Source organism: Macaca fascicularis, chromosome 14 (assembly GCF_037993035.2).
Source record: "Macaca fascicularis isolate 582-1 chromosome 14, T2T-MFA8v1.1".
NCBI lineage: Eukaryota > Metazoa > Chordata > Mammalia > Primates > Cercopithecidae > Macaca > Macaca fascicularis.
In genome coordinates, this window is record NC_088388.1 from 17,195,581 (window position 1) to 17,459,765 (window position 264,185).

Consider the following 264,185-nt stretch of genomic DNA (forward strand, 5'->3'; position numbering starts at 1 on the left):
TTTACATAGCTTTACACTGAAAGACCCAGGGCTAAGGATTAGAATTCCTGTGTCACTGGGCTAGTGCACTCTCTAATAAATCTTGCCTCCCAGAGATTTAAATGAGGGAGAGATGGCAGAGTTGAAAAAGAAGATTAAGTTTATGATATCATCTCCTAAAAAAAATCAATAGGCTAAATTTAATATCGGGGTATTTGTTTAAACATTAGTTAAAATGGGTTTGATGTATGTACTACAACAGAAAAATTTACATATTATAACACAGAAACAGAGGCAGTAGGATGTGGTGAGTAAAAGCAAGGTCCCTGGAGTCGGATGGCCTGGGTTTAAATCCTGGCTCTACCATTTAAATTTGTGTGACTTTAGGTAAATTTTCAATAATCCCCTGGTCTTCATTTTCTGACATGCAAATTGCATATTATGGTAGAACTTGCCTACAGGGTCATGTCCATGATTAAAAGAGCTAATATTAAATGATGATTAAATACCTAATATAGTAAGGTATTTTAAAGAGTGCTTTTCACATAGCAAATGTTCAATAAATATTAACTACAATTATTCCAACATTGGGACAAGTTTGTGCTTCACTAAAAACTAATATTTATTATTTTTTGATCAATCAGGATTCCCTCTTATGCTTTAAAAAGGGGACTTAATAGGAGAAAGAAAGCGTCATTGAGCTACCAGTCAACTCTTTGGATTTCTCCTTTACTGAAATATGTGTGGTTTCCATCTTAGAAAATATCAGCTCTGAAAGAGTGGAAGCTCATCTATTCCTGTCTACACATGTGAGAGAAGAGACTCTGAATTGACCAAGAAGCAGAGCAATGGCCACTGCTGAGAAGGCAAAGGGAAAGACACAATTGTATCCTGTGGCTAGTGAATGAATGTTCAATCAAAGTGCCTCTGTGTTGTGCAATCCTCTATTTTGGTACTTCTGAAGACTCACAGTTAAAAAGTAGGCATCACTACATTCCAGTCTGGGCAACAGAACAAGACTTTATCTCAAAACAAAACAAGAAAACAAAAACAACCTCCCTCCTCAAAAAAAAAAAAAAAAAAAAAAAAAAAAAAAAAAAAACAGCCATCAAGTAAAGAGACTTATTTTTAGGGATAATGCTTAAATAAACTGAGAATGTAGACCATTGGAGAAAAGCCCTCTTTGATGAAAATGTTTTTCTACCCCAAACTTTCATTTCTGATCACAGAATTAAATTTACAGAATTAAATTCAACAAAGAAGTAAATTTATATAAATAATACAACTTACAATAATTTTTCAAAAATGTTATAGACTTCAAGACTGAAAGAAACTTAAAGAATTCAAAATTAAATATTAATGCTAAATGGAAAAATGGAAGCAAAACATGACTACAGGGATCCAAAGATTAAGAAGATTCAAACAATGAGCCAAACCAGGTGCTCTTCTATGGAATAGGCAGGTGGGAATGGAAGTTTCTGAAAGAGCTCAGCAAAATGGCATACTATTATGTAGGTAATCTGTATTAATTCATGGTCTTTTTAACTTTTTATTTCTTAACTAATTCCCTTTCCCACTTCGGGCCTGTTACTAATGCATTGATAACTTGGTATCAATGCATTGCCATAATATTGAATAACTAACATTATATAAAATTGAGTCAGCCTTAATCGGTATTTAAATTTTAAAAATAAATAATATGTAATGAAAACTGTGCTTATGTTCGATTCCTAATCAAAGTCCAATAATGTTGATGGTTGTATTATGAATGTTGTGTGCTAAATATGCTTTTGGTTGTTGGTCTCATATTTGTTGAAAACACCTTGAAGATTTAAAACCTGTGTTATTCTAGACATATTTACTCTCAAAACATCAGTTTCCTGTGTGTAAAATAAGAAACTATAAGGAGGTGAACACAAAATCTCTTTGGCTCTAATATCCCTAGGATTATGTTAGAAATACTTACCAGGTAACTAACTTTTTATTCCCCATTCACCTTCTGACTTCACTGTTTTTGAACTCCAGTTCATTTTCCACTAGAAAAATTAAATTTGACGCTGAAAGATTACGAAAAAATGATCCATTGTAACATTCGGTATAATCCATTTGGGGCAAGCATTCTGTGTCCAGAGAAGACCTCTGTGCCTTTCTTAAGAAGGCTGTGTTTCCTTAGGAGAAACAAGGCTTTTTATATTTTGCTCTGAGGCTTTCGAGATTAGCTTTTTGGTCTCACATCATGTCCCAGGAACTCCAACTCTGATATTCAAATCTCTAGTGGGATAAGATATGTGAGCAATTATACAGTTCCACTGGGGAACTGATTAAACACAAAATGAAATGATGTAAGATGTTTTTCTACATCATGAGAATGCCTCAAAGAAACATATTTTGGCTTTTGAAATGGTAGGTTACTATATGAAAAATTTGATTATATTTATTATCCAATTTGATTTAACCAGCTCAAAGCAAGTTATCAAACAACTACTATAATATTCTATGCAAACTGATGGTACAATAAATTGAAAAGAAGCAAAGATGTATCTAGTGATTGAGAAAGAAAATTATAAATGAGTTTAATAACTCCGATATGTACTATGATAGAGATGTATCTGCCTTCAAATGAAATGCTGGCCACACAAGGTCAGAAAACATCAAAAGACCTTCATTGAACAAATAAATTCATTCTATGAGTATTTTCTTCCAGGTATTGTTCTAGGTACCAGGTACAAAACGGAGAAGAGGAGAACAACTTGAACTGGGCATTGAGAATTATGTCAAGTACAGAATAGTGGATGAGAAACAGAAGGGAAAACAACATAAACAATTTAGTGGAAATTGGAAAGTCCATGGCATGATTGGAGAATTGAAAATGAGATTGAGAATGTGTTTTCTAATGGAGAGAGATAAGTACAGCTAAAAGACATATAAAACAAGTTAATTTAAAACTATGTGTGTGTGTATATATATGTGTGTGTTCGTTTAAAATTGTGTATGTATATATCTACAGCTATATCATTATATACACACACACCTATATATGTGTGTATATACATGTATCTATCTATACATACATACACATATATATGGCTAAATGGTCTTGAAATTCACTACAAGGAACTAGAACATTATGCAATTAATAAAGAGAATATTTATTTAAAAAGAATATTTATAAGTAGGTGTATTTGTAATCTTTGGTTGGATGTGGCAGATTAACTTTTTTAAGTGGCTTAAGCAAAAGTGGGAATTTATTGCTTACATAACTTAAAAATCTGGGCATAGATTAGTTGAGAGAGAATCCAAGTGTTCAAAACATTTGCCATTCTCCAGCTCTCTACTATCCTTTTCTTTTTGATGACTACACTCTCAAGCAGATTCTCTCTTTTTAGTAAAGAGAGCTATGAGATATTTTGCGCAGTTTCTACCTGCCCAGAGGATTAGCCTCAGCAGAAAGAAGCTCTTTTCCAAAAATTCTAACAAAATCTCACAGCTGAGGCACTGGCTCACTGGTGCTTATCCAGAAACAAATCAGCAGGTCTCTTGATGACTGACCATGAATCCTTCCCAAATACACTGGATGCCAAGACAGAGACCCACCAAGAACAGGAGAGGTTGGATCCCTACAGAAAAATTAAGGTGGTATTAGTGACTGATAGTTTTTCTTTTAAAGTCTATTTTGTGTTGTATTAATATAGCTTCTCCAGAGCTCTTTCAATTATTACTGCATAAAATTTTGTGAGTCTTTTATATTTAAGTTATTATGCCTTTAATAGAAAAGATATTTTTGATATCACAGAGTTTTGTTTGCTTTTCTGTTCAATCTGACAAACTTCATCTTGCAATTTTTGTGTCTAGAGTACTCTTGGTTAATGTACATATGGGTAGAATTGATGTTACTACTGATTCTGCTGAATTAAGTTTACCATCTTGATACTGCATCTTTACTTGCTTCAAGTATTTCTTGTTTCTTCCATTCACCTCTTTTTGAGTTGGATTATTTTTTATGATTCCATTTATTTTGTATGCTCTATTGGCTTATTTTAAGACTTTTAAAAATTGTGATACTTTTGCAGCAATTTACAATATATTTAGTAATAAATTATTGATCTTCCATAGACCCTAAAAGAGTAAACATCTTAGTCCTCTTTATCCATGATGCTATTGTTGTAGACTTTACTTTTACAGACTCTATAAATGCTATTTCACTGGTGTATTTTCTTAAGACTGATATATTTTAGAGCAATTTAAAATAACATAAATTTTGATCATTGACATAATTTCTCATACTCTGTATTTATTTGCATAACTTTGAATTTCTATCTGATGTCATTTTGCTTCTTGGATATGTTATTTTAACATTCCTGGTAGCACATACCTGCTATCAAAGAATTATGTCAGTTTTTGTTAGATTAAATTTTTTTATTAATTTTAGAAAGAGATTTCCATTGTGTATATGATTCCAGGTTGACAGTTTTGTTGTTTTCCCAACAACATTTCAGTTTCTCATCTTTTTTTCCTATAATAATTTTTGTAGTTACTGCCAGGAAATCTGGTGTAACACTTACAACATTGGAATGTAATGCTTACAACATTACAACAGATTTCTTCCTTTAGATCAGTTGTTCTACAGTAGAATTGAATTTGTGTCTCCACCACCAAAATGGTTCATTTGGCAAAGGTAGAGATATTTTGATGTCACACCTGGAAGGAGATACTCCTCACATCTAGTGCATAGAGGTCAGGATGCAGGTAACCATCCTACCGCTCTCAGCATAGTGCCCAACATCAACCATTTTCCAGTAAAAAAAATTATTAATAACGCTGATGTTGCAAAGTCCCACTTGATGTGTAATGGCTCTTCCTTTTATATTTTCTCTTTTACTTTTTTCCCTTCACACTGAGTGTGATGTGATGTGATGTGATGTGATGTGATGTGATGTGATGTGATGTGATGTGATGTGATGTGTGTGAATTCTGCTTAGTTCTAAGATCTTGAATCTATGGCTTGGTGTCTTTTGTTAACTTCAGAAAATTATTAGTCATTATATTTACAAATATTCTCTTTGGCTTCACTTTATCTTGAAAAAAAAAGTCAGAGTTACCAATTACAGTTATTTTGATTATTTGATATTGTTACACAGATTTTAGATGTGTTCTTTTCTTCCTCTTTGTGTATAATTTTGAACATTTTATACTGATTGATATTTAATTTCACTAATATATCACTCAGCTATGTTGAGACTACTCTCATACCCCTTAAATAACTCTTTATAACTATTACTTTCTTACTGTAATTTCTAGCTGTTTTACTGATTCAGTTTTATACTTTCCATGACTTTGTTGAATTTCACTATTTATGCATGTGGTCTATCTTTTCCAATAGAGCCCCTAACAATCATAGTTATTCTATATTGCCTGTATAATATTTCTAACGTCTAGGCTATATCTGAATCTAGTTCTGTTTATTTGTTTTCTTACAGTGAGTTGTTCTCCCCTACGTATATGTTCTCCCACGTAATTTTTGTTAAAGATTGATATTATTTGTAGAATAATAAATACTGAGTAAATCACATTAAATGTGTAGAGTTGAGCCGGGCTTAGGTTCTGCTGATATTATGGTTATATTAACGCACCACAAGTTACAAATTCCTCTAATGTAACCTTATATTTCAGTAGGAGACTTATTTGTCAAAGATTCTGGATGCCTAATTTACCTAAGCTTTAAGTCTTCCCTTTGCTCATGTACCTCAGAAAGAACCTATCTTCAGGTTCTTCCCCAACCCCTAGCAAATAAACTTCTCAGAAACTGAGTAAGTGAATCTCTAATGACTGAATATCAATTCCACTTGGATATAAGGAGATTTTACCAAGTTTGCTTTCACCAACAAATAAAAGTGACATAATTATATATAGTCAATTATTTAAATAACTGATGATAAGGATTCATGAGAATTTTGACATATGTGAGTGATATTTAAAAAAAAAAAAAAATCAAATGGGCCGGGTGCGATGGCTCACGCCTGTAATCCCATCACTTTGGGAGGCCAAGGAGAGCAGATCAGGAGGTCAGGTGTTCGAGACCAGTCTGGCCAGCATAGTGAAACCCCGTTTCTACTAAAAATGCAAAAAATTAATCAGGTGTGGTGTTGTGCACCTGTAATTCCAGCTACTCTGGAGGCTGAGGCAGGAGAATTGAGTGAGCTTGGGAAGCGGAGGTTGCAGTGAGCTGAGATCACGCCACTGCATTCCAGCATGGGTGACAGTGCCAGTCTCCATCTCAAGAAAGAACAACAACAACAACAACACAATTCCTTTCTGATCTTCATTTTACTGTGACTAAATATCATAATCTCAATGGATAAGAAAAATGTTTTTTATAAAATTCATTATCTCTTCTTAATAAAAACTCTCAAGTTGCTAGGCATTGGAGGAGCATACCTGAAAATAATGAGTCATCTGTGAAAAATTCACAGCCAACATCATACTCACTGGGTGAAACCTAGAAGTATTACCCTTGAGAACTTGAATTAGAAAAGGGTGCAAACCCTCACCATTCTCATTCAGCATCGTAGTGGAAGTCCTCGCCATAGCAATTGAGTAGGAGAAATAAATAAAATATTTATATAGGAAATTAAAAAGTCAAATTATCTCTCTTGGGTAACAGTAGGATTCTGTACCTAGAAAACCCTTAAGACTCTGCTAAAGTCTTCTAGAAGTGATAAACTACTTCAATAAAGTTTCAGAATACAAAATCAATATACAAAAATTAGTAGTGGTTACATGCACCAGCAACATTCAAGCTGAGAGCCAAATCAAGAGTGTAATACTAGGCAGTGAAGTACCTAGAAATACATCCAACAAAGGAGGTGAAAATCTCTACAGGGAGAACTACAAAACACTGCTGAAAGAGATTAGAGATGACACAACAAACTGGAAAACATTCTATGCTTATCAATTGGAAGAATCAATAACATCAAAATGGCCACACCCCCCAAAGCAATTTACAGATTCAACACAATTCCTTTTAAACTACTAACATCATTTTTCTTCCACAAAATTAGAAAAAATCTATTCTAAAATTCATAAGCAAAATAAAAAATCCAGAGTCATAACATTTACCCCAACTTCAAACTATGCCAAAAGACTACAGTAACCAAAACAATATGGTACTGCTACAAAAACAGATACACAGACTAAAAGAACAGAAGAGAGAACCCAGAAATAAAGCCACCCACCTACAACCATCTGATTTTTGACAAAGTCAACAAAAATAAGCAATGGTATAAGAACTCCCAGTTCACTAAATAGTGCTGAAATAACTGGCTAGCCATATGCCAGAGAATGAAACTGGACCACTTCCTGTCACCATCTACAAAAATTAACTCAATATAGACTAAGGGCTTAAATTTAAGACCTTAAACTATAAAAATCCTAGAAGAAAACCTAGGAAATATACTTCTAGACATCAGCCTTTGCTAAGTCACCAAAAGCAATTAGAACAATAGCAAAAATTGACAAGTAGGACTAATTAAACTAAAGAACTTCTGCACAACAAGCGAAACTATCAATAGAGTAAACAGTCTACAGAATAAAAGAAAATATTCACAAACTGTGCAGCTGACAAAAATCTAATATCCAGAATCCATAAGGAACTTAAACAAATCAACATTCAAAAGACAACCAAATTAAAAGGTGGACAAAAGACTTAAACAGACACTTCTCAAAAGAAGACATACAAGCAGCCAATGATCATATGAAAAAATGCTGATAATCACTAATCATCAGAGAAATGAAATCAAAACCACAGTGAGCTATGAATTCACACCAGTCAGAATAACAGATGTTGGCAGAGCTATAGAAAAAAAGGAAAGCTGGTGGGAATGTAAACTGAAGTAAGCTGAAGTAAATTATGTTCTACATAGCAGGTACAGGAGCTACGAAATATACTGTGAAATTTAAATTTGTAGAAAGAAGAATATGAGATCAGTATTTACGAAAAGTGTTCATGCTTGTATGGTTTAATCTCCAAATGATTGTCTTATGTCTACCACTAATTTAATCATTGATCTGAGCACTTAAACAATATATATCATTTCTGCAGAATAAAAATTTAGAAGATTGTGTCTCTTACTTTACAAAAATGTAATTATTCTTTGCTAAGGAAGAAACACAATAATTTACTCTTTCAAAATGGAGTATTCCTCATTGATTTCAGTCAAGATTAATGTAGCTTTTCTGATGCTTTTCTGGTACTTTCCACCATTGTTCCAGGTGTCAAAGATCAAGAAAGTGACAACGCGTAGTGGAAGACAGTTCACTTGTGAATATGTAAAACAGTGTTGGCTAGCGTTACATATTCAAATATAAACTGTGATAAGAGGTGATTTCAGTTCATCATGATAAGTTTATAATCATATAACTGTCGCAAATTATTTCATTGAACCAATACAACACATTGCCTGGTTTTCATTTTACCTTTCCCCAAATAGCCATAATTTATTGTCTCAATGTTTTTCAGACTTAATTTGGAATTTCATTGAGACACATAGCGTATAGAACACAGGAAGACTGGATTATTAGTAATTCAAGTAAAAATTACTAAAGAAAAGATGAAAAAAAGATAAAGATTGTGTTATGAAATTTCTACATTAGATACTTGTGTGTGTGAGGACCTCTTAAAATAATTACAATTATCAGGGGGCTATCGAGCCTCATTAAACACAATTGTCTTGATCTTTCATTCTTTGTTTAGATTGTAATTAAAAATGATGGTTAATTTAAAACAACATTCAAGTCCAAGCATGCAATAAACTATCAATACTTAGAACAACCCCACACAACTGTTTTAAGCAGGCTGCCTAAAGAGCCCTGATGAAGAGAATTGCAACATGCCCTTATTCAAGCTGCTCTATGAATAATGACGGTAACTGGTAGGTGATGGAAAAGAAGCATAATCATTGAAAATGAACATATCATTTCTGTGTTCATTCTCAATAATTCAAGAAGAAAATTAATATTTCTAAACTTCACAGAAATCCTTTCATTCTTGGCCAGGCATAGTGGCTCATGTCTGTAATCCCAGCATTTTGGGAGCCTGAGCCCAGGAGTTTGAGGCAGCCCAGGAGTTTGCATCCAGGAGTTTGCATCCAGGAGTTTGCAGATCGCTTGAGTCCGGGAGTTTGAGGCGGCAGTGAGTCAAGATCATGCCACTGCTCTCCAGTCTGGACACAAGAGAGAGACCCTGTCTAAAAAATAAATAAATAAAAATAAAATAAGATAAAAATTATTTCATTCTCTACACTGGAATTCTGTTTTGAAATAGATTAGAATGTAGTAACATTATATTCAAATGTGCATTTCTTCGTGTACCTAACAATATACCTTGCATGTATATGACATAAAATTGTAGCTCAAAAACATTTATTGGAACATTGACTTAATAATACATAATCACCTCCTCAACATTATCCATGCTGTTTACTCCTGATTAAAACTTCTGTCTTGCTCTTTTGTTTCTCTCAAAAACCTATTCATCCTTCAAGGCCAAATTAAAATAGCATGCAATTCTGAAACAATCTTTCCTGCATCTCCAAATGGATTTGAAGTAACTCTCTCCACCAATCCTTTTAGGATATTTACCAACACTACTGGATTTCGAAGTCCTAGTAAGTGGGTCTATCTTTTTCTGAATACCATTTTTTTTCACTAAATTTATAGTACCAAATTTCTTGTTCAATTAACACAGCCTATCAATCACCAGGAAAGAAAGGATAGCATCATTAGCCTTTATTACACATATGTAATATGCCAGCTATATTGTTTACATTTTGATTTACTTTCCACAATGTCTTATGAACTAAATCATATTACATGGCCGGTCGCAGTGGTAGATGCCTGTAATCATGGCACTTTGGGAAGCCGAGGCAGACGGATCACCTGAGGTCAGGAGTTCGAGACCAGCCTGGCAAACATGGTAAAACCCTGTCTCTACTGAAAAGTAAAAAAATTAGCTGGGTGTGGTGGCGGGCACCTGTAATCTCAGCTACTCAAGCAGGCAGAACTGCTTGAAGTCGGGAGGTGGAAGTTGCAGTGAGCTGAGATCACACCACTGAACTTCAGCCTGGGTGACAGAGCGAGACTCCATCTCAAAATAAATAAATAAATAAAATTATATTATTTTGTAGACAAAGACAATTATTTTGTAGATGAAATATTTTATAGACAAAAACAGTTATTACTTTGTAGTCAAGGTAAATCAGTCTTGTCTGGCTTCAATAAGCTGAGCCAAGAATAGCCTCCTTGATCTAAAAGTCATGGCCATTCTATTGTAAAAAAGTTTTTGTTTTTACAATACAAAACATTGATGAAGACATTTTCTTTTTCTAGGTTCCCTCTCCTTTCCCTTAACATCAGCTAGGACACTCATTCTGTCCTTCTCTTACCTGTCAATAATACAGATGAGATTCCTAAGGTGTCACCCCACTCTAAAGACATTCATGAGAAAGGAGTTTTTAATACAGAGAGAATCATGGGGTTTCTCAAATTGAGGCCTAGGGATGGGGTTATCATATAAAATTTAGATCTCCAGTCAAATTTGAATCTCAAGTAGATAAAAAAATCATTTGCTATATGTATGGCCTAAATATTGCATGGAACATAATCATAGTAAAAACTATTTTTGCTCATCTGAATTCGAAATTTAATTCAGCATCCTGCGTTTTTGTCTGCTGAATCTTGCAACCCTATATCCAAAACAACTCAGCATCTTATAGCAAGAAATACACCCTGGTTTACCTGACACTTTCCTCATTTTAGTACTGTAAGCCACTCACACCCAAATCTCTCAATCATATTCCTTTATAATTAAGACTTATGTGAACTTTCATTTTTGGTAAGGCCATCTCCGATTCTGCAAACCAACAAATAGGTTCTAAATGTTCCAGCACTAACAGGGTCCCATGCAACAGCAAGAACTCTCCATAGTGCTATATGTTCATTTATCCAAGAATTTAAAGCACCAGTAAAAAGATAGTACTTTCTAGCCATTTCTCATTATTATAAAATTCATTCTCATTGCCTTACGTCAAGGTTTCTAAACTTCAGCAGTACTGACACCGTGCTGGATTATTCTTTGTTTTGGGAAGCTACCCTGTGCATTATACCATGTATGGCAGCATCTCTGTCTTCCATTGACTAGATGAAAGTCTTACTTCTCCACCCTCTCACCCAGATGTGAATATCAAAAATGTTTCTAGACATTGCCAAATGTTCCCATCAGGAGACGGGTAGGGAATGCATAATTCTCTATACTGCCTTGCTTCCTTGATTCTAACAGATTGCAACGTATCTTCCATTGAATTCAACTTAAGACTAAGGTGCAATTTAAATATTATGGTTTCTTATCTCCCAGATTACACTATTATATGGATTAAACAATTGTATTATCTTTAAATCTGGGCAACGTGGTGTCCAAAATCTTCTTCCTTATAATATCTTCCTTTTCTTTTTCTTTTTGCCTTCGTGAGCCAGTGTTGTTTTCTCCATGCTCTGAAATATTTAGATTAAGTTGCTTTCATTATGTTTCTCCCAAAGGTTCATTTTATTCCTTTAAAAATTCAATTTTATGTAAACACCTATCTCTCTTACCCAGCTCTTCTAAAAATTTACAGAAGCAAAGAGATATATATACCTGAATACTCTCCACGCTCTTCTATTCTGTGATTCCCAGGAAATACTTGTTCAAGACACTGCTATCAGAGACACCAGCTAAGACAAGGCCTCTACACAAAGCTCTGTAGGAAAGGGGTACTTTCTGTTCCCCAGGTATCCAGATACATAATATCTTCTGTGATTTTAAATTTCCCCCAAATTAATTTCCCTAGAAAAAAACTGAAAAATTGAAGGTGTCTTCTAGATACTTTACATGGAAAAGAATATCCATGTTTTCTCAGACCCGAGAACAAACCTGTTGGTGGAAAAGGCAGCCACCGCCTCTGGAGAGCTTCTGGGGGAGATGCCAGGACTGTTATTTCTACTACCTCTCCCAGTAGCGTCATGACCTAGAAAACATTAGTTGCCTTAATCCCCAGGAGACTCAAAACAAGTCATTAAAATTAAAGACTCTTTTCTGACGTAATTCAGGTTTCATGGAAACAACCACAGCTTTAGCAATATTTTTATGAAAGTTAACTTAAAAGTTTAAATATCATCTTCTTATGTTCCAAGATTATTTCCATCATGTCCTTTTTTTTTTTTTTTTTTTTTTTTTTTTGTAAAATGACCGAGTATAGCAGTAGTTTTCTTTTTATTTACTCAATAATTATTTCTTATTTATCTACCATGTCCCTGGTCTTTGCAAATCTTAGTTGTTCTCTCTGTTACACTAACCACACAAGAGATGCAGGGAGATTCTTCCTTCAGATCTCTAATCTACTTAGTTAATTATTGCCAAGGATATTAGATGCAGAGCATATTTTCATATATAGAGAGGACAGGACTGCAAATGTTTGAAATTTGTTTCTCAGTGTCTCCATAAGAAATTACATCTAACTACAACCAATATATTAAGGTATCTGATGTTGTTGCAAACATCCCACATATCCTGTAAACAAATATAATAATAGTAATGATAATACCAGTAATATCTGCTATTTATCTCCTCTTTGGTTCTGATTTATCATACAATTTTCATCAAGTCATCCAGACTCTTAAATCTCTTCAAATCCCACACTTCCATGGAATTATTGATTATCTTCTTCATCACCACTGATATTTCTTTAGGTTACTGTATTATTTAACACTTGTACTGTTCAATAGCCTCCAAATTGGTCTTTATGTCTATAAATTTATCCTCTTATATATGCCTGTCACACTGCCACTAACGTAACTCTTTACAAATAAATCTACTTGTATTTGTATATTTGTTTAAATCTTCATAAAATATCTCTTGAATGTCTATACTGGGGAGTTTTTGCAAGGCTGATATAATAAAAAAGAAAGTGGACCATGTGAATATATGACTTATTCCAAAATATATACATAAATTATGTGCAAACTAAACTAAACAAAGGAAAGTTACCATTACATCCTTAATAGTTATAAAATAATTGTGCTTATGTTTTTAAACGTAATTTTCAAAACCTACAATTAAAATCATTATTAACTTCAGCAATTTGGGTAATTAACATGTAATCAAATCATCATGTAAAACATGCAAATCTCACCAAACGTCATGAGTTGTGCAAATTAAAGTCTAGCAAAATAAAATAGCTTGTTATATCAGCCCTACAATAGGATAATTCCTCAGTGAGTATATATTAGTGATTTGCAGTTAATTATATGTGCATATCCAAGTTCCTAAAATTGACTTCCAAATCCTTCTTTAATAGACTTATTCTTCTTCATTTTTCTATACAAATTTTAGTGTCCATAAACATGATTATCAATATCAATGTATCATATGTCCTGTTCTACATATTTGCATATTTATGCAATGTTTCGTCAACTGATGCCACAGACCCTAGTAGACTGAACAAAGGAGGACGAACGTGAGAATAAAGACAAAGACAAAAGAGTATGTTTAGAAGAAGGGGTCAGGGAGCTCCTGGCTTCTAGTGAATAAGGGCCTTGAGCTTCTAGAGCCTTTTGTATTTATTGAGTAAAGGAGATAGGAGAAGGGGATGGTTGTCAGTCAGCAGTTTGATTTAGTGCAGCCCTGCATGACTGCTTTCCATGAACAGTAGGCTCCAGATACTCCAGTAGATAACCTCAAGGAGCACGGTGCCAGGGAGTGACTGCCCTCAGCACACCTTCTGGTGGCAGGCATAGATGTGAATTTGCCCACATCCTGCATTCATAATAAACAGTTTGCTGTTTGATCATATAGCCTCCAGTGGAATGCAGAGTTTTTCATGACCCTCAGGCTTTCAGCTCCCCACAAACTAGTCCATTGCTAAATTACTTTATTTTATCCATACAACAAAACACTGCTGAGCTGTGAAAACTTCCATGAGACATTTTCTGACTCCTCCCGACCAAGTTCAGTATTTTGGGGTACTCACAATTTCTGTGAACAGCCTGTATTTCATTGTTGCTCAGGCCACGGTGTGATGTAGTTATCTGCATATACATTTGCGTGGCTTTCTCTCTAACTAGGGTGTGGATTCCTGGAGATAACAAATAATTTATCTTTCACCTCTGTATCCTCCTCAGATATTTCTATGTCCACTCAAGCATGCATGTATATAAGTATAAGTATATATAAAGAGAACCCTTAGCTTTATTTTCTTCATCTGGAATATTTGTTCTCTGATACTCTTCATGTTAGGAGTAAGAATATGTCCACTGTTAAAGACTATATGTTAGTTGCTACAGCCAGAAATAAATCACAAGTATTACGTTCTAGCCTCCTGATTTTTACTCTGTATTATTAGGACCTACCTGAGGCCTTACCTTATGGTATGATTCTCACACCTTAAGTATGAGAATCTAATAGTCGTGAATTGAAAAGTCTTGACTGTACCAAAACAATTCCATTTATAATGTATGCTAATATGAATTCCATTGTTGTTCTTTTTCCTGACAGAATTCTAGCAAAGAGCATTTGCATTTGAATCCATACCATATTTAATCTATTCTAAGTCATTTCTTTTTTTCTTTTTTAGAATTTTTTATTTCCATACATTTTGGGGGAACAGCTGGCATTTGGTTATATAAGTTCTTTACTGATGATTTGTGAGATTTTGGTGCACCCATCACCCAAGGAGCATACACCAAACCAAATTTGTAACCTTTTATCCTTCACTCTCTTCCCACCCCTTTCCCCCAAGTCCCCAAAGTCCATTATATCATTCTTATGCCTTTGCGTCCTTGTAGCTTAATTCCCACTTATGAGTGAGAACATACAATGTTTGATTTTTCCAATCCTGAGTTACTTCACTTAGAATAATAATCTCCAATCCCTTCTGGGTTACTACGAATGTCATTAATTCATTCCTTTGTATGACTGAGTCATAATCCATCATATATATATATATATCATATATATATACACAATATAAATATAAATATACCACAATTAGCCAAATAGTTACAGCCAACTGATCTTCAACAAAGCAAACAAAAACATAAAGTGGGAAAAGGGCACCCTATTCAACAAATGGTGTTGCGATAATTGGCAAGCCACATACAGGAGAATGAAACTGGATTCTTATCTCTCACCTTACAAAAAGTCAACTCAAGATGCATCAAGACTTAAAAATCTAAGACCTGATACTATAAAAATTCTAGAAGATAACATATAAGTCATTTTATCTATGATAAAAATCTCTCTGACTGGATATATCTTACAGCTAAAAGTAAAGAAATCACTGTGTTGTAGTTTAATTAACAAAAGTTTATTTCTTGTGGAAATGTCTAATGATGGTAAATCTTATAGTGTGTGAACTATGAAATGGTAATTGAAGGGGGCCAGCCCCTCCACACCTGTGGGTGTTTCTCGTTAGGTGGAGCGAGAGACTTGAGAAAAGAAAGAAACACAGAGACAAAGTATAGAGAAAGAGAAGTGGGCCCAGGGGACTTGCGCTCAGCATAGGAAGGACCCGCGCTGGCACCAGTCTCTGAGTTGCCTCAGAATTTATTGATCATTATCTTTACCATCTCGGAGAAGGAGATGTGGCAAGACAATAAGGTAATAGTGGGGAGACGGTCAGCAAGAAAACATGTGAACAAATGCCTCTGTGTCATAAACAAGGTTAAGAAAATGTGCTGTGCTTTGATGTGCACATACATAAACATCTTTGTGCATTAAAGAGCAGTACTGCCACCAGTATGTCTCACCTCCAGCCCTAAGTCGTGTTTTCTCCTATCTCAGTAAATAGAACGCATAATAGGGTTTTACACCAAGACATTCCATTGCCCAGGGATAAGCAGGAGAGAGATGCCTTCCTTTTATCTCAACTGCAAAGACGCCTTCCTCTTTTAGTAATCCTCCTCAGCACAGACCCTTTATGGGTGTCACGCTGGGGGACGGTCAGGTCTTTCCCTTCCCAAGAGGCCGTATCTCAGACTATCATATGGGGAGAAACTTTGGACAATACCTGGCTTTCCTAGGCAGAGGTCCCTGCGGCCTTCCACAGTGTATTGTGTCCCTGGGTATTTGAGATTAGAGAATGGTGATGACGTTTAACAAGCATACTGTCTTCAAGCACTTGTTTAACAAAGCACATCCTGCATAGCCCTAAATCCATTAAACCTTGAGTCAACACAGCACATCTCTCTGCCAGCACATGGTTGGGGCTAGGGTTACAGATTAACAGCATCTCAAGGCAGAAGAATTTCTTTATTACAGAACAAAACGGAGTCTTTTATGTCTACTTCTTCTTACACAGACACAATAACAGTCTGATCTCTCTTTTCCCCACAGTAATGGCCATAGAGAAGAAGGAAGCATGTTGAGAAATATTTCAGAGATAGCATTTCTGTGTCTTGGAAAATGTGTAATCATCTATATAATTAGGGTAATTATAGCTATGTGAAGGCCTAATGTAAAAGTAATTCCAATCTATTGCCATCTTTTAAAATAAATGCTATTGATTAAATTGTGGCCAAAGAGTTTAGATAGATTTGCCTTAAATCATGGATAGTGACGTAGGCAAAATCTGCTATAGAATGGGTAGTGCTGTTACCTGTCTGTTGGTTTGTTGTATATGTTCCCCACCTAAATATTAATATTACTCTTTAATGATCTAATATTAAAAACAAAGAAACAAACTTCTTTTCAAAGTTAACATTTATGTTTTTAACATTAGAAGCATAAAACATGTTTTGCTGTAGGCCAAAAATATCCAGAACTAGCTCTAATTCCCACATTTCCGAAGATGGTTCTGCTTAGATTGCCTGTAATAACAATAAAAAAGTGGTTCCAAAAGAATGAAAGTTGGTAGATCAAAACAAATTTTAGAATATAGGTTAGTTTACCCCTGCAATTTATTTCCAGTGTTCTTAAGAAGGCTGCTTATTCACATGTTTAATTGATTTTTAAATTTTAGCATCACTTTTGTGCGGAAAAGAAAGATCAGCCTGTTACTGTGACTATGTAGAAAGAAGTAGACATAAGAGACTCCATTTTGTTCTGTATTCGAGATGCTGTTAATCTGTGACCCTACTCCCAACCTTGTCCTTGCAAGAGACATGTGTTATGGTGACTCAAGGTTTAAAGGATTTTGGGCTGTGCAGGATGTGCTTTGTTAAACAAGTGCCTGAAGGCAGTTTGCTTGTGAAAAGTCATCACCATTCCCTTAATCTCAAGTACCCAGGGACACGTACACTGACAAAGGTCGCAGGGACCTCAGCCTAGGAAAGCTAGGTATTGTCCAAGGTTTCTCCCCATGTGGTAGTCTGAAATATGGCTTTGTGGAAAGGGAAAGACCTGATCGTCCCCTAGCCTGACACCCGTGAAGGGTCTGTGCTGAGGAGGACTAGTATAAGAGGAAAGAAGGCCTTTTGGCGGTTGAGATAGAGAAAAGCATCTGTCTCCTGCCTGTCCCTGGGCAATGGAACATCTCGGTGTAAAACCCGATTGTATGTTCTGTTTACTGAGAAAGGAAAAAACCGCCTTAGGGCAAAAGGTGGGACTTGCTAGTGCAATGCTGCTCTTTATGCACTAAAAAGGTTTATGGAGATGTTTACATATGCATATCAAGGCACAGCACTTTTCCTTAAACTTCTGTCCAGAGATCTTTATTCATATGTCTTACTGCTGACCTTCTCCCTACAATGATCCTATTATCCTGTCACTTCCCTTTTTCTAAGATGGTAAAGATAATGATCAATAAATACTGAGGGAACTCAGAGACTGGTGCCTGTGTGGGTCCTCTGTATGCTGAGCGTCGGTCCCCTGGGCCCACTTTTTCTTTCTCTATACTTTGTCTCTGTGTCTCATTTCTTTACTCAAGTCTCTCGTCCCACCTAACGAGAAACGCCCACAGGTGTGGAGGGGCAGGCCACCCCTTCAACTTTTTGCTTGTTATTGACTTTTCTGTTGAGGAGATTTTCAGTTTGCAATAAATAATTGCTTATATGATTGATTCCTTGGAGTGTGGCTGTTGAAAAACATGAACTGTTATGCCAACATATTTGTAAGGAACTCTGTAATTTGTTCCATTAAAAGTGGTGTTTAAAAATGACCTCCCCCCACCAATAATTACTGTATACAACTAGAGACATAATATAATTATATGTATTAATATGACAGTTACTAATAGAAGAGAGGTGTTATACATTACTGTCTTGCACAGTGTTAATGAGTCTGTCAGATAAAATATTGAATTTTGAAAATTGAATTGAATTATAAAACAATATGGCCATACTCCTTATTACAGAAGTTGAGGTATAGACTGTGAAATATTACTCAGGGCCTGGATGAAAGGCTTAATATTCTTAGCATTTCAATGCTAAAAATGTAATTTTTTGAGGAATATATATATGTTAATGACATATTAAATACCTATAGCCAAAAAAAGCACTCTCAATAAATGATGTTGTGAACATTGCTATATAGTTTGGCAATGGAAGCTGGACATTTATTTTGTAAGCATCCATTCATTCAACAAACATGTACAAAACAAATAAAAACCAATAAATTTAAAACTCAGATCATATAAACTTGAGACAAAATATATAATGGATGTATTTTGGGATATATTTAGGATTTATTTTTACTGCATTTATTCTTAAGTTGCCCAAAATATGAGTATAAAAACATGAAAATGTAAACTACTTATTAAAAAGTTTTATTGCTATATAAAATTAAATTACATTACCAAATTATGGTTTTTTTGTAAATTTTATCCTTAGAAGCTAATACTTTTAAATCTGGAATATCTTATAAATCATTATGGAAAACATTAACACACAGTGGAAAAAAGAGAAAATGATTGAACAGAAACTTCACAGAAAATAGTTGAAAACATCATTGAAAATTAGATGCTTAGATTTTACAAATCCCTCCCTTTCTTTCTCTTCTCGCCCTAATTTTCAGGTTGAGACAGAGATAAATCTATTATCTTATATAACTTGGCATTTGGATATTATATTATATTATATCCACATTATAGCCAAAATACATTATAGAGATAATGTTTCTTTACACCATTTTCGGGGTGATTTATTCAATTTGAACATATCATTTCACTGGATACAAAACGTGGAATAGAGAAAGAAACTTAAATGCCAGATCTGCAACCTGTGGTTCAGTCACTTGTACCCCTTCCCTCATTCTGAATTACTCTTTCCATTCTATCAGGCCACGAAAGTCACCAACTACTAAGAGAGCTTACTGTTGGTGACTGTCATTCCCTTTGAAACAAGCTGCCCAGTAGAGTCTCATCTTAGTTACCATTAACAAAAATAGCCAAGAAAAATATAGGTCTCCTTACTATACAGAAATTGTGAGAAAAATTATGAGATTCAGCATGTGATTTGGCACCTTGGAAATTTGTTCCCTAGATCTTAAAGGGTGACCACCGCCTTCTGTTGCATTTGTTTTACCTATTTTACCAAGAATCAATTGCATTTATAATTAATATAAAGAGATGAAAACTGAGAATCTTGATATTTACTGAAGTGTTCAGATACAGAAAGATGTACACACTCTAGGTAATAAAAGAAGAGGGTTTTCCTTGTTCTCTGTGCATTGGAAACTGCAAGTCCTTCAGAAGCTGTGTTTGTTGAACCTAGTCTCATTTTCATGTCCACTCTCATAGTCCTTACACTGTGCTTTTGCTGCTGGGGCTTGCAAACTGCATTCCCCAGATGTCCTTTCTAGCTGCCTTCCTTTTAGATTCCACCAGAGGAAGTAAGGGAATAAGGGTAGGAGGGGGAGAAGGGAAGATGGGAAACAAATGGAAAAGAGAGAAGAAGAAAATCTCTTCTTGATTTTCCAGTTCCTCTTAATGTGAATTTAGCCACAATGGATAGTTGGTGGATTCCAGCTTTCCATGATAACCTGTCCAGAGGCAGGAGCAGCCATCTAGCACAGCCTTCTTTGGACCTTGTCTGAGCGTGTCACAGGAAACTGGAAATCTGAGTCCTAACCCAGCCTCAGCGGCCCTGACACACTGAACATTATGCCTCTTCCTCAAGGGATTAACACCGGGTGACTGAGCTGCTTCCACGAAGTTCTGACGTTCTGGGGACAATGTTTCTTCCCTATTGCCCTCCAATATTAAGAGCAATAGCTGCTTCCTAAACTCAACAATCTTTAAATAATAGAGCATCACCTGTGTGCTCTTTTGGGCCTCTAATTGCTAACATTTCATGAATTAGATCCGGCAGAGCATTTGTTCCCCTAAGTAGACCCTGACTGCTAGAACACTCATGACAATGTGGACCAACTCACAGTTCTTGAAAGCTCTCTAAGTGCTCTAAATCTGCATAGTAATCCCAATATGCTTATCATAGCTTCACCAATATCTACTCATCCATGCATTTCATAACAATAAAAGATTTTTTAAAAACTTCTCATATGCCACTGATGATGAAATAGATAAAAAGTTAAATAAACCCCAAGACTCAATGACTTCATTTAGATACACACTGAGTTGCTTCCTGATGTCAGTAAGTACACATATATTGTGAAATTTTAATCTCAATAAAATTCCATGAGGTTAAAAGCATTATCCCATGTTAAAACGAAGGAAACCAAGGACTGAAGAAGGTAAATTACTTGACAAATTAAAAAGCCAGGGTCAAAACACCAACCTCAGTTTTGAAAAACTCAAACCTATTGCTTTTCTAATATTGTTAGGGACATAAAGAGAGAAGTTTAATTTAAACAAGTAAATACAATGAGGAAATTGACATAAGTTGTAATGGAGTCACAAAGAAATCATCAATGATGCATATATTTTAATAGTGAATTAAGAAACGTGGTTTAGGTACATATGGAAAGAATAAAATAAAAGAAAGTTCAGCCAAAAAAAAAAAAAAAAATGAAAAGAACATGAACAGAGGTTAAAAGTCGTGTCAGTAAGCATCTCTTCATCAATAGATTTTAGAGTTAGTATGAAGATAAACAGTAAAGATAAATTAAGAGAAGCGGGTTAATTCAGAAATGCTGTGATTCATAATAATGGTTCTAAATTATTACCTGTACATATTTATTTTATATGTATATACGTGTGTGTGTGTGTGCACGCGTGCATATGTGTGTGTGTGTGTATAATAGAGAGAGAGAAAACTAATAATTATGTTCCAGAGATTATTCTAAGCTCATTTTATGTGATTCCAGGTTCTTTAATGCAATGCCCCTAGAGTCCTGTGAAATTATTATTTTTATCATCTATCAAATGACATAGTACCCAAAATTTCAATGACATTGGACACTGCAACAGCAGAAACAAAATAATGAAGAATAAAACAAAATAAACAAGAAACATAAAAAATCAAACAATGACAACTACATATATATTCATAGATATATGGAATTCTCATTCTGTACAAACTTTGACGATGGTGTAATCGTCATTATAAATAATGGAAATTTTATTTGTAAAAGAATCATAGTTTCCATAATAGATACTGAAATAAAATGTAACTCCTCTGAGTTCTTCATTAGATTTGTGAAGGTTTTACAGAAAATTAAGTGTTTGTATCTTAATAATGCTGTGGCTCATATCCATTTAAAACATCTCAAAATTTATTTTTACAAAAGTTGGCTGCAAATTTTAAAATATGTTCGATCCTATTACCTTAAATGTAAGAGAAACAAAGATAAGTGAATCAAAAAAGGCTCACTCATAACTACTGAGCTCCTTCTTCTCTCTACTCCAACACTGTGCCCCTCCCATGAACCCCCACCTGCCACTACTTGGGAATCCTGAATTGTGCTAATAAAATCTTCCCTAGGAGTGAATTTTGGAACTCATCACTTTTCTGAGAGCTTCTTTCACATCTTTATTTCTCACGCTATAGATCAGAGGGTTCAGCATAGGAATCACGATAGTGTAGAACACAGTGGCAACTTTGTCAGCATTTCCACTGTTGCCTGAACTGGGCCTGCAATAAATGGAAAGGATTGTTCCATGGAAGACAGTGATGGCGGTGAGGTGGGAAGCACAGGTGGAGAAAGCTTTATGCCGGCCCTCTGCAGAGCGCATCTTCAGGATGGTGGTAAGAATTAGCAGATAGGAGGTCAGGATGATCACGATGGTAACGCTCTCATTCAAAATGGTCACCAGGAACAGCAGTGCCTCATTCAGAGTGATATCAGAGCAAGCAAGACTTAAGAGAGGAGGCAGATCACAGAAGAAGTGGTTTATCACATTAGATCTATAGAAGGGGATCCTCAGAGCTAAGCACAAGTGAATCAGAGAACACACCGTCCCACAGAAGTAGCAGCAAGATGCCAGCTCCACACGCAGCTTCTGAGACATGGTGACTGTGTACAGCAAGGGGTTACAGATGGCCACAAAGCGGTCATAGGCCATCACAGCCAGCAGGAAGACCTCAGTGACCCCACAAGTGCAAAACAAGTAGAATTGCACCATGCACCCCAGGAAGGAGATGGTTTTGTCCTTGCTGAAGATATTAGCCAACATCTTTGGCACAATTATTGAGGAGTAGCAGAAATCTATGAAGGACAAGTGGCTGAGGAAAAAGTACATGGGGGTGTGGAGCTGAGAGCGGACCTGAATCAGTGCAATCATGCCCAGGTTGGCTAACAAAGTGACTCCATAAATGAGAAGGAACAGCAGGAAGAGGCCGACTCTCAACTCAGGGACATCTGATAGTCCGAGGAGAATGAACTCAGCCAGAGCGGTGCAGTTTTCCTTGCCCATGTCTCCAACTTATGTGAGATTGGAAGAAAAAGAAACTTAAAAATTATTCTTCATTATATAGTCTAAATTTTAGTTTTGGCTGTATCCTGTAAAAAGACATCAGAAAAAGTTGGATAGTTAATCTTATCAGCAAAGAATAAAACTTTTTGTGAAATTTTTAAAAGTCCAACATTGTGTAACACAAATGCATAAACTTAGTTGAGTTCAAAGATCAAACAAAAATATTAGCATTTGTATGAATTTATATTGTTCTTTTAATTAGTCTTTCACAATTGACAGCTTTGCACTGAATCATTGGGAATGAGGTCAACTTACTATTTAATTACCCTCCTTACTCTTTCAAATTCAAATCCCATTTTCTTAGCCAACTCCAAATATTGGGATGGTAAAAAATAATATTTAGAATCTATGGCACTTCTCCCTGAATTTTTTGTTACAATGATGAGAAATACACTTATTTAAGATGTTAACAGTCAAGCATTTGTATTTTACTGATATATTTTAGATGAAGAAACTCATTTTATAATCTGTATTAGTATTTTCTCTGTAAAATTAGCATGGTGATTTGGTTAATTATACTTTTCAGTGTCAGCCATGGTTTAGGGAATTGGTACTCTTGAGGACAACTTACTGTAACTATGACTCCTCAGTCTTAAAAAATTATGTCTTAAATAAATTTACTGCTTTCAATCTATTTGAAGACCTGATCAAAGATGTGCACAGGAAATTACTAGGAAAACTTCCCACTGCTGCTTTGCAGTATTATTTGTAATATTAAAACTTAGAAATAAAATATCAAATAAGAGAAGATGATCACAATTGTAGTGTGTACAATATAAAAGCATGCAGTTATATAAAGGATAACTTTAAATCATTTTAATGATATCAATAAATGACTGTGAAAAGGGATAAAATAGTTAAAAACAGCCAGAATGTAGAGAAAAAATATTATATATTATGATAATGTATAATATAAATATATATATTTATTCCACACACACAATCGTATACTTAATCCTTGCAACATCCATGAACACAAATATTTATTTTAAAAAATCTATTAACTTGTCTTACTTCTCCCAAAGTATCATTATTATGGAGTGAAATGGGGAAAAAGGTTGGAATTTTTTAAATTAGGGACACATACTTTTCAGACCTTTGACACACAGCAAACGTAAAGTGAGGGTGAGAATCCTGTCATTCTTTCTCTTCCTGACCCTTGATAGATTCATACATCATTGTAGAGGCACCAATCAAGCACTCCTGGAAGAAAAAAATCTGGACTAGAGACCAACACAGCCAGACATTTTTCCCATTCTTCAGCTGATTTCAAAGATATACAGCGTGCATATTACTAAATGCCAGGTTGACAATTTTAAAAATTGTTTTGATGATACGGTTTTCTCTCTTAAAATGACCAGGAGAGGTGAGTTGTGTATCCTTCCCTGAATCCAAACTAATACACACTTTTGAAAGTCCTTTCCTGCTTTCAAATCTAAAGAAAAAAAAATCAAGCTGTTAATTGCACACAGAGCAGTGATTCTTTGTCAAAAGTGACTTTGATCCCAATGACATATTTGTCAATGTCTGGGGACATTTTTGGTTGTTACAACAGGAAAGGAGTGCTATTGACATGTAGTGGGGATGCTGTTGAACACTCTCCAATGCCCTCTACAAAGCACATGAAGGCCCCTGCCCACAGCACACAAAACAAAACATTATCTGGACCAACATGTCAATGATGCCTTAGTTGAGAACCCTGCCACAGAGAGACATTTCGACATGCTTTTCACAAAGACAAAATAATTCCTCTTCTTTCTGCTTCAGAGGTTGTTCTCATGTCCATGACCCTCCATGTCCCTCCATGAACAGTCCTGTTCCTGTTGCCTCTTGCTGCCACCTTCAGCATCAAGGTGACTTTGGAGATAATCTCCATGCAGTGTTTACTAGGTTGTGTGGACAGAGTTAGTGTGATAGAAGGGAAAGAGGGAAGGAAAGAGAAAACAAACGTTCATCCCAATTTGTTCAGACTGCTTTTCATCTCACACTAATAGCTGTTATATTTGCTATTGCAGATGAAATAGTTTCCACTTCCCACCAAATTGTCCCTTAATACACAATGAGAAAAATATTGTCATCAAGCAGTGCTCAAGCCATGGCATTTAAAAAAACATTATCTGATTAAGAGAGGGATAAAATACAGATTTTAAAAATTGTATAATACTATTTCCTTCCTTTAGACTTCCTCCTTCAGCAATGTATGACTATAATAAATTACCTCGATGAGGAACAAAAGTCAGGGTTCCAGCTCCCAGAAAATAAAATTTATGTTCATTCTAAAAACTACACAATGTAGTTCAACCAACCAACCTATTGGACAGACATCGCTTCCCCTATTTCTGAAGACGCTATGATGGAAAATGCTGTGCTTTATATTTGTGTGTGTGTTTGTGTGTGGGTGTGTCCCCGAGGCCCACATTTCATAAACTTCCCAAAACGATCACTGATCTCTGTGGGATATCGACAAGATATCAAGGAAACCATCGTATCTTGGGACTCCAACAATTATTCATCATTATGGAATATAAAAGGGGTGAGAAAAAATCCAACTTGGTGCATATTATTGTAATCTAACGCAATTACATTCAGAGTTTGTGATGAATTGCAGAACACTGTATGCCACATCCAAGCATTGCCTCTGAGAGTCAGTACTCACATTGCCATTATGAAATATATGAATAGGTCTTATAAACTTCGTCTATCTTATTATACTCAAAAACTCCGTCCTACAGAACACAGAGTCTGAAACCACACCAGAGATCCTCCAAATACCAGAAAGGGGTGGGGATAATGAATCTCTTTTACTAAGAATAATAATTGGTTACATTTACTAAGTACTTCCCCTGTGCCAGGTACTATTCTATATATAACTATGAACACATTTTTTTCTTCATGAAAATGATTGACATCAGTACTGTTGTTATTTCCCCTTTAAAAATAAGGTTATGGAGGTACAGCATTTGTAACTTGCCCACAGTCACACACAGATTCCTTGGTAAAGAGTAGCCAAGCATGACTTTTTGTTCGTGCCATCTGTGCATCTGTAAGGAAGAGCAGAGTTCCAGAATGGTACTGGTGTGAGTGACTCCTTCTTCCATGCTGGTTGGTCATTAAATGGGAATTTCTCATGGACCTCCTCAAGTTCTGCCTCCTTCCTGACTAGATATAGGAAGGTCAACCTGAACAAAGTGTTCAAGTCACAGTCTGTGTGACCCTAGAGAAAGCAAACATTTGAATAATTCCATGGATATAATGAGTTACAATCTATCTGTGTTTTCCAAAATTGATCTGGGAATTCTCTGAATTGGAGGACCCTACTGGGTCTCCTTTTGTACCCAGCATTCTCACAACCACTTTTCTCTCACTCTTTAAAAGCAAGTGATTTCACTAATCCATTCACATCTTTCCATGTGAATCACTCTGATGAGAAAAATAAAAGCCAATATGCAAGGCCTAAACTTGAAATGCTGCTATCCATGAGACCTGAAGTTGCCTTTAATCAAAGCACTTCAAACCCATTGTATGACTTGTTTCTGTTTTGTGTCTGTAAATTTCTTTTCATGGAAAAGAAAGGCAGTTGACATGTATTCTAGCCAGTATAACCTTGGCCAAGCGTGATGACTAGTGACTGCAATCCCAGAACATTGGGAAACGAAGGTGAGCAGATTGCTTGATCTTAGGAGTTCAAGACAAGCCTGGGAAACATGGTGAAACCCTTTCCCTACCAAAAAATTTTTTTAAAAAAGTTAACCGGGTTTGATAGCATGCATCTGTAGTCCCAGCTACTTGGGAGGATGAGATGAGAAGATCACTTGAGCACAGGAGTTCCAGGCTTCAATGTGCTGTGCTTGCACCACTGCACTCCAGCCTGGGTGGCAAGAGAAATTCTGTCTCAAAAAAAAAGCCATTGGCTATTGATTATGAATATATGTATAATATATACATATTGATATGGTTTGGCTGTGTCTCCACCATGTTAGCCAGGATAGTCTTGAATTGGATAAATGGTGTTCTTGTGAATACTCTTGAATTCTACTTGATCCTTTTCATCTCAGAAATTGTCTTCGTTTGTCTTTGCCTTTTTGTGTCATTTGTCCTAAGGAGAGGAACCATAAGGTAGCACACACAGGTACAGGTCAATCTGAAAAGACTGAGGAATGGAGGCACATGATTTTAAGCAGCACTTTCTTTGTCCAAACATGCCAACCTCTCACAGTTTTTCTCATCTCAACCTTGTTCCCTGGATTTGTGCTGGGAAACTCCCATCTCAGTGTTGCCTGCCCAGTGTCACAGATTATCAGGCCTATACTGAAGGTGTCTCACATTCAGTGAGTGACTAGAGATCTGAGAGTGAATTTTTGGATCATGGAGGCTGCACTTTCTGCACTCGCTCCAGAAACACCCCTTGCATCCCTAGTAAACGTTTATTCTAAACCTAGGAAGTTATTTCCTGGTCTTTCCATAAAAAGGCTTGTTGTATTAAGTCACCATTGGACTATACACACCAGTAAAGATCCTAATTATCAATGGGAAAAAGGCAAATATTTGAATTAGAAAAACTTCTATATTAAAAAGATTAGGGAACTCTCATTTTAAACAATTTGGCTGTTAGTACTTATGGAAAGATCAGATAGAATGAAGAACTCAGAAAAGTATACAACTAGTCTTAAAATTTATCTTAATAAAGTTAAAGAACAAACAGCAGACCTAGAGCAAAAATTGAAATCAGCTCCCACTGTAAGTCCTGCTGCTCCACCCACTGACATCCCACTTGATAACCAGCTCTGTCCCTGACCAAGCAGAAAATCTAGTGGACCTCTGTACTTCTGGTTTGAACACCTTGAAGCAGTATTTTTGTCCAATGATGCCACAGGTTCCTCTCTGGTGAACCGTCAGTACCTCCAGAGCATGGTGATTCTAAAGTAAAATGGAGGCCAAGAGGCCAAACAATCAACTTCTGATTAGAGTGTTTTGATTTTTTAACGTTTACTTTACATTCAGGGGTACAGGTGCAAGTTTGTTTAAAGACAAATTGGTGTCACAGGAATTTGGCATACAGGTTATTTTGTCGCCCAGCTAGAAAACATAATACCTGATAGGTAGTTTTTGATTCCTCGATTGTTTTTAATATTTGAACCAAACACTCATGCCAAAACTGCACCTAACAAAATCATCATTATATTTTTAATATTATTAAATGCCCAATCCGTGTTTAAATTACCCCAATTGTCTCAACGACGTATTTTTCCAGTTAGTTTGGATCAAGAGTCAAGATGTGGTTGTTACAGCCAGTTTATTCTGTTATATAACCAGTCTTTGTGTGAGAGCCTGTGTGTGTGTGTGTGTGTGTATGTGTGTGTGTGTGTGTGTGTGTACGTGTATGTCAGGTAATTTTTTTGCGACGGAAAATAATAATTCAGCACTCTCTGTATTTTGCTTAGTGCTTCATTTTGTGTCATTTTATTTATTTCTGTACTAATTCTTTTTAATGCTGAGATCAATAATATTTATTAGCTTAGGTTCATTCTTTCAGTTTTTTTAATGAAACAAAAATTCTGGCTGGGCTTGGTGGCTCACATCTGTAATGCCAGCACTTTGGGAGGTCAAGGCGGGCAGATAACGAGGTCAGGAGATGGAGACCATCCTGGCCAACATGGAAGATGGTGATAGTGGTCAGGTGGGAGGCGCAGGTGGAGAAGGCTTTGTGGCACCCACTAGCAGAATGGATTTTTAGTACAGTCACAAAAACGAACACACAGGAAGTGAAGAGGATCGGTAGCGTACGCACCTCATTGAAGGTGGCGAAGCGGAAAAGCAGCAGATGGGGGATGAGTATATCAGAGCTAGACACAGCGATGAGAGCAGTATACTCACAAAAGAAGTGGTTGATTACACTCTACTAAAAATACAAAAAGTTGCCAGATGTGGTGGTACACACCTGTAGTCCCAGCTACTTGGGAGGCTGAGGCTGGAGAATCTCTTGAACCCGGGAGGTGGAAGTTGCGGTGAGCCGAGATTGTGCCACTGCACTCCAGCCTGGCAACAGAGCAAGACTTTGTCTCAAAAAAAAAAAAGCGAAAGTTCTTCATAGATGATTCTGACTACTGTACATTGCAGTCCATTGAGAAGCACATGGTAACTGGTTGATGATAACTTTCCAACTTTTAGTGAAGAACATTCTGTTCTCTGAATTCAGGTTGTGTCAGCTTAATTACTTCATCTTAAAATTACCCACAACTTTTTGCCTAATAGTTGTTATGTCCGTTGAAATCATTACCTTTATTCATTTTTAAAATGTGGAGTTCTACAACTGTGATTGTCTAATTTCGTCCTTGTTTATGCTTTTATTTCTTCTGAAATTCACCTCATTAATTGGTAGGTGATGTTGAAATACAATTCATATAGGAAAAATAGAATAAATATATATATTATTTAATTAATTATTTTCAGAGTCATGAATTGGTACCCTAATAACCATTGATATTAAACGATAGTTTATTTAGTTTTTTTCTTTCTTAGTGTCTAGATGTAAGCATATATGAGGACTTTAAATCAATTGTAATTGATAGTCATTTTTATGTTTAAAATTATTTTTCTGACCATAAACCAGCATCAGCCACTTCAAATTGCTTCCTATGCCTCTTTGAGACAATCTGATTAGCTGCTGATAGTATTCTAGCTTTCTGGAGCATTAAACTACCCCAGGCTCATCTTGACTATTTTCCACCCAAGACTTCAAATTAGCCATTTCTTCAAGAAGCCCTACTTTTGTTTACAGGGAAAGGGTTTCTTTTTAGAGAAAATTTGGAGAATGTTGCTTGAATTTGTAGAGTATTTATTACCAAATATTTGTGTTTATTTAGTCATTCATCTAAAGGTTAGAAATAATTTTGAAATATGGTTTCTCAGTGTTTTCAGATAAAATGTTTATTTTCATTCATTTTGTATAAACTGGACTAGATACAACTTGCAGAGATTTTTGAACCTGATAATACTGGGAATGCTATATCAATTCACATTTCACGATTCCATAAAAATCTCATACAAATATATGCTCTAGGCTTTAGAAACATTTTAGTCTCTGTTTGGGTTGTTCGTTTGGATTGAAAACAACTTTTGAGACTAGTTCAGTGAAATGGAACTTGTGTGTGTATTGATTTCCAGAAAGCATCCTTCACATCTTTATTCCTTAGGCTGTAGATCAGAGGGTTCAGCATGGGATTGACAACTGTGTAAAATACAGAGGCCACTTTGACTGTTTGCTGAGAGTTTTTGGAGTTGGGTACACAGTAAAGGGAAAGGATGGTCCCGTGGAAGATGGTGATAGCAGTCAGGTGGGAGGCACAGGTGGAGAAGGCTTTGTGGCGCCCACTAGCAGAATGGATTTTTAGTACAGTCACAAAAATGAAAACATAGGAAGCGAGGATGATCAGTAGCGTACACACCTCATTGAAGGTGGCGAAGCCGAAAAGCAGGAGGTGGGGGATGAGTATATCAGAGCTAGAGACAGCAATGAGAGCAGTATACTCACAAAAAAAGTGGTTGATTACATTAGGTCCAGAGAAGTTTAGCCGGAGAGCATAACAAAGGAGTACCAAGGGACCAAACATGCCCCAGAGATATGACCCAGCCACCAGCAGGGCACAGAGCCTCTGTGACATGGCCACTGTATAAAGGAGAGGATTGCAGATGGCCACAAAGCGGTCATAGGCCATCACTGCCAGCAAGAAAGACTCTGTCACCACAGCAGTGCAGGACAGGAAGTACTGCATCATGCAGTTAAAGAAGAAGATGCTTTTATCTGCCATTACCAAGGTCTCAAGCAGCTTGGGAGTGACAATGGAAGAGTAACAAAAATCAACAAAAGAGAGGTGACTAAGGAAAAAGTACATAGGAGTATGAAGTTTGGGGTTAATCTTGATGATTACGATCATCCCAAGGTTTCCTACCACGGTGATAACATATATCAGCAGAAACACAAGGAAGAGAGGAATCTGAAGCTTTGGGTAATCTGTGAAACCTAAGAGGGCAAAGGTGGTCTCCATGCTCAGATTCCTTAAAACCATCATCATAATTCCTTTTAGTGGAAGGGTTGAAGAGAGTTGTTCCTGTCAAAGCAAAATATGGGGTGAATGATAATTATGTCATGACTTTCTTTGATCAAAAGAAAAAAATAAGAAGAAACAGTTATTGGTCCTAGTTTTGTCCAAGAAGAGCATGCCTCATGCAGGCAGCTGCTATGTCTATAACAAACCAAGCCAAGTCTTTGGAGTGTCTTTCCATTTTTATTACACTTTCTTATATATATGAATATATATAAGAATGTATGTGTGTGTATATGTATACAGTAGTATACACATCCACACATTAGCTAGTAGCATGACATGCACATAACTTACAGAAAATGTTTACACATAAATATATAAACTAATAAAGATTCTGTGGAAAAATGTAAAATCTTTACCTCAAACAACAGTATACATTGCTACTGTATTTGTTTATACAGACAAATTGATTAAAATATTTAGAATATGTTTCTATTCTAAGGATAAAGGAAAATGTTGTAGAAATCTAGAAAAAGAGCACACTAATTCCACTTTTTACCAACTTTTATTCTATAAAGGCTACTTTTTTCATTGAATATCTTAGTTGCTGAGGAGTTGATAAGGACAATGGCCTACTTTTGAGCTCTTGGTGGAATGGGCATTTTATCGGGGTTTATGACTTAAGGGTCTGCATCTGCTATAGCTCAAGTATTGCATAAGTATCTTACTCTTAACAAGTATCTTATAAGAATCTCAAGATTTATCAGGCAAAAGTTCCCTTAAGCCTGACTAGTTTTCAATCTTATAAAACTTTATATACTAATTTAAGATGAATATAAAGGAAATATGGATAAAATCCATTTCCAAGTAGCAAGTTTACACTATTCATCATGAGATAATTGTCAATGGATATGAGGCTAAATATTTCCATCAGTGTTGACCTCATTTTTAAATATTATTGGGCTCAGAATTGAATTACACAGTGATTTAACATTTAAAAAGTCAAAGGCACCAGTTACCTATCAGGAAGACCCTATTTTCAGTTTCATAGAAAACCTGGATAAACTTACCTGCTACATACAATGAAATAGGCTGCCACCCTCCTGTCTCTTCAGACTGAGCATACTTGAGGCACCAAGACTCTTTCATCTAACTTTATAGCCCTAGGGACTCAAACTCTGGAGAATCACTAACAACTTACTCTTTACGAGCATCAAAACAGGCAATTAAGCCAAATGCCAAGTCTCTTGTGTCACATTTAGTGACTGGAATTTCCTTGAAGTTACGCAGAAAAAAAAAAATGCAGCATGAAGTTAACTATCAGGCTTTGCTTGCACATAATTAAAATTACAATAAAACTTTAAATACTACCTCATCTGTTCCAAAATTCAGTGTGCCTCTTGGATTTTGACCAAGTTACTCAACTTACTTACAGAATGACCCAAAAGTTGTCCATTTGGAGTGGATCCCAAAACAAGAGAAAACTTACAACAAACTCAGTAAGCAAGCAAACTGTTGTGCTATTGTCCTGTGTGACACAGTATATATTATTATCCTTGAAATATATTTATCAGGTAGGGTTGTTCAGAACTTTAGATAGGCCTTTATAGTGAATTGCATGTCAGATCTTTAGGAGTTTAAAGAAAAGCAATATCTTACTCTGCAGTTGAGTACTATTCATTTGAGAGTCTGTTTCTGACTTTTTAATGGACTGCTATTAGAGACTGAATGATTGACAATAGCGACCAAGTACCATGAGGTGTGCAGCTGTCATTTGTGAATGGCATATAGTCTATCCTGTATATATCCTGCATATACATACACAGCAGCCAATAGCACTCCTATACCTGAAAACACAAGTAAATTTCATAATCAAGTGGTACAGATGTCCATGGCCCATACCCTTGCCATATTACTTCTTGTTCAGCCTGAATTTGTGTCTCATGGGGCATTCCCTATGGCAACTTGAATGTGGAAGGAAGCATAGGAGCCTCATTTTCAGATGATTCCCCATGATATGCTGGCCCACACAAAAATCAATAACTGCAGCACTATAATCCTACCCTAGAGTGGCCCTGAAAAGCAACAGTTAAAGAAAAATGTTCTAGTATTTACAAATTCAAAAAGGGTGCTTGGAACATGAGGAACACCTTTGAAACTTAGTCATGGGGCATTTTCTTTGGCAATACCTTAGAAGAATGGGGTAATAGCTTCCTGAATATATTATGTGTTTGAAATCTACAACCAACATACATTGCTCTTTCTCCAAAAATTTGTGAGATCCAGAACTTTTGGGTCCAAAATACAAATACAAATAGTTCTTCTACCCATCACGCTAAATCTTTGCTTCCCATAAGTGGAGTCATGAGCTCTAAGGGTTTAGAGTCTTATCTCCCAAGTGTGTCATGCTTCCACTAGAGAACACGGTGATTGATTCATTAGGTCGGAATTGTGACTTGTTTGACCAAGAAAATATTGCAGGAGTGATGTGAGCATTCTGAGTTGAGGCATCAAAAGGTCTTGCAGTTTCTTTCATTTTCTTCAAATGCTGCTCTGAGAACACCACATAATAAAACCATTGTAACCTGTAAGCAGTTGAGAAACTCTTTGGGAAAATACTGAGGCGCCACAGCCAAAGGCCAGTACCACGTCACCTAATAAGTAAGTGATGTCATCTTGGAAGCGTTAGATCCATCCCAGTCCCCAGGTAAGTTCAGCAATGTGAGTGAGCCCCAGTGAGACTGGAAGAAGAACCACCCATTAAATCCAGAGAATGGTGAGAAATAAACTGCCTTCAGCCATTAAGTGCTAAAGTGTATTTTCCTTGGAAAAAAGCAATTTAAGTACGTTCCGAGTTACAATTTCCATGGATTGATTTGCTTACAAAGTTAGTTGCAATATCCATTATTCCTGTAAAACTACACCCACATGCTCAGAGCTGAGCCTGTAGCTGATTTCAGATGTGTCAATCACAGTGGGCAACCAAATATATATACATGCATATGTACATGGTCATCTATACATGCATGTATATGTATGTTTATACATATGCAAATATATGTTTTTATACATATGCATGTAAAGAGACAGAAATAGACATAAGTCAGAATGCAAACATTATGTAAATAAACTTCTAATTCTAAATTTCATTACATATAAATGGTATAATACCTGCTTCTTTCCTGGAATTATTTCTTATCATTACCAAAATATAAAAAGGTAAGGTATAATTTTCCAAAATTTGGACAAGCAAATACCATTTTCTTACCCAATATGTCCACTGATGTGAGTATGCTTTCATCAGAAAATATTTGGTCAAAGATGTGTTCTGTATATATAAGTGTATGCGTGAATTAAAACAAATAGGACACAAAATTCACAGTAAGTCCCTCTGTATGTAGTGGAATCTTGTGTAACGGAACCATTAAGAGTGATTTCTGTACTAGTGGAATCAGATTGAATGATCATAACACATCTTATTTATTTTAAGTCTATTTAGGCTGTTTCCATTTTTTGTTATAAGCAATATGAAACTAAATATTTTTGGAACATCTATTCTGATGTGAACGTGCTTGAGTTTCTTCAGAGCAGTTATTTGGCATAATTTTTCGTGTCATAGGTTACACAGAAAATATTATTTTATGATATACAAGGATAAACTGAAAATGGTTTGTTCTTTTTCCAATTTTGGCACCATTACATTTACTTTATTTTTTGAATTTGTTTTTATAGATATCTTTATATTACGGATATTAATCTTTTGTCAATTAAATATATTTCAAAATTTTTCTCTCATTCTCAGATTTCTTTTTTCCATGTGCTAATGGAGTACATTTTAATTTTAATGTAGTCCCATTTATTTTGCTTTCTATATCTTCAAAATGTTAGCCTACTCTAATATCAAAATATATTTTCCTTTATAGCCTTGAGAGAAGCCAAATCTTATAAGAATTCTTAATGGAATCATTAATATAGAAAGCAAGAATACATTGCTTACAGAGATATTTTCACTAGGGTTTTGCAACGTTTTTACATTTCTTAGATCCCTTTTGTTGTAAATTTTATAAAATTATTACTGAACCCTAAAAAATTGAAGTATTATACTTTAAGAATGTTGTTAGCAATGTATTATTTTAATATTTCCAATAAACAAAAATTATTACTAGGCCAATGTCCAAAAACAATTTTGCAGATGTATACAAAATTATCCACAAGTATTCTGAAACTTAATACAAGCCGCAAACAACTTTCTTCCATCATGATAAACCAGAATCCGTCTAATCCAGAGATATTATTAATAATTAAATCCAGAACAATACATGTTTGGATTTCTGTGACGAGGTTAATTAAATGAACCAAAATTTCTGAAATATTAATTACAATATTGAAGAAACTTTTCATGTTTTCTGTAATCTAAATTAAGCTTGAAGGAAAAGATCTCTAAATTGAACTTAACAATATTTAAAAATTAATCCCAAGCCTAGTTATGAGACATATTGTAGATAATGGGAGCACTGTTTTTGTGGTGCTGACAAATGTAAAATAGTCAAAAAGTTATAGAGTATCCAGCTTAAAGTAAATACTTACAATTAGAAAAAGAAAGGTTTCCACAGTATAATAATTAGCAGCACAATCATTCATATAAAGAACCATGATCATCTTTGATTACGTTACACCTGTTCTTTGGTTTTTAGAATAGGAGATGGGAGCCATATTCATTGAGGAGACATCACCAGAAGTCTTACCTAGGTAAATAAGACATCATGCTAAATATTATTAATTTAGTCTGAATTTTTTGTTTCTTGCCCCCTGTAATTCATCCAGTATATTGAAGGCTGAATTTCTAAGTTACTTTTCTAAGTATTGGAGATAGAAGAAAAAATAAAACAGAAATATCAGCCATCTTGGAGCTTGTCTCCTACTGGGAGAAACAAATACCAAACAAATAAATTCTTACATGAATTTAAAATATCACCTACAGCTATGAAAGAACATTAATCAAATTAAGGGGATAGGGGTGACCATCACATTATATTAGGTTGCCAAGGATGGATTCTGTGAGAAGGTGATATTTGAATGGAAACATACATACCTTCATAGAAATACAGTTACTAAAATTACTTCCAATGCGAAAATATTTTGAAGTCTATTAACTTCTGCAGAGATTCATTCACAGTTTTGTACCTCGTGCTACAAATCTGTGAGTTCAGCCTGGGGATTAACATGGCATAACGTAGAGTGTGCTTTCTCAACTACCTGTGAGCTTTTGGAGTTGGTGCATGAGAGAGAGGAAGGATGGTGGAAATGTGGGAAACGGGTGGAGAAGGCTGATGTGTACTGGTAGAAAGTGTCTTTTAGACAAGTTGAAAATGACAGCTAAGGAGTGAGGACTCTGAGATTCCTTAATTCATCAAAATTGACTAAACAAAACAAACAAAAAATCCACTATCCGGATGAACTGATCAATCTGAAATGGCAACAGAATATTTATTTTAAAATATGTTAACTACATTGTGCCCACAATAAGCAATACACTCAGAGAATGGGTGACAGGGAACAGATAAGCAATACACTCAGAGAATGGGTGACAGGGAACAGATTATATGCCCTGGTCTAACATCCTGCTGGATGGATGGAGCAAAGCTTCTGGGACATGGTGAGTGTATCATGCACAGGGCTATCTCAACTCCTGCTGTACTAGTTTCCACTGACTTGCTCTTGAAAAGCTTTGTCTGCAAAGATTTAAACAATGCAAAGAACTTATTTAAAAGGGAGAGTATGTATGTTAAGATGCATACAAGAATCATGAAAACTTTTTCTCTAACTTAAATGTTTAAGTTTTAAAAAGTCCTGTTATGTTTCCATAATTATTAAAATTTATCACTAAAATCATGTTATTGCCAATAGAAAAAAGGAGAAAACAAAAATTTATTTTAAATGGCCTCTAGTGACTCTACACACAATTAGACAGGAGTGTTGTTTAGACATATATATATAAATGTCTAACAACATATATGTTTTATGTTTAACAATGTATATATTTGATGATGAATATTATATAAATTTCTTAAGGTTACCACAAAAAATTACCAAAAATTTGACATAGATATATGTTTGCTTAGATCCTTGATATCCAGAGAGGACCTAAGGGCCAGTACCACAGGATCACTTGAAAGTTTGCTAGAAATGTAGAATTCTCTGTACCAAAATGGACATTTTACAAACAACCCTCCCAGGTGGTTTGCATGTGTATGAAGGTTTGAAAATTGCTAACTTTGATTCCCCTTGATATGGTGGAAATTCTGATAAGGCAGCAAGATGTTTTAATGAATTAAAAGAACATAAATAAACATTCAGTTTTTACTCAGTTTTTTGTATTGTTCTTTGTCGCCTTCTTGCTGCTTCTATTCAGAAACTCAGGATCAAAGACAATTTATCCCGTCTCCGTATACAAGACAATATAACAGCAAGTATGTAATAAACACATTTGTTCTGAAGGATAATGATTGATAACGCTTAATTTCTCATATATGTGTTGAAAGAGAGATAGTAATATTTTGCATCCTTTAATAGCACAACGCCATATACACACACCAAGAAAACCACCCAATCCAAGGTGAAATTAAAATTGCAAGTTTTAATTTTATTTCCCAGGGTGAACAAACTGTGGGTCACATTATCTGGAAAATGTGTGATACAATATGTTAGTAATTGCTCAGACTTATGGTAAAGTTATCTCTGATCCATGGTGCACAGCTAAGAAAACTTAAAAATAAAAAAGGTTTATTTTACGTTTTATAGTTGTCTATTCACTCACATATATAAGAGAAGGTTTGGTGGTATATTTTATAGCATAAGATGAAGTTGAAAGCTTTATTTGATGTGAACACAGTAACTCTGGGTTAGCAATTAATATTTAATCTCAAAGGTGAGGTGAAGGAACAATACCAGGTTGACACAGTCCATGTCCTGGGGAAACTTATGTAACACAAACCATGATTAGCAAGAGGTAAACAGAGGTAACATTTTGCCTTAAAAAGCAAAACAGAGATTATACTACTTATGTCTGAAATTTATCATGATATCGACTCTTGGTAAATAGAATTTAAAGAATCAAGTTTAACACAGAAATTTGTGAGATTAACAATATTAAAAATTTTTATCCTCTTGGTAATCTTTCAGGAACTTCCCATAAAATCAAGATTTTTACTTGATATTCGGAGTCATCATGTTTAATATTACTGTCTATAAAAGCACAGAAGGATGTGAGGGAGAAAAGAACAAAGAATTCAGTAGGACTTAGAGACCGTGTCCTAGCTTGTCATTACTTATTCTTACAAATGCACACTCCTATTCAGCTTCTTAGATCTCCTCTGTAAACCTGACATTCTCATTGCTAAACTGGAATTGAAGAATGTTGTTTGAAAATTTATTTAGCATGCCAAAAGATACAACAAGAGATTTAGGTTTTATGATCTAATATTTACTTGTTATGTAAATTTCTTAAGACTACCACAAAAAAATTATCCAAAATTTGGCAGCTTAAAACAACTAAAATTGATTTTCTCATAGTTCTCAAGACCAAAAGTCTGAATCAAGGTGCTGGCAGGACTCTGCCGCCTCTGAAGGCAGTGGAGGAGAATCCTTCCTTGCTCCCTGGCTTGTGGCAGCAAACACCATCTCCCTCTGCCTTGACATGACCTTCTTCCCTGTGTGTCTTTCTGTTGTCCTTTATTGTCTCTTATAAGAACACACTCGTTGGATGTTCTTGGATTTAGGTCCCACTGTAATCCTCTTAGCCTTATTATATTAACAATGATCCTATTTCCAAAAATAGATTACTTCTGGGGTTCGGGGTGAACTTAAATAACTTGGGAGACAACATTTAACCCATAGCACTTGTTATAGCCCATATGGTTCACAACTATTTTGCTAAAAACAGAAGTGAATAAAAATGAAGTGATCACATAACTGGCTTCTTAAAATAGATTTAAAAATCTGACTGGTGAATCAACTAACTAATCCAAATTATTCTTTACTAAAAGCATGGAATGAGCCTCAATATAATACATTGAATTCATTTTGGGAACATAAGTCTTTAACACAATTGTATTGAGTGGTTCATTAACTTTTGAACACTCTCCTTCACATCTTTGTTCCTGAAGCTATAGATCAAAGGGTTCAACATGGGAATGATGACTGTATAAAACACAGAACCTACTTTGACTATGAGCCAAGAGTTTTTGGAGTTGGGCACACAATAAAGGAACAGGACAGTCCCATGGAAAATGGTGATGGCGGTCAGGTGGGAAGCACAGGTAGAGAAAGCTTTTTGGCGTCCAACCGCAGAAGGCATTTCTATGACAGCAATAAAGATGAAAACATAGGTAGTGAGGATGACTCCCAAGCTGCTCACCTCATTGAATATTGCAGTGACAAAACAAAGCACTTGACTGATGTAGGGGTCAGAGCAGGAGACAGAGACTATGACAGAGTGCTCACAGACAAAATTATTGATGATGTTAGGCCCACAGAAGGATAATGACAAGAGGAAATAGGTGAATGTCAAAGAAGAGATTATACCCCATGTGTAGGGCCCCGCCACTAATGATGCACAGAGCTTCTGGGACATGACAGCCGTGTAGAGCAGAGGGTTACACACCGCGACGTATCGATCATAGGCCATCACTGCCAGCATGAATGTTTCTGCCACTGCACATATACAAGCCAGGAAGAATTGCATGATGCATCCTGTGAAGGAGATGGTTCTGTCTTCCACAACCAAGTTCTCCAGCAGTTTGGGTGTAACTGTGGTGGAATAACAGAAATCGACAAAGGACAAGTGACTGAGGAAAAAGTACATGGGGGTGTGGAGTTTAGGGTTGATCCTGATGATCATGATCATGCCCAGGTTTCCCAACGCTGTGATTGTGTAGATGGTCAGGAAGACCAGGAACAGAGGAACCTGGAGGTCTGCATATTCTGAGAAGCCCAACAGGGTACACATGGCTCCAGAACTCTGATTTCCTTCAGCTAACAACATGGTTGTTGTCTGAGAAAATCTGAAATGATAATAATAAAAGAAATAATTATCTCTTACACATATAACATTTACCCATGTGTCAAACTTTGTGCTGAAACATTAAAACATATTAATTTAGATTTTCAAATAATGCAATGAATTTTAAAATAAGTAGCCCCATTTTTTATATAGAAGGAAACTGAAGCATGCATAAATTAGGAGCTTGTTTGAGGTTAGACAGCTTGTTAGTGATGAGCTGGATTTTGAGGCTGACCCTGAATGGCAGAGGTTGCAGTACAGTGCAGTAATCCCTCCTTAGCCACAAGGGATATATTTCAAGACTCCCAGTAAGTGCCTGAAGCCACGAATTGTACCGACTGCCGTATATGCTATGCTTCTTCCCTATATATACATACCCATGAAAAAGTTTAATTGGAAAATTAGACACAGTACAAGATTAACAATAATAACTTATAATAAAAGAAAATTATTACTACAATATGCTAACATAATTACTTTCACATTTTGGAGCCATGATTAAATAAAATGAGGGTCATTTGAACACAAGCATTGTGATGATGCTGCAACAGTTGATCTACGTTTTTTCTTCTTCTTTGTTAGAAAGGATGAAATGGACAGCTCCTAAGAAAGAGGGTAGCATCTGCAGCACAGGAATTCTGGACAAAGGGATGATTCATGTTCAGGCAGGATAGAATGGAATAGTGTAAGAATTAATCCTGCTATTCAGAAGAGCACACAATTTAAAGCTTATGGAATTTTTATTTCTAGAATTTTCCATTTAATATTTTCATATGGCAGTTGACCACAACTGAAACATGGAAAGAAGAAACACAGATAAGAAGGTATTACTGTAGTTTTCTCTTAGATAGAAAACTCTCCTATAGTATTCTTAAAAATGTGTTTTTCACAGTTCCAGCATTCTGAAGGTCTGTGCTTTTCAATAGCACATTTCTTTTCTTTTCTTTTTCTTTTTTTTTTTTTGAGATGGAATCTTGCTGTGTCACCCAGGATGGAGTGCAGTGGTGTGATCTCTGTTCACTGCAACCTTGGCCTCCTGGGTTCAAGCGATTCTCCTGCCTCAGCCTCCTGAGTAGCTGGGACTACAGGTGCCTGCCACCATGCCTCACTAATTTTTGTATTTTGAGTAGAGGAGGGCTTTCACCATGTTGGCCAAGATGGTCTCAAACTCCTGACCTCAAAGGATTCACCCGTCTCTCAAGAGCACTAATTTAACAATTCATACAAATTTAGCACTAAAAATGGCAAAGGGTCTGTACAGGTGAAGCACTGGAGGAGACAATATTGTCATGGCTACATGGCAGATGCCCAGTCTGAGGATCATAGGAATGACACCTTTTATGAGTCACCATGGTAATTTTTCTAGTTTTAAAATATATTTGGATGTTGAAGGAAATATAATTTTGCATATCTTCAACCTTTCTGTTGATCCCATCTTTATGCTACAATAATTGCATTAGTTTTCTAAAATAATGTAGCAACATTATTAAAATGATAAAGGTAAATTTTTGACACATTCCTTTACTCTTTTATTTTCTTTCCTTCACTAGTGCTTTATCACTTAGTGTTACAGATGCTCTTAACATTCATCTAGATCCTTTGTTCATTATGTTTTAATTTTTTATTATTTTTTAATCTGGCAGCTTTACTAACATATATATTATTAAATACTCATTGAATCTCTGAATTCAAGAGTAGCATAAAATGTGTTTTGTCGAAGCTTTTCATGTTATTAAGAGCAAGTCAGAGAATGTGGTAAAAATCACCAATGGTTACATACTCACTCTCAAAATTTCTGGTGACAATAACATTGCCACTCTAGATATTGGAGAGGTTTTTGATAAAATAAGGGTCATTTGAACCTTAAAGGTACATATGTGATTATCTTGTTTTGAGTATGCAATCTTGGTTCTATTTGGAAATATTATTTTGAGAAAGCACAGACATCTGGAAATACAAGCAGTTCATAATCTCAAAAATCTCTTTAATTTAATGAAGATTTTAAAAATCAGTTGAGCCAGTAACAAATACATCTTCAAAATGTTCACAGTAACAAAAAAGTATTTGTATAAATTCTATAAGAAGAGATATGATTTTAGTTTCATCTGACCATCAGAACTCAACAAACCAAGCCCTTGGGAAGACAGACTCAGTTTGTTTAGCACTTAGACTAATGGGGAGTTTCCTACTTCAAAGATTTCAGGATTTCAGGGTGCCCCATATTAGTGAAAGATAACACAAGATATACCACTGACCTGAAGCCAATTCACCTGAAGATCCTAATCTCCAAGGAAGTTTCCACTCAGAGTTCGAGTATCATTTAAATTATTAAGAAGTTGATAAATATAACAGGAGTCCACAATAAATTTAAATTAGTATTCTGAGAATATATTTCTTTTTTAATACCCAGGAAAAAAATCAGGGAAAGGAGGAGAAAAGAGAGAGAGAGAAGGAGGTTTCGAAGTTGATTCGGCTTCCTAGAAACAAAAGCTAGGGTTTATGTAGGGCTTCATGACCTTGGGGGTTTAGACCCTAGAGAACTTTTACTGAACTACTTATTTTTAAAACACAAACTCAGAAATTAGGTTAAATACCTCCCTGTGTGGCATTTTGCAATAATGTAATTTCTCATAAACCACTAAAGACAATGTCTCTCATCAAACCTATTTCATTAATTTATTTTAGAACTTTTCATGATGGAAAATATACACATTCACATAGAAAACATGCTATCGATAATATAACACAAAGGAAATGATAAATCAGTGAGAATGCAACAATTAATAACTGCTGTTAACATTTTATCTTTATGTCTTTGTGTATATATCTTGTGTTTTTTGAGATGTATGAACAATAGAATGTGCATTCTGGCTTTTTCATCTATCATAAAATAATCAGTATTGTCCTTGGAACAATTGATTTACTTCATGGAAAGTAATTTGTGCTTTCTTCCAAATATGAGCATGCTACTTTTCCAAGCTTATAATAATAAAATCAAGTCTTGAAATATCTTTTTTGCCCATACCTTCTTTAAAATAACATATGTATTTTGGAAGCACATTTAACTCTCTAAAATGATTGGGGGTCAACCAATCAATTGATTACACTACACCTAAATATTCCATAATTATATCCACTTAGGCTCTCTCTGGACTCATGAAAACCTGGCTAAACTTTGTCAGAGTCTCCACCTGGGACCACTAACACAACAGAAGCTATTTATCCTAGGACATAGAAACTTTGTTGTAGATGGCTTGGTTTTATTCCAGAATTCCAGGTATCTGCTAGAAGGTTTTCTTCCAGGATTCTTAGAGGTTGGGGTCTTACATTTAAATCTTTAACACATCTCAAGTTAATTTTTGTATATGGTAAAAGATAAGCATCTGCATTTGGCTAGCCAGGTATTCCAGTACCATTTATTGAATAGGGTGTCCTTTGCTCGATGCTTATTTTTGTAGACTTTGTCAAAGATCAAAAGGCTGTAGGTGTGGAGCTTTATTTTTGGGTTCTCTTTTCTGTTCTATTGGTCTACATGCCTGCTTTTTTTAGTAAGTACCATGCTGTTTTGGTTACTGTAGCCATGTAATATAGTTTGAAGTCAGATAATGTAAGGACTCTGGATTTGTTCTTTTTGCTTATAATTGCTTCAGTTACTTCGGCTCCTTTATCATTCCACATGAATTTTAGAACAATTAATTCTCTGAAAAATGAGGTTGGTAGTTTGATAGGAATAGCATTGAATTTGTACATTTCTTTGGGCTTTATAGCCATTTTAATTACATTGATTCTTCCAATCTATGAACATGGAATGTTTTTCCATTTGTTTCTGTCATCTATGATTTCTTTCAGCAGTTTTTTTGTGGTTCTTGTAGAGAGATTTCACCTCCTTGGTCAGATGTATTCCAAGGTACTTTTTTGTGGCTATTGTAAATTGAACTACATCCTTCATTTGTCTCCCAATTTGAATGTTATTGGTATATAGAAATGTTAATTATTTGTGTACATTGATTTCTTATCCTGAAGCTTTACTGAAATTGTTGACCAGTTCCAGGAGTGGATTGGTGGAATCTTTGGGGTTTTCTAGGTATGGAGTCATATTATCATCAAAGAGAGATAGTTTGACTTCTTTTCCTATTTTGATACCTTTTTTTTTCCTCGTTTGCTTTCTTAGGCTAGGACTTTCAGTGTTCTGTTGAATAGGAGTGATGAGAGTGAGCAGTCTTGTCTTCTTGCAATTCTTCCAGCTTTTGCCTGTGCAGTAAGATGTTGGCTGTGGGTTTTTCATCAATGGATGTTATTTATTTCAAGACGCATTCCTTTGATACATAGTTTGTTGAGTGTTTTTATCACGAAGGGATGTTGGACTTTATCAAAAGATTTTTTTTCTGCATCTATTGAGATGATCATATGGTTTTGTTTTTAATTCTGTTTATGTTGTGAATCATACTTTCGATTTGCATATGTTGATCCAAACTTGCATTCCAGGAAAAAAGCCGACTTCGTAGTGCTGAATTAATTTTTGATGTGCTGCTGTATTTGGCTTCCTAATATTTTGCTGAGGATTTTTGCATCTATGTTCATCAAGAATATTGGCCTATAATTTTATTTTTTCCATATGTCTTTGCCACTCACTAGTATCAGAGTGGTGCTAGCTACATAGAATGGGTAAAGAGGAGTCCCCCCCTCTGACATTTTCCTGCATAGTTTCAGTAGACTTGGTAACAGCTCTTTTTTGTATGTCTGGTATAATTTGGCTGTGAATACATCTGGTTTGGGACATTTTTTGGTTGGTAGGTTTTTTGTTACTGGTTCAATTTCAGAACTTGGTATTAGTTGGTTCAGGGTTTCAATTTCTTCCTGATTCAATCTTGGGAGGTTGTGCATTTCCAGGATTCTACCCATTTTCTCTGGATTGTCTATTTTGTTTTCAAAAAGGTGTTGATAACAGTCTTTGAAGAACTTTTGTATATTGGTGAAACTGGTTGTCATTTTGTTGTTTCTGATTGTGCTTATTTGGATCTTCTCTTTTTTCTTTGTTAATCTAGCTTGCAGTCTATCTATCTGGTTTATTCTTTCAAATAACTCTATTTTGGTTTCTTTGATTCCTTACACATATTTTTAAGTCTCAGTTTTATTCAGTTCTGCTCTGATTTGAGTTATTTCCTTTCTTCTGCCAGCTCTGGGATTAGTTTGTTCTTTTTCTGGTTCCTGTGGGTATGACGTTAGGTCATGAATTTGAAATCTTTCTAACTTTAGCACACTAAACTTTCCTCCTAACACAGCTTTTGCTGCATCCTAGAGATTTTGCCGTGTGTGTCTCTGTTTTCATTTATTTCAAAGAAATTTTTTTTTTTACTTCTGCCTTAATTTAGTTGTTTACCCAAAAGTCATTTAGAAGCAAGTTTAATTTCCATGTAATTGTGTGTTTTAGAAAGATCTTCTTGGTATTGATTTATATGTTTATTCCACTGTGGTTCAAAGGTATGGTTGACATGCTTTTCATTGTTAAAAAAAAGTATTGAGACTTGCTTTATGTTCAAGCATGTGGCCAGTCTTGGACATGTTCTGTGTACAGATGAGAAAAATGTATGTTCTGTGGTTGATGGGTGTAGTATTTTGTAGATGTCTATTATGTCCAATTGCTCAAGTGTCAAACAAATCCAGAATTTCTTTGTTAGTTTTCTGCCTTGATAATCTGTCTAACACTGTCAATGAGGGGTTGAAATCCCCCATTATTATTGCATGGCTGGTTGTAGGCCTAGAAATGCATGTTTTATACATATGAGTGCTCAAATACTGGGTGCATATATATTTACTATAGTTAAGTCTTATTTTTGAATTGAATCCTTTATCATTATGTAATGTTATTCGTTATCCTTTTTTACTGTTGTAAGTTTAACATCTGTTTTCTATTATGTAAGAATAGTGATCCTTGCTCTCTATTATTTTTTGTTTACATAACAGATCTTTCTCTAACCCTTTACTTTGAATCTATGTTGTTCCATGTGAAAACGATCTCTTGAGGACAGCAATTTGATAGTCAGATGGGTCTTGTTTGTTTTATCCAATTTGTCACTCAGTGGCATATAAGTGGAATGTTTACATTCAAGGTTAATGTTGGTAAGTGAAGTTTGGATCCTACCATCAAATTGCTGGTTGATTGCTTTGTAGTTTCTATTTTATGGTTGCCTTGTTGGGTTTGTGGGCTATGTACTTAAGGATATTTTTGTGGTAGCAGATATTATTCTTTTATTTCAATGTTTAGAACTCCCTTAAGGATCTCTTATAAGCTAATTTAGAGGTAACAAATTTCCTTAGTGCTTGCTAGTCTGGAAAAGCTTTTATTTCTCCTTCACTTATGAATCCTAGTTTTGTGATACATGAAATTTTTAGTTGGAATTTCTCTCCTTTAAAAATGCTGAAAATAGGCTTCCAAACTCTTCTGGCTTGCAAGGTTGCTGCTGAGAATTCGGCATGTCTACCTCTCTAGCAAGATTAGGAAATGTTCTTTGTTTCCTGAAGCACGTTTTCTAGGTTGTTTGCTTTACCTTTTTCTCTCTCAGGCATGCCAGTAATTCAGAGGTTTTGTAGCTTTTGATAATCCCATATTTTTTCAGGACTTTGTTCATTTTTTAAAATTCTTTCTTCTTTATTTTTACCTGACTGCATTAGTTCAAAAGACCAGCCTTCTAGCCCTAAAGTTATTTCTTCTGCTTGGTCCAGTCTATTGATAAATATTTCAACTGTATTTTGAAATTTCTTAAGTGAGTTTTTCAATTTCAGAAGTTCTAATTGATTTTATTTTCAGATGTTTATCTCTTCCTTCACTTCTTAGATTGCTTAAGGATTTTCTTTGTTTTCATTTTTAACCTTGTCTTGTATCTCACTCAGCCTCCTTGCGATCCATGCTTTGAATTCTTTATCTGTTATTTTTGAGTTTTTATTTTTATTAGGAACCATTGCTGGAGAACTGGTGTGATAGGAATATAACTCTGCAATTATTTTCTTCACTAATTTAACCAGGTCAGTCACTCTTCTCACTTCCATTCTTTACTTGAGAGCCAGTCATGGTTTTTCACTTCAGGTAGGATATAGAGATTCACTGCAGTCAAACATTTCCATAACTTTTTAAAAGACAAATTGCTACTGTTTTGATCATCTCAAATGTAAACAGAAATTTTTTAAATGCTGATTTAGTAGTTACAAATGTAAACTAGATAAAAAATAAAAGGTATGTTGCATAATATCATGGATATTCAACAGTGTTGCAAAGGGCATGGTGTTCTTCCTTGTAAAGACTGTAGTATTCCACTGTGTATTCATCTGCTGATATACACATAGGCTGTTAACATATTGTGAATATTGTGAGTAACACTGCAATGAACATGAGAGTGAAAGTATCCCTTTCACGTACTGATTTCATTTCCTTTAGAAATATACCCTGTATTGGCCGGGCGCGGTGGCTCAAGCCTGTAATCCCAGCACTTTGGGAGGCCGAGACGGGCGGATCACGAGGTCAGGAGATCGAGACCATCCTGGCTAACACGGTGAAACCCCGTCTCTACTAAAAAATACAAAAAAAAAACTAGCCGGGCGAGGTGGCGGGCGCCTGTAGTCCCAGCTACTCAGGGGGCTGAGACAGGAGAATGGCCCGAACCCGGGAGGCGGAGCTTGCAGTGAGCTGAGATCCGGCCACTGCACTCCAGCCTGGGCAACAGAGCGAGACTCCGTCTCAAAAAAAAAAAAAAGAAAGAAATATACCCTGTATTGAAGATGTTGAATCATATGGTAACTCTATTTTTAATTTTTTAAAGAAGCTACATACTGTTTTTCACATGACTATTACCAACTTACATTCCCACCAACAGTATACAAGCTTTCCCTTTCTCCATGTCCACGCCAACACTTGTTATCTTTGACTTTTTCATGAGCCATAGTGACAAGTGTGAGGTGATATCTTGTATAATTTTGATTTGCATTTATTGGATGATTAGTGATATTGATAATATTTTCATATACCTGTTAATCATTTCCATGTCTTCTTTGGTAAAAAAAAAAAAAAAATGTCTATTTAGGTCCTTTGGCCATTTAAAAAAGTCAGGGTGTTTGGGTTTTGTTTGCTATTGGTGTGAATGAGTTTCTTATATATTTTTATATTAACCTATTATCAGATATATGGTTTTAAAATATTTCCTTCTATTTTGTATTTTAAAATAATTTACAAATACTGCAACAGATGATATAAAAGCTTTAGTTTTTAGATTTTTTAGTTTCATGTCATTTAGAGCTATTTCACTAATTTCAAAAGGTTATGCTGGCATGAATATATTAACTGATAGTCTATTGATTAAATAATTTGAATAATCAATTGCACTATAAGAGATGGGTAATCTGTAGGATAGTGAATCATTTTTTTCAGAAATAACGTATCTAAGAATATTATATTCCGTGTTAAGTCAATTTGGTGACAACTAATTTTTCAAACATGGTCTTGACATCTTTGTTCCTAAGGCTATAGATCAATGGATTCAGCATTGGAATCGCCACTGTGTAAAATATAGAAGCCACTTTAACTATCAGGCTAGAAGTTTTAGGATTAGGAGCACAGTAAAGGAAAAGGATAGTTCTATGGAAGAACTATCAAGTGGGAGGCACAGGTGGAGAAGGTTTTCTGACGCCCACTTGCAGAAGGCATCCTCATAATGGTAATGAAAATAAGCATATATGATGTCAGAATGATAATTAGGCTGCTCACCTCATTGAATATGGCAATAATAAAGCATAGCATCTGGCTGACATAGGGGTCTGAGTAGGAGGCAGAAACAATTACAGAGTGGTCACAGACAAAATTATTTATAAAGGTAGATTCACAAAACGACAGTTCAAGAAGAAAATATGTGAGTGTCAGGGAGCACGCTATCCCCCATGTGTAGGACCCAGCCACCAGAAGAGCGCAGAGCTTCTGGGACATAATAGTGGCATAGAGTAAGGATTTACAAACCGCCACAAAACGGTCATAAGCCATTGCCGCTAACATGAAAGTTTCTGTCACTCCAAATATGCAAGCAAAACAAAATTGCATGATGCAACCAGAGAAAGAGATGGTTCTGTTTTCCACAACCAAGTTCTCCAACAGTTTAGGTGTAACTACAGTGGAAAAACAGAAATCTACCAAGGACAAGTGGCTAAGGAAAAAGTACATGATCGTATGGAGTTTTGAGTTGAGTTTGATGATTATTATCATGCCTAGATTCCCCACTACAGTGACTGTGTAGACGAACAAGAAAACCAAAAAGAGTGGAACCTGGATTTCTGGGTATTGGGAAAAACCCAAGAGAATAAAAGTGGGTATGCCACTTTGATTTTCATCAGATGCCATCATGATACCTGTTGGAATAAAAAGAAAAAAGTTATTCCTGAAAAGCAGAACTGGATAGGAAACAGAAAGAGAGAGAGGAAATAGGCTTCATGTGTTTCTATGATAAGTGATATAGAACAGTGATTCTCAGAATGTGGTCATCAAACCAGCAGTAGCAGCACCTCCTGGGAATTTCCTACTATTGCCAATTCTCCAGCTCCATCAACCATCTGAACAGAAATTCTGGGATGAGGCCCGCTATTTGTGGTTTAGCCAAGCCTACAGGTGATTTTGATGCCTCCTAAAGGGCAAAAACCACCATTTATGTGGAAAATATGTAGTAATCATTCTATTATTGAAAAGTCAGCCATTTTTAGTATGATTCACATAGAAGTGAAATATAAACTATGATATAAAATAAATTTTTAAAAAACTGAGAAACACAAAGGGAACTTTCCCATGGATCTAAGAATTACACTGAGAATCAAGTAGGTGGTTTGGCACCACCATTAGTGGCACATAAATGTTAGTATCTTCTACCTTTGCTAAGCATGACACAGAATTAAATGACTGTGGAATTTAAGAATATAAATAAACCATAAAATGTATATAACCTATGCCTCCCACCTAATGCTTGAGAGTCTGCTGCGGAAGCCCATTTCTAAGATGTTTATATAGCTTCCATTAAAATTTTAATCAATGTATGTTGTCTCATAGAGTGTTTTTACGGACATTTTGACAATTTGCTGAACTTTTATTATTTTATTAAATAAAGTCAATTAATTAAATTTTCACTATCTGTTTCTCAATGTGCTTTAGGTAATCTCTTCTAAGATATGCATATATATGTATGCATGTATGTACATAATATGTATTCTATATGTGCAAATGCAGAATATATTAGAAAAATAGAGACATCTGTAGTTGTCAACAATATTTTCATACAAAATATGTCCTATGATACCCTGAAAATGATATAATAAAAATTACACATTTTCTTAGCCAATGAGAAATAATCTATCTTTCATGAAAAGACAAACTTTAAGAAGACAGGAGAGTGAAAACAATAAAGTCATAAAATGAATGGAACTTGTTATGAGTGAAAACGCATGAATGAAGATATAGACAGGATGATGCAGCAGAAACGCATGTATATTTCTTTTTTCATCTTTTCAGCTTTACCTGGAATGAGTGTCAAGCTCCAGTCCTATGCATTTCCTTAACATGTACTACAAGCAACCCCCAACACAGAGCATTCATCATGAGCATATTCTTTCCAGTAACAAGTAGGCCTGGGTGATTACACTTTAAGCATTCATTATTCTTCACACAATGTTAATGAATGGCTCACCCTTCAACATTTGACCAGAGTAATAAAGGCTACTGCCACTGCTTGGGATACTCGGCATAGTTAACAGGTCAACAACAAAAAAGAATCTCAGAAAGAGACCTGATATTTAAGGGTTAGCTATTTCAAAAGCATTTCATAAACATCAATGGGTTGGCATTAGGCTTGTAATCAAGGCAAACCAAGCATAGGGAAGTTCAAAATCAACAGATATCTCATAAGGTTTTGGAGACTTTTCTCCATTGTTCCCTGGTGCCACCACTGGCAGTGTCTGTAATGCAAAATGTAATTCTAATAAATGCTTCATGCTCTTTTGGTAAATTTAAAATGTCTCTAGCCATAAAAAGAGGCCTATTTAAGTTTTAGGGTAATCTACATGAGCTGAACCCCCGTGTTAAAGAGGCCTATTTAAGTTTTAGGGTAATCTACATGAGCTGAACCCCCATGTTTTCCACCTGAATTGAAAGATAGCAAAAGATAAATTAACTAACCTGAAGCCAGAAGCTCTTGATTAATTTTCTGAGAATTTCTTCTCTGATTAATGAACCACAGGCATTTTTCTTCTCAACAGTCCAACATTCTTTAAGATAGCAGCAGGCTTGAGGCTCAAAAGTGGTAGTATATTTCAATGAGTGTGCCAGTAAAACAGCATTTTATTTCTAGTATATAAGAAATCTGAATACAAGGAAAACCCAAAAAGCCAAATCTATAATATAATGTCTACTAAACTCTGGGTTTTATCTGTCCCCATGACTACAGAGAATAATTAGAGTTTCCTTGGTTGGCCTCCAAACACAATTAATTGGCAGTCTCTTGATAGATGTATTTTCTTCTAAATCATTAGGGATAATCACATCACCACATCTATTCCATTAATTGCCTTTAACTCTTGAATAATTGAAATTGTACATGTTCACCAAATAAAACATCAACAGCAAAGTTTGAGAATAAGAAAAAAAATAAGGAACAATTCAGAATAGCTAGTATTAATACAACTGCATTTCAAATTCCACAGTCAAATTCATAGTGAAGAAACCAGGCATGTAAAACTACTTTAAGCATAGGGTGAAAGTTACCATGACCAGTGGTATCATGATGTGAATATCATATACCCCTGACATGATGTTATAAGAGAGACACTTTACCTCTGCCATTTACTTACCCTGAAACCCATAAACCCAGCTTAATATGAGAACATCATCAGGAAAATCCAGTTGTGGGAGTACTCTACAAGATATGTGGAAAGTACTCCTTAAGACTCTCAAAGTCAATGTGCGGTGTTATTTCTGAGGCCTCTGTTCTGTTCCATTGGTCTATATCTCTGTTTTGGTACCAGTACCATGCTGTTTTTGTTATTGTAGCCTTGTAGTATAGTTTGAAGTCAGGTAGCGTGATCCCTCCAGCTTTGTTCTTTTGCTTAGACTTGTCTTGGCTATGCTGACTGTATTTTGGTTCCATGTGAAATGTAAAGTAGTTTTTTCCAATTATGTGAAGAAAGTCAATGGTAGCTTGATGGGGATAGCATTGAATCTATACATTATTTTGCACAGTATGGCCATTTTCACAATATTGATTCTTCCTATCAATGAGCATGGAATGTTTTTTGATGTGCTTGTATCCTCTCTTAGTTCCTTGAGCAGTGGTTTGTAGTTCTCCTTGAAGAGATCATTCACATCCCGTGTAAGTTGTATTCCTAGGTATTTTATTCTCTTTGAATACCATCTGACGTTTGACAAACCTGACAGAAACAAGAAATGGGGAAAGGATTCCCTATTTTATAAATGGTGTTGGGAAAACTGGCTAGCCATATGCAGAAAGCTGAAACTGGATCCCTTCCTTACACCCTAAACAAAAATTAACTCAAGATAGATTAAAGACTTAAACGTTAGATCTAAAACCATAAAAACCCTAGAAGAAAACCTAGGCAATACCATTCAGAACATAGGCATGGACAAAGACTTCATAACTAAAACACTAAAAGCAATGGCAACAAAAGCTAAAATTGACAAATGGGATCTAATTAAACTAAAGAGCTTCTGCACAGCAAAAGTAACTATCATCAGAGTGAACAGGGAACCTACAGAATGGGAGAAAATTTTTGCATTGTATCCATCTGACAAAGGGATTCAGATGGATTGGAACTATTCGAAAGGATTGGAAATTCTGGTGAAACTAGTATTTAAAAAATTAGGAAAATTGATAGGCTAAATGTAAGCAGCTAGTTATGGTTTATATTTATATTATGAGCTATTTCTAATAGGGCATGGGCAGCAAAAATTAAATATCTGCTTGGAAGCTTCTACGACTGACCACCAACACGCTTTACCTGCTATTCCAGTTGAAGTCAAGTCAGGGATTAAATCAATGAAAATAATTTTAGAATCTAAGCAAAGGATTACTTTGAAACATATCACTCAGAAACAGAAGATTTTTTTTTTACTTTTTTATTTTGTAGATATCTTAGTGTATAAGACAAAACCAAAAAAGTAAAGACAAGCAAAATATAGATCTAATACACAATCCAGCAATCCACTATCGGGTATGTATTCAAAGAAAAAGAAATCAGTAAATCAAAGGTACACCTGCATTTGTATGTCTACTGTAGAATTATTCACAATAGCCAAGATACGGAATCGACCTGTATCCATCAATGAATGAATGGATAAAGAAAATGTGGTATAAACACCTAATGGAATATTATTCAGTCATAGAGAGAATGAAATTCTGTCATTTGCAGTTATATAGTTTGGATCTTTGTCCTCTCCAAATTCCATGTAGAAATGTGATTTCCAATGTTGTAGGTGAGGCCTAATGGTAAGTGTTTGGGTCATGGGGATGGATTCCTCATGGATGGCTTGGTGCCCTTGATCTACTAGTGCAGGTGAGAGCTGGTGGTTCATGTGAGTCTGGGACCTCCCTCCTGTCTGCCTTGCTCTCTTTCTTGCCATGACACATCTGCTCCCCCTTTGCCTTCCACCATGATTGTGAGCTTCCTAAGACCCTAACCAGAAGCAGGTGCTGATGCCACGCTTCTTGCACAGCTTTCACAACGTTAAGCCAAATAACCCCCTTTCCTTTATAAATTACCCAACATCAGAATTTCCTTTATAGCAAAACAAAAATGGATTAACACATGCAACAGTGTAGATGGAACTGAAGGTCATTATGTTAAGGGAAATTTGCCAGGCCCAGAAATCCAAATATTCATGCTCTCACCCATATGTAGGAGCCAAAAAGTCAATCTCATGGATGTAGAAAATAGAATAATAGCTATCACAAGCTGCAAAGGGTAGTGGGGAGAGTGGTGTATAAACAGGTGTTGATTAATCAGTACCAAAATACAGTTAGATAGAAAGAATAAGATCCAGTAGTTCATAACACAATAGGACAACTATAGTTAATTATAATCTATTGTATATTTCAAAATAACTAGAAGAGTGAAATTGGAATATTCTTAAAAGAATGACCAGTGCTTGATGTGGTGAATATCCCAATTACCCTGATTTAATCATTAGGCATGGCATCCTTGTATCAAAATTTCACATGTACCCCATATGTATGTACAACTACTATGTAGCCATAAAAATTAAAAATAAGTAAATGAATAAGACAATGAAAGCCCATGTTGTCACAAGCACATTTGTGCAACAAGTTTTAACTTTAAAAGTATTAATTATGTGTATTATTATCTTGCAATTCTAAATTCCAATCCTACAAAATTTGTTCAGAGTTGCATGCAAGTTTTGGTTAAGGAATGATCTGTGCATATGATACTAACATATTTTATCCTCAATATGTGGTTTCATTACAGCTTTAAGTCATTATTTTCATAAGTTCTGAACATGTTTTTAAAAACAGAAACCCAGACTGTGGCTATTTCAACAGAGGGATGAGAAATTGCTTTATATAAACAAATTGTTTAAATAGAGATCTTAATTATGGATGACATGTCACCTTCTTGGACTAAAAAAAAAAAGTATTTCAATAAATTTCTGCCAGTTCAAAGTTAAAGATTTATTTAAAAGAAAGTGCCAAACTCTTCTCAGTCATGTAATCAATGAGAGAATAGATTTGGTTATATAATTTGTCATTTTTACTACCAAAATATGTGTAGTAAGAGAAATTTTTTTTTAAATGAACTAGTTAAACTGTAGGTAATTTTTTTTCCCAGAAGACATGTTAAGATCCAAGAGGCCAGGCAAGAGAGATATTAAAAAGAAAAAGTCTATAGTCTCAATCCAATTGCTATTTAAGAAACAGTCATAAAACTGTTCCTTGTAGATTCTGGATATTAGCCCTTTATCAGATGGAGAGATTGCAAAAGTTTTCTCCCATTCTGTAGGTTGCCTGTTCACTCTAATGATAGTTTCTTTTGCTGTACAGAAGCTCTTTAGTCTAATTAGATCCCATTTGTCAATTTTGACTTTTGTTGCCATTGCTTTTGGTGTTTTAGACATGAAGTTTTTGCCCATGCCTATGTCCTGAATGGTCTTGCCCAGGTTTTCTTCTAGGATGTTTATGGTCCTAGGTCTTACATTTAAGTCTTTGATCCACCCTTAGTTAATTTTTGTATAAGGTGTAAGGAAGGGGTCCAGTTTCAGTTTTCTCATATGGCTAGCCAGTTTTCCCAACACCATTGATTAAATAGGGAATCTTTCCCCATTGCTTGTGTGTGTCAGTTTTGTCAAATATCAGATGGCTGTGTAACAAAACTGCACGTTCTGTACATGTAACCCAGAACTTAAAGTATAATAAAAAAATTTTTCAAATGGGAGAAATTATTTTATTTTTCTAAGCTATAAAGGTTGACAGTATCCTAAAGGACTCTGATAGAAAATAAAGGGAAAATACCAAAGTAAACTGGAATAACAAATCCAGGGGACTTCAGGCCTAAGAAGTGTCTGAGCAATGTCTTTTTCTTAAACTTTTAGATAAATTTTCCTTGACAATAATAATAATTATAATAAAATAATGTTACTTCAAATACCTCCAAACATTTATATATTAAAATAGTAAAGGCATTTGATAAAATAAGCATTCATGGGAATTATTTCTTTTAAAATTTAATATCAAAGCATGTAAAAACTTCCTTAGCAAATAAAACTGTACGTTTCTTAATTTCATAAAGGAGCTTCAAGTAACTACAGGACAAACAGGCTTAATATTAAAACATAAGATATTACTTTTTAAATTGTAACAATATTTACAGCTTTCTTTATTTTGTCAATCATTGTACTATAACTTTTAACCACTACAATTGTGTAATAATGCATATAAACAAGCATCAATTACAGACAGATCAACAGAAAGAGAATTTTAAAAAGGTCATTTTCGTAAGATGGCATTACACAGATAATAATACGTAGTAATGGAGAGATAACATGAATAAGAGAAAAATGAATGAGAGTTTTATAATGTTTCTGAATTCAAAACGAATATACAAAAATCAACTGTATGTCTTTATGAAAACAGCAAACTACAATGAAATATTTAAGGATAGACTACTTATGATGGCATCAAATATTCAATACCTAGAGGTAAGTCAGCAACTCTAAAGATAAGTGTACCAGGCAGGGCGTGGTAGCTCATGCCTGTAATCCCAGCATTTTGGGAGGTCAAGGAGGGCAGATCGTGAGGTCAAGAGTTTGAGACCAGCCTGACCAACATGGGGAAACCCCGTGTCTACTAAAAATATAACAATTAGCTGGGCATGATAGTGTGTGCATGTAATCCCAGCTACTCAGAAGACTGAGGCAGAGAATCGCTTGAGCCTGGGAGGTGGAAGTTGTAGTGAACCAAGGTCACACCACTGCACTCCAGCCTGGGCAACAAAGCAAGACTCTGTCTCAACAACAACAACAAAATAATAAAAGATAAGTGTACCAAGATACATTAAGAGGATTTAATGCAGACCTAAAAATAATTATATCAAGTTCAAAGACTGGAAAAATATATAATTCTCTCAAAATAAACTTCATTCTGTCCAATAAAAATACCAATCTGTTACCATTTTTGTCATCATCATCTGCATTGTCATTATCATCATTGTCATTTCCTTTGGAGAGTGACAAGAACATCCTAAAATTTTTCTGAAAATGTGAAAGGCCAAGAATAGTAAGTCTCTAGAGTAAAAAAAAAAAAAGAAAAAATCCCTGAGGCTTTTTTTGACAGAATATCAAGACTAGCTTTACCATATGGTAATGAATGCAGTGTGATATTATTGTAGGAACAGATGAGCACACAGTAGAACGTAATAAAATGTTCAGAAACAGACTAAGTTATTAAGAGGTACTTCAATATGGCAGGTATTACACTACAGATATGTGGAGAAAGAACATGCGTCTCAATGTATGGAGGTGGAGTAACGGCATATCCCTATCACACCATAAAGCAAAACAGATAGCATCTGAATTACCAACATGACAAAAGTGAATACACACACAATTTTCAACATACATAAGATCAATCCATCGACTTGCTTAAATAACTTTTAATTATAAAAACATTGGTTTATGTTGAATAGCCCCCTTTACTTTCAATCACTCACCATTCACCAATTGGCCTAGAGCAAAGCCTACCTATCTCAGAGTTGTGTGTGTGTGTTGGTGTTTGTGTGCACACACACAAAGGTGAGCATCTCACTTCAAAGTGCCAAGTTCTGTATCATCAAGTTACTGCTACATACACAAATTATAATACCCCAATGCCATAAAGCATTGAGCATATATTTCTTGCTCACACAACAGGGGATCAGCTAACATGGCTATGCTACACATTGCAGCTGGGGAGTTACTGAGGGTAGCCCTGATCCTCGTTTCTCTTTCTTCTGAGACTAGCAGGCCACCTGGGCATAATCTTCTTACAGTTATGGTAGAAACACAAGAGGCAACACAAAAACATACAAGAATATTGTAGGTATTACTAATATAAGGTATAATAACAATCCCAGTTGAAATGAGAAATTTATCTATCCAATGGAATAGACAGAAAGAAAATGTTCTCAATAATAATCTAATCTAGAGTTTTTTACATCCATCCAACATTATTATATACAGTCAAATTAAAGGAAGTACAGCCATATGATTAACATGATGAATTGAGGGGAATAACAACATTGAAGTTTGAACCAGGTTTTGCCATAGAGAAAAATATCGTATACTTACAGGAACAAGAACACAGATATACACAATGAGGAAGAGCTTTACTCTGCTCTGGTTTACCAACCTCATTGTACTGTCCTCCAGTTGTGGAATCTAACACTGTGAGTATCATCCAATCTGCCAATTTAAAATGCCCAAATCAGAGACATATTTCAGGCAGCCCGTGCCAAAGCTAAAGATTTCTTTTGAACTAAAATTGTGTGTGTGTGTTTTTCTTTATTTTCCCCAAAGCAGATTAGATACAAGCAGTCATGCTCAGATAATTTAGTTAATAAGTAATTTATTTAATACAGTAATTTATTTAATAAGTAAAACTAATAATAGTACCTGTGTAGGTGAAACAGGAAAGAAAAGACAACCAAATAAGAAGCACTGAGAAGTCAGCTGCAACTGCAGGACAACGAAGCTTAGTCTCATGAGAATAGTCTGGAAAACAGTACAGAACATAGCTAATAATCACCCATCAAGGATAGATCACACTGGAATCTGGAATCTTTTTTTTTTTTTTTTTTTTTGAGACGGAGTCTTGCTCTGTCGCCCAGCCTGGAGTGCGGTGGCACAATCTTGGCTCATGCAACCTCTGCCTCCAGGGTTCCAGCGATTCTCCTGCCTCAGCCTTCCAAATAGGTGGGATTACAGGTGCACATCACCAAGCCAGGCTATTTTTCATATTTTAGTAGAGATGGGGTTTCACCGTATTAGCAAGGATGATCTCAATCTCCTGACCTCATGATCCACCCGCCTCTTGGCCTCCCAGTGTTGGGATTACAGGCGTGAGCCATGGCACCGGGCCCTTACTGGGATCTTTTACACCAACTTTTATCATGCATTGAATGAGATCTGTTTGGTTGGATTCATTGCCTCAAACATCTCACTTGCCTTACCTTTGTGATGATCTAACTACTGAGTTTCAGAAAAATTCCTTAGGCAAAACAATGATGATTTGGACAGTAAGAGGTTGGACAGTATTTTAGTTATTTAACTAATATTTATTTTCTTCCATAGTTTCTGAAGATCAGGAATTCAGAAGCTGCTGAGGTGGTTGGTTCTGGCTGAAGGTCTCTTCAGAACTGTAGTAAACTTACGGCTCCATAGGGTTGGAGATTCTACCTTTATACTCACTTCCATGATTATTGGTAGGTTCCTCACGGGCTATTCATCAGAAACTTCGGTTCCTTCCCATGGGTGCTTCTCAAAAGGGCAGATCAAAGCATGGCTGTTTGCCTATTCCAGATGAGGTATTCAAGAGAACACACAAGTTGGAGGCCTTTATGAGCCAATCTCCTAGTGACACACTGTCACTTTTGCTGTATGCTATTGGTTACACAAAATACGAGGGGACTACACAAGGGTACTAGCCATGTATTTTATGTTCTATATTCTGATGCTTTGACATCTTGGGCCTTGTGAACCCTGGAGGGATGGGCCCACCCATAGTCAGCCAATTCTTAGAGACGATAAACAACTCACCCTGGCGTGTGCCTTGCTAATGCAAACTAACCAATCCGGAACCGCTGTTCAGGTCACCTCCTCTATCAGGCGCTCATGCTCTGGGCCATTATCCTCCTTCCTAAATCATCCCTAGGGCCAGGTACTAGACACCTAGGAAAAGCCTCTACACACAAGGGCCTGCTGAAATTATTCAAGCTAGCCAATCACAAGTCTGTTCATCATTTCCTTTCCATGTAAACCACAATAAAGAGTCCTGCTCACATTTCACTGGGTGCCATGTCTCATGCCTGTAATCCCAGCATTTTGGGAGGCCCAGGTGGGTGGATCACCTGGAGTCAGAAGTTTGAGACCAGCATGGCCAACATGGTGAAACACCAACTCTACTAAAAATACACAAAATTAGCCTGGCGTGGTGGCAGGCACCTGTAATCCCAGCTACTAGGGAGGCTGAGGCAGAATAATTGCTTGAACCTGGGAGGCGGAGGTTGCAGTGAGCTGAGATCGTGCCATTGCACTCCAGCCTGGGCACAGAGCAAGACTGCATCTCAGAAACAACAACAAAAAATATTCCTGCTTGTATTTCCCTTCACTCTCTCCACCTCTGGACCAACTCAACTCTGGTGCTTGCTTGTATAGCCCCGTGGAACATGTCATGCCTCCTCTTTCTAGGGATTTGTAAATATAATAAAATTTTTCTTTTAACACAGTCATGTCAACTTCTGTATATTTTACCATACCTGATTAAAACAGATCTTGGGGACCTTTCAAACAAATGAATCATTACAAGAAAGTAGAAATTACTGGGTGCCATTTTGGGGGTTGGATGCTACATGACACCTTCTGATCCGCAATGACTCTTGTCCCTTCACCACATAAAAAACACTCAAATCCTCCCAAGGGCCCAAATGCCTTATTCCACCACAGCATTTTGTTAACGTTGACAATATGTAATCACCATCAGGACCAAATATAAAGGAAGCTCCATGGATGTATTTTCTTAATTAGAGATTCTCAATTCCAGTTTCTCTCAACCTATGAAACTAAGGGGACAAGCAATGGTTACTCTACAAACCTAGCATACAACGTTGGTACTGGTAAGAGATATCGCAAGAAACACTCTTGTTCCATAGATGGGAAGGGATTACTCATCCATTGCAATTCTGAAGTCCACCCGGGGAAATTTAGAAATTTCTTTGGTTAAATTGCAAAATCTGGGAATAATAAGCTTAATTAGTCTTGGTTCCTTGGCTCTGACCTCTGGACTTTTGGTGCCACTGTCTGAATCATCCTTTCTTCTTATGAAATGTGGAACATATTTGCAGCTTAGCAGGTTTCTTAGCTTGTTTTCTGCTAATAGAATTTTGATTTTTTCCATTTTTTTCAGTCACTGTGTCTTTCAGTTCAACATAGTGATCTCTCTCTCTCTCTTTCTGTGTGTGTGTGTGTTTGTGTGTATCTATATGTGTGTATGTGCACTTTGTGTGTATGTATACATGTACACTTATATACATAAATGAACTTTGTGGTGCTTCTATGAATCTTATTGAATTCCACTATATTAGAGATAAAAACATATCCTTAAGTATTTTAGATATAAGTCTTTCCCAACCTTGGGTTTCTATGAGATGGCTCAGAGATGGCACACTTAAGATTCCTAAAAGCCTTGTTGTTGATAGAGGATGTAGAGCACTTTTAAACTCTTTTGGGAGTCTTTTGTGTGAATATATTCTGAGATACCACTTTAGATCTTTCTGAGGTTTTTCTATTTTTTTTTTTTTAAGATTTTATAGTCAAATCCTAGACTTCGTCTTTAAATCATGTATTCACAGCAATGCCATAGATTTGATCATCCTTGGAAACCACTTCTTAATTTTGTCAACTTTTGCCATTATGGGAGGCTAAGAGATTTCAAAGCCATCAAATCCTGGATCTTTCAATATTAATAATTTAGTTTGTTTCTTGCCTGTCTCATCTTACTCTAATCTTCAAGGCAAAACCAGGTGGAAGTTTAAACATTTCACTTAGAAAATATCTTTTGTTAGATAACACAGAATGTTAGGCACATTTTGTACCTTTCAAATTACTATAGGCAGTAGCATTGCTAAACACCTGCCCTACATAACAAGAATATTCTTTTCTACAACTTCCAATAATATTTTTCTCACTGACCTGGAATCTCTAAATTGTAGTCTTATCAAAGATCTCCAAAACATATTAATATTTCAATGATATTTTGTTCAAAACTGACTGCCCATTTCCAAAGCCACCTTAACATCTGGGGTTTTTATTTGGCAACAATATATTCCCAGGCACCAAAAATCCGCTGATATAGTTTGACTCTGTGTCCCCACCCAAATCTCAAGTCGATTGTGATCCTCAGTGTTGGAGGAGGGACCTGGTAGGTGATTCACAGAGGCAGACTTCCCCCTTGCTGTTCTCCTGACAGTAAATGAGTTCTCAGAAAATCTGGTGGTTTAAAGTGTATGCACTTCCTCTTTCACTCTCTCTCTCCTGCCGGCCATGAGAAGACATTCCTGCTTCCCCTTCACCTTTCTGCCATGATTGAAAGTTTCCTGAGGCCTCCTTAGACCTGCCTCCTGTACAGCCTGTGAACTGTGTGTCAACTAAACCTCTTTTCTTCATAAATCACCAAGTCTCAAGGTAGTTCTTGATAGAAGTGTGAGAACAGACTAATACATCTGCATTAATTGTTCATTGACAGCTAAAATGTGTCCCCAAAACTTAGCAGTTGGAAACAATAAGCACTGATTACCTCATGGTTTCTATGCATCAGATATCCAGGAGCAGCTTAGCTCTGAGTTTAGAGTCTCCCATGAGGTTACAACCAGGCTTCCAGAGCTACAGTAATCTCAAGGCTCAACTAATGTCAAACTTCTGCAGCCAACCTCACTCAAGAGGTTGCTGGTACCTCTTGTTCCTTGATGACTGTTGGCCAGAAGCTCAGGTTCTTCATCCCAAAGGTCTCTTCACAGGGTTGTTTAAATTTGGCCACTTCCTGCTGAGTGAAAGACCTAATGTAGGTGGAGAAAAAGAGAGAGAGAGAATATAGCCTATTAAAACTGAACCTCAGGTATGAGGTATTCTCATTCCTACCATATGCTATTCATCACGTAGACCAAGCCAGGTAAAGTATGGGAGGAGACTACACAATGATGTGAATACCAGAGAATAGGATCATTGGGGGTTCCATGTGTGGCTGACTACCACAATTACTGGGAGTAAAATTCAAAAGATAGAGGTGAGACAATAAGAGTGTCTGGTATAAGGAATTATGCAAGAGAGGCAAGCTGAAGGTTACCTTTTGAATGGTTTGCAACAGCTTACTCAAATGTGATATGTGTTGCCTCTATAACTGAAAGACCCAGTACGTTTTAAATCGCTTAATTGCAGTACAAGTTGCCCTAAGTTGTCATTGCTTTGGAGAGGATATCTCAACATTCTGCAGAGCACAAAATCAGGAGAATTATTTTCTGATGTTAAGAATATTTGTATCTTTACAGGATTTATTTAAGACATAATCTCTGACACATCAGTTTCTCACTAAGAAATTTAGGACACTTGCCCAGTGTCTTAAGGCTACCTTAAATATCTGTAGTTCTCTGACAGTAAATTGTGCCAACATTTGGATGCCCTGAATTTTTATTATCTTTTTGCAAGCTCTCCCAGGCATTCAGAAGATCCCAGTTCTTGTAATCACCACCACTTCCATGACAGTTTTGTGAAACCGCCACCTCAGTCCTCCAGGCATTTGATTCAGTGAGCACTTCACTGTAATCATGCACAAAGGATTATTTAGTCAGCCATGTTACTATACACCATGGATTAGTGAATACAATTTCTGTTTTAAAGATGCTTAGCCCTATCTTCACAGTCAAGGATATGATTACATACCCATATTTGAAGGTCTAGTTCACAGAGCATTATTAAGAAGAGTCTGAGTACATTAGAGAAAACCACAATCTTTTCTAGAGATTTCAAAACATAACATTTATTACAGAAAATTATTTTTACAATTGTTAAATAATTGATGAAAAGGCAAAAATCCCACAAAACCTTAATATACCACAGTAGTGGTTACTGCAGAAAATAACTCTCATCCCTAAAGCTGAGGCATGCTGGGATTAATACAGTGTGGAAGGGTGTAGACAGATAACACAGATCCAGGAAAAAGAAATGTTAATTATCTTACATTGAGACATCTTTTACATTCCCTTACTAATTCTAATTGGTTTTGATAGATCTTTTTGGATTTGGATGTTCATACAATTGTATTATCTTAAAATATGAAAGTGTTATTCTATCTTCACTAATATTCTTTTCTTTTTTTCTTGTCTTACTCAATTGTCTAGGACAACGTTTCCACAGAAGTGGAAATAATGAACACTCTTCCCTTGAGTTGAAATTTAAAACAAAGTGTCTATTATTTCCTTTTTTTTGTTTTGTTTTGTTTTTTTGAGACAGAGTCTCATTCTGTCTCCAAGCTGGAGTGCAGTGGTGCAATCTCAGCTCACTGCAACCTCCAACTCCCTGGTTCAAGCGATTCTCCTGCCTCAGCCTCCTGAGTGGCTGGTATTACAAGCACATGCCACCACGCCAGGCTAATTTTTGTATTTTTAGTAGAATCGGGGTTTTGCCATGTTGGCCAGGATGGTCTCGATCTCCTGACCTTGTGATCTGCCCACCTCAGCCTCCCGAATTGCTGGGATTACAGGCAGGAACCACCACACCCGGCTGATTATTTTAACTTAATTGTGATATTTACCTATAGATTTGGTAGGTAACAATTAAGACGTTTCTATTTCTATTTTTTCTGGGAGCTTCTGTTTTCTTCTGTTTTGTTTTATTAAGAACAGGTGCGTGAAGGTTAGTTTCATGCATCAATTAACTGGGCCACGGGGTGCCCAGACATTCAGTCAAACATTATTATGGATGTTTTTATAAGGGTGTTTTGGGATGAGATTAACAATTAAATCAGAAGCCTAAGTAAAGCAGATTGCCCTTGGTAATGCGAATGGGAAGCGTCCATCAGTATATGCCTGAGTCTAACAAAAGGCTAATTCTCTCCCAAGCAAAGGCAGATTCCTTCCTCTTTCTGCCTTTGAACTGGGACATTAGGTGTTTGCCTATAGACTGGAACTGGAACATCGCTCTTCCTGGATCTCAAAACTGCTGACCTTCTGACTGGAAATACACCCCTGGCCCTCTGGTTCTTGGGCCTTCCGAATTAGACTAGAATTTCTTCATTGGCTGCCCTGGGATCCAGCGTGCTGATTTACCCTGAAGTTCTCAGTATCTGTCCGCCTTTATAATCGCATGAGCCAATTCTTTAAAGTAAATAAATACCTTCAAATGGAGAGAGATAGATATAGGTAAGCAGATATTTATTCCCTTGGTTCCATTTCTCTGGAAAATTTTGACTAATACAAGATATAAATTTTAATAAATATCTTTACTATATAAATTGAAATAAACATACGCTTTTCTCCCTTATTTTGCTAATATGGTAGATTCACTGATGAATTTTAAATGACATATCCACTTTAAATTCCTAGAATAATATACAACTTGCTTTATATATTGTTGAAATTTATGCGAAAACTTTGTTATTAGTATTGCTGTATTCTATATTCTGTTCATAAGTTGTTACCTAAAATCGCCAAGAATTACCTCCAAAAATTTTCCTGAACTTTGGTTCTCTCACATCCACAGGTTCAGGCTTGTTTTTATTTACTCTCCCTAGGATTTTTTCCTGGTGCTTAAACTGCATGACAAGTTTCAGGGCGAAACTTTTACCAACATGGGTGTTCTTGAGCTTAAATATTTTATGTATCTAGAATGCCATAAGCAGGAAATACTATTGAATCAAATATTTATCCTTTTCTTAATGTAATTTCTTAATTTATCCTTTTCTTAATTTATTTTCTTATCCTTTTCTTAATTTCTTATTTATTAGAAATTAAATTTCTAATACAATCTTTGATGCCGTCTTCATTTAGTCAACATAATATGAAAGTTGACATTTACATAAAATGGTCCAGATATAATTTTTATTGTTGTTAATCCACTAAGAAGTGAGCATTAAACTATAGAACTTCCTTTAGTATTGTGCATATGCTCAGCAAATGTCCTGTCGCAGCCCTCCACGGGAAAAAAGTCACATTTATACCTATTGGATTCAAAGGTTTAAAAGAAGAGCAGCATACAAATGTATTTGTAGAAAAAAATAGCCCATAGCTATCCCTTAATATGACCATTAGCGAGCTTACATTATCTAAAATACATTTATCTTCACAGTTAACATGTTTACTTTCAGATTCAAAGTACAATTTGATAATGTTGGGGGAAAATTGCATTATATTTGTGTAAACTGCCTATTTAATGAACATTTATCAAAATAAAAAAAATCACGTCTTAAAGGGATTTGCAACTCTTCTTTTTTTCTTTTATTTTTATTTTCTACTAAAAGAAACCTACCAAATTACTGCTTACATAACTTCAAAATCAATATTTAAAAATAATATATTCTAAGTTTATCCTCAAAACCTTATTGAATATACTAAATATTCTGCAGTGCATACTCAAACTTTCTAAATCCTTTTTCGTGTTCCTTAACATCTTTATTAAACTATACACACATGCACACACACACACAAACACACACAGATTTAAAATACTCGACTAGAGTGTTTAATTATGACTCATTATTGACAGTTAAAACTTAAAGTAAATCCTCTGTTACTTTTGCTATGTTCTCTAAGTGTTGAGAATTTTGTTGTGTGTCCCTGTACAGTAAGTTACATAGACATGTCATTTGGTGTAAAGCATTACAGTAAAAAATTATTCAACTTTTTATTGAAAATAAAAATAAACCTTGAGGGGAAACAAGCAACTTTTAATAGGTTGGATTGGACCTACAACATATGGTTGTCTTCATATTCTGTGCTTGCAAGTCTTAATCATGATTGCCAAGACACAAGGAGAAAAAGTAAGTTCTTATACCTAATCTCAACCAGCCATTTGGTTGAGGCAGTCAAATTATTTCAATTATTTGAAAACTTCTCTAAAACCAGTTACAGCCATGGGTTATCTGTTTTCTGCAATAAAGTTATCTGGCATTATCAAGGAAGAATGTGTTTAAAGATGTAAATGTTTCAGTCGATTTTTAACCCAGTTTTTCATTTCTCCCTGTACCCATCACTGTTGACTTGTAACTTTGCAGCTGTACAAGAAGTAGATAACTTTCTCAACTCTTGCTTTGGGGCTTGGACATGTGATTTTCTCTGACTCATAAAATGTTAACAGGTGAGACCCAAGCAGGAACTTGAAGTATGCTTTTATTATTGGAATACTCTATCGTGGCTCTGCTTTCAACAAAGACTATTAGCCAAATGTTCCAAAGAAGATGACATACATACAGGTCTGTAGATCCAAAGATAGCTGATCAAGTTACCCTATTCTTGACACCCAAGTGGCCCAACTGATATCAACAGAGCTACCCCAGTCAAGTCACTTATTCGAAAGGACTACTTACTGTTGGATATCACTGACTTTATGAATATTTATTTTCATCAATAAATAACTAATAATATATGTGTATTATCTCAATATCATTATCCTGGTTGTTATATTGTACTATCACAGGGGGAAACTGGTTAAAAGATAATTGGAATTCCTCTATATTATTTCTTACAAAGGAAAATGAATAGAAAATTAGCTCAATTAAATTTTTAATAAATAAATAACATGCACAATCATATTGGCATAAATGGCAACACTAGGGTGATGGGCATTTATTTGCAAAAATATTTATCATTTTCTTATTATATTGCATAAAGAAAAATATAATTTATAATACCAAGTATAATTTAACTATACCAGATTCTGGACTTTGTAAGGAAGATAATTTTCTTATTTATTTTTGTTTGTCTGCAAATCTTCTAATGCCAAAATTGCCCATGTAGAATCAATTGCAATTATTTTTAGATAGTGTTTTATACTGAAGAGCTCTTATAGTAATTTTGTTATCAGGTAAACTTCCTCATTGTAAACTACTATTCTTCAGATCATCTCAAAAATTTTTACATTTTGCCATATTTGAATTGAACTGAAATTTGACCTAGGCAATCACACATAAACGTATACTAACACAAAAGCTTTTGTATTACAATATTCTGCATAAACAATTTAGTTTAAATGATCTGAGATTTCATACTTACAATATTTATAACTTTGAAGTTATTTTACTAACAATATTTATAACTTTGAAGTTATTTTACTAAACTTCAGTGTGAATAGATATTGGACTGTCGGAGGGTTATCACAATTTCATGCAATGACTGGTTATTAAACAACTGCACTGTTACTCTCAAGGATAAATTATTAATATTTCTAGCATTATATTTTATGACATAATAATTTGGTAATGACTAACTTTCTGACTGTCTCTTTTACATCCTTGTTCCTGAGGCTATAGATCAAGGGGTTCAGCATGGGAATGACCACTGTGTAAAAGACAGAGGCCACCTTGACCATGAGCCATGAACTTTTGGAGTTGGGAACACAGTAGAGAAAAAGAATAGTCCCATGGAAAATGGTAATGGCGGTCAGGTGGGAGGCACACGTGGAGAATGCTTTCTGGCGCCCCCCAGTGGAAGGCATCTTCATGACAGTGATTAAAATGAAAGCATAGGAAGTGAGAATGATCACCAGGCTGCTTATTTCATTGAATGTGGCAGAAACTAAAATAACCTTCTGGCTCACATAGGGGTCAGAACAGGACACAGCAACAATGGCAGCGTGCTCACAGACAAAGTTATTGATGAAATTAGTCCTACAAAAAGATAAAGTCAACAGAAAGTATGTGTATGTTAGGGAACAAACTAAACTCCAAGAGTATGATGCAGCCACTAACAAGGAGCAAAGCCTCCGGGACATTGCAACCGTGTACAGCAGAGGGTTACACACGGCCACAAATCTGTCATAGGCCATCGCTGCCAGCATGAATGTTTCTGTCACCACAAATATGCAGGCAAAGAAGAATTGCATGATGCATCCTGTGAAGCAGATGGTTCTGTCTTCCACAACCAAGTTCTCCAGCAATTTGGGTGTAACTGTGGTGGAATAACAGAAATCAACAAAGGACAAGTGGCTGAGGAAAAAGTACATTGGGGTGTGGAGTTTGGGGTTGATCCTGATGACCATGATCATGCCCAGGTTCCCCAGCACAGTGACTGTGTAGATGGTCAGGAACACCAGGAACAGGGGCAGCTGAAGGTCTGGATATTCTGAGAAGCCCAAGAGGATGAAGGTGACTGCAGCAGTCTGATTTTTTTGAATCCTATGAAAAAGAAAATAAGAAAGTTGATCCAGAGAAGTAGGCACCAATATGTGCAATAAGAAACAGAAAGGAAGAAATATTGAGAGACTTAGTGGGTCTTTATTAAGAGTGTTACTGAAAATACTAGGTTTCCACTGTTACGTTATTTCAAAAGGTAGAGTACTTATATAAAAATCACAAGGTGAATAGGACTACTTTGTGAATGGAATAATAAAAAACAAAATTAAGACAGGAATAACAACAAAATGGGGTGTACCTTCCTATATTTCAGATAAGACTCACCATCATCATAGACATCAGGCTTCATGAGAAGGGCCACTCTAAGTTTGCATGAATCTGAGATAAGTGCAAATATTTCTGTTGGAGGAAACATATACTTTTCTACAGTTTCATTTCTGCCTTATCGCTAAAGCTATGAGATAGTTAACTTACAACTCTTAACAAATTGTAAAATGTTAACATTCCTGTAAAGTGGTAAATTTAACGTTTTATTGATGGTTTTATTTTTAACACCCTTCTCATTCCTTGTAATCCAATACTTTCAACACATTCTGGAGCTGTGTTGCACTAATATGCTAATCTTTCTCATGCATGTTGAACTAAACTTGAAAAATGTTTAATGTTATTTTTAATGATGTATTATATCACTTATGAGAAGGTTATTGCAACAAAATATGTGATGTATGTTTCTGTAGTGATAAATAGTTGAAGCAATAGTAAATGAAAAGTTCTTTATTTTCTGAGGTGGCAGATTTCAGAAGATAGGTAGGTGATAGACAACAATAAACATAAAAGTACTGAATAGTGCAAATAAATATTAGTTTTTAGGAAAAATACATTCCATCCCTTTGATTTAAGTTTAAAGCTTTGCCAAGGATAAGTGTCAGGGGGACCCATCTCAAATAGGACATCTTAATATTCAATGACTATGCCTTGGTGCCACTAGGCATTTCCTCAATAATAAAATGTGATAATATATTCATGATATGAAATTTAAATCAGTAGAATGGAAGCAGAAAGATTGCTAATGATTGTAATGGTTACAAGACATGCTATGAAGCGTATTAGATATTCAGTTTTATATTTTTAGAATTATAGCTAATTAGTGTGGTTTCAAAAACCTTGAATAGTTATTGAAATGAGGCTTATATAGCACAGCTATCAACATGTGGACACATTTGTGAATACAATGCAGAGAATCATTTTCCTGAACCCACACAATGGAAGTACTGTAGAATTTCATTTGTGGCTTTACTCTAAGTCATAACTATATATTCCCTATTCTCGTTTATGTTTTTCCATTACACAATAGCTTTCTCAAGTTCCCACAAGCTTGCACCTGTAGGAAAGATATCTTCCAAAAGGAGCAATTACTCAGCAATTTCCCTGAAACAATTATTTATAAAAATCTTAACACTATAAAACTAGATTGTGACTGTATTCCACAGTCACGCTCCTCAATGTGAAATATCCTTTGCAACATTGCAAGAATAATTTTCTGTAATCAATTTAACCTGAGAGTCAATGACTTTAACAATCCCTAATGCTTTTTACTGATGAATGCATGGAAACTACATTGTGCAGTCTGGATTTTCCCAAACTGCTTAGATCTAGATATTCAATCTCATTACCACTAACACATTCTTAAAGTCATGGTAGATGTATCAGGTTGTCATAGAGCACATGCTCATTTACATAAAGTGTGCTATCTATTATCACCTTTATAATGCTTTATTTTACCTTTTACTGTTATAAAGATTACTCATTGTTTCTTCTTCTCTGTATACATTGCAAACACTAGTGTTTATAACTCAAAATTACCATAAGTCATATCCTATCATTTACAGATTTGGTTATTAGTCTCACTTATCTCCTCAGAAAGTATAGGAAGTTTAAAGATAAGGCTAATTTTGTTTTATTCTTCTTTATTTGCCAAAGTATTGATTTCATTGCTGGGTACATGGTGGGAGCCTGATGAGAAAATCAGAATTTATATCATTTGAAAGAGAGAAGGAATTGGGATATAACAACAAAAGTCCTCTGCTCGTTGAACTAAGTGGATTGGGGAGGACTTTGACCTACATGTGTGTTTGTCTCATACTAAGATTACCAGAACTTAGTCTTTTTCTTCTAAAATAAAATTTAAATATCTAAATCAACTCACCTAAATACAGAGGCATTTGAGTGATTCATTTACTGAAGGATCTTTTGCTGAAATTAATGAACTCCAACAATGCTCCTGCTTAGTATTTAATTAATAGAAACAAACCTGAAAACAACAGTAGGAGTGTCGCGAGTATATTTTCTTGAAGATTTTAAATGTTACCTTTTTCCCCAACCTATTAAGAAAACTCATAGATAGCAGAGATAAGGTCACATCTAGAAACTAAGTCCTAGCACCAAACTGTGTCACAAATATATGCCCCCAAGACCTTGGGGACCTCAAGACTAGAGAATATCACTGAAGTATTGCCTTGGAGCCTACAGTTTGTGCAATTAGATGTAACACTGTCCCGTGTGATATCTTGTTTGTATAGTGCTTTTCTAAAGCCCTTGACATTTGCCTTACCAACTTCACTTAATTAATCTTAATACTGAATTTTGACTTTATATAAGTATAAAATACAGAAATGTGAAAGGGAAAAATCAGCTGTAAAGCAATAGTCTAGACATGGATATTATTACCTCATGAGGAATTTATTTTCTCTTTTTATGAAGGTACATTTATGTTATTATATGTCCAAATACAGAGCTGCCTAAATAATGCTACATCATTTATTTATCATTTGTTAGCAATATAAACTTCATTTGGTAGCCACACCATTGTTTTTATTTAATAGAAAACAATTTGTGTTGGCCTTTTAAAAATATGGCTAAATGATCTTCAGATGTTTATGTTGACTATTGGATCTGAAAAAAACTGGGTTATATGTTTCTAAAAATAAACCAGTTTATGGAAAATGCCACTTTATGGAGAAGATGATGTATTCATTAATTTTGGCAATCTATCTAGCATGTTTTTTAAATAATAAAAGCTTCTCACTAGTGCAAAGTCCAAAATGCATTCCTAAACATTGGGCATCTCTGCTACATGTAGTAATGCAAGGGCCCGTGTTCCTTTCTACTCATATTTCACCACCGTCATGGTGCGTCCGAGGTTATGGTTGTGTCTTGCATGTGAGGAAAAGGGAATTATGCAACAACCTTTTAATGTGTTTTCAGAGAAAAGCTCATTTCATTGCAGAGGACCTCATATAGCACATAGGGAAATCAAGGGCAAAAGAGCTGATGGTGTCTCAGACACGATACAACTAAGGAACTACAGATAGAAAAGCAATAGGAATCTGTTCATTGAAGATATTCGCCTGTGGTTTCCTTTTCTTGTAGTATCTTTTCCTGTCTTTGTTATCAACATAAAGCCAGTTCCATAAAATGAGTCTCAAAGTGTTCTCACTTCTTTAATGTTTGGAATGTTTTTAGAAATATTAGTGTTTGTACTTTTTATATGTTTGGTAGAATTCACAAGTGAAACCGTCTTGTCCCGCATTTTCTTTCTTGGGAGGTTTTTGATTACTGATTCAATCTTGTTATTAGTTTTTTATCTGTTCAGAGTTTCTATTTCTTCATGATTCAGTCATTGTAGGTTGTATATTTCTAAAAATTTACTTACTTCTTGTAAGTCATCCAATTTGTAGGCATGCAATTGTTCATAGTAGTCAATTTTGGTCCTTCTTAATTTCTAAGGCATCGGTAGGTTAGATGCAATGTTTCCTCTTTCATTTCTGATTATATTTGAGTCTCCTTTTTTCTTGGTCCACCTATTATTTGGCCAATTATGTTTACATTTTTAAAAATCCTGAGTTTTTATTGATTTATTCTATTGTTTTTTTATATTATTTATTTCTGTTCTAACATTTATTATTCCCATCTTTCTGTTAACTTTATGCTTCACATCCCATGTTCATGGATTAGAAAACTTATTGTTGTTAAAATATTCATTCTACTCAAATATATGTAATGATTTAATGCAATGTCAATTAAAATCACATAGATTTGGACTTATTTTCTATTATCACAAAACAGAATAGAAACTAAAATTTTTGTAAACATACAAAAGATCAAAACCGCTAAAGTAAACAAGAAATAAAAAAGAAAAATGCTGGAGGCATCACTCTTCCTGATTTCAAAATACATTACAAAATCGCAATAAATAAAATAGTATTGTACTGGCATATAAACAGACACATAGACCATTGGGCAGAATAGAAAGCCCAGACATAACCCACACACATACAGACATCTAACCTTTAACAAGTGTACCAAGAATACATAATGGGAAAAAGGATAGTCTCTTCAACAAATCCTGTTAGGAAAACTGGATATCCACATGCAAAAGAATGAAGTCAGACCCGCTTCTGACATGATACACAAAAGTCAACTCAAAATAGATTAAAAATTAAATTTAGGGTCATTAACTGTAAAAGAGAATATAGCGGAAAATCTTCCTGACTGGTTTTGTCCATTATTTCCTGAACATGGCGACAAAAACACGAACAATAAAAGTGAAAATAGATCAGTGGAACTGTATCAAACTGAAAAGTTGCACAGCAAAAGAAACAATCAACAGAGTGAAAAGGCAACCTATGAAATGGAAGAAAATATTTGCTAATCATATGTTTTATAAGAAGTTAAGGGGGGCGGAGCAAGATGGCCGAATAGGAGCAGCTCCAGTCTCCAACTCCCAGCGCGAGCGACACAGAAGACCGGTGATTTCTGCATTTTCAACTGAGGTACTGGGTTCATCTCACTGGGGAGTGCCGGACGATCGGAGCTGGTCAGCTGCTGCAGCCCGACCAGCGAGAGCTGAAGCAGGGCGAGGCATTGCCTCACCTGGGAAGCGCAAGGGGGAAGGGAGTCCCTTTTCCTAGCCAGGGGAACTGAGACACACAACACCTGGAAAATCGGGTAACTCCCACCCCAATACTGCGCTTTAGGAAACAGGCACACCAGGAGATCATATCCCACACCTGGCCGGGAGGGTCCCACACCCACGGAGCCTCCCTCGTTGCTAGCGCAGCAGTCTGTGATCTACCGGCAAGGCAGCAGCGAGGCTGGGGGAGGGGCGCCCGCCATTGCTGAGGCTTAAGTAGGTAAACAAAGCTGCTGGGAAGCTCGAACTGGGTGGAGCTCACAGCAGCTCAAGGAAACCTGCCTGTCTCTGTAGACTCCACCTCTGGGGACAGGGCACAGTAAACTAAGACACACAGACACCTCTGCACAGACGCAAACGACTCTGTCTGACAGCTTTGAAGAGAGCAGTGGATCTCCCAACACGGAGGCTGAGATCTGAGAAGGGACAGACTCCCTGCTCAAGCGGGTCCCTGACCCCTGAGTAGCCTAACTGGGAGACATCCCCCACTAGGGGCAGTCTGACACCCCACACCTCACAGGGAGGAGTATACCCCTGAGAGGAAGCTTCCAAAGCAAGAATCAGACAGGTACACTCGCTGTTCAGAAATATTCTATCTTCTGCAGCCTCTGCTGCTGATACCCAGGCAAACAGGGTCTGGAGTGGACCTCAAGCAATCTCCAACAGACCTACAGCTGAGGGTCCTGACTGTTAGAAGGAAAACTGTCAAACAGGAAGGACACCTACACCAAAACCCCATCAGTACATCACCATCATCAAAGACCAGAGGCAGATAAAACCACAAAGATGGGGAAAAAGCAGGGCAGAAAAGCTGGAAATTCAAAAAATAAGAGCGCATCTCCCCCGGCAAAGGAGCGCAGCTCGTCGCCAGCAACGGATCAAAGCTGGACAGAGAATGACTTTGACGAGATGAGAGAAGAAGGCTTCAGTCCATCAAATTTCTCAGAGCTAAAGGAGGAATTACGTACCCAGCGCAAAGAAACTAAAAATCTTGAAAAAAAAGTGGAAGAATTGATGGCTAGAGTAATTAATGCAGAGAAGGTCCTAAACGAAATGAAAGAGATGAAAACCATGACACGAGAAATACGTGACAAATGCACAAGCTTCAGTAACCGACTCGATCAACTGGAAGAAAGAGTATCAGCGATTGAGGATCAAATGAATGAAATGAAGCGAGAAGAGAAACCAAAAGAAAAAAGAAGAAAAAGAAACGAACAAAGCCTGCAAGAAGTATGGGATTATGTAAAAAGACCAAATCTACGTCTGATTGGGGTGCCTGAAAGTGAGGGGGAAAATGGAACCAAGTTGGAAAACACTCTTCAGGATATCATCCAGGAGAACTTCCCCAACCTAGTAGGGCAGGCCAACATTCAAATCCAGGAAATACAGAGAACGCCACAAAGATACTCCTCGAGAAGAGCAACTCCAAGACACATAATTGCCAGATTCACCAAAGTTGAAATGAAGGAAAAAATCTTAAGGGCAGCCAGAGAGAAAGGTCGGGTTACCCACAAAGGGAAGCCCATCAGACTAACAGCAGATCTCTCCGCAGAAACTCTACAAGCCAGAAGAGAGTGGGGGCCAATATTCAACATTCTTAAAGAAAAGAATTTTAAACCCAGAATTTCATATCCAGCCAAACTAAGTTTCATAAGTGAAGGAGAAATAAAATCCTTTACAGATAAGCAAATGCTTAGAGATTTTGTCACCACTAGGCCTGCCTTACAAGAGATCCTGAAGGAAGCACTAAACATGGAAAGGAACAACCGGTACCAGCCATTGCAAAAACATGCCAAAATGTAAAGACCATTGAGGCTAGGAAGAAACTGCATCAACTAATGAGCAAAATAACCAGTTAATATCATAATGGCAGGATCAAGTTCACACATAACAATATTAACCTTAAATGTAAATGGACTAAATGCTCCAATTAAAAGACACAGACTGGCAAACTGGATAAAGAGTCAAGACCCATCAGTCTGCTGTATTCAGGAGACCCATCTCACACGCAGAGACATACATAGGCTCAAAATAAAGGGATGGAGGAAGATTTACCAAGCAAATGGAGAACAAAAAAAAGCAGGGGTTGCAATACTAGTCTCTGATAAAACAGACTTTAAACCATCAAAGATCAAAAGAGACAAAGAAGGCCATTACATAATGGTAAAGGGATCAATTCAACAGGAAGAGCTAACTATCCTAAATATATATGCACCCAATACAGGAGCACCCAGATTCATAAAGCAAGTCCTTAGAGACTTACAAAGAGACTTAGACTCCCATACAATAATAATGGGAGACTTCAACACTCCACTGTCAACATTAGACAGATCAACGAGACAGAAAGTTAACAAGGATATCCAGGAATTGAACTCATCTCTGCAACAAGCAGACCTAATAGACATCTATAGAACTCTCCACCCCAAATCAACAGAATATACATTCTTCTCAGCACCACATCATACTTACTCCAAAATTGACCATGTAATTGGAAGTAAAGCACTCCTCAGCAAATGTACAAGAACAGAAATTATAACAAACTGTCTCTCAGACCACAGTGCAATCAAACTAGAACTCAGGACTAAGAAACTCACTCAAAACCACTCAACTACATGGAAACTGAACAACCTGCTCCTGAATGACTACTGGGTACATAACGAAATGAAGGCAGAAATAAAGATGTTCTTTGAAACCAATGAGAACAAAGATACAACATACCAGAATCTCTGGGACACATTTAAAGCAGTGTGTAGAGGGAAATTTATAGCACTAAATGCCCACAAGAGAAAGCAGGAAAGATGTAAAATTGACACTCTAAGATCGCAATTAAAAGAACTAGAGAAGCAAGAGCAAACACATTCGAAAGCTAGCAGAAGGCAAGAAATAACTAAGATCAGAGCAGAACTGAAGGAGATAGAGACACAAAAAACCCTCCAAAAAATCAATGAATCCAGGAGTTGGTTTTTTGAAAAGATCAACAAAATTGACAGACCACTAGCCAGACTAATAAAGAAGAAAAGAGAGAAGAATCAAATCGACGCAATTAAAAATGATAAAGGGGATATCACCACCGACCCCACAGAAATACAAACTACCATCAGAGAATACTATAAACACCTCTACGCAAATAAACTGGAAAATCTAGAAGAAATGGATAATTTCCTGGACACTTACACTCTTCCAAGACTAAACCAGGAAGAAGTTGAATCCCTGAATAGACCAATAGCAGGCTCTGAAATTGAGGCAACAATTAATAGCTTACCAACCAAAAAAAATCCAGGACCAGACGGATTCACAGCCGAATTCTACCAGAGGTACAAAGAGGAGTTGGTACCATTCCTTCTGAAACTATTCCAATCAATAGAAAAAGAGGGAATCCTCCCTAACTCATTTTATGAGGCCAACATCATCCTGATACCAAAGCCTGGCAGAGACACAACAAAAAAAGAGAATTTTAGACCAATATCCCTGATGAACATCGATGCAAAAATCCTCAATAAAATACTGGCAAACCGGATTCAGCAACACATCAAAAAGCTTATCCACCATGATCAAGTGGGCTTCATCCCTGGGATGCAAGGCTGGTTCAACATTCGCAAATCAATAAACATAATCCAGCATATAAACAGAACCAAAGACAAGAACCACATGATTATCTCAATAGATGCAGAAAAGGCTTTTGACAAAATTCAACAGCCCTTCATGCTAAAAACGCTCAATAAATTCGGTATTGATGGAACGTACCTCAAAATAATAAGAGCTATTTATGACAAACCCACAGCCAATATCATACTGAATGGGCAAAAACTGGAAAAATTCCCTTTGAAAACTGGCACAAGACAGGGATGCCCTCTCTCACCACTCCTATTCAACATAGTGTTGGAAGTTCTGGCTAGGGCAATCAGGCAAGAGAAAGAAATCAAGGGTATTCAGTTAGGAAAAGAAGAAGTCAAATTGTCCCTGTTTGCAGATGACATGATTGTATATTTAGAAAACCCCATTGTCTCAGCCCAAAATCTCCTTAAGCTGATAAGCAACTTCAGCAAAGTCTCAGGATACAAAATTAATGTGCAAAAATCACAAGCATTCTTATACACCAGTAACAGACAAACAGAGAGCCAAATCAGGAATGAACTTCCATTCACAATTGCTTCAAAGAGAATCAAATACCTAGGAATCCAACTTACAAGGGATGTAAAGGACCTCTTCAAGGAGAACTACAAACCACTGCTCAGTGAAATAAAAGAGGACACAAACAAATGGAAGAACATACCATGCTCATGGATAGGAAGAATCAATATTGTGAAAATGGCCATACTGCCCAAGGTAATTTATAGATTCAATGCCATCCCCATCAAGCTACCAACGAGTTTCTTCACAGAATTGGAAAAAACTGCTTTAAAGTTCATATGGAACCAAAAAAGAGCCCGCATCTCCAAGACAATCCTAAGTCAAAAGAACAAAGCTGGAGGCATCACGCTACCTGACTTCAAACTATACTACAAGGCTACAGTAACCAAAACAGCATGGTACTGGTACCAAAACAGAGATATAGACCAATGGAACAGAACAGAGTCCTCAGAAATAATACCACACATCTACAGCCATTTGATCTTTGACAAACCTGAGAGAAACAAGAAATGGGGAAAGGATTCCCTATTTAATAAATGGTGCTGGGAAAATTGGCTAGCCATAAGTAGAAAGCTGAAACTGGATCCTTTCCTTACTCCTTATACGAAAATTAATTCAAGATGGATTAGAGACTTAAATGTTAGACCTAGTACCATAAAAATCCTAGAGGAAAACCTAGGTAGTACCATTCAGGACATAGGCATGGGCAAAGATTTCATGTCTAAAACACCAAAAGCAACGGCAGCAAAAGCCAAAATTGACAAATGGGATCTCATTAAACTAAAGAGCTTCTGCACAGCAAAAGACACTACCATCAGAGTGAACAGGCAACCTACAGAATGGGAGAAAATTTTTGCAATCTACTCATCTGACAAAGGGCTAATATCCAGAACCTACAAAGAACTCAAACAAATTTACAAGAAAAAAACAAACAACCCCATCAAAAAGTGGGCAAAGGACATGAACAGACATTTCTCAAAAGAAGACATTCATACAGCCAACAGACACATGAAAAAATGCTCATCATCACTGGCCATCAGAGAAATGCAAATCAAAACCACAATGAGATACCATCTCACACCAGTTAGAATGGCAATCATTAAAAAGTCAGGAAACAACAGGTGCTGGAGAGGATGTGGAGAAATAGGAACACTTTTACACTGTTGGTGGGATTGTAAACTAGTTCAACCATTATGGAAAACAGTATGGCGATTCCTCAAGGATCTAGAACTAGATGTACCGTATGACCCAGCCATCCCATTACTGGGTATATACCCAAAGGATTATAAATTATGCTGCTATAAAGACACATGCACACGTATGTTTATTGCAGCACTATTCACAATAGCAAAGACTTGGAATCAACCCAAATGTCCATCAGTGACAGATTGGATTAAGAAAATGTGGCACATATACACCATGGAATACTATGCAGCCATAAAAAAGGATGAGTTTGAGTCCTTTGTAGGGACTTGGATGCAGCTGGAATCCATCATTCTTAGCAAACTATCACAAGAACAGAAAACCAAACACCGCATGTTCTCACTCATAGGTGGGAACTGAACAATGAGATCACTCGGACTCAGGAAGGGGAACATCACACACCGGGGCCTATCATGGGGAGGGGGGAGGGGGGAGGGATTGCATTGGGAGTTATACCTGATGTAAATGATGAGTTGATGGGTGCAGCACAGCAACATGGCACAAGTATACATATGTAACAAACCTGCACGTTATGCACATGTACCCTACAACTTAAAGTATAATAATAATAAATAAATTTAAAAAAAAAAAAAAAAAAAAAAAAAAAAAAAAAAAGAAGTTAATATGTGAAATATATAAGGAACTCCTACAATTCAACAGCACAAGGGAAATACCCAATTAAAACAGGTATGGGACTTAAATAGACATTTCTTCATTATGGACATACAGATGGCCAACATGTACATGAAAAGACGATGAAATCACTATTCATCTGGGAATTACAAGACAAAACCATAATGAGATATCACCTCATCCCTTTTAGTATGGCTATGATGAAACATAATAATAATAATTAGTGTTGCAAGGATGTGGAGATATAGGACGCTTGTCCATTGTTGATGGGCACATAAAGTGGTGCAGCCACCATGGGAAACATATCAATGTTCCTTAAAATATTAAAACTAGAATTAGTATACAACCCAGCAATCTCACTTTTGGGTATATAACCAAAAGAACTGAAATCCAGATCTTGAAGAGATATCTACACTACCATGCTCACTCCAGCATTATTCACAATACCCAAAATATGGAAACAATCTAAACATCCATTGACAGATGAATGGAGACCAAAAAATATGGCATATACATAAAATGGAATATTATTCAGCCTTAAAAAGAAAGGAATCCTGCTATATGTGACAACAGAAATAAACCTGGAGGGCCTTATGCCAAATTAGATAAATGAGCAACAGAAGTACAAATATGTTCTTGATAATGACAGGAGACAGAGAAATTCACCCTTGTTGAGCTGAATGAGGGCTCAAGGTACTGTGCCCAGGCTTTCCCTCTTTTGTAGTGACACCTAACATGGCTTTCCAATTGTGCATTTGCTATGTACTCAGCACTGTAATAGGCATTTTAGAAACTATAAAATTATAAAATGTTGGCCTTGACTTCCAAACTTTTTCTTCTAAGAATTCTTCTGGGGAATAATGCATGTGACTGCAAATTATACAATAAAGCATACAATTCTTATTACATACTAAAACTAAAGTTTGTGCGCATAAAAAGAAGAAGAATATTGTGATCAAAAGAATAAAAGTATTTCCTAGAAATATAGGCCAATTCATAATAATAAATATGGTGAAAGATAATGAATCAAATATTCCTAGTTAATGGAACGAAGTGATTATCCTAGCAGTTAGACTTACACATGGGTTTGCCTCCTGCAGAGATTATTGGAACACACTATTTTCCTTCTAAAGTTATATAAAGTAAGAATTGAATAACTCACTTAAGTGCAGAAGGAATTGACTTACTCATGTACTGACGCTTCTTTTGCAAAGATTAATAGACTCCAGGGAAGTGCCCGAGGAGAATCCAAATTAAATAAAAAAAATAAGCAAATCACAATAAAAGTGACAGGAGTCTATACTAGATTTCAATAAATGTTTTAAGAAAATAACTTTTTCCCCTAATTTTTTCAAAATAATCTCAGTGATAACAGAGAGGAAAGGAGACTAAAAGGCTAAATTCTAACACCAAACTGTGTCACACATATATATGCCACAAAGGCCTTAGGGATGTTAACCCTAGAGAATATAATTGAAGGATTCCCTAGGAGGCCACAAATAAAACAATTAGATAAAACAATGCCCCATGTGATATCCTGGTTGCATGTAATTTCTTGTAATGACTGCTGAATAATTTCATTATAAACTTTAATCCCATGATCTTTTTTTAAATATGTTGAACCAGACAATATATTTTGACTTAACATACCTGAAAAATACAAAAATGCAAAAAAGAAAAAAATCAGCTATTGGGCAACAATCCAGAGATAACTACTGTCAATTGTTTTTGTATTTCTGGTTTTCTCACCACTATGTGGGTATATATGTATTTCTGTGTATCTGAAACAAAGCTTATACAGTAAGTATCATAGCTATATTGTGTATTATCCTTTTTCATATAAAATTGTAGTGTGAGCTTCATTTTAGGTAACAAATAGCTATTAAACTTATATAAATACCTGTTCATCTTTTCTTTAAGTAAATGTGATATGCATTATTTTTTATTTTATTAAATATGTATGTTGGTGATTCTTGAAATTGTGAATTTCATTACAAATAGAGATGCAAAAATTCCTCAACAGAATACCACAAACTGTATTCAACAGCACGTAAAAAGACATTAAAATTAAACACATGGCAAGTGGAATTTATTCCTGGAATGTAATATAGTACAGTTTGCCACATTAAAATTCATCAGTGTAATACACCACATTAACAGCATAAATGAAAAAATACATGATCTTCTCAATTGATGTAGAAAAGCAATTTGACAAAAGTCCACACTCTTTCATAATAAAACCACTAAAAAAACTAAGAATAGAGAAAACATCTTCAGCAAGTTAAAGGCCAGTGATACATGAAAAGCCTACAGTTAATACTCAAAGATGGAAAGGCTAAAAGATTTTCCTCAGAGATAAAGAATAAGACAAAGATGTTTGCTTTCACTGCTTTCATTCAAAATAGTGTTAAAGGTTCTAGCCAGAGCAATTAGGCGACACAGGTTTTCAAAATGCATCCAAATATGACAGAAAAAAAAATCAGAATTTTAGCAGATGACTTTTTTTTTTTTTTTTTGACAGAGTTTCACTCTTGTTGCCCAGGCTGGAGTGCAAAGGCACGATCTCAGCTCACTGCAACCTCTACCTCTTAGTTCAAGAGATTCTCCTGCCTCAGTCTTCTGAATAGCTGGGAATAGCTGAGATTACAGGTGCCCACAACCACACCTGGCTCATGTTTTATATTTTTAGGAAAGATGGGGTTTTACCATGTTGGCTAGGCTGGTCTTGAACTCCTGACTTCAGGTGAACACATTTACCCAACATAACTCTTAGAACTAATAAACAAATCCAACAATATTCCAGGATACAAATTAAACATACAAAAATCTGTTGCATTTCTTTACTTTCAAAGAACAAGTCCCCTCCAAAAAAAAAAAAAAAAAGAAACAATTTGTTTGCATTTGCATAGAAAAGAATGAAATACTTAGGAATAAACTTAGCCAAACAGACAAAAGAATAATACACTGAAAAGTATAAAATGTTGCTGACAGAAATTAAAGAGGACATAAATAAATGAAAAGTCATCTTATGTTCATAGATTTGAAGCCTTTATGTGGTAAGATGTCAGTACTCCCCATAGCAATTACAAATCCATTGAAAACTCTATGAAAATCTCAATGACATTGTTTGCATCGAAAAAAATCCATTCTAAAATCTAGACAGAATTACATGAGACTCTAAATAGCCATAACACTCTTGTAAAAGGAAAACAAAGTTGGAGGTTTCACACTTTCTGATTTCATACTTACCAAAAAGCTATAGTAATCAAAGCAGTGAAGTACTGGTATAAAGAAAGATATAGAGACTAATAAAATAGAAGAGACCACCCAGAAGTAAACATACATATATGTGGTCAAATGTATTACACATGAGTGCCAAGATCATGCAATAGGAAGAGGGCAGTCTTTTTAACAGATGGTATTCAGAAAACTAGCCTCCTGCAAGATAATCAATTTGAACCCTTGTCTTACACAATGAACAAAAAATTAACTTAAAATGGATCAAAGACCTAGGTAAGAGCCAAAACTATAGAACTCTTAGGAGATACATGAGTCAGTTCTCACATTGCTATAAAGACATACCTGAGGCCGGGCGCGGTGGCTCACGCCTGTAATCCCAGCACTTTGGGAGGCCGAGGCGGGCGGATCACAAGGTCAGGAGATCGAGACCACGGTGAAACCCCGTCTCTACTAAAAATACAAAAAACTAGCCGGGCGCGGTTGTGGGCGCCTGTAGTCCCAGCTACTCGGGAGGCTGAGGCAGGAGAATGGCGTGAACCCGGGAGGCGGAGCTTGCAGTGAGCCGAGATCGCGCCACTGCACTCCAGCCTGGGCGGCAGAGCGAGACTCCGCCTCAAAAAAAAAAAAAAAAAAAAAAAGACATACCTGAGAATGGGTAATTGAGAAAGAAAAGTGGTTAAATTGGCTCATGGTTCTGCAAGCTACACAGGAAGCATGATGATGGTATCTTCTTGGCTTCTGAGAAGGTCTCAGGAAACTTACAATTATGGCGAAAGGCGAAGAGCAAGCAGGCACATCTCACACGGCTGGAGCAAGAGGATGAGATGGGAGAGGAGGGTGCTACACACTTTTAGATAACCAGATCTCATGAGACCTCATTCACTCACTGTCACAAGAACAGCACCAAGAGGATGATGCTAAACCATTCATGAAAAACTGCCCCCAGGATTCAATCACCTACCACCAGGTCCCACCTCCAACACTGGAGGTTAGGTGAGATTTTGAGGGGACACGGATCCAAACCTTGTCACGAGAAGACCTAGAAGAAAAACTTCATGACATTGAATTTGTTAATTATTTATTGTATATGACGCCAAAAGTATTTACATATATACACACACACACACACACATATATATACATATAATGGACTTCATCAAAATTAAAAACTTCAAACAACACTCCCAACAGAGTAAGAGAGCAGCCCAAAATATAAGAGAAAATCTTTTGAAATTCCATTTCTAAGTGATTAATATACAGAATATATACTTTTAAAACTCCTATAATCAACAAAACAAAAACAGCTCAATTCAAAAGTAGGCAAAGAACTTAAATACGCATGTCTTCAAAGAAGCTACAAACATGCCAAAAAGCATGTGGAAATATCCCCATCACTAATAATTAGGGATATGCAAATCAAAACCACAACGAACAGCAACTCATGTATTTAAAATGAACAGATTCTAGAGTTCTGCTGTACAACATTGTGCCTAGAGGTTTTTTTTAATACTATATTGCATAAAATTAAAATTCTGTTGAAAGTTGAGCTCATGTATTTGGTCTTATGACAATAATAACACAAAAAAAACCCCCAAAATAAACAAATAAACAAAACAGCTACCACTTCACACCCTTTAGGATGGCAATTATGAAAAGGAGAAAAAGAAGAAAACAGCGGAAAATAACAAATTTTAGGGGAGATGGAATGAATTGGACCCCTTGAATATTACTGGTGAGAATGTAAAATGGTGAAGCTGCTCTAGAAAAACCTAGAGTAGTTCTTCCAATAATTAGACAGGAAAATACACATGACCCAGCAATTCCACTTCCAATATGTACCAAAATAATTGAAAGCAGAGATTCAAACATATGTTTGTGCACCAATGTTCTTAACAGTGTTATTCGCAGTAGCTCAAAGGTAGAAACAACCCAAACATCCATGGAGAGATGATTCAACATGGATGAACCATGAAAACATTAAGCTAAGTGAAATAAGCCAAACACAAAAGGCAAATATTGTAAGATACTATGTGTATGAGGTACCTAGAAACATCAAATTATAGAGACAGAAACATTACTGCTTCCCAGGGACTTGAGGAGAAATAAATGCGGAGCTATTGCCTCTTAGCAATAAAATCCTCTTTATGCCTGATGCTTGAAACAGAGGCTTAAGAGAAGCACTAATTTAAATACAGATGGGTGATGGATGATGGATAGGTGGATAGAAAGCTGGGTGATAGATTGATAGACGTAGATACATACAGAGAAGGATCGAGCAATACAGGAACATATACATACATTATGCACAAACCACATATATGTATTTTAAGTATACCTATATATCACATACTGTTTGCATTTTGCATTTCCTTTACATTTTGCAAAACTGTGTTTACAAATCAAACTTTTATACCATTTGATTCTCAAATAATTTCTGAATGTATTTGTAAGGTTTTCAAAAATATTACAAATGGTTAACCAAAACTTGAATATTTTAACGATTTTCCAAGGAAATCTACCAAATTAAATAAGAGGTTGACAAATCTTACTTCAAAATTCTTTCTTGAATAAACAAATGTTTTTTTTAAATTTTATCCTAGTTTGACATAATGAGAACAAAATATTTTACTTTTCATCAGTATTACCAAGTCAACTCTTGTCTAATTGCTGCGTCATTCTCAGTCAATTGCAATTGGTAGAATTTGTTTTCATATAGTCTAGAAGTACAAATTCCACCTCCTAGAGAGTAGTTGAGAGAATAAATTTTTCTGTTATAAGTGGCAAAAATAGAACAGCCACTAGAGGGCAGAGTGATACCAGGAATAAGAAAACAGTTGTCAGATGCATGAGCAGTCATAAAACATGACTATATTTTAACATATTAAAAACTGTAAAGTCAACAAAAATGGAAATATATGCAAATAGAATTCCATGAAGACAGAATAAAAGCATAAATTAATAACAATATTTTACTAAACAATAGGCATTTCATTTAAAAACAAAAGCTTGCCATTAAAAATAATACAGGGATAATCCAGATCAAAATTGCTAAATTATTATAGAAGATATACATAGGACAATTACTAGAATAAATTTGATGATAGTGCATATCTATATCAATGAAATGAAGATAAATAATAAGTTCTATAGAAAAGACAGAAAAAAAGCTTTAAGCTAATAACAGCACTTAAAAGTTACTCTTTCTATCCATCCTCCCAAAAACCATTCAGATCAAAGAAAGTAAATAAGTAAATCACACATGTGTGCATCACTGTAAGACAGATGACCCTATGAAGTAAAAGTTGAATATAGGCAGAGAAATATTTTTCAGAAGAAAAGAACTGAATTTCAAAATGTCATAATTCCATGTAGAGTAAGGTCTGAAGAGACAGCTTAGAAAAGAGAAAAGGAAAATAGAAATCCTACTAGTGGGATCAAACAGATAAAATCAATAAGAAAGTTCTACTCTCATAACAAAAAATTAAAAACCAGATCAAGGCCTGATGGAAAACAGCATTACCTAGAAAAAAAGAAAAAAAAAAAAAAAAAAGCCTACCAATTGTATGAAACTTGTTGTGAAAAGCCTAGAAAAATTATTTCCAGGGAAAAGGAGGAGAGTAGAAAGAAGACATTGCCCTGTAGAGTTGTAATGGTTAAAAAAGAGGAAGCAATGCAAATAAATTGAGGATTCTCCCAAAACAAAACACACACACATACACACACACACAACAAAGTTTGCTGGTGGTAGTATTTTATAAATATTTTTGTGTATATGTATGTATTTAGATATAGATATATACACAGCTATATGTGTGTGTATATGTAGTTGTCCTTGGGTATTCATGGGGGACTGGTTTTATGACCTCCTTGGATATCAAAATCTGCAGATGCTCAAATCTCTGATATAAAATAACATAGTATTTGCATATAACCTATGCATATCTTCTGGTATACTATAAATTATCTCTAGATTACTTATAACACCTAATACTATCTAAACAGTTGTTTTACTGTATTGTTTAGAAAATAATGCTGAGAAAAAACATCTATACATGGTCAGTGCAGAGGCAATTTTATTCTTGAATAGTTTTGATCTACAGCTAATTAAATACACAGATGTGGAACTCATAAACTGAATATGGCTGACTGTACTTATCTACCTATATATAGACATCTATGTATAAATCTATCAATCAAACTACATATATACCTATCTTTCTACATACACATATACACCAGGAACTCACACAGGGACACATACACACTATAATGTTAGAATATAACAATCTAAAACTGAGAATTTTCTAAGCCACACGAAACTCTCATCATAGTACACAAAATTAGCACACAAAAAAATCTCTATCCATGCAATGCTACTATAAGGGTGGGAGGGGAGTCAGCAAATAAGAACAAAATATTCCAACCAATGAAAATGACGTTTTCATATAACAATACAAAAAAGAACAGAAGGAAATTATACCATAACACTTCAGATTGAATTAAATATAAGTTAATAAGTATTTTTAAATATTAAAAATATCTTGAATTAAAATTTTTAAATAAAATATAAATAGATAAAAAGAACTTATACCTAAAAAATGTTGGGCAGACTTAATAAACAAATTGAAGAAATAGTCCATTGGAGAAATCAAGACACAGTTACAAAGTAGAAAAGGGAGACTAAACACAAATATAATTTAATAAAGTATACAAAAAATAATTAGGAAAACAATCAAGAAAATTAAAATTAAAGAAAGGAAAAGGATAGACAAAATATAAATAAAATGTCAACAGTCAAAGAAGATTCAATATGCATATAATTGGAGTCTCAGGAAAAAAAAAAGCAACACAATAGGAATATACACAGTGAAAGGGCCCATATTTTAAAATGTGTATGTTTCCTTATAGCTGAAGTGTGTCTCTTATCAGCATAAGAAAATGGGTCTTGTTGTTGTTTTTTTTTTTTTCCTTTTCATCCATTCAGCCACTCTATGTCATGTCTTTTGACTGGATAATTTAATCCATTTATATCTGAGGTATTTGTTGGTAGATAAGAACTTACCTACTGCCATTTAAAAACTTGTTTCTAGTTGTATTCTAGATCCTTGGTTCCTTTTTCCTCTCTTATTGTCTTCCTTTGTGATTAGGTGATTTCTCCCTAGTTGTATACTTTGATTCTCTCTTTTTCATCTTCTATGTAGGTTTTTGCTCTGTGGTTATGATGAGGTTTGCATAAAACGTCTTATAGTTATAATAGCCTATTGTAAGCTGATAAAAACCTAACATCACTCACATGAAATGAGTCTTTTTATTCAATTTACACTTCGCATTTTTTTTTTGGTGTCATGATTTACATCACTGTATATTATATGTCCCTAAACAAATTGTCATAACTATTATTTTAATAGTTTTGTCAATAAACCATACTAAAGATATCAGTGATTTACACATCATCATGGTAATAGTCCCGGAGTATTCTAAATTTGGCTATGAACTTACTTTAAGTAGTGAGTTTTATGCTTTCATATGTTTTCATGTTCCTAGTTAGTGCTTTTTTCTTTCAGTTTGAAGAACTCTCTTTAGCATTTGTTGTAAACTAATCTGGTCATGGTGAGGTCCCTCAGCTTATCTCTCCTTTGTTTCTGAAGGATAGCTTTGTTGGGTAAGTTATTCCGAGTTGGTAGTTTTGTGTAAGTGTGTGTGTGTGTTTCCTTTAGCAGTTAAATCTATCATCTCACTATCTCCAGATCTGGGAGGTTTCTGCTGAGAAATCTGTTGCTGATCTTACTAAATTATTCCTACTATGAGATTTTCTGTTTGTGATTTTGGATGTACTGATTATATCTTGGTATCATCTTCTTTGAATTGCATCTAATTGGAGACTTTTGACTTTCCTGTACTTGAATATTTATAGCTTTCCCTACATTTGGAATATTTTCTGCTAAAATTTTTTAAAATAAGCTTTATGTCTTTCTCTCTCTCTCTTCCTCCAACTCCTATAACTTGAAAATTTGCTTTTTTGATGATATCCCATAAGTCCTGTAAGCTTTTTCATTCCTTTTCATTTTTCCCTTTATTTTTAACTGACTGTATATTTTCAAATAAGCTGCCTTCAAGTTCAAGAGATTCCCTCTGATCAATCCTTTTGTTAATGTTTTTCTTTTGCATTTTTTCTTTTGTTCATTTTATTTTTCAACTCCATAATTTCTGTTGTTTTTTGTTTTTTGTTTTTTTTTTTTGAAATTCAATCTGTTAAATTTCTTTTTTTGGTCATGTATTGTTTTCTTGATTTTGTTAAATTATTTCTCTGTATTTTCTTGAAGTTCACTGATCTTGTTAAAATTACATTAAATTATTTCTCAGGCAGTTCAGACATCTCCATTATTTTAGGGTCAGCTACTAGCATTTTTATTTGTTTATTTTGTAATGTCTTGTTTCCCTGGTTGTTCTTGATACTTGTTACCAAGCATTGCTGTCTGTGCATTTGAAGAAGTAGAGATTTATTTCAGTCTTTGAAGACTGGCTTTGTCTGAGAAAGGCTTGACCAATCAACCTATCCAGAGATTCTGACTAGGCCATTTTGCATGATCTGCAGGTGGACTTGCTGTTGGATTCCTCAGGTAGACTCTTCTGGTGCTTGAGTCAGCAAGTCAACAGATCTGGCAACTTGGTCCATGCCATTGGTTTGGAGTCTGGATCCACTCCAGACTGGACTCCAGGACCTGTTGACCTGGAGTCTGACCAGGGGGATTCCACAGGAGCAGTCCTGGTGTTTAACTTGCTTCTGCGGGAGACATTGAGGTGCTGATTCTAGTACCTGAACCTAGATCCTTAGTCCACTGGACTGAACCTGGATCCTGAATCTATGGGAATGGGCCTGATATTGGAGTGGGCATGGATCTGAGGTCTACAGAGGTGGGCTTATGTTTTCATCTAGGGAGTTGGCTTAGAGCCTGGATCTGAATGGGTGGTCCTGGAGCCTTGGTTGGTGGAGACCGTCCAGGTTCTACTGTCTAGCTGGTAGTCCTAGTGCCTAGATCTGCTAGAACACACCTGGTCCCTGGGGTCACTGGAACCTGGGGGCACTGGGACAAGCCCAGAGCCTGGGGCTGACCTGCTGCTGGGAAGGCATGGAGCCTGTGTCTGTGGAGTATTTCTGAAGACTGGAATCATGATGTCATGGTACCTAGAGCCACAGTGATTTGCATAAAACCTCTGTCATGGGGTCAGCCTGGAGGCAGGGTGTGGGAGACTGTTCTCCACCTCCGGGGGTTCTTCTAAATTTTGGTGCAACACAACATTTTGGTTCTGGCTCAATTCTTCAATCTCTGTTTCTTTTGGATGACCTCAAACAACCTCATGATTTAAACTGTCATTTACAAATAATGATTTCCAAATCAAATTCTGCAGTGCTGACTTGAAATTTATACTTAAAAAAATTCAACTGTCTACTGAATATTTTTACTTGCATATGCCATGGTTGCCTGAGTTTCAACCTGTCCTCATTACCTTACTTTTATTCTAAGATCCTCAACCTGAGATACCACTACTCAGCCATTCTAAATATCTTTCATCATCACTTTCTAGTACTCTGTGGTCTTAGGCTAGCATGTAAAAAATGTGGAAAGAGGAAAAAACACAGAATAAAACAGTAATTAGTATGGATCTTAATACTGAACTTACTAAATATGTAACCTGGGCAAGCTGCTTAGCTTCTGTGAGTTTCAGTTTTCTCTCATGTGAAATGTTATTACTGAGGACTAAGCTCTGATATTTTCATCTTACTCAAATTTCTATCTAAGTAGTCTGGGGAGTCATGCCCTACAAACCATAAATTCTCATCAGATGGGTTTTATTTGACACTGTATGTCATGGCTTACTTTCCAATCTGACTCGGATATAACAAGGAAGAAAATCAAAATATTTTACCCCCAAACTTGTTTTTCTGTCGTATCTTGAAATGGCCCTGCAAAACTGCTCCTTGTGGGAAAAATCTACATTCTATAAAGAATATCCTTTTTACTTTTATTTTCCTTCCTTCCTTTCCAGATACAGGAGATAATCAACTAAGAGCCAGGCACCCTTTAAGGTCCGATAAGAAACATTTCACAACCTGGTGTCTCTGAAGTCTGCTGAGAGCTTCCTTCACTCAATAAAACCTGGTCTCCACAATCCTTTATCTTAACCCAAACATTCCTTTCTACTGATTCCAAGTCTTCAGATAAACTCAACCAACTGCCAACCAGAAAATGTTTAAATTTACCTATAGCCTGGAAAGTCTCCACTTTGAGTTGTCCAGCCTTTCTGAACCAAACCAATGTATTTCTTAAATGTATTTGATTGATGTCTCATGCCTTCCTAAAATATATAAAACCAAGCTGTACCCCAAGCACCTTGGGCACATGTTCTCAGGACCTCCTGAGGGCTGTGTCACAGGCCATGGTCACTCATAATTGGCTCAGAATAAATCTCTTAAAATATTTTACAGAGTTTGACTCTTGTTGTCAACATTAACACATACCTCATGGGATAGTTACGTGAATTCAAATATACAACTTACGTAAAGTGACAAGCATGGAGCCAAGTATATAAAAGGTATTCAATAAAAATTGGGTGAAGTAATATTATTTCAACAAAGTTTATTCCTTAATACATGTTTTTATTTACTAACGGGAGTTAGTAAATAAAATGGAAATTAATTTGAAAAAAAAAGTATGAGATCCAGTGCTGATCATATGTGTCAATCCTCAGCTGACTTGCTATAAATCTGTGGTTCATTGGTGGGGGGTTATCTGTAGCCCACAGAATAGAATCTCTAGTTTCAGAACACCACTGTGCCTTCTCTAGATTGTACTTGCAAATATACTACAAGTGTGTTACAGGAGCTAAAAATGTTTCCTAATTCAGGGAGTGGCAAGTTAGGGCACTGGGTGGGTGAAGAGTTATTTCGTGGTAAACCACTTTTTTTTTTAACCAACGACAACATTTTTTCTTCTTCCTGTTCTCTCTTACCCTCTCCATCACCTATATTACATTTCTCCTCTTTTTCACTGGTACCTTTGGTGTGCCTGAAGCACTAACACCTCCACATTCTTGCACCTATCTGGTTACTGGATATGAGAAGGGTTAACTTGCTGTTAACTTGTTGATTTAACTTTTGTTTTGACTAAATACACAACGCAAAAACTAAATTTATCACAACACCTGAGAAGTTTCTGATTGGCAAAATAAAGAAAAACTTTAGGGAATAATTCTCTCTACGATGCTCATCTCTTCAGTCATTATGTGTTAAACTATTCCCTCAAGGTTGTAGAAAGAAACATTTTAAAACATATTCTCTGGGAAGGCTGCTTTCAAAAAGGGATGTACAGACAACACTCATTTAGAGACTCTTCTGACATGTAAGTGACAGGTTATTTTCATCTTTGTGAGCTTAGAGAGTTATTACAGATTAATTCAAAATAATTTAAAAATATATTTCTGTGTCTTGCAACTGTACAGTGGTTAGATTTTCTGAGAAAAAAAAAGGACAGGAAAAAATAACCCAAAATTTAAAGGTTTACTGTCAGTGTGGAATGAAACATCACCTTTGGAATAAAGTCATCTTTTGAACTCAAAAAATATTTTATGGGCACTAGTCATATGAAAAGCCATCATTTTTGTGTGGGGAGAAAAGGATACTTTCCATGTCTTAAGGTTTAGTACAGTTTCTCGAGATGGCAGAGTGAATAAAAGTTAGCTAATCTTGTTTGAGAAATTGAAGCAAATGCAGTAGTTATTAGAAGATATGATATATTACTAGTGCTGCTTTGTCTCCAGACCATTGTAACCCACACTTTTGTGTCTGATTCCTTTGAGAACCTGATGAAAGCTGTTAATACTCCTCTGGAAAAAAAAAATGAATGTAGAATCACACACACACATGCACAAAAGTGTGCATTACTATCAGGAAGCTATGAAAAATGTAAAGGCTCTCCTTGCATCTCTTAAGGGCCAAGGATTCATATATAGAAAAAATAATAATCTTGAGATTATCATTTTTATGGGAGTCAGAGTCCCAAAGCCTTCCATGGCCATGTGATGCCATGCAGAGTACATCTTCTACTCCAGGTCATGGAGCTACTTGACTGAGTTATTTAAAATTGATTTCAGGCTGGGTTTTTTTTGTTTGTTTGTTTTTTGTTTTGTTTTGTTTTTTGGCTTTTTAAGTGAGGAGCATATTTGTCAGTCTACTATTCTTAACAGCTCAAGTAAATTAATGATGTGAAGGTGTTTTGCAATCAGAATAACATTAAAATAACCAGATACTACTATTACATTTTTAGAGATAAGAGAGAATGTTCAAATCAAAAACGCCAAGCACCTATGTTATACAAGACTCTGGATTTGGTACAGTGGAAAGTAATATCTGGGGAACACCTAGCTTTCCAAAATTCTTATTCCAGGAAGGAAGTTAAAAGAAGTACACAAATAATTGTCTTTAAGCAATTATGTGTAATGGTATAAGAAAAAGTATAATGGTAGACCTTAAAGAGCAGCAGAGGTAATTTTCTTTATCGCAAGACAATTATTGAAGGCCACTTAGAGGAGGTTTCTTCATAGTTGGGTCTTGAAGTTTCAAGATGGTTGAAGTAGCTAGAAATGGAAAGGAATTCCAGAGAAGAAGACAGATATTGACTATTGATTAAACTATTGAATAAATATTTGAAGAGGATTTATAATTATTAGTTAATGAATTATAGTTAGTTAACTATAAGTAAATTATATATATAATTTTAAATTATACATAAAGTAAAAAATAAAAAATAAAGTTAATTAAATTATATATATAATTTTTATTTACCTAAAAATGCTATGTCCAAATGTATAATATAGATAACCTTGTTCTGGAAATAGATAGCCTGATGGGATTGCGAATATGCAGACCAACCGCTGTACACTCAACAGAATGCTCAAAATCATGGAATATTAGAGGTGAAAATGACCATTGCTTCCAAAGTCTACCACGTTTTTCTCAAGTACAAACACTTTTTGATGGATTGCTGTTTTAAATGAATAAGGGAAAAATAAGCTTATTGTAATGATTAACATACCAACTCAGTTCCCTTATAGTTTAAGGCACTCGACAGAAGTTATAGAATCCAAAGATACATATACTTTTTTTATTCTGAGCACTCCAAAATAAATAACTTCATCATTTTCTTTTTTCTTTTTTTGGAGGAAAATAAGGTATATTTCATATCTGTTCAGGAGAGGAAAATTTATCCAGGGAGAGGAATAAATATATATAAGGGGAATTCTGTATCTGTTTTGTCTATCATACTGTTTGCTTTGGCCAGCTCACAACTTTCAACACAATGTTTTGAAGGTAAGGATGGAACTGGGGAGAAATACAATGGGTTAAGTATGTCTTCTAGATTATATTTAAATAAATTACACTTCCAGTTATATTCTGATGTGTATATGCATACCTTCCAATATCATCTTAACAAGAAAGATCTAGAGTAAAGATTTTGTTCTTGAAAGTGAAGCCTCATGATAATATTTTTTCCACATTAAAATAAACAAATCTTCATTGAAAGAAGTGACATTTCAAAGTTGAATGATCACTGACTTTTCTGGAAAAGAAAAAAATTGAAGAAGTCAATTACCGACTAACTATAATCTCTCTTTTCTCTAAAATCACATTTTCCTCCCTCTTCTGAATCTCTGCTCTGCTCTAGGAACACGGGGTTTTCAGAAATGTGGATAATAAAAAACCTGCTGGGGATTAAGGCTATGACCCAGGCCTACACCAACTTTCTGATGACATCCTTCCAAACCACCCCGGTTACAAAATGCTCAAGCTGAAAACTTAAATTGTGAAATCATAAACTAGTGAGTAGTAGTACCCCATTCTCGTTTATTTTCATATAAATGTAAACTCAAGAATTCTGAGTGTTCCAAGAGGTGTTTTAATAGATAAGAAGGAGAAAATTAGAAATGGGAAATTTAAGATATTACCAACTATCAAAGAATATTCATTTCAGTACAATCATAATGACACTTCAAGGTAGGAGCATATTAATTAGAGGTTGTGGGTGTTTCCTTAGCCTCTTTTTAACCTGGGAAAAATTTTGCTTAGCAGTTGAGATTATTATATATTTATCAATAATGTATATCTATATGAATCTGTAATCATAAACTATATATAAATAAAACATTCTCTGTGGGATGGTGGTGGTGTGAGACTTCATATCATGGATCTCCAAGGGCAGCCTACTATATCCTAAATGCTGAGTGATAAATCATGCAAAAAATAGATGCTAATATTTATTGAAAGTGGAAAAAAATGAAGTTAATTTACAAGAGATCCATACCTTTTTACATACATTGAGTTGGAAAAAGTAATCAGAATGATGCCAAAGTTAACAAGGGCTTGTATGTGAAGAATGCTAAAGTAAAGCATGGTATTCATAAGCCTATTTGAGACTCATAGTAACCCTATGAAATGGTCATTAAAATTGAAAAAACAAAGTATTGAAGTGACTTATTAAGAAACCACTAATAAAATGTCTCTGATGAGAAATATTCAATTTTGCGTAAAATGCTTAATAACGTCACGTAGCATACAAAAAATTAATTCCTTTATTTTTTTCAGATAAAAAATTTCATATTTGCCTCTTCTCATTCATGAAAACCATGCAACTGAATAACAGTGTTACTGAGTTCATTCTGCTCGGGTTGACACAGGATCCTTTTTGGAAGAAAATTGTGTTTGTTAGTATATTTTTCTTCTATTTGGGGACATTGTTGGGTAACTTGTTGATTATTATCACCATCAAGACCAGCCAGACACTTCAGAGTCCAATGTACTTCTTTCTTTTCTACTTATCCTTATCTGATACTTGTTTCTCTACTTCCATAGCCCCTAGAATGATTGTGGATGCCCTTTCAAGGAATGACACTATCTCTTTCAGTGAGTGCATGATCCAAGTCTTTACATTCCATTTCTTTGGCTGCCTGGAGATCTTCATCCTTATCCTCATGGCTGTTGACCGCTATGTGGCCATCTGTAAGCCCCTGCACTATATGACCATCATGAGCCACCAGGTGTGTGGTGTGTTGGTAGCTGTGGCCTGGGTGGGATCCTGTGTGCATTCTTTAGCTCAGATTTTTCTTGCCCTCAGTTTGCCTTTCTGTGGCCCCAATGTGATCGATCACTATTTCTGTGACTTGCAGCCCTTGTTGAAACTAGCCTGTTCAGACACCTATGTGGTCAACCTACTGCTGGTTTCCAACAGTGGGGCCATTTGTACACTGAGTTTTGTCATGCTGATGTTCTCCTATATCATCATCTTGCATACTCTGAGAAACCACAGTGCTGAAGGAAGAAAGAAAGCCCTTTCCACCTGCATCTCCCACATCATTGTGGTCATCTTGTTCTTTGGACCTTGCATATTTATATACACACGCCCTGCAACCACATTCCCCATGGATAAGATGATAGCTGTGTTTTATACACTTGGAACACCTTTGCTCAACCCTCTGATTTATACGCTGAGGAACGCAGAAGTGAAAACTGCCATGAGAAAGTTGTGGAGCAAGAAATTGATCTCAGATGTAAAAACATGAATGAAGGTCCCAAATTCTTCATTATAGTTTGGAATGACCTGGAAGAAGTCAATAGAGAATATCATCTCTTTATTGTTGATTTAATGTAACTATCTTGGAGCATGAATGCTAGTTCCTCCAGGAAAAGAGACAGTGTGGATAAATAACATTGAGTAATGTTGAGTCAGTTTTATGTGAGGAAGAGACAGGATGAGGTACAAAGAGATACATAAAGTTCATTTCTTTTACTGCCATGTTTCTGGCTCTCCTGACTGCCAAATGTTATTTATGGCTTTGATCTGAGGTTTGTCTGTTCTTCTCCATGTTGACTTCTTCTGGAGTTCCCTGCTAATAGTTACCCATCTATATACTCACAGTCTGACAAGTTTTACCTCTTCTGAATGGTTTTCTTTGTTAGATACTTTGGTTTTGTCATGTCTAATGACCAACTTAGTTGTTCTTCCTGACTCAGCAGAAAGTACCAGATTTAAATAAGTGTAGAAACCTCTTGTTGTAAGGGAAGTATATATGATGTAAGTAATCTCCCTTTCAATTTCTTGAGAGATATACTGAAATCTTATCATAAGTGTTCATAAGTTTACCTAGATCTTTCTATAACAGTCACAGAACCCAGAGAGAAAATTCACCCTTCTGGAAGAGCTCTTGATATTAGGAAGGCTCTCACTCCTAGAGTTGCAGTAATATAATTATGCTTTTTGTAAAATCTACTTTTTACTTTTAACAGAATCTCTTCTAATTTGGGGAAGCATTAATGTTTCTCTTGAATCATAACAATTATAGTAATTTGTTTATAAGAGAGGGCTATTATGACTACAAGATACATAGCTCAAGTTAAGGTGGAGATATTTATGTGGGTTACAAATAAAGAGTGCAAAAAGTTGATGGTAGGAACTTTGATAATATTAACAGATTAAACAAGGAATGTGATAACCCCAGAAAATAATTTTAGGATTTGAAACAGAAATAGTTGCATCACAGATATGAATTATTTTAGTGACATTTTCAAATAATGCAGAAGAAAAGAACTTGATTAGAGCAATGGAGGTGTTTGGATGAAAAGCATATTTCTGCAATGGAGATGGCTATCACCTTTTGTCTCTTTTATTAATTTGTCTGGTCTCTGCTAAAACCAAATGGATTATAGTGGATAATGATGGCGTCTCAATCACAGCTCCTTTTCCTGAGTACTTTGCATTTAGATTGATCACAGAAATTTTGACAGCAGGTGAATGCATACTTCTCAATCCTTATAAATACAGAAGACAAAATCAGCTCATTTTTAACTAGCCATACAAAAGATACTGAATGACCGACCAGAAATACTAAAAATTTTTGCAACCTCAACTACACATTATGAACTGGATATTATAAGATTCAACAAATCTTAAGTTCTGATGGATATACAGCCTGAAATGGTAAGAGGTTGACCTGAGCAGGTCAGAAGGCAAGAATAATTCATGAACAAGTGGATGATTCTAATTCTCATATCACTCACTTTTGTTAAATCAATGCTTCTCTCCAAACTCATGTGTATGGCCACATTGGGAGTACTCTATGATGAATGGACAGAGGAGGAAAGGATTTTGGTTGGGTTTTCAGACAAGTCATCTCAACACATGGGCATTAACCTGTAAGGAACAGTTGCCCATCACAGCATAATTCAAAAGTGGTCTCAAAGATAAGTAGCATGGAAAAATTATGCTACTGAGCAAAGTCCTTAATTACAAATTTGCTTTCTGCCTTGTATAAAGAGAGAGAGGTGCTTGGATTATGGATGTACATTGATTCAGGGGCAGTGGCAAGTGCCTGGATTGTTGATCCATCTGGAAGACGAGAAGTCTGAGCAAAGCGGTCTAGAAAAGACTTGTGTAAGTGGACCTAAACAAGTGAGAACTAACTAGAAAACATGTACAAGAGAGTAGGATTTAATTATCCAGATGATCAGGATGAACCGTGCTCTATCTATCCATCGTAATGATATCCAGTGACAGCACAAAAGGCACATGAACAGAGTGTGTCTGTACTAACAACAATGTGAGCTATGCCTGGGCTCAGCAAGATGAGCTCCCTACCATAAATGCTAATCTGCCTTCTGCCACCTCTGAGTGTCCAACCTGCCAGTAGCAGATTCCATGCCAGAACACTCAGTGTGATGCCAGTCCCTGGGAAAACAGTCATGTGCCTGATAGTGGGTTGATTATATAAGACCTCTTCCATCCTGAAAGTGGAAGCAATTTCTCCTTATCAGAAACAATAAACACTGTAGACACAGATTTGCTTTCCATCTCCACATGGCCTTCATCAATACCAACATTTGACAACTCGCAGATGGACTGATACATTGACGTAATATCCCTTAAATATTGCCTAGGATCTGGTACCCATTTTGGGGCAAAGGAGATATAAAATGTTCCAATGATCTCAGAATTCACTGATATTCCCATGTAGCCCATCACCTTTAAGCATCCAGCTTCATAGAAGAGGGGAAGGGTTTGCTAAGAACTCAATCAAGGGAATAGCTAGAAGTCAGCTCTGGAGGAGATGGGATACTGTTCTCAGGATTCTGTACATGCATCCTGATCTGATCCCTGATATATGGTGTGTAGTTCCCATTTGCCTACCATACATCATTTTGAGATCCAAGGGATAAAAGTAGATATGTTTTCTTTTGTTGTTACTTCCAGTAACTCACTTTCCTAGTCTTCAGTTTCATGAGGACAGAGGTCCTGGTTTCTAGAGAAGAATACAATATTTACCAGGAACACAGCAGAAATCTCTCTTTTGTGTTTCTTATACAAGTAAATCAGCAGATTAAAAACAATGAGTTCCTGTTCTGGCTGGGGTACTTGATTCTGTTGCTGGGAGTAGCAGCTAGGGTTGACACTGTAGACTGGAACAGAGACGAGTGTATTCAGAACACAGAGACCGTAGTGGAATCTCTCTTAGCACTTATACACCCAAGGACAACTGTAACTAGACAATTGCAGCAACTACAACCCAACAAGAACAAGGGACAGAACTCCTGTAGATAAATTTTTCAGTCACCGCACAAGGCAGACAACCCAAACCAACTGAAGTTTTGGTCAAGAGTGAGAGAAATCTAGAATGAGAGGTGTTAGGGGAAGATGGTCTCTATCAGCTATGGTTGTGGGAATTGTTGCAATCAGGAACGTATCTCAGGTCTGCGTCCTTCTTTAGATCTCGTTTGAAAAACATGACTGATCACAATTCTCAGGGGATTCTCAATTATTACCACCTAGACTCCAGCCACATACTCAATTGAGAACACTGGCTGCTATCACGTTCATCTCGTCCTCTCACACTACCAGATGCTTTGGCCTTCCCTGGGAGAGGACTGTGTTTTTTGTTTTTGTTTTTGTTTTTCGGAGATGGAGTCCCACTCTGTCGCCCAGGCTGGAGTGCAGTGGCGCCATCTCCTTTCAATGCAACCTCCGCCTCCTGGGTTCAAGTAGTTCTCCTGACTCAGCCTCCTGAGTAGCTGGGACCACAGGTGCACGCTGTTACACCAGTCTAATTTTTTGTATTTTAGCAGAGATGGGGTTTAACCATGTTGCCCAGGCTGGTCTCGAACTCCTGAGCTCAGGCAATCTGCCTGCCTCGGTCTCCCGAAGTGTTTTTTTCTTTGTTTTGAGAGAGAGACTGAGTCTTGTTCTGTTGCCCAGGCTGGAATGCAGTGGTGTGATCTTGGCTCACTACAACCTCTGCCTCCAGGGTTAAAGTCATTCTCCTGCCTCAGCTTCCCAAGTAACTGAGACTACAGGCGTGCATCACCACGCCCAGATAATTTTTGTATTTTTTTAGTAGGGATGGGGTTTCACTACATGTTGGCCAGGACTGATCTCAAACTCCTGACCTCAGGTGATCTGCCTGCTTTGGCCTCCCAAAGTGCTGGGATTATAGGCGTGAGCCACCGCACCCATTCTGACACGGTCTCCAGTGTATCTGCGGTGGGTTCAGAGCACCCACTGACTACATCCTGGAGTTTCATTTCTAAGTGTTGCTATGGAAAGATAGTCAGTATACATTTTTCTTTAAAGGAGGAAGTTATGTGACAAGGGTTAGACTATCTTTTTTTTGTGACTATAGCACAGTGTAAAATGGAAACAAGTGGATAAAGGCATAAGATTATTTTTAATAGAAAGAATGATAAGAAACTGCTAACAATGAGTATCTTTTTAAGAATCAAAAAGAGATGATTAGATTTTTTCATTCTTTACATTAATGAAATGTTCAAATTTTCAAAATTTACGCATGTGCTCCTTTATATTTTTGTGTAAATAATTCATCTGCATGGTAACATTATGTAACTTTTTTTATGTCATTATATTATGACAAAAACTAATAAATATATACTTTTAAAGTAGAAGTTTTGTTAAATATGGTGAAATATCTGTAAAAATGTATTTTCCTATGCCATCTAAATTGTAATTAACATAGGATTAAAATAGAAAATTATGTGTTAATCTACAATGACAAAATGAACGAGACAGGATACACCAGCTGGTGAAAGGTGTTCACGCACCACTTTTGGAAACATCAAGGAATATTACTAGGTAACTGATTTAGCAGGGTGGAGGAAGTTTTAGCCATCTGAGTAGGGATAGAGAAAACTAGCAAGTAAATTAATCTGCAAAACTCCTGAGATGCTAAAAGCTTGGACCATCAGGTTCTAGAGAATGTAGGGGTGAAGTATCCATTGCATTTCACGGCCATTATTTTATTTCCACAGACCTTTTTCCACACAGCTTGGTGATATTTCTTTTACGCTATCTTTCAAAAGATTGGAGGTTTATTCTTTTGAAAGGTTGAGCTAAACACTTGCTGGTATTAGTGTGAAGGACAGTGATGAAACATGTAGCAGCATGTACAAGAATAAGTGAAAATCCACACTGAACTACGGGGCTCTTTCCTCTCGCTGCTCCCAGGATATCAGCAGCCAGCATACATCATGAACTCCTTAATTTTCCACTGCTATGCACATATGCTAAGTAAGAAGGTGGAGGATTTTTTTTCTAGAAGAAAATATATGACTGTCACACTGGCTGCTTGCCCACAAAATAAACCAAAAATATACAGACACTGGCCACACATTTGGAGATTCCAAATAACTGGGTTTTGTTTGTTTATTTGTTTAATTTCCTAGACTTTAAACATAAATGGAGGCTTTTTGGTTTCAGATACGATGGCAAGACTAGTGAAGGCTCCAATAAATTACACACTAGAGAAACACTCGACCTATTCATTTAACCTCTCTATATAATCTAATAAATTATACTGAGCTTTAAGCTGATGCAATAGAATGAAAATTATGTAGTAGATTTACTGTGCACAGCCTATCATTCCCAAAGGAGGACTTCCACTGAGCGGAGGATAGTAAAGATTATCACAATGCCACTCACCAGGAATAAGAGTGTGAACACTTCAGCCCACTGCATCTTGGGCTGTAATTTCCACCACTTGCCTGACTCTGATGAGACAAAACATTTACACTTTATTACTCACAGATAGCCTGCAAGTGACAATAAAGTCCAGGACTCACGGCAAGCCAGTCACCTAAAGCTCAGAAAGGATGCCAAGGGCAGATGGAATCTCATCTGTGTTTGCCTCATGTTGCCTACAGCTGAGGGAGGCTAAAACAAGTTCTCTCTGAATTTTATGCCCCAAGGATGCCTAACTAGCTTAAATGCTAGTTGTAGGACATCCTGTTCTAGCAGGAGCAGAAACATAGCCTGGGCTGTTCCACACAGTGACTCATCTCAGAATGTTGCATTTTCAGCACAATCTACAGTTTTTCTGAAAACGACAAGCAAGAAAAGTGAGGTAAAGCTGGGTTGATCAAGGCCACCAAGAAACCATCATGAAAAGGCAAATTAGTCTTTGATTGCCAGCTTTTTGAGGTCTTCATTTTAAAGAATTTCTTATAGGCTAAAGTAACTGCACACAAAGTCTTCCAATAGAAGCTACCAGGTTCATTTAAGGCTCAAGGTTCTGGAAGTCTATTTATTGAGCCATGAAACAAATAAATAAGAAAGTAAAGATGATACATCTCATTATAATTTTTCAGACAAGAGATATTATTCTACTTGACTGGACTTTTGTGTCCAGTCTATATTCTAAGAAAGAGAGAATTCTAAGATATAAAATATTCCAAGATTCTTTATTATTATGCGTCTCCTAACTTATGCAAGTGATCTTTAATTAATGTAGGTGTGTAGGGGTAGATGAGCATATTTTTCTAGATATGTTTCTCATTACCAGAAGCATAATCAAATACCTCAAATCTAACCTTCTAGGTCCCACATTTTCACAGGATACCAGTTTATTTTAGTGTTCAAGAAATTTTATTCCACGTATCACACAGACCAAATGACTAAAAATTGACATTTTTAAATTGACAGTAAAAAATGTAAATCCAGGTTGTCTTGTGGAATAAAAATTTATATGTTCCTCTAATTAAAACAGTAGCAAAAAAAATAGGATATTCTGCTACCCAATCCTTCTCTCCTAGTGTGAACAGCTTACTAAGTTGGTTCACAAACACTCCAAAAATATCCACATTTGTACTATTCATTGAAGTCAACTATTCATTGACAGAGTAAGAGATAAACCCATTTTGAAATAATCACACAAACAATACTGTATATCAATGAAATGTATCTACAACTATACTTAATAACCAGTATAAAACTTAATAACTTAATGCTGAATACTGAATACAAAATAAAATCAATTCCTAAAACTCTACATATAGTATGTTAAATTCTTTAAAATTCAAAACCAGATAAATCTTTATAAAATATATCCATCTTAGGCAAATATGTTTTATTTTTAAGCAATAAGAGTATTATGCATTAACAAAATCAGGACATTGGCTCCCTTTAAGGTGAGACAAGGGACAGGATAGAAAAGAGATTAAAAATACATTTAATTTTTGGTAACAGTTTAAGTTTTGGTATGGGTAATAAATTTACATGTATTTGTTATATTAGTTAAATAAATGTAAAAAGCAATAACATAAAATAAATAAAAGATGATAAAATTGTTTAGAAATAGGTAAATTCTGCTGTTAAAATTTTATTATAAGAACTGGTTCCTTCTAATTATCTGTTGACTCTGCTTCCTTCTGTGTTGGCTTTTTTTAACTCATGGTAAGATTATAAGCAGGGGTCCTGTATCTGTACTCTCAGCAACTCTATTAGGAATAAGAAAATGACTTCTCTCAATAGTCCAGAAAAATGTGTTGACTTTGCATTTTTTTTGCTAATAATGCTTCAATCCAATCATGAACTCCTAGGGGACTTGTTTTATATTCAATCTAGTGAGAGTCATATTCACACACTTGGGAAGAAATAACACAATCCAAACATTACACAAATATGCTGAAAATGGCAAAGTTATGGCTACTTAGAGGAAAATGAGAGTTCAGAGCCCACCGAGACAGTTTCTACAACTTAACATTAGTGTTCTTATGAGGCAGGCAGGATGCATCTGCAAAAGTATTTAGATATTGTACAGAAAAACAACAAATAACCACCAAAGATTGCATGTTTTCTCCTTACTGAGACTACATTCCATATTATATTATGAAAAATAGTGCACTCTAGAATAGGTGCTGAAATAGAATAGATGTTGAAAATCCTGACATTTTCAACATCTCATTTGGTGTGTTGATTACAAGTGCTAAGTCGTATCAGTGAAAGAGATTTTCTACTGCAGCATTTGATGTATCTCAAGTGCCAACCTCACTTACATTGCTGTTCTTTTAAATGAGTAGTTTTTTGTAGTTCAGAAAGAATCTTTGATTTACATCCTTAACCGTCGCATAGGTAATTTTATAGAAAAGTTAATTATAAATTATTACCCAAGCTCTCTTCCAATATGGTTTCATTTGTCATATTTATTAATTTACTTAATAAATACGCAATTGATTATTTAATACCGACCATTAATTGTCATTTTCAACATTTTCTTAGGGTAGATAAGTGAGCAACCTGGGCAAGCTGCTTAACTTCTGTGAGTTTCAGTTTTCTTTCAGTTTTACCTACTTCATGGAATAGTTATGGGGATTAAAAGATCAAACTTTTACAAAGTGATAAACAGAGCCTAGTATATAAAAAGCATTCAATACATATTTGGTAGAATAAAATTATGTTAATAAAAACATGTTGTAATGAGTGCTATTTTACTAACTTGAGTAAATAAAACAAATAGAAATGAAGTTGAAAAAAGTGAGATTAAGTTATTGGTGTACATATTAATCCTCAGACCACTTGCTATGAATATGAGGGTTCTCGGAGGGAGATGTCTACACCCCACAGAGTAGAACCTCTTGTTTTGAGACATCATACTTCCTTTCCTGCATACTACTTGCAAATAAATTATAAGTGTATTATGGAAGCTAGAAAAATTCATTTCCCAATGCAAGGAGGGGCAACTTTAAATCACTGGTGGGAGCAGAAGTATTTCTTGGTGATCCACATCTTCTTTAACCAATGACTTTCTGTTTTCTCTCACTCTCTCCACCATCCATTTGTATTTTTCCTCTTTTTCCCTTGCATCTTTGGTGTGCTTGAAGCACCTCCACATCCTCATTTGTATCTAATTACTGAGTATGAGGATGATTAACTTACTGTTCATGTAGGCTAAATAGACAAACCAAAAGTTAAATTTATTGCAACACTGGAATTGATTTCAATTTGCAAAATAAGGGAAACTTTAGGGAATAATATTGTCTAGGATGCTAATACCTTTTATCATGTCTTGAGGTATTCCCTCTGAAATGCAGGGAAAAATTTTTTTTCCAATATTCCATGGGAAGGCTGCTTTCAAAAAGAGATAATCTTGACACTAATTTAGAGAAAGGAACAGGGAAAAAAATGAATATTCAAATGTTTTCAAGGTTTAATGTTAATATATGAAATAAATATAATAAAATATAGTATTTGGAATAAAACAATCTTTTGAATTCAACAAATACAAGCCTGAACTGGTAAAAGCTTGGCCTGAGCAAATCAGAGGACAAGAGTGGTTCAGGAACAAATGGATAGTTCTGACTCTCATATGACTCATCTCTGTTAAATCAATGCCTCTTCCTCAAGTCACACATATGGCCTCACCGGGAAGGCTCTGGGATCATCTGACAGAGGAGGAATGGATTCTGGTCAGGTTCACATACAAGTCACCACAGTACATTGACATTAACCTAAAAGGACATCCCAGCCCTAAATGGTGGCCTTAAAGGTATGTAGCGTAGAGAATTTCTGCTAATGGACAAAACCCTGAATAATATTCTTGGTTTCAACTTTGTGTAGAAGGGGAAGAGTCCTGGGTAATAAATATACATTGACTGGAGGCAGTGGTAAATGCCTAGTTTGTTGATAAAGTTCCTGGAAGATCAGAAGACTGGACCAAGTGATCTGGAAAAGAGGGATGTGAATAGACCTATTGAAGTTAGACCTAACTTGAAAGCATGTACAAGAGAACAGACTTTAACTATCCAGACGATGAGAATGAACTGTGCTCTGATATGGTCCGTCCCTAAGGATATTCCAGTGATAGCACAATGAGCCCATGAACAAAGAGTCTATACTGGCAAGGATGTTTTATGCCTGGGCTCAGCGACACGAGCTCCCTACCATAAATGCTCATCTGCCGTCTGCCCGCTCTGAGTGTCCAACATGCCAGTAGCAGAATCCATGCCTGAGCACTCAATGTGATGCCTGTCTCTGGGAAAATATTCATGTGCCTGATAGCGTGTTAATTATATAAAACCTCCTCCACCCTGAAAGTGAAAGCAATTGGTCCTAATCAGAAACAATAGACACTGTAGATGCAGTTTTGTCTTCCATCTCCATAGTACCTTCATCTACACCAACATTTGACAGCTTGCAGACGGATTGACACATTGACATAATATCCATTAAAGATTGCCTAGGACCTGGTACCTATTTTGGGGCAAAGGAGATATAAAATGTTCTCATGATCTCAGAATTCACTGATCTTCCCGTATAGCCCATCACCCATAAGCATCTAGCTTCATAGAAGAGAGAAAAGGACTGTTAAACGCTCAATCAAGGGACTAGCTAGAAGTCAGCTCTGGAGGAGACAGGATGCTCGTTTCAGGATTCAGCGTATGCATTGAATGCTGACCCGATGCCTGCTACGTGGTGTGGAGTCCCCATTTGCCTGCCATATACATCATTCTGAGATCCAAGGGGTGAAAGTAGAGTGTTTTCTAATTTTTGCACTCCCAGAAACTCACTTTCTTAGTCTTCAGATTCACGAGGACCGAAGTCCTGGTTTCTAGAGAGAAAAACATATTTTCCAGGAACACAGCAGGAACCACTATTTTGTGCTCCTTATGCAAATGGACCAGCAGGAAAAAAAAAATAGTTACTATTTTGGCTAGAGTACTTGATTCTGGTTATTATGAGTGGCTAGTGTTGTCATAATGGATTAGGACAGAGATGATTGTATCCAGAACACAGAGAAGGTAATGGAATCTCTCTTAGCACTTGCACACCAGGGATAACTGTAACTGGACAATTGCAGCAACTACAGTAAATAAGAACAAGGCAACTAGGGATCAAACTCTTATAGATAATGCTTTCAGTCACCCCACAGGGTAGACAACCCAAACCAACTGAAGTGCTGGCCAAGGGCGAAAGAAATCAAGGGTGAGAAAATGGGTGCTGGAAGAGGAAGATGTTCTCTATCAGCTATGGTTCTGGGAATTGCTGCAACATTAAGGAAGTTATCTCAGTTGTGTTTTTCTTTAGGTCTAGTTCGGAAAACAGAACTGGTCACAATCCTAAGGACATTCTCGATTACTACCTCCCAGTCTCTGGCCACATGCTCAATCAGTTGCGAACCCTGGATGTTACCTCATTCATCTCACCCTCTCACACTGCCAGCTGCTTTGACCTTCCCTGGAAGAGGACTGTTTTCTGGCATGGTCTCCAGTGTGCCTGCTATGGCGACAGCATCCACGTCCAATCTGACTAGACCCTGGGGTTTCATTTGTAAGTGCTGTCGTGGAGAGACGGTCAGATCATATTATTCTCTAAAGGAAAGAGTTACGTGTCAATGTTTATACTATTCCTTTCTGTGACTACAAACATAACATAAAATAGAAATTATAAGTGAATATAGGTAAAAAATTATTTTTAATGGAAGGAATCATAAGAAACTGCTAACAATGGTGTGTTTCTAAGAAAAGATAGGAAAGTGATTATTATGCTTTTTCTTTCAGTTTTTACATTGTTGAACTGTTTGAGTTTTCAGACAGTTCAATATGCATGTGTTCCTTTATATATTCATGTAAATAAGACATCTGTATGGTAATATTATGCAACTTTTCATTTTCTTCTTTTCTTTTGTCATTGTGTTATGACAAAAGCTAATAAGTGCATATTTTAAAAAATAAAATTTCTGTTAAACTTAGTAAACTGTCCACAAAAACGTATTTCCTTTGTCGTCTGCATTGTCGCTAAAATAAGAGTAAAATAGAAATTATATGTTAATCCACAATGACAAAAAAGCAGGCAGGAAATACCGGCTGGTGAAAGATTTTCACACTTTTTTTTGAAAAATAGAGAACAGTGTTACCAGGTAGTTGACTCAGTGTTGTGGGGGAAGTTACAGCCATCTGAGCAAGGACGGAGAAAACTAGCAAGTTAGTTCACCTGCAAAACTCCTGAGATGCTAAATGCTTGTAGCATATGATTCTACAGAATGTAGGAGTGAAACATACATTGTATTACATGAAAATTATTTTATTTCCACGGGCCATTTTCTACACAGCCAGGTAAGAATTCCTCTATATTATTTCACAAAAGATTGGAGGTTTATTCTTTTGAAAGACTGAGCTAAATAATTCCTGGAATTAATGTGGGGGACAGTGATGAAATGTGCATGTACAAGGATAAGTGAAATCTACGCTGTGAACTATGGGGCCTTTTCCTCTCGCTGCTCCCAGGATGTCAGCAGCCAGCACACATTACAACCTTATCAATTCCCCACTACTCTATACATAGCCTCAGCAGCAGGGTAGAGGATTTTTTTTTAGGAGGAAATATATGAGTCATACTATAGTGCCTGACACCTCAAAAATTAAGCCCATAAATATGCAAACACTGCCCACACATTTGGAAATGCTAAATTTTTTAAAATTTATTTCCTCCACTTTAAACATAGGGTGAGTTTCTGCTTTCAGGGATATGACGGCAAGACCAGTGAATGGCAAGATAGGGTAATCGAAACGGTCCCCAATGGAAAGCCAGGAGGAATTGCTCTTCTGCATGTTTGTGATTCTATGTTTAATAATGTTTCTCTGTCATAGATATTTCAGGAAGTTATCTAATTATGAAATATTAGAAAAAATGCGATAATAATGACAAATAATACCTTACTCTTTTGAATGTGTTATTCTCTCATTTTTCCACTCCAAATCCCATGAGGTTGTTATTACCGCCTTCATTGCACAGATGAGTTAAGCAACGCTGAGAAATCTTAAGATCATGTAGCTTAAATTATTAAGTCCAACTTTTTCCCTTTAGCCTCCAAGAAAACATTTCTGCCCCAAAGTTTCTTCATCGCATTCTTTACCTCTGCATTTCTCAGCGTATAAATCAGAGGATTTAACATGGGAGTGATAATGGTGTAAAATACAGCCACCATCTTATCCTCTGAAAAGGTAGTATCAGGGCGCATGTACATAAAAGTACAGGGGCCGAAAAACATAAAGACCACGGCAATGTGGGAGCCACAGGTGGAGAGGGCTTTGTGCCTGCCTTCTGCTGACTGCTTTCTCAGGGAAACCAGGATGATGCTGTAGGAGATTAGCAAGATAACAAAACTCCCCAGAGCAATGGTACCGCTGTTGACTGTCACAACAACACCAACAATGTACGTGTCTGTGCAGGCAAGTTTCAACACAGGGTGAACATCACAAAAGTAGTGATCTATCTCATTGGGTCCACAAAAGGGTAGCTGGACTACCAGAGCCACTTGGATAATGGAGTGTAAGAACCCACCTACCCATGTCCCTAGTAACATCTTATTGCATCTCTCCTGGTCCATGATGGTCGTATAATGTAGGGGTTTACAGATAGCCACATAGCGATCATAGGCCATCACAGTGAGGATGAAGATCTCAGTGCAACCAAAGAAATGTACTCCAAAGAGCTGCAACATGCACCCCACATAGGAGATGGTTTTGTCCTTTGCTAACAGGTCAACAATCATCTTGGGAGCTGTGACTGAAGAGTAACAAATGTCCACCAAAGACAAGAAGCTGAGAAAGAAATACATGGGTGACTTAAACAGATTGTTCAGGCAAACTGTCAGCATGATGAGGAGATTTCCCAGAAGAATGATTATGTAGAAGACAGAAAATACCACGAAACAAACTTTCTCAATCTCTGGGCTCTGAGAAAGACCCCAGAAAATGAATTCAGTTACGTTGTTTATTTTTTCCATGGAACGAGTCAAGTTCTTAGGAGACAATTAAATTACCTGAAAAAAAGAAAACATAAAAAGGACTATATTTCTTCTATTTCTAGCACAGAACCAATGGAAAATCACAGTAGTTGAAAGTGGGAAAAAATGCTGATTGGCATGCATGCTTAACGAAATTGAAGTGCATCTCTTTTGATCATCTTACCTCAAGATTAAATCACATTCATTCACTTCAGGTGAGAAAGCAAAATCCAGAGAGAGAAAGTAAAACCCCCAGTCTCATATATATGTTACCATATGCCTCTCTTCTCTCACCTTTTATTAATGTTTATTTAGCTGTTTCTAAACGTTATTTAGTTTTTATTTTGTACAAGACATTGAGTTTTGAAACAACTTCTGTATTTTGGGATATGGTCACATCTATGTTATCTACCGGCAAACATTTGGAAATGTTTGCTTTATTTTAGACCCATAAGTGAAAACATATCCACATTTCACCTTTTGAATATTGCCATGCCTGATTATCACATCCACTCACAAATACTCTGCAATTTCTCTGCAAGTGTATCCACTCATGGGCTTTGTAAGTTCTCATGAAACTCTATCTTTGTGCACATGATGTCTGCACTTCTGCCAATGTGGTCTCTAGCCCTGATAGTCAAGATGCAGTGTGACGTAATAGAAGAGCAAAATTACACAAACTTGATTCTAAAATGACAGTGCTGTAACCCCAGGTAAATTATTTAACTTAACAGAAATTCTCTTATCCCGTTTGTGAAATGACAGTTTCAATTTCACTACTACATATCATATTAATGGTTATTTCAACCATGAAATTAGATCACTTCTGTCAGTATGAAATATTCATAAAACCCTGATAGGAAGTCAGAGGGAAGGTAAAGCAATAAAAGAAACTTTTAGAGAGAAAGCAAGACCTGTTTGATTTGAAAGGAGGTGGAGTGAAGTCTTATGTAATTTCTCCATGTACAAACTCAGAATACTTTAGGATTTTCCAGGACTGACTTTGCTTTGCATTTTAAACATTTGTCTATCAACTGAAACAAAGAAAATGGGTGTAAAAAAGAGAAGACTGTCCATTAATGTCAACATTGCTTCATACATCTTTCTAATCTTTCAAGTTTTATTCGGGCTGTATTCATTCTCCCAGTTTGGTCGATTTATAGTTCTGGAAGAGATCATCACTGAATGATAATTTTGATGGGTTTAGGAAAATCGCAACATTTATTTAAATAGATGAATATTCAGTGGTGAAATTTCAGGCACTATAATGGGGTCGTTGGTATGTTTGGATAGAAAAGGGCATGTGGAATAGTTTTGATTAAAGGAGCTTTTAGGACTCTTTTTCAAATCAACCATAGATGTAAGTGATTCCTCCAATTACAGGTTGTCTAGCAGAGACCTGTAGATCCTCTCAAGATCCACCCAGCTGAATGCTGACAACACCTACTGAACTCTGTGCTCTCGGCTATCCCTGTGCAGTGACATTGTGGCTAACACTTCCAGCTTTTGGGAAACTACAAGGCTGTGTTTCTTCAGGTATTCATGTTAGAGTTGGCACAGTAGTCATTACAGGCGTGCCATCTCTTGTGCATTACAAAATAATGATTATAAAGGTAATAGTAATAATATGATTTAGGTACAGACTGATGCACATTCCCTGCTTTTACATACTCATTCCTCTTCAGTTTTCCTGCTGAATTAAAAGAAATATACTATCCTCCACTAAGAAAGCCCCTCAACTTAAGGAAGCTCATATCATAGCAGTTTTGGGCAACAATTATTTATGTCGCTTGGCTCTCATCTACAAGAAACTGGGCTTTTGTGCACAAGCCTGAGGATTTTTCCTCTACTGTCCATATCACAATGTTCTAGAGGAAATTTTTTCATTCACCAAGATATTTTATTAAGGGACTAATTTTTCTTGATTGCAGGATTGAGATTTAAAGTTCCATTTATCAGAATGTGCATCCTAGTAAAGGCTGCTAACCTGAGTCATGGCCTCTCTTGACTCCAACTGATGCGGTAGCATCTTGCTGTTTATCTCCTTAAGCCAATATCCATCGCAAGGATGCCTTCCTCTTTTTACTGAGTATTTTGGGCATAATGACTCACTTTCCTTTGAAATTATTGACATTTTCTTATTCATATCCATCCTACCCTTATAGTCATGTTTAGGTGCATGTTATTATCTCCACTATCATCGTTGTAATAATTTGGTTATCTCTGTATTTCAAAGAACAATCTCTATCAATTATATTACAAATGTTCAAAATCTAACAATTTAATTATCTTTTTCCACAAATATTCTGTATTAGTTTAAAAAAAAAAACTCACCAGTATTTTCCTGAGCTTGAGTTCACTTTGTGTTTCTATCTCTTCTTGAGTTAATTTGGGTGCAGCTGCCCAAAGCAAAGTAACAGTGATGCCTGAGGAATTCCTTTGTGAATAATTAGTACCAGAAAATACCTGACCCCCCAAACTGAAAGGCTGGTAGAAATCAGTCTTTGTTGTTCCTGGTTTTCTCGCCTAATGATATCTGCCATTTCACAGGGTCTCTGGCAATAAATGCTCTTTTCTCTATTCTTATAGGTCTATTTAAAGAGGAAGATGCAAAATGATAAATGACCTTGGAGACAGCTTTTCCCCAAAGTCTTCCTCCATAGTCAAAACCAAATTGCAACCCTACCAATGAACTTTAATTCTAGTGTCTGTTCAATGTTTTAAAATTAAATTTTAAAAATTATTGCTAAATACAAAAACCGATCAATTCTCAGATTCATGACTGTGGCCCTAATCCAAAGCAATTCAGCAAAGAGAAGTAATAATTTTATCATTCTAAACCTTGTTTTTTGAATTAATATGCTTTATTATATGCATTAAATAGTCCATATTTGATATAACATATTAAGATATCTGTTTTATGTTATTTATTGAATTGAATTGTAACTGTTCTTTCTTGAAAGCTATATTTTAATACAAAATAGTATATTCGATTGTGCTATTTGGGAACATTGCTTTTCTTAATTGATTCTATGCTGATTTATGGAGAAATAGGTGGGATAAGGTTCATGTTTGGCCTATGCTTGGAGTAAGTATGGGTTGAATTTAATTCATTTACTTTTATATTGTAAATCCTTAAGGTTGACTCACGAAAACTAATAATAATCTTGCTTTTTCTCTTCCTATTCCTATTAGTTTCTTTCCCCATGCTTGACTTTTTACTTTACTCTTCTTAGCTTATCTCACATTTTTCTTTATTTCAAACAACATCCAAAATGTCAAAGAGATCCTGCTTACATTTTCACTATCTGGAGTTAGCAGAAGAAATGAGTGAAACATTAAGAGCAGGAAGTAAAAAAGCAATTATTCACAGGTTTGTGGAAACATTCATCGTGATTAAGCTAGTGTGTTAGTTTCCTGTTGCTACTGCAACAAATTACCACAAGCTTAGTGACTTAAATCAATACAAAGTCAGTATTTCACATTTCTGCAGGTGAGAAGTCCAAAATGAGGCTCACTGGGCTAAAATCAAGGCATTGTAATGGATAAATCCTTCTGAAGTCTGTAGGGGAAAACTCATTCCCTTAATTCTTCCAGCTTCTAGAATCTACCTGCTTCCTTATGACCCCTTTCCTTCATCTCTAAAGCGGGCAGTGTAGCATCGTCAAATCTAACTTCTGCTTCACTTTCCCACTTTAAATAAACCTTGTGAATACATTGAGCCCACATGGATAGTGCAAGATAATATCTTTGTTTTAAGGTCCACTTATTGGCAAACTTAATTTTTATCTACAACATTTATCACCTTATCCTGTAACAAAATATATTGATAAGTTCTGAGGACTAAGATGCGAACATCTTTGGGGAATCCCTATTCTGCTACTCAGTTATTTAGATGAGTAAAATTATCTATTTTAAGGTAATTTTTGTAAAGGGTATAAAACCCAGATCTAGATTGGGGTGTGGATTATTCGATGCTGATGAAGAATTTATTTGTGGCAGGTTAATTATAATGAATTATTCTGTGGAAGAATTAACTATAAAATACGATAAATTCCTTTGATTTAGTTGTTGACTATACTGTTCTATGTATGTCTGTTAATGCTGCTTTGGATCATTTGATGGTTTTGGATCAAATTCTGTCTATCCTTCTCCATCCATGTGAAGTTAGAATTTGTAAATGTTTCTATCTTGCAAATTCGATTAATATTTAATTATTTAAAACATAATAATCAATATTGCTTCGAATGCTAACATATTTGCCTGTTTTATCCTTTTCATGCTTTCAGTTTCACTTTTGTGCGTATGTGTAATCAATGGTTTAGGTGCATCTTCTGTGAAAGCACATTTGACAAACTGTATTTTAAACCTTTATGATAATTTTCATTATTCTGTTGAAGAATTTACTTCATTTTGTTAATTTTGTTTTAACTTGTATATTTTAATTGGCTTGTATGATCATTTTTTGCTTTTATTTTTGTTTCTGCCCAATTTTTATGTTTCCTTCCTATTTTCTTGCCTTTTATTTGGAATGATATTGTTTCTTTTTAAAAATGCATTTCTGGCAGGGTGCGGTGGGTCATGCCTGTAATCCCAGCACTTTGGGAGGCCGAGGCAGGCAGATCATAAGGTCAGGAGTTCAAAACTAGCCTGGCCAATGTGGTGAAACCCTGTCTCTACTGAAAATACAAAAATTAGCTGGGCGTGGTGGTGCACGCCTGTAGTCCCAGCTACTCAGGAGGCTGAGGCAGGAGAATCGCTTGAACCCGGGAGGCAGAGGTTGCAATGTACCCAGATTGCACCACTGCACTCCAGCCTGGTGATAGAGTGAGAGTCTGTCTCAAAAAATAATAATAATACATTTCTTTGTCTCTTTTCCTCTCCCGCAATTTTAGTAATTACTCAAAAAATCATAACTGTACATTATTATTACCAAGCCTGAATTTAATCAGTATCTTTTCTCTCCTACTAAGCAATACTTCTTTTCAATTTACATGATGTTGTGGTCTACGTTTTTCGTTCTTGCTTCTATTTTTCATCTTCTATATATTAGACATGTTTAATATTTTTAACACAATATCTCAGTTTACAAATAAGGTTAGTATTTTCCTGATTCACTATTCCTTCCTGGATTTTAAATTTTCCTTCTTGGAACATCTTTCCTCTTAATAAAAATTAATATTTACAACTACTTTAAGTGAGTGTCTCTGTATAGTAAATTCTTGGTCATTTTTAAATTGCGGTTTATTTTGTTTTATTCTACTGAAGACTCCCCACTTCACTTTTCTTGAAAAACTATGGAATTCAAGGATAATATTTTACATTTGGCATTTTAAAAATGTAATTCTATTTTCTTCTGGCTTGTAGTCTTTCTGTGTTTTGAATTATTTTATTTATTTATTTATTTATTTATTTAAGACGGAGTTTGGCTCTTGTTGCCCAGACTGGAGTGCAATGGTGCGATCTCAGCTCACTGCAACCTCCACCTCTCAGGTTGAAGTGATTCTCCTGCCTCAGCTTCCCGAGTAGCTGGGGTTACCGGCACGCACTACCACGCCCAGCGAATCTTGCAGTTTTAGTAGAGACGGGGTTTCTCCATGTTGGTCAGGCTGGTCTCTAACTCCTGACCTCAGGCGATCTGCCCGCCTTGGCCTCCCAAAGTGCTGGGATTGCCGGCGTGAGTCACCGCACCTGGCCCCGTGTTTCAAATTATTATTAATTAGAAGTAATATTTTGTAGGGCTCTTTTAGAGAGCAACTCTTTTACTTTGTTGTAATTTTTTTCTAAATATTTCTCATAGTTCTGGAAATTGTCAATTATTATCTCTTTAAATGTATTTTCTCACTATTTTATAAATCCTGAAGTCTGGTAGACATATGTTGCTCCCTTTTATTCCATTTCTAAGGTCTGTTAATATCCCTTTAACTTTTTCCATATCTTTGTCTCTCTCTCCTTTGTTTTGAGTAAATTTGTTGATATCCGGAATTCACTAGGAAACACTACTATGTTTTATCCACTGAGTTTCTAATAAAAATATCATTTTATTTATTTATTGAAGTTATTTTGTTATCTAACAGCCCAGAAAATTTTTAAACTAAATGTAATTTGACTTTAAAATCATTTTCTATTTTATACAATAAAGATTTATATTATGTTTTGTGTTCATTAACTACAATAAATCCCGTCTTTGTATGCTTGTATGCTGTGCTCTGGCATAGCTGTTTCCAACCTGATTTCCTCCTATATTCAGTCATTTTTATTGTGTGATCATTTGCTCTTGAGCAAATTTTTTCTTCTTTTAATTTTTGGTTTTCTATATGAGCAGATTTATTTCAACTGTGCCTTAAATATAAATTCCTGAAAAGACTTTATTTTTTGCATTAGATGTCTGCACACACGTGTGTATGTGTCTGAGTGTGTGTGTGACAGTCCAGTGTTAGCATAAACTCATAGCACGCCTTCTTCATTTGGCATCACTGCCCTTATTGGGAGTTCAGTGAAGTACATTATTTTTCCTTCTTAGAAGCTAAATACAGAATTTTTCCAGTTTCATTTAATATGGCAAGTGACTTCATATGCTACAATGAATATTCTATTTGATAACATTTTTCAGTGGTGATACTTCTGTGTTAATCTTGCTATCATAATCTAATGCTGCATCCCTGGAAGTTTTTCTAAGCTTCATTGTGTAAACTACCATTCTAAGAGCATTCATCCTTTTTTCCTGTGATTCACAGACAGGTTTGCATTAATCAGCTTATCTCGTATCCCACTGTGTGGATCCTAGAAGTGTAAGCTATTTCACATATTTATTTCTAAATCTTTTATTTCACTTAGTGTTTTTCTATGGCTAATTATTTTTTCAATTAATATCTTTCATTTATATCGGTAATATATTATGAAAGATATGAATACAAATATAGTACTACTTTCTTAAAATTGTTTTAATTACATTATAAAGCATAATGAAATAATAAAAGACATATATTCACTGAAAAATACGTTTCAAAATGTTCAAAGCAGCACTATACATAATAACCCTAAATGGGAAACCACCCAAATGCCTGGCAACAAGGGAATGGATAAATTAATCATTATATATTCACATGATAAGATACTGTATACATTAATGAAAACAATCAGAAAACTTGCCAACGTGAGAAATGACTCACAACTGAAATACTGAGAAGGCACGCATTCAGCAGCAAAATCTATATCACTCTTATTCTTCAAAGTACAAGAACAGATAAAAACATTATTATTATTATTATTATCATCATCATCATTTGAGATGGAGTCTTGCTCTGTCACCCAAGCTAGAGTGCAGTGGCATGATGTCAGCTCACTGCAACCTCCGCCTCCCCAGTTCAAGCTATTCTCCTGCCTCGGCCTCCCGAGTAGCTGGGATTAAAGGTGTTCCCACTGCGCCCGGCTAATTTTTGTAATTTTAGAAGAGACAGGGTTTCATCATCTTGGTCAGGCTAGTCTCGAACTCCTGATCTCGTGATCCACCCACCTCAGCCTCCCAAAGTGCTGGGATTACAATACTACAATATTTAGAAATAAATATTGTGGTTAACTTTGGGAGGTATTAATAATAAACAGAAATAAGGAGGACCTCTGATGTGCTGATACTTCTGTCTCTTAATCCAGTTGCTGATTACACAATCATGCTCAATCTGCAAAAGTTCATGAGCTGTACACAGGCAATATATGCATTTTTTTGTTTAGACTTCAGCACAAATGCAAAAAGTTGAAGGTAATATTTCATTCATTTTCTTGGCAGTTTAAGGCATGAAATGCATAGTCTATTTTATTTTTTCTACACAACGCCATGTAATCCGTATTTTAAAGAAATTTTCTGGTTATTTCATATCACATGAGCACAATCGTAATGATTAAGAAAGGCGGAGGAGAGTATGGATAAGAATAATGTTCAACTGGTTAAAGAGACGTCAATGCCTGTAGTCCAGCTACTCGGGAGGCTGAGGCAGGACAATGGTGTGAACCTGGGAGGCGGAGCTTGCAGTGAGCTGAGATCCGGCCACTGCACTCCAGCCTGGGCGACAAAGTGAGACTCCGTCTCAAAAAAAAAAAAAAAAAAAAGAGACGTCAATGCAGAAGTATAAAATCCCAGAAGGGATATGCTTCCTGTTTGCTCACTTTTCCCTCCAAACAACAAGGACAAGAGCATGATGAGAGTGAATCTTTCTCACTCATCAGTGTGGTCTCAGGGAACCATGGCATGAAAAGCAGAAACAATTCAGAAAAGTTCATTTCCTTTCAGGAGTATTTGACAACACCACACTTTCCTCATGGTGTTCTTCATCTCCCTGTTTCTCAGATTGTAGATGAGAGGGTTGAACATGGGAGCAATGATGGTATAAAAAAGGGCAAACACTTTATCTTCTGAGAACGTTGTGACCGGTCTAATGTAAATGAATATTGCAGGTGCAAAAAACAGGACTACAACCATTACATGAGAACTGCAAGTGGAAAGAGCTTTGCTGCGGCTCTCTGCAGAATATGCTCTGATGGTATACAATATAAAAACGTAAGACAACATCAAGACAACAAATGTCACCAAAGCAATTAAGCCCGAATTAGCAATGACTAAGAGACCTATCATGTGTATATTAGAACAAGCCAATTTCAGCAAAGGATACACATCACAGAAGTAGTGATCTATCTCATTTGGGCCACAAAACGGTACAAAGATGGTGAGAAGAAACTGACTGGCAGAGTGTATAAACCCCCCAGTACAACAGACTATGATGATTGTGTCACACCTTTGCCTGCTCATGATGGTGGTGTAGTTCAGGGGCTTGCAGATGGCCACATAGCGGTCATAGGCCATCCTTGTGAGAATGAAGATCTCTATGCCTCCGAAAAAATGGGTGGTAAAGAGTTGTGTCATGCAGTTATTATAAGAAATGGTCTATCAGTAAGTCAGCCATTAATTTGGGGGTCACTGTGGATGTGTAGCAAAGGTCAGAGAGTGAGAGGTAATTGAGGAAGAAATACATGGGTTGGTGAATGAGCTGGGTGCACTGGTGGAAGGTGGGGAAATTCATGGACTTTTCTAGAAGTGCTTTACAATCTAAAGTGAAAAGATGGGAATAAAAATCATGCACAGCATATCTTGATGGAAATGGGCACTACCAGGTAAGAGCTGTTGGTAGACGTGGGTAGGAGATAATTAAACAGAAACAGGCTACTCTGGACAAACTGCCTAAGGGTAGCCCCGCTCTGCAAGGAGCAGTAACAAAATGAATAAATAAACAAACAGAAATAAAATCTATTGGGGTGTTCCAGGAAGTGCTCCATGAAAGTGATGATGTCTCTCATGGTATGATGCTGTCTTCCTTCTCCTTAATGGCAACTCAGTATAAAATAGTATAAAACATTAATGATTTGGATCTATAGGAATTTCTTTTAATCTTTTGATTCATTCAACAGATATTTATCAAAAACCTACTTTTTCATAAATACTGAAATTTAGCAGTGAACAGATAAAGATACTCTTTCTTATGTTGCTTCATTCTAATATATAGTACTATAAAAATGTGTAATGATGTCTATTTATATCTATTTATTTCTGCTTATTCATCTATTCTGGAGATACGTGTGTGTGTGTGTGTGTGTGTGTGTGTGTGTGTGTGTGTGTGTCTTTTTATAATACTTAAGAGAAGACAAATACAATTTTTTATTTCTGTTTGCTAAAGAGCTTTCACAAACTTTCAATACAGGAAGTGAATCTCCAGTTAGTGACAGTGTGTCTGCATATGTTGTATTTACAGAGCACTGAGTTTCAACACTACTGCTATATCTGACTTACTCAAATTTGTGAAACTTAATGTAGCCCTAAGAATACCACTAGAATACCTGACTACAACAGAAGGCAGTTGTGATGACTCAGTGACATGCCATCACAAGGTGAATAACAACCCATCTCCCAAGGTAAAGCTTTTAAAGCATTATTTTTGATGTAGCATTATTATGACACATGGTCAAATATTACCAAAGTGAATATTTTTTAAAGTAGGTCTTTCTCCCATCTTTAATGCCAAGAATGCAATTTCCCCACTCAGAGTCATTAAAGTTTTTTCATACTCTTCTACTATAATTCATGTATTTAAATATGGAGGTGTGTGTAGTAATGACTGTAACTGATGTTAAGGAAAATGTTACAATTCTAAGCATGCAGTATTAATCTCTTACATTTCAATTTACACCATATGTCAGGGACCATTTTCTGTGTGTGTGTGCGCGTGTATAAACACACAGATATATGTATCTGCTTCATTCTAATTAATGGTTGCATAAAAATATCATCCTTGATTCTTTAATGTCCCTTCCGAGGGGCATAAAGTTGTTTCCTATCTCTTGCTACCATCTAAGGCAAAATGATTGTCCTTCTTTCTATGAATGAGTGTGTCTGTAGGAAACAGAATAACTGGATCAATTTCTATATGCAGTTGTCATATTATAGATACTGAAGTCACTTCCTAGAAGGTTGCACCCACTTACATTCCCACCAAAAGTTTGTAGGGTTGACTGTGTCCCACACCTTCGTCAAGACTATTTGTTAAGACATTCAGCAAAAGGATTACTTTATTAGCCTTATAGGTGAAATTTACCTAACTGGAATTTTAATTTGAATGTATTTAACTGTGAATGAAATTGAGCATCTTTCCAGAGGCATACTCTTTACCATAAGGAGAACAATCTCTTTTAAGATGGGTTGTTTTCCTAATGTTCATTTGTGTCATGTTTTTCAGAAACTTATCTGTGAAATCCATTTACATTTGAAAAAGTTATGCTTTTGTCCGGCATATGTGTTGTAAATGTATTTTATCATATAGGCACTTCCCTTTTAATTTTTTACTGTGTTACCATGTGGAATATATATGTGAAAAGGTATATGGAACAATTTGTTCAATATTTGATATATGCAAATAAATATTAATTCTCTATATATATTTAACTTCTCTTTCTTGCAGTCAGGATATGGGATTCTCAAGAACATACAAACTAAAAATTCTATTGAAAGTTTCAGTCCTGACTCGGAGCACATAGATCTCATTTTCTAAGTCACTGATGCTTTCCTGTAAAACTGAAATTTGAAAGAATGTCCTGATATATATGTCAAGTATTCTTCCACTTTTTTCCTCATTTTAGTCTCAGTATCTACTTGTCTCTTAAGAAAACTTTTTGAAGAACCCAGAAGAATAATGAAAGAGGGAAGAATTTAACTTTGGACAACACAATATAACAAAGCAGTGCAAAGTTGAATAATAAAGGATGAATTTGGAGCTGAAAAGAATTAGAAAATTTTCAGAGGTAAATTAAAAGGAAATAAAGATAGTCAAGGCAAGAGGTTAAAATAATTCTCATGTTGGGCTGGAATGACTGACATTTTGCTCAGTGCAAAAATTTTATGTTTATTCTCTGTGTGTGTGTGCACGCGTGTGCGTACATGTGCTCGCCCACATACATGTAAATTTTATTGAGGAAGGTATTCTGAAGTATTTAAATAATCATTATTAGAATGATCAGTATATTTACTAAGTAAATATATTATAATGGTACTATCAGGTTCAAATAATGTGAAAGCCTATTGAAGCAAGTAATGTACATTTTCTTCTGTTATTGCAACAGAGTACAAAATATTTATTATTCCTGGCTATAAGCTAAAGAAACACATTCAGCTCAGAAAGATACCTACTCATACCAACCCTCTAAACTAATGTTTACTTTGTTTGAAAAATCATTTGTTTTTAAGTTATTTTTCTATTTCTCATTGTATTATTTTCATGTGTAATTGTGTCATGCCACTGCAGTCCGGCCTAGAGGAGAGTGTGACACTATGTCTCCAAAAAAAAAAAAAAAAAAAGTAACTTGGTAAATATATTGAATAGTTACTATGAATTCATTTTACTAAGAAAAAATACACAGATTTGTCAATAATAACCCATTGGAAAGTTGCAATTTCATTGCTAAGAATATGTATTTGACCTCCAAATCGAGCGTTTATTTCCTTTTTTTCTTCCTTTGCAGATTAACTATTTCCTATCTGTGGTTCCTTCACATCAACTGAAACAATGCAGCAAAATCACAGTGTGACTGAATTCATACTGTTAGGATTAACACAGGATCCCTTGAAGCAGAAACTAGTGTTTGTAATATTCTTAATTTTCTATATGGGAACTGTAGTGGGGAATATGCTCATTTTTGTGACCATCAAGTCCAGCCGGACACTAGGAAGCCCCATGTACTTCTTCCTATTTTATTTGTCCATTGCTGATTCTTGTTTTTCAACTTCCACAGCCCCTAGATTAATTGTGGATGCTCTCTCTGCAGAGAAAATTATATCCTACAATGAGTGCATGACACAAGTCTTTGGGCTACATTTATTTGGCTGCATGGAGATCTTTGTCCTCATCCTCATGGCTGTTGATCACTATGTGGCCATTTGTAAGCCCTTGCGTTACCCAACCATCATGAGCCAGCAGGTCTGCATCATCCTGATTGTTCTTGCCTGGATAGGGTCTTTTATACACTCTATGGCTCAGATTATCCTGGCCTTAAGGTTGCCTTTCTGTGGACCCAATTTGATTGATCATTATTGCTGTGATTTGCAGCCCTTGTTGAAACTTGCCTGCATGGACACTTACATGATCAACCTGCTGTTGGTGTCTAACAGTGGGGCAGTTGCTCAACTGGTTTCATGATTTTGATAATTTCATATATTGTCATCTTGCATTCACTGAGAAACCGCAGTGCAGAAGGGAGGAAAAAGGCTCTCTCCACTTGCACTTCTCACGTAATTGTAGTCATCTTATTCTTTGGCCCATGCATATTCATATATACACGCCCCCCAACCACTTTCCCCATGGATAAGATGGTGGTGGTATTTTATACTATTGGAACACCCTTTCTCAATCCACTCATCTACACACTGAGAAATGCAGAAGTGAAAAATGCCATGAGACAGTTATGGCATGGCAAAATTATTTCAGAAAACAAAGGATAAATTGAGGGCCTGGCCTGATTACTTATTCAGTCAAATCATGATTTATTCAGTCAAATCATGATTTAACTGAGTAAGTATAGATATCAAATAGGAAAGTACCTGAATGTCGTGGGAATAATATACATCATATCTAAGTTTGTGGGTTCCTATGTTTTCTAGTGAACAGGAGCTACGACTACCAAGACATTGTCTTTTGTGCCAGAACTAGATAGAGTATAGATTAATTAAGGTGATTATGGACCAATAGTCTTTTCTTTTCAGATTATCTTCCTTTCCAGTCATGCATTTTCTAAGGTGTAAACCTGACTATCTCTATGCATTCTAATCTAATGCATCTGATTTTCTTACTTCTTTCCTGTACTTTTGACCATAGACTGATAAACTCCCTGAAATCTTCAATTTGGCTCCTCCTTTTCCTAACAGCTCAATTCTGCCATTGCTGATTGTGAACTACACATCACAACTCTGTCTACACTGGTTTAATAAAAAGACATTTATACAATCACAAGTGTTCAAATTTGTGAGCACCCACAAAGAAATAACAAATTCCTTCTATAATGCATTTACAATAAGGTATCAAGCTTCCTCCTGAACACTTCTAGGGCAAAGGAACTAACTCACTATATCAAGATGTCCATTTACATTTTATCACTACTTTGTATTTAGAAAGTTCTATATTTTTGAGTCAGAGGCTAATATACTGCAGGTACAACATATTTCCTGAGCCTGAAGTGCAGAAGGGTAGAACATGGTTGAAACCAAAAATGGTATGATCTATTGTGTTTAAAGTTGGGTGATGTCAATGAAATAAATAAAATTGTCATAGGAATTCAGAAAACACTCAGGACACTTGTCTCTAGTGGTTTTAGGGAGAAACTACTACTGCTATAGGAAGTTACCTCTCTATTTATTCTGTCCTAATAATTGGGGCTGCATAGATTCACAGGTTAGAAGTGGCAAGGGAATTTTCATGCCCAGAGTGAGTACAGCAGGTAAAACACTGCACTTTAGATGTTTATATTATGGACTTTTGTGTGTGTGTGTGTGTGTGTGTGTGTGTGTGTGTGTGATGGAATCTCGCTCTGTTGCCCAGGCTGGAGTGCAGTGGCGCAATCTCGGCTCACTGCAAGCTCCGCCTCCCGGGTTCACGCCATTCTCCTGCCTCAGCCTACCGAGTAGCTGGGACTACAGGTACTCGCCACCGCGCCCAGCTAATTTTTTGTATTTTCAGTAGAGATGGAGTTTCACCGTGTTAGCCAGGATGGTCTCCAGCTCCTGACCTTGTGATCCGCCCGCCTCGGCCTCCCAAAGTGCTGGGATTACAGGCATGAGCCACCGCGCCTGGCCATTATGGACTTTTAATATTCATCTATTTCAGTGCAATAAAGTGTACCACATCTTTAATAACTGTTATCAGATTCCACTTCATTTTTAACCTTATTTATCATTATTTAATGAAAAAATATTACCAATTGAAATTATGTTCTCCTGTCAAAGATAAATTTAAAATAAATTCAATTGGCCGGGTGCGGTGGCTCACGCTTGTAATCCCAGCACTTTGGGAGGCCGAGGCGGGCGGATCACGAGGTCAGGAGGTCGAGACCACCCTGGCTAACACGGTGAAACCCCGTCTCTACTAAAAATACAAAAAAAAAAAAAAAACAAAAAAACAAAAAAAAAAATTAGCCGGGCCTGGTGGCGGGCGTCTGTAGTCCCAGCTAAGGCAGGAGAATGGCGTGAACCCAGGAGGCGGAGCTTGCAGTGAGCCGAGGTCGCACCACTGCACTCCAGCCTGTGTGACAGAGCAAGACACTGTCTCAAATAAATAAATAAATAAATAAATAAAATAAATTCAGTTAAATAACGTGAGTGTTTTATGAGCTCACTTCACTTCGTTTTCGGTGATGTAATGTTTCCAGTGTTAGCACTAGTGTCCCAAAGTTGACATATCATACACAAGGAAGGCCATATATTTAATAGACAGTGGAAACTTAATGATTCCATTATTAACTTATCTAATATCCTTCACAACAACACACGTACATACACGAACACACATATGCACACACATACCCTATAAAGGCCTTAATGTTGATTTGCATTGCAGATAAATAATTGAACATTAAAAGTTTAGAAAAAAGGTATATGGGTAAGCACAGGCACAGGAAAAAAAAAAGAAAAGGATAAATTAAAATATAAATAAATAAGGATTGGAAAATAGAATAAGAAGAAGCTATACAGGGGAAGAATATTTAAATGTTTTGTGTATTGTAGAAGTACTATTAGTCAAATCAAAATGGAAAATAAAGATAAAATATTTTAAAAGTTCTTCAACACCGTATCCATTCGATGGGTAATTTTGGAATGACCATCCTCCCTCAAAAGTGATTGACCTAAAAGAAAAAGTGTAAATTCTGATTATCTCTTCATTTCAGGAACAAGCAGTGTCTAAATGTGTCCAAACTCTTTGTTTTTATTATACTTGTGTCTCACTAAAATAATACCAAGTTTGTTATTTATATTGAAAAATTAAATTTTGAAGTGAAAAATCTAAAGTTTGGAGAACTGAACAAATTACTACCTTGAGATTGTCTTGCTAAGAAGTAACAGCATTAAGGTTTTAACTCAGTTCTATATGTCTCCTATGTTAGTAAAAAATCTTAATTGAAACATCTTTTCAAATGGCCAAAAATATAAAAAGTATTAGGAAGTTGATGCAGTGATTATGAACTGAACTTTTTTTAACTTTAAGATGGGTGGTGGAATATGATGAATAGAGTAGTATGTACCCTAGAATCACACTACATAAATCCAAATCCTGGCTTTGCCAATTTACAGCCTTGTAACTTTAAGAAAAATATGTGAAATCTTAGGCCTAATTTTTATCTGTAAATCAAAAGTTAAAATAGTTTCTATTTTATTGGCTTGTCATCAAAATTAAAGAAAATAATATTCCTAAAGAACTTAAAATAACAAATTTAATATGAGCTTTCATAATAAAATAGATTTTTCAAAAAATTAATTTAAATCTATGTTTTTTATTAATATAAACCACCCATATTTATTAACAATGTTTTTCTTTTGTTTTCAAAGAATGTAATTTATAATTGGAAATAAAGTTTAACTCAAAATAACACAGTCAAGTTTTGTTTTAATAGGATTAAATAAAAACCTAAGAGAATTTTAAATGCACTGGTATCACTTTAAAATAAAAAGAGGGAGTCTTTATGGAACATGTTCCCGTATCTGCACATTTGCATCATCAACTTTAAATAGTCCATATGTAAAGGAAAGAGAGGAGCATCCTTCTGATGTGAGCGTATAAGAGATAATCATAAAGTGGGGCAAAGGGACATCAATTTAAGTTGGTGTCTGGCATGTAACTAAGGTTTAAAATAGCAGAGATGGGGGGCGGAGCAAGATGGCCGAATAGGAGCAGCTCCAGTCTCCAACTCCCAGCGCGAGCGACACAGAAGACCGGTGATTTCTGCATTTTCAACTGAGGTACTGGGTTCATCTCACTGGGGAGTGCCGGACGATCGGAGTTGGTCAGCTGCTGCAGCCCGACCAGCGAGAGCTGAAGCAGGGCGAGGCATTGCCTCACCTGGGAAGCGCAAGGGGGAAGGGAGTCCCTTTTCCTAGCCAGGGGAACTGAGACACACAACACCTGGAAAATCGGGTAACTCCCACCCCAATACTGCGCTTTAGGAAACAGGCACACCAGGAGACCATATCCCACACCTGGCCGGGAGGGTCCCACACCCACGGAGCCTCCCTCGTTGCTAGCGCAGCAGTCTGTGATCTACCGGCAAGGCAGCAGCGAGGCTGGGGGAGGGGCGCCCGCCATTGCTGAGGCTTAAGTAGGTAAACAAAGCTGCTGGGAAGCTCGAACTGGGTGGAGCTCACAGCAGCTCAAGGAAACCTGCCTGTCTCTGTAGACTCCACCTCTGGGGACAGGGCACAGTAAACTAAGACACACAGACACCTCTGCACAGACGCAAACGACTCTGTCTGACAGTTTTGAAGAGAGCAGTGGATCTCCCAACAAGGAGGTTGAGATCTGAGAAGGGACAGACTCCCTGCTCAAGCGGGTCCCTGACCCCTGAGTAGCCTAACTGGGAGACATCCCCCACTAGGGGCAGTCTGACACCCCACACCTCACAGGGAGGAGTACACCCCTGAGAGGAAGCTTCCAAAGCAAGAATCAGACAGGTACACTCGCTGTTCAGAAATATTCTATCTTCTGCAGCCTCTGCTGCTGATACCCAGGCAAACAGGGTCTGGAGTGGACCTCAAGCAATCTCCAACAGACCTACAGCTGAGGGTCCTGACTGTTAGAAGGAAAACTATCAAACAGGAAGGACACCTACACCAAAACCCCATCAGTACATCACCAACATCAAAGACCAGAGGCAGATAAAACCACAAAGATGGGGAAAAAGCAGGGCAGAAAAGCTGGAAATTCAAAAAATAAGAGCGCATCTACCCCGGCAAAGGAGCGCAGCTCATCGCCAGCAACGGATCAAAGCTGGACGGAGAATGACTTTGACGAGATGAGAGAAGAAGGCTTCAGTCCATCAAATTTCTCAGAGCTAAAGGAGGAATTACGTACCCAGCGCAAAGAAACTAAAAATCTTGAAAAAAAAGTGGAAGAATTGATGGCTAGAGTAATTAATGCAGAGAAGGTCCTAAACGAAATGAAAGAGATGAAAACCATGACACGAGAAATACGTGACAAATGCACAAGCTTCAGTAACCGACTCGATCAACTGGAAGAAAGAGTATCAGCGATTGAGGATCAAATGAATGAAATGAAGTGAGAAGAGAAACCAAAAGAAAAAAGAAGAAAAAGAAACGAACAAAGCCTGCAAGAAGTATGGGATTATGTAAAAAGACCAAATCTACGTCTGATTGGGGTGCCTGAAAGTGAGGGGGAAAATGGAACCAAGTTGGAAAACACTCTTCAGGATATCATCCAGGAGAACTTCCCCAACCTAGTAGGGCAGGCCAACATTCAAATCCAGGAAATACAGAGAACGCCACAAAGATACTCCTCGAGAAGAGCAACTCCAAGACACATAATTGCCAGATTCACCAAAGTTGAAATGAAGGAAAAAATCTTAAGGGCAGCCAGAGAGAAAGGTCGGGTTACCCACAAAGGGAAGCCCATCAGACTAACAGCAGATCTCTCAGCAGAAACTCTACAAGCCAGAAGAGAGTGGGGGCCAATATTCAACATTCTTAAAGAAAAGAATTTTAAACCCAGAATTTCATATCCAGCCAAACTAAGTTTCATAAGTGAAGGAGAAATAAAATCCTTTACAGATAAGCAAATGCTTAGAGATTTTGTCACCACTAGGCCTGCCTTACAAGAGATCCTGAAGGAAGCACTAAACATGGAAAGGAACAACCGGTACCAGCCATTGCAAAAACATGCCAAAATGTAAAGACCATCGAGGCTAGGAAGAAACTGCATCAACTAATGAGCAAAATAACCAGTTAATATCATAATGGCAGGATCAAGTTCACACATAACAATATTAACCTTAAATGTAAATGGACTAAATGCTCCAATTAAAAGACACAGACTGGCAAACTGGATAAAGAGTCAAGACCCATCAGTCTGCTGTATTCAGGAGACCCATCTCACACGCAGAGACTTACATAGGCTCAAAATAAAGGGATGGAGGAAGATTTACCAAGCAAATGGAGAACAAAAAAAAGCAGGGGTTGCAATACTAGTCTCTGATAAAACAGACTTTAAACCATCAAAGATCAAAAGAGACAAAGAAGGCCATTACATAATGGTAAAGGGATCAATTCAACAGGAAGAGCTAACTATCCTAAATATATATGCACCCAATACAGGAGCACCCAGATTCATAAAGCAAGTCCTTAGAGACTTACAAAGAGACTTAGACTCCCATACAATAATAATGGGAGACTTCAACACTCCACTGTCAACATTAGACAGATCAACAAGACAGAAAGTTAACAAGGATATCCAGGAATTGAACTCATCTCTGCAGCAAGCAGACCTAATAGACATCTATAGAACTCTCCACCCCAAATCAACAGAATATACATTCTTCTCAGCACCACATCATACTTACTCCAAAATTGACCACGTAATTGGAAGTAAAGCACTCCTCAGCAAATGTACAAGAACAGAAATTATAACAAACTGTCTCTCAGACCACAGTGCAATCAAACTAGAACTCAGGACTAAGAAACTCACTCAAAACCGCTCAACTACATGGAAACTGAACAACCTGCTCCTGAATGACTACTGGGTACATAACGAAATGAAGACAGAAATAAAGATGTTCTTTGAAACCAATGAGAACAAAGATACAACATACCAGAATCTCTGGGACACACTTAAAGCAGTGTGTAGAGGGAAATTTATAGCACTAAATGCCCACAAGAGAAAGCAGGAAAGATGTAAAATTGACACTCTAACATCGCAATTAAAAGAACTAGAGAAGCAAGAGCAAACACATTCGAAAGCTAGCAGAAGGCAAGAAATAACTAAGATCAGAGCAGAACTGAAGGAGATAGAGACACAAAAAACCCTCCAAAAAATCAATGAATCCAGGAGTTGGTTTTTTGAAAAGATCAACAAAATTGACAGACCACTAGCCAGACTAATAAAGAAGAAAAGAGAGAAGAATCAAATCGACGCAATTAAAAATGATCAAGGGGATATCACCACCGACCCCACAGAAATACAAACTACCATCAGAGAATACTATAAACACCTCTACGCAAATAAACTGGAAAATCTAGAAGAAATGGATAATTTCCTGGACACTTACACTCTTCCAAGACTAAACCAGGAAGAAGTTGAATCCCTGAATAGACCAATAGCAGGCTCTGAAATTGAGGCAACAATTAATAGCCTACCAACCAAAAAAAGTCCAGGACCAGATGGATTCACAGCTGAATTCTACCAGAGGTACAAAGAGGAGTTGGTACCATTCCTTCTGAAACTATTCCAATCAATAGAAAAAGAGGGAATCCTCCCTAACTCATTTTATGAGGCCAACGTCATCCTGATACCAAAGCCTGGCAGAGACACAACAAAAAAAGAGAATTTTAGACCAATATCCCTGATGAACATCGATGCAAAAATCCTCAATAAAATACTGGCAAACCAGATTCAGCAACACATCAAAAAGCTTATCCACCATGATCAAGTGGGCTTCATCCCTGGGATGCAAGGCTGGTTCAACATTCGCAAATCAATAAACATAATCCAGCATATAAACAGAACCAAAGACAAGAACCACATGATTATCTCAATTGATGCAGAAAAGGCTTTTGACAAAATTCAACAGCCCTTCATGCTAAAAACGCTCAATAAATTCGGTATTGATGGAACGTACCTCAAAATAATAAGAGCTATTTATGACAAACCCACAGCCAATATCATACTGAATGGGCAAAAACTGGAAAAATTCCCTTTGAAAACTGGCACAAGACAGGGATGCCCTCTCTCACCACTCCTATTCAACATAGTGTTGGAAGTTCTGGCTAGGGCAATCAGGCAAGAGAAAGAAATCAAGGGTATTCAGTTAGGAAAAGAAGAAGTCAAATTGTCCCTGTTTGCAGATGACATGATTGTATATTTAGAAAACCCCATTGTCTCAGCCCAAAATCTCCTTAAGCTGATAAGCAACTTCAGCAAAGTCTCAGGATACAAAATTAATGTGCAAAAATCACAAGCATTCTTATACACCAGTAACAGACAAACAGAGAGCCAAATCAGGAATGAACTTCCATTCCCAATTGCTTCAAAGAGAATCAAATACCTAGGAATCCAACTTACAAGGGATGTAAAGGACCTCTTCAAGGAGAACTACAAACCACTGCTCAGTGAAATCAAAGAGGACACAAACAAATGGAAGAACATACCATGCTCATGGATAGGAAGAATCAATATCGTGAAAATGGCCATACTGCCCAAGGTCATTTATAGATTCAATGCCATCCCCATCAAGCTACCAATGAGTTTCTTCACAGAATTGGAAAAAACTGCTTTAAAGTTCATATGGAACCAAAAAAGAGCCCGCATCTCCAAGACAATCCTAAGTCAAAAGAACAAAGCTGGAGGCATCACGCTACCTGACTTCAAACTATACTACAAGGCTACAGTAACCAAAACAGCATGGTACTGGTACCAAAACAGAGATATAGACCAATGGAACAGAACAGAGTCCTCAGAAATAATACCACACATCTACAGCCATTTGATCTTTGACAAACCTGAGAGAAACAAGAAATGGGGAAAGGATTCCCTATTTAATAAATGGTGCTGGGAAAATTGGCTAGCCATAAGTAGAAAGCTGAAACTGGATCCTTTCCTTACTCCTTATACGAAAATTAATTCAAGATGGATTAGAGACTTAAATGTTAGACCTAATACCATAAAAATCCTAGAGGAAAACCTAGGTAGTACCATTCAGGACATAGGCATGGGCAAAGATTTCATGTCCAAAACACCAAAAGCAACGGCAGCAAAAGCCAAAATTGACAAATGGGATCTCATTAAACTAAAGAGCTTCTGCACAGCAAAAGACACTACCATCAGAGTGAACAGGCAACCTACAGAATGGGAGAAAATTTTTGCAATCTACTCATCTGACAAAGGGCTAATATCCAGAACCTACAAAGAACTCAAACAAATTTACAAGAAAAAAACAAACAACCCCATCAAAAAGTGGGCAAAGGACATGAACAGACATTTCTCAAAAGAAGACATTCATACAGCCAACAGACACATGAAAAAATGCTCATCATCACTGGCCATCAGAGAAATGCAAATCAAAACCACAATGAGATACCATCTCACACCAGTTAGAATGGCAATCATTAAAAAGTCAGGAAACAACAGGTGCTGGAGAGGATGTGGAGAAATAGGAACACTTTTACACTGTTGGTGGGATTGTAAACTAGTTCAACCATTATGGAAAACAGTATGGCGATTCCTCAAGGATCTAGAACTAGATGTACCATATGACCCAGCCATCCCATTACTGGGTATATACCCAAAGGATTATAAATTATGCTGCTATAAAGACACATGCACACGTATGTTTATTGCAGCACTATTCACAATAGCAAAGACTTGGAATCAACCCAAATGTCCATCAGTGACAGATTGGATTAAGAAAATGTGGCACATATACACCATGGAACACTATGCAGCCATAAAAAAGGATGAGTTTGAGTCCTTTGTAGGGACTTGGATGCAGCTGGAATCCATCATTCTTAGCAAACTATCACAAGAACAGAAAACCAAACACCGCATGTTCTCACTCATAGGTGGGAACTGAACAATGAGATCACTCGGACTCAGGAAGGGGAACATCACACACCGGGGCCTATCATGGGGAGGGGGGAGGGGGGAGGGATTGCATTGGGAGTTATACCTGATGTAAATGACGAGTTGATGGGTGCAGCACAGCAACATGGCACAAGTATACATATGTAACAAACCTGCACGTTATGCACATGTACCCTACAACTTAAAGTATAATAATAATAAATAAATTTAAAAAATAATAATAAATAAAAATAAAATAAAATAAAATAAAAAAAAATAGGAGACTACAGAGCATGTAAAATGAATGTATTAGTGCAACAGTAGTAATATAGATACATTTCATAGACATTGTTGGATAATGAAAACATTTGTTAGAAACATTTGTTGAATAATGAAAACAATGTTAGAACATTGTGATCTCACCCTAGGGAAGTCTCCTAGTGATTGTTGAAGTTGAGGGAAGAAAACAAAACTGAGCCTACTTGGCCCAGCCCCTTCTATGAATCTTGCTACCTGCAAAGAGGAATGACACATTCTGGTCTATTCCTTATGCCATTCATTTCATAAAGTAGACTCTGGCATGGTTGGGGGGTCTGCAGGTCCAGGTAGTCTAGGACTTCATAAGTCAGTCAATGTCATTCTAGGGCTCAGTACTAGGAAGGCCACTGCCTGCAGACGCCATAGCTTTCAATCAACTTTATGAATAATAAAGGTAAACTTTGCTTTGCTAAAAAAAATAAAAATAAAAAAAAAATAAATAAATAAAAATAAAAATAAAAATAAAATAGCAGAGATAAGAGGTGAACAAACTCTAGATTATCATTTACACATAGCTAATAGCACATGACCTGGAATAGTGTATTCTACTTTTCACTCTTCTGCTTCCTTCTCTATTCTTCATTTCACCTCAATGCTGACACAAGGTGGAAGAGACATATTATTGAAAATCTACTTATATTGAGGTCCCACAAGAACAATTTTGGTTAATTGATTGGACTACTGAATACTTAGTGAAATTTTCCTTCCTCTTTAACCTTCTTTTCCCTTGCCTTCCCATCTATTTTCTACCATGCTTTGTACACACACTTTTAGAAGACACCGTTGAGAGGCAGGGTTGTAAAAACAAAGTAAAATTAGTGGGGAATATACATGGGTAAATAAGCATAAAAAAACATGCTCAACAGTATCTGTTATTAAGGAATTGCAAATTAAAACAATGAGATACAACTATACCCCTATTAGAATGGCCAAAATTCAAAATAATACCACCACCACATGTTGACAAGGATGTGGGACAACAGAAACTCTTATACATTGCATAGAAGAGGAAATGAAAATTGACATTGAAGAAGCTTAAAGTTTTCCAAATACATTGAACCTAAAAAGATTGCCATAAAGACACATTGTAAATAAAATGTTAGAATAAAAAGACAAAGAGGTTGATCACAGAAAGTAATGTTAGCAGCACGGCATAATAGGAGTTCCCCATTTTCACTCCCCTGACGATGACAGAAATTCAACCGGCAACTATCCAGAGGCAAAAAAATACTATCACGAATATCCCAGACCTCGAAAGTGAGTCTGAGAAAGCCTTTTGGACCAGAGAACTGAGGAAAGCCACATTTTCACATCTTCCTCAACCCAGGAGCCAACTGCAAGTCAGTGTTATCCATGGAGGGAGCCTCTGCCCCCATTCAACGCCAGCAGCTGCATCATGACTTGACCAAGCCTCAGTACTCTGCTTAAGACCACCCCAGGCTGAGAGTCAAGCCCAAGTCAAAACATGTCAAGCATAATTTTAGGCCCTGCCATACTTGTGTAGCCTAACAGCAAGCCCATCGACCTCACCCAGTTTCAGATTCCAGCACACAGCTCTGCAAAACTACAGATTCCAAACAACCATGGTGCATCTAGGAAAGACAACCTGTCACCTTGCCTAATCAGAGATGTTTGTAGTGCCAATCATCAGCTCCGCTTGATGTCAGAGTGATCTCATCAGTCCATGGAGCATAACCATCAGTATCATTTAACCTCGGAGCACAAAACATTATCCAGCAGCACTAGATAACCCAACACCATGGTCTGCCTGTCTGGAGTTGCTACCAGCCAGCTCATCCAGAAACACAGACTAGACTAGTAATAAAGGTTTATCACTGCCAAAGAACAGCTTCAAAAGCTAGAAGAGGTGGTTATCTTCTCAAATGCACTGGCATCAATCTAAGAACACAAAGATTATGAAAAGTCAGGTAAACATGACACCACAAAAGGAACTAATAAATCTCTAATAATAGACTCAGAAGTAGTGGAGATCTGTGAAACAACTGACAAAAGAATTCAAACTAATCCTTTTAAAGAAGTTCAGAGAACTTTAAGAAAACATAAACACAAAATTTAAAAAAATTTGGAAAACAATGAAAAATGAAAGATTTTACAAAGAAATAGAAACAATGTAAAAGGAAAATCAAACTCCAAGAGATAAAGAATAACTACATTTAAAAATTCAATAGAAAGCTACAAAAGCAGTTTTGAAAAAAAAAAAGAAAAAAATCAGTGAGCTCAAAGATAAGACATCTGAAACTATCCAATTAGAAGAGCAAAAATAAAAAAGAATGAAAAACAAAAAAGAAGGCCTACAGGAATCATGGGACATAATCTGACAAACTATCATTTATATTTTAAGAAGTTTATGAAGAAAAGAGAGCAAAAGATCCAGAAAACGTATTCAAGAAAATAATAGCTAAAACTTTGCAAATCTGGGGAAAGCCAACATCATCCAGGTGCAGGAAGATTAGAGGTCACCAATCAAATTCAACTGAGAGAGGAATTCACCAAGACAATCATTATCAACTTATCAAAGACAAAGAATACTGAAAACAGCAAGAATTTTAAAAATTTTTAAAAATTCACATTCAAAGAAACCCAAATACAGCTTTCAGAAGATTTTTCAGCAGAAACTCTTTAGGCAAGAAGAAATTGGGATTATATATTCAACGTGCTGAAAACAAACAAACAAACTGTCAACTAAGAATACTTTACCTGGCAAAGCTGTTCTTCAGAAACAAAAGGAGAAATAAAAACTTTCCCAGAGAAAGAAAAGTTAAGGAAGTTCATCACCAGGAGGTCTTCAGAGGAATTACTGTAAGACTGATAATTAATAGCATGACACATATGAAACTAAAAAAATGTCAATGGCATAAGTAATTCATACTCAGAATTCTCTAATGCTGTAAGATTAGCGTGTAAAGAAATTTTATCCATAATTGAGGTTTAAAAGACAAAACTATTGAAAACAACTGTAGCTACAAGAAATTGGTAAGGCATAAAAATTACAAAAACAAATGTAAATGTTGACATCAAAATCATAAAAGGTGAATGGGATGAAAGTATAGAGTTTTTGTATGCAATGAAAGGCAGCAAGTTGTTATCAGCGCAAAGTATCCTGTTATAAGGGTAAGATATTTTATGTAAGCCCCATCGTAACCACAAAACAAAAACCTGTATTATTTGCACATAACATGAAAAGAAAGAATTCAAAGCACACCACCACATAAAACCTTCAAACTACAAAAGAAGACAACAAGAGAGAAAGAATCAAAAGATCTGAAAAAAAAAATCAGAAAACAAATTATAAATGGGAGTAGTAAGTTCTTACCCATTGATAATTACCTTAAATATAAATGAGTTACATTCTCCAGTAAAAACATTTACAGCAACTGATTGGATTAAAAAACAAGATACAACTATATGCTTCCTATAAGAGGCTCATTTTACTAGTAAGAACACACATAGACTAAAAGTGAAGGAATGGAAGAAAATATTCCATGCAAATGGAAAACAAAAGAAAGCAGAGGTAGCTATATTTATATCTCAAAATAAACTTTTAGTCAAAAACTGTGAAAAGACACAAAGAAGATAATTCTATTAATATAATGATCAAATGATTAATTCACCAAGAGATGTAACAATTAACTATATCTGCACCCAACAGCAGAGCATATAAATACATAAAGAAATTGTTAGCCAGTTGTGGTGATTCATACCTGTAGTCCCAGCTACTCTGTAGGATGAGGCAGAAATATCACTGAGTCCAGGAGTTCAAGGCTGCAGTGAGCTATGATAGCACCACTGCACTCCAACCTAGACTCCAGCCCTGTCTCAAAAAATAAAAATAAAGATAAATAATTTCGATAATATTGAATATCGAAAAAACTAAATGAAAATAATTTTAAAAATCAATTATTAAATGTTCTGAAAGGAGAGAGTCTGACATAAAATAACAGTACCTCATATTTAAAAATGACCAGATCCATTGAAACAAGACAAGAATGTCCATTCTCAAAAATTTATTTTTATATTTAAATTAGTACTGAAAGTACTAGCCAGAGCAATTAGGCAAGTTAAAGAAATAAAAGACATGCAAATGGGAAAGAAGAAGCACAATTATCCCTGTTTAAAGATGACATTACAAAATACAAAAACAAATACAAACATGTTAGACCTCAAAAAATACAGCAAAGTTGCAGAACACAAATCAAATACAAAAATTAGTTGAATTTCTATACACTAATGACAATGTCACTGAAAAGGATATTAAGAAAATAATCCCATTTAGGATAGCATCAAAAATAATAAAATTATTTTATTTTATTTTATTTTATTTTATTTTATTTTTGTAAGACAGGTGTCACTCTGTTGCCTAGACTGGAGTGCAGTGGTGCAATCATGGCTCATGGCAGCCTCAATCTCCTGGATTCAAGCCATCCTCCAGCCTCAGCCTCCCACATAGCTGGGACTACTGGCATGCACCCCCTACCCAGCCTTTTTTTTTTTTTTTTTTTTTTTTTTTTGGTAGAAACAAGGTCTCACTACATTGCCCAGGCTTGCCTCAAATTCCTGAGGTTAAAGAATCACCCCGCCTCAATCTCCCAAAGTGCTAGGATTACAGGAATGCACCACCATTCTCAGCCAAGAATAAAATTTGTAGATATAAACTTAACCAAGGAGATGAAAGACTTGTGCTATAAAGCTACAAATTATAGATGAACAAAATTAAAGAAGACATAAATAAATGAAAAGGTACCCTATGTTCATAGATTGGAAGACCTGACATTGTTAACAGTTCATACAACAAAGGGACCAACAGATTCAATCCAATCCCTATCAAAATTTCAGTGGCTTTTTATACAGAAACGAACAAAAATATTCTAAAATCCATGCAGACCTCGTAAGAACCCAGAATAATGAGAACAATCTATAGAAAGAACAAAGCTGCAGATACCACAGTTCTTGACTTCAAAATATTTTACAAAACTTATACTAATTTTAGCAGTATGACCCTAGCATAAACCCAGACATATAGTCCAATGGAACAGAATAGAGACTCTGCAAATAAATCCAGGCAGATATGGTCAACTCATCTTCAACAAGAATGACAAAAATACACCCTAAGGAAAAGATAGTCACTTAAACAATGTTACTGGGAAAACTGGATATCCATAAGTCAAATGACAAAAACAGACTCATTGTACAGCATAGTTTAAAAATCAATTCAAATTTAATTAGAGATATAAAGACAAAGACCTAGAACTGTAAAACTTTTAGTAGAAAAAAAAAAATACAGGAAAAGATTCATCACATTGGTCTTGGCAATGATTTCATAGATACAACAACAAAAGCACAGGTAACCAAAGACAAATAAGATAAGCGGGATAGATATGAAGGGCACGCCCAAGATGGCCGAATAGGAACAGCTCAAGCCTCCAGCTCCCAGCGTGAGCGACACAGAAGATGGGTGATTTTTGCATTTTCTTTTTCTTTTTTTTTTTTTTTTATTATACTTTAAGTTCTAGGGTACATGTGCATAACGTGCAGGTTTGTTACATATGTATACATGTGCCATGTTGGTGTGCTGCACCCATCAACTGGTCAGCACCCATCAACTCGTCATTTACATCCGTTATAACTCCCAATGCCATTCCTCTCCCCTCCCCCCTCCCCATAATAGGCCCCGGTGTGTGATGTTCCCCTTCCCATGTCCAAGTGATCTCATTGTTCAATTCCCACCTATGATCGGGAACATGTGGTGTTTGGTTTTCTCTTCTTGCCAAAGTTTGCTGAGAATGATGGTTTCCAGCTGCATCCATGTCCCTGCAAAGGACACAACCTCATCCTTTTTTATGACTGTATAGTATTCCATGGTGTATATGTGCCACATTTTCTTAATCCAGTCTGTCACTGATGGACATTTGGGTTGATTCCAAGTCTTTGCTATCGTGAATAGTGCTGCAATAAACATACGTGTGCATGTGATTTTATAGCAGCATGACTTATAATCCTTTGGGTATATACCCAGTAATGGGATGGCTGGGTCAAATGGTATTTCTAGTTCTAGATCCTTGAGGAATTGCCACACTGTCTTCCACAATGGTTGAACTAGTTTACAGTCCCACCAACAGTGTAAAAGTGTTCCTATTTCTCCACATCCTCTCCAGCACCTGTTGTTTCCTGATTTTTTAATGATTGCCATTCTAACTGGTGTGAGATGGTATCTCATTGTCGTTTTGATTTGCATTTCTCTGATGGCCAGTGATGATGAGCATTTTCTCATGTGTCTGTTGGCTGTATGAATGTCTTCTTTTGAGAAGTGTCTGTTCATATCCTTTGCCCCTTTTTGATGGGGTTGTTTGTTTTTTTCTTGTAAATTTGATTGAGTTCTTTATAGGTTCTGGATATTAGCCCTTTGTCAGATGAGTAGATTGCAAAAATTTTCTCCCATTCTGTAGGTTGCCTGTTCACTCTGATGGCAGTTTCTTTTGCTGTGCAGAAGCTCTTTAGTTTTCCCATTTGTCAATTTTGGCTTTTATTGCCATTGCTTTTGGTGTTTTAGACCAACCATCATTCTCAGCAAACTATCACAAGAACAGAAAACCAAATACCGCATGTTCTCACTCATAGGTGGAAATTGAACAATAAGATCACTTGGACACAGGAAGGGGAACATCACACACCAGGTCCTAATGTGGGGAGGGGGTAAGGGGGAGGGATAGCATTAGGAGATATACCTAATGTAAATGACGAGTTAATGCGTGCAGCACACCAACATGGCACATGTATACATATATAACAAGCCTGCACGTTGTGCACATGTACCCTAGAATTTAAAGTATAATAATAATAAAAAAAAATTCACCAAGTGACCTGAAGGAGATGGTAATAAACCCATGTTAAATGATGGAATCATATAATACAGAAAAACCCACATTTGAGGTTCTGCAAATGCTCTGGTCTGCGCCCTTCTTGAGTCCTGAATTTTTTTTTGTTGTTTGTTTCATTAGAATCACTGACAACAATGTCCTAAATATAAACTTCTTACTTGAAATGTAAGTTTGAGTAAATTTCTCTTCCTATTCTGTAGGATATGTGTGTCTTTCCTCCACAAAGGTTTTTTTCTAAATCAGGAAGTGAATTCCCAGCAGTCTAACAAATAATTTTTCTTGTCATTCTTTTTTTATTATTAAATCCCAACTATGCATAAAATTCAACTCTCTTCAGTTTGAACATGAGAATGCTGAGTTGCCAGCTCAGAGTTGATGAATGACCTGAGGTTGGAAACATAATTTTTCTGATCCCACATCAATGCTTTTTTTCTAGCATTACTTTATATCTTGCCATGAAAGGTATATCTCATTAAGTTTTTACTTAAGATCATTTTGACCTTTTTTACTCATAACTTTGGATTTTTTTAAGTTTAACATTTTATTTCTTATCAGAAACCACCATCAATCTGTTCCATATTCTCCTCATGGCCTGATTTACTTCCTTATTCCTGAAAGTGTAAATCAGAGGATTGAGCAAGGGAGTTAAGATGGTGTAAAATATTGCCACCATTTTGTCAACGGAAAAAGCAGATGGAGGTCGTGCATATACAAATATGCATGGGGCGAAGAACAAAATCACAACAGCAATGTGAGATCCACAGGTGGAGAGAGCTTTCCAGCGCCCTTCAGAACCGTGGGTTCTCAGAGAGAGCAAGATGACAGCATAGGAGACAAGCAACAAGGAGAAGTTTATGATGCAGATAAACCCACTGTTGATGACCACCAAGAGGCCAAAGATGTGAATATCAGTGCAGGCAAGCTCCAGTAATGGGTACAAGTCACACATAAAATGATCGATGACATTGGGGCCACAAAAGGGAAGCTGGACAGTAAAAAGAATTTGTATCATGGAATGCAAGAGGCCCCCTGTCCAGGCTATCCCCATCAGAATGCCACAGAACCTCCGGTTCATGATAGAAGAGTAATGCAAGGGCTTGCAAATGGCCACATAACGATCATAGGCCATGACTGTGAGGACAATCACCTCCACCCCAGCAAAGAAGTGTTCAGCAAAGAGCTGCATCATGCAGCCTTCAAAAGAGATGGTTTTCGTCACATAGAGGGAGTCCACAATCATCTTTGGGGTGATGACAGAGGAGAAGCATGCATCCAGGAAGGACAGGAAGCCCAAGAAGAAGTACATAGGGGACCCCAGAAGAGTAGGGCTGCTGAGTATGGTTACTACAATTAGCATGTTGCCCCCAACAGTTGCAATGTAGACAAACAAAAATACAGCAAATACTATTTCCTGAACATTTGGATTCTGTGAAAGTCCCAGGAGGACAAACTCAGTTACGAAGCTTTGGTTTTGCATGTTTTCCAAGGAAAAGATGAAAGCTCCGACAGGGATCATGTGGAATCTGCAATTAGGACAAAGTAAACTTTGTTTCAAATCAATTTGTAGTATCATAGTCATCAACAAGTTGGTTCATCCATATGCAAAATTATTGAGTGCTTCTGTTGTCACTGAAAACATAAATTAGAAATTCTTGGAGGTAGCACTGACATATCAGGCAGAATTATGATGGAGATAATTTAAAGAATACTTGAAAACAACCAGAGGTTCAATACGGCAAAAGGATATGTGGTAGAGAAGAGAAGAGAAAGAGTTTTCATATCAAGTGCCAGCTTTGATCATTTACTAGTGGCTTCCTGCTGTGAATTATTGAGAAGTATTCTGAAGTTACCTCTCAATTATGAGAGAAAGAGCATTGTAACTTACTTATTCCTGCCATTGGCATGAAATCAGAGCAGGGATAACCAGCATCCCATTCCTAATCAGGAGACTGCTTTATCTACAATTAGAAGAAAATAGCATATAGCTCAAGAGACACTTAAAAATTATGGCTGCTCTTCAAATATTTCTTTAAAAGTCTTAACTGAATTCATTCTGAATTCATTCTTTACAAAAGAGAAAGATCTCTAGAAAGTCCCTAACCTGACATTTAATTCATGAAAAGTATGCACTAAGTGCCGAGGGTTTTCTTATCTGTCATTTTAAAATGAAAATAGAAGTTTATCATTATTATAAAAGTAATAATGTCTACATCAGAATGTTGTTATGATGACTAGTGAAACAATGGAAGGCTCAGGACCGACTGCCCTAGGGAGTAGTCTGCATTAGGTCTTATTATCCCTATTTGATTGCTGGGAAACTCATGCTTAAAGAAGTTAAGTTCAAGCAAATAACAGACAATCTGGGATATTAACACAGAACCTCAGGCTCCAGCACCCAATTCCTTTCCACTGGATCAGCAGAGAAAGGAGTGGGGATATTCCTTTTCCAGTAAGAACTGCAGAGTAGGAGTGGCCTTTCTACAAACACTTGCATGTACAAATTGGCATCAACCACATAAGTAAGGAAGAGAAACAATATATTGAATATAAATATATTTATATTTTATAAATATATAAAATATATTTTAGAGCCAAAGCGGGAAATAGGATGAGGTGAAATGAGTAAGAACTTCAGCTCCAGACTCATATAGACCTGGGTTCAAGTCCAAGCTCTCCTGCTTGTTCTATGGCATGTCAGAACAAGTCACTTCAGAATCTTGAGGTTTTATTAATCATTTTCCAATTTTTATATAGTGTAATCAGGTCTAATGAAGTTTAATTCCTAAAAGTATATGTTTTAACTTTATATGCATTATTGTGTACCAGAGTGTTTATATATAGCTTACCTACTCATCTCTCAGGATTATGGTGATGGTCAGATTTGAAAATGTGAACATTTTACTTAGGATAAAGTGCTCTTATCAATTGTAGTAACTATTTACTCACTTAAAAAGTCAGCCATCTTATCTACAAAAAGCTTTTCTATGAGTCATCTAGATAATGACTCTCCAACTTTTGACTTCATTTCCACAGGCAGACACAGCTTTAAAGGATAATTGTGTCTTCACCTGTACATATAATTGAAATATATTTTTCAATTACCATATATATGTGCATGTGTTTGAATATATGTATATGTGTATATTTATATGTATATATACCTCTGTTAAAAAATAGGTGAATAAAAGAATAAAGGCATTTATTTTGAGATTTAAATAAGCTGATTTTTATGAATGTCAGAGTTAACAGAAACAATTTAAAATGTTAATAAAACTAACAAATATACAATTGTATATGTTAATATACATTCTTTTGCTTACTTTAAAACAGTCATTTCCATTTTTCAGGTTCCATTTCTAAGCAGTGTCTGCACTAGGAATTCCATATCCAGTTATAAGTTATCACCAAGAAAATATGAGCTTATACAAACCTTATAAGGTTATTAGATAAATCAATAACCATTTATTGCAAAGTAAAGCATGGCAATAAATGATCCAACAGCGCTCATCTTAGCCTAGAACCAAAGCGGGAAATAGGATGAGGTGAAATGAGTAAGAACTTCAGCTCCAGACTCATATAGACCTAGGTTCAAGTCCAAGCTCTCCTACTCGTTCTATGGCATGTTAGAACAAGTCACTTCAAATTCTTAACATTCTCAAAGCCTCAGCTTCCACTTCAGTACATGGATATGGTAAGAATGTCTATCCATACATATCTTGTGAGAATAAGATAAAGCAATGCAAACAAAAGCATTGATGCAGTAAGAAGCATAGAAGATCATGCTGAGTGGTGAGAACAAGCTCTCAGAGCCATTGACACAGAGCAGAAATAACATTTTTACCCTAATTTTTGCTTTACCAAGACCAAGGTGGTTTTACTCATCCTTTTATTAATTTACAAATGTTAAATATCTTATTTGGTCGGTCTCAGTGCAGACATGGTGTTTTAAAATGCACAACACTTTTAAATGTCTTTAGTAATCCCTAAATAAAGTACTGTGGCCCCCATTCTGTCAAGTATCCACTCCTATTTCAAATAACTTCATCGTACATAGAAAACCTAATTGGGTTGGAGATGGAAAGAAAGACAAGGCTCTATGTTAATCTAATAATTAAACGATTCTTAATCTCTCCACTTCCTTTATCTGGTCTGCTCTAAGAACAATAACACTTTAGAATTAAAATATTCATTAGATATAAAGAAACCAACCACTTCTTTCAGATAAAAGGGATTTTGAAAATTAGTGTGGAAACTTTGACAATAGAAAGTATAGCATCTTCATAATTTATGGTAACAAGATTTATGGTTTTAAATCATTTTTAAATACTCCTAAATGTGATGTGTTGTTTCAGATTGAATCCTAGAATAGAAAAAAGACAGGAGAAAAAATAATGAAATATGAATAAAATCTGGTGTTTAGTTAACAGTATATATCAATGTTCATTTCATAGTCTTCACAAATGTACCATGGTAATGTAAGATGAAAACATTAAGGGAAACTAAGTGAGTAGTATGCAGAAGCTCTCTATAGTATCTTCACAACTTTTCTCTTAATCTAAAATTACTTCTAACGAAAAGTTACTTAAAAAGTATTTTTTTTTCTGCTATCAAAAAGCTAGCAATCCCAGCTTCATCTACTAGTCGCGTACCATGAACAAAACACTATGATTCAGAATCCTCTACTATAAAATAGATAAAAACATTTGAAGCTTCCTCACCCATGAGAGTCCAATAGATAGTTATTCTGAATGTGTTCTGCAAAGTACAAATTAAAAGTAAGATATGAAATCTTTATGTCAATATTATTTTTAAGCAGCATCTACATACACAAAGTGAGCTGGAAAATTGATCATAAGAGTATAATACATGTGTTCAAAACTATACTATTTTTAAGCTACATCCCTTCTAAAATTACAGTAAAACTGCTTAATTCATGTCATCCTTTTGGAAAACATATTAGTAAATAGCTTCAGAATTATAAACATGTTTATTTTCTTTATACTAGTAACCTCAACTCTAAGAACATATTCTAAAAGTGAAATGAAATGGGAAAGTTTTATAATAAAAGATGGCGCAATGTCATTTACAATAGTGAAAATTGAGAAATATGTAAAATATACAATCATAGGAAGATATTTATCTAAATTAGACTATCACAAATTAATATCACATGGTGCTATAAATAAAATACTAATTAATGACACGAGGACATAGAAGTCGAGGCATTTTCACAATATTTTAAGTGAGAAAACAGAAAAAATATAACTCTGCCCATTTGTATAGATATTTATAATATAATTTTATGATCTAGAAGGAAACATAAAATGACAGAGACTCTATTTGTTCTGTGTATCTTGTATTACTGTAAGAATATTTAAAACTAAACATTAAGTTTAAAACTCACACCGCCATATTTTCCATCATCTAAACAGTTCAAAAAGGAGGTAGAACTTGGGGATAATTCATTTGCACACGTGAAACTAATATGTTAACATAACACAGAATCAAATACTAAAAATTTTAAACTTCCTATACTTTCCATAAATAGTCATATTATGGGCCCTGCCCTCTCCACCCTTTAGACATTCATTTTGATATCACTTTGAAATTCATACTGTCCTACAGGTAGAGGCTTATTTTGTTTATATTTCTCATAGAACATTCCATGGTCTTTCCTTTCTTGATAGCCATACCCTTAATATACTGGAGTCACCCCTGAGCCTGCCCCAGGGCCCCTCACATAATGAACTGTGGTTGCTGGGCCATTTCTTGGGCTGTGACCTGAGGAAGTGGCCTCCTGATTCCCCTCTACACACGTTGCCTACTATTTCCTTCCCATCAGTTTTAACAACAAAACTATTCTATTTGTCCTGGAAATAATAGAATTCCTATTTCAAGTATGAAGTATATACAACATTCAAAACTATAAGAAGAATTAGTGGTAAGGTTATCATTATAAGTAATGTTTTGTAGTTATAGTTCAAGCAGTAAATTTTAGAGACATTTATGTGGACGTATGAATGCATATTAGTCGCATTTGCATACATTTTTTCCAAATAAATACTGTTAGGACAAAGAAGAAGAACAAATTAAAATCCTATTTGTAATTATCCTCCCTGTTAAGTTTCTTAAATCCACCACATTTTTGATCCAGGATAATTATTCAACCATGAAAAGTTTATTCCTGGCCTGTCTAGCTAAGCATGTTCCTTTCCCTGGCAACCTGGGAAATAATGTTCTCTTCAACATTCAGAATTTCAGATCATTTCCTCTCTTTTCAGTGTTGCTCTGTTAATTTCCCTAAATGGTCCAACTTTTATACCATTACTTTCTGGAATTTGAAGGAAAAAAAACCCTTTTTCTTTTTCCACTTTTCCACTGGTGTCCTTTCTCGTTTTAGATGCCTGACCCTTCCTTTTTACTTTTTTTTCCATTTTTTTTTGAGACAGAATTTCTCTCTTGTCGCCCAAGCTGGAGTGCAGTGGCATGGATCTTGTCTTACTGAGACCTCCACCTCCCCTCCTGGGTTCAAGCACTTCTCCTGCCTCATCCTCCCGAGTAGCTGAAATTACAGGCAGCCACCACCACACCTGGCTAATTTTCACGTTTTTAGTAGAGACGGGTGTTTGCCATGTTGGCCAGGCTGGTCTTGAACTCCTGACCCCAGGTGATCTGCCTGCCTCAGCCTCCCAAATGCTAGGATTACAGGCATGGGACACCGTGTCTGGCTCTTTCTTTCTTTTTTCTTCTGTTTTCTTAGTGATTTATCTCATTTTAAGGAGGAGACAAAGCCATGACAACTAGCGCTAAAGCAATTCACAGCTTCAGGCATTTAAATTTTCCTAAACAATTCTAAGAAAGGAACTTAAAGCTACTTATGACATCAAATGCACTTGGGAAAAGTGAGGGAGCCATGGTTAAAATCAGAAGAATTTACTCTGTGGCTTGAGTCATGATTTCTCATCCTTGGGGTCCTTCTCAGGGCCATTTGTGAGGGGATAATTGTGGAAAGAGTAAATGTTTCATTCTATATCAGTAAATATAGTCACTATCATTCTATATAAGTAAATGTAATCAGTATTTAGCTCTGTAAATGATACAGTAGTGCTTGAATTATCCATGTTACATGAGTTTTCTTTATACAGCCTCAGGAAATTCTACTCTTTAAAACATCAGGAAAGTGGCAGCATTAGAGGATAAATGATAATTATTTTATTAGACTTGAAGTAATTAGGTGCTTTGGTCCTCCAAAAACCACCAGCTTGCAGTTTGTTATAACAGCTGCTGTTTACTGGGTACCTATTATGTGTCAAGTGCCATTCTATGGTCTCTGCATGTATTATTTTATTTGTTTTGGCATTCTTTGAGCTTGCTAATATTATTGTCCTCGTTAAATATGAGGAGTCAGAGAATCAGAAAGGCTATGCAACTGCCCAAGTTTACAATTATGAAGGTAGGCTCGTGCATGGCATTAAAATTTGTATCCTGACCACAACACCCACACTTTAAAGCACTACAACGCAACTTGAAATCCTCTCGGAAAATGCAAAAATGCGAATTATAACCTCACCATTTATCAGTTCCTTGGAAATTTTGGTGATGCCCAGTCTCCTGTTCTCTATAGTGAAGAGTCCATCCCGTGGCTAAAGGTGAGATTGTTTCCAGCTCTTCCTTCTACATTTAATAGACAAAGGAAGAGCATCTTCGGCAGGCGAGGCAGGCAGTGTTCCCCACTGCTTCTCAGGTGCTGTCTTCAACATGGTCTCAGGAAAATCAATAAATAAATGAAGGAACAAAAGTTTCCTCCTTGGTTTCTAACAGGAATTTAAAGAGGTTTCCCTGAGAGGTCATGAACTTGAAGAATAGCTCCTCCATTCCCCACAGGGTTTTGGTAATGTCCCATCAGTATGATTTGCTAAGATGCAATTTTATGTTTGCATTTGCTCCAGAGTTTGCAAAACAACTTTCATGGCCCTGATAATTAGAGTTCTTTGTTTGTTTGTTTTAACTTCTCCTGGGTTTCTATTTGAAGATGCTTTCCTTTCCCTTTGTGTTCAGGAACAGAACACTGTGTACTGTGATGAAATATGTCTCTGCAGAATTTGGGGAAAATGCCTACTCACTACGCCCTAAAGAGTGATTTCTGGGACGAGGCAGCATTAATCAATAAGGACAACATGTGTTGTTTTGGGACTGTGGTAGCAATGAGATGAGTGCTTATTAAAGAATAACATTTTATGTATAGGTATGCAAAGAGGTATAGAGTAATTGAAATGTGATTTTTTTTTTCTTGCAGAAACTGATCTTGAGATACCATGACTTTAAAAATTACAATCTCTAGAAAGTACAGTTCCTAGAAATTAAAGGAATTTTTATCTTTTTATTTTATTTTATTTGAAAAGAAGATATGGTCTGTTTAAGATAACGTAGCATTGAGACTGAAGCTTGAGGGACAACTTAAACTGATCACCTCAGGTCCCTTTAGAAAGGGACCACATCAAACAATTGGCTGCTTTCCACAGTCTCCAAACATTTTTACCTATTTCTTTGCAAATATGTAATTTTTAATTTTATCATTGATGAATGACATGCATACAGAAATACACACACAAAGCATTCAGGTAAAGCTTGATGAATTATTACAAGACTAATATACATACGTAACCAAGAAGTAAAACCAGCCTCATTTATATCACCAACAATCACTTTCTCCCTCCTTCTCCCATAAAGGCAACCAATGTCTTAAGAGCTAACATTGTACATCAACTTTCTCTTTTTATACAACTGTTGTATTATAAAAAATTTTAAACATATACAAAACAAATAAAATTGTATAATAGACCCCATCACTCAACCTCAAGAGTTACTAATCATGTGTCATTTTTGTTTCATCTGTACTTCAACCCATTCACCACCTCCCACTTCATTCTTTATTTTCAGTTCTTCTTTTGGTGTGTGTGATATCCTGCCTATTTTTATATCTACTCATATCCCACAGAAAAATGTAGGATTGAAGAGATTCATCAAAAAAGTCAAGGCCCAGAAGCACTGTTACTTCAATTGCCTAGGAATTTACAGAGAAGTGTTTTCTTGTCATGGGATTTTAGATGTGTGTTCTGAAACAGAAGAGTCACCTGGCATAGACCACAGTCCTGGTTATGGTGGTATTTTTAAAATATCACTCAGCAACAAGACCAGCAATTCATTCTGGAATCCTGGTTCTCACTTCAAACCACAGTTATACTGTTAGAATCTTCTACTTTATCCCATGTCCTGCTTTGCTTAATCCTTTATTAGTACTGTAACATGAAAATAAGATTGTAAAGATGGGCCAGGCATGGTGGCTCAAACCTGTAATCCCAGCTGTTTGTGAGGCCGTGGCAGGAAGAGGACTGAAGCCCAGGAGTTTGAGAGTAGCCTGGGCAACAACAGGGAGACTCCAACTCTACAAATTTGTTTTTTAAATTAGCTGGGTATTGCAGCACTTGCCTGTGGTCCTGATTACTCCAGAGAATGTGGCAGGAGGACTGCCTAAGCCCAGGAGGTCAAGGCTGCAGTGACCTCTATTTGCACCACTGCACTCCAGCCTGGTTGACAGAGCAAGATCCTGTACCAAAAAAAAGAGAGAAAGATTGTAAAGATGGAGTAGGGAGATAACATAAGAAATATATTATATTTGCACAGTTCTGAAAAATAGAATAACTCTGAAAAGTTTAAATAGTTTAAATCAGAAAAGAGAAAGACAGAGACAGAGAGAGTCATAGTCAAGGAGAAGAAATAGCGGGTGAAGGAATAGCCATTTTTTCTTGTAGAATTTATCCAATACTCTACTCTTTCCTAAAACTCTATCTTCATCATTTATTAAATTAAAAAAAATTGTACTAAGTTTCCAAAGACAGGTGGCTCAATTTCTGGGCAATTCCTTATCATGCAACCTATAGCAAAGTTATTTACAAACCAGAGCTTCAAGAAATGTTCCTGATATCTAATAGATCTAGTCCTCTATCCCTATGCTTCTCACACTTTTTATTACCAAGGCTACTATTCAAACCTGGGCCCACATTCATATGCATTTTAGAACTGGTTTATCAATTAATGTAAAAAAATGTTTCATCTTTATAGAGGGAGGAATCTGAGGGTATTAATTCATCATAAAATTAATGTCTCTAAAATCAGGGTCTCCCCTAGAATGTGCAAAGTCAGCCAAATGTGTTTTGCAGGAACTCTGTTTATATAATCAGGTTGATGTAAAAAAAATAGTTTGACTGAAGAGTGTATTACAAAATTTCTGAGCTAGTGTCTGATGTAGTGATTTATTGGATGGAGATTTAGAATTGTGAGCAGAGAAGAAGTACCTATGTACTTGCTTATTGTCCAACCAGAGCACATGAAAATTCTTCTTGGTGCCCAAGCATCTCTCTTCCCATTCAGGTCCAGGAACCATCTCTTCTTGTTTTTTGCAAACCCTGCTTATGTTGAAATAATGCCTTTGCACTTCTTTCATACTATTTATTTAACTCTATTTTACCTCATTACTTATGATGTTACATCATTTATGGGGCTGTCCACTAATATGGGATTCCAATGACTCTCTCAAAGATATTTTCTTAATAATGATCACAGACACAAGTCTGATAACCAGAGGCTGCAAGATTATCTGAACAAGTTCCTTTCTTGGTCATGTCGAATTGACCTTTTGGAATTTTAAAGCGTTAATACAGAACTACAATTCTTCCAACCATGCCTTCTCTTGAGCACATTAGACTATAATCATGGTATTCCTGGAAAGTGATATCTTTTGAAAGCCCTACCTTCCAAACACCACCAACAAGGCAGAGGACAGATGAAAAAACTGACTGGGGAATCAAGAAAAGTGGTTTCATTCATACAAGACATGTCCCTCATCACATATGGCTTAAGACCAACACAGGAGAATACAATGTTACCATCCTTGCTACCAAAGGAAGCAAGAGAGGGCAACCATTGGACAAGTCAGTCAACACTCCAGAGCAAAAGTCTTTAAAGCCCTTGAAATGAATAAGCCTAGCCACCCATACAGAACTTCCTGACACATAGCATAGAGCCTGCAGAAGAGCTGAGATGGCCTTTCTGAGTGCCAACATTAAGGATGCACAAGACGAAAGATGTCTGCCACCACTCTTAGCACCTGCAGGGCCGGAGATGCTGGCACCGCATCAAAGCATGAACAGATAAAAACTGATGAAGCCCCACACACATTTCCAAGGCCAAGTGTTGGTAAGGGGTCATTTATATCTCAGAACTTTGTCCCTGTCCTATGTCACCCAGAATCATCATGTCAACACAATTCTAGTGAGCAATGTAGTACAATCCCATGAGAGAAATAATGAACTCACCTCTGGAAGACATTTGCTTGTCAAGCTGTACTTCTGCTACTCTGATCCTGGCCACAGAGCCTGGGATAACTTCATAGATGCAGCAGCCAGAGCTTCTGAGGACGTCTGGGTAATCTCATGGAATAGAGTGACAAACAGCATCCCAAACAGAAAAGACAGGAAGGGGATCCATGCAGTTGGGTCTGGGCTGGGATGCCCCATCAAAAAAAACTGCCCATTCACAGATACTGAAAGAAAACGTAGAAAATTTTAATGAAGACACTCCGAAGTCTGGACTTCAGAGCAGCAATCCTACTTGTACAGGAGGAGTAAGGACAGTACTATCTAAAATATTATCTCTGGACTGGGTGCAGTGGCTCACACCTGTAATCCCAGCACTTTGGGAGGCTGAGGTGAGCGATCACTTGCAGTCAGGAGTTAGAGAGACCTGCCTGACCAACATGGTGAAACCCTGTCTCCACTAAAAATACAAAAATTAGCCACGTGTGGTGTCCACACCTGTAATTCCACCAACTTGGGAGGCTGAGGCAGGAGAATCACTGGAACCTGGGAGGCAGAGGTTGCAGCAAGCTGAGGTCGTGCTATTCCACTCCAGACTGGGTGACAGAGTGAGACTCCATCTCAAAATAAATACATTATTTCTTCCCATCTAAAAACAAGAAGTGAGCTGGTCATGCAGATGATTGGAAGAAAGTTTTCCAGGCTGAGAAAATAGCCTATGTAAAGGTTTTATAGCAAGAGTATACCTGGCCAGTAAGAGGAACAGAAAGGTTATTTGTTGTAAGAGGGGTGTTCAGAGAAATCATAGGGCAGCCAGAGTATAGCTGTCAGATAGTTAACAATTACAGTAGTTTTAGATTTTACCCTGAATGACATAGAGAGCTATTGCAAAGTTTTGAGTAGAGGTGTGAAATGATGTGACTGACTTGTGAATTTAAAAGACACTACACCTCTGAGTGTAGTGTTGAGAATCAAATACGGGACTGGGGGAAATTGAAATAAAAGCAGGAGTAGGTAAGAGGCAATTGCAATAATCCAGGTAAAAGATAATGCGGCTTGGAACTGGGTGACAGGTCTAAAAGTGATTAGAAATGGTTGAATTTGGAATACATGTTGAAGATTGAGTCGATGGGATTTCCTGATAGACTGGATTTGGGGTATGAGATAGACCAAATGTACCATCCACTGAGATAGAAAATGTGATTAGAGTAGGGTTGAGAATGGGGGAAGAATCAGAAGTACATCTCTACACCTGTTCAGTTCAAGGAATCTATTAGTCATTCAGATGGAAATGACATGAAAGAGATTGGATTTCCAAGTCTTCAAGACAGAAGTCTGAGATGGACATATTTACTAATTGGGGAATCTCGGTTATGTTTGGAGAGTCTGACAAGGAAAACTGATGTAAATGTTGCTAATTGATTTAATAAAATTAGAAATGAAAAGTGACCATTAAATGTCATGATACAGGGGTCATTGGTGTCCTTGAGAAAAGCATTTTCAGAAAGTATTAGATATTGAGTATGACTAAAAGGCACTATCAAAGAATGAAAAGAGAGAAGTGAAAGACAAGCATAGCTATCTCTTGAGTTTTGCTACAAAGGAGAAAGAATGGAATGGGATAACAATTGATGAAAGAAGTAGGCTCAATGGAAGGATTGTTTTTAAAGAAAAGAGAGATTTAAAAATTGCTTCTTGGCCAGGCGCGGTGGCTCTCGCCTGTAATCCAAGCACTTTGGGAGGCCGAGGCGGGTGGATCATGAGGTTAGGATCATGAGGTTAGGATCGAGACCATCGTGGCTAACACGGTGAAACCCCGTCTCTACTAAAAATACAAAAAAATTAGCCGGGCATGGTGGCGGGCGCCTGTAGTCCCAGCTACTCGGGAGGCTGAGGCAGGAGAATGGCGTGAACCCGGGAGGCGGAGCTTGCAGTGAGCCAAGAGATTGCGCCACTGCACTCCAGCCTGGGCGACAGAGTGAGACTCCGTCTCAAAAAAAAAAAAAAAAAAAAAAAAAATGCTTCTTTTCTGATGTAATGATCTAATAGAGAGGGAAATGTCAATGAAAGAAGAAAGAGAAAAGATTGTTAGACCAATGCCCTTGTGTAAGCAGTAAGAGCATGACCTCAGTCCAGCACACAACAAAGTGGTTTTCTTGGCTTTGGATTGGGGAACAGATAATCTATGTGTAGTAGCAGGTAGGGAGACAGCATATAAGTGGGTGCATGTTGGCAGATTGGCACAGCTTACATATTTGTGAGAGTCTGGAAGTTCTCTTCTTATCACTTACATTTTCTCAGTAAAATGGGAAGGAAGCTCACCTTATGGCTCAATCAATTTGCAGTCGTTTTTAAGGCATATCTCCTTTATTTTAAAGTACCCTTCTATTCCTAGTTTGCTATGCCTTTATATCATGAATAGAACTAAATTTTTAAATTCAAATATATAGATATTCATGATTAATAAACTATTAATAACAGTAAGCACTTATAAAAAAAATGAAGACCAAGATTTATTCCAGAAGTCAAGAGGGTTTTAAAACAAAAAGTCAGGCATTGAGCTGCTAGGTAATGTGTTTTATTAGTAAAAGTACTTAATGTGAATTAATTTAGGGGATATATAGAATACAGAAGAGAACGAATTTTTTTAATATAACTGACCATTAACAATTTTGGCATGAATGATCAGAAGAGCTCTTATCTATTAAGTAGAAGATGTAGATTCTAGACCTACTTCTGAAACTATAAAAATTATCAAGCAGATTACAAATATTTGAAGTTAGGGATCTCATTATGATCCTTTCACTTCTTTTCTGAAGACATGTAAAATGAACCCAGGTATTTAATCCTAAAATATTATGGCTTTTCCAATTTTTAATTTCTTTTTTGAGATAGTGTCTTTCTCTATCACCAAGGCTGGGTAGAGTGCAGTGGCACAATCACAGCTCACTGCAGCCTCAGACTTCTGGGCTCAAGCAATCCTCCTGTCTCAGCCTCCCCAGTAGCTGGTACTACAGGCACACACCACCACATCCATCTTCTTTTTTTTTTTTTTGTAGAGATGGGGTGTCACTATGTTGCCAGGCTAGTCTTGAACTCCCGGACTCATTCAAGCCATCCTCCCATCTTGCCTCCCAAAGTGCTGGGATTACAGGCATGAATCACTAAGCTGAACCCTAATTCTAAAATATTGTTAAGCAGACAACAAAAACTATGTTCTACTCTTGACATAGCAAAAGTTAAATGGAAGCCATATGCAAAGAATTTTGATGCTAAGTTTCTGAAGTCATCAATAAGACCATGATGGGTAGGGTTTTTCTTTATTTATTTGCCTCTTTTTTGTTTTTATTTTTATAGATTTTAGGGGTACAGTGCAGTTTTCTTACATGGATATATTTTGAGGTGGTGAAGTATGGACTTTTATTGTACCCATTGTTCAAACTGTGAACATTGTAACCAATAGGTATTTTTTAGTATTCCATGGTATATTGATATACACACACACGCACACAGCATATTTTCTTTATCCAATCATCTGTTGATGGACACTGATGTGGTTTGGCTCTGTGTCCCCACCCAAATCTCATGTCAGATTGTAATTCCCAATGTTGGGAGAGGGACCTGGTGGGAGGTGACTGGCTCATGGGGGTGGATTTCCACATTGCTCTTCTCATAATAGTGAGTGAGTTTTACCAAGATCTGGTTGTTTAAAAGTGTGTAGCACTTCCCCCTTCACTCTCTCTTTTGATGTAAAGTAGTGAAGGTGTGCTTGCTTCCCCTTTGCCTTCAACCATGATTAAAAGTTTCCTGAGGCCTCCCAGCCATGATTCTTGTACAGCCTGTGGAACTGTAAGTCAATTAAACCTCTTTACTTCATAAATGACCGAGCCTCAGGTAGTTCTTTATAGCAATGTAAGAACAGACTAACACAGAAAATTGGTACCAGGAGTAGGACATTTCTATAAAGATACCTGAAACTTTAAAACTGGGTAATGGGCAGAGATTGGAACAGTTTTGAGGCCTTAGAAAAAGTCAGGAAGATGAGGGAAAGTTTGGAACTTCCTAAAGACTTGTTGAATAGTTGCAATCAAAATGCTGATAGTGATATGGACAGTGAAATCCAGACTGAGGTGGTCTCAGGTGGAGATGAGGAACTTATTGTGGAGTAGAGTAAAGGTCATTCTTGCTATATTTTATCAAAGAGACTGGTATTGTGCCCCTGCTCTAGAGATCTGTTAAACTTTGAACTTGAGAGAGATGATTTAGAGATCTGAGAGTTTTAAAAAGGGGAGTTTCCCTGTACAAGCTCTCTTTTCTTGTCTGCCACCATGTGAGACATGCCTTTTACCTTCTGCTATGATTGTGAGGCTTCCCCAGCCACATGGATTTGTAAGTCCATTAAACTTCTTCCTTTTTTAAATGCCCAGTCTTGGGTGTGTCTTTATCAACAGCATGAAAATGAATTAACACAGGATGTGATTATTATAAATTTAAGCATCACTTTAATTTCTGTAAACTCAATAAACTAATGATTAAAAAGTAATAGCTTTCTCTGATCAGAACCCTGCCTACCTTTCATATCCCACCTTGCACTGCATTTCCCCTTGTCCACTGTGCACTGAATTTTGGACCTTCTTTACTTCAGGCTAGTGACTGCCTTAGGGTTTCTGCACAACCTTTTCTCTTTTGCCTAGAATGCACATCCAGTTGAAATGCTTAAAGTTTGTTCTATCTCATCATTGAAATCTCAGTTTAGAAATTCCTCACAGAAAAGCCCCCATGTCCACCTAACTAGAATTATAACTAGTTGTGCAACACCACTTTGTTACAGTTTTCTGAGAATCAATTATCTGTATGATTTTATTTTCATTTCTATATGTCATCTCCTGAACTAAAATGTAAGCTCCAACACATGATGAAAACATATTTTCTTGTTTAACACTGTATACCCAGTTCCTGGAAGAGTATGTGAAACTTTTTACAAACTCAGCAAATATTCTTCAATGAATAAATGAACTTAGTAATTATTTCATATAATTGGCGATTGCCCATATATATTTTAATTTTAAAATAAACATTTTTATTTAAACATTGTGTTTTTTTTCAAATATTGTAACACATGTAGTCTCAGCTACTTGGGGGCTGACACAGAAGGATTGCTTGAGCTCGGGATGCTGAGGCTGAAGTGAGACCTGATTGTGCCACTGCACGCCAGCCTGGGAGACAAAGTGAGACCCTGTCTCTAAATGAAAAAATTGTTTTAAAATGCCTCTGGCTCCTGTGTATCCAGTGGATTAGAGGGAATGAGGAGGGTAAAACCTTACTGGTCTTACATTAAAAATTTACTCTTAGCATGTAAGCTAGTGACCACCTACGGTCCCCTGTTTCATCCACAGTTTTCTTACGACATTTTTTACCTTGATGTTCCTCAGGGTGTAGATCAGCAGACTTAACATGGGTGCAACAACAGTAAAGGAAATAGCCATTTCCTTGTCTATGGGGTAAGTGACCACAGGCCTTATGTACAAGAAAATACACGCCACGAAGAACAAGATGACCACTGTGAGGTGGGAGCCACAGGTGGAGAGGGCTTTGCATTGACCTATAGAGCTGCAAGACTTCAAGGAGCACAGGACGACCATGTAGGATGCAATTAGGATAAGGAAGATGGCCATACTCATCACCCCACTGTTGAGGAGGACTAAGAGACCCGGGATGTGGGTGTCCATGCAGGCAAGTTTCAACAATGGAAACAAATCACATATAAAATGGTCAATTATATTCAGACCACAGAAGAGTATTTGATCTATGATAAAAAGCTGTATTGTGGCATGCATGAATCCCCCCATCCAAGCTTCTACCAACAGCAGCACTCCCGTGGACTCATGACGGTTGCGTAGTGCAGGGGCTTACAGTCACAGACTATCACAGTGAGAAGGATGATCCCTACACCACCAAAGAAATACTCTGCAAAGAGCTGGGTCATGCAGCCTTCGAGAGAAATATCGAGAATCTTTATTATCGATATTATCGAGAATCTTCGAGAATCTTTATCGATTCTCAGATAAAGAATCCACAATCATCTTAGGGGCAATGACAGAAGAGTAGGTGGCATCCATGAGAGACAAGGAAGTAAGGAAAAAGTACATAGATGACCTCAGACTCCGACTTGCAGCCAGAGTCACCACAATGAATAGATTTCCCAACACTGTGGTCACACACATGGTGAGAAACAAAGCAGAGAATATTTTCCTTAGTTCTGGATTTTTTGTAATGCCCAAAAGAATGAATTGTCTCATTATTTGAAGTCCCCATTTAAGACGGGCTGATGAAAGCATATTGTTCTGAGCTGAAAAATCTTCAAAATCAGTATTACTTTTAGTTACTAATCAACAGGTATGTTGGGCATTTTTGATACTCTGTCTCACACCCTCTTAACCTACCTTTTTTCTTTAGTTGTTGCTACAGAAAACAGCTGCTAGGAATTAAAACCTTGCAGCAGCTTCATCCTACTGATCCCCACAATGACGCCTCCTTTCACTGATGCAACTCTCTTGCGTTCTGTTGTGCTGTTTGCTGCTGTGACACATAGGAGACACTGCCTCATCATTCTGGTGCACACATCTGAAAATATGAAGGAAATAACACATTTGACCATCAGTAACTAGGAGCCAATTGATAAATGGTAATCACCTTAACACCATCTTGGGTTAACTTCTTTCCTTCCCTGTTCACTCTCCCCAATACCTTCATTCTGTTTTCTGAAATAAACTACTTATATACAAGATGTTCTCTTAGCCTTTGCTTTTGGGTAACTCCAAGCTAGGATGCTGACATTCATTTCATTAACACACCCAAGAAAATGTCATATAAATTTTCACTTATTTATTCCATACATTTATTGAGCACCTAGAACATGCTAGCTGAGAGCTGGTTAAGAGTCTTGTAGGCTCTTGATGACATTGATACCGTGTCATCAAATTCACAGCACAGTTCACATGCCAAAGATTATTCACTATTTAACAACTATACTTTTTTATCTACATGTCTTTTTTTCCAAATTTGATTATCATTATTATTACATATTTCTGATATTCAGTTAGTCCCTACTATGTCTCAGTCAGTGGAATATCCTATGAGATATTCGATACTGAGGCTTAGAGAGGTGAAAAAAAGTGATGCAATTTCCCACAACTAGTAAACACTGAAGTAAACCTCAAATCCAGCTTTTCCTTACTCTAAAATTCATACTAACAACAATCTGTATTGCTTATTTTATAATATTGAATGCTGAAAATGGGACGAGATATTGTCCTTCATAATAAAATTTCATTTTCATAACAATCCAGTAAGATAGATTTATGCTTCCTGGGATTATTTTATTCAACACTTCTGTAATAAAATCCAATGACGATCCCATAATTAAGAGCATATTCTCATTATATATATGTATATTGGAATATGTATGTTCCAATCCTGAAAGTAGAAGGTACGGTGATTAACTGAGTTTTCAAGTATTCTAATCATTGTCCAGATATGCTTATTAAAGCAAATTTAATCTGAAGCCTCTTTCTGTGCTCCAAGAAGATTCAGATCTACAACTTAACTGACACCATCCCTGCACATGAGTCTAAATCAGTCTAAATCATTCTGTGAATAATGTACATCCATATCACTCCTCCTTCATTACTCACTTTCTCACTTCCAATTTTCCTTATGAAAGGCTGCTACCAGATAAAGGATTCTAAAGAATAATCAAAATATCAATTCAAAACTTGTATTTTGTACTCACTATGTATCATCAATGAACTGCATCTGTTACATGCATAATTGCATTTATTTTTTGTATCCTACAAGATGTGTACTATAAAAGATCACATCTTCAGGATGAGGAAACTGAGGCTTGGAGATATTAAACATCTCATCTAAGATAAGTGGGAATTATGAATTTAGGTAATCTCATCTTGAAGCATAAGTTCTGTATCTTTATGCTGTATCTCTGAAGAAGTGAACAGCAGCCTCAGCTGGCTAAATGCAATTGCTAGCACAGCCAAATGACATGGTAAGGGAACTGATTCAGTAAGTAGCAAATTGATCTTTGTTAAAGACACTTAAATAGAGGTTGTGTGCCACTTGGTTAGAATGTATCAGAGACCATTGCTTTAAATGGAGATGTAAACTCTGTTTCCTAAGACTTTTCTAAACACCTAGAGGCCTATTCTTAGTATTCTACACTTTACTAAATAGACAGCTACCAAAAGGTTTTTTTGTAGATCAATAATAGGTACTAACCCCAGCCTCTCCCACCTGCAGCCCAAGAACTTCTAAAGTTCTTGAATAGTTCTAATGAAGTGGAGAGAACACAATCCTGGAAATCAGTGCAACTGGATTTCATTCTTTTGTTGTCCGTCTAACTCCTAGAACATGTTGTTACATTACTCACTTCTCTGGGTCTCAGTTTATATCCTCATCTGCAGTGTGGGCTGGGTGTAGTGGATGAGTGGAATGCTAGGAATTCAAAGAAGCTGTCTCAGGGACTTTGTCCTTTCCAAACTCAGCAGCTTACCTCTTATCTGTATTAAGCATTTACACTTTCAAGAAAGATTTTCTTTGAGCAATCTCAAGACCTAAAATATTTTTAAATGGTATACACTATACAATAATAATAATAATGCCCTTTTGCCTTAAAATCTATGAATCTATCATATTTTATTTCACTACTAATATATATCTCTACTTCTCAGCCTGACATCCAAGCCTCTTTCCCACAGTAATCAACCTCTTTTTTGTGGTCTTCCTCCACTGCAGTCAAACGCAACTCTTACTGCCAGAGCCTCAGCCAGTCTTGCACAGTGGAAAAGTTCGTAGATCCAGAGGGATCAGACTTAGCTCTCTGGCCCAATCTGCCACTTACTGACAACAAAAACTTCAAACCTTGTGAAAATAAAACAATGCAATCATAATTAAAGTCAATGTACAAAGCACTCACTATTTCAGGGTACTGTGCGAAGATTTTCATGATTTTTTCTTTTAATATCACAAAAGCCATATGAGATAGACACTATTGCTATCCTTACTTTCTGCTGCAGTGGATAGTTTTGGGTACCTAGTGAAACTGATTAAGCCTGTGGGTGAGTATGTCATCAAGTTCACAGCACAGGCCACTAACCTCTGTGCTCTACAATCTATCCAAGAATTTTGTGTCTGCCTCACAGCACTTTCACCGGAATTACAGGAAGTTACAAGCATAAGAATGTTGGGAGAGCACTTTTCAGATAGTCATCATTATTATTTTCCTTTCACATAAGCTCACGACCTACTCCTGCCTCTGCCCTCTGTTAACAGAGGGCCCTCTATTACCCCTTCTCCTTAATGCCTCACTTCCTCCCCAATGTCTGCCATCATCCTGGATATGTGTTACATGCACCTGTAGAGGTTGCATATTGACAATAATTAAATTGTCTTTTTTGTTAATGTTTTTAATGTCATGTTGACTTTATCTTCTTCTGGGCGTGCTTAAGGGTGTCTAATTTATTCTCTTTCCACCACATTTCTAATGCTGTGCTGTGTACGTACTTAACGTTTAATTAAATTAATTAAATCTATGCAATTGATTTCATCCAAGGAAAACCGCACTGAACCGTGGGGCCCAGGCAATGGCAGTGCCAGTCTCTGCCTCCAGGAGCGAAAGTGCTGTTGTCAGGGGTTAATTTTGATAGCTTGCCAAAAAGATTAAAGCAAAGCAAGCTACAAATTGTTGACAAAGTCTCTCCATTCTGAGATCTATATTTGCATATACAAATAAAACAAGCAAATGAATAGACATCTTAAGCATAATATAATAGTGCATCTAATTAAGTGATTCAATTATTTTAACAGTTTCAAAATAGTAGCTCAAATTAATAGGAATATGTTTAATGCTCAAATAAAAATTTAAGGCCATCACCAAGGTTCATTTGGTGTCTGGTGTCATCTCTGTGACTCCCAAAAGCCAGTTACCTGATGATCCCGCTAAGTAGAAGGCAGAGATGATGCAAGAAAACTTTCTTAAGATCATGTCAGAGAGACAGAAAGTCTGGCCCCATCCAGGACGTACTCATGTGAACTTTCTCGTACAGAAGAGCTAGGACCCATGACACAGTAGAGTGTCAAAGTAAGTCAGGACCCGGCCAAAAAATAAATCATCTCATCATTTAATGGAAAGTTGACAGGGCTAGAGTTTCTGGGGATTTTAAAGAAACATGTAAAATAGTTGCTCTAAGTGTCCAAGAACTTAAATGAAAAACAACTCTTGTGCTGGTTGGCGAAGAAGCTTAAATTTTATCTAAATAGGAAAAGTTACCAACAAAGGTAGCCAGCTAAGCTGTCTACAAAATCATTCATGGGACTACACTTGCCATTTCGCTGCACTTTGAGCTCAATTTGTAAAGAGCTTCCAATCCACATTTCAGAAGAAATATCATTAATAAGATGTCCATCTTTCAGTCCTAGGCCTGGGCTATAAGAGGGCAGAGTGCCACTCTGAAATAGCACAGAATTCCACAATGTGCAGACTTGCCTCATTCCAACCGCCTCCCTTTGAGGCTGTGTCTCTGTTGACTGAGAAGCTAATCACAGTACATCACCCCTGCAGTGACTGGGTTTTTCCAAGGGGCAGAGCTTCACTGGAGCCAAGCCAAGCTGATGCTTCACAAGCACAAAACTAGATCATGGTATTCCCCATTCAATGATTTTCTCCTCAGCTACCCTCTGTTCTTCAGTAACAGAATGGCCACACAATTATCCTGCCTGACAGCATAGATGAAGAAACGCGAGTACTACTTCTCTGGGCCACCTAGCAAGTATCAGGACATAATTTTTTAATACCTAGTCTGATGCTCTCTTCATGTTTTCAGACTATTCTTGAAATTGTGTCACATCTAACTGCAGGATAGCTGCCATTCTTAAGAATTTAAAAATGAACCTCAGCCAGAAAAACAATATGGACTAAATTCCTTCTCACTCCATAACAGTTAGTATTCTTAAATAATATGGCTTTAATTTTCAAAATATTTGGAGTTATAGCCTTCATTCTTTTTTCTTTTCTGAGGCAGCATCCCACTCTGTACCCAGGCTGAAGTACAGTGGCAGGATCATGGCTCACTGCAGCCTCGACCTCCTGAAGCTCAAGCGATCCTCCTGCCTCAGCCTTCCGAGATGCTGGGACTACAGGCGGGCGCCACCATGCCTGGCTAATTTTTGTGTTTTTAGCAGAGACAGGGTTTTGCCGTGTTGCCCAGGCTGGTCTCAAACTCTTGGGTTCAAGTGGTCTTCCCACCTTGGCCTCCCAAAGTGCTGGAATTACAGGTGTAAGCCCCACCGTGTCTGGCCTATAGCCTTCATTCTTTTTCTACCTTCAATAGTAGTAAAATTATTATTCTACATTTGCAATATATTTCACAGGTTACAACCGGTTCACTAACATATTTGACTGAATACCCTAGAAGTATCCTGCGAAGGGAGAGGCCCTCAATTTAACTGGATCTGAGCTCACAGGTGATGGGTCAACCTCTGCACTTGAATTATCTTTTCCATGCACCAAAGGTACTCTGTGTTCTTACCTAACCATGTAGACACGGATGAAAGTAATGATCTTCAACTTTTTTTCTTCCTTATTTTCCTTCTGAGGAGGCTTTTTAGATGTTTTGTTCTCCTAATGACCCTGCCTCTGAAATTGAACACCACAGATATACTATCCACCAATTTACGTATTTTATTTTATCTGTATTAGTCCATTCTCACACCACTATAAAGAAATACCTAAGACTGGGCAATTTATAAAGAAAAAGAGACGTACTTGGCTCACGGTTCTGTAGGCTGTACAGGAAGCATAGCAGCTTCTGCCTGTGGTGGTGGGGACGGGGGTGGTCTCAGGAAGCTTCCAATCATGGCAGAAGGCAAGGTATGTAAAAAACCTAACAATACGTATGCTTCATAGTCGGCCTTAACAATAATAAGCTCACTCCCCTTATCTAAATAATGCCTAGTATTTTACTGAATTGAATGTTTAGATTAAACCATAGCATCCTTATACATCAGATCCAAATATTATTTTTCTGCTTAATTTATAGGGGGAAATGTACATACTTACTTTTAGATCATTTTATTTTTTTTTTATTTTTTTATTTATTTATTATTTTTTTTTTTGAGACGGAGTCTCGCTGTGTCACCCAGGCTGGAGTGCAGTGGCCCGATCTTGGCTCACTGCAAGCTCCGCCTCCCGGGTTCCCGCCATTCTCCTGCCTCAGCCTCCGAGTAGCTGGGACTACAGGCGCCCGCCACCACGCCCGGCTAGTTTTTTGTATTTTTAGTAGAGACGGGGTTTCACCATGTTAGCCAGGATGGTCTCGATCTCCTGACTTCGTGATCCACCCGCCTCCCAAAGTACTGGGATTACAGGCTTGAGCCACCGCGCCCGGCCTAGATCATTTTATTTTTAAGCACCAGAAATAATCAGATTGAAGTTGGTCCTCATGAGAGACTCTTGATGATGGGTACAAAGGGATATCTAACACTCTTTAAAATTCTTTATAAACCGGCAGGACTTCATCCACTGAGAATGCCAGGTTTACTTACATTTCTTCTTTTGGTTTTACACCTTCCAAGTTTGTTGTGAACAATTTATAATTTGTGTCTCACTAATCTTCTCACCCCACCACTGAGCACTTGGTGTAGCTCCTAAGACACAATCATTGACCTTAGTTTCCATCCTCAAACCTTTCTTTTTGAGTTAGAATAGAAATAACATTTTCTCAACACTTTTCTCAACACTTTTCTTAACACTTTCTCAACTATCCCTATCCCTGGCTTACACTCAACCATGCCCTAACAATCATGATACAAAGTGAACCACAAATTATTTCATCTAGATTCTGTTGAAATATTTAAATCTCACCAGTAATTGCAAATTTAATTATTTTTATTAGATTAAGTGCTTATTATATCATCTTTTGGGCCTAGGTTTTGTGAGAAAAAAATCTATTTCTTATGAATTTGAAACTTTCATGCATAAGCTGAAACACACAGTCATTCCCCCACCCAAAATAACGGAAATTCCATGTTCTGGCATTACTGTATGCTCAAATCATGGAAGAAATAGGTCAAGATGACCAGTGAGCTTGAGAAAGATAATATTTGTGAAAAGTAACTGTGTTACAGTCAGAGAAACTTCGATTCATGAAATGTTTTATAGTAACATAGAATGGTCTGGTATTTTCCATTTGTATATAGGAACATTACTGCTGAAATATATTTCAGTAGTAATATATATTACATGTTATAAAAGGCTACAACAAATTTGGCATCATCTTTCTTGAAGGACAAAGTGAATCACTAAGATTACATATAAATTTCTTATCTATGGATATAAACGTACCATAAACAACTGTTTTATTTGAAGTAGGACTGAGATTTGGAAGACCTAGAGTCAAATTTTGTTGCTGAAACTCAGATGTGTGATCTGAGACAAGCAAATTTGTGTACCTATCCTAACTTTCATTTGTTTCTCTATAAAATGGGGGCAGTAATCTTGAAACTGGCAATTTAGTGTATGGTTTCAGTCACCTAACTGAAGTGAACGCGTCTGATAAATAATAAGACACTCATTTAATATAAATATATGTAGCATATCTGATGAGCAATAACTTTGGAAACTTAGCATATGCCTTTTTGAGATTAAATACAAGAATGTTTAATCTTGCTGCTTCAAATGGCTTCTCAAATCTTAGTGAAGAAAACAAAACAAAGTCCTTTATATTCAAGAAAAACTGTGACCTATGAGGAGATTTAAGAAAATCAGAACAAACTAAGTGTAATCTCAGAATTTCCAGCTTATTTTTCATGACAAGGAAAAAATTTTTAAGATAGGTTATTAAGTATGGCTTTCTTTTTTGTGGGTATCTCTCTTTGCTTTCAGTAGATTCATGATGAGAGAGAGAGAAGAAAGGAGGAGGAAGGAAGGGAAGGGAAGAGAAGGGAAGGGAAGGGAAGGAAAAGGAAGGGGAGAGGAGGGGAGGGGAGAGGAGGGGAGAGGAGAGGAGGGGAGGAGGGAGGGAGGAAAGAAAGAGAAGAAGGAAGGAAGGAAAGAAAGAGAAAGAAAGAAAGAAAGAAAGAAAGAAAGAAAGAAAGAAAGAAAGAAAGAAAGAAAGAAAGAAAGAAAGAAAGAAAGAAAGAAAAGAAAAGAGAAAGAAAGAGAAGGAAGGAAGGAAGGAAAAGAAAAAGAAAGAAGAAAGAAGCAAAGAGAAAGAAAGAAAGAAAGAAAGAAAGAAAGAAAAGAAAAGAAAAGAAAGAAAGAAAGAAAAAAGGAAAGGAGAGAGAAGGAAAGAGAGAGAGAGAGAAAGGGAGGGAAGGAACAAATTAGCAATGGAAGAAAATCACCAGTGGTTCTTTTGCTCCTCAATTGTCACCCTCCATCTACTCATGTCTAAGGATTTCTAGCTTCTTTATTTTGCTTTACCAAGAGCCAACCAAAATTTTTAAAAGTTCTGAGATCAAGATTCTATGCAAAAGCCAATTTCACATATGTAACATATGTATGAAGCAAACATATGTTAGCAAAGTACAGTGAGACTCTAGAAAAAAAACATACTCCAAAATTATAAAGCTAGGGATTTACAGTTGTTTTTTCCATTGCATATCCAGAATCAATGCACAGGAACATAAAATGTTGGTAAAGTATGTTAAAGGCTATCAAAATAGCTAGCAAACAGACCTAGCCAATATTAAGTGCTCAATAAATGTTAGTTTCTGGGGTTCTTTTTAAATTGTTTGCTTCTTTGTTTTGTTTTTGTCAATGATCTGTAAATTTGTGAATAGTCTCGCACAATTTACCACATATTTACCTCCCTATTTACACATATCATCACCTTCTTGCCATTATGCACAGATTAAGTTACTCTCTTCAACAAGCTCCTCATGGCATTTTTTACCTCTGTGTTTCTCACGGTGTAAATTACAGGATTTAACATGGGAGTGAGGATTGCAAAGAATACAGTCACCAACTTGTCCACAGAGTAGGTGACCACAGGACGCATGTAGGTGAATATGCAAGGCGCAAAAAAGAGTACAACCACAGCAAAGTGGGAACCACAGGTGGAGAGGGCTTTGCGCCGTCCTTCAGAGCTATGGGATTTCAGGGAGCTCAGGATAACTATGTAGGAGATGAGGAGCATGGAAAAGATGAGCAAGCACATGGCTCCACTGTTGGCTGCCACCATCATCCCAAGTCTGTAGGTGTCTCTGCAGGCAAGTTTCAACAATGGGAAGAGGTCACACATAAAGTGGTCAATGACATTGGGACCACAGAAGGGCAAGTTAGTCATGAAAAGAATCTGCACAGTGGCATGCAGGATGCCTCCAATCCAGGCTATCACCACCAGAAGGTGGCAGATCCCTTGTCGCATAATGGTTGTGTAGTGCAGGGGCTTGCAGATGGCCACATAGCGGTCATAGGCCATGACAATAAGGAGGATGATCTCTGAGCCTCCCAGCAAGTGCTCCACAAAGAGCTGAGTCAGGCAGCCAGCCAAGGAAATAGTTGTCCTCTGGTAGAGCAGGTCGGTGATCATTTTGGGGGTGGTGACAGAGGTGTAGGAGGCATCTATAAAGGATAAGTAAGTGAGAAAGAAGTACATGGGTGATGAAAGCGTGGGGCTGGAGGAGATGGTAATGACAATGAACAGGTTGGCAAGCACAGTAAATAGGAAAATAAATAAAAAGACAATAAAGAGTATTTTCTGCAAGTGTGGATTCTGTGTGAGCCCCAAGAGAGTGAATTCAGTCACGTTGTTGGGAGGCTTGAGGTCATCCATTCAGAGAGTAATACTTTCCAGGGGTCTGAATTACCTACAAGAGATAAAGAAAGATTACCTATTAATCATTAAAGGATTACAGTCTGAATTTCACAGTATAGAGATAGGGTAGTTAACTGTGGAGCATGTCTTTGGCTTCCCTCACCCCACTAATTATTTAAATTATTCATTTTTACTTCCTCCATAATGCTTTCAGTCTCTTCAGATCCCTAGTCTTATCACCTGCAAAACATCTATAAGGCAACAGTTCCCGTGTAGTTTGCTAAGAACATGCTTGACTACACACATGAGATGTGGATTCTTCCTCTTGTTCCAACTCCATGTGACTTTGCTAAGTTGTTCCCATGTCCCATGCTTCTGAGCCATCCTCTACATCTGTGAGTTTACAAACTGTAGCTGTGAGATTGATTTTGTAAGCTATAAAGTGTTGCACACAGGTAAGGATTATTCTCTCTTCCCGTAAATTTACATTTGAACCCACAGCTCTAAGTGGGAGAAAGATGTGGTCAAGAAATATCCATCATAAGTAGGCAGATTAGGGAAATGTAAGTTGTCAGAGACACACTCTCCCTAGCACCCACCATAACAAATATGCTATTCATGTTGCTTTCCTCACTGCACCTATGCGGTGGTTGACAAAGTATCTTCAGTGCCTGGCAACTACCAGGCAATGAATACATGCTTGGTGAATTCCCCTACATTTTCCCTTCCTACATCTCCATGTGTAAAAATGCATGTGTTTCCCCAGCCCATAAACCTAGGAATTTAAGTACTCTTATCCTCCCACTCTGTTTATTCATGCTCTCTACCTCAAGAGAACATAAACAAACTTTTGAAAGGAAGATGCATTCCAGTTTAATAGTTTCTATCATATAATATAGGGTGAGGATGGAAGTATCAATTGCCTGCAGGAAAGACTATGTACTGGGTAATCTGACTTTCAAGATAATTACGATTTTTTTTTTTTTTTTGACAAAGTCTCGCTCTGTTGCCCAGGCTGGAGTGCAGTGGTACAATCTCGGCTCACTGCAACCTTCACTTCCCCAGTTCAAGCAATTCTCCTGCCTCAGACTCCCGAGTATCTGGGATTACAGGTGCATACCACAACTCCCAGCTAATTTTTTGTATTTTTAGTAGAGACGGGGTTTCATCATCTTGTCAAGACTGGTCTTCAACTCCCGACCTCAGGTGATCCACTCGCCTTGGCCTCCCAAAGTGTTGGGATTATAGGTGTGAGCCACCATGCCCGGTCATGTTCTTTAATTAATATTTTTTATTCCTCAAAATTATGTTCCACATACAATTTAACACAGTCCCAACTCAGTATATTTAAAACTTCAATAGACTGGTATGTATATATAAAGAAACTCTTGGAGACATTTTTCAGTCCATAATCTGTCAAAGCCAAAGAACCCGTTATTTTCAAAGTTATAAAATAGAAACTCAATGTAGAGAACAGAAATAGACTGCTAGATAAGATAAAGTACTATACAGATATATACACACACATACACAAACACAAACATAAAATCTACTAGTTACTATAAGTAAGTATCTATGACTTACATATTCACTCATTCAGCAAATACTTATTGGACACTACATATTCTTGTACTTTTGCCCGTATAAAATCATAAATATGTTCCTGACAAAACCCTTTTGTCAGCTCTCCCTTGACAGTTTATTACCACATAACAACAATTCACCTACTCACAAGATGAATAATCCCTTCTACTACTTTATTTCTGCTGTTTACATTCTCATGCCTTTTCCTCCCACTCTTCCCTAATATCCATCGTACATCACTCTTGGTTTGAGAAAACTGCATCATTAATACAATAGGAAATATTATCCCAGTTTGGAGACATGCACTTCCCAAAAATATGAAAACAAGGCTGAACATGGTGGCTCACGCCTGTAATCCCAACACTTTGAGAGGCTGAGGTGGGTGGTTCACGAGGTCAGGAGTTCAAGACCAGCCTGGCCAACATGGTGAAACCCTGTGTCTACCAAAAATACAAAAATTAGCTGGGATAGTGGCAGATGCCTGTAATCCCAGCTCCTTGGGAGACTGAGGCAGGAGAATCGCTTGAACCTGGGAGGCAGAGGTTGCAGTGAGCCGAGATTATTCCATTGCACTCTAGCCTGGGCAAGAGTGTGAGACTCCATTTCAAAAAAAGAAAGAAAGAAAAGAAAAAAGAAAACATAAATATAACAAAATGTATTCTGTGAACTATATTTTTCTTTTGAAAAAATAAGTGGATAAAGGGGTTTATTTTTTAATTGTTCAGGACAAAACTCTTATACATATGTGAAAGCAAAGTGCAGCCGCTTCATCTTTTTCTCTTATTCTGAGGTCAAGTCCCAAGCAGATCTGAAAGAGTATGGTGTGTAAAGTAAGAGAAGACATAATAAACCTGATCTAAATATAAATATGAATAAATTAAAGTCACCTTGTCTTTTTCCTTGGACTTCACCATATTTTTTCTAAGAATAAATCCTGAAACAAAATATTTTAAAAAGAGAAAAATCATTCAGTACTAATATGTTCAACAAAATTATTAAAAGCTGCAAAACACTTAGGAACTCCATGGAATGTCTCCCATTAGAGAAGTGGAGGAGTAAGATATAGTGAGCCTCTCAGAATCATGTGTAGCTTTTAACAATGTTCTTAAAATTTGTGTAATATCAAATGAAAATTTTTACGTTGTAACATTAAGTGGGGAAAATGTGGACACAAATTTGAATACATAATATGATTCTAATTAATTTAAACATATATCAATAGAAAAAAAAGACCTTAAAATATTTTTACTTCTAAAGTGGTGGGATTACAGTTGATTCTATCTTTCTTGATACTTTACATGCAGAAGAAGAGACTTAAACCTTAAATTGATGGGGAAGAAGGGTGATTTTTAAGGTCCATTGAATCCTGAGATTCTATATTTATACTAGTTCTTAAAAAACAAATCTCACCTATTAACTTGTCTGGCATAGCTCCATGGCCAGAGCCCCAGGCAGCTGTTAGGTCATCAAGAAGTGAAGTTATAAGATAAAAAATGCCAACTAGCTCAGCTCCAGTAGGTCTTTGTGGATTTATAAATGGCATCTTCGGATAGTACCTTCCTCTTGAGTCTCAGAAGTGCTACCACACATCCTCTTTGCAGGCAAATTCTGCAAAGTTTCTTAGCTGTGGTTAATTAGACCTCACGGGTGTTTCACTATTATTAGCAGACCTTGCCTACAGCCTAATTAGTTCACATTGCTTAACAGAACACGAGAGGAGAATGTTTGCAGCATTTATCTTTAATTGTAACTCCTTGCTTAGATCTGCATGAATATTAATCACATTGTGTCAAAAAAAAAAAAAAAAGTTGACCGCTTATAAGTTTGGACATTTGATAATGTATCAAATAAACTTAGTAGGGAGTCTGGATATTTGGTATTGTATAAATTAAACATTTGGATGGGTAACTGACTTAAATTTTTCGTTATGATATTTCCTTATTAGCCTATCTTTCATGGTTATCATAATTTTAATCTGTTTTCAGATGTAAATTAAGTGACAGTAATGACTGCTAATAGCGGCACTTCACATCAGTCATAGCTGACAGTACTTCAAAGTACTTGTTTCTCATGCTAATTCTGGAATCAGATTAACACGACAATGATGAAAATAATTACATTCTTAAATTATATTCAGAGCAGTAAAATTCATTTATTTCAGTCATTTAAATTTAATCTAACAATATACCTACGGCATGGGAAAGATATGGGCATCAGTATTCCTTCTTTACAACATGGAAAACTAAATCAAGGAATTAGAACCTCATCTGCCAAGGCAAAATTAGAAGCCAAGCCTCCTAAATTCTGGGCCAGGATCCTTATTCTTAAATTATTGTTTTACAACCAATGTGTCATGAAATTTTTATGTTGTTGCCAATTGTGAAGCATGTTAGAATTATCTACTAGTAGAAATATTTACCTAGTGTAGTGCCATGATAATAATATTCATGAGGGTAGGTGGCAAAGAAAGTTTGAATGAGGGTTTGAAACTATCTAAAGAACTATAATAAATATGGATTTTGCTAAGGTGTCATCTGTGAAAATGTCTTGAACTGTCTCAAGTCTGGAGTGAAAGCACACAGCCAGATCAGAGAATTTGCATGTACTTACAAGGTCATCATGCCCAACCTAATAAAATGTTAAACTCTCTTCATCATGGCCCATTAAGTGGCCAGCCAGTCTCTAAATAGCTAAGAATAGTGATAGATAAGAGTTCTCTGGAATCCCTACACCTGAGTCAAGCACCCAAGATCCCGGAGTAGCACGGAGTGAAGAAAGGACAGTCTACAGAGTTAGGTCCCAGTCAAAGAGTGTTGAACATAAAGGTAACTTTTCAAAAGAGGAGTTCCTGGAGCTATAAGAAAAAGTCTGTTTCCAGAATACAAGTCCAAAAAGTGAGCAGGAAAAAAACTGAAGAGACAGCAACACAGATTTTTCCAACTAAAACGGTAAGCCGAAATAAGCAAAAAAATTAAATATGGATCAGATCACAATTGGTAAGAAAACAGTTGAGTGTAAATTTAACATTTGACAGATCCAAGTCAGGAGCTAATTAAACAAAAAGAAGGTGTCTGACCGTGTTCTTATGGGCAGTTTAATGCACTTCAATAGACTCAAGAACACATTCTCAAAGTAACAAAACACTCAAGAGCAGAGCTCATATTTTCTTAGTCCAATCTAAAGTCCCTTTTATCCCAGGAGGACATCTCGTAAGTTGCTTATTAAAAATTGAAAAGTTCAGAGTTGTATTCAGCGGCTGGCCTATAGACACACAATCACTCAAAACCCTTCCAGTTTTCCCTCTTCTAGTTGTAGAAGAAAATATAGCAATATTTGTGATACTAAATATCTTAGTATGGACATAATCACAGAACGTGTAAACACCTTCTAAATGTTCTAAGTAAACTACTTGTAGAAACAGGGAGAGCTATTTAAGGTCATGGAATGAATACAGTGGAACAGAAAGAAATAAACCCATGTCTTCTGATCCTGAAGCTGGTGTTTCCATCATGTTTCCACAATCATGATATACTTGCTAAATATTGTCACATCACGGAGTCTACAGATTTTTTAAATAAAACATATGGTAACCATGAGTTAGGAGGCTGGATTTTTCTGTCAAAAGAGGTAGCTATAAACGTATCTATGAGATATATATTTGTATTTTGGTAACAGGCTACATTTTTTAAAAGATCCAAAAGTTATTCATAACAAAATCTTGTAAGTAAGGTAAGTTGTTTAACTGAGAAATATTTTTGTTGGTCAACCACGAATAACTCCTGTTTTCTTTCTGTATATTTCATGAACCATCTCCTAAAGCAGTTTTCAAAAAGGATTTCATATTCAGGGAGCTAAGCTGAAAGCCAGCTTTTTAATAGTGAAATTGTTTTATGATTATATTTTACTATGTACTGCTGAAAAAAATTATTTATTGACACTAATAATTTTTAATCTAATACATTTTCACTTTTTATGATACATATCAAAAATAGTTTTATATACCATACCATACCATAATAAAATAGTAGTCCCAAGGAATTCTGCCTAATGAAAACATCACAGGATGCAGAGTAAGAATATTTGGGCTCAAAGACAATGTGCATGTTCTATAATTTAGTTATTTAATCTTGCGGATCCTCTATTTCTTCTGTAAAAATAAGAAAATTAGATTTCAATTTTACATGGCTATTGTGACTAAGTAAGGACACTAAAAATTTTGCGTAGCTTTAAATGCAGTTCAGTTTTTGTTGATTTTTATTTAGTTTCTAGAATTAGATAGCCAACCATGTCCTCTTTGCTCCATTAAGGTGACTACAGCGTGTGGCACCCGAACTATTAACTTCTGACCTAGGGCTAGCTTGTTGGCATCTTCTGTAAGGATTGTGGTAGCTGCCAATGCCCTGAGGCAGTGGGGGCAACCTAAGGCCATCAAGTCCAGTCTTTTGGATAAGTATGCTACCGGCTGATGCCAACAGGCCAACAACTGAGTTAAGACTCCGACTGCCATTTTGTTTATCCACATACAAAAAGAAGGGCTTTTTTACATCTGGCAACCCGAGTGCCAGGGCCTAGATAAGAGCTTCCTTTATATGCTTGAAGGCATTTTCCTGTTCCTTTTCGCATAGGACGGGGTCTCTTTTCCTACCTTTGTTAACCTCATGTAAGGACCTTGCTACAGGGGAAAAGTTTGGAATCCAGATTCAGCAGAATCCCACTGCTCCTAGAAATTCCCTGACCTGCTTCCTTTAACTGGGGTGGGCAATGCACATACAGCCTCCTAGCGTGCACTTTCAAGCCTGCATTGGCCTTGGGATACCATGAATCCTAGATATCTAACTTCCCAAAAACGGACTTTTGCCTTGTCCTTGGACACTTTATAACCAGCTTCACACAGCAGGTGAAGAAGCCTCTCTGTTCTTGGAGGCATTCCTCCCTCCTGAGGGCAGCGAATAACAAATCATCAAGGTATTGCAATAGCACACAGTTGTCACCAGGTGGCACAAAAGCCTCAAGATCTGTAGCCAAAGCGTACTCAAAGACGGTAGGAGAATTCTTAAAGCCTTGAGACAGCCTTGTCCAGATACATTGTGATTGTCTTCCCCACTGGAAGGCAAATATAGGCTGACTTTGGGGAGAAAGCCTCAAACAAAAGAAGGCATTCTTTAAGTCCAGACATGTGAACCAAGCGGCATCAGCAGGACTCTGTCCCAGCATTGCATATGGGTTGGGTACTATGGCATGGATAGTGACAGTGGCCTTGTTTACTGCCCGGAGGTCCTGCACTGGCCTGTATTCCCCATTTGGTTTGCACACGAGCAGCAGAGGAGTATTCCATGAGGACTTGCATTTTACTATAATCGCATGCATATAAAGCTGATTTAGGTGCTTTGTTATTCCATCCATTGCCTCTCTGGGTAGTGGGTATTGACGGACTCACACTAGGGCAGCATGAGGGTTAAGGTCTACTACCACCAGGAGTCTGTTTGCAGCAAGTTCAGGGCAGTCGTCCTCGGCCCAAACACCCAGTACCTTGAAAAGCATCCCCCACATATTGCGTAGGTCTGGCTCCGGTGGCCATCTGGCACACAGTTCATAGAGCTGCCATTCCTCAACTCTTGGAACAGTCAGGGTCAATACCATCGCCTTAGATTTTTCAAACTCCAGAGTCTTATTTTCTTTAGGTGTAAAGGAAATTTATGACTGAAGTTTCTGGACTCAGTCTCTCCCCAACAAGGGCACTGAACAATTTGGCATATATAGAAACTCACGCTGCACTTCTTGTCCCCCAAAAACACATCTCCCAGATTTGCAAAAAGGTCTCTTTTCTTTGGCCCCAGGAGCCCCTATGATAGTAGCACAGTTCTTGTAGAGGGGGGAATTGAGTGAGTTACCACAGAGAAATCAGCACCAATATTGACCAAAAAATCCATTAATCGGCCTCCTACTTCCATAGAGACCATAGGCTCCCCGGGCCTAAAAAGATGGAGCCCGGTCGGTCTCAGTCCTCAAAATTCTCAGCCCCTACTAAGACGATCAAATCAGGATCTACCTTTGAGGCACCATGACTAGCAACCAAATGCCACACTCGAGTGTTAGACCATTGACCATTATTTTCATCCTTTTCCTTTTCGGGGCACTCATCTTTCCAGTAGCCCATTTGCCTGGACCTTGCACATTGGTTCCTGTCCAATCGGGACCAGCTTTCCTCTCCCAGTCTTGTCTGCCCTCTTCCTCAGCCTCTGCCTTGGCCACGCCTTCTAGCAAATCCAGGATTACTTTCTGCTAGTGCAGCAGCTATAAATTGAGCCATCTCTTTGTTCCTATTTCTGTTTTTTCTTTCTTCCTTTGGTTGGACTGCCTGAGCCACTAATGCTTTGTAGTATCCCTCTAGGCAGGGCTGTAGCCCCTTGGGGCAAGTTTTGCCACATTGAGCCAAGAGTCTATGTAGGAAAATTCGTCGAGGTATCCTGGTTGTCCTCCAGCTCCAGTGACCATATTAAACACATGGCCAGTTATTTCCCTGTCTATTGTGCCTTCGGAGGGCCAACCCACATTGAAAGCAGGCCAATGTATCTCACAGTATGTCCTTAACTTTTGAGTGTTCAGTTTCATCCCGTAATCACCTCTAAATCCTTTTTAAAAATTCTTTATCATGCACTCCAGAGGAGTTGGTTTCGAGGCTTTCCCTCCCATTTCCTCCCTTGCAGTGCACTTTCACTCTCATTTTCACTCTTGGATCCACCAGACCGGGTCCTATTACAGGAGTTTCGGACACTTTTTAGCCAGGAATATGCCTTCCCCATCACAGCCTGCTGCAGCTGCGAAGCTGGTCCTAAGGTCAGCCGTATGCAGTCTCCTAGGTCTGATTTCCGCCACACTCATCTCAGAGCACACAGCCCCTGCTAAGGGATCTGTGCCTCCCCATGTCACTGTCCACATTGGCCTCTCCTGAGACCATCTCTTTCACACACTTTCATACACCTCCCCTGCCCCAAGACTCCTCCTCAGATGAAACCAGCCTCTCTCATGTCCCAGGTAAGCCTAGTTAGGCTCCCACATTCACACACATACACACACCACTCCTATCCCAGGACATCTCATTGGACTAAATAAGCCTCTCTCGTGTCCCGGGCAGGTTCACACACACCCGCACACTCCCAGTTCCTGTCTCCAGATCGGGCGAACCACTTTCGCTTTGTTAGTGGGTATATGAGGTTCATCCAAATTGGCGAGCCACTGCTGCCACCCCCAGCCGCTCTGGGTTGGATTAGTGGTTGTTCCCCGGGAGGTGATCAAGTTCTCCTTCATCCTTATGGAACGGGCTTCCCTGCCTTGGGCCCTTGCTCCTTACCCTGGTTCCTGAAGTGCTGGTATCATCCTGCAACCCCATCCACAGTTCCGTTGTGCTGCTGGGCAGGCCACTGGGACACAGGGAGAGCTGGTATCCTTCCAGGTGAAGCTCCCCTGTGGTGACCTTGGATGCCGAGTCTGCCCCAGTCCCGGGGCTCTAGTCCCGCAGGCAAAGGAGACGGTAAATCGGTGTCTCCTATCCCAGGCAAGCCCCTAGAAATGTTGCGGGATTTTTAAGGAATCAGAGAGACCAATGGGGTTCAGGAGGATATTTATTATTTAGGTGGACTAGCCCAGTTGGATTAACATCCAAAGGACTGAGTCCTGAACAAAGAGTTAAGTTACCTTTTAAGCATTTTGTGGGGCAGGGGGAGATCTGTGCAGGGGGAAGCATATTACAGAAGCGAGAAACAAAGGCAGTTTTCAATCGATTGAGCCACGCATTACATCATTTCTTACTTTTCAAGGAAAAACATGTTTTGTGACTTGAGTTTATCTATCTAGTGACCTTGCAGCTGCATATCTAGGGAAACGGGGTCTTCACAATCCCTGGGAAGGGAGGAGAGATAAGACTTACTAGCCACAGAAAAACAGGCAGTTAATTTTTAAAGGACTCCAGCTCTTTCTCTTTCTCAGGGGGAATTGGGTTTTCTTACATACAACTAAGTTTCTGCTTACACGCTCTTTAATTTCTTTTAATTCCTGTTGCAATAAGAAAGGAAATAAATCATTGTATCAAAGAGACATCTACATCCTCATTTTTTATTGCAGCACTATTCCCAATAGTCAAGACATGGAATCAACCTAATTGTCCAACAACAGATGGATGGATAAAGGAAATGTGGTCTATATACAACACGGAATACTATGCAGCCATAAAAAAACAACAAAATTTTGTCATTCATTACAATATAGATGGAACTGGAGGAAATTAAGTGAAATAAGCCAGGAACAGAAAGTTAAACTCCACATGTTCTCACTCATATGTGGAAGCTAAAAGGAGCTGATCTCATAGGTGTCAAAAGTAGAACAGAGAATACTAGAGGCTGGGAAGGGTAGTGGGAAGGGAGGGATAGCAAGAGATTCACTAAAGGCTACAAAATTACAGATGGATAGGAGGAATAAATTCTAGTGTTCCATGCTACTGTCGGATGACTATAGTTAACAACAGTACATTATAGTTAACAACAGTATATATATTATATATTAATATATATTATATAGTACAACATATGTTATATTATGTAGTTCAAAATAGCTAGAAGGAGAATATTGACTGTTCCCAATACATAGAAATGATAATGTTTGAGATGATGGACATGTTAATTACCCTGATCTAATCACCATACATTATACGTATGGAAACGGTACTTTGTACCCCATGAATATGTACAATTATTATTTGACAATTAAAAAACAATTTTAAAAAAAAATTAGTTTCCTGAGTTCCAATCTGTTAGAATAATTCAAACCAAAGGTATTGTTCTGTTTGCTTAATTGATCTATATAATTGCTTGAATTAGCCCCATTGTTTTTCAAGTGAGATATGCCTTTTGGGAAATGAAGATGCTGAGGGATTATAACCAAATACATCCTTTGACTCTGTCCTCTAGAGTCTTAATATATACAGTAGTCCTCTCTTATCTGAGGTTTTTGTTTTGGTTTCTTTGATTTGGTTTAGTTTTTTAGTTTAGGTTTTTGCTTTTTGATTTTTTGTTGTGTTGAGACAGTGTCTCACTCTGTCTCCTGAGCTGGAGTGCAATGGCATGATCTCAGCTCACTGCAACCACTACCACCCAGGCTCAGGTGATCCTCCCATCTCAACTTCCCAAGTAGCTGAGACTACAGGCACGCACCACCATGCCTGGCTAATTTTTGTATTTTTTGTATAGATGAGATTTCGCCATGTTGCCCAGGCTGATCTTCTGGGCTCAAGCAATATGCCTGCCTTAGCCTCCCAAAGTGCCACAATTACAGGCATGAGCCACTGTGCCCAGCCTTATCTGAGGTTTTGCTTTCCACAGTTTATCTGTGGTCAACAATGGTCCAAAAATATAAAATATTCCAGAAATTAACATTTCATAAGTTTTTAATTGCAGGCCAATCTGAGTATTATGTTAAGATCATAAGCCACCCTACTCCCTCCTGCCCAGGAAGTGAATCATCCTTTTGTCCAGCATATCCATGCTGTAGATGCCCCCTGCAGATTAGTCCCTTAGTAGCCATCTGAGTTATTAGATTGACAGTTGCAGAATCACAGTGTTTGTGTTCAAGTAACTCTTATTTTACTTAATAATGGCCACAAATAGTGCAAGAGTAGTGATGCTGCCAATTTGGATATGCCAAAGGGAAGCCATAAAGTGCTTCCTTTAAATGAAAAGAAGTTCCCAACTCAATAATAAAAGGAAAAAAAAAAAAAACTCTGCTGAAGTTGCTAAGATCTACAGTTAAAAAAAAAAAAACTTATATTTGTGAAATTGTGATGAAGGAAAACGAAATTTATGCTAGCTTTGCTGTCACACATCAAATTACAAAAGTAATGGCCATAGTGTGTGATAATGAGATGGGATAGTTCCCTTGACCTCCTTCACAGGCAGGAACTGGAGTGGCTCGTTTCACTCAGTTCACCACTGGCCACTTGTGGGAGGGAACATGCAAGTGAGCAAGTGTGGGAACCAGAGGGAACAAACACTGGAACTGGCTGGTCACTCCTCTCTGGCGGGAGCAGGCTCTATGTAGGCCCCACAGCAGCATCCAAGTGTGTTACAATCAATGCTTTTTCAGCTCTGCCACCCAGGGATGGCCAAGTGCCAACCAGCTCAGTGGAAGGTCAGGGTGGTAGCCCCTGCCGTCTCAGCACCCAGGTTCCTGTACAGTCCACAAAGAATCAGGTCACAAGAACTGTTTGAAAGGTGATGCATGAGGAAGACTTTATTGAGTGGTGGGTGGCTTACAGCAGAAAGAGAGGCTGGAAAGGGGACGGGAAGGTGATCTTTCTCTGAAGCCATACTGTCTGAAGTTAGCCACGTCTATTCATAGTCTCTGATACTCAATAGCTTCTCTGCTCTCCATTCAGCCTCTTGTATCTTCAACACTCAGCTGCCTGTGTTGCCCTGCCAGCTGAAGTCTTTTATGTGCACAGGGTAGGGGTGGGGCAATCAAAAAAGGCAATGTTTGGGTAGAAAAACAGGGTCAGCTGTTTTCACTTAGGGCTGCAGTTCCAGGTTTAAAAGTGGGGTTTAGTCAGGAGCCCAGGCCTTCTGTATGTATAAGTGCTTAGTTAAGATGGAAAAGACATTAAGTTTGTAGGTAAAACCCATGAACATTATCATATTCTGATTTATGGCAATCAAGTTCATTACTATCCGTTTCAGGCATCCACTGGGGGTCTTGGAATGTATCCCCTGCTTATAGCAGGGGACTACTATAAAGGAAAATCACAAAAATTGAAGATTAATGATACAAGGTTTTTCAACTTCCACTTCCACACAGATTAAGCCTGTCTCTCCATCTTATTTCTAAGATAAACAATTAAATGAAAATGTGGTAAGAATCACTATCTGCATCTATCAAATTTCTTGTCAGCACTAATTTTTCCAAGTAGACCAAGGATATGGTGCTGCTTTGTGCTTACTATTTGGGGAAAAAAGGTTCATTCCAAATACTTCTACTTGGTCCCTCATACCAAAGTAACTTTACTTCAGAAATCAGGTACCCTATATAGGTACTCTATATAGACATTTATGCATCCATCAAGAATTAAGTTTTGAAAAGCTCCACCTAGATTTCAGAGGATGTCCAAGCAGAAGTTTGCTGCAGGGGTGGAACCCTCATGGAAACCTCTGCTAGGGCAGTGTGGAAGGGAAATGTGAGGTGGGAGCCCCCACACAGACTCCCCACTGGGGCAGGGCCAAGTGGAGCTGTGAGAAGAGTGCCACCATCCTCCAGAACCTAGAATGGTAGATCCACCAACAGCTTGCACTATGCACCTGGAAAAGACACAGACACTCAATGCCAGCCATGAAAGCAGCTTGGAGGGGGCTGTACCCTTCAAAGCCATAGGGGAAGATCTGCTCAAGGCTGTGGTAGCCCACCTCTTGCATCAGTGTGACCTGGATGTGAGACGTGGAGTCAAATGAGGATATTTTGGAACTTTAAGCTTTAATGACTGCCCTATTGGATTATGGAGTTGCATGTAGCCCCTTTGTTTTGGCCAGTTTCCCCCATTGAAGGGTGTATTTATCCAATGCCTGTACTCCCATTGTATCTAGGAAGTAACCAACTATGCTTTTGATTTTACAGGCTAATAGATGGAAGGGACTTACATTGTTTTAGATGAGACTTTGGACTTGGACATTTGAGTTAATGTTGGAATGAGTTAAGGCTTTAGGGAATGTTGGGAAGGCATGATTGTGTTTTGAAATGTGAGGACATGAGATTTTGGAGGAGCCAGGGGAGGAATGATATGATTTGGCTGTGTTCTTACCCAAATCTCATCTTGAATTGTAATTCCCGTCATCCCCATGTGTTGTAGAAGAAGTTTGGTGGGAGGTAATTGAATCATGGAGACAGTTACACCCATGCTGCTGTCCTCATGACAGTGAGTGAGTTCCACAGGATCTGATGGTTTTATAAGGGGCTTTTCCCCTTTTGGCTCCTGCCACCATGTGAAGAAGGATATGCTTACTTTCCCTTCTGCCATGATTGAAAGTTTCCTGAGGCCTCCCCAACCATGTTGAATGGTGAGCCAATTAAATCTCTTTCTTTTATAAATTACCCTGTCTCAGGTATATCTTTATTAGCAGTGTGAGAATGTATTAATACACCAGATATATACCCAAAGGAGAATAATTTGTTCTGCCAATTTAAAAGACACCTGGACTTGTATGTTTATCACAGCTGTATTCACAATAAGAAACACTGGAGTCAACCCAGATGCCCATCAATGATGGAGTAGGTAAAGAAAATGTACATATTCACCATGGACTACTAAAGAGCCATAGAAAAGAATGATATCATGTTCTTTGAAGCAACATGAATGCAGGTGGAATCCATTATTCCAAGTGAATTAACGCAGAAACAGAAAATCAAATAATGCATGTCCTCACTTACAAGTGGGAGCTAAACGTTGGGTACACATGGACATAAAGATCAAAATAGTACACACTGGGGTCTCCAAAAGTGGAAAGGAAGAGTGGAGGCAAAGGTTCAAATTGGATACCATGTTCGTTATTTGAGTGACAGGTTCAATAGAAGTACATACCTCAGTATTACACAATGTATCTATGTAACTAACTTGCACATGTACCGTCAAAACACGTTAAAAAAAGAAATACCAACCTCAGGGTTTTAAATTTATGGTTCAAGCCAAGGACAGGGTTTAGGGAGCTTACTTACGTATCTTAAAAGAATGTCTTACTTCTTGTATCACAGGACTGACATAGTTGGAAACACATGGGTTAGTGAATTAGAATATAAGTTAGATTCACAGCCTCACTACTTTGCTTATTCGAAACAGAGTGCACAGATTAGGAAAGAGAAAGATCCCTAGTATTGGAATGGGAGCACCGAGGGAGTTTGAATTTCCAAACTCTACTTGAGTTAGTTTTAACAACAGAAGCAGTTCTTCCTCCCTTTATGATAAACCTGGCCTTCCATTGCTTGAAAAAAACTGTTACGTTGGAGATGATTTTGTTCACTTAATTGGTTGGACTGAAAACTCAATTCAACAGTAGTCTATGTTAAATGAAGTTGAGATTCCAAAAATGTTCACATAAAAAAAAAACTTTTTGGATATAGTATTGTGCACAGCTTGCTCATCTATTTTGTAGCTATAGCCACTCTGAAGGCCCAAAGGGCACTTCCTTGACTCAGAAATTAAGAAATACATTAGTGAGCAGACTACTAGTATCACTGAAAACTAATTTGGTGCTAAGTTTTTATAGGTAAGCAATGAACATGTGTGACCTTCCATTGAAGGCCCCTGATTTTACTAGGAATGACAGGATCTTGGAGTGTTTATAGGCAAGGATGTAGAATTTAACCACTGAAGATAAGGCATGCATGCCATCATGATAGTCATAGAATTTAATCGGAATTGTTAAACTCAAAGGGACCATTGGTGTTAAAAGCTGGTCATGGAATCCCTTATGTTCCAACATATCTGGATGATGATGCTCATTGTTATGGGCTGAATTGCGTCCTCCCTCAAATTCATTTGCTGAAGCTTTAAATTCCAATGTGAATGCTTGGGAGATGGGGCTTTAAAAAGGTATTTATATTAAATAGGGTCAGAAGGGTGGGGGGGCCTAATCCATTAGAACTCATATCCTTATAAAAAGAAGAGATTCTCCCCTCCCATGGCCACAGAAAAAAAGCCATGTGAGAACACAGTAAGAAGGTGGCCACCTGCAGACCCAGAAGAGACCCCTAGAGCCCTCACCAGTAACCAATCATGCCAGCACATTTATTTTGAGCTTCCAGATTCCAGGACTATGAGAAAATAAATTTCTGTTGTTTAAGCCACCCAGCCTGGGATATTTTGTTATGATAGCCCCAGTAGACTAATACAATGATGATGATAATGGTGGCGGTAATAATATGAAATCTAGATTTGGTGAATAGATGTTTGAAGTGAATCACCATGATGGAAAGTCATGGCTTCTCATCCAATCTCAGATGTGCACAGTTTTCAAATCCAGAGCTTTTTAAATGAAGGTTCAAAAAGCTTAAATAAGAACCTTATGAAAAAGAAAAAATAAATGAAACAAATAAAAAAGAATCTGTAATATCATCACAAAAATGTGGTGTAAGTATTTATCCGAAGCTTCCTCTGAGGAATCTGAGACTATTTACAAGAGTAATTGTGCTCCTGGAAAATAAAAATATTCAAATCTTTCTAGAGTTGAATGTAAAAAATGATTTGAGCTAAAGCTCATTCCTAGGTGGAAAATATGCCACTGTGACCTCCTAGCCAGAAAGCAGACTTGAAGGTGGAAGAATATGGGCCCAAAGCTCTCACACTGTTGAACGGTTCCTGAATTCATAGGCTTCATGTATTCTGCAGGATGCATAAATGTCTATATAGGGTACCTGATCTCTGAAGTAAAGTTACTTTGGTATGAGGGACCAAGTAGAAGTATTTGGAATGAACCTTTTTTTCCCCAAAGAGTAAGCACAAAGCAGCACCATATCCTTGGGCTACTTGGAAAAATTGGTGCTGACAAGAAATTTGATAGATGCAGAAAGTGATTCTTGCATTTCCAACAAGTTCCCAACAAGTTGTTTATCTCCATCTGAGACTACCTCAGCTTGACTTCATTGTCCACATCACTGTCAGCATTTTGATCAAAACCATCTAACAAGTCTCTAGGAAGTTCCAAACTTTCCCATATTTTTCTGTTTTCTTCTGAACCCTCCAGACTGATAAACCTCTTGCCTGTTACCCAATTCCAAAGTTGCTTCCATATTTTTGGGTATCTTTACAGCAGCACCCCAGTACTCCTGGTACCAATTTACTGTATTAGTCCATTTTCACACTGCTACTAAAGACATACCTGGGACTGGGTAATTTATAAAGGAAAAAGGTTTAATTGGCTCACAGTTCAGCTTTGCTGGGGAGGCCTCAGGAAACCTCCAATAATGATGGACGGGGAAGCAAACAGGTCCTTCTTCATATGGTGGCAGGAAAGAGAACTGCCAAGCAAAAGGGGTAAAAGCGCCTTATAAAACCATCAAACCTTGTGAGAACTTACTATCACAAGAACAGCATCATGGGAACCGCCACCATGATTGAATTACCTCCCACCATGTCTCTTCCATGACACATGGGGATTCTGGGGATTACAATTCAAGATGAGATTTGGGTAAGAACACAGCCACACTATATCACCCAGTAAAGGGATTGATGCTTCAAATGGTAGTTCTATTTTTAGTTCCTTGAGAAATATCCAAACTGCTTTCCATGGGGGCTAAACTAATTTACATTCCCACCAACAGTGTATATGCATTCCCTTTTTTCTGCAATCTAGTACCTTTTTTCTGCAATCTAGTCAACATGTTTTTTTTAAATGATAGCCATTCTGACTGATGTGTGATGGTATCTCACTGTAGTTTTGTTTTGTTTTGTTTTGCATTTCTCTGCTGATTGATGATGTTGAGCATTTTTCATATGTTTGTTCACTGCTTGTGTGTCTTCTTTTGAGAAGTGTCTGTTTATGTCCTTTGCCCGCTTTCCTGGAGTAAGCCACACATGTGCTGTCTTGCATTCTTTAATGACCAACTCATTGCCAGCAATAGACAATTCATTCCTGTTAATGGTACAGTTCATAGTTCTACAATAGACTAAAAAAAATAAATCTTAACCAGATCATCTTCATCTTACAATGTAAAAATATTTTCAATATTTTTAACTCAAAGTCTGTGCGTGCCACTGCACTTGATGTCAATTACGGAATTAGTGATGAATTGAAGAAGACACTCTAGGGAGGATAAGAAGAGGATTTACTGAAGGTTATTATATGACATACTGAATCTTGGGCAAGCTGAATAAGCAACGTGAAAGTTGTCTTTCAGGAATAACTCATAAAGATGCACCAAAGAAGTTGCTGTTTCTTCTATGATGAGGAAGCCGCCTACATGACTGGGAAGCTGCATCTACTTTTGCTAGTTCCAGAAACAGACAATACCTACATGGAATAGCACCAAAAAAGTGAATGTTCTTCACTTACTTCTCAATATCTACAAAGCTAGTCATCAAATACTAAGGTCTCTGAGGAATATTTTTAACAATCAGACACCTTCACATCCACACTTACAGCAAAAACAGAAGTAACAGATTGCAGCCACCATCGCACGTCTGTTCCAGACTTCATACAAATGGACCTTATTGTTGAAACTTAAATCCCATTACTAACCCCATCTATAAAGAGATATCATTTTAGTTTTAAGTCACTAAAATCCAAGAAGTAAAACTAGAAGGAGTTTGGCACAAATATTGAGCATCATATCCTCATAACTATAATGAATAAGAACCTTCTTAACTTGACAAGGGTATCTATATTTTTAAAGTATATGTTATTTGTAATTGTACACTTTAAATCATTTCAGATAATGTTGGGATCAAGACCACTATGCCCCCATCATTATTTTCCATTGTATTGAAGACCCTCATCTGAGAAAAGAAATGGAAATAAAACAGAAGGTTTGATGAACAAGTTACAAAAATAATCCTACTTGCAAATTCTTTTTTATATAGCAGGTATTACCAGAACAATATCCAGTAAGAAACCACCCAAGATTCAGTAGCCTAAAGCTTATGTTTCTAGTTATAGTTGGCTACAATATGGCTAAGCCAGTGAGAGTTCAAAAGAAAGGGAGGAAAAGGCTATTGGAGGATGGAGGAAAGAGCATCCTACAGATGTGATGCTTAAAAGCTTTGCAATGTTGTTGCCCGTGAAAACACAGAAAATAGGAAATATACCTGATGAATTACATGACCTAAGCAGGTTCTACATAGAAGTTTTAAAGTGTTTCTAGCTTCTTCTCACTGCATTTAGTAGAAATCAGGAGACATGTTGGAGAAGGAATTACTAAATATTAAGGAATCAGAACTTGTATTTAAAAAATAAAAATACTTCCCATTTATAACCTCTACAGATAACAAACTGTGCTGCTACTAAGAAACATATGGATTCCTGGATGCATCAAATTCAGAGCACCGTAGGGAAAATATGCTGTAAGACAAAAACAAAGTTGTAATTGTCAAACACTTTGTGAAAATCACGGAGATATTTGAGATGATGCTTTCTAAACTCTTAATAGATACAAGGCCTTTAAGAATATTATGGGGACCAGGTGTAGTGGCTCATGCCTATAAGCCCAACATTTTTGGGAGGCTTAGGTGGGACGATTGCTTGAGCCCTAGAGTTTGAGACCAGCCTATGCAACATAGTGAGACCCCCATCTCTACAAAAAATAAAAATTTACCCAAGCATGGTGGCACTGGCCTATACTCGTGAGGCTGAGGTGGGAGGATTGCTTGAGCCCAACAGGTCAAGGATGCCATGAACCATGACTACACCACTGCATTCCAGCCTGGAAGACAAACTGAGACCCTGTTTCTCAAAAAACAAGAAAGGAAAAGAAAAAAAAAAAAAAAGAATAGGAACATGCTGACAGATTCTCACTCTAAATAATAAGGCTTGGAAGAACCTTAAAGGTTCTGTTTCACAACATCTGCACAGGGCATCCATGGAAATGAAAGGCAAATCTCAATGATAATTGTGGTTGTGGCTTTTGTCTGATGGAATAAACCCCCATAACGTTCGTAGAAAAATTAGGAATTATATCAGTTTGGACAAAGTGGGACAGTTTAAAATGAAATGATAAAATAACTTTAGACCTCCGAACTTCTATAGATAAGAAGCAGGCTGAAAAAACTACTAATCTACAAACACAGATTTTTATGGAACAAGATTTTTATTATAGATAAACTTGTGTTCCATAAAAGAACAGATAGCTGAGAAGATAGAATTCAAAGCCCAAGAGAAGAAATAAGGGTCATGTAAAGTCACTGCCATAAATAGGCTGAACAATAATCAAAGAACTGAAAAGACATGTAACTAGATGACTTTCCGAATTGCTATGGAACAGTCACTGTATTTTTTTTTCATCTCTTTTCTGAATGTATCTATAGGAGTTACATCTTACCTGTCACACCATTATACATTAGCAGGGTGGGTAGAGAAGGGGCAGATAACCTGTCTCTTCAGTTCAAAGGTCTTCCAATTGAAAATTTCAATGGAAAGAATAATACTCAAGGGACCGCACCACAGGAGGAACACCACCACAGGAGCCTCCTCAGCCACAGCTGGACATGATTTAGATGATGAGGCCCTGTATCTCCAACTGAGCCTGATGCTGTAAGTGAATGGGACTTGGGAAAGGGGCCTGGAGAAAAGGAAGGGGAGTTACAATGTTTATTGGAGGATATGTGCTTTGAAAGCAGGGGCAGACTGCGGCAGATTGTATTTCTACAACTGTATGTCTTGCAGCATATGGTCTTCCAGAGCATTGCCATTTCCCCATCAAGACGTGGAGTCTATCCTGTCTGCTTGCATGTGGGAGAGACTTTACAGTGTCTTGACTAAAGGAATATGGCAGAATCATTCATGTGACTTTTAAGATTAGGTCAAAGAAACACCACCTCTTCCACCTGGCTCACTCTCTTGGGACACATGCTTTTTACAGCTCTGAAATAGGATGTGAAATGCCTCCATTACCCTCAATCCAGCATGCTGGAGAGGCCGTATGGGAAAAATACATCCAGAAAGGGGAAGATGCCCAAGAAGCACCAACTATTTTAGCCCTCACTGTTCAAGACTTTCAAGCCTACATACCAGACATGTGACGGAAGAAATGTTTTATATGATTTAAGCACCAGCCAATTTCTGACTGCAACCTCGAGATACCCTGAGCTAGAAGTATCCAGCTGAGCTGCTGCTTGCAAGTTCCTGACCCACAGAACTATCTGATATAATTAAGTGATGGTTAGTGTTTTAAACTACTAAATGTTGGGGTGATTCATTATACAGCAATAGTATCTGAAACGCTCAGTAAATTACACACCGTAGTATTGGCTCTTGAACAGAGGATTAGACTAATTGAACAAAGTCGAAAAGTAGGAAATAGAACAATTTTTATATTTGCAATTTATATGTAAAAGTACTTGTCTTGCCAGGTAGTAGACAATTAAATTATTATTCAATAATGCGATGGGGAAATTATTTTCATGATAAGAAAGCAAAGTGCATTTCCACCTCGCACCATACCTGAAAACTCAAACCTTATGTGGAATGAAGAGAACAGACAAGTTAGTGTGAAAAGCAAAACTTTAAACTTTTAGAGAAAATTATCTTTATATAAAACTCAGGGCAGGAGAGGACTTTGAGAAGCATGTACAGAGGACAAGAGGACTTTGTTCCTGAGTTTAGCTTCCTCATCTCTGCATCACGGCTTGGACGGCGAATCCCTGATCCCACTGTGCTCACTCCAGTATCCAGATGCCAGATTTCCAGTTCCAATGATTATGAAGTTCTAATTCCTGGTATTAGATTCCTTTCTTACTAAAAAATCTACAGCACTTTTTATTTCCTTCACCAAAGAATAAATACAATTTTATGGCTTATTTTTTGCTCAATATGTGTTGAATAACTGGAAGCATTAATATTGCTCAGTGCATTAAGTAAATCTATTATAAACTGAGGAAAGGCAAAAGAAAAATAATATCAACTTTTTACCTTAATATAGATGCTGTAGGTTGACTTCATCCACACAATATGTAATGCCAGAGCCTTTAAAAATTATCTTTGTAATACAGTATTAGTTCTCTAAACGTACTCTAGAGCAACTCTAAACAGAGAAGACACCTTTGATGTATCACTTCAGTCAGTGAGAACATGTAGTTCACACAGATTCTGAAAGCCACTTATTGTGTAAAACAGAAGAATCCATTCCAAAAATGTTTAACATTCACTGTGTTTTTTTTTAAGTCCACCTAGAGAGTTTAATGTAGGTAGATTCTGTGGGCTCTACTGTTACATGAGTGACTTAACACATATTTCAACTATTGGAGGAGGCCAGTTGATCTAGATATACAGAACAATTTTCCTGTTCAAAAGTTAATCAAAACATACAAAAACAACTATATGCTATCTGGACATCTTAACTCCATCACAGTATAAAATTAACAAAATTTGTTTCTTTATAACAAAGTAGATTTGGCATCAACTATCAACATATCTATGAAACTTTGAATTCATTAATTTGACATTTATTTTTACTGTTAGATTAATATTCTTTTAACAGTCTGAATTTGCAAGTTTAAAATGTCATTCCCTCTGACTAAAGGTAACTAATTTTTTAGGTTACATTTATATGTGCCAGGAAGGTATCATAGCCCATAAATAAGAATAGATTTTTGATGTCGTCACCACAAAAAAAATAATTTAAAAAACTATGTTGGGGAGGTGATATATTCAATTAGACTGAATAAATCTTTCTATAATATATACATAGATCAGAACATCACATTGTACTCCATAAATATACCCAATATTGTCAACTTAAAACAAAAAAAGAAAAATAAATGATTTTTAAAATTAAAAAGATCTTTAAATACAACTAAATATTGTTATCTACCAAAGACTCTTAACACAGTATGATTAAAAAAACAGTATACACTGTTAAATCTATGCAATTACCTTGGTCTGTAATGGGCATAACATATTGTACGTAGATAAATATTAATTTATATGACTGCTTCAGAATAAGTAAGCTAAGTAACTAAAGGGGAATGATTACAGAAATTGTAATCAGATAGGATAGTGAAATTATTCCTTGCTTCTGTGAAAGAATGAATATCATATTTTCATGAGGGATACAGCCCTTTTTCAGCTAAGCTTACTTTTTCACTCCAAAGTTTCCTCATGGCACTTTTCATTTCTGCATTCCTCAGGGTATAGATTAGTGGGTTCAACATGGGAGTTATAAAAGTTAAAACCACAGTCATGGATTTATCAATGGGAAAGGTGGAATTGGGCCTTGCAAACAGGAAGATGCAGGGGACAAAGAATAAAATGACCACAGTGATGTGGGACGCACAGGTGTAGAAAGCTTTGTGTTTCCCTTCCAAACTCTGAGTCTTAAGAGAGTGTAATATGACCCCATAGGAAAGTAGGAGAGTAAAGAAGGCGACAGTACAAATCGCTCCTCCATTAGCTACCATAGAAAGTCCAATGACATAGGTATTGGTGCAAGCAAGTTTCAATAAGGGATACAAATCACACAGGAAGTTGTCAATGACATTGGGGCCACAGAAAGGGAGCTGATAAATAAAGAGAAATTGAACCAATGAGTGAAGAAAGCCTCCAATCCAGGCCACCAACAGCATGAGAACACAGACTCGACGATTCATGATGCTCAAATAATGAAGAGGCTTACAGATAGCCACGTATCGGTCATAGGCCATCACCACCAGAAGAATGACTTCAGCACCGGCAAATAAATGATCCATAAAAAGTTGAGCCATACAGCCCTGAAAGGAAATGGTCTTTCTTTCAGAGAGCAAGTCAACAATCATTTTGGGAGCAATGGCTGTGGAATAGATGGTATCTATAAATGATAAAGAAGCCAGAAAAAAGTACATGGGGGAACCCAGGGACTGGCTGGCCATGATGGTCACCATGATAATCAGGTTGCCCATTATCGTCACAATGTAGATAAGTAAGAATGTGACAAATAAAACTTTTTGGCCCTCAGGGTTCTGTGTGAGTCCCAAGAGGATGAATTCAGTCACATTGTTCTTATTGTTCCTATTTTCCATGTATTCTTCTGAAGGTATTGGACTCAGGTGTCAGAGCCTATAAACAAAAGGGTCAATGATAAATTTGAGATTATTTGTCAGAAGCTCCATGTCAAAAATGTGATGCCTTACTCTACCATGTTTTCCCTGACCAGGACCTCACACAGGTCAGCTCGTTAGAAAAGGAGTGTTTAGAATATTCTTCCACAATTATCCTTTTCATTTTTATAAATGGGTCATGGATGAAGCTGGAAACCATCATTCTCAGCAAACTATCACAAGAACAGAAAACAAAACACTACATGTTCTCACTCATAAGTGGGAGCTGAACAAGGAGATCACATGGACACAGGGAGGGGAACATCACACACCGGGGCCTGTTGGGGAGTGGGGAGCTAGGGGAGGGATAGCATTAGGAGAATTACCTTATGTAGGCAATGGGTTGATTGGTGCAGCAAACCAATGTGGCACATGTGTACCTATGTAACAAAACTGCACGTCCTGCACATGTACTCCAGAACTTAAAGTATAATTTTAAAAAAAGGATTTAAAAAATACAAATGTATTGCTTTAACCGCAATGATGAGGCTTCATGGTTTTAACTGGAAGGTATATGTGAGTGAATATATAGTGATGCTCATTTGTGATGGTCAGGAGATTTTTCTATCCTTTATGCATCAAAGCAAGCCAAGACATATTTAAGGGTCAGAGGGAGAGTAAAAGCATAGACATAAATAAAATAAGAGATAACTTAGTAAAGGCATATGGAAATAAGTAAAGGCCATAAGCTGAATGAAATATTGGTAAGCATTTTGGTTGAGAGTCCTGAATGAGTTGTGAATAGAAGATTATCAGATCCCCAGAGCTGTCAATCAGGAGGTGGCCTGGAAGCTAACTCAGCATCAGTGTCAGCACTTACTTCTAGGAATCTTTATACATTTGGGCCAAAGAAAAATTTAAAAAATCAGATTTTAAACTTTAGGATAGGTCAGTAGATAAGATTAGCTTTCTTGGAAGTTCCATCTTTGAGGCTTCTGATATTTTGTTGCATATATACATAATTAAATACCTTTACTGACATTTATAAAACTATTCTGCATTTATAATGGAAAAATAAGTACTCACAATTTACAGGAGCTACCTGAGCATTCAGGAGATAACCTCCAGTAGGACAGTCTCTCCTGTTGACAGTTTGTTCTTATAACACTTATTTATTTCAAGTACTCAATAGACATTTCACTTATTAAAATGTTCTTTGGGGCCGGGCACGGTGGCTCAAGCCTGTAATCCCAGCACTTTGGGAGGCCAAGACGGGCGGATCACGAGGTCAGGAGATCGAGACCATCCTGGCTAACACGGTGAAACCCCGTCTCTACTAAAAAATACAAAAAACTAGCCGGGCGAGGTGGTGGGCGCCTGTAGTCCCAGCTACTCAGGAGGCTGAGACAGGAGAATGGCCCGAACCCGGGAGGCGGAGCTTGCAGTGAGCTGAGATCCGGCCACTGCACTCCAGCCTGGGCGACAGAGCGAGACTCCGTCTCAAAAAAAAAATAAATAAAAAAAATAAAATAAAATAAAATGTTCTTTGGAGCATTACTATTATTCTAAACTATTGAAAATTATCACTTTGGATGATTCAAAATTCTGTATTTTATCAGTATTATATTTTATGAAAACATATATATCTGATTCAAACATTTGTAAGATTCTTCAAATTTCTTAACATATTCAATAAGAATGAGTAAATCATTAAGAAATACTCAGAAAATGTGAATCCATGATAGGTATTCCACAGTAACAATTTTTACAAAATATAAAAACTTGTATTCTGAAAAATCTAGCTACTAGGTAAATTTATGCACCTACACATACACCTTAATAGAAAGGGTAATTTCGTGTCCACGGAAAAAGAGGTTATAAATTTCTTAGGTACAAGATCTATAGAAACTTAGGGAAAATGCCAACATCAATTTCTGCCTGAGTTAATTACGTGAATATGTCCCTATTTTTAGGGTTTTAAAATCGTAGTGAGTAAAACTGGACACATCCTGTTTTGTACCCAGTTGATCCCCTAATCTACAAAAAGGTACTTCAGAATAAATTAATTTTAATGATACATGTCAAAGAGCTATGGAGAAAGACAGATGGTGAATTTTCACATGGTAATGTCAATGTTATTTGGGGCATATGCACAAAAGAATAGAAATCACAGACTGAAAAAAATATTTGGACACTGATGTTCATAGCAGAATTATTTACAATAGCCAAAAATGGAAACAACTTAAATACTCATCAATTTTAATGAATGAATAAACAAACTGTAGTATATACATACAAGGGGATATCATTCAACCTTAAAAAAAAAAGCAATGGAACTGTGATAATGCTATAACACGGGTGAACCTTGAAGACATACTAAGCCAGACACAAAACGACAAATACGTTATGATCTCACGTTTACAAGACACCTAGAATCGTCATATTCATAGACATGGAATGTACAACAGTGGATACCAGGAGCTAAGGGGAGGGGGTAAGAAAAAATTATTGTTTCATGGGTATGGAGTTTCAGTTTAGGATGATGAAAAGGTTTTGGAGATGGGCAGTGATGATAGTTGCACAACAATGTGTTATGTATATTTTACCACAATAAAAAATAACACAAATAAAACATCAGCACAGAACCAGGACATTTAAAAATACTATATACAAGGTAAAAAACTATAAAGAACTATAGTAATCCTTACTATTATTATCAATGTATTAAGATATAAGATAAATAATGGTTGCATTCTCTAAATTACATAAAGCAATCTAAATGAAGCCATTATAAATAATAAATATAGTCACGTTATATTGTTTTGTTGCGCTATGCATTTTCTGTATTTCAGTATGTCATTAAACAATTCTAATTAAAAATTTAGGGAAAAGTATTGCCATTGTATTTATTCTAATATTATTCTATAAAATGAGGAAAATGTGTAAGGTGTTTTATTCTTGGAAGTTCTGGCATAAAACGCTTGAGATTAAGTGATGAAACCTACTCCTTACAAAAGATGTATAACTCATTCAAACAAAATCTATTTTATCCCTATCATAATAGCAGTGAAAAATTTTTTGTAAATTTGTTACCTTGGTTTTCTATTTCCTCCTTGGTCACTTGTTCCAAATCCAGGCTTCTACAGTTTTTTCTTTGGTCCTAGAAGATGACTGCCTAGTTTGATGAAAATAAGTCAGGATTGAAACCCTATGAATCCAGGCATGACTGCAAAGAAAAGAAGAAGGCAAACGGTCACTAAAGTTGCAAATGCTTTGTCACACAGGGATGTATCTCCTTTTGCCTGAACAAAGCATGATCATCTTCTCCAAATTTCGTAAACATTTTCATTCGGACTATGGGATTATCCAGAGTTGGTTTCAGGAATAAACAGTTGATATGACTGATGAATCACCAAATTGAAAAGATGTCATTGAGAAATGTACATATCAAAGTTAAAGAAATTTAAAAGCTCCTTATTATGTTTACTGACCTCATTGATTGAACGAACCTTTTATAACTTCCATAGTCATAGTCATAGTGCACAAAGATAATCTAGAAACTTGGCTCGGTTTTGAATATTTTAAAAGCACTCATATGTTCATATAACTGCTTTAGTATGGTTCATGTCCAGTAAGGTAACGGCTTTTATTTTATATTTGGACAGTAACATTAATACCTGAGGAGAAACCTTCTCCCAGGTAAGAGAAGATATGACTTAACAATAAACAAAAAATATTTCACTGAGTTGTTCAAACTGTTTGTCCCCACGGCTGCTCATTCAGTATTAATTCACTGAGGAATCACGCCCCAGAGAAAAGAGCCCTTCCACATGATCTTTCCAGGGTATTCTATATTTTTAGAAGTTTCTCCTGGACAATTACTTTTAAGTGCAAAAAAAGTAGCATTGTAGTATCAAAGAGCAAGTCCCTTATTAAAACACAAAGACATAAAGTTGCATGAGCAAGATTAACTTGCTTCTGATTTATGAGTATACAGTTGAAATTCTCAACTCTAAGAAAGCACCAGAGTAAAATGGAAAGCTTAAGGCTTTGTGTGTGGCAAACATACTTAATGAGAATAGCAAAGAGCATTGATAATCAACTTACTAAAAGTTTCAATCCAACTCAGATGAGATAACATCCACATATCAAACCCAACTCAGAAATTTTGCCCAGAGAGGGGAAAATTTATGCATCTCTTAAAAAGAAATATAGAAACAAGTAATTAGGACCTATAATTTTAAAATGATTATTATGAAGATAAGAAAGAAGAAAATTAAATATGGAAATATTTGACACTTGATATTCAGATGTCTTTTATATAACAATGGCAGCTCCTGAAATCAAAATCTCTCTATACATCCTCCAAAACAATTCAATGCATACAGCACAGCAAGTACATAATATCACACATAACTAGGACATTCAGCATAACTGACACTGAGAATACTATGAATCCCAAATTACCTCTAAATAGAGAAATAAACATCAAATCCCAGCAGAGAGATCTCTGCAGCTCCAAACAGAGAGAAAGGTAAGGGAACCCTGAAAAGACTGTAGAGAACAGGAGAGGGAACTAGGAAGCCTAAGGGAGACGGAGCACAGCCAGAATCACCCACAAAAGTGTAAGTCACACCCATTTAAAATCATTAATGAAAGAGGTTTGATGTCTGATGAAGCAGGATGTTGAGCAGAGGGAAAGAATGAAAATATGCAGGACCTACGATGGTATTCTCCTATTCTCCAAAAGGCATCACTTCTGGAAGAGATGAGGATAAGTAGCAAGGAAATGTACTCTTGGGAGACCTCATGATAAAGAAAAGAAAAGAAGTAAAAAGAGGAAGTTAAAGTCCTGAGGAAACAAAGAAGCATGACAAAATCTGAAGGTACTTTAATTCTTCCTTCCTCACTTAAATTTCACTATGCTGAAAAAAATATAAAAAAGGCACCTATGAACTAGAAATCTTTGAAGACACCCCAAAACCTTAACTCTTACTCTATCTATACAGAGGCCTGGTAAGAAGAAACCACAAAAAGAGAACCTTAACATTTCAATTCATTACCCCCTCTGAGAGAACCAAGAGCAAAGAACATTTACAAACATGTGTAGGTTGGGTTTCCAAAAAAAAAAAAAAAAATCATTTCTGCTAGATTTGTGTGCAGGATTTGTTGGTGAGTGCTCAAGGGAATAACACCTGTAACAAAACACTGGACAGAGAGAGACATTAACACGAACGTAATTGCATCAAAGGCCAGTATTATAGGAAACTTTAAGGTAGGGGTGGCCTCAAAGATATCCTAATCAAGGTAAACAGGTTGAACCTTTGTACCCTTAATTCCATTTGTAATTTGATGCAGGCAAAGATAAGCTAGGATGTAGCATGCCTGACATGTATGGATAAGTTTAGTTTCAAAATAAGGAAATTATCAGACTCAGGTTGAAAGATATTCTGCAAAGCAAGTGGGAGATGTTCCTCAAAATGTTAATGTAAGAAAAAGTTAAAGAAGTACTAAAAAGCTGTTCAGGTTAAAATAAAGTGAAATAGCAACTAAATTTAATGTATGATCCCAGATTTGATGCTGAACTCCCCAAAAAATTTCTGTAGAAAACAGTGGGCCCAGAGCGGAGTCACACACCTGTAGTCCCAGCTACTCTGGAGGTTAAGGCAGGAAGATTGTGCGTTCAAGCTCAGACTTGGCAAAATAGTGATACCCTGTCTCCAAAGGAAAAAAAATAGTAAAAAGAAAACATTATTGTAGAGATCTTCCACCTCTCTGGTTAGCTGTATTCCTAGGTATTTTATTCTGTTTGTGGCAATTATGATGAGATTGCATTCCTGATTTGGTTCTTGGCTTGATTGTTGCTGGTGTACAGGAATGCTAGTGATTTTTGTACATTAATTTTGTATCCTGAGACTTTGCTGAAGTTGTTTATCAGATCAAGGCGCTTTTGGGCCAAGACTATGGGGCTTTCTAAATACAGAATTACGCTGTCTGCAAACATAGTTTAAGTTCCTCTCTTCCTATTTTCTTTTACTTAATCTAACTATATTTAAGTTTTTACACCAGTTTTTTTTTTTACAGCAATTCTCATCTCCAAATTTCTTAGTGTGTATATGAACAGATTCAACATGAGTGTGTGTTAACTGTATAAAACACAGTCATGAATTTATAATAGGAAAGTTTAAAACAGGTCTAACATATATGAAAATACAGGGAACAAAAAAGAGGACAACCACGGCAATGTGGGAGATGCAGGCAGACAGGGCTTTACACCTCCCTTCCTGACTGTAAGTTTTAAGGGAGTTTAGGATGACTCCATAGGAGATTAGTAGAAGGGTGAAGATGACCATACAGGTTGCTCCACCACTGGAAACCACAGTGAGGCCTATAAAGTAGGTATCAGTGCACGTCAGCTCCAGTCATGTCTAAATGTCACAGACAAAGTGGTCAATGACACTGGGGCCACAGAATGGGAGACTATACACAACTGCAATTTGAAACACGGAATGTACAAAACCTCCAGTCACAGCCACCACCAAGAGAAGGAAGCAAACCTGTCGATTCATGATGGTCAAATAGTGCAGTGGCTTACAGATGGCCACATGGCGATCACAGGCCATCAACACCTGAAGGAAGATGTCAGTACCACCAAATGAGTGGTCTATAAATAACTGGCCCGTGCAAACTGGGAAGGAAATAGTCTTTTTATCACAGAGTAAGTCCACAATCAATATGGGAGAAATGGTGGTGGAATATACAGCATCTATAAATGACAGGCAGGCAAGGAAGAAGTACACTGGGGAGCCCAAGGAGGGGCTGGCAATAATAGTCACAATAAGCAGGTTTCCCACCATAGTCACAGTGTATATGAGTAAAAACATCACAAATAATGCATTTTGCACATCAGGATCCTGAGTTGGGCCAAGGAGGACAAATCCTGTAACATTGTTACTCAGTCCTATTTAGTATTCTTTAAAGCTTGCGTCGCAGTTGAGAACTCAGGAGAACAGGACGTGTAATGAAATAGTGAAGAGGAATATGATTACATCCATGATGTCACAGAGCACATCTTCATTGTTGTATCCTCAATAGTGATTTACACAGATGATAAATATTTTGTAAGTCTCTACTGAGTTCATCTCAAAGATTTTATTTTGAGCCTACAGGCAGAGTTTCTGCTTCTAACTTTTAGTGAATATTCTGTATAGAAGATGAGTGAAAGGCCCAACAGCCATTCATATATTTTATAACTCCTGATTTAAAACATATTTCTTAGCACAGAAGTCAGCTATGATTACAGGCAACAGACTATTGGTCTCAGGAAAGTTACTTTCTCATGATGGTAATAAACTCTAAATAAATTAACGAAGACTCAGTGCTTTGAGTTTGTAGTTGTTGTGATGTCTTTACTGTATGTTCTGTGTAGCATAGAAAATAACATCTTCTAAGATATCTCACTCAGTACTATGGCATTCCACAGTTACACGTTCAGTCCTTCATGCCTCGAAAGATGTTCAGTCTTTATAAATATCTCATTAAATGTCAAGAGACTGGACATTAACCTGTAAAAATAGTAAAGTCCTATTTATCACATTATTCGCTGTAGCAATTACTTGGTCTGACCCTCTGCCTTATAAGAAGCTGTACATCTCTGCATCTTATCCTTACCTATTCTACAATTTTTTAATCGTATAAACATACAGTATCCTGATTTTCAGCAAATAATTTTGAACTCAAGAAAACTAACTGATGGCTATCACCAACTGCCACATTAGCTGTATTTTTTTCCAGATTCTTCAGGTGAACTAGATAATGAGACAGGAGAAAATAGACAGTGTAGAAAGAGTTACAGAACAGTGGTAAATGGTTTTATTTATAACACTATTTAGATACTGAGAGTACTCAAAAATAGAACCTTAGTGTCCAGATTAAAAAAAAAAAAAAGCATACTCAAAGAGAAATTCTAAGTTCACTGGAAGATGACATCAATTTGATTCATTTTCTGAATGCATTTACATGTCTGTCTCAGTTTGCTCACTGGAAAACAATGTGATTAAATTAAGTGAACTGAGAATCCTTTCTAGTCAACCATCTACAAAACTATTAGTGCACCTGTCCCTTATTCTATTCTGCTTTTGTTCATTTTTCATATATTTATAATTAAATGGCAATTTCCAAGCTCATGACTGTTGCACGAATAATGGCGGTCAGTGGTAAATGTTTCATGAGTAGCGTGAGTAACTTATGACTACAGATTTCCCACTCAATATGTGCCTATTTCAGATCCAAGAAATCCTTGGAGAGAAAGCGTAGCATGTGGTGAATAATATGGACAGAGGAGCCACACTGCCTCAGTTGTAACTCCAACTTTACCACTTACCATGTGACTTTGAGTCATTTACTGAACTTCTCTAAGTCTCACTTACATTTAAAAACTCTAGCACATCCATAAGACCACTTCTTTCCTAAGTAAAAGCATGTCTCTATATCTCCCCAATTTCATTCCAGGAAATTGAGACCTTTCGCTCATTTTTACAAGCAATGGTAGATATTACAAAAAACATTACACTTAGAAGACCAGATACCAACTGAAGACATACTCTACCTTGGGCAGAAAGTTAACTTTTTTGATATCTCCTGGGTTGTTCTATCAGAAAAATAATTCTTCCATTTTTGTGTGTAGACACAATCCATGAATTTTACATCAACAATATTTTAGAAAGAGACAGTAAGGTCATTAAAGACTAGTTAATTAGAATATTTGGAACAAATTCAAATGAAGCAACCACTCTGTATACTTTTTTCTTACAAAATTGCTAGAGATAAAAGAACTGATTATTGCTAGGAAGAATAACTAAATGACAAGTAATGTGAAATGCCTGCATTATGAAAAAAATAATTTTAAAGTAAATTGAATAATAAATTATGGGTTTCATGTTATGAAATATTTAGGTAAGGCAAATAATATTTCAGCCAGAATAAAAGACAACCAGCCCCAGGTTCTCTTCTCTAAAAGTGTTCCCAGTAAGGAGGGCCTTACCCTTCCTATTAGAAAGTCCATGTCCAGGAAGCCCTGAGGCTCAGAGGCAGAGAGCCTAAGAAGGGAAGTTGACTTTCTGATTCTTGCAAAAATAGGTAATCATAGTGCTGCAGTTTTAGGTTAGAGTACTGGCTTTTGATCAAGACCTGCATCTATGTCAGATATAACAATAATGATCTATAGCCCACTGATATGGTTTAGCTGTGTCCCCACCCAAATATCAACTTGAATTGTATCTTCCTCATTTTTCTCTTGCCACTGCCATATAAGAAGTGCCTTTCACCTCCCACCATGATTCTGAGGCCTCCCTAGCCCTGTGGAACTGTAAGTCTAATTAAACCTCTTTTTCTTCCCAGTCTTGGGTTTGTCATTACCAGCAGTGTGAAAACAGATTAATACATTCATTAACTCAATTTTTAAATTTTATTCCCATATCAATTCAATAACTGTTTCTACAATAAAGAAATTTGTATTTGCCAACAAGGGAGCAGTATTCAAGGACTTCCATTGTTATTTCCATGACTTGGCTTACCACTGGGTCCATTGAATCCCTACATCTCATTATACATTTAGTTAAATATTGGATCTCTATGCCATAAAAGTCTTAGATAAAGAGTCCCATAAATACCTATCTGAACCAGCTAAAATATTTCTAACATAAATACTTTATGTAGACACTTATCACATAAGAGGGTACACTAAAAGTTAGTCATTTTCAACTTACCTAATACATGGATTAAATTATTCCACCCCAAATGTAATCTGTGTTACTGCTAAAATTCAAAGAGCATGTCTATAAGTGCTATGCTGTGTTACTGGCAAGTGCTAAAACTGCACAAACATATTTAATTCTGAAGAACTATCAGATATGGTCAAAGATACCATGGTTTAAATTATGATTCCAAGATGAAGAACTAATGTAAAAATAGGACCTACATCTCAATATCAGTGTGGAAGTAAATCCTTCCTCAGCCAAGTTTTATATGAGATGGTAACCCCAACCAGCACCTTGAATACAGTTTTGTGAGAGACCTTGAAGCATGGGAACCTTCTAAACTAGCCTTAGTTTCCTGACCTACAAAAATTGACAATGAGTACATATTGTTTGAATCGCTAAGTTTTGAAATAATTTGCCATGAATAAATAAATAACTTATAAATATATCTAGAATATGCTTCAAATATTGGGAAGCATGCTAATAAATATTTAGTGAATCTATGAATCAAAGAAAAAAGTGTAATGGAAATAAGTAAATATTTAGAAATCAACAATAAGTAAAACATACCCAAATGTGTAAGGTGTAATCAGAACAGTACTTAAAGAAACATATATAGCTATGAACTCTTACATTTTAAATAAATGTTCAAAAGCAGCCATCTGAACCTTCACCTTAAGAAGCTAGAATAAGAAGAGTATATAAAAGCCAAGGTAAGTAAACGAAAGGACATAAATATCAAAACCAATAAAATAGAAAACATAAAATAGAGTAAATGAAAATAGCCAAAAGTTGGAATTTTATAATGACATTGATAAATTGCCAGCAGGAGTGATCAAAAGAAAAGAAAGAGAAAATGAAATTACCAACATCAGAAATCATAAAACAAATAATGACCCATAGATCCTTTAGACTTAAAAGGTTAGAAAAGGATTGTTATGAAATACATCATTTCAATTAATTTGACAGATTAGATGAATTAGGTAAAATGTAGGGAAAGGGCAACCTTCTAAAAATGACACGCACAAAAAAACTGAAACACCTCATATCTCTTTCCAAGTAATGTGCTTTCGCTACGTGTACCTAACGTGATAGCGCTTCAGAAAACCCTAAAGAATAACTTTGTAGGAATAAGAAGTAAATTTAGCAAGTTTATAGGACTCAAGTGTCAAATAAAAAATTCCATTTCCTTTACATATACTTGCAACAATGACAATTGGAATTTTTTTTAAATTAAAAATCTGTGATGAAATCTGAAAACATAAATACTGAGGAATAGATAAGGAAGATCCTTACATGAATATAAACTACAAAACTCTTCAAAACTAAACATTCGAAATACCTAACAGATATACTGTATTCAGGAATTAGAAAACCCAACATTGCTAAGATGTTGTCAGTACAGGATGATTTATGGATCCAACTTAAAATGAATACAACTCCAATATGCTCTTTTTGAGATGTAGACAATTGTTCTGCACGCTGCTCTGCAAAGTGACTTTGCCACTTCCCCATCAAAGATTATCTTTTATATCTGTAAAATCTCAAATCTGGGTGGTCATGTGATCCCTGTGACAAATAGAATATGATGCAAGTGACATTGTGTCAGTTCTGGACATAGCCCTTAACTGGCTGGACCCAACTACTTTCTACCAATGGGATATCTGACCACCATGTAAAACGCTGGACTATTCTCTGGAGTGATCTTGTGTTCCTTCATTTAAAGAGAAAGGAAGAGGGATCCAGCGCATCTCTTACTGTGATCCCTTACAATAGGCTACAAATATGAATTGAGTTATCCTGCGTTTACATAAATCTCAGTTATCAGTTGAATAAGACAGTGACTTCAGCCCTTGCCACACAAAACAGAAGAAATACCCAGCCAACTACTATCTGAATTCCTGATTCACAAAATTTTGAGATAAAATAAAATGATGGTTGTATGAAATCACAAAATGTGGAGTCCTGCACCATACACGAAGAAAGAACCAGAATAAAAAGTGGCAAGTCAAGGTGTAGTGCTTCCATAACAACAATTGAAAGTGTATGGCACTGGCTTTAGTATATGAAAATAGGGGCCTCCAGGATATTGTAAGTAAAGGCTGAAAATACAGATGTAACTGTTCTGCAGGCTATAAAAAAAGTCAGTCACTATCCAGTGCTGAAAAAATTTAGTAATTCTGTCACCTATAATAAGGCAGAAAATAAAAAATGTACTTAATAGGTGGATTTGGCTAAAATTTCCAAATAGAATATTGAAAGTTACAGCTGTTTCTTATAGCATTACTGTACCTTATAAGTCATAGATTTTTAAAATATATATGTATTACTTAAAAGATTAACTGTTACATTTTCAGACAGAATTCACAAGAAACATAAAAGAGCCAGAACTTGATGGTTTCAGAGATAAAAATCGTTTCCCTTTCCAGTCTCTGCAAAGAGCTAAGCACTCTAAAAGTAAGAAAGGTCATCAAAATAAAAGTCATTTCAAAGTTGTGGATGTTAAGACACGTTGAAAAGACTTCAGAAAAATTTAATGGCGTGTCTCAAAAGTACTTTAAACTGTACGAACATAATTCTAAGATTCTTAAGAGTATTTTCTGATGGCAAATAGAGTTTCAGCTCAAACCTGAGAAGGGCCAGTTTCAAAGACATTTGTGAATATGGTGCTTGTATATTCCCCAGGCCTTTAAATAAATTACTCAGAGGGAATCACCGTAGCCTTCCCTTTTGAACAGGAGCATCTATTTTAATTACCTGTGCCTCCCTTTCTCCATTATGACTATATGACTCAATCGATATATCCTGACTCAATAGATGTATAATAGAGAAAAACCATAATTTAAAATGTGCACAATAGGACCTGAACCCTAGCAGCTCCATCCACTCTCAGTCTGGATATAGAGGCTGAGATCTTGAACTTCAAACAGATGCCATGATGCGATGACTTCTTAATTGAGCTGGGAGCATCTCAGTCCTGCCTTCCCACTTTGGGATCCTTGAATTATCCTTAGAAGTCTGAACATTTCACTGGGAAGACCTTGTCTACATACCTCCTTATCTACAAGAGAATGGACACTCTTATTCTAAATATTGTTAACTTTTACACAAGAGTTTTTCTATAGCATTTCTCATCTCTGAATTTTTCAACGTGTATATAAAAGGGTCCAAATTGGGTGCAATAACTGTAAAAAATATAGTCATGAATTTATCAATAGAAAAGTTTGAAACAGGTCTCACATATATGAAAATACAGGGAACAAAAAACAGGACAACCACGGTAATGTGGGAGCTGCAGGTAGACAGGGCTTTATGCCTCCCTTCCTGACTGTAGGTTTTAAGGGAGTTTAGGATGACCCCATAGGAGATTAGCAGAAGGATGAAGACGACCATACAGATTGCTCCACCATTGAAAACCACTGTGAGGCCTATAAAGTAGGTGTCAGTGCACGCCAGTTCCAATAACGGGTAAACGTCACAGTAAAAGTGGTCAATGACATTGGGGCCACAGAAGGGGAGAGTGTACACAACAACAGTTTGAAACACAGAATGCACAAAACCTCCAGTCACAGCCAACACCAAGACAAGGATGCAAACCTGTCGATTCATGATGGTCAAATAGTGCAGTGGCTTACAGATGGCCACATAGCGATCATAGTCCATCACTACCAGAAGGAGGATCTCAGCACCACCACACAAGTGGCCTATAAATAGCTGACCCATGCAAGCTGGGAAGGAAATAGTCTTTTTATCACAGAGTAAGTCTACAATCAATATGGGAGAAACGGTGGTGGAATACACAGCATCTACAAATGACAGGCAGGCAAGGAAGAAGTACATTGGGGAGTCCAAAGAAGGGCTGGCAATAATAGTCACCACAATGAGTAGGTTCCCCACCATGGTCACAATATATGTGAGTAAAAACATGACAAATAATGCATTTTGCACATCAGGATCCTGAGAAAAGCCCAGGAGGACAAATTCTTTAATATTGTTATTCTGTCTCATTTACTCTTTTTCAGAAGATGTATCAGAGGTTAGAGCTCAGGAGAACAGGACCTGTAATGGAATAATGAACAGGAATATGATCATATCCACTGTGTCACAGAGCACATCTTCACTGTTGTGTCCTGAATAGTGATTAAAACACAATAAACATTGAGTAAGTCTCTACTGAGTTTCTCATTCAAAGAGCCTATCTTCCCTTGATGACTCTATTTCTCCTCAAAGATTTTATTTTCAGCCACAGGTAAAGGCTTCTACCTCTATGTTTTAGTGAATATTCCATACAGAAGGAGTGTTAAAGCTCCAATAGCCATTCATATATTACATAACTTCTTACTTAAAGCATTTTTCTTGGCATAGAAGTCAGCTATGATGAATAGGCAATGGGTTCTTGGTCTCAAAAACCTTACTCTTTGGTAGCAGTAATAAACTCTATAAATAAATTGATTGGTAGCGGTAATAAACTCTATATAAATAAATTGACATAGCTTTAGCCCTTGGTGTTTGTATTTCTGGTATCTTTATAGTATGATCTGGGTCGCACCAAGAATAACATTTTCTGAAATATCTCACTCAGTACTCTGGCCTTCTACTATTAGACTCCATTCCTTCATGCCTCGAAGGATGCTCAGTGTTCATTAGTCTTTCATTACATGCCAAAAGACAGGACTCTGAACTGTATAAATAATGATTATATTTTTATTACATTGTTCCCTTTAGCAATTACTTAGTCTGACTTTCTGTCCACCTTATAAGGAGCTGTGATTCTCTCCATTTTATCCTTGCTTATATTCCAATTTTTACCATATTTACATACAACATTCAAATTTTCAGCAGTTAATTTGAACTCAAGTGAACTAACTCATGGCTATCACCAACTACCAAATATGCTATGAGTTTTTTTCTTCTGAATTCTTGAGATTAACTAGGTAGAGAGAGAGGAGAAAATAGACACTGTAGAAAAAGGTACAGAACAGCGGGATGCGGTTTTATTCATAACACTACTTAGATACCAAGAGTAGGCAAAAAGAAGAATCTTAGTTACCAGATTCCAAAATGAAGCATGTTCTAGTAGAAATTCCATGTTCAGTGTAAAAAGGCATGGATTTGGGTCATTTTCTGAACGCATTTACAAGTCTTATCTCAGTTTGCTCACTGGAAAACAATAGGATTACATTTGAGAAATTCAGACTCCTTTCTAGTCAACTATCTGCAGAACTATGAGTGTACTTCTCCTTTATGGTATTCTGCTAACATTTTTTTTTCATTTTTTATAAATTTATAATTAAATAAAAATTTCCAAGCTCATGACTCTTACTGAAAAATGGTAGTCAGTGGGAAATGGGATTTCATGATTACAGTAAATAGTGACTATAAGTCTATCACCGAGTATGTACCTATAAGATCTGAGACATTCTTAGAGAGAAAATGTAGCATATGGTGAATAATGTGGACACTGGAGCCACACTGCTTCAGCTACAACTGCAACTTCACTATTTTTTTTTTCCAAATAGAGATTTTGGGTCATTTACTAAAGCTCTCTGTTCCTTACTTTCATCATTTTATAAGGGGGACCCCAATAGTCCTTACCTCTTACAGTTGTTGTTTTATTAAAACTAAGTAAAGTTCCTAAAATACTGGCAGGCACCTGGGAAGGGCTCAAAAATGATAGCTTCACTGTGAACATAAAATCAAAACAAATCATGCAGATCTTTGTCAACTTGAAAAGATTTATAGAGATAGTCCAGGAAAAAAAAAAAAGGATAAGATACCTATAATTCAAGAAAGCCTTTTGGGTGCACAGGATAAAATTGTATGCCTTAGAAAATAATGATTTAATAACATGCATAGTAATTTTACCTGTGATGAAATATATCTTGATGAGAAGCACAGAATTATGGTGAAAAAGTTGAACCCACCATCGGGGAGAGTTCAGGAAATGAAAAGAAGGCTAAAATCAGAAATCAGAGAAATTTTAGTTACTAAATGAGTATTCACAAGCTATAAGAAGATTAATGAGATAATTAAGTGAGGCTAGTATTCTTTAAAATCTGCTTCAGAAAGATTCCTTTTAGTGAGGAAATACTGGAAGTGCACCTCCTGTGGCTTGCTGGGGTGACTCAGGAGGCTTTTGGGGGTAGCCATAACAAACACAGACAGGATCCTAGTTAAAAAAAACGAAAACAAAATTCAAAAGAAAAAAAAAAAACACTGTTCTTCAAAGTCTCTAGATCTGACAGTTAAAGACAAACTTATATTACAGAGAACAATGAGACAAGTACAGATACAAACCCAAACTTTCTGAGTACTCTCTGCTGAGCAAAACGGCAAGATTACTAAACCTCAAATGTAGACAGGATTATTCCGTTTACATAGATCTGGCAGTGGCAGAGGACGTGTACAGAGAGAGTTTGAGCTGCCTCTAGAATCCAACTGTGATGAAAAATCCACCTCTCATTCACATTACTAATTCCAGCTGGTTCCAGAGTTCTGTCACTCTTGAAGCTATAGACTTATAGAGAGACATCTGCTGAAGAACGCAAGGGAATAAAGTAGTCTATAGAGAATTCTGTTATTTATTCACACATTATTTGCTGGAAGGTTTAGTGCCTTTTCCTCCTTTCATCATCAAAACTATTTCAACAGATAGTTGGAATTCAACAGGATAATTCTTTTGGCAATTTAAATATTTACTTGTAAAAAATAGGTATATAAACTGTCTTCTATAATTTAAGTATTTAAAATATAATACCTTGAAACTGAAAGACAGCATTACTAGGCTTTCAATGTAAACTGCTAAGTTAACATTTTTCTAGAAAAAAACGATTTAACCATTTCCTAAAGACACAACATTTTCAAATGATAAAATATCATAAAAACATAAAAATCTCCATAATATTATATTTCACAGTCACAGTTTTATAAATCTATTTAAATAACAGTAGACCATATACTTTCCTGAGCCTATATACCTACTAGTATGTTTGCTGAGATTATTTTTAGATACATAAACAAAAACCTATAATATGCTCCAGAATATAAGAGTCATTGGTTCCTTAACACTCTAATACATCTGACATGATCTACAATTTTAAACTCTCTAATCAAATATACCTGAAAGTAATTGTACACCTTTACTAATGTATCATATAAAATATAATATCCCATAAACAAATATTATGATTATAAAACAATTGGTTTATATACATGTATATGAAACCTGTTTTTCTTCTTATTTGGCAAATAGAAAAGGAAAACAAATTAGGCTATATATTAAAACCAAATATATATTGCATATTCTGAGAATTTTTTATGTTTGCTAACTTAACTTTTCCAATTAGAATTTCTTCAGCAAAATCATGTGGTATTTAAGACATTAGCTACATTCAACATATCACATGAATTTTCAATAAATGTCTTTTGTCAGTGGTTTCAAATACTCACATCGTGGTCCAGAAAACCAATGCTTCTTTCACTACACGTTAATGTAGATGCCTCAGACATGTATGTGTGATCATAAAACACATTGATACAAACAGCTGATCCATGGACACAGAAATACTTCCTAGAGGCTACAGTTTCCACAGTCCCACACAGGCTTCTCATTATTACTCATTAGAGAAGTATGGCACTATCCAAAGCAGATGACCAAAATATAAAGAAGCTTAAACATATTGTAGAAAGGTTGTTAAATATTCTTACCCGCTGGAAAATTTCTTCATAGGAAAACAAAACACTATCTTTGTATGACTATATAAAAATTGACATAATGAGAGGAAATTAACCTGGACAAGACCCTTATTTGTGAGACAAGTAAACAAAAATGTACCGATAACTCCTGGCCTCTAGTGAACCACCTGCCTTGGCCTCCCAATATGCTGGGATTACAGGCATGAGGCACCACGCTTGGCCTTATTATTATTTTGTTGAATGCAATATGTTCTTAAAATTTTTGTCTTTATGTTGCTGTTATTCTGCTGTCGCTTTTCTGTTTATCCTTTTAAAACGAACTATTCTTTATAAAATTCATTTTTCATGAAATTTTTAACATCTAATAAATTCATAACTTTTTTCTTTCAGTAATTTTAGAGAATTTTCAGTTATATCTCTTCAAATATTTTGCCTACCTGATTTTTTTCTTTTTCTGGAGTTTTAATTAAATTAAAAGTGTCTCAGAGTTTTGTGTTGTGTTTTTATATCTCTTTTATACTATTTTCTTCATTTGCTTTTTCTTCTCTCTGCTTTGTTCTGCGTATTTTCTTCTAATATTTCTTGCAATTTGCAAATTCTCTAATTTTTCATCTCATTTGGCATTAAATCCAATCACTGAGTTTTTAATTTGTTATTGTATATTTTAGGTTTTCAATTTTTTGGTTAATTTTGTTATCTATCTTGTGTTTTAATATTTGTACATACTAAGCTTAATTTTCCCAATTAGAATTTATCCAACAAAATCATATGGTATTTAAGACATTAGCTACCTTTCAACTTATCAAATAAATTTTTAATGAATATCTCTTGTCAACAGTTTCAAATACTCATATTTTGGTCCAGAAAAGCAATGCTTCTTTCATTGATGGTTACTGTAGATACCTCATGCATCTATGTGTGATCATAAAACACATGAATATAGATGGCTGATCAACGGATTTTGAATTAGCTCCTAGTGGCTACCGTTTCCATAGTTCCACACAGGCTTCTCATTATCTCAGTCTTCAAAGAAGTATGGCACTGCCCAAAGCAGATGACCGAAATATAAAGATGTTTAAACATAATGTTAATTTTTATTCTACAAAGGTAGTTGAATGTTCTCACCTGCTGAAAATTTTCTTCATAAAAAACAAAGATCCTAAGTTTGCATGACTATATAAAAATTGACATACTAGAAATTAACCAAGATGAGCCCATTATTTATTGGCACAAGTATCAACACTAAAATTTGTTACTTGAAAGTTTTCTCAATTATGGTGAAGAAACCAGAAGTACTTTACTATGATTGAGGATTTAGAATAACGTTCAGGGGTCCAGCTACTGAGCTTTGTACCTATCAAGAAAAATGGTGAGATTTAACTTCATGGAAAAACCAATGACAGTACTTTCCCACAGGCAGAAGCCAAACTCTTCAGTCTTTCAGTCATTCAACTAACATATGCCTAAGACCACTTCTCTCCTAAGTGAAAGCATGTCTCTATATCTCCCCAATATCATCCCAGGATATTTAGACCTTTCCCACATTTTTACAAGCAATGGTGGATATGATGAGAAAACATTACACCTAGAGGACTAGATACCAACCAAAGACATACTCTATCTTGGGCAAATAATAATCACTTTCTCAATATCTTCTGGGCTATTCCATCAGGAAAATAATTCATCCATTTATGTTTGTAGGCAGAGTCTATGACTTTTACATCAACAATATTTTAAATAAACAAGACAGTAAGGTCATTATAGATTTGTTAATTAGAATATTTGAAACAAATTCAAATGAACTAATCTCTCTGAAAACTTTTATTCTTAGAAAATCCCTAGAGGAAAAACACTTGGCTCTTGCTAAGCAAAAGTAGCTAAGTGCCAAATAATGTCAAAAGCCTGTAATATGAGAAGAAAAACTCAAAAGTAAATTAAATAATAAAATATGATTTCACATTATGAAATATTTAGGTGAGGCAAGTAATATTTCAGCCAGAATGAAAGGAGAACCAGCCCCATGTTCTCTTCTCTTAAAACATTCCTGGTGAGGAGGGCCTTACCCTTCCTGTTACAAAGTCCATACCAAAGAAGCCCTGAGGCTGAGAGGCAGAGAGCCTAAGAATGGAAGTTGACATTCTGATTCTTGGAAAGACAGGCAATCATAGTGCTGCAGTTTTAGAGTACAGGCTTTTGATCAAGGCCTGAAACTGTGTCAGATAAAATCATAATGATCTGCATTCCATTCATTCAATTTTTAAATTTTATTCCAATATAAATTTAATAACTGATTCTACAATGAAGAAATTTTTATTTGCCAACAAGGGAGCAGTGCTTAAGGGCTTCCATTTTATTTCCATGACTTGGCTTACCATTGGCTCCATGGAACACCTTCATCTCATCATAAGTTAATTAAATATTGGATTTTTCTGCTATAAGATCCTTAGATAAAGAGTCCCATAAACACCTATCTGAACCAGCTCAAGTCTTTATCACATAATGGGCTCCACTGAAAATTGGTCATTTTCAACTTACCTAACATGTTTTCAATTCGTCCACCCTCAATGTAATATATATTATTGCTAACACTTGAAGAGCATGTCTAAAGGCGCTGTGATCTCTTACTGGTAAGTGGTAAAACATGCACAAACCTATGTTTATTTCTAGAGAACTATCATATATGATCAAAGATACTGTGGTTCAAATTATGACTCCAAGATGAAGAACTAATATATGAAAATAATACCTAATTTTCTATGTCCCTTCCAGTTATGTGAATTCTCTATAAATTCCAATAACTACTAATACCAACGCTCAGTGTGGAAGTGGATCCTTCCTCAGCCAAGCCTTCGTATGAGATGGTAGCCCCAAAAGCACCTTGATTACAGCTTTGTGAGAGACTTTGAAGCATGGAAACCTGCCAAACCATCCTTAGTTTCCTGACCTACAGAAATTGAGAAGGAGTACATACTGTTTGAATCACTAAGTTTTGAAATAATTTGCTATGAATAAATACATAACTCATAAATATATCTAGAATAGACTTCAAATACTGGGAAACATGCCAATAAATATTTAGTAAACCTATGAATCAAGCAAAAGGTATAATGGAAATTTGCAATTATTTAGAACTAAGCGATAACAGAAACATATCAAAATGTGTGAGGTGTAATCAAAACACTACTTAAAGAAAAATGGATAGCTATAAATGCTTACATTTAAAATAAATGTTTAAAAGCAGCCATCTTATCCTTCACCTTACGAAACTAGAAGAAGAGTAAATACAAGCCAAGGTAAGAAAACAAAAGAATATAAGTACAAAATCAAAAACCAATAAAATGGAAAACATAAAATAGAGAAAAAGAAAATAGCCAAAAATTGGTACTTTAATAATGAAATTAATAAACTGCTGGCAAGAGAGAACAAAGGGAAATTCAAATAACCAATATCAGAAATAATAAAACAAATAATCATCCCATAGATCCTTTAGACTTTAAAAGGTTAGAAAAGCGTTGTTATGAAATACATTATTTCAATTAACTGGACAGCTTAGATAAATTAGGTAGAATGTAGGGAAAGGACTACCTTCTAAAAATGACACAAAGGGAACTGAAACACTCCAATATCTTTCCAAGTAATGAGCTATCCTTACTTGTAGAAAACATGATAGTGTTTCAGAAAACCCTAAAGAATCTACAGACGTAACTTTGTAGGAATGAGAAATAATTTAGCAAATTTATAGGGCTCAAATGTCAAATAAAAAATTCAATTCCTTTATATAAACTATCAACTTTTTTAAAAATTAAAAACCTGTGATGAAATCTGAAAACACAAACACTTAGGAATAGATAAGGAAGATCCCTACATTAATAAAAAATACAAAACTCTTCAAAAATAAACTTTAAAAATACCTAACAGATATATTGTATTCAGCAGCTAGAACACACAATATTGTTAATGTTAGTACAAGTTGATTCATAGATCCAACTTAAAATGAATAAAACTCCAATATGCTCTTTTGAGATATAGACAATTGTTCTACATGCTGCTCTGCAAAGTGACTTTGCCAGTTCCCAACCAAGAGTTATCTTCTATTTCTGTAAAACCTCAAATCTGGTGTGGTCATGTGACCACTCGGTTGACTAGAATGTGATGCAAGTGACATTGTGCCAGTTCTGGACATAGCACTTAACCTGCCAGACCCATCTACTTTCTACCGCTAGGATCTCTGAGCAACATGTAAAAAGCCTCACTATTCAATGGAGTGATCTTGATGTCCTTCATCTAAAAGGACAGGAAGAGGGACCCAGAACATCTCTTAAGGGTTATCCCTTCCAACATACTATAAATGTGAATTAAGTTTCCTGTATTTTACAGAATCCTCAGTTATCAGGTGAATAAGAGAGTGACTCCAGTCCTTGCCACACAAAACAGAAGAAATACCCTGCCAACAACTGCCTGAATTCCTGGCTCACAAAATTTTGAGATAAAAGAATATGGTGGTTGTTATAACTCATAATAACTGTGGGGCTCTGAACCTTACATGAAGACAGGACCTCAAAGTGTGGTATTTCCACCACAACAATTTAAAGTGTATGACACTGGTTTTAGTGCCCCAAAATAGCAGCCACCAGGATATTATAAGTGAATGCTTAAAAGACAGAAGTAACTATTCTAGAAGCTGTGACAAAAGTGAGTTGCCATCCAGGACTGAAAAAATTTAGTAATTCTGTCACCTATAGGAAGGTAGAAAATGAAAAATGTACTTAAGTGAATAGGTGGATTTCGCTAAAATTTCCAAGGAGAATATTGAAAATTGCAGCTGTTTCTTACAGCAGTGTGTTACATAAAAAGGCACAGATTTTTAAAAAACACATTGCTTAAAAGATTAACTGTTACATTTTCAGACAGAAATTACAAGAAACATAAAAGAACCAGAAATTACTAGCTTCACACATAAAACTCATTCCCCTTTCCAGTCTCTGCAAAGAGCTAAGTACTCTAAAAGTAGAAAGGTCATCAAAATAAATGTCATTTCAAAGGTGTGGAAGTTAAGACACTTGGAAAGACCACGGGAAAATTTAACGGTATATCTCATGAATACATTAAACTAGACAAACATAATTCTAAGATTCCTAAGAGTATTATCTGACTGCATGTAGAGTTTCAGCTGAAGTCTGAGCAAGGCCCGTTTCACAGATATTTGTGAATATAGTGCCTGTATATTCCACAAAGACTTTAAATAAATTACACTGAAGGAAGCACCATAGCCTTCCCTTCTCAACAGGAGCCTCCATTTTATTACCTATTCCTACATTTCTCCATCGTGTGCTGAGTATGTGGAAGAAATACTGGGTCTCAAAGATTTGTAAATAGGAAAATTATCATTTGAATCGTGCACAATAGGACCTGCAAAGAAGCAGCTCCATCCACACTCAGCCTGGATATAGACGTTGAGATATTGAACTTCAAACAAATGCCACGATGGGATGATTTCCTAATTGAGCTGTGAGCATCTAAATCCTGTCTTTCCACTTTGAGATGCTTGACATGCCCTTAGAAATCTGAAAACTTGACTGGGAAGACCTTGACTACATACCTCCTTATCTACACGAGGAGGGACACTCTTATTCTAAATATAGTTAACTTTTTACCCAAGAGTTTTTCTATAGCATTTCTCATCTCTGAATTTCTCAACGTGTATATTAAAGGATTCAACATGGGTGTGATAACTGTATAAAAAACAGTCATGAATTTATCAATAGGAAAGGTTGAAACAGGTCTAACATACATGAAAATACAGGGAACAAAAAAGAGGACAACCACGGTGATGTGGGAGCTGCAGGTAGACAGGGCTTTACGCCTCCCTTCCTGACTGTAAGTTTTAAGAGAGTTTAGGATGATTCCATAGGATATTAATAGAATGATGAAGATGACCATACACATTGCTCCACCATTGACAACAACAGTGAGGCCTATAAAGTAGGTGTCAGTGCACGCCAGTTCCAATAATGGGTACATATCACAGACAAAGTGGTCAATGACATTGGGGCTACAGAAAGGGAGACTGTACACAACAACAATTTGAAACACAGAATGCACAAAACCTCCAGTCACAGCCGCCATCAACAGAAGGATGCAAACCTGTCGATTCATGATGGTCAAATAGTGCAGTGGCTTACAGATGGCCACATAGCGATCATAGGCCATCACCACCAGAAGGAAGATCTCAGCACCACCAAACAAGTGGTCTATAAATAGCTGACCCATGCAAGCTGGGAAGGAAATAGTCTTTTTGTCACAGAATAAGTCCACAATCAACTTAGGAGAAATGGTAGTGGAATATACAGCATCTATAAGTGACAGGCAGGCAAGGAGGAAGTACATTGGGGAGCCCAAGGAAGGGCTGGAAATAATAGTCACCACAATGAGTAGGTTCCCCACCATTGTCATAAAGTATGTGAGTAAAAATGTGACAAATAATGCTTTTTGCACACCAGGATCCTGAGACAAGCCAAGTAGGACAAATTCTGTAATATTGTTATTCTGTCTCATTTACTCTTCTTCCAGGCTTATATCAGAGGTGAGAGCTCAGGAAAACAGGACCTGTAATGAAACAGTGAGCAGGAATATGATCACATCCTTTGTTTCACAGAGCACATCTTCGTTGTTGTATCCTCAATATTGATTTACACACAATAAACATTTGGTAAGACTCTGTTGAGTTCCTCACACAAAGAGCCCATCTTCCCTTAAGGATTCTATTTCTCCTCAAATATTTTAATTTAAGCCAAAAGTTCAACGCTTCTACCTCTTAGAGTTAGTGAATAGTCTACGCAGAAGAATAGTTAAAGTCCCAACAGCCATTCATACATTTCATAACTTCTTATTTAAAACATTTTTCTTGGCACAGAAGTCAGCTGTGATGAATAGGCAATGGGTTCTTGGTCTCAAGAAACTTACTCTCTGATGGTAGTAATAAACACTAAATAAATAAGTTGAAATAGATTGAAGTCCTTTGTGTTTGTACTTGTGGTATTTATGATATGATCTATGTAGCATCAAGAATAACATCTTATAAAATATGTCACTCAGTGCTCTCGCCTTCTACTGTTAGACCTTCATTCCCTCATGCCTCAAAGGATGTTCAGTCTTAATTAGTTTTTCATTAAATGTCAAATGACAGGACTCTAAACTGTATAAATGCTATGATATTATTTATCACATGTTAACTTCAGCAATTATTTGGTCTGACTCTCTGTTTACCTGATAAATAAGGAGCCGTGTTTCTCTCCATTTTATCCTTACCTATACACCAATTTTACAACACTTACAGACAATATTCAAATTATTACCAATTAATTTTGAACTCAAGTGAACTAATTCATGACTATCATCAACTACCAAATAAGCAGTGAGTATTATTTTCTGAATTATTGGGATGAGCTAGGTGGTGAAAGAGGAGAAAGTAGACACTGTAGAAAGACATACAGAACAGTGGGACATGGTTTTATTCATAATACTATTTAGATACGAAGAGTACTGAGATTCCAAAAAGAAGCATACTCTAAGAGAAATTCCAAGTTCAGTGTAAGAAGGCTTGGATTTGAGTCATTTTCTGAATGCATTTAGAAGTCTGTCTCAGTTTACTCACTGGAAAACAATGGGATTAAAGTTGAGAAATTCAGAATCCTTTCTAGTTAACCATCTACAAAACGATTAGTGCACCTCTTTTTATGGTATTCTGCTGACTTTTTTTATTTCTTTTATAAATTTATAAATAAATAAAAATTTCCAAGTTCATGTCTGTTACATGAAAAATGGTAGTCTGTGGGACATGGGGTTTCATAATTATAGTAAGCAAATAATGACTATAAGTTTCTCACTCAGTATGTACCTATCTAAGATCTAAGAATTTTTGGAGAGAAAGCGCGGCATGTGGTGAATAATGTGGACACTGGAGCCACACCGCTTCAGCTACAACCTCAGCTTCACCATTTTTAATAAGCTTTTGGGCCATTTACTAAAGTTCTCTATCCCTTACTTGCATCCTCTTTAGAACTGCGAAATACCCCTTACCTCTTAGAGTTGTTGTTAATTAAAACAAAGTAAAGAACACTGGCTGGCACCTCTTACGGGCTCAATAAATAACAGCTATTATTAGTGTTCTTGAATGATTCACTGTGAACATAGAATCAGAACAAAATATGCAGATCTCTGTCAACTGGAAAAGATTTATAGACACAGTCCAGGAAAAAAAAGAAAAAGATACCTATAATTCAGGAAAGCCTTTTGTGGGCAAACAATAAAATTGTATGTCTTAGAAAATAATGATTGAATTATATGAGTAGTAATTTTACCTGTGATGGAATGTATCTTGACGAGAAGCAAGCAGAATTATGGTAAAATGTTGGACCCACCATCAGGGAGAGCTCAGGAAATGAAAAGAAGGCTAAAATTATAAAACAGAGAAATGTAGTTAACGAACATCCACAGCAATAAGAAAAGTAATGGGATAATACAAGTCAGGTTAGTAATCTTTTGAAATCCTCTTCATAAAGATTCCATTTATTGAAGAAATACTGAAAGTGTACTCTCCTGTGGGTCCCTGGGGTGACTCAGGAGGTTTTCTGGGGTAGCCAAAGCAAACACCGATCAGATCCTAGTAAAAAAAAAAAAGAAAAGAAAATTCAAAAGAAAAAGAACCACATTGTTACTCTAAGTCTCTAGATCTGACAGCAAAGGACAAACCAATTAAAGAGAAAAATGGGACAGGTTGAGATACAAACCAAGACTTTCTGATTATTCACTGCTGAGGAAAACTGAAGAATTACTAAACCTCAAACGTAGACGGGATGATTCCATTTACATAGATCTGGCAGTGGAAAGGATGTGGGCAGAGAAAGTTTGAGTTGTCTCTAGAAGCCAGCTGTGATGAACATTCCACATGTTTCCTTCTTGTTACCACAAGCTGATCACAGAGTTCTGTCATTGTTGAAGCTGTAAATCAAGAGACGCATCTGCCAAGAAGACAAGGGAATAATGTAATCTATAGCCAATTCTATTATTTTTTCACACCTTACTTGCTGTAAGGTTCAGTGCTTTTTTCCGCTTCCATCATCACAACTAGATTTCAACAGGATAATTCTTTTGGCAATTTAATGTTTACTTGTAAAAAGTGGGATGTGTAAACTTGTAAACTATCTCTACAGTTTAAGTAATTAAAAATGGAATACTTTAGAAACTGAAAGATACCATTATTAGGGTTTCAATGTAAACTGCTCAGTTAACATTTTTCTAGAAAAAAAAATTGATTTAACATAGTTTCTTAAGAACATGACATTTTCAAAAGATAAAATGTGATAACAAAAAACCTCTATAATATTATATTTCATAGTCACAGTTTTACAAATCTATTTAATTGACAGTAGATTAGGTAGTTTCCTCAGCATATATATCTACTAGTCTGTTTGCTGGGATATTTTTAGATTCATAAGTAAAAACCCATATTATGCTTCTAGAACATAACAGGCATTGGTTCCTTCATACTCTAACACACTTGACATGATCCAGAATTTTAAACTCTCTGATCAAAAATATCTGAAAGTAATTGTACACCTTTAATAATATATCATTAAAATATATGTTAAAATATAACATTCCATAAACTAAGATTATTATTAAAAATCTACTGCTTTATCATACATGTAATATGGGACATGTTTTTCTTCTTATTTAGCAAATAGAAAAGGAAAACAAATTAGGCTATATATTAAAACCAAATATACATTGCATATAATGGAAAATTTTCATGTTGCTAGCTTAACTTTCCCAATTAGATTCCTTCAACAAAATAATATGGTATTTAAGACATTAGCCACATTTCAACATATCAAATGAATTTTCAATCAATATATTTTGTCAATAGATTCAAATAGTCACATCATGGTCCAAAAAAGCAATGCTTCTTTCACTGAGCATTGATGTCAATACCTCATGTATGTATGTGTGATCATAAAACACATGAAATGAATAGCTGATCCATGGATATAGAATTAGTTCCTAGTGGCTATAGTTTCCACAGTTCCACACAGGCTTCTCATTATCTCAGTTATTAGAGAAGTATGGCACTATCCGAGGCAGATGACCAAAATATAAAGATGCTTAAACATAATATACAAAGGTATTTAAATATTCTCACCTGCTGGAAAATTTCTTCACAGAAAAAGATACTATCGTTGCATGACTATGTAAAAATTGACCTAATTAGTGGAAATTAACTTAGACAAGACCCTTATCTTGTGACACAAGTGAATAAAAATGTACTAACACTAAAATTTTTTATGTGAAATATTCCTCAATTATGGTGAAGCAACCAGAAGTACTTTACTGTAATTGAAGATTTATAATAACATTCACGTGCCCAGCTATTAAGCTTTGTACCTAATGAGGAAAATGCTGAAGTTTAACTTCATGGAAAAACCAGTGACAGAGCATTCTCACAGGCAAAAACCAAACTCTTCAGTTTTTTAGTCATCCAAATTTCATTCAAATAGCGTACCCCTAAGTCCATTTCTTTCCTAATTAAAAACATGTATTTGTATCTCCCCCTACCTCATCCAAGTAAATTGAGAAGTTTCACAAATGTTTACAAGAAATGGAGGATATGACAAGAAAACATCACACCTAGAGAGCTAGATTCCAACTGAAGACATACTCTACCTTGGGCAGAAATTTAACTCTTCAGATATTTCTTGGGTTATTTTATCAGGAAAAAAATATTTTCATTATGTGTGTACACACAATCTATGACTTACATCATCACCACTTAAAATAAAAAAGTCATTCTAGCTTAGTTAATTTGAATATTTGGAATAAATTCAAATGAAGTAACTCCCTAAATACCTTGTTTTCCCCTTAGAAAATCCCTTGAGGGAAAAGACTTGGGTCTCACCGAGGAAGAGCAGGTAAATGCCAAGTAATGTGAAAAGCCTATAATGTGAAAAGAAAAATGCTAACATAAACTGAACAATAAGTTATGAGTTTCACATTATGAAATACTGACGTAAGGCAAGTAATATTGAAACCAGAATGAAGCAGGAACCAGCCCCAGGTTCTCTTCCTTAAGCATATTCCCAACAAGGAGGGCCTTACCCTTCCTGTTAGAAAGACCATGCTTAAAGACAGACAGCCTAAGGACAGAAGTTGGCATTCTCATTCTTGAAAATGTAGGTAATCATAGTTCTATAGTTTTAGAGTACAAGCTTTTGATCAGGGCCTGAATCTATGTCAGATATAACCATAATGATCTGTAGTCCATTAATTCAATTCTTTAATTTTATTCCAACATCAGTAACTGTTTATACAACAAAGAAATTTGTATTTGCCAAGAAGAGAGCAGTGCTTAAGGTCTGCCTTTGTTATTTCCATGACTTGGCTTACCATTCGCTCCACTGAACACCTTGATCTCATCATAAGTTTAGTTAAATATTGGCTCTTCGGTGTCATAAGAGCCCTAGATAAAGAGTCCCGTAAATACTTATCTGAACCAGCTAAGGTCTTTATCACTTGACAGGCTCCACTAAAAGTTGTTTATTTTCAACTTACCTAATAAATGGATTAAATTCATCCACCCCAAATGTAATATGTATCACTTCTAAAATTTGAAGAGCATGTCTATGAGCACTGTGCCCTCTTACTAGTAAGTGGTGAAAGATGCACGAACGTATCTTTAATTCTGAAGAACTATCAGATATGAACAAAGATAATGTGGATTAAATTATGACTCCAAGATGGAGAACTAATATGAAAATAAGCCATAATTCTCTATGCCCCTTCTATCTGAATTCAAATAACTACTAATGCTTTCCACTTTTCAGAATGACACAATGGTGTTTGTTAGATCAGATGATGCCTACGACAGTCCAGAATCTGAATTTATTTGCTCCAATAATAAAAAGTACATAAAAATTAACTAATGTATAAATTGCCAAAAATATGCCATAGTCCATAGTAATTCTCTGCAACCCATACCTATTACCAAGCTAGAAAGTTAAATATACTTACAATATACATTTATTTTTTAAAGGAAAATGCATGTATATTAGTCCCTTCTCAAATTGCTATAAGGAAATACCCAAGACTGGGTACTTTATAAAGAAAAGAGGTGTAATTGACTCACAGTTCCGCATGATTGGGAAGGCCTCAGGAAACTTACAATCATGCCTCTTCACAGTATGGGATGTGATGAGGTTTCTCTTCAAATAATCTGATCAATCTTGTATTCTTTAATTCATAGTACCCCTCAATTTTTCTCCTTTTTTTCTCCTTTTCCCTTCTTGCCTTTGTTTAATGCCCAGGCACGCCACAGTACCAAGCATTATCAGTACCAGCTCACATTCCTTTCCTTATTTGGAAAGAGGACTCATTTTCTGGCTCATTACAGACACCCCTTCCCCTTTCCCTCCACTTTCCTTCATGTGCCCACCCTATCTAAGAAAAATCAAATGTTTAGCCAATTGGGATCAGTTTAGATTGTATGACCCGACCCCGACCAATGGGGAAAGGGTACAGAGGCAGGACTTGTGTCAGGAATAAAGGCTCTCGTGCCCCTTTGTTCAGGTGTGCTCCCATGGCAACTGGCCAAGGAGGCACCCCTCTGCGCAGAAGTAAAATTGCTTTGCTAAGAATCCTTTGTCCGAGTGTTCAATTTCCCTAGGATTTTGAACGTTATTCCTAACTGTTCTGATGTCCATCTTTGGAACTTGAATATTCTCCTTCGGAAAGGGGGCCTTCGATCACCCCACCAATGGGGGACACGTCCTACTGTCTAGTTACGGTGGCCCTAGGGTGAGGGAGATCAAGGCCCACCCATTGTAATGAATAAATCTGGATTCTCAGCAAAGCGGGTAGGAGAGGCTTGCAAGACTGCGGCAATAAGAGGACCAGGTAATTCTTGTGCACGGAGTAAGGTAGGAGATTTCGTGAAGGCACAAAGTATTTCCTGGGTGGTCGGGACAAGTTGGAGGCTGAGAGTGTATAAATGGGAGTAAGCATTGTGGCTGTGGAATGAGTGAGTCTTCTCTGCAGTCTCGTGCTGCCATCTATTGACTAGAGGTGGCAGCAAACAGAGTAGACAAAAGAGGAAGGGGGAGGGTAGAAATCCCAGAAAAGGTGGGATTGGGGCCCTTTTCCCCAAAGCCTCAGTAAGCCTTAGGAAGGGGGAGGGTAGAAATCTCTAACAGGAGGGGTTGCCCCACCCCCTTAATAATCCCTAAGGTGAAGAATGTTTCAAGTAAGACAGGAAAATTTTAAAGTCTAGAGAGTAATGAAATTCCTTCTGATAGCCCCTTGGGGCTTATGCTAATGTATTGGAAAGATAATGCAAGAACCAAGTATAAACGAAAATAGCAGATGATAAAATATTGTTGTTTCATTTGGGTTTGAGAACCCATCCTTAAACCCTCACTTTTCTGGCCAAAATTTGGGTCTAATGAGGAGCGGATTTGTCAGCCCTTAATAAAACATGTTAATGATAGGAGCCCTGTCTCCCAGGAAGGATCCATTACGCCCTCTGCTGGCGTCAGGGGCCAGTTCTCCTTTACCCTTTAGACTCCGGAGGGAGAAAGTCAGAAGCCAATCCTTCTAAAAGGGAAGAAGTTCCCATGCCCCGACAACCCACAACTAACACGTGGGATCCTCTAAATCATCTTCCTTCCTTCAGCGCCCCTAATCACCCTCCCCGCTCCGCTTCCCTTCTCAGGTCCCTCCCCTGTTTGCATCACTCTTCCGGCTGCCCCTAATCCCACCCTTCCGGTTCCTGTCTCAGGTGCCCCAGTTTGTGCCGTCACTGCGGCTACAGTTTCAGGTTACTCCCCAGCCACTTCAGGTCATGCTCCAGCCTGTGCCCGTCACTCCGGCTGCAGTTTCAGGTTATTTCCCAGCTGTTTCAGGCAGAGGCCCAGCCCGCTCTATTCCCCCAGCTGCTGCTGTGGATCCCTCTTCTGCTTGTGATACTTCTGCACATATTGACCCCCCCTCCTTATACTCCCAACTCTGAAGAATTCTGAGCCTGCCCCCTCCCAACCTATTAAGTATCCCTCTTTAAAGGGGCTTCAACAAAATAGAACAATGTAAAGAAGATATTCAAAACTTTCCATTTTCCTCCACACCCAGAGAGCCAGATCCAACTTCCTTTCCTTTAGGAGAGGTACCACAAGGCCGGAGGAAGCTATTGGCTTTGTAAGTGCTCCCTTGACTAGTTCGGAGGTCCATAATTTGAAAAAGGAGCTTCAGCCATTACTGGATGACCCTTATGGAGTAGCGGATCAAATTGATCAATTTTTAGGGTCTCATATATACACTTGGGCCAAGTTGATGTCCATCTTGGGCATCCTCTTTTCAGGGGAGGAATGAAGTATGATTTGGAAGGCTGCTATGGTGGTTTGGGAACGTGAGCACCCTCCTGGCCAAAATGTTCCTCTTGTGGACCATATATATCCCACCCACGACCCTCAGTGGGACAATAACAATGCAAATCACCGGGAAAACATGCAGGACCTAAGAGAGATTATAATAAAAGGAATTTGAGAATCAGTACCCCAAACTCGAAATCTTACTAAAGCATTTGATATTAAACAGGAAAAAGATGAGGGACCCACTGGGTTCTTAGATAGATTGAGGGAGCAAATGAGACAATATGCAGGGGTTGATCTGGGAAATCCCCTTGGACAGGGAATGTTAAAACTTCACTTTATTACTAAAAGTTTGCCAGACATTCCAAGAAAATTACAAAAAATAGAAAATTGGAGGGACCATCGCCTGAGTGAACTACTTAGGGAAGCTCAAAAGGCATATGTCAGAAGAGACAAGGAAAAACAAAAACAAGACAAAACTTATGTTATCTACCTTCCAGCAGATGGCTCCAAATCCATATATCTCCAAGCAGGGCTTCCAAGGAACCAGAGATTATGAGGGGCCTAGACCCCTCCAAGCCTCCATTTAGAGGGCCGAGGTCCTCAAATAATAAGCCCCCAAGGGGTATAGGTGGGGCAAGGGCAGAGAATGCTCAGACTGAGAAGGGAGAAGGACAAGATAGATGTTATCGATGTAGAAAAACAGGCCACTTCAAGAGCGAGTGTCCTGAACTAGAGAGAGATAAAGAGAGAAACACACTCATGACTTTTGAGGAACAATAGGGGAGTCAGAGGCTCCGCCTCTTTTATTTTGAGTCCCACCAGGAGCCCTTGATAAATTTGGAGGTGGGACCTAAACGTGAATTTATCACCTTTCTAGTCGATTCAGGGACTTCATGCTCCTCTGTTTGTTTCCTTCCACCTGGTCTCATCTGCTCTTCAGAAGAACTTTTAGTCTCAAGAGTAAAAGGAGGATTTAAGGCAAAAGTTTTAGAAAGCACAGAAGTCAGATATTAAGATCGATTTACACATATTCAATTTTTATTGATTCCTGAAACAGGAACTAATTTATTAGGAAGGGACTTAATGTTAAGGCTAGGCATAGGCCTTCCAGTGGGCCCTAAAGGATTCATCATTTCACTACATTTACTCACTGCTGTGGATGAGAAATATATTCATCCCAATGTCTGGTCAAAGTAAAGAAATAGAGGGAAACTCCAAATCCTTCCAATACATATCAAACTAAAAAACCTCTGGGGATATAGTCGAAAGCACTATCCCATTCCTTTAGAGATCAGAGTAGGGCTAAAGCCTGTAATTGAGGGTCTTGTTAAAGATGGGCTTTTTGAACCCTATATGTCTCCTTACAAAACCCAATCATGCCTGTCAAGAAATCAGATGGGTTGTATCAATTGGTGCAAGACCTTAGAGCTATTAATCAAACAGTCCAGACCACTCACCCCATTGTTCCTAACCCTTACACCATTCTTAGCAAAATTCCGTATGATCATCAATGGTGTACAGTGATAGATTTGAAAGATGCCTTCTGGGCATGCCCCTTGACTGAGGATAGCCACGATATATTTGCCTTTGAGTGGGAAGACCCCCATTCAGGGCGGAGACAACAATATCAATGGACAGTCCTGCCCCAGGGGTTTGCAGACTCCCCCAACCTCTTTGGTCAGATCCTAGAACAAGTACTAGAGAAAGTTACAGTCCCTAAACAAATATGTCTGCTTCAGTACGTGGATGATCTCCTTATATCTGGTAGAGACATAAAAGAAGTAGGTGACTTCTCTACACGCATTCTCAGTAACTTGCAATGTGAGGGGTTGCAGGTCTCAAAAGGGAAACTTCAGTATGTAGAACCTGAAGTTAAATACTTAGGCCACCTAATCAGTGAAGGTAAATGAAAAATAGGACCTGAAAGAGTAGAGGGAATTGTTTCCCTACCCATGCCTCAAACTAAACAAGAACTCAGGAAATTTTTAGGACTAATTGGATATTGTCGTTTATGGATCGACTCATATGCATTAAAAAGTAAACTTCTATATGAGAAACTTGCCCAGTGGAAGCCTGATAATCTCTTGTGGACTTCCCAGGAAATCTAGCAGATTGAGGAATTGAAAGAGATGCTCATAACAGTCCCTGTTCTAGCTCTACCCTCCCTAGAAATGCCATTTCACCTTTTCATTAATGTAAATAAGGGGGTAGCCCTAGGAGTGCTTAGACCTAGTCACTCGTGGGTGGTCCCAACGTATCCAATCCATCACAGCTACAGCAGTATTAGCTGAATAAAGTAGGAAGTTAATCTTTGGAGGAAAGTTAACAGTAAGCACGCTCCACCACGTTAGAACTATATTAAATCAGAAAGCAGGGAGATGGATCACTGACTCAAGAATTTTAAAATATGAGGCTATCTTACTGGAAAAGGATGATTTCATATTAACTACTAAAAACTCATAATCCAACAGGCTTTTTAACGGGGGATCCAAACTTAAAATGAGAGCACGTATGTTTAGATCTAATTGGCTACCATACAAAAGTTCGACCAGACTTAGGAGAAACTCCCTTCAAGATGGGGCGGCACTTATTCATAGATGGGTCCTCCTGGGTGATTGAAGCAAAAAGACATAATGGGTATTCAGCGATTGATGGAGAGACACTTGAAGAAGTAGAATCAGGAAGGCTGCATAATGATTGGTCTGCCCAAACCTGTGAATTGTTTACACTCAGCCAAGCTTTGGGACATTTACAAAACAAAGAAGGAACTATCTATACTGACTCTAAGTATGCCTTTGGGATGGCACACACATTTGGGAAAATTTGGATGGCGAGGGGTCTTATCAATAGTATAGACTACAATTAATTCATAGAGAGCTCATTGCTCATGTCCTCAACAATCTCCAACTGCCAGAAGAGATAGCTATTGTGCATGTCCCAGGGTACCAAAGGCACTTGTCTTTCACAAGTCTGGGAAATAATCTTGCAGATCAGATAGCAAAACAAATTGCTGTTTCTTCTGAAACACCTGTTTTTCATTTAACTCCATGCCTTCCTTCTCCTACTGCAACCCCCATTTTCTCTTCCATTGAAAAGGAGAGGTTAATAAAAATAGGAGCTAAAGAAAATGCGGAAGGGAAATGGATATTATGAGATCAAAGGGAAATGTTATCGAAACCTCTTATGAGGGAGGTCTTGTCTCAGTTACATCAGGGAACCCACTGGGGACCCCAAGCAATGTGCGATGCAGTTCTCCGGGTTTATGGGTGTATAGGAATTTACACCCCAACTGAACAAGTTATAGATAGTTGCTTGATATGTAAAAAAACTAATAAGCAGGTTCTAAGGAAATCGCCCCTTGAAGGAAGAAATCCAGGACTGAGACCATTTTCAAAGTGTTCAGATGGATTACACTAAAGTGCCTCCAATTGGTCATTTAAAATACTTATTAGTAATAATAGACCACTTTACCCACTGGATAGAGGCAATCTCACTCTCAAGTGCAACTGCTAGTAATGTAGTTAAAGCATTAATTGAAAACATCGTACCCAGATTTGGACTAATAGAAAATATTGACTCAGATAACGGAACCCATTTCACTGTGCGTGTCATTAAGAAGTTAGCCCAAGTACTAGATATAAATTGGGAATACCATACCCATTGGCATCCATCTTCCTCAGGAAGGGTAGAGCGGATGAACCAGACTCTAAAAAACCACTTAACTAAATTAGCTTTAGAAACTCAATTGCCATGGACTAAATGTCTTCCTATTGCTATGTTAAGAATCCAGACTGCTCCTCGGAGAGATATTGGTCTCTCCCCTTATGAAATGTTCTATGGATTGCCCTACTTACACTCCACTGCTGACATCCCTACCTTTGAAACAAAAGACCAGTTCCTCAAAAATTGTATACTTGGTCTATCCTCTACCTTCTATTCCCTTAAGACTAAAGGCCTCCTAGAACAGGTGCTGCCCCTGGAGTTTCCAGAACATCAGCATTAACCTGGAGACCACGTCCTTATCAAAGGGTGGAAGGAAGGGAAGCTCAAACCAGCCTGGGAAGGACCCTATCCAGTGCTCCTAACTACTGAGACTGCAGTCTGGACAGTGGAAAGAGGATGGACTCATACACCCAAGTCAAGAAGATGCCGCCACCTCCAGAATCATGGACTGTCACACCAGGGCCCACCCCCGCCAAACTAACTCTAAAAAGAGCTGAATAATCACTTGTTTATTTTTTTCAACAGAAGTTCATCTTGTCATCAATGTAACTCAGGATAGCCATCCTTTAACCCGTCAGTTCAATGCCTGTTCAGTCATCCCATGTGGAGACGTGCAAGCTCAAAGGAAGCTATCTCATGTTGATAAGTATCTGTGTCCATACCACAAGGAATCAAGCAGGTATAAGTATGGGGCCTTAAAAAGTCCTTATGGTGACTGGGCAGATGTTTGGTGGACTACTAAGTACAAAGAGTGGACAGCCAAGCCTCCTGCTTCAAATAAATTATGGGGGCTGAAACAAAAAGTCCAACTAGTCCATTGTACCACCCCACCAAATTGTAAGCCATTACACTGTAACCCCTTGTTGCTAATTATAAATAATCCCTGGACAATGGCCCAAAAGCCCTCTATATTCGAATGGTACAGGTAAGGAACAGGCATTGAAGGACAGGACCCTATAGGAATCTTCTCCCTGAAATTAGTTAAAACACTGGTTACCAATAATAAAGGAGTTCAGACCCAAAGTCCAGGAGACAGGTGGAACCCAATACTCTCCCTAAGTATAGTGAGCCCAACATCTTCCTCCCATTTCCAAAATGACCCAACCCAGGTAACAGTTGTGGAGGTAGAAAACTTAAGGGAAACTATAGCTCTAGAGACAGTATATCAAGATGCAAATGCCTAGGTGGAATGGATTAAATATTCCATCCACACTTTAAACAAAAGTGAATGTTATGCTTGTGCACATGATAGACCAGAGGCCCAGATTGTCCCCTTTCCACTTGGATGGTCTTCCAGTTGACTGGGCATGAGCTGTATGGTAGCTCTCCTCCAGAACCCCTAAGCCTGTGGTAACAAATCATGCCAAGCTCTTTCTCTGCTGTTCCCTGAAGTTAAACACCCTGCGGGTCAGCTTCCAAGGGCCATTCAGCGTCCATCTCCCAATGCCAATTTTACTTCGTGTCTCTCATGACAGGGAGATAACTTGGTGTTCCTGGGAGCCTTAACGGGATGCAGTGAGCTTAAGCCCTTCCAAGAGCTTACCCATCAGTCTGCCCTTAGCCATTCTCGAGCAGATGTGTGGTGGTATTGTGGTAGACCAATACTGGACACTCTGCCAAGTAAGTGGAGCAGAATTTGTGCTCTAATTCAATGGGCCATCCCTTTCACCCTGGCATTTCATCAACCAGAAAGGATAGGAAGCAAACATCATCAAACAAGAGAGGAAACCCATGGGTCCTTCGATTATCATGTTTATATAGATGTCAATGGGATCCCAAGAGGAGTGCCAAATGAATTTAAGGCTCAAAACCAAATAGCTGCAGATTTGAGTCTACGTTCTTCTGGTGGTTAACTGTAAATAAAAATGTGGATTAGGGTTAGGCGCCCAAGATGGCTGAATAGGAATAGCTCCAGCCTCCAGCTCCCAGCATGAGTAACATAGAAGACAGGTGATTTCTGCATTTTCAACTGAGGTACTGGGTTCATCTCACTAGGGAGTGCCGGACAATCAGTGCTGGTCAGCTGGTGCAGCCCGATCAGTGAGAGCTGAAGCAGGGCGAGGCATCACCTTACCTGGGAAGTGCAAGGGGGAAGGGAATCCCTTTTCGTAGCCAAGGGAAACTGAGACACACAACACCTGGAAAATCAGGTAACTCCCACCCTAATACTGTGCTTTACCAAGGGTCTTAGCAAATGGCACACCAGGAGATTATATCCCACACCTGGCCCGCAGGGTCCCACACCCACAGAGCCTCCCTCATTGCTAGCACAGCAGTCTGAGGTCTAAATGTAAGGCAGCAGTGAGACTGGGGGAGGGGCGCACGCCATTGCTGAGGCTTAAGTGGGTAAACAAAGCCACTGGGAAACTCGAACTGGGTGGAGCCCACCATGGCTCAAGGAGGCCTGTCTGCCTCTGTAGACTCCTTCTCTGGGGACAGGGCATAGCTAAACAAAAAGCAGCAGAAATCTCAGCAGAGGTAATGCCCCTGTCTGATAGCTTTGAAGAGAGCAGTGAATCTCCCAGCACGGAGGTTGAGATCTGAGAATGGACAGACTGTCTGCTTAAGTGGGTCCCTGACCCCTGAGTAGCCTAACAGGGAGACATCCCCCACTAGGTGCAGACCAACACCTCACACCTCACACGGCAGGGTACACCCCTGAGATGAAGCTTCCAGAGCAAGAATCAGATGGCAACACTCGCTGTTCAGCAATATTCTATCTTCTACAGCCTCTGCTGCTGATACCCAGGCAAACAGGGTCTGGAGTGCACCTCAAGTAAACTCCAACAGACCTACAGCTGAGGGTCCTGACTGTTAAAAGGAAAACTAACAAACAGAAAGGACACCCACACCAAAATCCCATCAGTACGTCACCATCATCAAAGACCAAAGGCAGATAAAACCACAAAGATGGGGAAAAAGCAGGGCAGAAAAGCTGGAAATTCAAAAAATCAGAGCGCATCTCCCCCTCCAAAGGAATGCAGCTCATCACCAGCAACAGAACAAAGCTGGACGGAGAATGACTTTGACTAGTTGAGAGAAGAAGGCTTCAGTCGATCAAACTTCTCAGAGCTAAAGGTGGAACTACGTAACCAGTGCAAAGAAACTAAAAACCTTGAAAAAAGAATGAACAAATGGATAACTAGAATAATCAATGCAGAGAAGACCTTAAAAGAACCGATAGAGATGAAAACCATAACATAAGAACTACGTGACAAATGCACAAGCTTCAGTAACTGACTCAATCAACTGGAAGAAAGAGTATCAGCGATTGAAGATCAAATGAATGAAATGAAGCAAGAAGAGAAGTGTGGAGAAAAAAGAGTAAAAAGAAATGAACAAAGCCTCCAAAAAGTATGGGATTATGTGAAAAGATCGAATCTACATCTGATTGGTGTGCCTGAAAGTGATGGGGAAAATGGAACCAAGTTGGAAAACACTCTTCAGGATATCATCCAGGAGAACTTCCCCAACCTAGTAAGGCAGGCCAACATTCAAATTTAGGGAATACAGAGAATGCCACAAAGATACTCTTCGAGAAGAGCAACTCCAAGACACATAATGTCAGATTCACCAAAGTTGAAATGAAGGAAAAAATGTTAAGGGCAGCCACAGAGAAAGGTCGGGTTATACACAAAGGGAAGCCCATCAGACTAACAGTAGATCTCTCCGCAGAAACTCTACAAGCCAGAAGAGAGTGGGGGCCAATATTCAACATTCTTAAAGAAAAGAATTTTCAACCCAGAATTTCATATCCAGCCAAACTAAGTGTCATCAGTGAAGGAGAAATAAAATCCTTTACAGATAAGCAAATGCTTAGAGATTTTGTCACCACCAGGCCTGCCCTACAAGAGATCCTGAAGGAAGCACTAAACATGGAAAGGAACAACAGGTACTAGCCATTGCAAAAACATGTCAAAATGTAAAGTCCATCGATGCTAGGAAGAAACTGCATCAACTAGCGAGCAAAATATCCAGCTAATATCATAATGACAGGATCAAGTTCACACATAACAATATTAACCTTAAATGTAAATGGACTAAATGGTCCAATTAAAAAACACAGACTGGCAAACTGGATAAAGAATCAAGACCCATCAGTCTGCTGTATTCAGGAGACCCATCTCACATGCAGAGACACACATAGGCTCAAAATAAAGGGATGGAGGAAGATCTACCAAGCAAATAGAAAACAAAAAAAAAAGCAGGGGTTGCAATACTAGTCTCTGATAAAACAGACTTTAAACCATCAAAGATCAAAAGAGATAAAGAAGGCCATTACATAATGGTAAAGGGATCAATTCATCAGGAAGAGCTAACTATCCTAAATATATATGCACCCAATACAGGAGCACCCAGATTCATAAAGCAAGTCCTTAGAGACTTACAAAGAGACTTAGACTCCCATACAATAATAATGGGAGACTTCAACACTCCACTGTCAACATTAGACAGATCAACGAGACAGAAAGTTAACAAGGATATCCAGGAATTGAACTCAACTCTGCACCAAGCGGACCTAATAGACATCTACAGAACTCTCTACCCTAAATCAACAGAATATACATTCTTCTCAGCACCACATCACACTTACTCCAAAATTGATCACATAGTTGGAAGTAAAGCACTCCTCAGCAAATGTAAATGAACAGAAATTTTAACAAACTGTCTCTCAGACCACAGTGCAATTAAACTAGAACTCAGGACTAAGAAACTCAATCGAAACCGCTCAACTACATGGAAACTGAACAACCTGCTCCTGAATGACTACTGGGTACATAACAAAATGAAGGCAGAAATAAAGATGTTCTTTGAAACCAATGAGAACAAAGATACAACATGCCAAAATCTCTGGGACACATTTAAAGCAGTGTGTAGAGGGAAATTTGTAGCACTAAATGCCCACAAGAGAAAGCAGGAAAGATCTAAAATTGACATCCTGACATCACAATTAAAAGAACTCAAGAAGCAAGAGCAAACACATTCAAAAGCTAGCAGAAGGCAAGAAATAACTAAGATCAGAGCAGAACTGAAGGAGATAGAGACACAAAAAACCCTCCAAAAAAATCAATGAATCCAGGAGCTGGTTTTTTGAAAAGATCAACAAAATTGATAGACTGCTAACAAGACTAATAAAGAAGAAAAGAGAGAAGAATCAAATAGACACAATGAAAAATGATAAAGGGGATATCACCACCAACCCCACAGAAATACAAACTACCATCAGAGAATACTATAAACACCTCTATGCAAATAAATGAGAAAAGCTAGAAGAAATGGATAATTTCCTGGACACTTACACTCTCCCAAGACTAAACCAGGAAAAGTTGAATCCCTGAGTAGACCAATAGCAGGCTCTGAAATTGAGGCAATAATTAATAGCCTACCAACCAAAAAAAACACTCCAGGACCAGATGGATTCACAGCCGAATTCTACCAGAAGTACAAGGAGGAGTTGGTACCATTCCTTCTGAAACTATTCCAATCAATAGAAAGAGGTAATCCTCCCTAACTCATTTTACGAGGGCAACATCATCCTGATACCAAAGCCTGACAGAGATACAACAAAAAAAAGAAAATTTTAGACCAATATCCCTGATGAACATCGACGCAAAAATCCTCAACAAAATACTGGCAAACCGAATCCAGCAGCACATCAAAAAGCTTATCCACCATTATCAAGTGGGCTTCATCCCTGGGATGCAAGGCTGGTTCAACACACGCAAATCAATAAACATAATCCAGCATATAAACAGAACCAAAGACAAAAACCACATGATTATCTCAATTGATGCAGAAAAGGCCTTTGACAAAATTCAACAGCCCTTCATGCTAAAAACTCTCAATAAATTCGGTATTGATGGAACGTACCTCAAAATAATAACAGCTATTTAGGACAAACCCACAGCCAATATCATACTGAATGGGCAAATCTGGAAGCATTCTCTTTGAAAACTGGCACAAGACAGGGATGCCCTCTCTCACCACTCCTATTCAACATAGTGGTGGAAGTTCTGGCTAGGGCAATCACGCAAGAGAAAGAAATAAAGGGTATTCAGTAAGGAAAAGAAGAAGTCAAATTGTCCCTGTTTGCAGATGACATGATTGTATATTTAGAAAACCCCATTGTCTCAGCCCAAAATCTCCTTAAGCTGATAAGCAACTTCAGCAAAGTCTCAGGATACAAAATGAATGTGCAAAAATCACAAGCATTCTTATACACCAGTAACAGACAAACAGAGAGCCAAATCATGAATGAACTCCCATTCACATGGGAATGAATAAAAACTGCAAACCTCTTCAAAAATAAACGTTTGAAATACCTAACAGATATACTGTATTTAGGAACTAGAAAACCCAGTGTTGCTGAGATGTTAATTAAAGATGATTATGGATCCAACTTAAAATGAATAAAACTACAATATACTCTTTTTGATATGTTCCTTCATCTAAAGGGATAGTAAGAGGAACCCGTGTTGCATCTCTTACTGTCATCCCTTCCAATACACTTTAAATGTGAATTAAGTTATCCTGCATTTCATAAAACTCAGTTATCAGCTGAATAAGACAGTGACTTCAGTCGTTGCCACACAAAACAGAAGAAATACCCAGCCAACAACTGCATGAACTCCTGACTCACAAAATTTTGAGATAAAATAAAATGATGGTTGTTTGAAATCACAAAAACTGTGGAGCCCTGTACCATATATGAAGACAGGACCAGAATAAAAAGTGGCACCTCAAGGTGTGGTGTTTCCATAACAACAATTTAAAGTGTATGGAACTGGCTTTAGTATATGAAACTAAGGGCCCCCGGGATATTGTATGTAAAGGCTGAAAATACAGACATAACTGTTTTGGAGGCTGTAAAAAAAGTGAGTTGCTATCTAGTGATGAAAACATTTAGTAATTCTGTCACCTATAGTAAGGCAGAAATTTTTTTAAATGTCCTTTAATGAATAGGTGGATTTGACTAAAATTTCCAAATAGAATATTGAAAGTTACAGCTGTTTATTATAGCATTGTATCTCATAAGAAGTCAGATTTTTTAAATAATACTACTGAAAAGATTAACTGTTATATTTTCAGACAGAATTTACAAGAAACATAAAACAGTCAGAACTTGCTGGTTTCAAAGATGAAAATGGTTTCCCTTTCCAGTCTCTGCAAAGAGCTAAGTACTCTGACAGTAAGAGAGGTCATCCAAATAAAAGTCGTTTCCAACTTGTGGATGTACAGACACCATGAATAGACTTCAGAAAATTTTAATGGTGTGTATCATCAGTACCTTAAACTAGACAAACATCATTCTAGATTCTTAAGAGTATTATCTGACTGCACATAGAGTTTCAGCTCAAGTCTGAGAAGGACTAGTTTCAAAGATATTTGTGAATATGGTGCTTGTATATTCCACAAAGTCTTTAAATAAATTACACAGAAGGAAGCACCATAGCCTTCCCTTTTGAACAGGAGCATCTATTTTAATTACCTATTCCTCCCTTTCCCCACTCTGTGCTGGGAATACAGGAGAAATGTCCTGTCTCAATAGATGTGTAATAGAGAAAATACATAATTTAAAATGTACACAATAGGACCTGCACCCAAGCAGCCCCACTCTCAGTTCTGGATATAGAGGTTGAAATCTTGAACTTCAAACAGATGCCACAATGGGATGACTTCTTAATTGAGCTTGGAGCATCTAAATCCTGTCTTCCCACTTTGGGATCACAAGAGTTTTTCTATAGCATTTCTCATCTCTGAATTTCTCAATGTGTATATAAAAGGATTCAACATGGGTGTGATAACAGAATAAAACACAGTCAGGAATTTATCAATAGGAAAGTTTGAAACAGGTCTTACATATATGAAAATACAGGGAACAAAAAACAGGACAACCATGGTAATGTGGGAGCTGCAGGTAGACAGGGCTTTACGCCTCCCTTCCTGACTGTAAGTTTTAAGGGAGTTTAGGATGGCCCCATAGGAGATTAGCAGAAGGATGAAGATGACCATACAGATTGCTCCACCATTGAAAACCACCATAAGGCCTATAAAGTAGGTGTCAGTGCACACCAGTTCCAATAATGGGTGCATGTCACAGACAAAGTGGTCAATGACATTGGGGCCACAGAAAGGCAGACTGTACACAACTAAAATTTGAAACGCAGAATGCACAAAACCTCCAGTCACAGCCAACACCAAGACAAGGATGCAAACCTGTCGATTCATGATGGTCAAATAGTGCAGTGGCTTACAGATGGCCACATAGCGATCACAGGCCATCACCACCAGAAGGAAGACCTCAGTACCACCAAACAAGTGGTCTATAAACAGTTGGCCCATACAAGCTGGGAAGGAAATAGTCTTTTTATCACAGAGTAAGTCTACAATCAATACGGGAGAAATGGTGGTGGAATACACAGCATCTACAAATGACAGGCAGGCAAGGAAGAAATACATTGGGGAGCCCAAGGAAGGGCTGGAAATAATAGTCACCACAATAAGTAGGTTCCCCACCATGGTCACAATATATGTGAGTAAAAACATGACGAATAATGCTTTTTGCACACCAGGATCCTGAGAGAAGCCCAGGAGGACAAATTCTGTAATATTGTTATTCTGTCTCATTTACTCTTCTTTCAGGCTTGTATCAGAGGTGAGAGCTCAGGAGAATAGAACCTGTAATGAAACAGTGAACAGGAATATGATCACATCCATTGTGTCACAGAGCACATCTTCATTGTTGTATCCTCAATAGTGATTTACACACAATAAACATGCAGTAAGTCTCTCTTGTGTTTCTCATCCAAAGAGTCCATCTTCCCTTGACAATTCTATTTCTCCACAAAGATTTTAGTTTCTTCAACAGGTAAAGGCTTCTACCTCTAAGTTTTAGTGAATATTCTATATAGAAGAAGTGTTAAAGTCCCAAAAGCCATTCATACATTTTATAACTTATTTAAAACATTTTTCTTGCCACAGAATTCAACAGGTTCTTGGTCTCAAATAACTTACTCTCTGCTTATGGTAATAAACTCTAAATAAATAGACATAGATTTAGTCCTTTGTGTTTGTATGTGTGATATCTTTATAATATGATCTGTGCAAGAATAACATCTTCTGAAATATGTCACTCAGTACTCTGGCCTTCCACTATTAGACCTTCATTCCTTCACACCTCGAAGTATGTTCAGTCTTTATTAGTCTTTCATTAAATGTCAGAAGACATGACTCTGAAATGTATAAATAGCTATGATATTATTCATCACATTGTTCCCTGTAGTGATTACTTGGTCTGACTCCTTGTCCAACTTATAAGGAGCTGTGATTCTCTCCATTTTATCCTTGCCTATACCCCAATTTTTTCACCACTTACATACAATATCTTAATTTTAATTAATTTGAACTCCAGTGAACTAACTCATGACTATCACCAACTAACAAATATGCCGTGTTTTTTTTCATGAATTCTTGAGATGAGCTAGGTAGTGAGAGAGGAGAAAAATAGACACTGTAGAAAGAGGTACAGAACAGTGGGACATGGTTTTATTCATAACACTATTTAGACACCAAGAGTACTCAAAAATAGAATCTTAGTTACCAGATTCCAAAAAGAAGCATATTCTAAGAGAAATTCCAAATTCCGTGTAAGAAGGCACGGATTTGAGCCATTTGAATGCATTTACAAGTCTGTCTCAGTTTACTCACTGGAAAACAATGGGATTAAATTTGAGAAATTCAGAATCCTTTCTAGTCAACTATCTACAGGACTATTAGTGCACCTCTCCTTTATGGTATTCTGCTGACAATTTTTTTCTTTTTTTATAAATATATAATTAAATAAAAATTTCCAAGGTCATGACGGGTACATGAAAAATGGTTGTCTGTGGGACAATGGATTTTTTTATTACAGTGAGTACTGACTGTAAGCTTCTCACTGAGTATGTACCTATTTAAGATCCAAGACATCCTCAAAGAGAAAGTGTAGCATGTTGTGAATAATGTGGACACTGGAGCCACGTTTCTTCAGCTACAACCTCATGTTCACCATTTTTTATGAGACTTTGGGCCATTTACTAAAGCTCTCTGACCCTTACTTTCATCATTTGTAGAATGGGAATCCCAATAGTCCTTACCTCTTAATTGCTTAATTTTCAGCAATTAATTTTGAACACAATGAACTAACTGTTGATTTATAAAAGAAGGTAAAGTGCCTAGAACACTGGCTGGCACCTCATAAGGACTCAATCAATTATAGTTATTATCAGTGTTATTGAATGCTTCACTTTGAAGATAGAACAAATCATGTGAATCTCTGTCAACTTGGAAAGATTTATAGACATAGTCTAAGTTAAAAATAATAAAACACTTATAATTCAGGGAAACATTTTGAGGCACACAATAAAATTGTATGTCGTAGGAATTACATATTTAATTATGTATGAGTAGTGATTTTATCATAATAAAATATACCTTAATGAGAAGCAAGCAGAATTCTAGTAAAAAAAAGTTGAACTGATCATCAGCGGGAGAGCTAAATGGTAGAAAATGAAAGAAAAAGGGGTCAAATCAGAAAAAAAGAGAAATTATAGTAAATACATTAATATTCACAAGAAATAAGATGATTAATTTCAGAATTAAGTAAGGCAAATTAGCTGGGCATGGTGATATACACCTGTTATCCCAACTACTCAAGAGGCTGAGGTGTGAGAATCACTTGAACCCAGGAGGCAGAGGTTGCAGTGAGCCAGGATCATACTACTGTCCTCCAGCTTGGGTGACCAAGTGAGACTATCTCAAAAAAAAAAAAAAAAAAGTGAGGCTAGTTTTCTGCTAAAAATCTTCTTCAGAAAAATTTATTTTAATGAGGAAATACTGGAAGCACAACCTCCTGTGGGTCCCTGGGTGACTCAGAAGGCTTTGGAAATAGCCATAACAAATAGACACAGACCAGATCCTAGTAAAAAGAAAAAAGAAAAGAAAATTCAAAAAGAAAAATAAAAACAACATTGATCTCTTAGTGTCTCTAGATCTGACAGTTAAGGACAAACTTAAAGACAAGAGAACAATGGGACAAGTTGAGATACAAACACAAACTTTCTGATATTCACTGCTGAGGAAAACTACAGAATTACTAAACCTCAAATGTGGACAAGATGATTCCGTTTACATAGATCTGACAGTGGAGGAGGATATATGCAGAGAGAGTTTGCGCTTCCCTAGAACCCAGTTGTGATAAATGTTCCACATGTCTCATTCACATTACCACTTCCAGCTGATTCGAGAGTTCTGTCATTGTTGAAGTTACAGACTAACAAAGGCACATCTGTTGAAGAACACAAGGGTGTAATAAAACCTATAGCTCATTCTCTTTTTTTCACATCTTACTTGCTGCAAGATTTAGTTCCTTTTCTCTCTTTAATCATCAATGATAAATTTCACCAGGATAAATCTTCTCTTGGGCAGTTTAGATGTTTACTTGTAAAAACCAAGATATGTAAACTATCCTCTTTAGCTTAAGTCATCAAAGATTTAATACTTTAAAAACTGAAAGATAATATTACTAGGCACTCAACATAAATAAGTTAACACGTTTCTAGACAAAAACAACTTAATACAGCTTCCTAAGAGTGTGACTTTTTCGAAGGATAAAATCTCATAGTAACAAAAATAATCCCTTATAGATAAAATTTATAAAACAATACAGTTTTGTAAATCTCTCTAAAGAAGAGTAGACTCAATACTTTCCTGAACTTATATATGCTGAGATAATTTTTAGATTAACACATAAAAGACCATATCATGCTTCCAGAACGTATTAGGCATTGATTTCTTTATATTCTAACACAATGACATAGTCTGCAATTTTAAATTTTCTAATCAAATATATCTAAAAATGATTCTATACCTATGTTAAGGTATCACATAATAAAATATTCTACGTACTACATTATAAATCTATTGGTTTACTTATTTTATGTGTAACATGGAACATGTTTCTCTTGTTACTTGGCAAATTAGAAAACAAACACTTAAAGGCTATATATGGAAACCAAATATACTTGTATACTCTGATTAATGTCTGTGTTGTGCTTGCTTAATTTTCCCAATTAAGATTCCGCCAATAAAAACATGCGATATTTAAGACTTTAGCTATATTTCAAAACATTACAGGAAGTTTCAGTGAGTAGCCCTTGTCAATTGCTTCAAAAACTCACATCTTGGGTCTTGTCCTTGGTCCAGAAAAGCAACTCTTCTTTCACTGAGGGTTACTAAAGATACCTCATGCATCTATTTGTGTTCTTAAAACACGTGAAAAATGTATGGCTGGTCCATGGATTTAGAAATATCTCCTAGTGTGACAATTTCCATATTTCCACACAGGCTTTCTATTATCTCAATGTTCAGAAAAGTATAAAGGTATCCAGAGCAGATGTCCAAAATATAAAGACACTTAAACATAATGTCAGGATCTACTGTACAAAGGTAGTTAAAATTTTACATCCCCTGGAAAATTTCCTCATAGAAAAACAGAGATAATTTCTTTCAAGACTATATAAATATTGACCTAATTAGTGGAAATTAACCTGGACACACCCATTATCTGGTGACCCAGGTAAGCAAACAAAAAATTTGTCAACACCAAAATTTGTTTCTTGAATTTGTATCTTCTCTGTCAATTATGGTGAAGCAACCATGAATATTTTACTGTGATCAAGGATTTATAACATTCATGTGCCCAGCTATTTAGCTCTATAGCTAACAAGGAACTGCTGGGATTTAACTTTGTGAAAAAGTCAATGACAAAGCTTTCTCACAGTCAGAAGCAGATCTCTTCAGTCTTTTAGTCATTCAAATAGCATATCCCTAAGATCACTTCTTTTCTGATTAAAGGCATGTCTCTGTATCTCCCAAATCTCATTCCAGGAAATTGAGATCCTCCACAAATTTTTACAAGCAAACGTGGATGAAATAAAACAACCCATCTAGAGGACTGGATACCAGAAGATTAGATACCAGAAGACATATTGTAGCTTGGGCAGAAATTTTTATGTTTAACCTATCTATCTCATAAGTTATTCTGTCAGGAAAAAAAAGTCTTCCATTTATATGTGTAGACATAGTCTATGACTTTTACATCAGCAATATTTCTAATTAAAAAGACATAAGGCTTTTATAGATTAATTAGAATATTTGGAACAAATTCAAATGAACGCTTTTCTTCTGGAGAACAATCCCTGGGGGAAAAGACTTGGTTCTTGCCAAGGAAAAAGACTCGGCTTTTGTCAAGAAAGAGTAACTGAATGCCAAGTAGTGTGAAAATCTTGTAATATGAAAAAAATTCTAAAGCAAATTGAACAATAAATTATGTTTTATATTATGAAATACTGAGGTAAAGCAAGTAATATTTAAGCCAGAATGAAGAGGAAACCAGCCCCAGATTCTCTTACCTAATCACATCCTCAGAGAGGAGGACCTAACCTTGTTGATAGAAAGTCTGTGCTTAAGAAGCCTGAGACTTACAGGCAGAGAGCCTTAGAACCGAAGTTGATTCTAACGCTTAAAAACACAGGTAATCATAGTTACACAGTTTTAGGTTAGAGTAGAGGTTTTTAATCAAAGCCTGAATCTGTGTCATATGCAACCATAATGATCATTAGTCCATAAATTCAATCCTCTAATGTATCAGTCCATTTTTACACTGCTATAAAGAACTGCCTGAAACTGGGTCATTTATAAAGGAAAGAGGTTTAATTGACTCACAATTCAGCATATCTTGGGAGGCCTCAGGAAACTTACAATTATGGCCTAAGGCAAAGGGGAAGCAAGGCACTTTAGGATAAGTGCTGAACAAAGGGAAAAGAGCCCCCTTTATAAAACCATCAGATTTCATGAGAACTCACTATCATGAGAACATGGGGGAAACTGCCCCTATGATTCAATTACCTCCACCTTTTCTCTCCCTTGACACGTGGGGATTACGGAGATTACAATTGAAGATGAGATTTGGGTGGAGACACAAAGCCTAATCATATTATTCTACCCTGTGCTCCTCCCAAATCTCATGTCTCTTTCATATTTTAAAGAGACAGTTATGCCTTCCTAACAGTCCCTCGAAGTCTTAATTAATTCCAGCATTAGCCCAAACTCCAAGTCCAAAGTCTCATCTGAAGCAAGGCAAAAAATGTACTTCAAAGCATTTAAAAAATGAACAAGGAACAAAGAAGGATATAGTTGCATGTTTCTCCGTCCTAGCTGCTTGGAAGGCTGAGGTGGGAGTATCACTTCAGCCTAAGAGTTTGAGTTTATCCTGGGCGATATAGCAAGAGAGAAGGGAAGGGGAGGGAAGGGAAGGGGAGGGAAGGGAAGGGGGAAGGGAAGGAGGAAGGAGGAAGGAGGAAGGAGAAAGGGAGGTTCCGGGAAGGGGGAAGGAGAAAGGGAGGCAGAAGGAAGGGGGAGGGGAGGTTTAATCAACACCATTAACAAATTTGACCAATTTACATAAGAGAACAATGCACCGAAAAGCTGCAGAATATACATTCTTTTTTAAAATTTTTGTGGGTACGTAGTAGTTATATATATTTATGTGGTACATTACATGTTTGGATACAGGCATGCAATGCATAACAATCATATCATGAGAAATGGGGTATCCATCCCCTCAAGCATTTACCCTTTGCATTACAAACAATCCACTTATATTCTTTTAGTTATTTTTAAATGTACAATTAACATATTATTGACCATAGTCACCCTTTTGTGCTATCAAGTAGTAAGTCTTATACACTCTTTCTGATTATTTTTGTACCCATTAATCATCCTTATCTCCCACCCTCTCACCTCCCTGCTACGCTTCCTAGCTTCTGGTAACCATCTTTCTATTCTCCACATCCATAAGTTCAATTGTTTTGAATTTTAGATCCCACAAATAAGTTAGAAATCATGATGTTTGTCTTTCTTTGCCTGGCTTACTTCACATAATATAATGACCTCTGGTCTCATCCATGTTGTTGCAAATGAGTGAATCTCATTCTTTTCAATGGCTGAATAGTACTCCATTGTATATAGGTACCACATTTTCCTTATTTATTTATCTGTCAATGGACACATAGGTTGCTTCCAAATTTTGGCTATTGTGAGCAGTGCTGAAACAAACATGGGAAGGCCAATATCTCCTTGATATACTAATTGCCTCTCTTTTAGGTATACATTGAGCAAAGGGATTGCTGGATCGTATAGTTGCTCAATTTTTAGTTTTCTGAAAAACCTTCAAACTGTTCTCTATAGTAGTTGTACTAATGTACATTCCCATCAACAGTGTATTAGGATTCCTTAATATTTTGCTCATTTTTTCATTGGATTATTAGATGTTTTCTTTCTCTTTTTTTTTTTTTTTTTGAGATGGAGTTTTGCTCTTGTTGCCCAGGCTAGGGTGCAATGGCACCATTTCAGCCCACCACAACCTCCGCCTCCTGGGTTCAAGCGATTCTCCTGCCTCAGCCTACCGAGTAGCTGGGATTATAGACATGCACCACCATGCCTGGCTAATTTTTGTATTTTTAGTAGAGATGGGGTTTCACCATGTTGGCCGGGCTGGTCTTGAACTTCCGACCTCAGGTGATCCTCCTGCCTCAGCCTCCCAACGTGCTGAGATTACAGGCATGAGCCACCATGCCCAGCCAGATGTTTTCCTATAGAATTGTTTGAGCTCATTCTACATTGTCATTATTAATTCTGTGTCAGATGTGCAGTTTGCAAATATCTTCACCCATTCTATGAGTTGTCTCTTCACTTTGTTGGTTGTATCCTTTACTGTCTGGAAGCTTCTTAACTTGATGTGATCCCATTTGTCCATTTTTACTGATGCCTTTCTGTGCTAGGGAAATATTGCTCAAGAAATCTTTGCACAGACCAATGTCCAAGAGTTTCCCCAATGTTATCTTGTAGTAGTTTCATAGTTTGAGATCTTTAATCCATTTTAATTAGATTTTTGTATTTGTAGAAAAATAGAGATCAAGTTTCATTCTCCTACATGTAGACATCCAGTTTTCCCAGCATTATTTGTTGAAGAAACCGTCTTTTCCCAGCATATGTTCTTGGCACCTTTGTTGGAAATTAGTTCACTGTAGGTGTGTGGATTTGTTTCTGGGTTCTTGATTCTGTTCCTTTGGTCTATGTGTCTGTTTTTACACCGGTGCCATACTGTTTTGTTTCTATAGCTCTGTAGCATAATATGAAGTCAGGTGATGTGATTCCTCCAATTTGGTTCTTTTGCTCCAGATAACTTTGGCTAGTCTGCATCTTTAGTGGATCCATATAAATTTTAGAATAATTTTTTTCTATTTTTGTGAAGAATGTCATTGGTATTTTGATAGAGATTATATTTAATCTGTAGATTGCCTTGGGTGGTACAGACATTTTAACAAAATTGTTTCTTCCAATCCATGAACATCAAATATTTTCCCTTTTTGTGTGTGTCCTCTTCAGTTTCCTTAATCGGTGTTTATAGTTTTCATTATAGAGATCTTCCACTTCTTTGGATAAATTAATTCCTAGGTATTTAATATAATGTGTTTCTTTTTTAAATGGGATTATTTGTTCTTCTTCACATTGTTCACTGTTGGCATATAGAAATTCTACTGACTTTTGTATGTTGATCTGGTGTCCTGAAACTTTATGGAATTTATTATTTCTAATAGTTTTGTTGTGGTTATTCCAAATATAAGATCATATCATCAGCAAACAAAGATAATTTGACTTCTTCCTTTCCAATTTATATGCCTTTTATATCTTTCTTTTGTCTAATTGCTCTAGCTAGGACTTCAAGCACTATGTTGAATAACAATGGGGACAGTGGGCATCCTCATGTTCCAGATCTTAGAGGAAAGGTTTTCCGTATTTCACTGTTCACTATGAGACTAGCTGTAAATCTCCCATATATAGCTTTTATTATGTTGAGGCAAGTTCCTTCTACCCCCAGCTTTTTCAGGGCTTTATAGGAAGGGATGTTGAATTTTATCAAATACTTTTTCAGCGTCAGTTGAAATGATCATATGGTTTTTACCACCCTTTACTCTGTTGATATGATGTATCACACTGACTGATTTACATATGTCGAAATCCCAGGGATAAATCCCACTTGGTCATGATGAATGATCTTTTACATGTATTGTTGAATTGAGTTTGCTAGTATTTTGTTGAGGGTTTTTGCTTCAATATTCATCAGAGCACATAGTGGCCTGTGGTTTCATTTTTTGTTGTTGTTGTTGATATATCATTGTCTGGTTTCAGTATCAGGGTAATAGTGGCCTCAGAATGAGTTTGAAAATATTCCTTACTCCTCTATTCTTCAGAACAGTTTGAGTAGGATTGGTATTAATTCTTCTTTAAATGTTTGGTAGAATTCAGATGTGACGCTATCCGCTCCTGGGCTTTTCTTTACTTGGAGACTTTTTATGACTTCAGTTGGCTCAGGTTTTGGATTTCTTCCTCATTCAATCTTGGTAGGTTATTTGCATCTAGGAATTTGTCCACTTCTTATAGATTTTCCAAATTATTGCATATAATTGTTCATAGTAGCCACTAGTGATCCTTTGAATTTTTGCAGTATCAATTTTAATGTCTTCTTTTTCATTTCTGATTTTATTCATTTGGATCTTTTTCCTTAGTTACTATGGCTAAAGATCAATTTTGTTTAACTTTTCAAAAAACCAACCTCTTGTTTCATTGATATTTTGTATTTTTATTTATTTCTGCTCTGATCCTTATCATTTCTTTTCCTCTAATTTTTGGCTTTATTTCCTCTTGCTTTTCTACTCCTTTAGGATGTTTTGTTCTCTCATTTGAAGGGTTTTTTGGTGTAAGCACTTACAGTTATAAACTTCCATCTCAGTAATGCTTTCTCAGTATTTGATAGATTTTGGTATATTTGTTTCCGTTTTTTTTTTCAAGAAATTTATCAATTTTCTTCTTAATTTCTTTATGGACCCTACTGATCATTCAGGAGCATTGTTTAATTTCCATGTACTAGTATAGTTTCCAAAATTTCTCATTATTAATTTCTAGTTTTATTTCATTGTGGTCAGAGAAGATACTTGATATTATTTCAAATTTTTTTAGTGTTTTTGGACTTGTTTTGTAACCTAACATACGGTATATCCTTGAGAATGATTTGTGTGCTGAGGAAAAGAAAATGTATCCGGCAGCCACTGGATGAAATGTTCTGTAAATACTTATTAATACTTATTATATCCAGTTGGTCTTTAGTGCAGATTAAGTTTGAACTTTCTTTGTTGATATTCCATCTGAAATATCTTGGCTAAAAAAAATTGATGTAGAACTTCATCAAAATAAAAACTTTCGCTCATAAAAACTGTTAATGATATGAAAAAGTGAGCCATACACTGTGGGTGTGCTTGCAATACATATGTCTGAGTAAGAACTTGTATCTAGAATGTATAAAGAAGTTTTACAAGTCAAGACAAGCCACATGATTTTTTTAATGTTCAACAGACCAGCCAAGAATTATATGCTCAACATCTTTAGTCATCCAGGAATGCAAATTAAAACTAATCCAATTGTTACTGAGGATGCGGAATAACTGGAACTCTTATATATCCCTTGTGGAAGTATATAATTTTGCAATTGTGTTTTAAAACTTTTTGACAGTTATAAAATGTAGTCTTTACCCTACCTCCTAACAAGCATATATCTATAATCCTACAATCCATGTGTCTTAGATAAAGACCTGTTAATGGCCCGAAATATATCCCCGAAACCCTAAATATATGGGCAGATATAAACACACGTGTGGTCCAGTGCAGCTCAGTATATGGCAAGATATAGCCCCATGTGTAGACAGACAAGGACAGGATGATATCATATGCAAAACTTATATAAATACAATCATAAAAGTAAGCAAATACTGATTTTTGTGTTTTCACATACAGACCTGTGTGTTCATGTATAGACGTTGTGTTCAGTTAGATACAGACCCAAGTATCACTGGATACACACCTATATATGGTCATACGTGCTGCGGGATACAGATCCAAGTACACAGTCAAATACAGACTCCTATACTATGACATTCAAACCCATATATGGTCAGATACAAGCCTATGTGTGTCTGAATACAGACCCATGCCCGTGGCTTTAAAGATTGTGCCAAGAAATGCCAGGAAAAGATGCTGAGTCCTCTCTTGTCAGCTCGTTGAAAATATTTATCAAATGTAAATAAGAGGATTCCCTTTTTAAATGAACAAATCAAAAAGTAAGGTGTATATAGACTATGAAGACATTTACAACTTTTTTTAACCTTTAAGTTCAGTGGTACATGTGAAGGTTTGTTATGGGGGTGTCATGGAGGTTTGTCATTTTAGAAGTCTGACATGGAGGTTTGTTGTATGGATTATTTCCTCAACCCAGGTATTAAGCCTAGTATCCATCAGTATTTCTGTGATCCTCTCACGCCTCCCACCCTCCATCGTGTCTGTTGTTCCTCTCTATGTGTTCGTGTGCTCTCATCATTTAGCTCCCACTTAGAAGTGAGAACATGTGGTGTTTGGTTTTCCGTTCCTGTGTCAGTTTGCTAAGGATAATGGCCTCCTGCTCCATCCATGTTTCTGCAAAGGACACGGTCTTATTCTTTTTTATGGCTGAATAGTATTCCATGCTGCGTATGTACCACAATTTCTTTATCCAATCTACCAATGATGGGCCATTATGTTGATTCCATGTCTTTGCAATTAATAGTGCTGCAATGGGCATGTGCATACATGTGTCTTTATGTTAGGATGATTTATATTATTTTGGGTACATAACCAGTAATGGGGTTGCTAGGTCAAATAGTAGCTCTATTTTTAGGTCTTTGAGGAATCACCACATGGTTTTCCACAATGGGTGAACTAATTTACAGCCCAATCAACACTGTGTAAGCATTCCTTTTTCTCTGCAACCTCTCCAGCACCTGTAATTTTTTTACTTTTTAGTAATAGCCATTCTGACTGGTGTGAGATGGTATCTCACTGCGGTTTTGATTTGCATTTCTCTAATGATCACTAGTATTGACCTTTTTTCATATGCCTGTTGACAGCATGTATGTCTTGTTTTGAAAAGTGTCTGTGCATGTCCTTTGCCCACTTTCTGATTGAGATTTATCAATCAAGACTTCACAATAGGTGTCTTATTCTAGGTAGGAAAACAAGACATTATAATATAACGTTTTCCTCAAAATAAACAAGTAGGGTCATGAAACCCTAAATATAATTTTATGAAAAGCTTTACAAAACAGCCCTAAGGTTTATTAGGAAAAATAAATATTTAGAAATTGCAAGAAAGCTGAAAAAGATTAGTAATTAGGGGAGACTATCTCTATTAAGTATAAATAAATATTTAAAATCCTTGACCACTGGGATAGTGTGTTGGTAAAAAAAAAAAAAAAAAAAGAAATAAAAAGAAATGTCTCAAGATTGAACCTTCTAGATGTAAAAGAATTTGACATACTAAAAGGAGAAATTCCAAATTACTATTGAAAATAATTAATGGATTAGATTGGCAGATTATTTTACCTGTTTAGGAAAAGTAGACTTCAATATTCTATTATGATAAAGAAAAATTTTCCATTGGCTCAAAAACAAATGTTTTTGTAAAGTTATTTTTTTAATGGGGACAACTAGAGGCAGGAGAGGGGGAGATGGGTAAGGGCTCAAAAACTACCTACTGGGTACCACGCTCGCTATCTGGGTGGGGATGCGATCATACTCCAAACCTCAGCATCATGCAATATACCTTTGTAAAAAACCTGCACATGTGCCTCCTGATTCTAAAACAAAAGCTGAAAAGAAAAATAAGTAAATAAAATAAGGTGTTAAAATGTATAAAGTCACTAGAGGGAAATGGAATTTACTGAGGTGTGATATGACAAAAAAAAATTAAGAAGTAAAAAAGTTAAGATAAAACATTTGTATATAAAAACACCCATAATTGTAGCATCAATAACATAGTAAGGTACATATCTATAGCAAATATCAAGAATGGTATGAACATATATGCATCTTTGATACAGAAAAACTTTATCAGAATGTATCAGTAAAAATTCTGACTCCAATAGATTAAGAATTCAAGGATACAAGTAATTAACAAAGTTTATGGAGTGGGTTCTATGTGTCAGACATTATGCAAGGAACAGGGAGCACAAAGAGAAGTAACTTTTCCTGACTTCAGGGAACTTTCAGACCAATAAACATAAACAGATAATTAACCAAGTTTTCTTATTTCATCACTCAATAGAACCATAGAAATTGGAAAATTAACTACATGTCCAAAAATACAGGACCTAGTTATATAAACTCTGGTACTACCAAATGCTTGATACTATTTGAAGAATGGTGCTATGTTTTGGAAGAACTTGGATGATATAAGAAATCTCCATGTATTAATAATAAGGATAAAAATAATAATACAAAGTGAACGTATATGTGTGATTTACCAGTGAAATTGACTTATGTTTTTCCCTAGCCTTAGTCCCTCATGAATCCAGACTACAGAGAAGCAGCAGGAACAATGAGTTTCTTTGACTACATGTTTTCTACCTGTAGTCAGGGGCAGATAAAATTTTATTTCAAGCCTAATTCAAAAGAAATTTTCACACAGATTTTATGAATGAAGTTTCTTTCCAATGAAACAATATGTTTTAGTCCTTTTATTACCTAATAATCTGCATTCTATCGATAAAATAAGAATGGAAACATCATATATTGCCAGCATCTTTCTTTTTCCTTTTTCTTTTTTTTTTTCTTAGTCTTGCTCTGTCAACCGCGTTACAGTGCAGTAGCATGATCATGGTTCTCTGCAGTCTTGACCTCCCGGGCTCAAGAGATCCCCCAGCCTCAGCCTCCTGAGCAGTTGGAACCACAGACATGCACCACCACACCTGTCTTTCTTGACAATGATGTATTCCAAAATATTTTCTATCAGGCTCTGCATTGCATATTTGAAGTTCATAGATTATAGATTATGCTAATTTTATATATGAAAAGCAGAGCCTGGCTGTTTTTAGAAGGCCATGAGATAGGGGTATTGAAAAATGGCAGAGGTATTATCAGATATTCCAAACATGTGGGAAGATCAAGGGATCAGTTCCATATAAATATAGCACCAAATCAAGCTGCTTCGCCTGAGGACATAATGTGATTTCTCAATTGGAGAAATAAGTAAGATTTAGTTATTTTTCTGCATGTCTCCCCTTTTCATTCAGATTGTTTTAGTATACTCAGTCTCCTTATGATTACTAATAAAGGAAACATTATTCCTCTTCAACCTTAATATACTAAGCAATAAGAACAAAATTATATATAAAAAGTATGTTACAAATACAAAAATAAAATATATACTTCAAATATTAATGTGGTCTGTATTTGTGTGGGGAGAAGTAAATGAAATTTTTATGTCTTATTTCTTAATTCATTCTTCTGAAATCTATAATGAGTACTATTAATTCTGGAAAAGGATTAACTTTACTTAAAAGAAAACCCTTTCATAAACTTAAATAAATTTACAGTATTAACATAAAATTATCATCTCGAGAGCCATTCTACAGACCAAAAGGAAACATTTTTCCAATAAATTATGAAAATCTTCTAAATATATTTTGATCATTGCAAGTATTCATGTAATAAATGATTTTCACTTCATACGAGTTATTAAACCCGAGGAAAATTTTACTGTAATTAAATAATCACACATGGCTTTTCTGGAGGCAGCAACTCTTCATTCAAAACAGATGATATATTTGTCTGCCACCTCATTTTCTTTTTCTGGTCCAGAGGTTCTTCATAGCATTTTTCATCTCTGCATTTCTTAAGGTATAGATTAGAGGGTTCAACACAGGGGTGATAACAGTGTAAAACACAGTCAAGGATTTATCAACGGGCAAGGTCGAAGGAGGTCTCACATACATGAAAATACAAGGGACAAAGAAGAAGATCACTACAGTGATGTGGGAGCCACAGGTGGATAAGGCTTTGTGCCTCCCTTCCTGACTAAGACTCTTCAGGGAGTGCAGAATGACCCCATAGGAGATGAGTAAGAGCGTAAAGATGACCACACAGATTGCCCCATCATTGGCAACCACAGTAAGGCCAATAATGTAGGTGTCAGTGCAGGCAAGTTTTAATAAAGGGTACATGTCACAGATGAAATGGTCAATGACATTGGGGCCACAGAAGGGAAGGTTATACACAAAAAGAGGATGAACTACAGCATGCAAGAAACCTCCAACCCAGGCCAACAGCAGCAGTAGAACACACACCCTTTGGTTCATGATGGTCAAATAATGCAGGGGTTTGCAGATGGCCACGTAGCGGTCATAGGCCATGACAACCAGGAGTAAAATCTCAGCACCCCCAAATAAGTGTCCTATAAAAAGCTGGGTCATGCAAGCTTGGAACGAAATGGTTTTCTTCTCATAGAGTAAGTCTATAATCATATTTGGGGTAACTGTAGTAGAATAAACAGCATCCATAAATGATAAATAGCCAAGGAAGAAGTACATAGGGGTATCCAAACTTGGGCTGACCACCACAGTCACAGCAATGAGTATGTTGCCTACCATTGTCACAATGTAGATGAGCAAGAACACAACAAATAATATTTTCTGTCCCTGAGGGCTCTGAGTGAGCCCCACAAGGACAAACTCAGTCACATTGTTCCTTTGTTCCATATGTCTTTCTCTATGTCTTTATTCTGGTGTTCAGGACAAAATTACCTGAAAATATAATTATTACTAGTAACTTCATGAAATTTTACGATAATTTGTTTATTCATTCAACAAATAGGTGCTATGAGTTATTATGTTCCAGAATTGCAAGACATTATAAGAATACAAGGCTGATTAAAGCATGGTCCCCAACCTCAGGAATCTTAGAAATTAATGGAGAGAGAAATAAGTAATTTGGGATGTATATGGGGAAAGGACAGTTTATTAAATAAATGAGTTGGCCAAAACTAGTTTTATATCTGGAAGATCATAAAATTATGCATATAGCTAATACCATAAACAAAAATAAATACAAATGAATTAAAGATTTAATATAAAAGCTAGATTTACTTTACATTTACTTTCCAGTTAATAAAGGAGATGACTTTCTACATTTTGGGGATGGCAGAATCTTCTTAACTAATAATTGAAATCCAAAATAAACCTATTTGACAATTTCAAAATTGTTTAAGAATTCAGGAAAAGATATCATTTTAAAATATTTATAATTTTGAGGACATAGAGTTAATATTTAAAATAGAGTGCTCTAAGCAATTAATAAATAAAAGACAAACCTATAGCAAAGTGGGCAAATGATAGAAACCAGCAATTAAAAACAAAACAGTACATTCAAATGGCTAAATATAATAGGGTGCTGAAGTTCACCTATAAATAGAAAAATGCAAAATAAAAAACAAATATCACCTTATATTCATCAAACTGGCAAAAACGTTTTAAAAGTGATAGTAGCTATAGCTAGCAAAAACAAAAAAGGGTAGTTTCTTACACTGACAGCAAAAATATGAATTTTATAATATTTTTGGAGCAAAAGTTAGCAATCACTAATGAAAGTAAAAATACCTTTCAACACAATTGCTCCCTTTAAAAGCTATCGCATAGAAATTAAAGCCCTAGTATATAAGGACAGATGCATGGCATGTTTTTGTGACATTACTTATAATGGCACTAAACAAACAAAAAAATATGGAAGACAGATATTTAAAAAATTAATTGCAGCCATTTCAGTATAATATGATTCAGCAAACAAAATAAAAATACATGTATCCATTTGTAAGTGTTTGTGTATGATTATATGAGCATGGGAAAATAAGGAAGGATATATGTTTTTTGTTGTAAGCAGGGTTTACATTTGCATTGCTGATGTGGGGAGAGGTGAGAAGTTGTGTGTGTGAAAGAATAAAACTAACAAAGAGGAGAGGAGAGGAGAGGGAGGAAGAAAGGAAGGAAGGAAGGAAGGAAGGAAGGAAGGAAGGAAGGAAGGAAGGAAGGAAGGAAGGAAGATGGAAGGAAAGAGGGAGGGAAAGAAATAGGGGAGAAGGAAGGGAGGGAGGGAAGAAGAGAGAGGTAAAGGAAAAGAAGGCTTCACACACACACATACACACACACACACACACAAACTGTATCATAAGTAGTGACAATATTCACTAGCCCAGTTATCTCTTAAAATAATCCTAGTAATGACAAGTAGTCACTCTCTAAGTCTCTGTTGGCATTTACTTCAATCTGACCTCATAAATAATGTCCCATCTGATCTTCAAACACACAGATTGTCTGTGTTGCTAACTATGGCCAACCTCTCTACTCATGCACTAGATTGCATGCTCTTTACCACTCTTAAGAACAGTGCTCCCGCAATTCTCTCCTCCATTTCCAGTGTCAACAATTTTCCTCCCTATATTGCATCCTTCTTCCAGCATATTTGTGTGATCTATCCCCACATTTAAAAATATATTTATATCCTTGGACTGCATATCTCTTTCAAGCAACCACCCCATCTTGATTCTCTGTTATTCTTTCTAAATAACAGTTCCACTTTACTAAATCTAGTGGTCAATTTCAATACTCTTCTTACTTGATCTATCATTCTTATGAATTGAAGTAACACCTTGCTTACTTAAGTCTTACTTGGGTTCTTGAAAGTCACTCATTCAACTTCTACAGAAGCTACATCATCTAATTTTTAGCATATTAATCAATGCTTAGAGAACACATTGCTCGATTCTATAAAGAGATTTACTAATACCTGCCCATTAAAATATCTCCCAAATGGTTACACTTGAAATTAGATTCTGTGAACACTGATTTAGAGAAAGTAAATTTATTCTGCATTTTTTAATGTTAAAATATCCAAAAAAGTATTACAGAATTGAGTCAATTCACATACAGTTTAGCAATCGTGAAGAACCTCTAATGTGGCTTATTATCAGAATCACTTAGAGAACTATTAAAAGACAGAATTCCCACATAATCAGTGTTACTGCATAATGTAAAGCCTAGTTTGGAATCTCACGTATAAATACACTTCCTGGGTACCTACATAAGAAAACAGTCGTTCATTCTGAGTTCTGACGATGGTACCTCTGTCTTGTCCTAAAAAAAAATAACAGCTGTGTCCACTGACACCATCTCTGTGAACACAGAGAGCAAAATAACACATGAACCATCACTGGACCTTGAAATGCTTCCATGTGACCAATGTTTTCCATGCTTCTAGAAAGTCTGATTAATCTCAGTCTTTCAAGGTAAAAAAAAAAGGTACCTTTTAAATTATTGAGATTTTCAAAATGAATAGCCTCAATCTTGATTGTGAACTGAAACCCAAAATCTTCATTGTTGGCAAAATTTGTCCTAATAACACACATTTATATAAATACTTTTTAATTTTTTATTTTTATGGATACATTATAATTGTATATATTTATGGGGTATACATAATATTTTGACAAAAGCACACAATGTGTAATGATCATATCTGGGTAACTGGGATATCCATCACCTCAAACATTTATCATTTCATTATGTTGAGAAAATTCTAAATTTTATCTTCTAGTTGTTTTGAAATATACAGCCAGTTATAAACTATAGTTGCCCTATCATGATCTTATTCTTCCTACCTAACTGTATTCCTGTATATATTCATCAACTCTTCATCTCCTCTCCTCACTACCCTTCCCATCCTCCAGTAACTACCATTCTGTTCACTACCGTCATGAGGTCAATTTTTTTAAATCTCCCACATGAGTGAACATATGCAGTATTTGTCTTTCTGTGCCTGCCTCATTTTATTTAATATAGTATCCTCCAGTTCCATCCACGTTCCTGCAAATGGCAGAATTTTAGCCTTTTTATTACATTATCTCACCCCAGTTAAAATGGCTATTATGGAAATAACAGAAAATAAATGCTGATGAGGATGTAAAGAAAAGGGAATGATCATAATCTGTTGGTAGGAATGTAAATTAGTACAGCCACTATGGAAAACAGTATGGAGATTCCTCAGAAAATTAAAAATAGGACTAGCATATATCTAGCAATCCCACTGGTAGTTATATATCCAAAAGAAATGAAATCGGTATGTCAAAGAGATCTCTACATTCCCATAATTTGTGGAGCACTATTCACAATAGCCAACATACGGAATCAACCCAAGTGTTCATCAAAAGATGAATAGGTTAAATAAGCATTTGGAAGTTAAGAAAAAGCTCGAATTTGTGGGAGAGAGAATTGTGACTTTTTAATATAAATATTTGTATTTTATACCAATAAAAGTAAAATAATGAAATAGCCTTTACAACATATTGATCATCAATCAGTTATACAAACCTGTATTCCTGCCTCACAGTTGAACCTTGGGTAATCTGAAGGATGGAGAATAATTTTAATCTGTATTTTATCATGTTTGAGTCTATCATTTTAATTCCTTAAAAATCAGTCATGTGAATACTGCTATAAATAAATACTCTTCAAAGTAAGGGCAGAAGTCTGTGGATACTTTATCCACACTTGAAAAACAGCACATATTGTTGAGTCATTCGACTGGTGCATCTCCAAAGGTGATTCTTCTCTAATTAAATTCATTGGGACCTTTATCGTAATTCTGAGGGTAGGCTCTGTATCTCCAGAGATGCCTATGTATAACAAGATTTATAGAACCATGTCCTCTAGGAAAAAAAATTACAAAAGAATAATGAGATCAAAAAGGAAACAGTCCAGTCTAGGCATAAATGAAATATATAAAACCTAGTATTTAAATCATGACCTGCAAAATAGGCAAATCTGTTGAGTGTATAGCCACAGACAAGCTTCATTAAGGGGTCCATGTCACAGACAAAATGACCGATGGCATTGGGGTCATAAGATGGGAGCCCATAAATAAGGCCAAGTTGAATTACTGTGTGCAAAAATCCTCCAGCCCAGGACACCACCAGCAGCACAACACACAGCCATTGCTTCATGACAACCAAATACTTGCAAGGACTTGCAGATGGCGCTATAGTGGTCTAGGCCATCACCAACAGAAGGAAAACCTGTGACCCACCAAGAAAAAAATGCCCTGTAAAGAGCTGGGTGCTGGGTCATACAATATTGGAGAGAGAAATGCATGTTTGAGTATGGAGTGGTTGTGCATAGTCTTCTAGTCCATGAAAAGGCCAATAGGCTTTAGTGTAAATTTGGTTAATCAGATACCTTACTTTATACCAATTTATCTCAGCATTTCTAAGTGAGTGCAAGACCTTTTATTTGGGGAAAAAAATGGTAGAAACTAAAATAAAAGGAGAACATGCAGAGACAAAGTGGAGATCGCCGCTGTTGAATACATCAGAAAGTTCACCAACTGCCAGGAGGCACACACAAGGTGTTTTGAAAAAAGATGATGGCTTAAATGCATATGTGTAATTTTGTATCATCTGTATTTTAATTAGAGCTGAATTAATTATAGTAGGTTAAGGTTGCTAAAGTATGTTTGCGTGTGAGTGTGTGTATGTATCATCTTTATTTTATTTTTAATAAAATGTGTATTTTTTAATCGAGGACAGATGTTATTGATGCTCCTCCAGGTCAGATAGAATTCCCCTTTCCACAAACAGAAACTGCTCACCAGTGAGTTTACTTATTCACGTCCTTTCAGTTTCTTGCTTGTTAGCCCTGGAAGTGGTTATGTAAACACTATTGATACTTGCTCTTCGGTCTCCTTTGAACACTCGTAGCCCCCTACCTTTTGAGTAGCTCTCTATAACATCATTTGTTTCACTTTTTACACCTTTCCACTCTGTTATCTTTTATCTTTTTATGTATATGCTTACTTATTTGTTGTCTCTCTCTCCCCATAATAGAAAATGTTTCTTGGGATGGGCATAATGGCTCACACCTGTAATCCCAGTCCCTCCTGCAGGAATTCAACAACTAATAGCATACACACAAAAGCGCAAGCATAAGAACAAAAAACCGGGCGAGCAACCCCAGTACCTGGTTTTAACTTGACATCACTGAATGAAACACACTTAAGAGGACAGGAAAGACAGTCTTAAATCGCTATAGCAACCCCTCCTTGATTCCACAGCAGTGGCTGCATGGTGCAAAGAGATAATCTGTGCACTTGAGGAAAAAACAGAATAGACACTGGAGATTTAGCATTGAACTCAGTGCTACCTTGTCACAGCAGAGAGCAAAGCCAGGCTGAGCTCAACTGGCACCCACCCATGGAAAATGCATTTGGACCAGCCCTAGTCAGAAGGGAATCCCTCATCCCAGATGTCAAAACTGGAACTTCTTCGCAAGCCTCACCACTGTGGGCTAAAGTGCTCTGGGGTCTTAGGTAAACCTCAAAGGCAGCTTAGGACACAAGGCCTGCAATTCCTGCGCAAGTCCTAGTGCTGGTTTAGACTTAGAGCCAGTGCAATAGGGTGGCACACGACCTAGGGAGACACCAGCCGGGGCTGCCAAGGGAGTGCTTGTGCCACCCATCCCCGGACCCCAGGCAATGCAGCTTGCAGCAACAAAAGTGACTCCTTCCTTCTGCTTGAGGAGAGGAGAGTGAATCGTGAAGAGTCAAGAGGACTTTGCCTTGCATCCTGGATACTAACCGGCCACAATAGGATAGGGGACTGGGAAGAGTTATGCGGCCCACATCCTAGGCCCCAGCTCCCTTCTATGTGTAGTAGCAAACTTCTATACATAGAGAAAAACACACATACATATATTTAAATATATTTACATTTTCAAAGATTATTACCTGAAACATCTTAAGAAACAGATAATAGTGACTTCCTCTGACGAAGAGAACTAGGAGATTGCACTCAGAGATGGACAAGAGATTTATTTCTCATTTTATATTATTTTGTATGGTTTTCATTTTTACTATTTATCATTATTTATTTTGTATTCAATTTTTATTTTAAAAGGCAGAAGTATTACAGTAAAAATATGCATATAGTACAAGTTAAATTGGATGAAAAGGACTGCATTAGTATGAACTATACCATTAACTATTTTAAATAGTATAAGAAGAATGAACTTAAATGACAAGAATCTAACTAGAAATGAAATTAAGTCTCAGAAAGAAAGGCAAAAAGATACATGCATAACTTGATTAAAAAATCAATGTAACTCTAAAATTTCTTAACTAATTCACTACATATTATTGACTCCTTGCTTTATGCATTACATCTTTACAGATAAAATGGAAAACAAGACATTATAGATCTTACATGCTAGCAGGGAGATAAACTGTTATCAATAACACGATCATATAGTTCTTTCTTTAATCATAATTGTAAATGCTTTGAAGAAAAGGAAGATGGCATCAGATTTAAGAACACCCCTGGGTCCCAAGGAAACAGACTGTAAAGTCAAATGACTCTGTTCATGGTGGGTAACTCACTTATGTACTACTTGATATGGGGTCTCTTCTCCAGAGCTTCTTCATAGCACTTGTCATCTCAGAATTTCTCAGAGTGTAGATTAAGGGGTTTAGCATTGGAGTTATGACTGTATAAAACACACTCACTGATTTATCAATGGGGAAGGTCCTAGCAGGTCTAGCATATATAAAAATACAGGGAACAAAGAAGAAGACAACCACAGTGATGTGGGAACTGCAGGTTGAGAGGGCCTTTCGCCTCCCTTTCTGACTAACGTTCTTGAGAGAGTGCAAGATGACACCATAAGAGATGAGTAAGAGCAGAAACACAATAGTGCAAGCCAGTCCTCCACTGGCCACCACTAAAAGGCCAATAACATGGGTGTCAGTACAGACCAGTTTCAATAAAGGGTACATATCACAGAAAAAATGATCAATGACATTAGGGCCACAGAATGGGAGCCCATAAATAATGCTTAGTTGAAATACTGAGTGCAGAAATCCTCCAACCCAGGACACTACCAGCAGCACAACACACACCCATTGTCTCATGATAACCAAATAATGCAAGGGCTTACAGATGGCCACATAGCGGTCATAGGCCATCACCAACAGGAGAAAGACCTCTGACCCACCAAAAAGGTGCTCTGTAAAGAGCTGGGCCATGCAAGATTGGAAAGATATGGAATTATTCCCAAAGAACAAGTCTGAAATCAGTCTGGGGGAAATGGATGAAGAATAAATGATATCTATAAATGACAAGCCAGTAAGAAAGAAGTACATTGGTGAGCCCAGGGTCTCACTGACAGTGACAGTCACTACAATGAGCAGGTTGCCCACCATGGTCAAAATGTAGAAGAACAAGAACAGAACAAAAAGTACTTTCTGCTCCTTTGGATTCTGTGTGAAGCCCAAGAGGACAAAGTAAGTCACATTGTTCCTTGGCTCCATCTATGGTTTGTAGCTGCTGACTTCAGATCATAGAAGCAGTTTACCTATAAAACAAGGGGGGAAAACTTTAAATGCATTATGATTTTAATATTTTATTTACTCATTCAATTAAAAGTGGGTATGCAGTATCTATGTCAAATCTGTTGTAGACTTTGGAATTGCCAAGTTGAAAAAGACACAGTTTTGTACTCTCAGTGATTTGGTAAATAAAATACCAAAGGGAATAAGTTAAATACCAATTAAATAGGAGTCATAATAAATATATTGACATTATTCTTAGGGTTCACAGTGCTAAAACACTAAATCAAACTAGGATCAGGAAAGACTTTTCAGAGGAAGCCGTGTCTTAGCTGAGCTATAAAGGAAAGGTGATAATTAACTACAAGAGAGGATGGGAAGGGAATTCCACATAAAGATACATCCTGTATAAATTCACAGATGTACAATACTCGAGAAACCACTTTAGGTAACTTACATTTTCAAAGTGAGAAGAACTAATTATGAATGGATCTTTTGTAGGTGACAACCAACTGACATGTTCAAATGATATCCATTTTTAATTTTCCAGATTAACCCATTTCTTATTTTCATTACATTAAATGTTACTACCTACATTATTGTTTAAACTAAAAATCGGACAATCTACTTCATTTCTCTATTTCTTTCATATTATTTATCAATATTTTTTTTCAAACCCTGTTAACTCTACCTTCAAAATATCCCAATTGGATCCTTCTCACTACCATCTTGTTACCCCCTGGCCTACTCTAATAGCCTCCTGCAAAGTCTCTCCACTCATATTTTGGCCCTAATGTTCCTTCGTGAAGTAGCCCAAATGATCTTTTGAAAATCTTGTTAATATTATACCATTCTTCTACCCAAAAACCCCATGGAGCCCAGATCGAGCCACTGCACTCCAGCCTGGGCGACAGAGCAAGACTCCGTCTCAAAAAAAAAAAAAAAAAAAAAAAAAAGACCCTAGATGACCTGGATCCAGGCCACCTCCCCAAATCCATCCCTTACAATTTTCTACTTTTATCCTGCTCCAGACAGTTTTGATATTCATCAAATATACAATGTGCTTTTCCGTATCCTTAATTTCATCTATTTTTTGTAGACACTTATTTCAGAGATTAGAAGCCATTTACTTATAAAATAATGGTCAATATTGTGGAAATGTGTATAGTAAGTTTAATCTTTTATTCAATTGAAAAATGTTTATATGACACCTACATTGTGTTATGCCTTTCAAATAAAGTAGTCTCTCAGCCATCATGGAATGTTCACAAACTCATTCAGGTTTAGGGTCTAGGCCAGGAGTAATTATCAGAGGAGAAATACTAGTCCGAACCAAGGAATCACCTTTTCACCATCAGTCACCCACTTTTCCAAACAGAATTATGCCTTCTGTGGTGATAAGATAGATAATAACTCTATTTTAATTTATTCATGACAAGTATTGTATAAATACTGACCAAAAACTTTCTACATTTTCTTCTCAATGATACTGAACTTTCCCCTGAGGAAGTCTCCATTAAGCTAGTTGACTTATAAATGTGTCTGATCAACAGCCTTATTTTATATACTGTGAAAACCAAAAGCCTTATTTACTACGCTTTTACATAAACCATATGTTTAATATGCATGTAGAAAACGCTTCATTTTTCTCAAAGTGTCTATAACACTCTGGTTTTAGAAAATAATTTAGATAATGATAGATGATGATGATGATTAGATAGATGATAGACAACCATTTTATGAGAAATATCTAAACCAGTAAATAATGTTTTTCTAACACTTGCTGTAAGATATCAAATGATAATCACTACTCTGTGTCATAATTGTAAATGAAATTATCATATAAATTTACTGAGTTTTTTTGAGTGCCTAATGAGTTAAAAAATATGGCAGCATGTGTTGTACAGTGCTTGTATCAATATGGATAAAGTGTCTGGAAGTCTTTGCTGAACATCTTTTGGTGCCGCTGAGATTATTCCACTGATGGGGATGGTCCATGGCCGCTATGTGACCATCTGCACTGCATGAAAATCATGACTCAATATAGGTGTGGCCATCTTGCTGGAATGGCATGTGCTGGAAGCTTTATCCAGGCACAGTTTAGATCCTCTCCCCAGTCTGACTTCCTTTCTATACTCCCAACCTCACAATGTGAATAGCTCATTCATGTGTGACTTAAACACTTCGTTGAAACTCCTCTGCATGGGTACTACTGATACACTTGGTCTCTTTGCTGCTGCCAGTGGTGGGTTCAACTGCCTGATGAACATCATCCTCTTGATGGTTTCTTAAGTGCTATCCTATATACTTTGATATCTCACAGCTTGGAGGAAAGATGCAAAGCTCTCTCTACCTGCGTCTCTCACACCACCGTGGTCATCTAATTCTTTGTGTCTGTATGCTTGTGTATCTGTGCCCAGTGACCCTTCCCCAATCAAAAAAGCAGTGGCTGTGTTTTATACCATAACTCCTACGTTAAACCCTTTAGTCTAACCGTCAGAAATGCAGAGGTGAAAGTGCTTTGAGAAACCTCTGGGTCAAAAGATGACTTCAACAGAGAATACAAACATAAGATGATTTTACCCTTTCAATGGTGAAGAGAAAAGAATATAATATCTAAAACTAAGGGCCAAGTAAATACTATATGTCAAAGATGATTCTGGTATACAAGCCATTTGAGCAAAGGTCCGTATAGAAAATTATTTATCATTATATAAATATCCGTTAGATTTATTTATTGCCAATTTGGTTGTTAATCTTCAATGTACTGTCAGAATTGCACAATAAAGTGGTCAGACAAAAACGAATTTAGCAAGTGTGATTATAGATAATTTACATTGTGCTATGGCTTCACAGCACTGGAATTTCTAAATCCAACTGGGCTCTGGGTAGGTTTCCCAGCGGAAGTGATACTTACGATGAGTTTAAAGGAGAAGTGAGAGAAGAGGCTGGAAAAGGGAATTCCATGAAAAGATATGCCATGTATAAACTCACTGAAGTATCACATTGAAGACTCACTTCAGGTAATATATATATTCATAGTGGGTAGAATGCATTATGTGTGCAAGGCTATAGACCAAATTTCTTTGTATTATTTACTAGGGCCACCACCTTATAATAATGATGCTTTTCCGCCGCTTTCCAATAACATGTTCCTAATTTCCATTTGTGACCTTAACTACAAGTACCTTAACATTCATATTTCTAGCAGCATTCAGCTCATGATGAAATATGTATTCTCTAAGACAACAGATGTTTTCTCCTCAGTTCCCCTCTTTCCTTTTTGAGCCTTCACCAGAATCACTTTTCAATGTCCATATTCCTACCCACAGTATCTTCAAGGCAACCCAGGCTCCTTCTATAATGCACTCTCAAACTCTGCAAGCATCTACCCATTACCCAGTTGCAAAGCCACTTCCACATTTTGAGATATTTATTGCAGCACTACCCCACTCCCAGTACCAAAAGCTGTATTATTTTGCTAGAACAGCTGCAACAAAGTAGTACAAACTGGGTGCCTTAAACAATAGAAATGTATCATCTCACAGCTCTAGATCTTAGAAATTCAAAATTAAATATTAACAATGTTGGTTCCTACAGAAGACTATAAGGGAAGGAGATCTTTCCAGGCTCTGTCCTTGGTTTATAGATAACCAACTATATGTTAATACAGCATACTCCTTGTATACAAGTCTGTATTCAAATTTCTGCTTCTATTAAGGACATCAATCATATTGTATTAGGGTCCACCTTAATCATCTTATTTTAACTTGTATACCTCTGCAAAGACCCACCTCAAATAGGGTTATATTCTGAAGTACAAAGAGCTAGGGCCCCAAAATATGAATTTGTTGGGGGAACACAATGAAACAATAATTGTCATACAACACAATTTATGGTCCATAACTGTCACAGTTACAGAGATCTTACAGACCCACCGAAACCTTCTTCTTAGAGTCTTTACTTGAATATTTCTCCTTTCCATAACTTGTAAATTCTGAAGCACTCTAAAATTGTATGTCTTTACTCCATTTCTTCCCTAATTTTCAAACTCATATCTGCAGCTATCTAACTGATGCCTCCAAATAGACCTCAATTTAGGATTTATAAAAGCAAATTTTTAATTTTTCATAATATATCTATTCCTACCTAGGTTTTTTCTACCTAACTAGTGAAATGGTACTCCCTTTGTGTTATTGTTCAGACCAAATTTTAACAGTGTCCTTCACCCCTTATTCTTCTTACATTGTTTATTTATATACTTAATAAGTCCTGTTGACTCTTCCTCTATAATACATTACAAACTTGATCATTCTCACTATCCGCATTCGTTCCTGGTCTACTGCAATAGCCAGGTCTACCTACTTTCCTTTTGGCATTCGACAATCTATGTTCCTGAAGCAGCCCAAATGATCCTTTTTTTGTTCTTATATTATTCAGATCCTATTACTCCTTTGATCACAACCCCCATAGGATATTCCTATTATATACTCAATAAAATCCAATATCCCTACCTTGGCCTACAAGATCTTAGGCGACTGGGATCCAGGAAACTTATTCAGCTAATTTCCTACAATTTTCTATGTTTACCTGCTCAAGGCTTTTTACCACTCCTCAAACATTCGAAATGCTTTTGCATCTTTTTAGTTCTATCCATTCTTTTGCAGATGCCCATCTCAGTAATTATAAGCAGTTTACCTCTAAATTAATGGTAAATATTATAGAAATGTGTATTATAAGTTCAATCTTTCATTTATTCATTCAACGAACAAGTGTTAATTGAACACATACATTGTGTCATACCAATCAAATAAGATAGACTCCCAGGCATCACCAAGCATCCACTAACTCAATTCATCTCAGGATCTATGCCAGGGGTCATGTTATCAGAGGACCGAAGTCTTGATGCCATCTGAGAAATCACCTTTTCAACATGAGTCTCCTACCTCTCTAGGTGGAGGCATAACTTTTTAGGATATATCACGGTTGCTGACTTAACTTTTCTATTTTTTAAATATACTCATGACAAGTATCATATAAAACCTAACCAGCAACTTTGCAACAGCAAAAGTTTTTCAACATTTCAATTCTTATAAAATCAAGTGATATAATTTCCTATGTAGTAAAAAAATTCACACATCTGCAAAGCTTGGTTTCACTATCACCTGTTAAAATCTTACTTTTGGGAAGCTTATTTATGATTTGAAAACCATTTTACCTCACTCACAAAAAGCTGGAAGTCTCTCTTCAATCCAATATGCACAGAGAAGGCAAAAAGCTGTACCATTCCTTGAGGATATATTTGACATCATATGGCCATGTCTGTCCATTTTCTTCAGAGTTTCTAAGTATTTCAGAAAATTATGACTTGCATTGTAGAACTATTTTAAAGAAATTCCACGGTGCAAAAAGAAAAATTAAAACTTTTCATGTTAGGATAATTTATTAAAAATACAAACATATCCCATGTCTACATAAGAAGACAGCAACTAGCCTTTTTAAGAGGGAAATTTTTATCTCATAACTTCTTTTCTAGTAATTTCAATAAAGAATAACTGCCATTCCAATCTTTAGCTCATCTCACTCTCTTGTCTTCCTATGGCCAAGCATTCATGCTTGAAATTTGGAGAGGAAATTCTTGTGCCTTTTTTATATCATGTGGTAAGCCTTCTCCTTTAAACTCATCGAAAGTATCACTTCCGCTGGGAAACCTACCCAGAGCCCAGTTGGATTTAGAAGCTCCAAGGCTGTGAAGCCATAGTACAATGTAAACAAAACATCTTAACAAAACATCTTCTGAAATAATTAGCCCTTAAAAGGATAGTATCTTCTACCTGACAGGGGCAAATATTATTGAAGATTTTATACATTATAAGCACATTAATCTTGGAGTCCTGGAACTGGATTCTGTCCAAGACTGATTCTTGCTTAATTAAGTTCACCGGGACTTTCCACGTATTTTTAAAGAACATTTGCATGTAGAGATATTGTTAGATCAATCACATAACTAGGGTCAGAAAAATGTAACCAGGGAGAAAAAATAGCTTCACAACAGTTATAGTAGGATTGCCAACCAAGAATAAAATATCAACCCAGCCACTTGTCCCTAAGAAGATGAATTTATCACATTTTCCCTACTTTGCGATAGCAATTTTTTTTAATTTTATCTAATACTCCATTTTTTCTGCCTAAAAGTGTAGGTTTGGATATGTTTTTAAAATATTTTATTTATTGTAATAATGATTTATCCATGTATTTATTATACTAAAAAATTGTTATGAGCATCTTTTTCATGCCAAGTTCTATACCATAAGCTTAAGATACAATAGTTAATGAAACAGAAAAAAAAAAAACAGAATAAAAGTCCTGCCTACATTAACTTTATGTCTTCTAAGAAAGTCAGGAGAACAATTTAATAAATTATAATCTGTGATCAGTATTTAAAATACTGAGTATTGTGATGAAAAATAAGAGTGCGATATTACTGTAAAGAAGGCAATCAGAGGTCTTTTTAAATGGTGATACTTAGCTGAGGTCAAAGGACGAAACATTGCCCCATGGGAAGTATTGTTACATCTGCAAAGCTCCAATATTTAAAGAGCTGAGCAAGTGCAAGTCAATGGAAGGTCTTAGTCCCTGAAAGGAAGTGGAAAAGAGAACAGACAGAACAAACTGAGGTTGAAGAGATGGACAAAAGCCAAACCCTGCAGGGCAGTATAGATCTTGGTAAGGAATTTGTATTTCATTTAAAGTTCTTTTTAAATAAAAGTAAGGCGGGGGACTTCTAGTCTAGCATGTAAAGAGTTTAGAAGTCACCACTGTACCCTAACAACAAGTAAAAAGCTGAACAAACTAAAATATCAACAATTCATCTTAAATCCATCATAGAAGTGAACTCACAGCGCAAACCACTGTCCTCAAAATTGCAGAGATAGACAGGAAGATAGAGAGAATCTCACCTTCCCTGAGCAGAAACCCACAAGCAGAAACCCCACAGGAGCCAGTGGCAAGCAGGGTAGATGTAGGTAGTAAAACCTTGAACTTAATTGATGAGGTTCTTAATGTGGAAAAGCCTGAAAGATAAAAACTCTAGGGGAACTAGTCCAGGTCTGGTGGGGCAGGACAGGGCGGGGGGTCTCTCACACTTTCGTGAGTTTTAACTTCATGATCCCTACCTGA

The 264,185-nt window shown here is 36.7% G+C and overlaps 18 protein-coding genes, 1 long non-coding RNA gene and 1 pseudogene across 22 annotated transcripts; 3 read left to right on the forward strand and 17 right to left on the reverse strand.

Annotated features, from left to right (window-relative positions):
- Window positions 1–21,804: 21,804 nt before the first annotated feature.
- On the reverse strand, window positions 21,805–22,913 carry LOC102121392 (olfactory receptor 5L1). Its single transcript, XM_005577894.4, has one exon. The coding sequence runs from the start codon at window positions 22,812–22,814 to the stop codon at window positions 21,879–21,881; it is 936 nt and encodes a 311-aa protein (XP_005577951.3). The 5' UTR covers window positions 22,815–22,913; the 3' UTR covers window positions 21,805–21,878.
- Window positions 22,914–30,001: 7,088 nt separating this feature from the next.
- Window positions 30,002–30,946, reverse strand: LOC102121786 (olfactory receptor 5D14). Its single transcript, XM_005577895.3, has one exon. The coding sequence runs from the start codon at window positions 30,944–30,946 to the stop codon at window positions 30,002–30,004; it is 945 nt and encodes a 314-aa protein (XP_005577952.2).
- A 6,633-nt stretch (window positions 30,947–37,579) lies between these two features.
- LOC102122175 (olfactory receptor 5D13-like) lies at window positions 37,580–39,969 on the reverse strand. Its single transcript, XM_045372517.2, has one exon. The coding sequence runs from the start codon at window positions 39,960–39,962 to the stop codon at window positions 39,018–39,020; it is 945 nt and encodes a 314-aa protein (XP_045228452.2). The 5' UTR covers window positions 39,963–39,969; the 3' UTR covers window positions 37,580–39,017.
- Window positions 39,970–48,431: 8,462 nt separating this feature from the next.
- Window positions 48,432–49,362, reverse strand: LOC102145321 (olfactory receptor 5D13). The gene is given in 2 exon segments (XM_005578880.4): window positions 48,432–48,618; window positions 48,620–49,362. Coding segments are annotated over 2 exon segments (930 nt in total).
- A 15,189-nt stretch (window positions 49,363–64,551) lies between these two features.
- LOC141408399 (uncharacterized) lies at window positions 64,552–67,895 on the forward strand. The gene is made up of 3 exons (XR_012422757.1): window positions 64,552–64,688; window positions 66,539–66,621; window positions 67,793–67,895. It is a non-coding gene; the product is annotated as an uncharacterized lncRNA (long non-coding RNA).
- On the reverse strand, window positions 67,207–147,288 carry OR5D3 (olfactory receptor family 5 subfamily D member 3). 2 transcript variants are annotated; one of them, XM_065528189.2, is made up of 5 exons: window positions 147,056–147,288; window positions 136,312–136,421; window positions 94,265–94,411; window positions 93,320–93,428; window positions 67,207–68,656 (listed from the first exon to the last, which is right to left on the reverse strand). In XM_065528189.2, exon 5 carries the CDS (start codon window positions 68,524–68,526, stop codon window positions 67,714–67,716), a length of 813 nt encoding a protein of 270 aa, XP_065384261.1. In that variant the 5' UTR covers window positions 68,527–68,656; window positions 93,320–93,428; window positions 94,265–94,411; window positions 136,312–136,421; window positions 147,056–147,288; the 3' UTR covers window positions 67,207–67,713. The 2 variants fall into 2 exon arrangements, with proteins under 2 accessions (XP_065384261.1, XP_065384262.1); XM_065528190.2 differs by lacking the exon at window positions 136,312–136,421.
- LOC102116286 (olfactory receptor 4C16-like) lies at window positions 95,475–96,407 on the forward strand. Its single transcript, XM_045370707.2, has one exon. The coding sequence runs from the start codon at window positions 95,475–95,477 to the stop codon at window positions 96,405–96,407; it is 933 nt and encodes a 310-aa protein (XP_045226642.2).
- OR4S2 (olfactory receptor family 4 subfamily S member 2) lies at window positions 108,053–110,344 on the reverse strand. Its single transcript, XM_045370706.3, has one exon. It carries the CDS (start codon window positions 109,905–109,907, stop codon window positions 108,954–108,956), a length of 954 nt encoding a protein of 317 aa, XP_045226641.2. The 5' UTR covers window positions 109,908–110,344; the 3' UTR covers window positions 108,053–108,953.
- On the reverse strand, window positions 118,155–119,086 carry LOC107127268 (olfactory receptor 4P4-like). The gene is given in 2 exon segments (XM_015434720.3): window positions 118,155–118,846; window positions 118,848–119,086. Coding segments are annotated over 2 exon segments (810 nt in total). The 5' UTR covers window positions 118,982–119,086; the 3' UTR covers window positions 118,155–118,170.
- Window positions 121,392–122,943, forward strand: LOC102122550 (olfactory receptor 4C11). Its single transcript, XM_065529695.2, is given in 2 exon segments — window positions 121,392–122,618; window positions 122,621–122,943. Coding segments are annotated over 2 exon segments (930 nt in total). The 5' UTR covers window positions 121,392–122,011.
- Window positions 140,027–140,962, reverse strand: LOC107127357 (olfactory receptor 4C15). The gene has a single exon (XM_015435300.3). It carries the CDS (start codon window positions 140,960–140,962, stop codon window positions 140,027–140,029), a length of 936 nt encoding a protein of 311 aa, XP_015290786.3.
- An 8,932-nt stretch (window positions 147,289–156,220) lies between the features above and the next one.
- On the reverse strand, window positions 156,221–157,159 carry LOC102146076 (olfactory receptor 4C6-like). Its single transcript, XM_074015736.1, is given in 3 exon segments — window positions 156,221–156,729; window positions 156,732–156,871; window positions 156,918–157,159. Coding segments are annotated over 3 exon segments (891 nt in total).
- An 8,333-nt stretch (window positions 157,160–165,492) lies between these two features.
- Window positions 165,493–166,726, reverse strand: LOC102125757 (olfactory receptor 4C3D-like). Its single transcript, XM_015435260.3, has one exon. The coding sequence runs from the start codon at window positions 166,706–166,708 to the stop codon at window positions 165,785–165,787; it is 924 nt and encodes a 307-aa protein (XP_015290746.2). The 5' UTR covers window positions 166,709–166,726; the 3' UTR covers window positions 165,493–165,784.
- Window positions 166,727–188,661: 21,935 nt separating this feature from the next.
- On the reverse strand, window positions 188,662–221,260 carry LOC107126415 (olfactory receptor 4A15). Of its 3 annotated transcripts, XM_074012558.1 has the most exons (7): window positions 219,660–221,260; window positions 216,268–216,478; window positions 215,839–216,140; window positions 205,649–214,084; window positions 204,834–204,943; window positions 193,119–193,251; window positions 188,662–190,044 (listed from the first exon to the last, which is right to left on the reverse strand). In XM_074012558.1, the coding sequence occupies exon 7, from the start codon at window positions 190,005–190,007 to the stop codon at window positions 189,054–189,056; it is 954 nt and encodes a 317-aa protein (XP_073868659.1). In that variant the 5' UTR covers window positions 190,008–190,044; window positions 193,119–193,251; window positions 204,834–204,943; window positions 205,649–214,084; window positions 215,839–216,140; window positions 216,268–216,478; window positions 219,660–221,260; the 3' UTR covers window positions 188,662–189,053. The 3 variants fall into 3 exon arrangements, with proteins under 3 accessions (XP_073868659.1, XP_073868660.1, XP_065384263.1); XM_074012559.1 differs by having other exon boundaries at window positions 215,839–216,478; window positions 219,696–221,260; XM_065528191.2 differs by having other exon boundaries at window positions 215,839–216,478.
- Window positions 193,248–196,990, reverse strand: LOC135967014 (olfactory receptor 4A8-like; annotated as a pseudogene).
- LOC102125394 (olfactory receptor 4A8-like) lies at window positions 201,037–204,823 on the reverse strand. Its single transcript, XM_005577901.4, has one exon. It carries the CDS (start codon window positions 203,789–203,791, stop codon window positions 202,880–202,882), a length of 912 nt encoding a protein of 303 aa, XP_005577958.3. The 5' UTR covers window positions 203,792–204,823; the 3' UTR covers window positions 201,037–202,879.
- On the reverse strand, window positions 210,847–221,260 carry LOC102125000 (olfactory receptor 4A5-like). Its single transcript, XM_065528192.1, has 3 exons — window positions 219,660–221,260; window positions 215,839–216,478; window positions 210,847–214,084 (listed from the first exon to the last, which is right to left on the reverse strand). The coding sequence occupies exon 3, from the start codon at window positions 214,031–214,033 to the stop codon at window positions 213,086–213,088; it is 948 nt and encodes a 315-aa protein (XP_065384264.1). The 5' UTR covers window positions 214,034–214,084; window positions 215,839–216,478; window positions 219,660–221,260; the 3' UTR covers window positions 210,847–213,085.
- A 12,083-nt stretch (window positions 221,261–233,343) lies between these two features.
- Window positions 233,344–234,356, reverse strand: LOC102124622 (olfactory receptor 4A8). Its single transcript, XM_015435301.3, has one exon. It carries the CDS (start codon window positions 234,244–234,246, stop codon window positions 233,344–233,346), a length of 903 nt encoding a protein of 300 aa, XP_015290787.3. The 5' UTR covers window positions 234,247–234,356.
- A 14,066-nt stretch (window positions 234,357–248,422) lies between these two features.
- LOC102123679 (olfactory receptor 4A15-like) lies at window positions 248,423–249,340 on the reverse strand. The gene has a single exon (XM_005577899.3). The coding sequence runs from the start codon at window positions 249,338–249,340 to the stop codon at window positions 248,423–248,425; it is 918 nt and encodes a 305-aa protein (XP_005577956.3).
- Window positions 249,341–256,058: 6,718 nt separating this feature from the next.
- On the reverse strand, window positions 256,059–256,988 carry LOC102123292 (olfactory receptor 4A47). The gene has a single exon (XM_005577898.4). It carries the CDS (start codon window positions 256,986–256,988, stop codon window positions 256,059–256,061), a length of 930 nt encoding a protein of 309 aa, XP_005577955.3.
- Window positions 256,989–264,185: the final 7,197 nt, after the last annotated feature.

Bases quoted from the DNA above. Each gene is read 5' to 3' on its own strand.
- LOC102121786 (XM_005577895.3), bottom strand. From the start codon at position 30,946: ATGATGATGGTTTTAAGGAATCTGAGCATGGAGACCACCTTTGCCCTC.
- LOC107127357 (XM_015435300.3), bottom strand. From the start codon at position 140,962: ATGCAAAACCAAAGCTTCGTAACTGAGTTTGTCCTCCTGGGACTTTCA.
- LOC102122175 (XM_045372517.2), bottom strand. From the start codon at position 39,962: ATGTTGTTAGCTGAAGGAAATCAGAGTTCTGGAGCCATGTGTACCCTG.
- LOC102116286 (XM_045370707.2), top strand. From the start codon at position 95,475: ATGCAACTGAATAACAGTGTTACTGAGTTCATTCTGCTCGGGTTGACA.
- LOC102125757 (XM_015435260.3), bottom strand. From the start codon at position 166,708: ATGGATGACCTCAAGCCTCCCAACAACGTGACTGAATTCACTCTCTTG.
- LOC102125000 (XM_065528192.1), bottom strand. From the start codon at position 214,033: ATGAGACAGAATAACAATATTACAGAATTTGTCCTACTTGGCTTGTCT.
- LOC107126415 (XM_074012559.1), bottom strand. From the start codon at position 190,007: ATGGAAAATAGGAACAATAAGAACAATGTGACTGAATTCATCCTCTTG.
- OR5D3 (XM_065528190.2), bottom strand. From the start codon at position 68,526: ATGATCATGGTCATCAGGATCAACCCCAAACTCCACACCCCAATGTAC.
- LOC102123679 (XM_005577899.3), bottom strand. From the start codon at position 249,340: ATGGAACAAAGGAACAATGTGACTGAGTTTGTCCTTGTGGGGCTCACT.
- LOC102123292 (XM_005577898.4), bottom strand. From the start codon at position 256,988: ATGGAGCCAAGGAACAATGTGACTTACTTTGTCCTCTTGGGCTTCACA.
- OR4S2 (XM_045370706.3), bottom strand. From the start codon at position 109,907: ATGGAAAAAATAAACAACGTAACTGAATTCATTTTCTGGGGTCTTTCT.
- LOC102121392 (XM_005577894.4), bottom strand. From the start codon at position 22,814: ATGGGCAAGGAAAACTGCACCGCTCTGGCTGAGTTCATTCTCCTCGGA.
- LOC102124622 (XM_015435301.3), bottom strand. From the start codon at position 234,246: ATGAGACAGAATAACAATATTACAGAATTTGTCCTCCTGGGCTTCTCT.
- LOC102125394 (XM_005577901.4), bottom strand. From the start codon at position 203,791: ATGAGACAGAATAACAATATTAAAGAATTTGTCCTCCTGGGCTTTTCT.